The 287,565-nt window shown below is 38.1% G+C and overlaps 14 protein-coding genes, 4 long non-coding RNA genes and 1 pseudogene across 20 annotated transcripts; 13 read left to right on the forward strand and 6 right to left on the reverse strand.

The window, feature by feature from the left end:
* Positions 1-4,448: 4,448 nt before the first annotated feature.
* Positions 4,449-6,874, forward strand: il22 (interleukin 22). Its single transcript, XM_088003426.1, has 6 exons — positions 4,449-4,516; positions 4,604-4,817; positions 4,899-4,964; positions 5,040-5,189; positions 5,400-5,459; positions 6,423-6,874. The coding sequence occupies exons 2-6, from the start codon at positions 4,638-4,640 to the stop codon at positions 6,543-6,545; spliced, it is 579 nt and encodes a 192-aa protein (XP_087859552.1). The 5' UTR covers positions 4,449-4,516; positions 4,604-4,637; the 3' UTR covers positions 6,546-6,874.
* A 12,297-nt stretch (positions 6,875-19,171) lies between these two features.
* il26 (interleukin 26) lies at positions 19,172-25,186 on the forward strand. Its single transcript, XM_088003362.1, has 5 exons — positions 19,172-19,562; positions 20,151-20,213; positions 22,539-22,679; positions 24,372-24,437; positions 24,520-25,186. The coding sequence occupies exons 1-5, from the start codon at positions 19,413-19,415 to the stop codon at positions 24,592-24,594; spliced, it is 495 nt and encodes a 164-aa protein (XP_087859488.1). The 5' UTR covers positions 19,172-19,412; the 3' UTR covers positions 24,595-25,186.
* An 11,567-nt stretch (positions 25,187-36,753) lies between these two features.
* LOC148152535 (uncharacterized) lies at positions 36,754-41,210 on the forward strand. Its single transcript, XM_088003361.1, has 4 exons — positions 36,754-36,952; positions 37,842-37,916; positions 39,051-39,278; positions 40,372-41,210. The coding sequence occupies exons 1-4, from the start codon at positions 36,827-36,829 to the stop codon at positions 40,471-40,473; spliced, it is 531 nt and encodes a 176-aa protein (XP_087859487.1). The 5' UTR covers positions 36,754-36,826; the 3' UTR covers positions 40,474-41,210.
* Positions 41,211-46,009: 4,799 nt separating this feature from the next.
* On the reverse strand, positions 46,010-54,432 carry LOC148152536 (uncharacterized). Its single transcript, XR_015762171.1, has 2 exons — positions 54,345-54,432; positions 46,010-47,113 (listed from the first exon to the last, which is right to left on the reverse strand). It is a non-coding gene; the product is annotated as an uncharacterized LOC148152536 (long non-coding RNA).
* ifng1 (interferon gamma 1) lies at positions 51,477-55,228 on the forward strand. The gene is made up of 4 exons (NM_001360738.1): positions 51,477-51,608; positions 52,392-52,463; positions 54,366-54,635; positions 55,085-55,228. Exons 1-4 carry the CDS (start codon positions 51,477-51,479, stop codon positions 55,226-55,228), a joined length of 618 nt encoding a protein of 205 aa, NP_001347667.1.
* On the reverse strand, positions 55,136-69,428 carry LOC148152537 (uncharacterized). The gene is made up of 3 exons (XR_015762170.1): positions 69,065-69,428; positions 68,876-68,985; positions 55,136-55,224 (listed from the first exon to the last, which is right to left on the reverse strand). It is a non-coding gene; the product is annotated as an uncharacterized LOC148152537 (long non-coding RNA).
* A 7,185-nt stretch (positions 69,429-76,613) lies between these two features.
* On the reverse strand, positions 76,614-100,038 carry dyrk2 (dual-specificity tyrosine-(Y)-phosphorylation regulated kinase 2). Its single transcript, XM_015009021.2, has 7 exons — positions 99,939-100,038; positions 88,638-88,741; positions 86,998-87,340; positions 86,749-86,912; positions 84,342-84,731; positions 84,027-84,117; positions 76,614-83,083 (listed from the first exon to the last, which is right to left on the reverse strand). Exons 1-7 carry the CDS (start codon positions 99,976-99,978, stop codon positions 82,443-82,445), a joined length of 1,773 nt encoding a protein of 590 aa, XP_014864507.1. The 5' UTR covers positions 99,979-100,038; the 3' UTR covers positions 76,614-82,442.
* A 3,681-nt stretch (positions 100,039-103,719) lies between these two features.
* Positions 103,720-112,720, forward strand: LOC106931082 (F-box only protein 15-like). Its single transcript, XM_015009025.2, has 10 exons — positions 103,720-104,085; positions 104,166-104,237; positions 104,965-105,069; positions 105,158-105,376; positions 105,660-105,860; positions 107,080-107,200; positions 107,276-107,358; positions 108,189-108,334; positions 109,275-109,399; positions 112,166-112,720. Exons 1-10 carry the CDS (start codon positions 103,862-103,864, stop codon positions 112,430-112,432), a joined length of 1,563 nt encoding a protein of 520 aa, XP_014864511.2. The 5' UTR covers positions 103,720-103,861; the 3' UTR covers positions 112,433-112,720.
* A 670-nt stretch (positions 112,721-113,390) lies between these two features.
* LOC106931083 (uncharacterized) lies at positions 113,391-118,682 on the reverse strand. The gene is made up of 3 exons (XM_015009027.2): positions 118,604-118,682; positions 117,701-118,001; positions 113,391-116,782 (listed from the first exon to the last, which is right to left on the reverse strand). The coding sequence occupies exons 2-3, from the start codon at positions 117,999-118,001 to the stop codon at positions 115,566-115,568; spliced, it is 1,518 nt and encodes a 505-aa protein (XP_014864513.2). The 5' UTR covers positions 118,604-118,682; the 3' UTR covers positions 113,391-115,565.
* A 3,578-nt stretch (positions 118,683-122,260) lies between these two features.
* On the reverse strand, positions 122,261-127,400 carry LOC106931084 (zinc-binding protein A33-like). Its single transcript, XM_015009028.2, has 3 exons — positions 127,316-127,400; positions 124,545-124,858; positions 122,261-124,297 (listed from the first exon to the last, which is right to left on the reverse strand). Exons 2-3 carry the CDS (start codon positions 124,831-124,833, stop codon positions 123,222-123,224), a joined length of 1,365 nt encoding a protein of 454 aa, XP_014864514.2. The 5' UTR covers positions 124,834-124,858; positions 127,316-127,400; the 3' UTR covers positions 122,261-123,221.
* A 1,147-nt stretch (positions 127,401-128,547) lies between these two features.
* Positions 128,548-141,177, forward strand: LOC106931075 (tetraspanin-8-like). Its single transcript, XM_015009018.2, has 9 exons — positions 128,548-128,679; positions 129,412-129,593; positions 137,428-137,490; positions 137,677-137,796; positions 138,997-139,071; positions 139,152-139,247; positions 139,489-139,602; positions 139,713-139,796; positions 140,496-141,177. The coding sequence occupies exons 2-9, from the start codon at positions 129,537-129,539 to the stop codon at positions 140,565-140,567; spliced, it is 681 nt and encodes a 226-aa protein (XP_014864504.2). The 5' UTR covers positions 128,548-128,679; positions 129,412-129,536; the 3' UTR covers positions 140,568-141,177.
* Positions 141,178-146,237: 5,060 nt separating this feature from the next.
* On the forward strand, positions 146,238-154,107 carry LOC106909179 (uncharacterized). The gene is made up of 9 exons (XM_014975483.2): positions 146,238-146,341; positions 149,473-149,538; positions 149,917-150,042; positions 150,235-150,309; positions 150,496-150,591; positions 151,035-151,120; positions 151,776-151,866; positions 151,952-152,035; positions 152,734-154,107. Exons 1-9 carry the CDS (start codon positions 146,282-146,284, stop codon positions 152,854-152,856), a joined length of 807 nt encoding a protein of 268 aa, XP_014830969.1. The 5' UTR covers positions 146,238-146,281; the 3' UTR covers positions 152,857-154,107.
* A 1,715-nt stretch (positions 154,108-155,822) lies between these two features.
* Positions 155,823-159,678, forward strand: LOC106909182 (tetraspanin-8-like). Its single transcript, XM_088003280.1, has 9 exons — positions 155,823-155,958; positions 156,696-156,749; positions 157,575-157,694; positions 157,779-157,853; positions 158,173-158,262; positions 158,460-158,561; positions 158,641-158,673; positions 158,776-158,859; positions 159,305-159,678. The coding sequence occupies exons 1-9, from the start codon at positions 155,899-155,901 to the stop codon at positions 159,395-159,397; spliced, it is 711 nt and encodes a 236-aa protein (XP_087859406.1). The 5' UTR covers positions 155,823-155,898; the 3' UTR covers positions 159,398-159,678.
* A 3,680-nt stretch (positions 159,679-163,358) lies between these two features.
* Positions 163,359-164,266, forward strand: LOC106909184 (uncharacterized). Its single transcript, XR_001416021.2, has 2 exons — positions 163,359-163,851; positions 164,031-164,266. It is a non-coding gene; the product is annotated as an uncharacterized LOC106909184 (long non-coding RNA).
* Positions 164,267-177,204: 12,938 nt separating this feature from the next.
* On the forward strand, positions 177,205-184,178 carry LOC106909181 (tetraspanin-8-like). The gene is made up of 9 exons (XM_014975486.2): positions 177,205-177,365; positions 178,706-178,762; positions 179,351-179,470; positions 179,552-179,626; positions 180,643-180,738; positions 180,812-180,928; positions 181,526-181,558; positions 182,368-182,451; positions 183,180-184,178. The coding sequence occupies exons 1-9, from the start codon at positions 177,306-177,308 to the stop codon at positions 183,270-183,272; spliced, it is 735 nt and encodes a 244-aa protein (XP_014830972.2). The 5' UTR covers positions 177,205-177,305; the 3' UTR covers positions 183,273-184,178.
* Positions 184,179-189,724: 5,546 nt separating this feature from the next.
* LOC106909506 (uncharacterized) lies at positions 189,725-194,698 on the forward strand. 2 transcript variants are annotated; one of them, XM_088003473.1, is made up of 7 exons: positions 189,725-189,785; positions 189,876-190,020; positions 190,764-190,820; positions 190,986-191,105; positions 191,193-191,267; positions 193,407-193,499; positions 193,589-194,698. In XM_088003473.1, the coding sequence occupies exons 2-7, from the start codon at positions 189,961-189,963 to the stop codon at positions 193,679-193,681; spliced, it is 498 nt and encodes a 165-aa protein (XP_087859599.1). In that variant the 5' UTR covers positions 189,725-189,785; positions 189,876-189,960; the 3' UTR covers positions 193,682-194,698. The 2 variants fall into 2 exon arrangements, with proteins under 2 accessions (XP_087859599.1, XP_014831372.2); XM_014975886.2 differs by lacking the exon at positions 189,725-189,785 and having other exon boundaries at positions 189,838-190,020.
* Positions 194,699-200,909: 6,211 nt separating this feature from the next.
* Positions 200,910-205,260, forward strand: LOC106909507 (tetraspanin-8-like; annotated as a pseudogene). The gene is made up of 9 exons (XR_015762235.1): positions 200,910-201,313; positions 202,197-202,253; positions 202,493-202,615; positions 202,690-202,764; positions 203,384-203,471; positions 203,665-203,766; positions 203,856-203,888; positions 203,976-204,059; positions 205,051-205,260. The product of XR_015762235.1 is annotated as a tetraspanin-8-like (transcript).
* Positions 205,261-210,574: 5,314 nt separating this feature from the next.
* Positions 210,575-216,227, forward strand: LOC106909505 (23 kDa integral membrane protein-like). The gene is made up of 9 exons (XM_014975885.2): positions 210,575-210,738; positions 211,928-211,984; positions 212,242-212,361; positions 212,464-212,538; positions 213,027-213,110; positions 213,224-213,337; positions 214,221-214,253; positions 214,355-214,438; positions 215,160-216,227. The coding sequence occupies exons 1-9, from the start codon at positions 210,679-210,681 to the stop codon at positions 215,232-215,234; spliced, it is 702 nt and encodes a 233-aa protein (XP_014831371.2). The 5' UTR covers positions 210,575-210,678; the 3' UTR covers positions 215,235-216,227.
* Positions 216,228-220,982: 4,755 nt separating this feature from the next.
* LOC148152538 (uncharacterized) lies at positions 220,983-222,332 on the reverse strand. Its single transcript, XR_015762205.1, has 2 exons — positions 221,929-222,332; positions 220,983-221,589 (listed from the first exon to the last, which is right to left on the reverse strand). It is a non-coding gene; the product is annotated as an uncharacterized LOC148152538 (long non-coding RNA).
* Between the last annotated feature and the right edge of the window lie 65,233 nt (positions 222,333-287,565).

Genomic DNA, 287,565 nt, shown 5'->3' on the forward strand with positions numbered 1-287,565 from the left:
TTATTATTTGTTTGCTTACCTTTAAACGCTGATTTAAATATTGTAATTTTTAAACTGAGCAGTACAGTTACATTTGAGTTTCCATTTGAGTTTCCATGGAAACTCAAATGTAATATTTAAAACTTCAATACATAAAATCAGTTATTTAACAATATGAGGTGTTTAATTTATTTTTAACATTGTATTTTCATACATTTATGCTAGGGGTGCCCAAGTCTAGTTTTCCAGAGCTACCATCTGCAACTTTAGATGCATTCCTTCTCTAACACACCTGGACCATTGACTCATTATAAGCCTCTACAGAACTGAATGAGGGAAGTCAACCTTTTGTCTGGGGTGTTTTAGCAGGGATGCACTCCTGATTTGTACCGTCAATGTGGCCCGTTGAGGGTGGCCAATATGCTGAAGTGGCCCTCGGTGAAACTGAGTTTGACACCCCTGGGTTAGATCGAACTTAAAGAAAACACGGCAACATTTACCAAACAACTGGCATTTTAGGTATTTTACATTTAACCTATTTTGTTTACTCAAATTAAAAAAATTAACTTATCTTTACCAGAAAGTGAGTGAAATGTTTACATGTTGGAAAAACTATTTCCCAACAAACATGGGTCAGCACTTATTGTATCGTTTATCATTTATCACTGATAAAAATTTAGATTTATCATCATAATAAACTCCATTATAATAGCTTTGCTGTTTTTTCCACTGTTTGTTCCTTGAAAGCATCAATTAATTCCAATAAATTTAAGGATAATGCAGATTAATGACATAAATCAGACTTTCTCATGTGATTGAAGTCCTAAAGGAAAAATGTGAGCTGTGTTTGTGGGGCTATAACTGATGTGACAGTTACCTGAAAAAGACAAAGTAAACACTTCTATTGTTCTTACAATTATACTGTAAAGTATTAGATCTTAAAGTACAGGAATAGATTTATAATAATTCAAACTCTTAGAAAGAGAAAATCTAAAATATTTGGGCTGAAAAATAATAATCTAAACAGACATTACAGTAATTTCCAATTCTTGGTTTTACTTCAGTTATCGGTTCAATTCCCGGCTCCTCTTGTCTCTGTTTTGAGCCAGATATTGTAATAAATGTCACATCAGCTTGAATTATATCATGAGATTGACTGAAACCTAAAAGAGTCGACCTGACGGGTTTAATGAGATTCAGAAAATGGAAAATCAGACTTTAGTTCCTCAAAACATTTCTTTGTTCTGCAGTTTCTGCATAGTCGCTTTAGAAAAGATGTTTTTTCAGATGGCGCAGTGCAGCCTGGACGCATCGTTACTGCATGAGATGGTGAGACTCTGTTTGTGTAAAGGATGCAGGTTTCTGATACTACACTGCGTGACACTGAATTTTAGGGCAACAGGATATGCAATCAATCGGAAAGTTCAGTTTGTGGTCACATTATGCAAATCTGAATGTTTCTACCTTTCAAACCAACATAAATATAAACTCATTAAAAACCAGGCTCAGTTAGTGGCTCAAACTGCTCCACTAACTTGCTCTTGGCCACATCAAATTTCTCTGGATTCATGGATTAAATCTTTCTTCTATTTTTTTTTTGCTGACTCGGCGCTGCGGATTTACGCTGCTTTTCCAAAACAGACAGAAAAGTGTGTCAACGGGTCACGAGCAGAGACGTCCTCTGTGACGCAGACCTGATGATACGAGTTATTCTGTCAGTTTTATTTGAAATAATGAAAAAACTTCCAGCAAAAAAAACCACAGCGTAGTTTCAGAAAACCCTGCACATCGATGAACGACTTGCTTCTGAACGCAGCTCAAGTCGGCTAATTAATGGACCCAAACAGAAGCTTGTAGTTAAATTTTGACCTAAATTGAAACATTTTGGTGTTTTAAAATATTTAATTTTGGACGGGCTTCGTCGCGTCGCTGTGACATAAAGGGATTCCAAAGGTTGTAGGTCTCTGCAAGTTTTACCAAGTCAAATTTAAGACTTTTAAAGACCTTTTTAAGACCATAGGGGATTAAATTTAAGACCTGTAAGACCAGTAAGTCCACTAAATCTCTGACTTTAAATGTAGCCGTGGCAGTGACTGCTTTCTGGGGAGCGTTAGCCGCGCTGACGTCTTTTGGTGGCTCAAACTCTACAGATTTTCTAGAGTTGCTGTTGAACCATAATAAATTTAAGATTGACCAACATATTCGACTTGTGTTGATTTTGATCCGGGTGCTCATCAAAATGTCATGTTTGTCACTGGTTTCTCAATTATTGATTGTGTTTTTATGATGTAAAATACTTTGAACTGCATTGTTGCTGAAATAAACTTGATTTATTGACTGATTGATTGATTGACTGATTGATTGATTGACTGATTGAAGCTTAACCCCTTTAGTGCCAAACATTTTTTGCACAAAACTCACTTAGCATCAGAGAAATGAGTGAAAACAAAAATCATCCAGGCAAATTTTAAGTGATGAAATTTGGACTTAACCCATGACAGATGCAAAAAAAGCTAGCTAGCAATGCTACATTAGCATCTAGTTAGCGTTAGCCTCAACTGTCTCCAGATACAGAACGCTATGAAGATGTTTGAGGGCGACTCAAACTTTTGCCTGACATAAAAGTAAAATATCTGAGATGAAACGGTCTTACCACAATACAATGTAAGACCTGTAATTAACATATTTTAAAAATAATTTGAAGACCTTGATGAACAGGCCTTTCGTAACAAGCAATAAATAATTTAATTGGATTAATTTCCATTTGCATGATTTACAATTGTTCTAACCAAACTCTTCATTCTGGTGTTTTGGTCTCAACTTGCTTTTTTTTCATTTTGTTTAATTTTATTTGTTTTGTTCATGTATTTTGTGCATTTAAAACGTCTTCCAGTTCCAGTGTTAAATACTCATTAGAATTTAAAGTTTATAGATCTTTGAGAATGTGTTCTTGCATTATGTCATTAAAATGTTCTCAAAACAACAATATCATCGTTTATCATCCAGCAGAATTTATTATTGTGACAGGCCGATTGGTGAACATCAATTTAAAAGTTTAATAATATAAAAACTATATGTTCCCAATATACAAAAACCTTTGTATGTTGTTGATATGCATTTTGCATAAAATCACCATTTTTGACCATAAATGTGTTTAAATCATGCAGAAAACCAATTAGTTTATTTCTGAGATAGACTAAAGAATCGTCTCTTACTGATGTATTTTCCTAGATGAGGCAATTTCTCCCCTGATGCCAGAGTTTAGAAAACCTTCACACCTCAGCGGGATTCACACCCACAACCCACACAATAACAGAGAAAACACAAAGGAAGGAGCCACTTGATCTTTAAAGGCGGAACCAGGAAAACCTGGACGGCTGACGGGAAAAGCGCCGTTGGTACTTACAGGAGAGAAAAGGCTTTGGAAATGAGTTTTAAAAGACGTCTCCCCGTTTACGTAATGAGGGGAAAATTTTACATGCAAATTAGATTTTTCTCAACTTAATTTCAGGTGAGCTGATATTTTATATTGTTTTTGTTGTTGGATTATGTAAGTGAGGCTCGGCCCAGTTGGCACCGATTAATAAACAGATTAAAGTCCCACATGAATACATAAAGGGCTGCTCTCCATTTGATAGCTGACACTGAATCACAGCACAAACGCTGGCATTGATCTAGATAACCATCACTGTGCCACAGCCAGGTTACATAACATCTGCACTTGGGTTGCTGCGAGGTGAAAGGTCATCGTTGCAAGAAACTGTGGCGACTTTTTGACATAAATCAGCAAAATATGATGCCAACAAACTGAAGGTAATTTCCATCCAGAGGTAAATAATTAGGCGAAACGTCACGCAGTGACATCACGGCTGATTAATGTTGATCTTTTGCAGGTTAGTTTGGATGCACATTTTAGCGTTTTGATTTTAAACAAAAACAGAACGTTTTTGATTGATGTCGTTCGTTTTCAGGTCAGTTTTGATGCACATTTTAGGGTTTTGTTTCTAAGCAGTAATGAGTTTGCAGCTGAAAGCAGAGAAACTCTCCTTCATGCTAATTGTTCTCTGAACCGTAACAATAACCCCGCCACTTTAACTTGTAAGCAGAGCCGATGTGAACGTGGTTTTTTTTCCTGATAGGGAAATAATCAGTCACTTCCAGTTTTTGACTCACCTGGGATCTGATGCGCAGGCGCGGCAGCGCGCACGCGCACACACACACACACACGCACACACACACACACACACAAATAGGTACAGAGAGGAAATTGTACATAGAAGTGTAATGAAAATATTTTTATACATGTGGATAAGCAGTAATATTAGTCGTCACACCTTGAATGACAGGTAATTTCCTCTTTGTGTTGTTAACAGTAAACACGGCAGACCAGCGTTGACCTGTGTGTGTGTCTGCGTGTGTGTCGGTGTGTGTGTGCTGGGGTTTTTTGCTTGTCCTAGATTCTTGGAGTGGGGGCGGAGGGTTGATAGTATAAAGGGCCGAGGCGCTCCAGCATCTTCACTACAGCACCTGCAGACAGGTTGGTGAACACTCAGCAGCAGATCTGCTTCCTCCATCAACTGCTGCTCTTTTAAATTTTTTAAACATTTCTGCTTTTTCCTTTCAGCTGAAACGTCTCTGCTCTCCACGAACGGATCACCATGCAGCTCGACAACGCTACGATTCTCTCCTGCCTGCGATCGGCCGCTGCCGCGCTCGCCGTCCTATTTCTGATTGGCTGGACCGGACAGGTGGTGTCGCACCCCGTGCACCAAGTGCACCTCTCCCCGCCGCTGAACGACCCGAAGACGCATGAGGACATCGGTAAACTGTCGGCGCATGTAAGTTCACACAAAACAGAAGATGGCGGATGTTTTCTGAGTGGCTTAGTTTGACCAAAGGTGTTTATTTCTGGTTTTTAGGCTCAGAGGAAAGAGCTGGAGGAGGACACCAGCATCAGGCTGATGCCCAGAGTCAACACCGACCAGGTGAGTCTGGTTCCCATCCAGCTAAGAGATTTCCATCACAGCTGAACCTTTACTGAAGATCTCCGTCTCCTCCAGAACCACATGGAGATCTGCTGCCTCCACGCCAACATCCTCAACTTCTACCTGAACAACATCCTGCACAAATACAGCGAGGAGCATCCCAGCATGCACAAGCTGCAGACTGACCTCCACCGCGTCAGCAGCGACCTGCAGACCCAAGGCTGCGTAAGTCTTCACTTCTGTCATAAAGCTGCACAGGAAGCGCTACAGTCTGAGGCTAGAACTGTACTTCATATCAGGGCTGAAGAACCAACACAAAACTGTCTTTTTACTGTCACTGCGGTCGATTCTGGCGCTGATAGCGACTCCCTGCGGTTCGCGCTCGCAGACAGGAAGACCAAACTGATAACCCTCTGAATCTTCCTCTGTCTGCAGAACGTCACTCACTACCACGACCATCGCCACGCCGTCGAGTTTCGCAGGAAGCTGGAGAGGGTGAGTTCATGATTTCAGCCCACTGTCTGATTTTATTACGTCTTGAAAGCTGCCTGGGTTTTATTACTGCAACAGAAAGAAACTTGTATCAAAAATAAAAAAATAGAAAGATTGGCGATAATTTGGATCATCAACATATTAAATAAAGTTCTTATTTAGCTCCTTTATTAATTGCTGAATCTTTCCAAGTGTTTTTACTCTGGTTTCCACTGTAATTATCTCACAAGAAGTAAAGAATCGATTGATTTGTTTTTGGAAAATTGAAATGAAGTCTTGGTTTCTGTTTGGATTGTTAGTGTCTTCTCTATTTGTTTTAATCAAACTTCATTTTGTTTCTTATTTTGTAATTTATTTGTGATGTTTCAGTTGTTGTGAAGCATTTTGGTCAGCAGAGGTTTTATAAATGTGCTATGAACTTTGACTTGACCAGAAACTTGGAATATGACAAAACCTACAAGAATCTTGTCAGGAATCTATGGGAGCTTAAAGTTGAAGAAAAAGTTCTACTTCCACTGGCAGATTATTTCCTTTATAACATGGGAAAATGTCTTTTTAATGAAATAATCTGACTTCCTATTTACTTAAACTCAAACAGCTTCCTGAAAAGTTGGTTTTGTATTTTTTTCCAAGTCTACTGAGATAATTTGCACTAAAAGCTAAACCAGAAACACTTTGTGAGATTTTGAGTTTTTGCAGTGAAACCAGAGGAATTGATTTTCAGGTTTTTCCATAAAGGCTGAAAGTTAAAATTTATTACAATTTACTTTTCCATCAGCCTCCCAAATGTGAAAATTATGACATTGTTGTTAAAAAGTTTTGAAAATAATACTCTAAAGAAAAGTTTATACCGTTAAAGGTCCAAATCTGAAAACCATTTAAGAAATCAAATTAAAATCCATGTGTGGATTTAGTTGTTGGCTTTAAATTGAGTTAATAAATGTTCCTTTGCGTCGTTTTGTTCAGATGGAGGGCGAGCGCGGCATCAACAAAGCCGTTGGAGAAATCGACATCCTCTTTACGTACCTGCACGATTTCTGCAAGGAGCCCCAAGCCGCCGCCAACGCCACCGGCGCCGCCAGGACCTGAGCCCCACTGCTTCCCTACAAACATATTTATTTTATTTAAATTTTTATCGCAGCAACTTTTGTACTTTTATTTATTGGTCTATTTAATTGCAGATCATATTAAATTTCTTTTTATTGTTACTCATAAAATATTTATACGTTTTGGTCGGTTTGTTGTTGAATGCCGGAGCTGAGGAGGTTTTGGTGTTCATTCTGATTTTGCCATTTTATGGCTGATTTTTAAAAGTTACAGTATTTGAACGTCAGACAACTTGGTTGTGCTCATTGAACTGCTTGCTATAAGTTTTATTGGAAACTTTTTTAAAATAAAGAATAAATACTTTGATTAAAGCTTTGTAATTTGTTTTTTTATCTCCACAGAAACTATCAGTTTATCGCCAGAAAGCACTGATGGGTCACTTTTTATTTTATTTAACTTATAAAATTGTTTTGGTTCGTTTTCTTCTCACTAAATCACACATGGTGAAAACATGACATAAACGCAAAAAGCTGCAAGGAAAACTGGATAAATGAGTCAATAAATAACTGAAATAATCAACAAAAACAGGATCAAATCAAATCTTCAACATCCAAAGACTGAGGGGAGTTTTAAAAACTAAGCTCAAAAATCATCATAATAGTTTTTATTAAATATATTCAAACAAACTGTGAGAATTTCCCATAATATCCGACTAGCAGCTTCATCTCCAAACAGTAATATTTACTGTTTCAGGTGAAGAAATCTTGGAAAACATCAGCTGAATTGGCTGTGAGTGAAAACTGCTTCACTTCCTGCTGGAGTCGACCGACTTCCAGAACCTGAATTTAACTGGTAGGAGAAATTTCACCGCAACAGAAAACAAACTAAGATATTTAGTATTTCTGTAGCCTTTAATACGAATGATCAGACAATATTACTGGAAAGAAGAATGGAGTCATCTGTGAACCAAGATGGCGGCTTTTCTTAGCTTTCCCCCAGAAAACCCCAGAGAAGCAGGCGGATCGATGCAGGTCGTGATTATTTTAGTCACCATCTGCAAATGATTCTGATGAGTCATCGGATAAAATAAGTGGCACATTTTGCAGGTTTTTATAAAATTAAATAAGCCTTTTCTATGCAATATCAGAAATATATTCAAATATGGAAATAAAGAATTATTAACTCCTTTTTAAATAAAAAAAGAAACATTTTGTTGGCTGAAATGCCACAACGTGGCTTTTCTTCAGTGAATTTGAACTGTGTGAATGTAAAGAAATGGAGTTTTGGCTCAAACATATTGAATGTGAAATATTTTGAACAGTTTTTGTTTCAGCAAATGGTCTTTTACTGAGTCGGCTTGGTTTAGTTCACAATTAACCAATTACTAAATAATTATAATAATTTCTTCATCATGATTAATTGTTTCAGCCCCAGATTGAGCTGATATTTTCTCGCCTACTTCAAGTCGTCAGTTCGGTTCTATTGATGCTCTGAGTCACGTGGGTGAAAATGAAATGTGGTTCATAAATTTTCACTTTAACAAATGAAATAATGTTTGTTTTTATTTAGGTCATTTTTTACATTAAATATTACTTCTTGTAGTGAAAAGAGAAGAAATGTGGATGGAGTTTGTTTATTTATCCAAATGTAAATTTTATGATTCTGACCAGGAACGTGACAGTAGATTGAACCGAGTCGTCTTCCATGTTCAGATTGTCCAAAATGTAAAACCATTAAAGCCCAGGACAAACCATTACAGACAAACCATTAAAGCCGAGGACAAACTATTAAAGCTGAGGACAAACCATTAAAGCTGAGGACAAACCATTAAAGCTGAGGACAAACCATTAAAGCCGAGGACAAACCATTAAAGCCGAGGACAAACCATTAAAGCTGAGGACAAACCATTAAAGCCGAGGACAAACCATTAAAGCCGAGGACAAACCATTAAAGCCGAGGACAAACCATTAAAGCTCAGAACAAACCATTAAAGCTGAGGACAAACCATTAAAGCCGAGGACAAACCATTAAAGCCGAGGACAAACCATTAAAGCTGAGGACAAACCATTAAAGCCGAGGACAAACCATTAAAGCCGAGGACAAACCATTAAAGCCGAGGACAAACCATTAAAGCTGAGGACAAACCATTAAAGCCGAGGACAAACCATTAAAGCCGAGGACAAACCATTAAAGCTGAGGACAAACCATTAAAGCCGAGGACAAACCATTAAAGCCGAGGACAAACCATTAAAGCCGAGGACAAACCATTAAAGCTCAGGACAAACCATTAAAGCCGAGGACAAACCATTAAAGCCGAGGACAAACCATTAAAGCTCAGGACAAACCATTAAAGCCGAGGACAAACCATTAAAGCTCAGGACAAACCATTAAAGCTGAGGACAAACCATTAAAGCCGAGGACAAACCATTAAAGCTGAGGACAAACCATTAAAGCCGAGGACAAACCATTAAAGCCGAGGACAAACCATTAAAGCTCAGGCCAAACCATTAAAGCCGAGGACAAACCATTAAAGCTGAGGACAAACCATTAAAGCCGAGGACAAACCATTAAAGCCGAGGACAAACCATTAAAGCTCAGGCCAAACCATTAAAGCCGAGGACAAACCATTAAAGCTCAGGACAAACCATTAAAGCTCAGGACAAACCATTAAAGCCGAGGACAAACCACTAAAGCCGAGGACAAACCATTAAAGCTCAGGACAAACCATTAAAGCTCAGGACAAACCATTAAAGCTCAGGACAAACCATTAAAGCTCAGGACAAACCATTAAAGCCGAGGACAAACCATTAAAGCTCAGGACAAACCATTAAAGCTCAGGACAAACCATTAAAGCTCAGGACAAACCATTAAAGCTCAGGACAAACCATTAAAGCTCAGGACAAACCATTAAAGCTCAGGACAAACCATTAAAGCTCAGGACAAACCATTAAAGCTCAGGACAAACCATTAAAGCTCAGGACAAACCATTAAAGCTCAGGACAAACCATTAAAGCTGAGGACAAACCATTAAAGCCCAAGACAAACCATTAAAGCCCAAGACAAACCATTAAAGCTCAGGACAAACCATTAAAGCTCAGGACAAACCATTAAAGCCGAGGACAAACCACTAAAGCCGAGGACAAACCATTAAAGCTCAGGACAAACCATTAAAGCTCAGGACAAACCATTAAAGCTCAGGACAAACCATTAAAGCTCAGGACAAACCATTAAAGCCGAGGACAAACCATTAAAGCTCAGGACAAACCATTAAAGCTCAGGACAAACCATTAAAGCTCAGGACAAACCATTAAAGCTCAGGACAAACCATTAAAGCTCAGGACAAACCATTAAAGCTCAGGACAAACCATTAAAGCTCAGGACAAACCATTAAAGCTCAGGACAAACCATTAAAGCTGAGGACAAACCATTAAAGCCCAAGACAAACCATTAAAGCCGACTCTCTGACTTCACAAACTTACTGAGAAACTTGCAGTTCTCACTTTGAGACTAGTTTTATTAAAAACTTTTTATTTTATTCACAGGAAACTGGATCCGACCAACTAAAACCAACGGAACCATCAAACTGTCTGGGAACTGGCCAGTTTAATTGGAAAAACACCAGTAGGTGGCGCTAATAGGAGATATTCTCATAATTGGTTATTTTTCTGTGCCACCATAAAATCTAAAATGATTAGACAATTGTGGCCTGTATGTTTTCTTATATACTTTAGTTGAGAGTTAATTTTCTAAGTAGTATAATCTTTTGGCTGAATCGTGTAAACAAAAATTATAAATTAATATTTTAATCAAAAATATAAATTTGTTAAATGAAGTTCCATGTGAGTTGTTCATTTCAATAAGAAGCTCCATTATTTACTGTTTTAATACTTTTTAAAATTTAGTAGTTTAGGAGATAAAAGGCCATTTTATTTGTACATCAACAGGGTAAAAATTCAAAGTGATTAGAAAGAAAAAAAACAAGCAACAAATATTATATTCCACTAAGTGAAAATGAAGACAGTGTTTCGGCAGTTTTGCCGTTTTCTGGAGGTCTGTTTTGGATTAGAGGAGCATAAAAGCCGAGTGCTGAATCTCCAGGTTTGGCTCTGGAGATGCAGACCAGAACCAGAACCAGAACCAGATGTTTGGCGTATTTTACAGTCTGTTCTCACGACGCTCGTAAAGCATCGACATCACCAACAGTTTCCGAATACGTTTGGACTTTGTGCCAGAAAACGGGACAAAATATATTCGAGTGAGACGTTTGCAGAGGCCGACTCTCCGCTGATGTCAGCGATTCGTTAATATCTGCTGCAGTTACAACTCAGAAACTGTTTAAGTCATCTAAACGAGCTTCACTGACGCACAACTTTAAAAGATTGGAAATGAAACCGAATATGTGCCAGTGGTTTATTTTTATGCAGTCGGTTTGCTTTGATTTGAAATGCTGCTGATGCTGAAGCTCGTCCAGACGGGCGCAGAGTAACCCGATTATTACTGTGTAATTTATAAAACGATTAAAAATGGGCGCATTTATTAGTAAATTCACAGAAATCCCTGAAACAAAATGCTTCCCAGGAGCTTCTGGAAGGTTTTAGCTTTTAGATTAACATTTTGCCACCAATCGGCCCATCGTGATAAATTCTGTGGGTGATAAAATGTCCCAGATGTTACTGCAATAAACAATAATATTGTTGTTTTGAGGCCATTTTAATGGCATAATAATAATGCAAGAACACATTCTCAAAGATTAATAAACTTTAAATGCTAATAAAAAATTAACACTGGAACTGGAAGACATTTTAAACAGCAAATAAAATGAATTAAAAAGTCTCTGGAAACAACATCGTCCTTCTAAAAGCTGGTTAGTTGAGACCAAAGCTTCAAACTGAAGAGTTTTATTATGAACTCTGGAAGGAAAATGATCATGCCAATGAAGATGAGTCCGTTTTAATTTATTATGCAATTAATTGATTGATTATTGCAATTGGCCGAGTCACCAAATCTCATTCATGAAACTTTTTTTTTGCAGAAAATCCAAACATAACATGTTCTAACCAGCAACCTTTGAGTTTCTGCAGGAGTTAAAGGTTTCCCAGGAAATCCCAAACTGAAGAGCAGGTAATGAACCTGCAGGTTGTCGTCTCAGTCGGTTGTTTCCCTCCCCACACAGTCAGCAGAGTTAAGGCCACGACACCCGCTGGGTGAGCAGTGGTTAGAACTGTCTGTGGCAGCAGCTCTTAAATAGGACACTGATGCTTTCTGCTGCATCTGGGCATGCTAAGAAGTTGCTCGTCTGCAGCTTTGTGACCTGAGATGGTTGTAGGAGTGGCTGTTCTGAGTCACAGCAAACTGGCTTGTAGCTTAAAGCTTTACTGAAGTGTTTCATGCTGGTCTTGAGGGATTACTGCAGCTGGCTATACATTTCCACCCACTTCTCATGAGAATGGATGTTGCTAGAATGATTTACTTTAGATTTTCTGCCATCCATTCAGGGTCAAATGAAATCATGCACACAAACAGGGTTTCTGAAGGTTTCACCAACTCAAATTTAAGACTTTTTAAGACTATTATGAATGGAATTTAAGACCTATTTATTATTGCCAACCAACTGGCAATAAAAAATGCAAAAAAGCTTCCAACATAGCTAGTTAGCTAGCAGAGATATGTTAGCTGCTGGTTAGCAGTAGCCTGAGCTGAAGATGTCTGAGTGTGACAGAAAATTCGCTCTGGAAAAAACAAAACACATAGAAATATATTAGATTAAATACTTCAAAATTTAAGACTTGTCTGTAGCATATTAAAGGCCACCTTGCTGTTTTACAATCAATTTAAGGCATTTTAGATTAAATACTCAACATTTAAGACTTGTCTGTAGCATATTAAAGGCCACCTTGCTGTTTTACAATCAATTTAAGATATTTTAAGGCCTTAATTTTAGATTGGTAATTTAAGCATGGACACTGTGCCTAACAAACATGAAAACTTCCTGTGGCCATCAACCAGTTTCTGCCATCACTTTGACAAAATATTGGGCTGTTCTTTAAGACTATTAAAATACTATTGAAAGTATCAATTTCCGCCATTTTGGTCAAGCAGCTCAATTTTGGACATAAAACTTTTCGGCAGAGTGAATTTGACTCATCCAAGTAAGCAGAAGTTCACTGTGGACAGCGCCACCTATGCCATATCAGGTCAGTATTTTTGATTCCTGGGTCGTTTCTGAACATCAAACTGATTTTCTTTCATCTGAGGGAAGCGATTTGTGTGGCCAAAATGTGGCAAATTCCTAGATTATCAGAATAAATTGTATTTAGGTGCAGTTGTTTTAAAAAACAATCAATCCAGTGAAACCTGGCACAATAAGCAATAAATCAATTAATTGCGTGACAAATTACAATGACTATGATCATTTTCATTTGGACAACAGACTAAATTGCCACAAAATAAGATTTTCAGTCTATACACTTTGGATAGGATTTGAAATACATGCTGCATCCAATCTGACCACTAGATGGCAGCAATCAAATCACACAGATCCTTTAAATCTCAGAAGATGCCTCAGAAAGCTGATTTGGACGTAAAAAGGAAGCAACTAAACTGAAAAAGTAGCAAAAAATGTTCTAAGATGACAACTGATGATGAAGATCCTGAAAAATGACTCAGAGAATCACAAAAGAGCAAATTAACAACGTTCCAAACCAGCCATAAACTATTTTAAATGTTTTTTACTAACATTTAAATGCTATTAATTGATTAAAATAATAATGTGTTGTCATGGCTGGCATAAGAAAAGACCTGTTGGACTTTTTGTGGTTCCCACTGACATTTAAACTGGTGCATAAGTTGTGCTGAGACCACAAGCAGACGAGACCTACTTACCTAGTTTCAATGGTGTAGGCTCAGTTTCAGCTCCATGACAATGAGAAAATGCTTGACATGTGTGTTTGTGGGACAAAGTGAACAAAGCAAAACTAAGATTAAAACTAAAGCGTTTGTGTTGCAGTTTATTTGAAGACCAAACTACCAGAGAGGCCAACGAAGATGCAGAAACACCTTCAGCAGCTGGACTTTTTGGATGTTTTTAGTATTTTAAATGTATTTTGAGAAGCCTTATTTTTTTAAGATTTTTGATAAAAGCTCCTCTGGCTTTGCATTTTAATACTTTGAATTAAAACTCAAAGTGTGCAGGGTTTAGTCACCCTCATTAGCAAGCTGCTAACAGACACTTTCACCATCATGTCATCACTTCACTCTGATAATCTGCAGCACAAAGGGGTGGAAGTATGCATGCTTCCCTGTAATTCACCTGTCCGAAGGGGGCGGGGCTTAACAGAGCTCTACCTGAGTGATTTCATCATCAGGGGATTTCCCACATGCAAGCTACCCAGAACAGAAGAAACGCCAGCAAACGTCCAGCCCTGTGTGTTTTATTGATCTAAATTTAGCTTTGTGTGGACACAAACCCTGAACCAGCAGCTATTTATAGAAGCAGTGTTGTTTAAAGAGGAAAACTCCTCATGATAAAACAAATCAGAGCGTTGAAGAACAGTCAGAGAAATGTGTTTACTTGGAGAGTCATCCTCTGACACAGAGTCTGAGTCAGCAGCAAATCAGAAAACCAAGTCAACCCTCCTTCGATCCACAAGGAGGCGTCACCGCTTCTGAAATTTAAAGCTGTGTGACGACGACACTGAGCTAAACTGCACTGCAGGTGTTACAGCATAAAAAAGGACATTTAATGATAGAACCCCTGAATATTATTTAACATATCAGTTTTAATGGTGGTAAAGGATGTAACATTTTTAATCATTCAGTTCCATTAAAATCATAAATACTTTATTCATCCCAAAGGGAAATTAAATATAACTAATAAAAGTTTTCTGGTGAGAAAGTATCTCCAGTAGCAGTCAGTATAGCAATGAAGAGGCCTCTGACTGAAGACTCATAACATCAGAAAACGCTAACAGCTCAACATCCAACAACATCAGCTGGCATGCACTGCTAATCCACCTCATTTGCTTTAGCCGCTCCTCTTTAAATGTCTGGCCTTACGGTTAGAAAGATGTTGGAGGAGGGGATACGATTTCTACTCATTATTATCGATGGAAGAGATGGTTTGGACTTCCTCCTATCTGCATCTGGAGAATGTTCCGGCTGCGCAGAATCCAGAACCAGCGGGAACAAACGTAAAAATATGCAACGGCTGAACCAGGAAAAATTAACATAAAGTTTAAAAAGATAACAAATCAGGACAGACAACATGAGCGGCTCCATCACTTTTTAATCAGTCATCATCGTCGTCATCACAGAAAGTTTTCTGTATTAAATCTGTTTGGGTCTAATAACTGTAGCCCAAAAACTTAATGACCCAACGTTCACATGTTACAGCTTATTTTTATGTGTAGATCTGCTATTTGAGGTTAAAAGTGCAGTGTAACTACTTCAGACTTTTATTTTGAAGGTCAGCTTTTTGCTAACTTGTTGCTACAATAATCACCAAACTCTATTAGGATCAATTTTTGATATCGGCCATAATTGGCAGTTGTTCAGGGTGTCTTTAGAAAGGGGGAGTCCAAGCTCTTCATAAAAAATAAATAACGAAACAGTTTATTAGTTTAGTATTACTGATTTCTGTGGAACATAATTCCAAATTATTGGTTGAAAATGTGCATATTCTCAGCTTTATGAGTATATCTAAAATATTTAAAAGAAATACCTAAGCACAGTTCTAACTGCCACATTTTTTTATATTTAATCTTTTCTACTGTTTTCTTTTCGGTTTGTAATGTGTAGTGCTACCTTTCACCACCAGAGGGCGTTGTAGTGACGGGTGCAGAAAAAGTTTGAAGCCAGGCATAGAGGAGAGAAAGTAGGGAAAAATGAACACGGTATGTAAATGTTCATGTCTGTATTTTGTTACACTATGCAGGAGTTTAATGTTAATATTTGTTAATTGTTATTTTGTCTGTCTTATTCAGTTTCACGTGCTGAATATTTAATAAATTTGCCAGTTTGAGGAAGCATCATCCTTCAAAGCGACTACAAAATTGAAACGACCAATCAGAGCAGGGAGGCGGGTCTTAGCGCTGTCCATCAAGCTTCAATAATCCACAACAGTTTGTTCACACAAAACAATTAGCCATGCTCTTTAGTAACTTATGATAATTCATATGAACGTAACCTGGATTTTACTTTGAAGGTTTCCTTTTATATCTAATATTTTATTTTGGCGGTGTTGAAATCTGACTTCCTGTATAATTTAGCCTTACTGTTTTCAGTCTGTTAAATATTGTATTACTGAAAGCACTTTTTAGTTGCTGCATTGTGCCTGCAAGGTTTTTCCATGTTTTTGTCTAAATGAGGATGATTTTTATGGTTCCTTGTGCCAGATCATGTAGCCAGGACTGTTTACGACAAAATTCAAAATTGACAGCCAATCCATGTGATCAGTATCGGCAGCATAAAACCTGATTCGAGCATCAAACTTGTAAAAATAGAACTCAAAACTAGTATCTGCAAATCTTACTGAAACGAAGCAACACTGGGAAAGAGGTTGGCCCAAAATTCCTCCACAGTGGCGTTTAGTAAATTAAATGTGACAAAGATCAGATCATTTCAGCGTAACCTCTGAACTTGAGAGGGTACACCTTCTTTTTACCAAAACCGTGTGACCCAAAGAAGGCTTTGCATAAAACAATTAACTGAAATAAGTAAGCAGACAACATTTATGACACTGAAAAGCGTCATAGAGGCCAGAAACGGCACGTTGGTTCCCCTCTATTTATAGGACAACCAGAGGAACAAGAACAACGTTTCTTCACCAAACGTCTGCAGTGACTAAGGTATCGCGGTTGCATAATAATGAAAAGCTAAAGTTGCTTCATCTTGGCACAGGAACAAAAGAATTTCAGGTGATGAATTTCCCAATGAAGGCCAGTTAATACCTGGGAATGCCAGAGTCAGTGTGTCAGTGTTGCAGCACAAAGCTCTTTATTCTTAGTTAGGAGGATTCCTGTCACAATAAGCGATAAATCAATCAATCGCATGATCATTTAAAACAAATTCAATCATTTTCTACCAAACATTGAAAGACAAAACCCTTCAGTCTGGTGTTTTGGTCTCAATTACCCATTTTTAAGGTAAATGTTTGCAAAGAGTTCCTGATTATTTTATTTATTATTTCCGTTGTTTCATTTTGAATATTTACGTCTTCCAATCCCAGTGTTAAATGTTCGCTAGTCTATTGATCTTTGACAATGTGTTCTTGCATTGTTGTCTCATTATTAGCATTAAATCACTTGAAAATGACCTCAAAACAATAATATTGTTTTGTTTTTTTACCAGTTTTACAGCTGATTTGAAGAAACATCTATGGAAGGAAAACTATAAAAACTAAACTCAGCACTGCAAAAAAATCCAAATCTTACTAAGTATTGGTTTTTATTTCCAGTTTCTACAGTAAATATGTCAGAAAACCTGAAATATGGTGAAGCAAATAAATACCGTATTTTCCAGAATATAGAGCACACCTTACTATAAGCCGCATGTGCATGTTCTAATTGAAAATTAGTGCTTTCTTCTTTGATTTCCAATTTTCACTTCCAATGATTCACTTCCTGCTACAGAGCCCCCTGGTGGTTGAAGAAAAACAGCACCAGGCTGTAAGCCGCATGGTTCAAAGTCTGGGAAAAAAGTAGAGGCTTATAGTCTGAAAAATACGGTAACTTTTCAGCAAGATACAGTAGCTTGTTTTTGACTTCTTCACTTATAACAACATGTTTTTCCTCTGCAATAGTAAAATAAAATGCCAAGGGAACTGGTACTTTTTCAACAATATTAAGGAATTAAACAAGCTCCTCTATTATTTGTAAGTTTGTTTTATCTTATTTCAAGTTTTATAAGATATTTTCAGTGGATACTTGACAAAAAATACTTGGTAAGATTGTGATTTTTTTGCAGAAAGGAAAGTCCGGCAGTCAATTCCCTGCAGACACTTTGTCACTGCGCTGCTTGCAGTTAAAAAGAATAAGATCAAACACATAGTAAAAATATGGGCCAAGTTGTTTTTTTGAGAAAACTGCTTTGTGGAGCAAATAAGGTGCAAAGTCACTACCTGCCTCTGATGAACCATCAGCTCAGCTACAACCTACTTTAATCTGACCACAGATCTGAGAGGAACCAACCCAAGTCTGTCTTCACAGAAAATAAACCAGCAAGGCCACAAAATATCAGGTCATCTAATTCAACAACTTCATCCCCTCATCACTCGGTTTTCACAAAGCCAAAAACTGGGTTGTGAGAGTTAAATAAATATTTAACAAAATGTATCCAAATGGCAAAATAAGTTTATGAAATCTCTCAAATTCAGCTTATGGCTTCTTTAACGCATTCAAAAGTGTAAAAAATACATTAATAGAAATAAGACAAAAAGTATTAAACTCACAGAAATCCTCCAGTGTGGATGAACGGAAGATATTCAGAAACTGGGCCTTTAATGGCGTCTGTTGGGTGCAAAACCACTAAATCTTACTGGCTATTTGGTCGAGTTTAGTGCAAATATTTTAGTCAACTTGAAAAAAGACAAGACTAACAATAATCTGTGCAGATATCATCAATCGCTGGAGATGGGTTCTTCATAAAATCAGTTTTCATTTATTTATTTTATTGAAGTGTTGGAAATATTTGATTCTCTCCTGGTTTTTTCTGTTTTTGAAGATCTCAGCCGACACACTGCAAACACTAAAACTTGCCAAGCATTTTTCTACTTGGTAGAAAATGTCTTAGTGGACTTGAAATAAGACGGAAGTAACTTACAAGTAACTTTGCAGCAAAATAAATCAATAATTGCTGAATATTGAGCACTGGCAGATTAATAATATGAAGTAATTATTTACCTAAAACAAGTTCCTTTATGAAAAGTTGCTCATCTTATTTCAAGCGTATTAAGATATTTGCACAGGAAACTGGAGGAACTCCTTGGTAAGACTCGTTTTTGTTCAATAAACTGTCGTTTGTCTTTGTGCGTTTTGCTTCAGACCAAACATCCAAGTACGCCGTACAGTTTGAAGACGAAGCGTTTGTGCCACATGCAGCTGCAGGTTTTATATCCGGTGCAGCCGAATCCCTTCAGGCCGCCAGCCGTTTATTAACTACGATAAATATCGGCTCGTGTTTTCGACACTTAAAACTTTTCCTCTACGTTTATCGCTGACGCCTGATGTGGCGTTTAGCGCCAGATTTGAAAAACATCTTGGAAAGAAACTCTGTCATGGTCTGAATTAGATCTGCAGGAATTTTTGTGCGATTTCTTTGGAAGATCGTGATTGATGAACCACTTTTAGTTACAAGAAAACCTGAGAAAGGCAAGAATTACAAATGAGGGGGAAAAAGTGACTGTTCTGAATCATTTTTGCCTTTTGAGACGTGAAGCAGCTGCGTTCACTGAGCCTCAGAGTGCGGCTGCTTGACCTGGTTACTGTTCTGACTTCCAGGAAGAGCAGAACTTTGTTTTAACTCAGTCTGTTCTTCTTCTGCTCCTTCCACGGTGCCAGCTTGCTGAAATCTTCATAAACTCTCTGATCTGGGTCGGAGCCGTCGAAGGTGGGAGCCAAATCTGCAGAGTCACCGATTCTCCGGCTGGCAGTCTACAAACCGCAACCTACTTTTATCTAACCTCACATCTGAACGCCAAAACCAGGAGCCTGATAATATGGAGGAGGAAGTGACATCAGTGGGAGGGAGGAAGAAGAAGGAAAGCTGCGGGTGACATCAGCAGGGAGAATCCTGGGAAAGTTGGTGAGGGTGGGAGAGGCCGGTGGGAGTGTCAGCAGGGGGCCGGGTCGGGTGTATAAATGCAGCGGCAGACCCGACGGGCTGCAGCAGCTCAACAAGCCTCCCACCGTCACGATGTCTGTTCTCACTTTATGCATCTGCCTCGTCGCCGCAGCCGTCACCACGGCAACGGCCGGCCAGCAGCTCACCTGCCGACGGGAGATACCTGAAGAGCTGATCCGGGAGCTGTGGAACCAGACGGGCGTCCTGATCGACAGGCTGCCGGTAGGATCAATACGCTGATGGGAGGTTTATCATGATTTCGATAATTCAGTCAACAAATTATACAAAAACTAAAGTTTAACTTTTTCAGAATCTCGTTTAAAATGAACATCCAGGTTTCTGTTGATCACTGTGATCAGTTACCGTCTCATCTCTCCGTTAATTATTATTTACTCACTGCTCCACTGTTGAACAGAACTAGAAGTTAAGCATCTATTATTGTTTTGTTTACGTCTAGATTTAAAGTTAACTTTAACTTCCTGTTGATAATTAAGAGTTAATCTCTCACTATGTGAGCAAACAACATTTAATTATAAAGGAAGTGTAAATCTGTTCATGATCAATATTTGATGGATTTCTGGGTTAAACCTCTTAATGTTATGAATCAGTTTCAGTGGACACATTCTGTTAACTCATTCATTTAAATCCTGAGAACAAATTGATTTTATTTAAATTTTGCCTTTTATTGAAGAGTTTACACATCAGATGATCATATTTTACCAGTGGAAATTGTGATTTTTTTAAAGTATTTGTAGTGAAAGTTGCATTATTGAGCGCTAAAAGGTCAAACTGGTTTGTTTTCATGTGCAGAAGGAGGAGAGGTTTTCCCGCCGGACGAGACTTTTGCCAAAGTTCTGCACCAAATGTCCTGAGGTCAGTAAATCCACATCCTGTCTGCTCCCATCTCGTTTCCTTTGGCACCCAAAGCTTTCGTGGAACTAAATTTCTGAGGTTTCGCCTCTCCGCCATGACAGTGTCCGCTCGGTTTACCTCAACCACAACCACACCCGTAACCAGACTTCACCAGGCCTGAACCAGGCTGCCTGCCAAGGCGCCGTGGCGGCTTCACACCTCGCGTCACGGCGCCGGTTCCCCTCCACAAGCCGTTCAGACACCAGTCAAACCAGTGCCTGGCACTGGGTTTCCAGCTGCTGCTCCACCTCAGCACAGCGCCGGATTCCAGGGAGGAAGTGTTGAGCTCAGAGTTTCGCTCTGCTAGATTAGTGATGCATTCATGCTCCACTGGAAATTTAGCTGCTGAAGCTGCTGGTTAATCATCTTTTTCACCCAATAAACCAACCTGCATGCAGGAAAGTTTAAACTTTTACAAGAAAAATTTTAATATAATTGTATAACTGTCGTGATAAATTGTCTCAGAAATTATTGCGATAAGCGATAATTTGTTGCTTTGGGACCATTTTCAAGTAAAATATTGAGAAAACCAATACAAAACACAACATTTCCCAAAGAACACCTAATTTATTTATCAGGTTAATGTGGATGAAATAAAACGCAACAACTAAAAACAGTCGAAAACAGAAATAAAATGGATTCTGATGTCTGTGAACTTCAAAAAATACTGAAATTATCGAGTTCATTTCAATTTATCATGCGATTAATTGCGACATGATTCAATTATTTTTATTCCAATTTTTTTCAAACTAATCTGCTGACGTGGTTGTACAGTGGCGCAGTTGGTAGAGCTGTTGCCTTGCAGCAAGAAGGTTCTGGGTTCGATTCCCAGCCCCGGTCTTTCTGCATGTTCTCCCTGTGCATGGTGGGTTTCCTCCCACAGTCCAAAAACATGTCATGTTAATTGGCCTCTCCAAATTGCCCCTAGGTGTGTGTGTGCATGGTTGTGTGTCTCTGTGTTGCCCTGCGACAGACTGGCGACCTGTCCAGGGTGACCCCGCCTCTCACCCGGAACGTTAGCTGGAGAGGCACCAGCAGCTCCTGACCCCACTAAGGGACAAGGGTGTAAAGAAAATGGATGGATAATCTGCTGACGTTTGCAGAGATAGAAATACAGCCTCTTATTTATTTATTGTTATTTTGATTGTGATGTTCAGACAGACGTGGAGTGTGTGGACTAAAACGTCGGCCATTTTAAAACGTTTAGCTTAAGTTTTATGAGGTATAAATTCACAGCAGTGGAGAAATCACAGAGAAAATAAACGCCGGGCTGCAACTAATGATTATTTTCACTGATTGGACGATTGATCGAATTATTGGATAATAAAAACAATATCAAAAATACAGTAAGACACAAATAAATTATTCAGTTTCTTTGTTAAATAAGAAAGTAAACATTTTATTGGTTAAAAAGCAATAACATAGCTTTTCTTTAGTATATGATTGGTTATTTGTGGTTTAATTGATGCATTTTTTATTTAATCATTTAATAACTGATAGTAAAAGGTGTTTATAAGGATGTTTTGTTTTGTTTTTCTTAAATTTGAACTGGGCGAAGACAAAATTTGCCACTTGAGGAGTTCTGGTAAAACATATTTACGGAAAAAGTTGTTTTTAATTGTCTTATATACAAAATTATTTTTTTTAGTAATTAGCTTAATTCCGGCTCTGACTGTTTGTTTTTTCAGCCAAACATCCATTTTTGAGTCTGTATATTCCAGTTAATGATTAACTGATTACTAGTTGATTATTTCAGTAATCGATTAATCGCAATTAATCCAATTATTATATATCCAAAACTAATAATTAAAGAAATTAGGACTGAACCTAATGATTTTAGCAACCAATTATTCTAACGATTATTCTGATCGGCTGACATTCTGAAGATTATTTTAATGTAACCACTTAAACTGAGTATTTTTTTGGATTTTTTGGCCAGTGAAAGGTGATCAATAGGGGATTTATTGAAATACAGAATTGTACCAGATTAAATTAAATCTATGGAACTTGAAGGAATCTGTGTAGAACATATTTACAGAAAAATAATATCTTAATAGGAAAATGTATATATTTGTGCTCAGCTTTGGTGTAATTACAGCTCTGAGGGTTGTTCTTTGAGTTTCCAGTTAATCCGATTAATTGGACCTAATCTGAACACCTTGATAAGCATTATGTGAGCCTGCTGTCAACAGTAATGGCGAAGATCATTTCACATCTTTGGTGCTATTAGAAAGTGGCAGAGTTCACCGAGTTAAAATGTTTACGTTTGAACTGATGTGTCGTCAGCGTTTGATTGGCTGGTTGGAGCTGCAGGAAATGATTGACATCTACCAGAGGAGCGTGTTCAGCACAGCGGCGATCAAGAAGCTTCTCCCCCAACATTACGACGAGCTGCTATACCGACTGCACCACACGCTGCAGCACTGCGTGAGTACGCCGCTCCTCAGCCTGCCGTCAAAACGCCTTGCAGCTCTGCAGCAGAGCAGGAATCAGGTCATTAAACCAAAAGTCAGACACTCCTCTGCTGAAGTGCTGAGTCAATTTCTGACCAAACTGTGAACATTAAGTCCGTCATACACCAACCATGCACTTCTACGGAAATCTGCACTTGTTTATTTGGAAAGTTTTATGAAAATTAATGTGAGTGACAGTGAACAGAGTAACGTATTTTCAGTTAGAAACCATTTTTCATCTTTATCGGCTGAGTTTTTCAGGGTTGCTGGTGCAGATAATTACAGAAAACAAAAACCTGTGTCTAATCAGTAAATATTGTCCAATTTGTGTTAAGATTATATGCAGATTTAAACGTTCTTAATTTACAGTAATTATTTTCTTAGAAGCCAAAACAAATGAAAGATGGAAGGAGGATAAGTAGAAACTGAACAGAGGTGCTAACGGTGAGCTAGCGTAGGAACGATAAGTGATAAATCGATTTTATCTATTAAATATTTGGTTTTAGAGATTTAATTGTTGGTAAATCTGGATTTTTTCCCCACCAATGCACTCCTTGAGTTTTGATAGTTTAGCGTGATGTCAGCACACTCAGGGCGGCCATCTTGTTTGACGAGCTTCTATTTATTTGGACTTTAAATTCAGGTCAAAGCTGTGATTGATGTGATTGATTATGATTTTTTATTTTAAATAACCAGAATAAAGCAATGATATTATAAAAATACAATAGTGTCGAAATAACATGAGAATAAAGAATTAATATTTCTAGAATAAAGTCGTAATATTAGGAGGACGAGGGGCTGATTCTATGAGAACAGGAAAATAAAAACAATTAAAGAGAAATGTTGAGAATCTTGTGATGTTATGCTTTGGTATAATATTTACAGATAAAGAAATACTTCATCTTTTAACAGACCAGCATCAAATTATCAGTAGCAGGACTGTGAAAGAGTCTAAAAGAGTTTAAAAGAAAGAAGCACAAACTGGTCACTTAAGGTCCTGATAAATAAACTACTTTTTTCTGGTAAAATTGGATATTTTTCCTGCTGCTATTAGGAATAATTTCTCATAATTAAACAGAAATTCTAATAGCCCTAATAATGTGTAGTGCAACTCAGAAATAAAAGTCAACTTTTGAAAATATTTCCTGTTATTTTTTAAAAAAGAAAGCGAAAAGAAAAAAATTGATTAAAATCAGAAATTGGATCTGGTATGAAAAACACTGGCGATATTTTTAAGCCACATCAGGAGTGTAAAGTAGAAAGAGGAGCTGCAGAGTGATTTATGATGGAGGGATTGCTGCAAGAGTGAAAGCAGAGAGTGATGGTTGTTAGATCTGCTGTGATGTGCAATTTGGAAGTGGATGTGCAGCTGAAAACAAAGGAGGCGGGGCTAGAAATGGAGGAATGTTGACAGATGAATTAATGTGGTGCCCCCTAGAGGGAGCAGCAGGAAATACTAATATTTAAGTTTTTAAAGAAGTCAAATTTAGTTTTTTTTGTTGTTTTTTTGTCCTTTTGTCTTGTAGTCTTTATTGATCAGACAATAAATGGACAGGAAATGGACAAAGTCGGGAATTGAACCCAGAAGTATCGCTCTATTGCAAATCCCAAACTGAAATCCAAGCCATTTTGTTTCTATGTCTGAATTTGCTTTCTCCTTTTTTAGGTTTCTTCCACAGAGCATTCAAAATATGTGAAAGCTCTGAAGAAAATGGAGAGAAAAATAAAAAAGGTAAATATAGATGCTACAGACTGACTGCTGAATGTTAGTTTCATTTAAAGTCTAACAATGGAAACAATTTATTTGACTGCAGAAAAGAGAGGAAGGAGCGATGAAGGCTATCAGAGAGTTCAGCTTCATCCTCAGATGGATTGATGAGCTGATATGAGAACCATCTTCCTCATCCTCAGTATAAACAACCTCATCATCAGCAGCATGTTAAACCTCATTATCATGAGTATTTTTTCACTGTTACATGCAGCTTCATTGTTTCCATCTGGTTTTACTGTGAAAAAATTATCTTATCTGAATTTAAAATTTGATGTTGATACAAAAAAGCACTTTAATTCTTTAATATGTATTTATTAATAATGCATTTCATTACTGTATTAATCAAATGCAATGTTTTTATTGTATCACCAGGAACACAAATTCACTTTAAAATGTAAAATGTGAAAAATTCAGTGGAAACAGTTGAAAACTGAAAAGCTTGTCATTAACATTTGTTTTTCTGAACTTCTGAGAAGAGCTTTCCTTCTCAAAAATATTTACTTGATACTTTTATTGTATTCACACAGGCTAACATAAGTTATTGTTGGGGAACATATTTAATATATTTGACAATGCACAAAAGAGTCTGGAGTTTTAGTTACTTGAAATGTTAATGTGAAGTATGAAGGACGATGTTTTTATATTAGATGTGTCACATGTATTTATGTCTGAATTTGGAGTAAATAAAGCCGTGTTTTATTTCTACTTGACTGTTTGAGTGGCTTCGACTTTAATTTGGATTTGTCTCCCTCTGCTGGCCAAAACGTGGTACTACAGGAACTGAAAAACAAGCAGCTTTGTTTGTTGGGCTCGTTTCCATCCGGTTTCCTCACCACTAAACATTACATGTTACATAATTGGAGTAAATATTGTATCTTCTAATGTTTCTGTGCATGTTGGATGTTTTCAAGTCGTCTCATCTGGAGTTTTATTAAATGTTTCTAAAACTTCCAGCTGGATTCAGCTTACAGCTGCCATGTTTTCACTATCACCATTATCCTGTAAGTCATTCAAAAAAGAGAAAAAATGTTTTTTTAATTAAAATTTTATGAAAATTTGGTAAATGCTTTGACTCTGCAGATTATATAAGCTAAAACGCGGTTAAAAAAAGTAGATGAATTCAAGCGAAGGCAGAGAAACAAAAGATCAATTAAATTCAAACCAAAGTTAATTTAGTTGTGTGATTAAAGGAATGCTTCTCTCAATCATAAAGCTGAGTCAATATCTTCCTCTTTACCTGGAAACTCCAACGAAGACGTCTGGACAACCGTCGAAAACCCACAGTCGATCTCCACCCCCACATGCTGACACAACTTTGAACTTTTCAGCGTCTCTCTGCTGAGTCAGCCCCTCTGCAGAAGAGTCATGAAACTCCTGCTCAGGATTAAGAAGACGACACCAAACCCCAAACTGTTTCAGGACACATTTTACACCCAATTCAGTTTCGAGCTACTCAGCGTTTAGCAAACCAATTAACTTTAAATACATGGATGACTGACTTCCCTCACTTCATCACTAATCTTCTGTCGATTATTGTGATTGATCCGCAGTGGATAACAGGTGACTTTAATCACAAGCTTGTGCAAACATGTTGGAATTAGAATACCAACAAACTAAATGTATTTTTTCTTTTTCACAACATCACCACCACCCAACGTAACAACCTTCGTCTTGTGAACACTCCATGTACTTGCAATACTTCCATATCCAATACTTGCAAATACTGAAGAAACCTATTCTGTTCAAGGAAGAACAAGATTGAAATGTTGCAAGGATGAAAATCAGAGGAGTAAAGTTATTTTCACTGATGGATCCTCCTGATTGTTTGGGAAATCTGCAGAAGATTAGAGTATCTATTGGTTCTGTTCTGTCCCTGGTATAGTCCAAGTTCCTTCTCCATCAAAGAGTGGGGTTCCTCTCTGTTCTGCCCAAACACTCTGGCCAAGCCATGAAGCAAGACAGGAATCACAACTGCCTCCAAAATGAACTACTTCCAACAATAATGGAACATTTTGGTGGTTTTCTGTGGCTTTTCCAGTGTCGAAGATATAAAGTGAAGGTTCCTGCCGTTTTCACCAACTCACCAATGATTGAAATTCAAGATCTGCATTACGACAGAAACTTACAGACAAAAACTGTATATTTTGAAATTTCCTCTACACCTGTAACTCCCAAAGTGCCAAACTTTTATGAACACAATGCATCTTACCAAATGACCTTTGCAACTTGATGGCCATTGGAAGCGAGGGAAGGAGTACTGAACGACTGTTTTTCCTGAGTTGTTTCGCCATTGTAGCTTCTGCTAGTTCAAGCTGAACCAATTTGTCTGTGACAGTAGCAAACCTTGTTGGGGCTCACAGACGGCGGTATTTACAGAAGAAGGGACTAGCTAGCTTACAAACCGACCCATAGCTCCTCCCTCTTGGTGCTTTGGATCAAATCGAAAGCATTGTCTGAATTCACAGCACATGATTTAAATCACCGGTTCATAAACGACGCTTCCCCTCACACCGGAGCTGCCTTAAAAGCAAACAAAAGTCCAGATAGATACTGTTATTGGGTACATTGTAGCCTATGGAAAGGTGAGGCATTTTTTCCAGCCAACTGACAAACTTTTTTATACATATTAGCATCTAGTTAGCTGTAGCCTCAACCGTCTCGAGCTGCACAACACAATGAATATGTCGAACTTTTGTCTGGCAGAAAAGTCTGGGAAGAAAATAAACTATACAGCATATACAAGATTTAAAGTTTAAGACTTGTGATTAACAAAATAAAGGCTAACTTGCATTTTTTAAATGTATTGACATTTCAAAGCCTTCATTTCAGATACATGAAGTTAAGACTTCTTGAGGCAGTGCAGACACCCTGTGAACTGATGCTGACTTAACTTTCTAATAAATCAAATGCAACCTTCCACAGTAAGGCGTCTACATATAAACAGGCAGAGATTATATGAGACAGACTCAAGTCTGAGAACAAGAGTCTAAGTCAATTCTCAAGTCTTTAGACTCATGGTGACTAAAGTGTGACGCGAGTCTAAACCTCAAGTCATAGTCTCTGTCACCTGTGAAAATCTGCTGAAGACCTTTGCGTGTTTAGGTTCTCAAACACCATTAATCTGCCCCCATGATTAGAGCACTCAGACAAATCCAAAGCTGTTGGTTTACCAGTTGGTTTACACCTCCATTCTCACACTGTCATCAACTGGTATCAAAAACAAGCCTGGGAAGATAGGAGGCTGTCTAAAGGTCTGCAGAGGAAGTAGAAGAATGAAACAGTCCATTGACTAAACATAAAACCAGTTTGTCAGTAAAATAAATACTTTTTCCAAAAACATGACTTCTGCATGAAACCTACTGTAAATCAGTAAATCCTTGACTTGAGGAATTCACCTTCATCTCACTCATTTATCAATTTGAGACTCTGAGAGTTATCAAACTACTGCATTGATGTTTTAAAAAAAATCTACACCAGAAGCATTTCAGTTTCACTTTAGCACACTCTCTTAGCCACCAGAAGCAGTCAAGCCTTCCTTACATGTTAGAGGATGTGGTGTGTCTCATGTGTCTGGCAGTTGGCCCGCAGCAACAAACAAACAACAAAAAGTTACTAAGAGGCTTCTAGGAAACAATTACTGCAGTAATTCAGCTAAAAACCTAACAGATGACCACTTAATTCCACTGAATTAGCATTTTCCCAGAAAGCCAGAACAGACTTTGCATGTGATGTGCATCATAAATGTGCAACTGGCAGAAATTATTCTATATTTACCCAAATGCTGCGGCACCGATTTTAAATATTCATTTTAAAATTACCCGATGCATCTTCCAGCGTTGAAGGGAGATGCATGCATGAAGCAGCAAAATTTAACCAAAATGAGAAATGTTTCATGAATAAAGCTGCACTTTGTAAAACAACTTATAATTAATAAAGGACTGAAAACTGACCAAAGACAAAAAATTCACATGCGAAAACAAAATTCAGCCACATTTATTTTCAGAACTCTACTATATGCAGATGATGCTGAAATCTACATTTATATCTCCAAAACTTACAACACTTCTATCAACACTTATATTTGTGTAACTTTATATTTTTAAGCAAATAAAACACATTCAATCTTTGACACAAAAGACTGAAATGTACCTGATTTGCAGGCCACAAGCTATTAAAAGTGGTCTTGCTTTGGTAGGTGGTTTTTATTTGAGCGTAAATTATGCTTCCTTGGCTTTACAAAAGTGTGGCAACTCGTGGCCTAGTGACCTAGATAGAGGTTTCTTACAGATTGAAAGATTCTCCTCCTGTTGTTTTGAAAGTTCAAACTCTGTCCAAACATCTATCCTCACTTAAAACTCCACATTTTGTTGAATAACTGTCAAATCTGAAAGCAAAACATTTTGTAGAACCAAAGACTGAGGGGGAGAAGGATGTCTCTATGGCCCAACACACTCAAACTTAGTAGAAGGTCAGAAATCTTTTTGTTGCCGACTGTCTAACGTGGAATAACTCTCATTACTCCAAGTCCATTTCTGATTGGTCAATCAATCCTTTTGATTGACCAACAGCGCATTCTCCCAAACCCAAGAATCCACAAAGAACATTTTCCAAAACCAACAGTTTGTGCTGCAAGCAAAATCAGAAGTGCGGTTCAAGAGATTCAAGCCAGGTTGGAGAGACAATGGGAAGAACCGTCCATGTTGGACCAAAGTAATGGATATATATCAGTTATACAGTGGTGGTTCTGTTAAATCAAGACTGGTTGCGGATTTTGGTGGTGGTAGGTCCTTTTTCTGGGTATTTTTCACTGACAGATGCACAATGGATCTAATAATTCATGGGGATTATCTTGAACTTCCGTAACTTCACTTAAAATCAACAACCAGATGGCTGTAACAAGGATACAATCTGATATTTTATAGGACAAGAATCCTAAACAAGCAGTGAAATTAGTTTTTGAAATGGATAAAGCTGGTTAACACAAAGCTTCTGGGTTGAGTTCCCCAATCCTCCAACCAAAATACTGCTGATAATTTATAGACTGCGCTTAGAAGATAAGCATATGCCAGATTCAACTTTGGAAAAAATAAATTCAAAGATCAAATTTAATAGGAGATTCATGCCAATGATGAGTGGAAGTAAACTTGTGACAGCACTTGTACCAGTAAGGGCTTCCAGGAAAAGCTAATAACTGCTGGTATGTCCCATACAAATTAAAACACTGGACTGATTGATTATCAGGCTAAACACCTGATTTTCACAAACATATTTGATCAATATGGACAGAGTAGTTTGGTATAAAACACATTTTGTTACTTAAAAAAATAATATAAAAGCAATACATACATCAAAAATAATTTACATACAATTATATTCAGACGAATTAAAATGTTCACTGCTTGCTGATTCTAATTTGGATCGAATTAAATGCATCGGGGAATTCTTAGAGAGTTTATTTTTACTCGGGAAAAGTGATCTTGCCACAGTGACGAATCAGGTTTCGTTGAACGCCTCGTAGTGGCATTTTCCAGCTGCAGAAATGACGTGCCGATTCCATTTTTATTTCATCTCCATCCATTGGATTTTATAATCACCATTTTTAATTTCAGTTGTGGAATCCAAAAACCATGTTAAAAGCTTCTGTAGCTTTATAAAATCTACGATTAGCTAAATAGGTTTAAAAGTGCAGAACGTAGCGGTCGGGAAACACCAACTCTGCCACAGTGACGACCAAGGTTTCGCTACACTCACTGTGGTGGTATTTCCACCAGCAGAAATCATGCAGGGATGGTGCAGCTTACTAACGCAATCAATTTCTACTCTCAGAAGAGATTTGGCCTCCAGAGATGACTTTTTCCAATACTCCTACTCAACTCGATGATTACATTTTTTCCAGCAGCTAATAGTAATACCAAAATTGAAGAAACCATTAAATCATTAAGAAAATGTCTAAAAATTGAGATGGCGATAATGTAGAGGTATAAATATAAAAAATATACTGGTATTTAAAAAATGTGCGTTAATCTGGCTGTGTGTAATTCTTAGCTGAACAAATGGTTGAGGGACAATAACACTCCTTATTGACATTTCTTTTTTATTGGTTATGATGATTTTGAAGTTTTTATTGTACTTTCTTTACTTTTTATTTTCTATTGTGAGATTATTATGCAACAAGTGGGAAGCTAAGTATTATTTGCACATTATAAATTTTTCTAAAAACGTATAGTAAGGAAATGCAGGAAAGAAAACAGGTAATTTGCGATGCCTAGTCAAAGTAAATGTTAAAACCAATGCAATGTATATATTTAAATAATAAAGCATGTTTCACTTGTATTATTCCATCTGAGTGTCTACATGTGTTTTGTGATAGAATTGCAATAATATTGATATTTTTATCAACAGGCAGAAGGAAGCACACACTAAAGACGAGCAGTTATGAAGTAAACTAACTGCACAACTTAAAAGTTCACACTTCAGTAAAAGATATGTTATACTAAATGTTATCTTTTCTATTCTCTTATCAAACTGAAAAATTACATTTTTTAATTCTATATTTTTATAATTCAGGACTTATTGGTTAACAATTTGTCATATTGTAAATAATCTTATTTCTGGCTCTTAATTGGAGCCAAAATGTCTTGTACTGAGTCAGACTCAACACATACAGCAACAATCTAAACACATTTTACACCCACACTTCTCTAGCAAAGCGCTAAGCTAATGCTTTATGCAGTTTCTGTTTCGATATGATTAAATGATAACATAGCTTTCCCATTCCATTGTAACTGCAGTCCATCATGTGCTTACAGCACTTATAGAAGTTATTTCTCTGCTTTTTAAACTTAGCAATTTTCTGTGAATGTTGGGAAACTTAGTTGCTTTTTGTTATGCAAAACAAAAAGCAACTAAGTTACAAAAGTTACAAAATTTATTACAAAAGATAATCACAAATAAATAGATTTTATGGCTAAGACGAACATCATCAATCCAAATAGCAATAAATTTGCACCTATCCATGGTGGGAATAAAAAAGCTAGCTAGCTAAACCAGGGATACTGGCAGCTAGTTAGCATAGCTGCTACTACCTCGAGTCACAGAAGATGTCCACATGCGACATAAAAATGAGGAAAAAACCATCAAAATATGAGATTAAATGATCTGGCAACAACAAAATAAGATCTGTGATTAATAGATTTAAGGTCAACTTACTTTATAACAAATTAAATAAAGACATTTTACGGGCTTTCATTTTAAATACTTAAGACGTTTTAAGGATGTCCAGACACTATGGAAAAGGTTTCTGTCTAAAGAAACTCGGCAGATTGAATTTATTGACTTGTAGGATTCACTCCTCCTGGATGAGCATGTAGCGACAGTGGAGAGGAAAAACGAACCTTTAACAGGACGAAACCTCCAGCAGAACCAGAACCGGGCTCAGTGTGAGAAGCCATCTTTCTGAACAGAAGCTAAAAGTCATGTCAGTGTTAAATACCTTCATGAAGGGATGAGACGTCTGTAGCATCACTTTTGATCAGACGCTCAGAAACATGAACTTTTACATTATTATAGATCTTTAGTTGACATGTCCAGCTTTAGTCTTTTGCTTCTTCAATTAATAAAGAATATTCTTACAATGCCAGTTCTCCATTTCTCTGCAAACAGCTTTGTTTTTCCTCAGCTTGTAATGCACGATAAATACAGATATGTACAAAATCTGGCCTAGAACAGAGTCTACCAGCTAACCGCGGTAATGATGATGCAATCGCCTGACATCAAAACAGACCAGTCAGGAAGCAGCATGCCTCAGAGAGGGAAGAGCTCATTAAAGAGGCAGGTGCAAAAAAAAAACACGATTATCTGGATCTAGTTTGAATTTAAACCAGGACAGTCAATATTAGCGTGTTAATATTACATAATGCAGATTAGGTGCACATCTATTTGGCCTAAAAGCCAGAAAATTTCACTTAAAAAACCCAATGGACGTTTGGATAAAACTAAGGCAGCATTCTAGAGCACTGAACGTTCAATCAACGTCCCATGATTCTGTTTCCTGTTCTGATGGCTGCCAAGTTCTGCAGGTTTTCTTTCGTTGACCATTACGTATGCGTTCAGCTCTTTATACCAAATAAGGCAGCAGCAGGAAACTCCCAAGAAGAGTTAGCTTTCACTTTGAATGATTTCTACAGCAGTGCTGGAAACGAGAGGGGTCTTTCCTGACTGACCACACTCAGCTGTAACGACTACAAAACATCAGAGCAGCCACTCTGACCCGATTACTGCATCCACAAATAGGTACGAGTCTTTCCCATCTCACATCTCTGTGCTATATAGATGACTGTTCAGTTCTTATCCCCAGGTGGCACAGTACCACCAGGCACCTGCTTAAAGACCCCGAAAAGGCCCAATTTGGTCCAACAATTCTGAATCCAGGGTTAAATCAACGATCCTGATGAGAAAGCAGCTTAATAAACAATCTGTTTATCGGCAGAGTCTAAAACTATGAACCTTCAGTGTGTGAATAATATGACAACTAATCATAATCTGGGTCAGAAACAAAACCTTTAAAGATTCTACAAACTCTAGAGTGACGAAGTTTTCTTTAGTTTACAGAAAGATACCGTATTTTCCGCACTATAAGGCGCACCTTCAATGAATGGCCTATTTTAAGACTTTTTTCATATATAAGGCGCATAGAATAGACGCTACAGTTGGGGTTCCCACCCGTCCCGTATTGAACCTAAATGGGACGGGATTTGTTCCATACTCTACAAATGTGGATGTGTAATAATGAAGAACTGGTCCCCGAGTACTTTATATAGTAGTCTGCCCCAGTCGTTGTTTCACTCACGGTGTTGGTGTTGCGATATTGTGCCCACCTGCTTTCTGGGTAACACAGATCAACCGACACGCTGCCGCCACAGTCCCTGTCTCTCCCCCCCTGGCTTTAAATGTATAGGGGCTGGTCTCATGGTAACCCTAGTCGAAGCACCCCGATGAATGTCTAAAGCCACTTTGTTGACATAAAGAATGTGAACAAAACAGTCCGACTCCGGTCAGTGAGGAGAGCCTTCCGGACTGGGCGTGGCCGGACGATGGTCACCCTTCTCCGTTCGCGTACAGCATGTTGGTGGAGAACGTGGTGCTAAAAGTCCTGCAGACGACCTGATTCTAGACGGTCGGTAGATAGATAGGTCAGTCAAACTTTATTAATAGATTACAAACCAGCGTTCTGACAACTATCCCAGCATGCACCGCGTGCTTCTTCTTCTATGGGCGAAAATGAAGTCGGTGGCTGCTTACCGTAGATGCTAGACCTGTTGTGGCTCAATATTGGTCCATATATAAGGCTCACCGGATTATAAGGCGCACCGTCGGCTTTTGAGGAAATTGAAGGTTTTAGGTGCGCCTTATAGTGCAGAAAATACGGTAACTAATAGCAGTTCCTATTAAATAAAACAAACTGTTAATCCAGTGTATTTAATAAACGTTAACTTATTGAAATTTAGTTGTGGGATGTTAGTGGGATTAATTTGGCCGGATCTTCTGATGCGGTTATGATTAAATATTATTGAGAGAGATTTGGTTTGTCATGATTCAAACAAAAATTTGATAACTGATCAATTTATATAGTTCTGACATAATAAAAATACTTTGTTTGCAATACAATGATGTGATATGTTGTGTTTTAGCTTAATAAGATAGAAAATAAACTGCACTGTTGGAGTTATGGTTGGGTTTTTCACCCAGCTGTTAATTCTGATCTTGAGTTTGATTTCTTTCTTGTTTGGCTGTAATCCAGGTTAAATTATTTATAACTGTCCAGATTATGGCAGACAAATCCTCCAAAAGAAACCCAGCAGCATGGAGCAACACATGTTGGTGGATCTGGTTCTCCGAGTTGTTTTGGTTCAACAGTTATTTTATCAGGTTTTCTGGAGCGCTGACAAGTTACTTTCCCCAAAACATATGCAAATGTTGAGAAATGGACCATCTTCTGAATACAATGTTTCCAGATAAATACTTAAAAATAAATTCTAAATCCAAGTTTTATTGTCTTCTTGCAAAGTCGTCACTGTAACAGATCATGGTCTGCCACACTGACATCTGGCGCCGTATATTCATAACTAGGCCTGTCAGGATAACATATTTGCCCAGACGATAAATTGTCCCAGAAATTATTGCGATTAAACGATAATATTGTTGTTTTAAGACAATTTTCAAGTATTATTATGGTAATGTCATAATAACTCAAAGGTCAATAAGCTTTAAAGTCTAATGAACATTCAACACTGGACCTGGAAGACATTTTAAATATCCAAAATAAACAAAAGAAACAACAAATAAAATGAATTATAGATTCTGTGGAAACAAAATTAGCTAATTGAGACCAAAACACCAAACTAAAGACTTGTTTCAGTTTTTGATAGAAAGAGAGAAAAGAGAAAATTGATAAATCATATTGAAGGAAATTATTGAGCTCGTTTTAATTAATCATGATTAATTGATGTATTGCTTATTGCAACAGGCCTGTTAATAGAAACTTTGGGAGCAACTTGTTTTTGTTGAGCTTTTGGTTTTTCATGGATGCAAATCTTATCTTGATAAATATTTATGGGTTTTATGAATTTCTAAGACTCTTTTCAAATTAATGTCGTCTATTCTGAAGAGAGCAAAAATGACTGGACATGCGCTGGGATTTAACCCTTTACGCATGCTTGATTTTATCATCTTCCAGTGTTAATGGAGGACATGTTGAGAGCTGGAAGAGGCAGACATGCTGCAAAACGCCCAGGTCTGACAGGAAGCCCAACAAATTCATCCACTCAGAAAAGTCAGAATGAATATTAGGTTCACACACTAATCAGTGAGTGGTGGAGGAACATCGACAGAACGACAGAACCGTCTGAGAACCTCAGCATGGCTGTAACTGAACACAACCAATCCATTCACTGTAGTGCAAATGGATTGGTTGCAATAACGATTATCAATGTAACCATTAATATTCTTCTACAAAGTGGTCGTTTGGTCGGGGTGTAACGACATCTTATTGTATAAGATCTGGAAAATTACAACACAAAATTTCCCGTTGGCGATTATCTCACTAGCATAGATGTAACAGAAAATGTTTTATCTACCTGCTGAAGGAGGAGGAAGGCATCGTGCAAACAGCTAATGGCCGGATATCTGAAGGGCATGTTGAGCTAAATTACAATCACAGCAAAAACTACCGATACCAACTGGAAAATGGAGAGTTTTGTCTGCAGACTATGAACATCTGAATCTGTTTTGTGAGGTTTGAAGAGATAAAAGAAATCAGAAAAAGATTGTTGGGTTTGTAGCAAAAATCAAAGGATAAAGGCTTTCTTGCAGCATAAATCAGATACTTGATCTTGAAAATATTAAAATCTCATTTTGTTCTCGTGAACTCACCTTATACGAGATAAAGTGTCTTTACATCCCTATTGTTTGTTTCTAATTAATTTAAAGAAGCAGCATTCAGCTTCTAAATCTGGAACAAACTTCCAGAGAACTGCTAAACAGCTGAAACACCGAGTTCCTTTAAATCTAGACTAAAAACCCACCTGGTTAGAGTTGCTTTTGAACCATAGTAAATGAAACATTGATGTGAATTGATGATTTTGCTGATGGCACCAGTCAAAATGTAACGTTTGTTTCTGGTGTTCCCAACTGTTGATTGTGTGACTTTTCATATTTTTGGGTTTTTATGATGTAAAGCACATTGAGATGCCTTGTTGGTGATGTGCTACACAAACTTAAAAAATAATAACTGTCCAGGAAAAATGAAAAAAAAAAAAAAATCAACCGTCAACAGTTTTGCAAAACCAGAGAGTTCTGCGAAAGGGTTTTCAGGGGGAAACTGGAGACTTTTCATAGACTTCAAGAGAACATGCAGATGCGAACATCTAAGATGCACACAGACAAAGTTGTGCAACCTTTCAGAAAGCATGCATGAGGTTTGTGCAATGTTTAGGGCACCACAAAGATGTTTCAATGAACTCTGGTGGTCTTTCTGCAGTAAAACCACCAGGTAATGTCCTCGCTGCGTGTTTGTGTGTGCACTCTGAGAATGGGAGCGTTGGAAACGCGACCAGGGAGTCTCCTCTGTGTGCAGATTTAGAAGCAGCGAAGCGACTTTTTGAAGAAAACTGATGTCGGTGCTGCAGTTTCTGGTGCTGCTGCTGAAAGCCCACAGACCACAACCACAATCATAATCAGATGTACCATGAGGCAGTTGGGAATGGAGGTAGCTGTATAAATACAGGTACAGGTCAAAGCAGAGCATCAGTCGGTCCTCTGTTCAGAGCATCTAGCGAGTTCAGTGAACCAACATGCCGTCTTGCAGCGTTTCACTGGGTCTACTGGTCTTACTGGGGGGCGTTCTGGCTTACGCTCTGCCGTTTCAGGCCATTTCAGAAAATCTAAAACAAAGTCACGAGACCATCGCAACTGATCTGGTAAGTTTACTTGTTGGTGTCCCACAGGGCTCGATTTTTGGCCCTTTTTCTTTTCTTTTTAAAGGTGGATGTTGATGTTTTTAATTTTCAGTTAGGATGTAATTGGAGACGGAAGACAAGACGCTGAGACCGAACAAGGATTCAGCGCAGATTAAAATGTTTCTTAAATTTCCAACAAGCTGAAAGATGAGCAAAGCGACCAAATGACCATGATTACTTACAAACTACAACATGATGTGTTTATTTGTTAAATACAGAGAATAACATCTGTAAAGTGACTCTGAATTGAACCAACTTTGACACTTTCCCCAAAACTGTTTTTTGCAGCGGTTTTCTGAGCGTTATTACTCAGCTTGTGGTTTCCACCCAGTACAAATGAGGTCATGCATGTGACCATTGACTGACAATTATACTTTAAATTATTAAGCTTTCAGTAGCCTTGAATATAAAGTTATCCTGCAGTGTCATGCAGTTAAAGTTTGACGGGGGTTTTATCTGCAGTTTCTTTTGTTTCACATATTTTTATCAAACTATTGGAGGAAAGCAGCTGACTTTGATCTCAGAGATAAGTTGTGATTACATCAAGTGAAAGCGAAAACACAATCTGAACTTTTATGCATTTTCTCCATGTCATCAGATAAGTTATCAACAATATGTGACAAAGCAGGGAAATTTCTCGACTCTGACGTGGCTTTATTTTCAATTTAGATTTTACTTCCAATTATTAAAGATATTTCACTCCATAGTTTTAATCTGCTTGGAAAGCCAAAATATTTGGTCAAACTTAGTAAAAATACAAATAGAGAATTAATTAAAGAAAAGATTTTTAACTTGTTTAGATGTTTGGTCTCCTGTTTTTGAGTGTAATTGTGCATCATGTTTGCTTCAGGGCCTGACGCAGCTGGAGGTCAACAGAGATCCTCTCTTCGATTTCGTCATCAGAACCATCAACACCTCTTGCCAGGTAAACAAACAACATGGTGGTCGTCATTTAGACGTTTTTGGGTCTGAAACGGAGCCGTTTAGCGCAGGACTCTTCGTACCAACCAGCTTCAGAGGAATCCTTTCTGATCCATAATTCATGAAAACATGCAGCTGAAAATATAATGTACTGAAAAACATCCATCATCTGCCACAGTTTACTGAACAATCTGAGAAAATACTAGAAGGAAAAAGATGAGACTGTTTCCCTACATATTTAAGAAGTAGTAACTAGGAAAGTTTATTTCTTATTCTGATAGTTTTATTTTAGTTTTTGGTATTTAGTTAACCTCTTTAAACTCTGGCTTACGAAGCCACTACATTTATGATGTGCTGATATTATTTTGTTCTATTTAACTGCAATAATTTACATGACACATAAAAACAGACTCAAAGGCAGGTTGATGCAAGATGAAAAAGGAATACATTTCTGCCAAAAACTCAGAAATTTTGTGACTGATCTCAGAAATGATCCAGAAAACTTGGAAATTTTAACAAAAGTTTTTCAAAGGAAAATTTTCAACATGGGATTTTGAAATGCTTCAAGTCTTCTTGGAGAAAATTTCTGATATTAACCTAAAAAAAAATTTTTTTTTCTCCATCAAATTCGCAAGTTTTTTTGCTCCAAGAAAATTTTGGGTATTACTCTCAAAATTTCTGCGTTTTTTGGCAGAAAACTTTAATTTTCCATGTTTGCTGTATTAAAACAAAGACATCTAGTTTTCAGTTTCTTTTGGGTTCGACTGAATACATTTATTTTTAGTAATAAAAACAGGATTTGGGTCACTTTCTTTCAAAACGCTTGCTACATTTAGCCAAGTTTTTGCTGATTTAGGTGCAGCAAAGTTGGCTTTTCAGTAAGTCTCTTGGTTTAAATTAATTTTTATAAAAACACAAAGTAAAAGTCTCCATTTGTGAGTACGCCCAATAACAATTTAACTGGACCCAAAACTGAGCCCTGAGGATCTCCAGTCTATGCTTACAAACGATTAAATGTCAAACAATACAAACTAACTTTTTCTACCAATTCTGCTGTAAACATCCTGTTGGAGTGATTTTAATCGATCTCAGACAGAAAAACCAGCCTTCTCTAATTCTCTTTCTTCACGTCCCACAGAGAAAAGAAGACATAGAGCTGCTGAACGCCACGCTGGACGTCTACATGCGAATCTTCTCGTCTGTCCGGCATCACAAACACCTGCTGAACAAGCTGTCAGAGTCGAAGCGGACCGAAGTGAGGGAAAATCTGAAGAATCTGGAGAGTAAGGCGAAGGAGCTGAAAAGCCGGCTGGTTTGTCAAAATCAGAACATAGAGGATGCGCTCAGCGAGCTGGAAAGAATCAAGGTAACATTCATTTTTCAAGAGTTTTTTTTATATTTTGGTCATATGAGAATCACGATTTTTTAAAATGAGAAGTCAAGATGTTGTCCAGAATTCTCAGAGAAAAAAATTATTTAAATGAACATTTTTCTTTTTGTACTGCTGCCGATGCGGCTGCTGGTTATTTCACTATTTCATATCTTCAGTAAGAAACTGGAGTCTTCTAACGTGAACTGATTCCCATCAGTGATGCGTCGGTTCAAACACGAACGTCTAGAAATCCACCGTCTTTACTTGTGGTAACTTTTCAAAACAAGACTGTGACCTGTCTGGACTCAGCCTTGGAAAAGCAGAAGCATGACTAAATAATATATTTATAATATGTTTACTAACAGAAAAAACGGCTGTTTTGATGATCGGTTTGTTTTTAAGATCATTTACGGACAAAATGAAAAAACTGGTTTATTTATACAATCACTACTGTTATGAAGCGAGAACAAACTGCTTTAATTTAAACATGAAGGAGTCTTCAGGAATGTTTATGGCTGCTGTCATGAAGTGTCATTCGGTAAATAATGACACTTTTAATGCAAAGTTGCCCTAAATGTTGACTTGTAATCTACTTTGCAGCAGAGCGTCATTATTTCTCTAATAATGCAAAGTTGACACTTAATGCAACTTGCATTAAAAGTCTCATTACTCTCAAAATAATGCATAACTGACACTTTTAAGTTACTTTCAATGCAACTTTTAGAGCAACTTTGTATCAAAATGACAATATTTACCAAATAGTTCAAAGTTTGCACTTTTAACAGACTTTTAATGCAAGTTTTAGTGCAAATTTGCATTAAAGGTGTCATTATTTACCAAATGACAACAGTTGTAAACATTTATAAAGACTCCTTCATGTTCTTGACAGGTGTTATGTCAGTCTTGTGTGCAGCCCCTCTAATAAAGTGTTACCAAATCTACTTGATTAAATGCATCTGTAGATTAAATAAAAACGCAGCTTTCATCTACACTCTTCCCTGAACCTGTAGCAGCAGAAGTTACTCATTGGCTGTAACAGATACATGTGATTTCATGTGAATTGACCTGAGGATTCCTCTGCCTGCAGGTGGACGACCCCATGGTGCAGAAAAAGGCTCTGGCTCAGTTCCTACAGATCTACCAGGCAGCTTCTGTGGTGGCAGAATCCCAGGCTGCCTCTGCAAAGTAACCATCAGTTTCCACCAGTTTGACTAAAGCCGCTCTGGGAACCAACAAACCGTTCTCACTTTAACTTCTTATTTATAATTATTTACCTCTGTTTTTACTTTAAGTTGTAACTTGAGTTGAGCTGCCTTTAGGCCTGTCACAATAACCAATAAATCAATTATTTAGATGATAAATTAGAACAAGCTCAATGATTTCCATTGGCATGTGACATTTTTCAAAGTTATCTCTGATAAAAGTCTTCAGTTTGATGCTTTGGTCTCAACTGTCTTCTTTTTTTTGAAGGATAGTTTTGTTTACAGAGACTTCAGCATCCATTTTATTTGTTCTTCCTTTGTTTTCTTTATTTATTTTTGATATTTAAAATGTATTCAGTGTTAAATGTTCATTATAATTTACAGTTTATTGACCTTTTATTATGCCATTATTACCATTAAATTACTTGAAAATGGTCTCAAAACAACAATATTATTGTTCATCTTAACTTCTGAGAGAATTTATTGTCCATCAAAATGTGTTTCTGTGACGGGCCTCGCTGTGTTCGGTGTTCATGTCTACTTCCACGTTCACATTTACTGTAACTGCAGTTTAAGTGTTTAACAGGTTACTTGAATCCATTTCACATTCTAATGTTCCACCTGACTGAGTTATATTTATTTTATGATTATTTATTAGGAGTTATTTATTTTTAATTTATTGTGTTGTTTTTATTTCAATAAAAGCAAAGAACTTTACCCAAAATGTTGGTTTGTGACATTTTTCAAAGTTACATTTGACACTCAGATCAATCGGTTCCCTATTAAACTTTTTGCTTTGATGGATTTTAGGGGCTGAATGAATCGTATCAGTAAAGTTAACGTTCATCTAATCTACCCGACAGTCTTTTGAGTATTTCTGAAGATGACAGGAGTCTGTTTTGTTGCTTTATTCTGTTTTGTTCTTGAAATCTGAGTGAAAAGGAACAGTGGGAGTACAGGTCCCTGTGGTGCTCCTGTGCCGTTAATCTCCTGCTTAGACTCACAATCCTTCAGTCTCACTAACGCTGTTTTCACACCAGGCAGTCCGATAGACTCGGTCTGACCTGGGACCAAAACTGCAGCATTTGTTACATTTCCAGCTGCTGTGGTTCTTTCTCTCTCTCTGCTCTGAGTCAAACCAACCTGTTCCCCTCCTGGCCTGTGGGGGCGCTGCACCACGAACCACTGAAGGAAACGACACAAAAACCTCTGAAGACACTGAGAGCAACTTCCTTCTTCACCAAATGGAAACAAAAATTGAGTGGAGTCGGATTTTAGCGGTTGTAGATTTTTGTTTCGTCTTTGGTAATAAACCAGGAGTCATTTCTCCCGCTAGAAATGACTCCACAAATCTGTACTACACCAGATTTGTGGTGTAGTACAGCCACAAATCTGTACTACAGATTCGTTCCCCAAACGAACCAGACTTTTTAGGCTAACGCAGTGGAGTTGGATTAAAGCGGACAACACAAAAGTGGTGTGAATGCACCTGAAGAGTTTCTGACAAATAAAATCAGGCTGAATTGTGTTAAATGCAGTGGAGAAATAAAATAACATGATGCTAGTATTGTCCAGAGGATAAATACAACCAAAACAAACACGCTAGGCTAGCAGGAGAAAGACTCGTGGTCTTTTACCAAAGACAAGAGGGAAATCCTACAACCACGAAAATCAGATGCCACTCAGCTTTTATTTGGTGAAGAAGAAAAGGAAGCAGCAAAATCTTCTGATTTGGTTTAAGACAAGTTTACTTTTACCTACGTCAATGTTTCTTTTTTCAAATTTAAAATAAAGTCAGTCTCGTCTTGTTGAAGTGGGTGCGGTGTTCTTCAATAGAGGCAATCAGCCTCTAAAGTCTAAGAACCAATTATTTGGTGATTTTTTAAATGTAAATACATTTCTAAAGGTAATAATTAAACAAACTGATTTTGGTTGAGTAATAGGGCAGCAGGTCTACAGGCGTATAAAGACTAAACAGGATATAAACTTGACAGCCGGTTTCATTTTAAATCTTGGCAACTAAAAGGAAATTCTGAAGTATATAAATAAAAAAATGTCTGAAAATATCAGCGGTACTAAATCCCACCTTCTGAAGGAAAACATTTATTCGGTGGAGAAAGAAGAAGAAGAAGAAAAAGTGAGTGGAATGACTATCCTGTGACATCAGGCTGACATCAACAGGTTTCCCTTCTCTTCACCAATCATGTGGAGGGATTTCCCCTCCACTGCATGATGTAATAAAACACTGAGAAGAGGACGGTTGTGGCTAACAACTAGTTAGCATATGTAACTATGTAAATATAAACGTAAAAAAAGAATAATAAATGTAAATATAAAATGAAATGACAAATCCTGTTAATAATAATACTAATTCCACACACTTGTTAATCAGTTAACAGATTAACTAACTGCATGATTTGATTATTCAACTGTAATCAAAACAACAAAATTAAGGTTCCTTCGGGTTTCTCCAACTCAAATTTAAGACCATTATGAATGAAATTTAAGACGAGTATCACAATAAAAGTGTATGAAAAACAATAAGTTTGCACTTAGCCATGATGCACATAAAAACTAGCTAGGTAGCTACCAAGAGTACATTAGCAGCTAGGTAGCGGTAGCTTCAACCGCCGTGAGTCAGAGAATGCTATGAAGGTGTGACTCAAAGTTCATCCTGACCTAATCCTAACACAGTGAGGAAAAACTACACAGAAAATACAAGATTAGGTAGATTCATCTTTACAAAATTTAAGACCAACCTGCATTTTTTTTTAATTAATTTAAGACTTTTTAAGGCTTTAATTTTAGATAAATTAATTTAAGACTTTTTAGGGGCGTGTCAACACCTTCAAAATATTAATTAGTCGACAAAAGTTATGATTCGGTATGTATTCAGGTAGCCTGGTATTCATTTCAGTACGATCAAGAAAAATAAAACAAAGTTGTTGTTTTTTTTGTTTGTTTTACTTCAGTGTCCAGTAATACATCTTTTTGCATTTATTTGATTCCATTATGTTCCAAAACTTTTTTTATTTATGTAGCACATTTCAGCAACAAGGCAGTTCAAAAACGCCAATAATCAATTATGAAACAAGCAATAAACATTAAATTTTATCAAATCCCATCAATAAAATCACCAAGTAATTGCATATCAAATATACTGATCAATATTTCACTTACTTTAAATTAAAGGTAACTCTAAACAGGGAGGGTTTAGCCTTGGTTTAAAGGAGCTTTGTGTTTCAGCTGTTTTGCAGTTTTCTGGAAGTTTGGCAGCTGGTGTTGGACTCCAGTACCAGTGATGTTTCCACTCAGCTTGACGTTGTTTTCTGTCAATAATACAGTTCAATCAGAAATTTTGTTTAAGTTTAACCAACTCTCCATTTAAAAAAAAGTAGATTTTTAGCAGATATATCTTATTATCCAACAGGAAGAGTGAAAGAATACCAGGTGTGTCTGGAGCCTTGAGCTTGGCTAACAAACCACGTTGCCTCCCCTGTTCGTGTTTCCATTCACACCGCCCAAACGCCCAAACGCCCGCCAGTCGGTTGGTTGGTAATTCTTTATGTTCCAGTTTTGGTACGTCGACGTCAGCGTTAGTGATTCTTTACTTAATTTGAGCTGTAAGCACATTTCTTCAGGTGGGAAGGAAGAGATCAGTTCTACAGAAGTTCTGGAAGCCGTTTATGTTTGTAATAGAAACAGTCAACCGTAAATTTGTATCTTAAGAAAAAGCAAACCAGCCCACTTCATCTATTCCTGTAAAACTAAATGAATTCTGCTTCAAACTGATCACAGACGTGTATATTTTGAATTTACTTTAAAGGGTTAACAACTGCAGCTTCTACAGCAACACCTTTCAAACTCTGACATAATTTCCCCACTTCGTTTCGCAACATGTAACTTTTTAAAATAATGCTTCAGATATGTTGCATGTTGAAGTCCGGTCAGCGATCACGCCTTCACCACGTCACTTAACTCATTTCACACTTATGGTAAAAAGACCTTTCGGCTTTTTCTGTCTTCCTACTGTCGTCACCTTCCTACACTGAGGAGCATCTGAATGCAGCGTCAAACCACAGCCGTTGACTCAGGCCTCGTCGTACAGGGGCAGCCCTCAGTGCAACTCTGGGATTTCTCCTCGGTCACACCAAGAAAAACGTCCACTCTCCAAACGTTTAGAAAATATGATTCATCAAAATGGACAACCTGCTGGCAAGGTCGTCAACAAATAAATAAAAATCATGACTTTTAAACATACGTCAGTAAAAAAGAAGTTACATTAGGATAAACCAATATGGCTGACGGTCAAAACAATATAAAAGTCAAACTTAAAGTCTGAATTTGAGCCTTTGCAATAATCTTTAGTTAAAAAGACAGCAGAGTCATTTGGAGGTATTCTGGTAACAGTATTAGATAAGCATGTAAGTTCATTTATAAAGCAAATTTTCACACACAGTGATCACAAAGTGTTTTACTAGAAAATAGCAACACAGAGTGCAAAAAATAAACAATACAACCATGAAAGCTCAAATTTAACTAAATAAAACTCACTAAGGGAGTTTCACACCTGACAGTCCGGTGGATTCGGTTCGATTTGGGACCAAAATTGAAACATTTGTTACATTTTCAGCTGCTGTAGTTCTCTTTCACACTGTCAAAACCAACCAAATCCTTTAAGCAGCCTGTTCCCCTCCTCACCTATGAGGGCGCTACACCAAGAATCACTGAAGGAAACAACATGAAACCTTTGGCTAAAGACCACGAGTCATTTGTCCCGTTAGCACGAGGTTAGCACATCTGTTTTGGTTGTATTTACCCAGAATGCCCTATGGTGTAGTCCACTTTCTGCTTTTGGAGCAGTCTTGGCGTTCACGCATGCATTCAAACCGAACCAGAGTTCACTTCAACAGGAGGATTCAGGCGGACCAGAGTTTGATTCACACCTCACCAAACAAACTGGACTTTCTAGATAAACGGAGGATTAACTGAACAGCCATCAACTCTTTACTTACAGGAATTTACCAGAGGCCTCATTTCTTCATCTGTTCAGGATATAAAGTATTTAGCTGCTCTTACACTCCAGCACTCATAAACAGTTCAAAAAGTTTCGAGTTCATTTCAAAACTTGTTTGGGTTCTTTTTGATAAGAATCAACCAACTCTGACAAAGATCTACAAGAAACCAATCAGAAACCATGGCAACCGGGCTATCAAATCCAAAAATCATCATCAGCAGAAGCAGAAAAGTTCATCTGTCTGGACCAGGTTCCTGTTTGCTTGGGATTCTGGGATTTGCTGAAAAAAAAGCAGGAGAAGAGCAGATGCTCTGTCCAACCAAGCCGTGTTTTCATCTGCTTTTTTATGCGCAATTTAAAATATCTATCAATTAAAAATGGTTGGTGGAAACGTTAAAACTCAAAGTAACTTCCTGAGTTTCATGAAAAAGTTTTTAATGGTCGCTTAAGGTTGGTTTTGGCTTTTCTGAAAGAGTTAATACGATAAAGATGAGACGGAAACACAATTGACGTAACAAACTTTTACCTCTCATTCTTCCTGTTAATTACAGCAATGAGTAACATCAACATCTGACAGAACCACCTTTTGCGTAGCCTGGTTGATTCACTCCAAACTACTAAATGGAAACATTTCCTTTCATTTTTGCGACATTTCTCAAAATTCACATGATATTTCGATGGAAATGTGGCTTATAGAGCTGTTCTGATATTTTGATTTCGTCATTAAAATGCATTAAAGAATCTTATAGTATCAAAGATTACATCAAGTATAGAGATTGAGATTCAGTGGCGGCACTTTGCTTTATTAACCAACCATCCTTTATTTCTGACTCACTTTTTCTGGCTTCTCTTTATTAGAAGCATTTTCTGAAATATAAATTTTAGAGGGATAACAGTTCTACAATAGCTTAGATTTAAGATAAGAAGACAAGACAATTCAACTAAGAACATTTTTATGCTATTAATGTCATTTTTTAACATCTGGAAACCGAGAAAGCTGAATGAAAACGTTGAACCATCAACCCATTAAAGCTCAGTGGTTAGGAGTTAATCAGATACACACATAAAACTAAATTAGGCAAAATATGCAGAGCCAATCATTAGAAACTCTGCAAGTACACAAATAAATTCCTGTATTTGAAGAGATTTATTTGTTCATCAGGTTTAACTCTAAAATATGAAAAATCTCCAAATATTTTAAATCTTAACCATCTGAATAACTTGCATTGTTCTCTAAAGGTTCTGCTAATGTTATTATTTTTTGCTTTTGTTGCATTTTAAAAGCTAAAGTTGATTGAATCACATTGTCAGTAAATACAGTGAGAGGATTTTACCCTAGGTTCATCAGAAGTTTTGTAAAAATAAGATGCTTCATATTCAGGATCGTATTTAAGAAGAAACAGTTCATTTCCTTCAAACAGAGACGAACTTCCTTTTGTGAAACTCCAGCGTTAATGTGCGTGAGCAGGGGATACCCGTACGCTCTCACACCTGAGCGTCCTCACCTTCCTGTTTTCCGTTTCTTCATCTGCTTCGTCTTTTCTGCTCAATGGCAGCAGCAGCAGCAGCCGCCGTCAGACAACTGAAGGCTCTCGTGTCGTTCCTCAGAGCTGAACATCATAAGGAAGAAGAAAATAAGACAATGAGTTGGCGACAAAATTAGAAAACATTATCTTCAGGTCGCTGCCTGCAGCTGAGCTTCATGTAAAGTTTACTGCAATAATTCATTTTGATGCAAAGAAACAGGAAAAGGTTGAAACTTTACATTGAATAATCTAGAATTTGTTTTTCATTCCTACCAAAACAACAATAATCCCTTCAATGCAGCTTCTCACCCTGAACACAGCATGGTCACACTGAAACACGGTGGTGGCATATTAATACTGTGGGAAAGCTTTTTTTTTCCCAGCAGGGATTTGAAGAAAAATGGAGCTGAATCCAGAATAATATTAGAAGCTGCAGAAGACTTTAGACCAGCAGGAAAAAAAGCCAGAGATACGATGGATGGCTTAGATCAGCGGTGCCCAAAGTGCGGTTCGGGGGCCATTTCTGGCCCTTTGAAGGATTTCCAGTGGCCTCTTCTCACCTACAGGCACAGTTAATGTAGATGGACACTTTTTCATCTTTTAGGGCAACATTTATTTTTACAGAACAATAACTTCTTCAAAGAAATATATGTAAAATACAGATTCTTATTTATAAACAAAGTTAATAAAAATGGAAAGAAACTTTGTCCCTTTAAGTTACTGAGAAAAGATCTGCGATTTACTTCTCAGTAAAAAATATTTTAATTCTTGCATGAATGAGAACAGAAACCAAACCTGCTGTAAATGTCAGTGTATTTCCTAAAACTCCACCAACACAGCCTCAAAGTTGTTCATATTGATAACATTTCTGCTTTTTGAGGAGCTAAAAGTTACAAACGACACTCAAGATTAAAGTTCGATAAAAACTCAGACCATTATGCATCAGATGAAATCCAGTCTGGCTCTAGTTTATCTGCTGCTGCTGGGTGTCACTGAGTTAACCCTTCATGCAGACGTTTAACTCTGCAGAGCATTCTAAACCGCAGGCCTACAAAGTCACATTTCACCTGCAGTCCACAGTTTGTTCAGTTTGCTGGATGTGATCAGTTTACTGTGCATCCATCTCTGCATGCAAAACCCTCTACAAGCTGAAACATGGTGGTGGCAGCATCATGGTGTGGAAGATGATGGAGCTAAACCTTATTAGGAGGCTGCAGAAAACTTGAGCTCCCAGCAGGACAACTGCCAGTTCAGATCAAGGCAGAGTCATGTGTTAGAATGGCCTAGTCAAAGTTCAACTCAGAATTTGATTCAAGAATTAAAATCTGATCTCCACAGACGTTTGATTCCAGTCTGACTGAACTTGTTGTAGTTCTGCAAAGAAGAGGGGATGCATACATCTGCAGGATTTCATACGTTTATTTACATGTAATGCAGAAACATTGATGCTAATAACTAAGTTTTGAGTCAAACATCTGGTCTTGATTGCTATAAAGCTCTTTCTGTGAAGCGCCGACCGTCCTGTGGTTTAATTTCCTTCTTTCATGGTTGCAGCTGATGCATCTTGCAGCAGGTTGTTTCCCACCCAAAAGTCGCGCAGCAGTGATACGATCGCAGAACTGCGTCTGTTTAATGTTCCAGGTAATTATCTCACTTCGTGTGCAGACAGAAAGACGGGTCAGAATCAGAACCGGTTCTGCACAGGGCAGAACCTTTAACGCCACCCACTGTCGTTCTGCCTTTTCTTTCTGCTCTGCTGTTTCTGTGAAATGATCCACTGCAGCACAGAAAGGTGATATCATCGGCTTTTTGTTCCGTTTTTCCATCATAATATGAGTCACATTATTCCTGGTGAAGCTGAACGTCACAAGAGAAAATATATCATATATATATATATATCTGTAAATATATATATGAGAAAATATATAAACTTATGTAAAAGTAAGAAAATCATGGAAGCATTTAGCATTTTCCCAATAAAATTTACTGTGCCTCATAATTTTCTTCCTCCTTTATTTTTACACAAGGTATGAACCTGATCCACTGCAGGTGCATATCAGTAAGTTAGATTGATTATTTCCCTTCATGTTGATGCAGATCTCCATTTCACTGGGAGAGAAACAAGCAGTAATCAGTCTGGAGCGCGAGAGGAAACCAGACAGGAACCATGCTAACTATGAATATATGCTCTGTGAAGAAGTTACTTCAGTAATTCAATTTTAAAAAGTGATTTATCACACAATATGTGATGCATTTCAAATTATTTTTCACCACATTTTTTCCTTCCACTGAACTTTCCATGGGTACCCTTGCATGCAAGATGAACAGCTCTTCTCATGAGAAATCAGCTTTTCCTCATTGTGGACGACATCAGAGATTATCTGCTGAATTACAATCAACTGTGTCGCATTTAAAATCAGTTTAACTTTTTCAATAAGCTGCGATCTGGGTAGATATTAATGCTGGAGACGAGTCTAAGAAAATCAGCTTTTTCACTTATGCCTTCATTGATAAGCTGCAAATATGTGACAGTTTCATACTTGGTCAAATTTAATGTTTTGCAGTTTGACGACTGAGATCTTTAAAAAAACAAAACAAGAAAGAAACAAATATTTTCATCTTGTTTCTACTGCAAATATCTTAACAGACTTAAAACAAGACAAAACCAACTAGTAGCTTTTCAGCAACTTACTTACTTCTCTAATTTAGATTTGGGATCCTGCACAGAGCAGCGGTTATGCAAAATGCATTTTATGAGGCTTAATTATGTTATGAAATTAATTAACAATTATTGAATTAAATCAAGCTCCTATGTCTTGCTAAAAAGTTTATTTTATGTTAGTTTTGTCTTATTTCAAGTGTACTAAGATTTTTGCACTAGAAATTAGACCAAATGTTTTTGCAGTGTAGGCCTTTCCTGCATAAACATTGTGGAAGTTGTACCACAATTGTGAATCATAATTGCCATAAACTCTAAAATAAAAAGCTTATAAATTTCAGGAGAAAATGCAGAAGTTCTAACTAATCACTTTGTGTTATGCATGTAAAAATAAAAAAAGTGAAACCAGGAACAAAATACGTCACATTCGGAAATTAAGGGGGTTTTTTGCAGTAAAGTCTCGCTTCTACGTATACTGCTCAAAAAAATAAAGGGACCATTTCACTTTAATTTTGTGTGTGGCTCCAAATCCAGGCCTCCATTGGTTAATAAATTTGATTTCCATTGATGATTTTTGTGTGATTTTGTTGTCAGCACATTCAACTTTGTACAGAACAAAGTATTAAATGACAATATTTCATTCATTCAGATCTAGGATGTGTTATTTGAGTGTTCCCTTTATTTTTTTGAGCAGTGTATAATACTAAAAAATTCACTTTTTTGTTGAAATTCAGAGTCTACACTGTGAAAACATTTAATCTTACCAAGTAGGTTTGTTTAGTTTCTGATGCAAATATCTCATTATACTTTAAATATGAAAAAATAACTTTACAAGTTACTTTTATGCAAGATATAGGAGCTCGTCTAAGTAGATAAAAATACTACTTCTACAGGCAGATCTTTTTAGTTATGGTAAAAAATATCTTGCAATAAATAACAGTAGCACTTCTTATTTATATTCAATTATTTACTTAAAATAAGGTCAAGTAGAATAAATAACTTGAGCTTTGCACTAGAAACTAGACCGGAAATACTTGGAGTTTTTGCAGTGTAGGCCTTTCCAGTCTGAACATTGTGGCCGTTGTACCAAAAGTTGCACAATTACTGCCATAAACTCTAAAATAAAAGAATATTTTAAAGTTTATTTTTTTGCATTGCATTAAAATGAGTAATAAATCCAGTTTATTCAAAGTGAGATCAGCTGTTTAATTACTCCTCAGATTTCCCAGGGAAACCCTAAACGCACCAGATTGATCAGCGTTTGTAAAAGTTTCCATGGGGTTTCTGTTGGATCTAAAGCTTTCCGACGCAGGCTGCAGCCTAAACCACCTCAGCGTTTTCCAGCTGCTTTGTCTTCTTATGCAGAACATCAGCATCCCTGCAGCTTGCTGACCCCCCAAAATGACCAGCTGCACCTTTACTTCCCATCAAATCCAGGGGAGAGGGAGGAAATTATCAGAAACTTTATAAATTGTTGAACTTGCATGAGTGGGAGACCCCTCACCCACTTCTATGAAGTTTGGTGATTTAAAGGAAACTGCACAACCACATTTTTCACACTTAGATCACTGCTGCATCTCTGCATCACTCTCTCTCTCTCTCTCATAGGCTGATATAAATAAAAGCTTTCATGACAAGTCAAACAGTTTGAGCCAACTTCAGGGTGAGAGACACGACTGGCAGACGGTCCTCCGAGTCGCTCCGACAGGGATCGAAAACAACCGGCTATCGCATCGGGATCGCTCTGGGAATCAAACCGACACCTCAGCAGACAGTCAGAGGAGCGGCATGATGATGAGGATGGGCTCTGTGATGAGGAAGGTGGTCTGCCTGTTGGCATGGCTGTCTGTGGGTCAGGTCAGCGGGTCGTACCTCCCTCAGGACATGAACAGAACCCTGCAGGACCTGCTGCAGCACTATGTGAGTACGAACGGCGGCGCCGGCAGCCGAGCTGCTTCAGTCTGAGTGTGTGGAGGTCTTTGCTGCTTCCTGATGCTCTCGCCACAAACTCTCACACACACATGCGCAAACACGTAGACCTGTGTGGGTTAAAGGCCACCTGCTGCTTTCATGCAACAACTCTGTGCCTCTTTTCTCAAGTTTGTTTCAACAACTAATGCAACAACAAGTGTCCTGTAATCCAGCTACAGTAAAACATCTAGAAAAGAATAAGATCTATGAGACTTTTCAGGAGTTTTACTTCTGCATTACTGCACTACAAATCTGTGCTGCAAAAACACAAAGTCTTACTGGTGCAAACATGTTTGCGTACTTAGACAAAAAAGACAAACTGACTTATTATTTCATTTGCAACATGGGAACAATGAATGATTTTAAGTGCAATAATCTGTCAGTGGAACTACAACTTTTTCTTTGATATTTTCTTAAAACAAGCTCCTGCATCTTGTTGCAAAGTTACTTTTAAATTAGCTTTGTCTTTTTTCCCCCAAGAATACTGAAATATTTGCACCAAAAACACTTTTTGTTGCTGTGAGCCTCTGCAGAAATCATGCTTAATTATTTAATGTTAAAATTTTCATCTTATTTTGAAAGCCAAGCAGAATGCAACTTTGAGATTCCCTTTCTAACAGTGAATGCACCATTAAGGCCTTCTTTCAATGCTAGTCTGTTTAAATGTGCAGGAATGATAATTATTTCAATTATTATAAAAACAAATATTTTGTGTTTTTGATCTTTCTGCAGAAAATCTCTAAATCGGATATATACGACGGAAAGCAGGTGTTCCCCAAAGAAGAACTGAAAGGCAAAATGGAGGTAAATGTTCACTATCAAACATCTAAATCAATAACAGCTACAAAAATAAACAATAGTGTAAAGTCCTTACTTTGGTTGTGAATTATGAAAATATTTCTCATTGTGGTTATAGATTAATTGAATTATTCTAATTCTCATAGTTGTGTAGCACCATTGTTGTAGAGCCGTTACCTTTAAGCGCTGCTAGCTTAAAGTACAACATAAACAGATTTAGCACTGATATTAATAACTTAACATCCTTAAATAAGGTATTTGATTACAACGCAAACAAATTATACATAATATTTAGATAAATTAACTTTTATAGTTGATCAAAGCCTAACCCAGGATTTTCTCGGCACCTAAATGTTTTGGAGTCTTAAATTAGGTCAAATTTTGACAATTATCAGCTGATTCTCAGAAATAATGTTATTATATGTTTATCCAGAGCTTTGGTTAGTATTTCAAACTGTAATTTGTATTTACAGGTTTTAGTTTGACCCTTTTATTTTAGAAAATAATCTAAATCCAGCAACACTGATAAATAGAAACTTTGTTAAAAAACAGCAAAAATCCATTATTTTATTAAAAATAATCAAACACAAGGCAGAGAGTAAATATTTCTGAGCATCAGAAAACCCATGCTAGCATGTTCTGGTTAGCTTGATGCCAAGCTAGGCTAACTACTTGAGCTAATATTTATATAGTGAAGCTATTTTCACATATTGATGTAAAATTTGGGATTTAAAGTGGATTTTAGGGACTAAATATTCCCAGTGTGAGTGTGCATGTTTACATGTAGGTGTGTTAAGAGCCTGTTGAGAGGTAGACGCTGTTTACTTGCCGATGTTACCAAGCTAGGAGTTAGCTGGTGTTTCTGTCTGCCAAAACATTTTCAGACACTTTGAAAAACCTGAACTTTAACACAGGAGTTTATTTTGAGGTTATTGTGGTTTTCTTTCCTTCAAACTGGAACTTTCACTCTCCCCAAACTGTGACACAAAGTTGGCATTTTGTTAGTTTCAAGAGCTAATTGTAGATGATTTCAAACGTTAAGCTCTTTGTGGCACAGGCTGGCGTTTCTCGTGAAGAGTGGTGTGGTTTTCATGTGAAGATGGAGATCAGTTTCAGGTTTAGATCAGTGGAGGAACAAACTACAAAGCAAATCCTGAACACAAAGGGCTTAGTTTTATCAGAAAATCGAACTTCAGATCATTTCTTCACTATGATTTGGGTAAATCTGTTGAATTGCACTAATACAGCTAAAAGTTTGTAACCATGAGAGCTTATTTTTATTTTTAGAGCTGAATTTATTTAAAGAATCGGGTGAATGCATGCGTCACAAAGGAAACGCATAAATAAAGCATGGGCTATTTTGTAGCATATGTAGACATTATTTCTGGTGTTCACTGGAGTTTTTAGCATAGCTTTAGTGCCCAGCTAGCGTGTACAGCCCCCAGGGGGTTTGCTATTCACTTTTTCCTTAGAGCAAATGTTCCTAAGACCTCCTGTGACTCATTTAACGCCTCAAAAGGCAACAATTCGATGTAGTTTTTATCCAGTCTGACACAGTTTTTCTCACCTCCGACCCTCCAGCCGCACCTGAATGAGCATCTATACCAGATGAAACTGTCGCATCCAGATGAGCAAAACTGGAATGTGACATTCATGTTTAACAGGCAGTGGGTGGCATTCCCCTTCATGGCCCACACTACACTTAGTTTAACTCTTGTGTGGGAGACCACAGAGTTTTTCCACTGTGTGAAAAACCTTTAGCACCTCAAGGCTGGCACATGCTAGTCAAGCAAGAGATGAGCAGCTTTTTGTTGCATTTAACAGGTTTAAGTAACTTCTTCAGATAGTAGTAAAAGTAAAAAAATGGACAATTAAAACTCTTCTTACTAATTTTTAAATCTTTTCCAGTCCCAGATGTTGTTCATGGGCGGCGTTTTGGAGGCGTATGAGAAGCTGATTGTACACATGCTGAAGGAGCTGCCCACTCCAAGCCCCCTGCCGGCCACCAGCGGGGACAAAGTGGACACGTCGGACCCCAGTACCGCCAAGCCGTTGGCTGCCGGCAACACCAGGTCCAACCTGAACAAAGTTTTAGAGAAGATCAGGGATCTGAAGCTGCACAGCTATAAGGAGCAAGTCAAGATTCTCCACGAACTGCAGAAACTCAAACACATTGAGGTACGGAAACGGTTCTTCACTTGGTTCTGCTGAAATCTCCATCAGGAGAAGTTCTTAGTTATTTTTGGTGTTTTTACTAATAAGGATTATGTGTGGCATCAAATTGTGTGAATGCTTTCTAAACCTGAAGGATTTTCAACAATATTTGAAGTTCTCAAAATCAAGACTGATGTTTGGGTTCAAAAAGGCCCATTTTGGGTTTATTAAAACACCTTGTGAAGTGTTTGTGAAAGTCTCCTAGAGATCTTAAAGACTTTTAAAGAAGCTTTGAGAACAATCACCTTATTTTAACCGAAATAATGGAAATAAGAGGCCAAAGTTGGACTTTTTGAGTATTTTCAAGGTCTTAAAATGCAATAAATCATCTTAATTAAGCATTTACAGATGCAGCTCATCACTCGATGAACTTGTTGATATTATTTGGAAACTGACCGGTCTTCCTTCTCCAGATGGACAACATCAAGGTGCAGGGCAAAGCACTGTGGGAGCTGCCGTGGATTTACGAAAAAGCAAACTCACTGGCAGACAACGTCATGAGGAGGCGGCGGCGGCGGCGGCGGCAGACCAGGACCAAGTCTCGCCTGGGAGCCTGAAAGACAAGCAAAAGGGCAGCAATAACAGCTACAAAAACACCAGCGAAATAAGGATGTCAGATAACGAAAACTGAAATTAAAGTGCCTGTTAAGGATTTTGTAATTAGGGGATTCTTTCATACACATATATATTTATTGACTAAACAACAAACTATGAGGCTAAGCTTGACACATGTAACGTCGTAATGTTTTAAATGGGATTTAATGTTTTTTTTACTTGAAAACAAGATGCTGCAAAGATTAGGATAAATAATTTTACCTGGAAATACTTGATTTATCCACTTTAAAAACATCGGGAGGTAAAATACTGAGAAGATCAGCTCGATGTAAAACATAACCCTGGATAGAGTGTGTTGAACTCTGATTGGTCGGTGGCAGAGAGGTGGGTGGGGCCAGATGAGGAGGAGTCCTCTGATTGGTCAGACACTTTAAATGAAAGTAAACAGAGTCCAAACCAAGTTTTCTTTTCTTTCTTTCTTGGGACTGAGTGAATTTTGTATCAACTTGTTTTTACTGAAGTGCCTTGGAGAGTCGATGATGTTTACAGTACAAAGTACACCAAAGTTTTTTATTATGTACTGTAAAGTACTTTTACTTCTCTGCACCTTCAAGCCCAGCACTGATGTACTATTATTACAGCAGAAGTACTACAGTCGTCAGGGATTTCATCGTTTTTGCTGACATGTTCTAGTTTTTTCGTATTTATTTTGTATTTAAGAGTTTTATTTAATAGTGAATCACGCTGTTATGACTGTTGATTATTTATTGTGTATTTATTGATTGGCACAAGTTGAAATAAACAGAAAGCACTTCAGTTGAACGTGTTTTTTATTTTCTGTGGTTCAGACCAGGATTAGTTTTAATTTTAATTCAGTTTTAAAACGTTTTTAGGGTGTTTATAAGTTATTAATTAAATACTGTTGAGTTTTAGCTTAATTTTTATTAGTTGCAGTAGTAGTTTTTGTTTTTTAATACTTTTGTTCATTTTTATGTGCAGAATTCAAAGTGATATTATCATTATGATTATATATTGGATAGAGTGTAATTTGCTGACAGCTGATGTAAACTTAAGGCTAATAAATAGATTTAGGAACACAAAAACTAACGATTGTTAGTTTTATAAACGTACAACTAGTTCCAGTTAGTGGCAAGTCTTCTAAATTAATAGTTTTTTTTTATTTACTTCGATTGACGAATATAAAATGGTTTATTAATTTTAGATTTTATTAGTTGTAGTTAACTATAATAATGATGGATTTTATTTATTAAGAAATTATATCAAACCAAACTGAAAAAGCAAATGCTCTCCTTGTTACATCATAAATTATTTACAAAACCCAGAGTTAAATCAGCCAGATGTGATTATGGGCATTACAGGACCTGTCTGGCAGCAGGAAGTAGGCTAAAAGAGCAACGAAGGAACCACAGACAGACGATGTGAGGTTGGAACTGTTTGACTTTACCAGTTTCTCCTCCTCTTCTTCCCAACAGTTTCAGTTCATTAAAGTCTAACTCTCTAAACACGTTATTTAGGGTTTCATCTTTACACTTCAGTGTAAATTTGGCCTTCATATGCAGAGCTGCTTTCAAATGTCCCCATGAAAGTTTCCAATAACAGAAAAAAGTGGCTAAATATAGCGTCACAGTCACTAAGCTGGCAGCAGTGCTCGTTTTGTCCTGCCCACAGCCCTGCGAACCCCTCCGCTCAGCCCCACACCTGGCCACGCCCCCAGTGTCTATTAGCTCCGCCCACTTGGGTGAAATTCTCATTAAATGTGTTTTGGGGCGGAGTTTTGCTTTCACAGGGGGGTTAGTTACACTTTAAGGTTTGCAGACACGTCTCTGAAGCTCCCACTACAGGATATATTGATTTCACATTGAAATTTGGACTTTGACTAGGCCATTGCACCATGCTGTTCAGCTATTCTGTTGTTTCTAACAATGTTTGGACTAAACATTGTTAGTAATGTTTAGGATGCAGAGGAGTTCATAGTTTGTTTAATAACTCCATCATATGGATGCAAAAAGCCCAAAGCATCAACCCTCCACCACCGTGCTTCGCATTTGATTGGCTGACTTACTGTAAAATGTTGCACTTAATAAATAAACATCTCTAAAGTTCAATTTTTTGCCAATATTTTATTAGAGAAAAGAGTCCCTTCCAAATTCTGATTTGTTTCATCTATTCTGAATTTTCCTGTCATGAACTTTAACCTGCTACCTGGGGCCTGCAGAGTCCTCTGAGAATATGGAAATGATCTATCAGTTGTTTATCTGAAGTCACTGTTAATGTATTTTCTCCTCCAGCAAAGCAGCAAAGGTCTACTTAAAATTACAATTTTTCCATTTTAGCTCTACATTTGTGCAAAAAAATAATGTAACTTTTCACCATGATTTTATTTTTCTTCTAATTTAAAGCATTTATCTGCAGATTTATTTTCATGTACTCTTGAATAAAGAGTACATGTTTTATGTTTTAATTTTATGTTTTAATTCGGAGACGTTTCCCCTAACAACCAAACTCAAACTGCCTCTGCAGGCAGCAGAAACTTCTGCTGCATCTTAGATACACTGGATGGACCCCGGCCCTCCACCCCACAGCAGCGATGTCACTTCCTGTTACATCACTTCTCATAAACCCGTAGACGTTTCTTACAGTAACTGCTAGCTTACCCACAATGCACTGCAGGCGGTATGTGTGTTTGTGTGTGAAGCTGTGACTTCTAAGAACCCGAGCTGTGCTTTCCCACCGCAGCAGTGTCTGTTTGTGTGGTCAACGAAAACCCTGAGGCTCCTCTCAGCGCCGCTGGCAGCGAAAATAAAAACATCAATTCTAATTCAGTTGAGCTTATTGCTTTCCTCCTTTTTTCTTTTCTTTTTTAAAGAAAAAAGAAGAGTGGAGTTCTGCACGGCTCAGTCCGAGAGCCCCTTTAGTTTGCCGTCTTCCAGTTGCTATAATCAGCTGGTTTGAATCTCTTGTTGCTATTTTTAGCTATAAACTGCAGCTTTAAACTAAACAAATTCATAAAGTGTACAGCTGCGTTAGTTTCCATCAGGTGTTCCTCCCATATTTCCAGATCTACATCCATTTATGTTCACTTAACTGGAGTCTTCTCTACATTTCCACTAACAAACATCAACTATAAAAGTACATTTTCTCAACATATTGTGTTTATTTTACTAATTCATCCGAACCTCACCTACGGTGTGTTAAAGTTTTCATGCAAATCTGATTTTAAAAATATTTGGTTTGTCCCAAAGGGAAATTAAGTCATCATACACATACCTTAACAGAGTATAGAGAAAATGCTGCAGAAAGTGCTGGCCTGCCTTCAAACTGTCACTGGTTGCCATGGTTACCCATGGTTAGTTCTCAATGAGATGCATCAAGTCTATAAAAATACGGCATCCATGGTGAGGAAAAGCGCAGGCGTAAGACTTTCATAGGGTTTTCCTAAAATGGTAAAATTTCATAAAGACAAACTGAATTCATATGAAATACAATCATTTTGGCCGCAGCTAGCAGCCATTTTGACTGCAGGGACTTTCACACAGATCTCAGACCGGGCAAAAATAAAAACAGATGCTAGTTTTCAAAACACTATTGTAGTTTTTAGATACCCTTGCAGAAAAATCCCATGAATTTCACAAATGAATCACGATTGAAATAGTTGTGTTACTTCCTGTTTAGGCCATTAAGCGACACAGAAGGTTGTTAATCACCCAGTTATTAAAGTTGGCCGAGAGGCAGCAGGGGAAAAAACCAGCAGGACCAGAGTTTACCATCACTGCATTAAGATCCAGATCACATTTCTCCGATGTTTAGATGCAGCTCCGCTTTATATGAAAAACGAAGCTGGTGCACCTTTCCTTACCACCCTTTTTCCTTCCACTCAACTTTCTATGAATACTGTAGTGAACTTTTTCACAATATTCAAATTTTCAGAAACAGAATTTGAGTTTTTCCATTTTCTGCAAGACATATTTCTCAAAATTGCAAGAAATATTTCACTGTATGTGAGATGAATCTATATAAGATGAGCTTTGCTTTCTGGGATAACAGAAATATTGAACTGTTTCACAATATTCTAATTTTTTTAGCCTTTTTGAGCTATAAAAGCTCTAATAATTTTAAGCAATATAAGAAAGCATTTAGCAAATAAAGCATTTGGTGTAAATAAATACAAAATGTTACATTTCATTGAAGAAATTGATGATTATTGTATATTTTTATTGAAAAACCTCAACAAGCATAACATGGTTGCTCTTTACCTTAAAAATCAAAACAAATTTCCTTCAACAGATACTGTTAAAATCAGATATTGGTGTAGGATTAAAGATGGCTGTCAGTACATTAACTGCTGCCTGGGGGCTAAAAAACAAATGCAGGACACACTTTTCAGATTTGCCATTGACACGAATGATTTTGCAGGGCACCAGATATGAAAGGGGCCTTTTGAAAAGCGCTATACGAAAAAACTTGACTCAGAGTCGTAAAGCTGGAAACATGCAATGGTGATGAACCGAAACTATCCAGAGGCACTTTGTCATGCATGAAGAGCGGAAAGTTCAGGATAATTTGCTAGCAGTTTGGTTCAGATCTGGTTGGCAGGACAGTTGGTGACGCAGGTGCGTTCTCACTTTTGTTTACAAGACGAGGCTCTTGAGGTTGCGTTTTGTGTTGATAACTTCACACGTAGGAGATGTGTAAGAAAATGTTGTTTCAGAATATAAAACAAAAGAGTCGTGATCAGCAGAAACGTTTTTTTTCTTTTAGGTAAACTTGCTTTCGGACAACGTGGATAAAGCCGATCCTTTACCGATTTTACTGGAAGCAGGACGGAAAGTCTCAGAAAAAAAGCCTCTGTGTGCATCGTCGGTGAATATTTTGTCCAAAAGCAACAAAAGACCTCAAACTCAACACCATCGAAACTTAAAGAGCCAATTTTATCAATATATGGGTCTGAATAGGGATATAAAGTTCTCACATTAACCATTCTGGACTTACAAGCAAAGTTCATCCTGAAAGCAGACCGCAAGATGCTAAAAGAAGTCTCCAAAAACACTGAAAGTTATTTCCATCCTCATCTTATGCAAGAAAAAAAACCTTTGCTGTCTAAGACCTACCTAAAATTTGAGAGGGGACATTAATAAATCCTGAATGATGTTCTTTGGACAGGTGAGTCTAAAACTTATTTGGACGTGTTTGGCAAAAACCAAATACACCGATCCAGGAAAAGAAACTCAGACCAGCTGTGAAGCACGGAGAAGGAAGGGTCATGTTTAGGGATGATTTTCAGCCTTTCATAATAAAACAAAACTGACCCAGAAGTTATTGTGATAAAAGATAATGTTGTTTTGCAACCATTTTCAAATAATATAACTAGAGGTGTGCCGATCGATCGGTCACCGATCATAATCGGGCCGATTTTCGTGAAAAAGTGTATGATCGGTGATCATTGGCTCTTGTTGCCGATACCGATCATCTCATTTCGCAGCCTGCCTGTGCAGCTGGTCTCCTCTTTCCTTCACTCTGCGCAAACGCGCAGCAACAAATCCTAAGCGATGTGGAACTATAACCACTGAGTGAATGGGAAAGTTTGCTGCGTGTTGCTGCGGAAAACTGAAGCAGGTCAAAATGCATCAACACAACGAAGCTAATACGACATAAAAACAATACTTGACGGAGTTTGGCTACATCGAGGCTCACTGCAGTAAAAAAGACATACGGAGGATCAGATAGCAGGTAAAGCAGCGCACAGCTACAAACACTCACCCGGATTAGCATGATGGTCAGAAAGCTAAACAAATAACCCGCAAAATTATTTAAGTCTTCGAGCTGCGATGTGAGACGCTGGTTCTGCTCTCCTGTTGAACCGCTGCTACGCTACAGGTAGTAATATTTCACAGACGGAGCGCCGCTTCTGCTCCACCTGGTAGTGACTCTCACATCGAACCTGCTTAAAGCTGCAGCATCTAACTTAAAAAATTTTTTTTACATGCGTATTAAAACTTTAGTTGTCCTAACATGAGACAGATAATCTCTAAAAAAATAATCGATCTCCTCCCTGTTCTGCATAATTACTCCGCTCAGTCAGAAACAGCCAATCAGAGCTAGCAGTAATCAGCTAGCCGCCATGCTATCAGGAAGTTTTCATTCAGTAACTCTGGATTGTTTATTGTATGGAACCTGTTTTTGCCTTTGAATGTTAAGTTTTATACTTGAATTTTTTTGGCAATGTTGAGAGGTTTTATTTTGGCTCTTTGTATTATTTAGCCTGTTTTGTTTAGTTTTCTTCTTGAAAAAAGTTATTAAAAACAAGTTTTTGTCTAAATTAAGGTGAATTCATGGTTCCCTTTTCCACATAATGTAACCGGTAGTGTTTATGATAAAAAAAAAAAAATAATAATAATAATAATTATGTGATCGGTATCGGTGATCGGTATCGGCCCTCATGGGTGATCGGTATCGGTATCGGCAGGAAAAAACCTGATCGGCACATCCCTAAATATAACGGTAATGGCATAAAAATCCGAGAACACATTCTCAACGATCAATAAACTTTGAGTTATGATTAATATTTAACACTGGAACTGGAAGACATTTTAAATATTCGACATAAATAAACAACAGAAAGAATAAACTAAATTTTTTATGTAGCCTCAATAAAAGGGCCAGTTGGCCCCTGGCCTCTTGAGGCTGTGCAGGCTTCCTTTCTGTTATGCAGGTTCAGCTGTGAGACCACACCTTCCTGATTGGCTGCCTGAAGGCTGCAGGAGAACAGCTACACCATTGGACCAGCAGAGGATTGTCAAGCCAATCAGATGTTGATGAGGCTCACCTGCACCATATAAAAGGCTCCTGAATCCATTCCTCCAATGGGGCAGCTAGTTGGAAGAGGTTTTGTGAAGCTGTCTCCCTTGTTTGGGGTTTGCAACTGCTTGGGCAGTTTGTTTTGAACCATTTTGTACAACTGCTGTGGCAGTTTTGAACTATTTTGTTTCTGCTTGTTCTGCTAAGTAGCTTGACTGCTTTAGATTGCTTTGCCAAGCTAGAAGCTCGTGTTTGGGAGCCTTGGTGCTGCCCTTAGCGTTCCCTGTGTGTGTTCTTTTCTTTTCCCCTTTTGGGTTATTGAATTATTGACTTAAAAAAAGTTCAGATTTCTTGCTGAAAAGTTACTTGCAAGCTAGTTTTTCTTATTTCATGTGTACCAAGATATTTGCACTAGAAACTAAACCAGAAATACTTTGTTTTTTGAAGTGCAGCTGGAAATAGTCTAAACCTTGAGCCTTTTAAGTTTTACGTACGTGTATTAAAATGAAAACCACTTTATCGCAATCGCAACTCATTTTACCCATGCATATTTAAAGAGTCATCATGGATGGCGACGCTGCGGGCAGGAAGTATCTCCAGTAGCAGTCAGTGTTGCAATAAATCTAAAGACGCCTCTGACTGAAGACTGTTGCTGTCTGACAGTTTGACATGCCAACAGCTCAACATCCAAGTAAAGGAAGACGATATTGCAGAGTAACGTGGTCTGAAGTTTTCAGATTATAATCAGCTGCTCCCAGGTGTAAAAACACATCAAAATGGCCCAAAAGTAAAATTATAAGAGAAAAATCCCGTTTTCCACGTCCTTCAAAAGATAAAATGTCTGCCACTCTTCCATAAAGATCAGATTTCTGGAGTTGGCAACTTCTGTACTTTCTAAAGTAACATCCACAAATGCAATAAAATCTATTAAAATTCACGGTTATGACATTAAACAATGTGTTAAGAGTTTTGGTTTTAGTGAATACTTTGCGAAGCCACCATACAGTAATGACTGTCTGCCGTTCTCTCCTTATTTAAATTTTGTTTTTCAATCAAAACAGGCAGAGATGTGGGCTGCTAGCTAACAGCTAGCTAAATGATAGAGTTTCGGAGCGTCCCGATCGAAAATAAGTTGTTCTGAAACTGAGAATGAGGCAGCATCTGCAGCAAACAGAGAGGAAATCAGCTCTATCAGGAGATAAAAATAGCCTCTGAAGGCGGCAGAAGATGAGGGCTCTGAATGGATGGTTGGCGATGATTAGGGTGGAGGGTCTGTTAGGTCCGGGTGCTAAACAGCATTTCAGCAGGGCTTTAAAGGAAACATTGACAACACTGAGAGAAACACTAGGAGTCAACTTTTACCCCCACCTCTGTGTCTGTGGTCGCTGTCAGAGTGTGTGGGTTTCAGAGTGAGTCAGCTTGTTGCAGACGCTGCACGACAGATAAAGAGGCATCTAAACTCTGCACTTCAGCTAAGGTTCAGCAGCACAAAGCCTGATATTAGAGGACAGGAAACCACAAATAAGATGGTGCCTGATTGGCAGAACTGCAACAATGATGATGCTTTCAGGCTGTATGGAAGCTCAAGGAAACATTTTACAACAAACGGGAGGAAAGAGAAATGGAGTCAGGAACAATCCTGTTTCAAAACAGCTAAACCAAAGAAGTGTTCACAATGTAAACAAACCAGATTTCATTACAATTTGTTGAACAGAGACTGAATCCTCGAGTATCTGTCTTAAACATCAAATACTAAATATACTTCTTAAGAAATAATGTCGTATCCCACGCAGGTGGAGTCCGGGAATCTCAACATTTGTGAAAAGTTTCAACATGAATGCACATCAGTACATTGGTCTTAAAATGAGTCATCCTATTTTGCTAATGCAGAAATCTGTTGAATAATTTCCAACTGGCCCCAAATATAATTCAATTCAGTTAAAAAATACTTTATTTAACTACAAAGGGAAACTAAATGCTGTTGTAATTCAAATCATCCAAATATCTTCAAAGAGTTGCTGTGTATGATGATGCCGTGGGGAGGAAGAATCTCCTGTACCAGTCAGTCTTGCAACAAATCTGTAGAGGCCTCTGACTTAAGACTTTCTGTATGAGTCTCATTCCAGTCCGGCATGCTAACATGTCCTGCTAATCCACCTCACTTTCTTTTGCTGCTCTTTCTTAAATCTGTCTGGATGGAAAGATGTTGGAGTAGGTGATATGAATCTCTTCTCCTTTTCAGTAGTTCACGTATTATTTGAGCTTTTGGGACGCTAATCAGCTTCTTCCAGTTGTAAAAATAAGTTGCTGCCACAGTAACACAACAACTGTGCAAAAACAGAAAAGAGCACACCTTTAGCTTTGCTTTTCTATGTGTAAAGATGCTAATTTAGCACACTTTAAGATAAGCTTTTAAAACTTATTTTGATCAGTAAGACGATCTAAACTGGACAAATTTTCTAGAAGTAAAAAAAGCTAATTTAAACATTTTGGACAAGCCGTTTCATTGGCAACGGCACCTAGTTTAGCACACCTTAAGTTTAGCTTTTCTATGTGTAAAGATGCTAATTTAGCACACTTTCAGCTCAGATGTCAAACTAATTTAACAAATATCAAGCTCAGCTATTCCATGAATATAAAAATTTTGGATCAAATGGGAAAAAACCCAGTCTAGCACACCACTAGCTTAGCTTTACCACAAGTAAAAACTGAAAGTTTGCACACTTTTTCAAATCAGCTTGTCAAACAGTACAAAAAAACTTAAATCATAATAAATATTGTAATTTGTATTTGTCATCTGCGCTGAATCTCAAATGGTTTCAAAAGAGAAAAAAATGATCTGAATGACTTCTGTTGATATTCACAGGAACTGCCTACGCAAACAGACTGTTGAATCAAGCCGCTGATTCCTGATAAGAAGATCATGAGGAGATTACCTCAGAAGCAGAGATACATCAGAACACCAGCGGAAATGATGACAAATCTAACTATTTGATACTTTATCTGTATCGCGTCTTTCTTCTTTTCTGGTATGAGGGAAAGTCTGATTTCTATTTGCAGCGGGTTCTTCTAAAATCAGACAATTTTGTCCTCAAACAGGAGCTGAATCATTAATGGTTGAAATAGGAAGGCTGTGTGAAACTACTAGCAAACCATCAGGTTGTGAATAGAGTCAAAAAGAGGAACAAATCAACTAACCACAGGAAAGTATTAGTAATCTTTACGCTAAGGCTGCATGGTTTCACAGCCATAAATGACATCAGGCCTAAAAAACATTAATAAGTATGCTGAACTTCCCAAGACGTAATTTTTAAGCATGTCAAAAATTGCTGCATGCATATATATATATATATATATATATATATATATATATATATATATATATATATATATATATATATAAATCATAATAAATGCATGTCTGCTCCTGATGCAAGGATCTTCATAGATTATTTTATAAAGTTTCCTCAGAATGAGAGAGAAAACATTTCAAGGAGAGGACGTCCCAGTAAATTTACCTCCAAAATGCTAAAAGCAATTAAAAAAAATTTCTACAGGGTTTCTAAAAACAAAATACTGCAGCAGGAATTTGGTTTGCAAAGCAGTAACAAGAACAAACCACAAAAGTAAAGTAACCTTTGGACAAAAGTAACAAAATCAGGGAGAATCTGCGACATTCTAAAGTGTTTATCAGCGTAAACACCTGATGTTCTCCTCTGTGCACCAAAGTATTCTAGAGTCAAATGTGAGTCCATCAAGCTAATCAATGGCCTAGTCAAAGTCCAGATCTCAACCTGGTTAAAACCTGAAGGTAGGGCAATAAATCAATAACAATATATATCACGATAAACACGTGATCAATATCAACAGAAAATACGTCTGATAGAATATTCAATAATATCACTGACCTCTGGCCCAGAACTGCACAGCATTCTGGGAAATGTAGGCAGAGGAAAGTTTAGCCATTCAACATCTTGCGGCTATTTGCATATACATTTTTTAGCATACATAAATTACATAAATTACTTTATTATCCATCTGTTTGTTTCTTCTTAATCTAGGACCTGAGTCCGAATTTCATATCACAAACAAGCGAAGGTGGTACGACAGTAAAAAAAAAATCCTTGAATCCAAACTAAGCCAAGTTGGTGGAATCAACTAATTCACTAACTCTTTGGTTACCTAGCAACAACAAGCAGTTCCAAGTGCCCCCTACCCCCCCTACTTCGGTTACCTAGCAACAGCCTACTGAGCAACTTGCGCAGCAGCAGTTTAAGGTTTCGCCTTATAACTACTCAAAAATAAAAAACAATGGAGTGAAGTGAAAACTAGATAAAACAGGAAAGACTTTAGATATCTAAAACAAAAAACTAATAATTATTGATATCGTCTGATATAAAACAATTACAATGTGATATATTCTTCTGCTGTATCGTCCTTTGTCTGCAAATTGAAATGCCATTATGTTTCAAAATATAAAAGCTGAAAAGGTGTGTAAATGAAACTTGGATGATTTTTCTTTTCAGTGTGCACAAAAAAAAAGCTGACTCAGGTTGGCGCCAGCTTGTTTTTAACAACCACTCTTCCCAAAGAGTTTGATGGTTTCAGTGAAAACGCTGACTGATGAAAGCAGGTAACACCTTGATGTCTTTGAACATGCATGAATGCTCTCACTCTCAGCGCTCATTAACATATGCGAAACACACTGTGGCATTTCCATGAAGTTATGTGTTGTTTCCTCTTGCAAAGGAAGCTCTGAGCAGGTTCACTGCAACCACACACACACTGACAGCTGTGCTCTCTGTCATACAATTAATACTCTGACTGCAAGAGAGCTGGAAAAGGAAAACTCATTCAAATGTTTTCTGCAACTTTGTGTGGCCCAAAATTCACAAAACGCTCACTTTTAATCTGCAACTTCATGGCGAGCATCTGTGACGATATTCCTGCTGGATTCACACCAAACAGCTAATTGATTTAACTGCTTTCATAAATGAACCCCAGATGTAAAAGTTGGCTTCTTTCTGCAGCCCAACCAACAATATTAACAGATTATTAGCAGGATTCATGTTTAAAATAATCATTTTTAAGCTCAAACTGCTGCAGTTCATGTAGCTTCAACCAGATGTCACTGCAAGACAACTCTGACTGAAAACATTTCAATTAAGTCTGCATTAATGAACATCTTTAAGTGGTTCTGAATCAGAATGCTTCAATAAGTAATAAATCAATAAATCTCATGATAAATTAAAACAATATCAATAATTTTTACTTTTCTTTCTTTCTAACAAAAACTGGATGATAAATGTCTTCAGTCTGGTGTTTTGGTCTCAACTAAACCCTTTTCGGAGGGAAAATTTTGTCATTTTATTTGTTGTTTTATTTATTTTAGATATTTAAAATCTCTTCCAGTTCCAGAGTTAAATGTTCATTACAATTTAAAGTTTACTGATCTTTGATAGTGTGTTCTTATATTATTATGCCATTACTGCTATACTACTTGAAAATGCTCTGAAAACAACAATATTACTGTTTATCGCAATGACTTCTGGGATAATTTATCTTATCATGACAGTATTGGTTCTGTATTTTACTATGTCAATTTAATTTGATTCAGATTTTTTTTTTCTCAAAACAACCATTCATAATGATTTCTGCTTTAATCTATAAGTGTGCAAAGGATCTTCATGATCTACTTTAGTAGATGGAGCCATTAAAGTGTCTTTTTCACATTAATTTTTAATTATTAATCCATGTTTACATAGAATTATTCCCTCGCTACATCCTCCATTTTTTTCTGCAGACAGTCTCCTCCATGGTTAAAGTATTGTAAAAAATGTGCATAATTTCTCACCGTGTCAGATAAACATTTCGTATTCGTGTCGCCTGAGGACACAAAAAATGCATTATATTGTGCCCTTAATATGTCAAATGTTGTAATTAAAACAGGCTATTTTAAGATAAGTTAAATATCAATAAAGTCCAACTTATCCTGTCTGAAATCCACTCACGTTTATCCCCATCTCATCATGAAACGACTGGTTTTAATGTAATGGGAGAACTTCAGATATAATTTGGCCCTGCTGTTATGTAAAACATGTTTTAATTCAAAGCTTACTTCCGACATCTAGTGGACACAAACAGCAACAGCAACTGGATCAATGGGTGAAGTCAAGCGTCACTGAAGAGCAGTAACTTTAAGTGGGTAAAGAATGTTATTTTAAAATAAAATCTAATACAACCGATTGCTTTTAAAGTTTTTAATTAACAACTCTGAATACACAAAATGAAAGCAGCGAAGATGAGAAGAAAATATAGAAATTTTAAGAGCTCCAGGATTATGTGTATCACACATTTTAACACCCACATTTTTCTGAGTGAGGTCTCTGAATTTTTGCTTAAAAACTTCCCTTCCAGTCTAGTTTCTCTATATTGGCGCTGCTGATAATTATGCCGTTAGATTTGAGCCACCAATCTGAGCACTCAGTGAGCCTGATGTGAACTCATGTAACTATGTAAATGAACGACAATTTGCAATACAGCCGTTTAAATCTGTGTGTAAATAAACCGTACAATAAAGTGGATATACTATAAAGATTTTGGAACGTAATAATAATTTACAACTTGAAGGCTAGCAAGTTAGCGATATTTATAACAGCGGTTAAATTGTTTTAAGCTAAATGCTAACATTAGCATAGCCGCGCTAACAGTTAGCTAAACGGAAGTGAGAATGTTAGCATTGACCTTGAAACATTTCGACGTATTTTAATGCCTAAACATAAAAAGACTTAACAGAATATAAAATTAACACAAACCTCAACTTTTTAACTTACCTTTAGTTTTGTTTGACCGGGGAAAAACGTCTTCCTACATGAGCTAACGTTAAGGGCTGCAGCTAGCTGGGACTTGGCTCCGTCCAGATCAGATACTTCATTTTTTCATTCTGAAATATGGAAAATTGTTTGGTAAATGTTTAACTGACAGTTAACCCATGCATTATACCCACTAAGGATATATTATACCTCTTTTTTACGGATATAAAGGCCAAACTCCCTCTGTGCCAGTTCTGGAAGCTTCTTTCAGCTTCGATATTTCTCTTTACTCAGCGCAATCTGACTATGACGTCATACCAAATCGATATAAAGTCGAAATGACAAGAAACGTTTTAAAATAAAAACTAAAAGTGTGACAAAAAATACAAATTCTAAGAAAAAAGATGAAATAAGAAAAAACACAAGAAAGTGCAAATAATGTCAAAGGAAGAGAAGAGAACTTTAAAAAAAGAAAAATAGTTGAAATGGTAAGAAAAAAATCAAAATGACGAGAAAAAAAATATAATCTTGTATAATCTATATACATTTTTTTAGATTAATTTAAAAATTATTTTTTTCTCACAAGTTTTCAACTTTTCAAATTCAGAAATATGTTTTTTTTTTAGAAAATAAAACCATATTTCTATTTTGTTTTGTTTCTTTACTTAATACTTAAATATTCTTTACTTAATACTCCAACTAAGTACACCAATACTTAGTTGGAGTATTTTGACGTGTTTTGACTATTAACACCTATGATTGAGACCATATTCAAAGAATAAAAGTAATTGCCCAATTTCAATGACAACTTTTAAACACTAGATGGCAGCAGAGTCTGGCGATCTGCACTTTAACTTTAACTAAACATCTTTCTGTCACAGAAGTGTTGAGATCCATCCAGGAAATTTGCATTGAAGGAGCATCAGGAATTGTTGCAAACTTCTGCGAATCCAACAGGGAACGCCGGACAGACAGACCGGACCCAGCCTGCCTGTGCGTGAGGCGTTCGGGTGATGAAGACAGACGCTGGAAATAAACTGACCTCTGGCCTCACAAATCTGACACCCTCTGAGTTTTCCATGAACCCAGAGACCCGCGCAGCAGATCGGTGTGTGCCTGCCGGGGGGCCGCATTCGGCTGCAGGCAGACAGATGGACACACAGGCAGGTACAGACTCTTTCCATGACTGGGGTTATATTTAGGGTTAGAGGAAGGTGAAATGCTCAGATGATACTTGAAAAGCTGCTGGACTTGTTCTGACCGGCTAAACTGGGCTGGAGTGGGTCAGATCTGATGCTTTAATGCTGGTTGAACACTGAAAACATGTTGGAAAAATTTGATTTAATTAGGTTATGTTTTGAGTTGTTATTGTTATTCCCAGACCAATTAGTAGCTAAAGTTTAACAGATTAGCACTGATTTATTTACACCTGGTGTTGAAGGTTTCTGAGAACCACATGCAGTTTCTCGGGATCTGAGATGCTTTCATTGCCTAGAGTTTCACTCATCAGCATACAGACATAAAGTGAGTGATGTTTTCAAGTATATCAATGGAACATTAAGTGGAAGAAAAATGTGTGGAAGAAAAGAAATGCACAAACTTTACTGCATTGACAGACCATCTCCAAGTTATCAGCTAAATATTTAGTTAACTAAATAATTAGCTACAACCCAAATATTTGGCTTTCTAACCATATAGTTAGTTTGGAACATATAGCTAACAAACTAAATATTTAATTTTAAACTAAATATGAAGCTTGCTAAACAAATAGTTTGAAATTAAATATTTACTTGCTAAATATGTTTGTTCCTAAATATTTAGTTTGCCAAACCAAATATTTAGTTTGTCAACTAAATGTTTAGCTTGGCTCCAAATTTAGTTTGCTAACCCAGATATTTAGTTCCCAAACTAAAGATTGACTTTGGCTCCAACTAAGTATTTTTGTTTTAAACTAAATATCTAGCTTGCTAACCAAATAACTTGTTGCTAAATATTTAGTCGACTAAATATTTAGTTGATTAATTGAATATTTATCTTGCTAACCAAAATATTTAGTTTGTCTCCATCTAAATATTTGGTTTGTAGCTACATAATTAACAAATTACATTTTTAGCTCCAAACAAAATGTTTAGTTTTAAAATAAAATTTCTAGCTTTCTAGCTAAATAGCTTGTTGGTAGACTAAATATTTAGCTTGCTAATTAAATATTTAGTTTAAATTTTGTAACATTTATCAATGTGTGAATAACATGATGAAAATCTGACTAAAAACATTGTTTTCTCTAATGAGAGGCTAAATAAGCCAAAGCTGTTAGTTTTTGACCGTGTAATTTTATAAATGGCGCCCCACAAAATTAAACGCTTGAATAAATCACAGTGTGTGTAACGAGGTGATATCAGTCTTCGTTTTCACATCAGAGATGCATCACCGTGTAACGACACCAGCAGCCTTGGTGTGGTCAGCACGTTCCCATAGCAACGCAAACTCGACACCACCTCATTGGTAGCGATGAGCTCAACACCTGTTGCTGCGCTACGCTCTGTTTTCTCCTCGTCGTGTTCACAAATTCAGCTGTGAAACCTTCTGACATACACCTCACCTGCTCAGGTGTTACCCCAGTGCATGCTGGGAGATCTGCACACCTCTGCTCCACTCCTGCAGTGGAACCTCAGTCAGGAAACAGATTCCTCTGGGAAGAGGAAACATTTAATGTTCTCCATTTCCAGTGATAGTCGCTCATTATATTCCTCTATCCTGGTGTCCTTCAGCTGCATTTCACCATTTTATCTCTACTCAGGTTTTCTTTCTTCTATCAATACTCAATAGTTTGTCTCTGAATGTGATTTTTTGGCTGTTTTTCCTGGATAACCTGAGTTTCATCAACTCACTCCTGGTTTTTTTCCTTTTCTTTGTTGTTTTTCTCTTATTTTCTTTCCCCTTTTTTCTTCTCATTCAAAATTGAAAATAATGTGCAACTTTCTTTTCCTTTTTGTTTTTCTTGTTCCTGTTTTCTTATTTTTCATTCGTTTTTCTTGTTTCCTTTTCTTCTTAATTTTTTTCTCTTTCCTTTTTTGTGTTTTCTTTTCTTTATTCTGTTTTCTTCCCGTTTTCTTTTTCTCTTTTCCTTATTTTTTCTTTAGCTTCTCTCAAAAATGAAAAATGTTCACCTCCTTTTTCTGTTTTTTTCTTTTTTATAATTTCCCTTTTGTTTTCCTTACCCTCCTTTTCTTTTTCTCTTTTTTCATTTTTTTCTCTCTTTTCCTATTTTTCCTATTTTTTCTCTTCATCCCTTTTCCATTCTTTTCTCTTTTTTCTTTTTCCTTCTCTTTTGTTTTCCTTCCTTTTCTCTCCTCCTTTTTCTTCTTCTAAATGCTTGTATGTGCAGCTTCCTCAGCTCTTCAGATTTAGCTGATAAAGTTGAAGCCATGTCCATTCAGACGGTAAAATGAGTTTCTGTTGCACTGAAGGCGCTGCCGCTGTACAAACTCTCCAGTCCGTGTGACATTTAGGCTGTGAGTGGATATTAATTTAGACCCATAATTTCTGCAGCGAGTTGCACTCGATCGGGTTACAGCGTCCTGCTGAGCTCTGAACTGCATCCAGTTTTAAATAGACCTTCTCACAGGTTTATTTCCGTGTGTTGGAGGTAAATCTTCGTCTGTCCTCAGGTCTGCAGCACATCAGAGTCCTGATTCATCTTCTTCACCACTTCAACACATCCAAGGTTTTCCAGTGATATGTTCACTCTGGATGATGCAATAAAACCAGCAAGGCTGCTGTGTGTTTACCTGGATGAGCCGTTTGTTTGTATGTGGGCCAACTGAAGCTCACAGGTGATGTTGCTTTGAATGAGGATAAAAGTGAGTATTTTATTTTCTAAACTAGAAAAGGGCATGGTGGGATCAGAAATAATCACAAATATGATCAATAACAGCTAATAAGGGTTTAGATTCAGCTGCTTTTCTCTTCCTAATCTTCCAAAAAGTCCAGATTTGTGGAGCTAATAGTTCCTAGTAATCCTGTGAATCTCTGCAGCTCCTCCAGAGCTGCCATGACTCTCATGGGACACATAAATAAACCTTCAATATAACAGCTAGAGGGAACCGATCATGTAAAATAAATTTTTTGCATGTTTTTTTTGCTTCCATTTGGGTCTCAACTGATTTTAACAATCAGTGAAGCGCTTAAAAAAACCACAGCTGCCTTTTTTTAAATTATTTTTTTGGAAATAAGTAAATGTTTTTTGGCATCTAAAAAATTATTTGCTTAAAAAATGTCACATTCGACAGGCTCTGCCCCATCACCTACCAACCCAAGATGAGTTCCAGCAGGTTGGGTCAGCTGGTTTTATATTACAATGGCTGCTGGAAAAGACAGGTGAAACCAGTTGCTGCATCCTTGTTGGTTGTGCAGGATCTTGCACAACAGGATCTTGTGCATCTTCTGCTTTTCAGAGATGTACAGTTGCACATTTATGTTTCTGTTTGCAGCCATTTTCATGTGTGAATCTAGGTGTTTATTTTTGTGGCGCGGCCGGCAGCAGGTTACATGGATTTAAAAAAAAAATCAAATATGAAAAAATAAATAAATAAATTGAAAATTGAAAGTGAAATTCTGGAGGGATTGGTCAATGTGAAAAGTTGTTGATTATCACATAATTTATTAACTTTTGGCTGCAAAAAAGGGTTAAAGAAAAATTTTAATTCATGCAAAATGTTTCAGAATTCTCAGGTAAAATCAAATTTGACATTTTTACATGAAAAGTTATCGGAATAATTATGCAGCTAGATATTAAGATTATTTTCTGTCATGAATTAGCAGTAATTAGATGTTTGAGGATGTTTTTCCTGGATTGTTTGACCTGGAATGACCCGGTTCTGTTGTGCAGTCCGTTTCTTTTCCATCAGTCAGCAGATGAACTCTCCTGACTCACCTGTAGGTCTCGCCCTGATTGGCTGACCCAACCAGGAAGCAGATGGGTTTGTGCTGCAGATTAAAGCGAGGTCTGAGAGGCTGAATCATTCCCTCATCCCTCGGATCTGTTTGGACGACATTCTCCAGGATCCGGTGCTTAGAAGTGGGAACATGTTCTTCTGAGGAAACCAGTCCGGACCGAAGCTGCTGCCACCTGCCCTTGAGCCAGGCAGCAGCTGCTCCAAACTGGCTAACCCTGGCAGCCTGTTGCTCTATAATTAGCAGCTGCGTCCTTCCTGCTAATCTCCTCCACAGCTGCTCCAATCATATGGCTGGCCCTGGTTGCCATGGTGAACTAATTAACTCGTAAATGACCGATTGGAAACAAAGTGGCAAGAAGGAAGAAACCTGAAGTAGGGGGACACAACAAACAGATTTTTATTTTACAGTTTTTTTTCCTGAACATTTCTCCGGTTGCCTGGACAACTGTAAACAAAACTTAATATTAAAAAATAAAAAGTCTGACTTCTGTTTGATTATGTTTCTCTGTCTTTGTCAGGACATTATAAGCTTCATTTACTTTACTGAATAGATGCAGCAAAATCTGATCTCAGGTAAAAACCCCTGGATGTTTGCAGCCAGATTTACGTGAAATTAAATAAAATTTGAGTGCTTTGTGGTACACTTTTAGATTTTAAATATCGTCTTTTTGAAAGGCAGTGAAACTAATTAATTAATTAATTAATTAAGGTAATTATTTTAATCAGTTATTATAATAATTGTCTATTTGTTGAAAGAACAACACACTCACACCATCATTTAAGCCAAAACTGTTCAAAAATATATTCATATTGCATTTAAGATAATAAAAAACTTTGTTTGTAAATATGTTCTACCCTGGACCTTTTTCTGTCTAATTATCAATCGATTAATTGAAAAAATACTAATAGATTAGCCCTGCACTGTGTCGATGTTAAGTCAAGCAGAAAGGGTTGAACTTTTTACATGTTGATGTTTTTAAGCTGCAGATGAAAACTGCAGAATGGTACGCGTTTGCGTTTTAGGCAATAAAATGTTTGATTTAGCATTTAGAATGAGTTTAAATATTTGATTTTGCCTCTTTTAACATATTTGTGATGTATAAGAACTGAAGTGGTTAAGTGAAAAATCAGCAGAATGAGGCAATTTTTTATCCGATTAATCAATTAATTGTCAGAATAATCAATTATTTTGACTAAAATAATTGTTTGTTGCAACCATTTTTTACATAAATGTTTTAAGACCCCACCCTTGTGCCACTGTTTTTCTTGTAGTTTATGGAAATCTTTATTTCATTGAAATGTGTTCTGCTTTCACTGATGAGTCATTTTGCTGAGTCGATTTCTCTCTCCAGATGTAAAAAATGTTGAAGTTATTTTTAAAGTGCTGCCTTCACTTCCTGCTTGTCGTTTCCAGCGCCGTCTGTTGTGATAATCTAAGCAGCGCTATCAACAGTCAGCGCTGGCTTTCATGATGTCAGGCCCCCCTCCCTGTCAACTCTGCATTTATTACCACCTAACGAGCCTGCGTTGTCATGGAAACCCAGCGTAACCTCTCAGCATCCTCAGATTCCTGTAAAGTTTCTTCATCTTTTTTTTGTTCCTACTTTTTAAAGAACATTTTTCTGTGTGGCTCAAGAAAAACAATCAAAGTGAGACTAGATAAGTATATTTAAAAAACCCTCTAAATATTCACCTGTAAAGGCCAGTAATTAGATAATGTACAGTAGTAGATTTGTCAACAATTGCCTTTATGTATTTGCAACCACCAACGTGAAATACTCATTAATGGAGAACCAATTGATTTCTTAATCAGCCCAATAAACCTCGTCAAGACAAAACACAGATTATCCATATTCTGGCTAACTTTTCAAGTCATAATCCAACTTTAAAACAGCTTCAGATGCACCAAAAAAAATAATAATAAAAAAAAAAATTAAGAATAGAAAATAGCATTAAAACTAAAATTTCAAGAAACTAAAATCAAGTTTCAAACACAAATGAAGAAATCTCAATTTAAAAATAAACCAGGATATAAAAATTTGAGTCAGAATGAGTGTTAATATTGCTGTTCTTGGTTCAGTTTCACTAATCAAATTGATGCTGATGTTATAGCTGACATATCGTTCATCCCTAATCCTTGAAATAATAAAATACACAGATTAAAAAAGGGGTGGGATTATGATATACAATTTTTAAAACATTTTCACCAAAGGAATTCAAACACATTGGAAGCAAAATTTAATATCACATTGATTAAAGTAATTTTAGATTTTTTAAATGGCTCAAGAGTTTTTTTTGGATTGCACCTAAATCCATTTCCATCATCTAATGGTTTGGGGGGGAAAATAGAGATTTCTGTTTAAAACAAATATAAACTAAAACAAAAAACCATGTTAGTTCCCTTCTCTTTAATGCAACCCAATTGCCCACTTTTGTGATTGATCTATTTTTGGATACTTTAAGAATCAGTACTTTCTGCAGTAAAATGCTAAGTAATATTTTGGAATATGTTTTAGGTTTAAATGAGTATTAGCAAACAAAAATTCAATATTTACATGTTCCAGATTGTAATTCTGTAGATAAAACATGACTGAATAGGCCAGCTAGAGTAAAGGCTTTATAACATTAAAGTGGACATTTTTCTCAATTTGTCTTTATTAACACTTAATTACTCTTGAACTTTCTTCATCCATGTGTAAAATGGCTCGAACATTCATAGGTTAGCATCAGGTTGTTATGACATAGTTTTAAGAAATGAATATGGAAAAAAAAAAGATTTTCCATCTAATTATTAACACAAAAGATTGACAATAAAAGTGTTTTTATTAATAATTTTTTCCACCACAATAAAATTTAACAAAGGCTCACTAAAAAAGTGTCAATTTCTGTGTTCTGTACAGCAGATACAGTACAAAATAAAACTGGCCGTGCAGTGGCACCACAGCCCATTGAATACCCCCCGTCCCCAAAATGTTTTATTCAAACACTTTTGCACAATATTTACATCTTAAAAAAAATCAACAATAAAACCCAGCTGGCAAACAATATAGAAACATTTCACTAATGTCTGGCTGCGAAGACTTCTCGAGAGAAGCCAATGGCTAATGAGCTAATTAGCTAACAGGCTAAAACCGCTTTCACGTGAACAAAAAATGTTATCAGAGTGCTACCAAGAGATAAGTTAAAACTTTTTTCATTTTATAGGAAAAAATTGTCTCTTTATTGAATTTTTGCTTGTTTCTTACTTTCTGACTGCCTATATGTGACTGCTGGAGTAGTTAGCATTTAGCTACTTTTGTAAAGGAATGCACTTTGGTAGATTAAACCAAATGCCCTGGATGTTAGTCATATAAATGACAACAGTAATGCAATCTGAGGTACAAACATCAAAAACAACCACATTAATACTAACAGCTTGGTTGAGAACTTCGTTGAAGAGCTCAACGTAGCTGCAGAGAGCAAGAAAACCCTTTGCTATTTGCTACTAGCATTCAGTTAGCAGTAGGCTAGTGGTAGCTTCAATAGGTAAAACCAACGTCAGTGCAGCAAACGGCTAGTGTTAGCTTCGCCCTGTCGTTAGCAAACGACAGTTGGCTGATATGTGTCTGTACATTGTGCTGCCATGACTTAAACTTCTCCCTCTCTGCTCCAACACACACAAACACGAAATGCTAACATCAGTGCAGAGCAGTTTAAAGCTACGATCTGCGGTTGGGCTGTTGGTCTCTTCTGCTGGATCTGTAAACATTGCAGAGGCCCACAGGTAGGGTTAGCAAGATAGAAATATGAGCATCAGCAATGGCATTATGACAACCGCTCTCTTGGCTAGCGCTAACGGTGTTTTAATTTCAGTCGGAAGCCTATTTATAGTTTGTCTCGTTCGTTTTGTCTCGGAAGTTGGAACTCGCATTTGGGAATGACGTCAGATGAGAGTTGAGAACGTTCAACGGAAACGGCAGCCATAGCATACCGGAAGCTGGACTCGGGTAAGCTTGGAAATTGGATTCACCCTGAATATGTTTAACTGCAAATAACCATTCCTCTGTTTTTAGTAGAAACAACTAATCGGAGACACCCCAATTGAGTTACTTTGACTGTTATAATTTCCTGTTTAATTTAAAAATGTGAGTAATGGTAAAATCTGACTTTGTTGAGACCCTAAGTTTGGAGATCTATTCATTCATCTTTAATTTTTTCCCCACTACGTTTCTTGTTGCCGCTGTATTTTTTTAAATTTTTCTGCAAATAGTAATCCTTTCATTTTTAAAAATGTCCTCCTTTGATGTCCCAGGTCTCCAGGAAGACCATGGTAGGGGTCATCCGGGCCCTGTCCTCATCTGTCTCCTGTCTAGCGAGACGGGTTGTTATGAGGCAGATCTCGGTGAAGAGGGCCAAATCAAAACACCTTATCCCTAAACGGCACCTTCAGACCTGCAAGGCTATATGCAGAGACGAAATTCCCAGAGTCTTTGGTAAGACTTGTCATCTCAAGTACCTTGCATTAACTATTCCAGGTTTTTCAATGTGTTTTCTTTGTCATGCGGAGGTTTTTCGGCCTCCTTAGCTTACACCTGTCCTATGTCTACAGACACAGGACAGGTGTACTTTGTAATATGACAATTGCTGAGGTCGAAGAGGCGAGGACCAACGCAAGTGAAAAGGATAAAGGATTTCTGATCAATGTAAGTCGAATGATATTGAGTTCCTGCCATTTCGGATCATGACTTACTGCTGGAAAATGGCAGGAACCAAACACCTCTCCTTTGCATTACAGGTCAAGGAGCACAAGACGAACCGGGCCTTCGGAGCAGCCAAGGTCTACCTTTGGGTGGTTAGACAAATGGCAGAAAATACGAGCTGAGTTGAATCCCTCTGCAGACATCACTAGGCAAAGTCAAACTTTGTACAAATAAAAGTATTTTATTTGTACAAAGAAATGTTTTAAAAAGACGTCATTCCCAAATTCTTCAGAGGCAAACAAAAGGCAACTAACGGCACCAAATGTGTAATCCAGAAGTAGTTTTGAAGCTAAACAGTAAGAAATGTTAAACTTCAGGAATCCAACATTTATATTAGCTTGGTTTTCCAAATTAAGACAAAAATAAAAAATTATGGCATATGGAGCACTATCATGTAATGTTGGCTGTAAAATACAGACTACACAGCATGGAGACTGGAAAATGAGATACTGTTGGTATTTTTCAGCCAATTCAGGCTGAATAATGACATCATCTTTGTGTGTGTTGGGAGGGCGTGGCATGGCGTCGAGATACTGAAGGCACAAAGTTACGACTCTCAGCACTCCGTCTCACAAAAAACGTTAAAAAAAACTAAACATACAATCAACTCAATTTATCAAAACAAAACAGAATCAACTCCACATTTTCTACTTTTCCCCCTCCTGCACCAGGAGGGGGCGGAGCTTCCCCTGAGATGGGCGGAGCTTGTAGCATCTGCGGTTCCTCCTGTGCATCATGACATCGTCTTTCACTTCCTGTGTGCTACATTATGTCAACGGACACCGATTAGCCAATCCCGGGAACCTTTTCCTCCTCCTCCTCATCTTCATCCTCCACCTCCTCATGTGACTTTATTTTCAGACTGCGTTCAGATTTTGTGTATTAATATCGTGTGTGTTTGTAAGGGAACAAGTTTTAAGAGAACTTTTTAATATTGCACACACGCGTCCTGCAACAAACACACACATTCAAGTATACAGTAATAACTGCACCTCACTGTACATATATAGACTTTTAAATATTAAAATGTGACAAATAAATTAAATCTAACATGCTTTACTCGTCGTCGCCCCCTCCCTGATGGTTAGCAACACTGATTTAAAAGGACCAGGATTAAAGTTTGATCATTGCTCCATTGTTCACCTGCATCATCAGAAACCAAACCTTCGACGGATCGCAGTGAGATCTGGAACATCGGTTCCTTCACAAGCTGATGAGAATTCAGGCGGTGCCAGAAACGAGCCAACGGCCCAAAACCCAGAGAACCTGCTGTTGATATTAATATTGTATGTTTAAATGTAAAACACCAGCAAATAATTAAGAAACCAAATCTGGGCTGGTGAATTGATTTAAAGATTTAATTTTTGGATCATCTGAATTTATTTTTTTATTTATTTTTAACCAATGCCACCATTTTGATTGGCTAGTTTCTATTTGTTTGGACTTCAATTTAGTGACCAAATATAAGATATTTTTCTTTTTTTAATTAGAAGAACAAAGTTATATTAGAAAAATGAAGAAATAATTAATTATCAAAACTTTCTTCACATTAAAATGACTTTTTGTAATTTCAAGACATTCTTCTGTTAATGCCATGACTATTTTTTCATAATTAATGAAAATTGCTGTATCCTGGCCCTAAAACTGTCATACAGCAGGAGAAATTAATGAAATGCCACTTTTTGAAAATGTTTTGTCATTTGCAATTTATATCTTAGAAAAAAAAATTAAGATTGGAAATCGGACCTGCTATATATAAAAAAGATTAAAATAATTGGAGATTAAATTTTTAAGCCACATCAGCTCTAAAATCTCACTGTACTTCTTTTTTGTGCCACATTTCTCATCTTTCCCTAGTAAAACTTTTATATTTTTTAAATGCAGCTTTTGTATTAAGTCTAATTAATTTTTTCTTTGTTTTTTTTTTTTTCGTTACTTTTTGGGTCGTATTATTCGTTTCTTTGTTCCTTTAACAAATCTGCCTAAACTAAAAATAAAGCTCGTTAGGCTTCCTCTGAAGCCGATTTTAAAGGCATATCATATACATTTTAAAGGGACTTCTTTCAAAGATCCAGATTTAACAGTGCTGTATTTTTATTCTGGGACGTCACTAAAGAATTTACACAGATTGAAAAACAATCTTCATCTAAACCTTAGTACAGTGTATCCAATCATTCTCAAAATATTCTAGTTTCTGTCTCTTTGGGCCTCCATTTTGCTCTGTTTGGTGAATTTGATAACAATCTGCACTTTTGAGCTCTTCCATTTGTAATTGTTCTTCAATTTGATACAATCAAATGAGATAAAAACAGCAAGTGTTTTAAAAGTTTGTTTTAGCCAGAGCCTTTGGTTTTACTGAAAGCTTACCTCATTATGTATGAAAAGTATTTTCCCCCTCACAGTTTTCTGCTTATTTTTGATTATTAGTGCATTTAATAATAAAGAACTGAATTCTATATTTACTCAGGTTGTTTTTGTCTAATATAAATTTGTTTAATCGTTTTTCCATTTAAGGTGGAGGGGAAAAAAAGAAGAAATCTGATAAGAGTCAAATTACAACAGGTTCCTATTTAATATCCACATAAACTTTACTGCAAACTATTAAAATTTTGAGTTATTTTATAGATTTGTTGTAAAAACATGTCAATTTTATGCTTCTTTTTAGTTTTTTTTCACCATTAGAGGCCTCGATTTGAACTCGTCTGTAAACCACGCTGAATTTACCTTCTGAGGTTACGACTCCTTCATCAGCCTGGTCGAGCCCCAAAAATTCACATTTGGTTTCATACAGAGGGATCAAGCCTGTTCTCGTAAACAGAACCACAGTTTCTACGTCCTCAACCGTCTCACCTGCTTTACAACCTGGAAAACAAACTTAAAATCATAGAAAGTAGAAATATTTTGTTATTCTGTCTGAGAATGATAAGGCCGGGCAGTGGAGAGCTGACATGCTATGGCTATAACGGCTAATACTAGCCAAATGACTGATATACAAGGCAAACACTGAGTCAGCTACTGTTAGCTAACTCTTTTGTGTGTGCTAGGCTAACTGCTAGCTAGTTATGTCGAAAATAGGTAGCAACATAACAGCTAAACATGAATATATAGCTGTTTTCCAACTCAGTTCGTGCTAGTTAGCAGTTAGCCAGCTAACAGGCACTACGCTACCATGCTAACATGGCTAGCTAGTAGATATAATATAAAACTGGCTAACTAATTCTGTTAGCCAGCTCTCAGGTAGCTGTTTAAAATCAGGGTTTAGAGAGTTTTGATGCTGTGATTTGGATCGTTGCCCAACAGACCCCAAAAATGAAATGAACCAAAAACCAGACGCAGCTTTAGGGTCAAGAGACACACGCTACAATCAGTTGATGACATAAAACTGAAGGTGAAACCCTAAAACTGTAGATAAAAACCTGTAAGACTGAAGTCACTCAACATTTTTGGTGTTAAACTGATTTCATGATTCAGCTAAAAAGATTGTTATAAAATATTTTAAAAAGCCTTGTTCCCTCCATCAGCACCATGTTTCTGATGTGTTTTAGTGAGTTTGGAGCTACAGAGCAGTGTGATGTGTTCCGATTGTCTGAACCGCCCCACGTGTCGTCACTTTACCGTCCTTTTGCCCAAACTTCAAACTTCATCCGCTCCCGATGATTTGAATTTGAGGTTTCCGAATGCACCCAGGGTCCTTTAGTTTAGGTTGCATCCCAGCTTGGTTAGGTTCTTCAATAATCCAACGTCAGGACTGCATCTCACTTAAATGCACCCCAGCAATTCAATAAATAACCAAATGCGCTTCACAACTGGAAGGACCAGTTTTATTCAGGTCTAGCTGGTTACTTTTGAACTCAGCCTTTATTCCCCACCACTGGGGGTGGGGTGTATTCACTCTCAGCTAACTAGTTTGGGCAGCACCGTCCTTGGCTGGATGTTTCCGTTGGCGTCTGTAATGGCCGCTAAATTAGTCCTTGTTTTGGTAGAGGTGGTGGCTGTGGAGGTGGAGGCCAGTTTGGAGATGCAGGTGATGGAAGCGTCACCGTTGCTGACGGTGCGTTTGGTTGGGGCAACTTTCTCTCCTGTGGTTCCGGACGGAGGCTTGGGAAGCCGCCTCCTGAGCCAGGGGTGGCGCAGCGCCTGGCTCGGCGTCATCCTGAGCGCCGGGTCCCATTCAAGACACTGTTTGAGGAAGTCCAGGAAGAGCGGGTCATCGCAACCCTTCAACGCGGCGCTCCAGTCCTTGCTGCCCGGGGGGCCGCGTGTCTTCCCCCGTCGGGAGCGTCCTCCGTTCAGGACCACGGAGCCGTCGGGCATGGTGGTGACGGTGCAGTACCGCGGGTAGCCTTTAGACGACACGAAGTTCTTCGCTCGCTTGGAGGCTTCTAGGAGCTTCGGACTGGGCATGCCTATTAGTTCAATGATGCAGGCCAGCTGGTCGGATTCGTCTTCGCCTGGTAACAGTGGATAACCGGTCAGCAGTTCAGCCAGGATGCAGCCCAGGGACCAAATGTCGATAGGCATCCCATACCTGGAGCCTGGAGGACAAAGTCCAACAGGTCGTTATCTTTCAGGAAGAAACAGATTTTAAGAAAATTTCTGCAACCCAACAAGCAGTTTATCCATTACAATGATTACGGCCATCCAGTTTCCACGTCTTTCTATTGAAAAAGCTGTTTTAGAGGAATTGGGGTGATAATCAGATAGACTCAGTTTGATTGGGGACTAAAAACTCAACATTCGTTAAATATTCAGGTGCTGCAGTTCTTTCATACTGCACTGCATCAAACCCTTTGAAAAACCTGTCCCCTTCCTCACCTGTGGGGGCGCTGCACCAAGAACCACTGAATGAAATGACAAAAACCTTTGAAGAAAACATTGAACACAACTTCCTTCTTCACCAAATGTTAACAATAATGGAGTCAGATTTTAGCAGGTGGAGAATTTCTTTTTTGTCTTTAGCAGAAGACGGCTCATTTCTCCTGCTAGCACTAGGCTAATGTGTTTGTTTTGGTTGCATTTACCCAGAATTCCCTGCACTATAGTCCGCTTCCTGCTTTTGGAGAGGTTTCTGGTCTGCTTGATTTTCACATATGCATTCGAACCGAACCAGAGTTCACTGAAAACTATGGTTTTAAACCGAGGTTTTAGATGAACCAGTTTGCTTTTTTGGTTCGATTACGCATTCACACCCCCCCAAACGAACCAGAGTTTGACTAAAGTGGACTAAGCAGGACTGGTGGGAGAATACCCTTAGTTTAGTTTCTGACATGATTTAAGAAGACCTTTCACCTCTCGAGGTCCAGTTAATATTCTTCTGGTCAAACAAAGCAATTAACTGTTTGAAATAGCTTTTCGAAACATCTATAACTGGCATCAAGTTAAATTACAAAAAGCTAATAAAACAGTTTGTTTCACACATTAAATGTGTGTTATTGTGAGCGGACTGTTGTAGCTGCTGCAGCTTGGAGCATTCCTTACCTAGAATCACCTCTGGAGCTCTGTAGAACCTGGACTGGATGTAGGTGTAAACCCTCTGGTGTTCATAGCAGCTGGAGCCGAAGTCTATGACCTGCAGGAGAACAGAGTCCTGTAGTCCTGCAACTTGAACTTTTTAATAAATATTAAAGAGTTGTTGACTTAAAATAAGCTCCTATATGTTGCTGAAAAGTTATTTGTAATATTTGACTCATTTAAATTCTAACATATTTGCACTATAAACTAGACTGAAATACTTGGAAAGGTTTTGTGTTTTTGCAGTGCGTCTCCGGCGGACGAGGGACTCGTGTGCTTTACCTTGATGCCGCTGCGGCCCTGCTGCTTGAGCAGAATATTCTCTGGCTTGAGGTCGCAGTGGATGATGCGGTTCTTGTGCAGCGCATCCAGACACTGCAGGATGGAGTGGGCGAACTTCCTGACCAGCGGGAGGCTGAAGCCCTGGAACTTGTTCTTCTTGATGAGCTCGTAGAGGTTCATGCTGAGCAGCTCGAAGGTCATGCAGATGTGGTTGCGGAAGGTGAAGTGCTCCAGCATGTGGATGACGTTCATGCTCGAGTCCTTGTCCTGCTTCCTCAGGTGCTCCAGGATGCGGATCTCCTCCGCGGCCTGCCGGTGGAAGCGCTTCTCGTTGCGGACCATCTTCAGAGCCACGTGGGTCTGGGTTTTATGGTCGAAGGCCTTCACCACCTGCAGGAGGGGAAACGCGACACGCTGATTAATGTTTAATCTGTCAGAGCAGGTGGCGCTCACATCAACACGTCATCCAAACCTGACCAGAACAGCAACAAGCGTTTCAGGTGGAAACACGACTCATCTGAATATAAACGTAATAAACATTTAAAATACCAAAATATTAAAATACAAAAGCTCCAAAAAGCAGCAATATTGAGAAATTAAAAAAATATACAATTTAAATTATAGCAAAAATAAAATGGCGTTGAAACGATTAATCGTGATTAATCAATTCTTGAATTAATTATCAACTTGTTTAGTGATTGACTAAACAAGTCAATTTTCAGGAGGAAACACGACTCGTTTAAATCCGAATATAACTGCAATAAACATTTAAAATACCAAAACATTAAAATACAAAAGTTAACAGCAAAATTGAGAAATTAAAGACAAAATGAAATTTAAATTACGTCAAAAATAAAGTAGGGTTGAAACAATTAATTGAATGAATCATGATTAATCAATTGTTGAATTAATAGTCAACTAATTTAGTAATGATTAATCGTTAGCTGGAGTGTGCAGACTGAAAAGTGATGAACACATTCAGAGCAGTAACTAAGGAAAAACTGGACAAAACATTTTGATTACAAGATAAAAATTTCTGTATTTTTTAGCTGAAGGTGCATCATTTGCTACAAATGATGTTTATTTGTATCCTTTAATGCATTTCTAGAATTCTATTAAAAAAACTTTTGTGGATAAATTAAAAATCTCGATGATGTTGGTTTTTTAATCAGATTAATTGATTCCTTAGAATAATCAATAACATTTTTGTTACTTTTGTTAGAGTGATGTAAAGCAACAATGACGGAAAAACATGGAAAATATAAAAAATGATCTCCAAACAACGAAGCCACTAAAATGAGCAACACAGAAAGACGAAACAACACAAACAACAGACACTTGAAAGAGACTAAAAATTAAACACATGAGCAAAAACTATGGAAACTAACAGCAACAAGTTGCCAAACCACAGGGAGGTTCCAGATAACAACAGAAGAAATATGAGAACAGAAAGCAGAACTGAGACCAAAACAGGCGCAGTGAAGCAAAACAGGGCAAAACAGCAAAAACAAAGTCTAAACTACAAACTGCTGGAAGATAAAACTGATTCAACACAAGCAAACACAAGATATCACAACATTGTGGTATTTAGTGATTTATAATCCACTGCGGTCTTTTCTGCTCTGATATATAATGTATTTAGCTTTAATATGGATTTCTGTTGCTGCTCTCATGGAGAAAACAGTTGAAAGACATAAAGTCACAATCCTGATGATAATTTTAGATTTGTTTTTTTTTTTAAATGGTTTGCTAATAAACCATCCTGGCTACAGGAAGAGTCCTGACCATCAATGATGCATTAATTACCAGAAAATGATGAAAGCAACCACAGTAAGGCACAACATGAGCAAAAATAATCTAAAGCAGGGCTGAAACAATTAATCAGATTAATCATTTAAAAACAGTTAACTAATTTAGTAATCGATTAATCGTTAACTGGAGCATACAGACCAAAAAAATTAAGCCAAAACTGCACAAAAATATACATTTTGCATTTAAAACAAAAACACTTTTGTTTGTAAATATGTTTTAGCCAAAAGTGGCAGTATTAGCTTCAGTTTCGCTAACTGAGTGCTACGTTACTGCATCTTAAACACTGAAATGTTTATTTTCTGACTAAATAATGTACCAAATTATTTGGATATTTTAATGTATTTCTAGTATTGTATAAAAAGGCTGAAGTGGTTAGCAGCTGAAAATGAAACAAATGCTGCAACTTTGGTCCCAATCAAAACGAATCGACCGGACAATCAGCTACATTAGCATGTAAATTAGCTTTGAGCTAACGCATTTCAAGCTCCGTTTCTGTTGAATATTTTAGGTTTACTCCACAGAAAGATGTAAAATATTAGAGGGCTGGAGTTCTCAGACAACCGACCAATCAAACGTGAAGCCAGTGTGCTCGTACCTGTCCGAAGCTGCCCTTTCCGATCACCTTCAGAACCTCGTAGCGGTAAGCGATTTGGTCATGTGGCACCTGGATGTAGGACCCCTGTTCGTCGTCATAGCCGCTGTTGTTGGCTGCACCCAGAACGCCGTTGCGTTTCTTTGCGTTCTGGCCGATGAAATACACTGAAACAACAGAGACGAACCAAATCAGACGACGTTCCCACGACACAACCAACCCCAGGCGGCGCTCCCGGTCGAAACGGATCACCTTCAGGGTAGCTGAACACCTCGTGGTGTTCGAAGGACGACAGCTTGGACATGTACTGCTTCATGGCCAGGTCGGGCGACATGGGGCAGGGCTTTGGCTTGGCGTCCCCCTGCTTGTTGGTGATGGTGGTGCTCTGGCGGCCATGATGGGTGGCGTCGGTGGCTGAACTCTGCCGGTCCGGGAGCGGCATGCCCGTCCGGCTGGAGCTGAGCGGGGCCAGGCCGTTGGGCTGCGTGCTGAGGACTGATCGCCTGTTGGAGTTCTCCTCAAACAGCTGGGTGATGTGGACCTGCGACTGAGACGAGACCTGGATGTTGTCCGACATGGCAGGCTTAGAACCTCCCTGGAGAGGAAAAGAGAAGACGGCGTAAAGGAGAAGGCACAAACATTATATCAAATAAAATGTTCATGGAAAACTTTTCTTCTCTCTTTAGATTGATGATGACTGTTATCTGAATATTTCATATAAAAACAAAGATCTGATAATCCCAACTGGTTTTCTGATCACAGTGGATGAATATTGAAGGTTTCTTGTACCTCAACTCCATCAATAACTAAACATGCATGACAACATCCTGCTGCTTTTTAAAACTAATTAGTTCTTTAGGAGAATAAAGAGAAATATTAGCATAGCCTAGAAAAATAAACACAAACATGATGAAACAGAATGAACGTGTGAATGCCGACAGCCTGATTACGCTAGTACTTATTAATGGATTCGAGTCGCCCCCTGTCGCCATGGAAACCAGCACACCTGGTTCCTTTCAGACGAATTCACACACACATATGGTGAGGCAGCTCAGTTCAAAGAGGTGTGTGTGTGTGTGTGTGTGAGAGAAAGAAACACGACATCAAACCGTCCCTCTGAGATCAGGTTGGTGTGTTTCTGCTGTCAGATGTGACAAATGGCCGACTGTGAAGTCGTGGCTCCGCCCACACCTGAAAACAATATGGCTGCTTCACTGATGAATCATCACAGGAAGGGCCGACAGGTCAGAGGTCGTGAAGCGAGCGTCTGATTTGAAACCAGTTCAGAATCATCCGGTTGGAGCTGAAATCATAACTAACAGATTCAACCAGAGAAAAGAGTAAAACGTTTCTGCTGACGGTGATAAAAAGAATCCAGGTCCAAATCAAATTGGATCCGTTCCAAGTTCTGCTGAGCGACGAACGAACATGGAGTCTTCCTCTGGATCCAGGATGAAAAGCAGCGAAAAAAACGATTCTGCAAGTTTTCACAGAAAACCCAGAGTTTTCATGACGAATTTAGAGTTTCAGATGGATGAACGGATGAACGACTGGAAGGTTGAACGGTTAGATGGATGGATGAATGATTGGATGGATGGATGAGTGATTGATGGATGGATGAACTGATGAACAACAGGAAGGTTGAACGGTTGGATGGATGGCTGAGAAACATACACAGGTATAAATTAATTTTCTGTTTCCGGCTGCAGACAGCTCCGGGTGTTAGTGGCGCCACCTGCAGGAGAATCTGAGCAGAGCAAGAACCCTGGTGATTGTTCCCAAACATCAGAGCTGGCTGAAGTCAGGAGGAACATCAGTGATGCTGCAGCTGTGAAAACACCCTGAAGAACAGGCCGCTGAGTGTGTGTGTGTGTGTGTGTGTGTGTGTGTACCGTCAGGGGGTTGTGGTTGTTGTTGCGCAGTGGTGGCAGGGCGACGGGCGATGTTGTCTGAGAGCCGCTGTGACCAGGAGAGCAGACCGGCTCGCCCGATTTGCCTGAAGGACGCAGAGAGAGAGAGAGAGAATGTGAGGAATTTCTGAAATATCTCCAGATTATTCACCGTTTTTATTTCCCACTGCAGAATATTCGTCTGCTTGCTTCTGCGTTTTGTTTTAAATATTATTAAATTATTTAAATTATTATTAAATATTATTTCATTCATTAAGGGAGAAGTTTCCAGACTTGTAAAGCTGTAAACACATGGAGCCACAAAAATACTGAAAAACATTTTTTTATTTGTATCTTTTTTTATTTATCTGCTCAATAATAAACTAAAAAAATAGAAATTTTATTCTTGTAGAATATATCTGGTAAATGTACTTTGGACATCCCTCATTAATCACTTCCGTTTGTTAAATCTGAGGTCAGTTTCATTTAAAAAATCAGGAAATCAGCTGAAAAGAACCAGTTGGACTACAGGAAGTAGGCTGACTGTTCCCATAAAGCAACGCGTCATAATGTACAGAAAAACAAACCACATCACATCATTTCACTGAAACTAGCTATTTGTCAAATGTTTTTAAGATTATTTTTAAATCTATTTTTAAAATAATTTATTTTTTCAAAATGTTAAAATTATTTTATGTTTACAGGCATTTTTTATTCATTTTTTTAGTTTAATTTTGTTCAAGTTATTTGTATACATTTATGCATTTTTTAAAATGCAATTCTTAAGAAGCATTTATTTCCTAAAATAAATGGCCAGAACATGCATGTTGCGGTGTGGCCTAGTCAATGTCCAGAGGTAAACCTGATGACCTTATATCAGCCATTCAGCCCATAAAATGTTAAAATAATTCTGCAAAGCAGACGTTGCTGCCCGGCACACAGGCTGAGTTTATATTTGAATGATTCCAGAGCCTTCGGAGGAGCAGGTAATGTGCGGTTTGTCCCTTTAAATCAAGATTTGATTGAATTCTTGCTCAGGCCGTTCTGGAGCAGCTTTGCTCTGGACTCAATCGGTCAGCAGATTGACTCGGCCTAAAGACGGATGAAGGTTTTATTTTAGCGCGGTAATCCCTCGACTCTCCTGCAGCTTCACCTCCTTTAGCAGAGATGTGACGACAGCACGCAGAGGTCAGAGGTCACGCTGGATGAACCACAGCAGAGGTTCTCTGAAAACTTTTCCTCCTGGCAGCTTTATCTGCTTCATGTCTTCCTCGCCTCACAGATCCAGTCGGGTCAAAAACACCTCAGATCGTCTCCAACCAGCCAGAGATATAAAGACGTCGCTCCAGCCGCTCGGTTTTAGAGGAAACGAAATGTTTCTACGATAATCAGGCAAAAATAAAAATTAAGAAACCGAAAACAATCCAATAAAGCAAAAAATTTAATTTTGTCCAATCAGCAAAAAAAAAAAAAAAGATCAGATTGTCAGTTTTACTATAATAAAAAACTGACATTTTTACCAATTGAATTTACAATAAATTTAAAGTCTTTTTAATTTATACACTGGGAAAATCTTGACATGTGAACAGATACAGATAATTCAGATCAGTGCTAAAAAAGAAGAATAGTGAGACGTGTTGCAGGCTATGTGATATGTTTTGGCATTTTCCAGATGTTTTTATGATTACCTTTATTTTTTAAATTAAATTTAGAAACTTCATTTGTAGATGTTTATTTTTTTAATTTAAAATTTTCATGCAACTATAATTTATTTTTTAGAGATATTTTTTGTAACTTTTTTTAAGTTATTTATTTTGAATGAAATAAAAGGTCATCCCCTTCCCCCATTCATGTGGTCATGTGACATTCTGATAACCAATCAGAGCACATCAAGGGGAAACAGGTGGATTCTGATTGGCTGACCGGATCTCTACTTTAACCCTGGAATATTTTTAACAAAGACATGATTTCTTTTTAAAATATTCTTTAAGTTGCTTTTTCAGGATAATTTCAACACATTAAAACTTAAAATCAGATCAGGGAATAGTTCGGTATTTTTACTGAATAAGTTTTCTGACAGCTGGGATCAATCTGCATTTCCAAAACCGTCTGAGGCTTCTGGTCGCAGATTGTTTCTGCTGCTGTAATCTGGACGCTCGCTGTAATCCTGCTAATGAGGAGCGACGGGCGGCCATGACGGGTCCTAGATAAAGTCTGTTTGCTCAACCCGAACCCACCCGGGAGGATTTCCCCATTGGACTCGTTTCAGGATTGGTTCCTGCTGCTAGCCGGTCAACTGCATGACCTCCTGCCTGTAATGGCTGCATCGTCGTTAAATATTAAACATTTGCTTCTTTCACTTTCAGCCTCTCAGAGACGGTTTGTTCTGAAGAAGTGAACCACAATCAGACTTGTTCAAAGAAGAACTGAGTGTTCAAATTATACCGGAAAAGATTATTTTTAACAAAAAGTGGATTTCTTTTTGAAATATTCTAAATTCAACTACTGCAGGTTAAAACTGGAAGTCCAATCAGCTGATCTGAGAATCTGCCAATTTCCTCTTGATGAAATTAAGTTACAAAAAAAATAAATATATAAAAATGCAGCTAAAAAAAAAGAAATTGGATTAAAAAAAATCCAAACTTTAAAAAAATAAAAATACCTCTAAAATGAAGTTAAGAATCACATTAAAAATGCTTAACCCATTAAAAAAATTAAAAAAAATACTGTAAAAACTAAAATTACATGAAAAACATATACCTTTGAAAAATAAATGCATAAAATATCAGACTTCTAAATAGATGAACACTCTCCACTTCCAAAAAATACCTCTAAAATATATTTATGTAAATTGTGTTAAAAATAATCTTAACATTTGAAAGATAAATGTCTAAAAATAAATAAACTATTAAAATTGGAAATAAGTTTTGGTATGAAAAATTGTTTATGTTTTTGCGCCGTATCGACCAGCCTTCACATGGTGGTGGCAGCTTGATGCTGTGGGACACTTTTCATCACTTCCACATTTTATTTGTTTACTTTTCTACTGGATATCAGCTGTTAAATGTTCTTCTGAAAAAATAAACCACTAAAAGCAGCTTCAGGTGTGGTTCTGCTCCAAGCCTGAGTGAAGCACCACTGATCCATTATTTCAGGCGTTATTGAAGATGAAACTGCAGAAAACCAGAGCCGCACAAGTCATGATGCCAGAACCGAGAAGAAATGTGGATGGATCTGGTTCGTGATGGAGAGGATTTGATTTCATCTGCAGGAGCTGTCTGACTTTCATCAGCACTGGACTCTAATCCACGAATCCTCCTCGGCGGCACACCGAGACTCCAACTGGGACCTCTACTGGAAAACACATTCCGTTTCCTCTGCCCAACACCTGACAGATGCACACCACCAGAGCGGAGCGGCGCGGTTCTGAACGCGAACCCGACACCGGGCTGGAAATGCCGGAGCGCCTGGCATGCTGGGGAGAAGTGACCGCATGGAGGGTCGGCCAGCTGGGCCAGGAACTCACGGAGGAGTGGGCCGCAAAAGTTTGCAAAGCGACCCGGAAATTACGGCGCTGCTCGACTCATTCGGTCTCAGGGCTGAAACGATTAATCGTCTTTTGTAATAATCGTCACCTAATTTTATAAACAATTAATCGTTACCTGGAGCATAAAAAAGGCTCATTGCTAAAAGAACAGCAGCCTTGAAAAATATGTACATTTGGATTTCAGATAAAAATAAACCCTCTTAGTCTGTAAATATTTTCTACACAGAACAATGTTGCGTTAGGCTGAAACAATTAATCGATAATTGAAATAATCGTCAACCAATTTAGTTATTGATTAATCGTTACCTGGAGTATACAGACTTCAGAAAAAGACAATGTGGTGAAAGAACAACGTATTCAGCAGAGTAATTAAGCCAAAACTGTACTATTAATCAACACTCTATTGATGTTAAGTTCAGCAGAAATATTTTTCGCTGCAGAATCTGAATCCCTTAATACAAATTATCACATGTTCCAAGGAACGCTATTCCATTTTAATCAGTAAAATGTTAATTTTCTTTAAAAAAGTTATGTAATTGTTTTACATCTAATTTAATTTCTAATATTGTAAAAAAAAAAAAAAAAGAAAGTTAAGATTGTATCAATCTTCTAATCCAATTAATCGGTTAACAGAATTAATCAATTAATCATGAGAATGATCAGTTAATCATGAATAATCAGTAGATTGAACATCATTAGTTTCAGCCTTTTTGATGTAAAAAGGTTTCTCGTGTCTGAGGCACAGTGAACGCAGCAAACTTTAACGCAAGAGGAGGAAACTGGTTTCTTCTCATCTGGACCAGAACCGATGTAATTTTCCACTGAGCGCCTGAAGGAAGAAGATCTTACTGAATCAAAACAAACCTACAAGTCATGCGTTTCTGACTTTTTCAGATGCTTCCAGCTTAAAATAACTGAAAAGAACATTTTCACACCGAAAAATTGATTAATGCCCAACTAGCCTCAGGTGAAAGCAGAGAAGAAAAAAACTGTTTTTCCAGAGCCGGTTCGACTGGTATTCGTCACCGGGTCAAAATCCAAACAATCTCCCTGTAGGGGCCATTCTCTCTAAAAGTCTGTTTGTGTAAAACCTGAAAGAGTGACACCAGAGTGGAACAGAACCAGAACACAACCCACAGCAGTACAAAGTGTCCCCCACTCCACCCAAACACCAAGCCTAGATCTGAACCTGTAAACAACTGGTTGCAAAGTGCAGTTTCCAGACAGAGACGTGTTGGGTCTGAAAACCAAAACCACGCCGTGTCAAGCTTCGGTATTTAAGCTCACGTAACCTGAAACAGGACCAGACTGAGATGACAAGGCAATTACAGCAACGATCTGTGATGCAACATCCAAACAAACAGGAAAAACGCCGACTTTATCAGCCTGGTCCTTCCGCTTGGTTCAGTCTGATTCCAGAACCTTTCAAGGTGAACTTTCAAGTTCTTCCAGAGGTTTAAAGTTAAAATCGTTGAAGAAATAAAACAAACACGTGCAGCATCGTAGGAGAAAGCCGACCGTTTGGTTCACACGGCAAGATTTTAAAATTGTCGGCCGACTTCCAAAACACACAGGAACCGATTTCACTCACCGACATATGGGAAATCTCGCAGAACCTCTCGAGACCAAACGTGAATTCAGCGTAAACAAACATGGTGGGTGATAAGAAGCAGTAGCAATAGCTTTCTGACTGTATTTGGCAGAGAAAAATCAAAACAAAGCGTCTGCAACGTCCGTCGGACTTTCTGGTGCGTCATGGCGGTTGTCTTGGCTTCTGTGTATTTTATGCTGCGTTTCGGTTACCTCGGAAACTCGAAGTTGGATTTGACGTCAGACCCGTCACACCCTATTGTTTGGAATAGTGCTTATAAACGTAATTTTAAGCTTAACTTCCCATTAGTAAATGCCACTTTTAATTTGTTCATCTTAAAGTTGCAGGCGATGCATGATACACTGATTTTAGGCACTTTTGGATCTGTCTTGTAAAATACGGGCGTTCCCACCACCGCTTGTTGATGTTAATGCGAGGAGCGGCCATATTGAAACGCGAAGTCCGTCTTCATAACAGAGGGTACTCGGAGTTGTTCTCAGTTTCCTAGTGGGAAATCCGACAGGAAAGCCGGAATTTCCCATTTTAGAGTTTAACTGGAACGCAGCATTTGTTTCCGTCGCCTCGCTTTCTGATTGGCTGAACGTCACATTGAACGGGCTCGTTTGCCGGGAACGTCGCACGCGCTGCAATACCGGGCTAAGACGATCCACCATGTTGAATATCCAATGTCCTTCCGAACGGAATTGTGTTTTGTTGACATCGCCGAATAATTTTAACAATATTACAATATTTTGTAACTGGAACGCAGATCCTGCAAGCGCCTCTGGAAAAGCTTGTGTTTGTTGCTCTGCTGGAGATATAAAGAACTGTACATTTCCACAAATTAAGTCACATTTTGAGATTGATTTAGGAAATTTTCTAGAAAAAACTTGAAAATGTCTGAGCTAAAAAAATTTTTTCTGACTTCACGAGCTCAGAATTTCAAGTTTGTTTTTTTTCCTTGCAATTTTTTCTTTTTTCTTTTACTTTTGGAGCTCAGAATCATCCACATTTTTTCCAGAAAATTACTGAGCTTAATCTAAGAAATTTAGTTTTTTTATTGCAATTTTTCTAATTTCTTTCCCCTATTGGCAGTGGCCAGACTACACCATCACACATACCATCATGTGTTAAGACAACCAAAATGTAAAAACATGTGAAATGGGTCTAGAAAATAAACCATTGCTTTGCATTTCCGACTCAAACACTTTGCAAGAGCCAATCTTCTCAATATGGACCAATCCAGATTCAAATCCAAAGTAATTGGCGTGCAATGCTGCATCTGGAAGAACCTCAAGACACCTCGAACAATGTCCTCATGATAGTTGTAAAGCATGGTGGAGGAGGGGTGGTGATTTGGGTTTGCTTTGTTACTAATTATCTTTTCTGTATGCCAAAGCATTCTTGAGACAAACGTGAGGTCATCTGTCCAACAGGATCAAACTGGATCATGCCAGCAGTGACGCAACGCCACAGGAAGAGGACTGAGCCAAAACGTCTCCACAACAATCAGAGGAACTGAGGTGAGACAGAAAGTGACTTTATCTTCAGTCCTACCGAACCTGATAAAGAGCGGCCATTTTTAATGTGAATCACACCTTTGGCACTAGATTTAAGGCAATCTTTAATTCAACCAGCATGTTTATTAGCCTGGGCCAAAGTCCAGACGTGAATCTGATAAAGAATCTGAGGAAGGAGTTAAACATTAGGGTGATGGCAGGGAAGCTGTCCATCATAAAAGACTTGGAGCTCATCACCAGAGAAAACGTGTACTCAGTACGTATAAGAAGAAGTTAGCGACTGTTGAGCCATTTTATTAACATTTAAAATCAATAATAAAATCAAGAATCCCCCGTGGTTCCTTTAAGACACATTATCTGTAGTTAAATAAATAAAGACATATTTAAAAATAAATCTGACAAGCATACAAATCAGCCTAACTTTATGTCCTGATCCTTCAATTTTCTTTTAAATCAAACTCTGAATCCTGGCTCATTTTTTAATATTTCCTCCTAAAAACAAACAGAATATCTTCAGAAAACAGAACTGGGTCACTTGAGGTCAAGTATTTGAAAAGCAAAACCATTTCAACATTTTATGAAAAGAAGAACAGAAATTAAGTCATTCCAGCCTTGAAAAGCCTGGAATGTAACTGAAGAGAAGTGAATTTAGTGACTGCATGGGTTTAACATAACCATACAGTAGCCAAAGTGAACGTCAAAACCTTCATCCAGTCTCCCCTAACCAATCAGTGTCATCTCTGCAGGTTAAAAACAGTCCACAACTCACCGTCCGTCATGCTGACACTCTGTTTTGCCAAAACATTTCCCCTGGATTCTCTTTGCCCAGATAGTTTTCTACAAGCAGCTAAAAATACACGCGGCCCACTGGATTAGCTTAGCGTTGGAGGCGAGGTAGCTGCAGGTGTTCGTTTTATATTAACGTGTGACCCCAGCGCTCACATGCTGACATGTTGGAGTCATGTAGCATTCTGCAAGAAACTCCTGAGCTTGTGGATCCAAGACAAGATGTGTTGGTGAACTGATAGGCAAGCAAGACAGAAAAAAAGATGGCTTTTTGCTTTCAACAAGACTGCAACTCATAGGAGAATAATCCTGTATAAATATCAACGGTATCTGCCACTGTGTGCCGATTAGCACCATAATAAAGTTTGTTTTATTATCGTGTAAGGTCCAAAATGCATCCGTTTTGGACTCAAGAGTCCATGAGAAGTCTGGAGTCTGTCAGTTATAATCATTAAATTACAAAATTCAGCACTTATTTTGTTAATGCTAACATCAGCAAACATTCTAGCATTAGCATGTAGCCATCATTCTAAAAAACTAGTTCCGGATAACAAGTTACAAACTGCATGTTTAACAGTAGCAAAAATTAAATGGAAACATGCCATTTGAAAGGAAAAGTTCACCAGAAAAAAATAGTTTTTTTCTACAATGAAGTGGTTTTTCAGCTGTAATCAGATTTTGTGCATTTCACAAAACTTCAAAGGAAATGTGGCGGCCATGTTTACATCTGTTGCCCCCTTGATTTTAATGACTTATTGTGTGAAAAAGCTTATTCATGTATGATTTTAGTTGCATTTCTTAATTAGTTGTGTTTTTACATTAGCTGAATATCAAAAAACGCTTTGCACCCATTTGTTATGAAAACAGAGCTGTCCATTGATCTGCTATGCAGGCTGCAGACATTATACTGTTGTGAGTTAAAATGCTAACAGCAGCCAAGATGCTAATATTAGCATTTCACCAAGACTAGCATGTTAGCTACTATTACTATGCTTAGAGGACATTGTTTTTCTGTCATTAGCAATCTGCAGCTAGCACTGTGTGCTATGCTAACTGTAGCTTTTGTAACATGAACAGGCTAATCTTAGCATGCTTGCTAAGACTATTAGCTACCAATATTTTGATAATATTGAGAATTTGTTACAGTTCTTAACTCTATATTGGTATTGATACTTTGCTTAGGACTTTTAAGAAGATAATAAACAGTTTGTCAGAGTCCAAACAGAAATCTTTATCCCTGATGTTTTCAGTTTATTCAATTTAAAAAACAACATATTTTTGACATATTAGACAAGTTAACTTAATGTAAGCCAGAAAAAAACATTAAATATCCATTAATGTTCCAGCATGAAAATGAATGGCAGTGGTCTCTTGAATCTTAACTAAAGTGGAAAGAAACCCAGATCTAAGTGGAGTCCATTTCACTTCCCAGTTCATTTCAGTTAAATGAACAGAAATAAAAAAGGCACACATTATGCAATTTCATTTATAATTTAGTCTAACTGCATTAAACTGTGATAAACATTAACTTAAATGGATAAATTACTGGAATAAATGGAACTGCTTGAAATGGGAATGAATTCGTTTTGACTGACTGGATTAAAATGCTTCAATTTTTAATCTGTCAATAATTAATTCATAAATACATTAATCACAAAATTATAACTTGGACTGGAGTTTATGATGCCGGTTTTTGTATTTTGATCTCAATGTTTGTTGAAATGAACAGAACTGTATCCATTCTCAATTAAACAACAAATCTGAGTGAACCAACAAATGCATCTGGATTTTATTGGAGACTAAAAACAAGTTGAATGAGGGTGAAGTGGAACGAATAAATTGGGGTGTGTGTTATTTACATTCTTTTTATTTTTTTGCACTTTATTGAGTGTGCAAAAAGAACCACTGAAGGAAACGACACAAAAACCTCTGAAGAAAAAACTTCCTTCTTTAGGAAATGTAACAAAAATGGAGCAGAATCAGATTTTAGCAGATGGAGGATTTGTCTTTTGTCCATGAGACATTTCTCCCGCTACCGTGTTTCCCCGAAAGTAAGACAGTGTCTTACTTTCTTTTTATCCCCAAAAGCCCCACTATGTCTTACTTTCGGGGTATGTCTTATATTAGCCGACCCCCCTGAAACCCCCGATACGTCTTACAAACGGGAGTGTCTTACTATCGGGGAAACACGGTAGCGCTAGGCTAGCACTTTTGTTTTGGTTGCATTTACCCAGAATGCCCTGGGCTGTGGTCCACTTCCTACTTTTGGTCTGCTTGAATTACAATTTGGATAAGCTGGACAGATAATCTGATTCCAACTAATTAAATTATGACTGGATTAAACGGGAGTGAACTAAACGATACAGAGTAAGATTTCAGTTTGAATACGGCTTCAACTTCATAATTAGGAATTTTAAGAGTTAAATCGTCACCTAACTGAATGATATACAAGATTATTTAAAAAATAAGCCACTTTTAGCTGAACAATGTTTACAGAACAAATGTAATCACAGTTCTTTAAAAATATAAATTGGATTTTTTACTTATAAACATGTTAATAACCAGTCTGATTCAGATTGACTGGTGGCTCTGTAACTCACTTCAACCATTGGAAAAGCCAAAATAAGAACAGCCCTGAAAGCTTAAATAGCAATTATCTACTTTTTTGTTTTTTAATTCTGGGAGTTTTGTGCAAAACTTTAAAAAAATACTTAATTAACCATAAAGGAAAATTACATATGTTTAACTCATTATCCAAGGTTCTCCAAAGAGCTGTTATACATGCTAATTAGCAAGCGCCAACAGTAACTTTAATAATCGGGTATATGCCCATATTTTCATATCGGTGCATCCAAATTCCGAATATTCACATCACAACCTCTTAGAGGAATGAACTGAAACAGAGTAACAAAAATTACCCCAGAATTCAGGTTTAAGATGTACCGTACCTTTAATTTGTGTCCAACATGCAGTATCTTTGTATCATTTAAACAGTATTTCAATACCCCATTCAATCAAACAAAATCTGCTTTGATTTATCTGTGTTTGGACATTTTAATAAGATAATTACTGTGAAACCACACGTGATATTTTTACCAAGTCGCCCATCCCTAATCTCAGAGTAGACAGCAGTAACAGCAGGTTTCATGAAAACACAAAGCTGGCAGCAGCTACACAACTTTAACATTATAAAACACTTTATCAAGCTTCAAAGTAAGTTTAAAACTGAAGATATGTGTAATAAAAAGGAGATTTTAACAATAAAACAACTGACCTGATCTAGATCTGAAAAGGAAGCCGTCTTCCTGCCAACCAGCCTGAAGGCCAAAAAATCACCAAGCAACCGGAAAACACGAGCAGAATACCCCTAACACCAAATCCAGCGTTACACCCCCCGAACCGAACCCCCACAGAGAGCCATCAGAGCGGCGCAGCACCACCCCGGGAAGGCTCCACAAAGGAGGCGCAAACAGGCTCCAGAGAACCGAGAAAGGCAGCAGGAAAAGCCGCTTCTCCTGCCGCTGTCAACTCTCATCTGCTGGCTAAAAATAAACCTGACAGACAGCGAAGGAGACGCCCGGAGCTTCCCCCGGTTCAGCGGCGTCTGATCGGTAAGCCTTCCGATCTCCCCCCCTCCTCCCCCGGCTTCCACTTTAGGAGATTACGGACAAATTAACGAGCTGGAGCCCAGGGACAGGCAGACTGTTGCGGCCAGGTAAGCTAGCAGACCTCCCAGCCGTTCCTGTTGGGAGTTCCCTGCCTTCCTGGCTCCCGGAGGTTGGATCAAACCGAGGCGGAGTAAAAGTCCCGAGGCAGCCGCGATCAGAGGCCGCTACGCCGGGAACAGAAGCTATGCTTACCCGTCGGGAGGACCGAGGCTCCGGGCTTCTTGGTTAACATGGCGGCCGCTCCTCTCCTCTGGTCTCCACTGAGGAGGACACCTCCTCTTCCTCCATCTTCAGCTCCTCCTCTTCCTTCTACTCCTCCTCCTATGGCTCCTCCTTTAAATCGCCCTTTCCTACCAGGGGCGCACCCAGATGGGGCCCCACTCAGAATCTTAGTGGAAAGCCATAATTATATTTTATTTATAATAAAGTTTGATGATTATGTTGCTACAGTAAATGGATGTGTTATTCATTTGTTTTGTTTTTAAAAATGGTGGGATTATGTTTCACACACACACACACATATATATATATATATATATATATATATATATATATATATATATATATATATATATATATATATATATGACAGAGCATTAGGGCTATGCTAAAAAGAATTTCAAAATAAAATTATGAGAGTAAAGTCAATATTACGACAATAAAGTCGTAGTAATTTAATGACTTTATTCTCTTAATTTTATTATTTGGTTTTTGTAATATTATGACTTTATTTTTGTAATTTTATGTTTTATTTTTTATTAGTATGACTCTAACACTTTGTTGTAATTATACAATAGATGTTAGCAACATTTTATTTTATCCAGCTGAAAATGTTGACTTTGCACTTTTTCCTTCCACTCAACATTCTAATGGACTCCTTGCATATAGCGCTAACTGTTGGTCATTTGAGGAATAAAAAAATCCTTTTCTTATTGGTTTCATTAGTCAACATTTCTTGGACTTCTTGAAGTACATCACTTATGTGCAATAAATGTATTATATGGGTTTCACTTTTTGAATTCGATTACTGAAATAAATTAAATTTTTAATTATATTCAGATTTTTTTTATCCAATATTGTAACTAAATCATCAAAATTTAAATAAAGATTTGAGATTATCACAATATTTATGGGCATAATTCAGGTTTTTAATAGTTCTTTGTCTTAAATTTCTTCCTTCGTGAAATTTAAAAATACATGGAGCTACTTGGCCTTATGAACAATTTAAAATATAATAAGATCAAAAAAGGAAAAAGTAGTAAATTTCTGCCAAAAATCTCAGAAGTTTTCTAGAAAAAATCTTCAAAATTGAAGAATTTGAAAAGTCAAAAATTTTGCTTGAAATAAAATCAGAAATTTTGAGGTTAAGCTCAGAAATTTTCTAGAAAAAAAGAGGAAATTTCTAAGGTTGAAAAGTCAAAATATTTTCAAAAGTTGTTTTTCTAGAACATTTCTGAGATTAATAAAAAAAAAACTTCCAAGTTACAGGTGGAAATTTACTCGGTCTTTCAGTCATTGTAAGAGCGCAGCCTCTTAAAACACAGCGAATGTTTCGTTGGGTCATTTGCATCTCTGTTATAAAAAAAGACATAATTTTTGACAGATTCCTCTGAATAATCAGGTTTGGATAATAAAAGAGCTGCAGCTCAGCTTTGTTAATCCACCTCCAGGCCTGAAAGAAACTCCATTTGCTCCGAGTCCTTCATTGCTCTCATTTTCTCTCTGTTTGCGATGTTTTAATTCTCTCTCTCATTGTCAGTCCTCTCTCTCGGTTCACTCTGTCATAATTTGTGGTTTCTTTGTCGTCATTTTCTCTCTTCCTCCTTACACATGAAGTGACGTCGGCGTGTAAAACATGATCTCTTATCGTTTATATTTGCATAACCTGAAATGACTCTGTCGGAAACTAGAATACTGCTGGCATCATAAACGCAGACTTTGTCCCAAATCAATAAATCACCCGTTTTATGTTTATTTTTTATTAGAAAAATAAATAATAGATGATTTAACAGCTTGTTGCATAAACTCTTGTCATTGTTTATCAATGTGGAGGAACTTTTAACCTCTCTTGCTTCAGTCTGATGTTCCTGAAGCAAGAGAACATCAGACTGTTTACAATCAGATTGAGGTCTGGACTTTGACTAGGCCTTTGCAGCACCTTGAATTTTTGTACTTTTCAGCCTTTGTGTTGTCTTTTTTTGCTGTAGATGACTCAGTTTGGACTAGCTCTGCCTTTGTAGCTGTAAATCAAGCCCAGATCATGACTCTTCCTCCACCGTGCTTGACACTTGGCATGAGATGCTATGTTTCTCCAACTTGTTTCTCTTTTTAGAGACAAAAAAACCATTTAAAAACCAGATGCGTTCATTCTTTTCCCCAAATTTCCGGCCAAAAGCTTTAGACTTACCATGTTTAGGTGAAAATAAAGATGTGTAAAGATGCTGGACTCACCACGCGAGTCTCCGAGGATCTCCGGTTTGCTCCACTCTGATTTCCAGGAGACTCTGAACAAGTGTGAGGTGTCTGAAATCTTCCATATGAGGGCATCGTCCCTTTACGCAGCGTTCTGTTGTTTATGGAGCTGCCTGGAGACCAATAACATGTTGACATCACAGACAAAGACACGGCGCTTCACATAACAACAGTGTGTGTGTGAGTGTGTGATCTCAGGTTTCTCAGCTTTTAGTTAAATTACAAAGAGAAGCAAACACACACGCACACACACACATACACACACACCTACACATACACGCACACACACACACAGACATACACACACACACGCACACACCCTTACACACACATACACACACACACACACACGCACACACACACACACACACACACACACACACACACACACACAGACATACACACACACACGCACACACCCTTACACACACACACACACACACATTGTTCTTCATATAAGAAGTCAATTTAAGCTCTGTTAGCTCTGATTTGTTCTAATTTCCACCTGATAATTTGGTAGAATCGGTTTGATTTGGGATCTAAGTCACTATATTTGTTTCATTTCCAGCTGCTGTGGTTCTCTTTCTCACATTACTGAGTCAACATGTTCCCCTCCTGTCCTGTGGGGGCGCTGCACCAAAAACCACTGAAGTTAAACAACACAAAACATCTGAAGACACTGAGCGCAACTTCATTCTTCACCAAGTGGAAACAAAGATGGAGTAGAGTCAGATTTTAGCGGCTGGAGGATTTCTCTTTCATCTTTTACTAAAGACCACAAGTCGTTTCTCTTGCTAGCACTAAGCTAGTGGGTTTGTTTTGGTTGCATTTCCCAGAATGCCCTGCGCTATAGTCTGCTTCCTGCTCTGGTCCGCTTAGTGTTCACATGCATTTGAACCGCACCAGAGTTCGGTTCTCTGTTCAACTGAACTGAGAACTAAGTTTGTCCAGTTACGCATTCTCACCTCCCCTAATGAACTGGAGTTCGATTAAAGTGGACTAAACATGGCTGGTGTGAATCCATCCAATTATTCCCTCTGGTATTGGTTTCTATACAGCCTGAAAGACATATTCACTTACTTTATTTTTTTTTTTTACGTTTGCACATATGTAACCATGGCAACAAGGCATCGTTTTTACAACAGAGAGCTTAGCATTTGAGATTAGCATCTCAAAAGCTCAAATAATACCTGAACTTTGACCCCAAATGCTGCCCAAGTTTCTAAGAGATGTAAAGAGGAGCACAATAGTAAAGGAGCTGGATTAGCAACAATCTTCAGTCAGAGGCCTCCTCAGATGCATTGCAAGACTGACTGCTACTGGAGACCCTTCCTACCATGTCTCATTGATAGAGTTACAATAATGTTTAATTTCCTTTAGGGATAAATAAAGTATTTTTGAATTTGAATTTTAGTTAATTTTAAGGCATAAATGTATTGAAATACTATCAGTGCCACACTTTATATAAAAATATCTTAAATAATCCCAAAAACGGTTTATATTTGGACCAAAATGCAGATCTTAAACTCCAAAAGATTTTATGACGTTATATGTCCGAGTGTGATTTAGAAACATCTCTGCTGCCATCTAGCGGATGGTTCGGTTACTGCTCCCTGCAAACAGGCAGCCTCTGAAGCTCCACGATGATGGCGGCGGGACGAGGCGAGTTTTTTCAAAGCCTTTTGGAGGGTTTGCAACGGCAGCCTGCCCAACGGGTTCCGGAGACGGGACAACCGATCCGCGGCAGAGGCAAGCCGCGACCCGGGGGAAGGTTTCCCGGTCAGGGGAGAGGATTTTCGGGCCAAAGGAGAAAGGAGCGACAGAGGAAAGTTGCAACTCGAAGCTCGGGTGGCGAGACTGAAGCTAGGTGTTGTTTCTTTATGGTTCCTTAAATGTCTATATTTATACGAATTTTGACAGATTTATTTTATTTGCGTTGTTTTTCAGTTCCCGTGCTGGGCCGACAAAAGAAGGCTCCCATAGAAAATCATCTCCATGCAAGCTAAACCTACTGGAAAGGTGAGCTAATTAAAGAGACCACAATATCCGCTGTAGTCAAGCAAACTCTTCTCTGATTGGTCCTAATGTTGAGAACGAGCCCTGCCATTGGTTGGTTTGTGAAGTGAAGCCTGCTCTGATTTGCTGAGTTATTATTGGAGTCCAAGTACCGATGAAGCTTTTGGCGACTCGAATTAGCTTAAACAAGTTAAGAAAACGTTATTAAACTCCAAATTAAAAGGAAAAAACATTATCAGCAGGCTTTTCCTCCTGACAGTTCTTATTGTGTATGTCGTCCATAGAATAATATGGCACTTCATTGTTTAGTACGTGAGATTTGTAAGGATATAATAAAAAATACAGGAGGATTAGAACTAATTAAAAAAAATAATACCGTACTCACCTTAATCATTCTGAAATTAAAATCTGAATTTTGAGACTGAAATCAGAAGAAAAAAGTCAGAATTTTGAGATTAAAGTCAGAATCCTGAGATGAAAATCAAAACTCTTAGATAAGGCAGAATTTTCAGATTTAAATAAGTCATTTTTCTTTCAGTGGCCCTAATCCTCTTCTGTAGAAATGGCTAATGGTTGCTAATGCGGGATGGTGATGTAGCACATGAAGGCTAGTAGCTTCCAACAAAAATGTAAAGTTAAAAGAATAGATCAAGTGATTAAAACATTTTACACAGAGCATGGAGTTGGCCCTAAACTTATATTTCTGAGAAAAAGTTGCCATTTTCTCCAGTCTTCCCTCAGAGATCCTGGTGAAGATCCTGTCCTACCTGGACCCGTCCTCATTGTTCTGCCTCAGCCACGTGAGCAGACTCCTCCATCAGCTCTCCAATGACGAGTGAGTCCAAGCAGCTCTTCAGCCACTGCAGGTTCATGACCAAACGGAGTCTGGAAGTCCCTCTCCCTCTGGATTTTTATCACTGCAGCGTCTTGTGGCAGAGGATTTACATGTCAGAGTTCGGCAGCCGGAACTGGAAGCTGAAGACATCGGAGAAGTGGATGGAGGCGGAGGGTTGTTGGACGAGCCGCTGGAAGAGGCTGTACTTTAAATCGATGGCTGGGCAGGAGATGAACAAGTGGAGGAAACCCCTGAAAGACGTCAGTCCGTACACCGGCCTGCCGCGGCAGACGGAGTGGGCCCTCAGGTCAGAGAGGATGGTTGGGAAAAGTCAGGACTTCTTAGGATTTAGGTTGAACATATTTATGCCACACTTTTCAGATATTGTAAAAGTAAACAGCCAGGTGTAATTTTTCTTGCACTGCTTTATTCTGGTTTGTCTTATATGACACAATGCAATGTATCTTGCAGAGTCAGCATTGTGAGTTTAGACAAACATGTTTATGATTTCCATGTTTGCTGAGAAGAACTAAATGAGAAAAGTTGTTTCCGTTTAAATGTTGTATTTATTCCAGCTGTGTGTCCCTCAGGAGCCTGAATGTGAGCTGGGAGCTGACGCTGTGCGAGCGTTTGGGTCAGGAGCACACGCTGGAGCAGAGCCAGGCACACTTCTTTGAGTCGTCTGTGATTGTTCACTGGAGCGATGGAATCCGCATGAAGTTTCATCACATCAGCACCATTCAGCTGCACGGCGTCAGGAAGGATCCTCGGAGCAGCATCAAAACCAGGAAGTAAGACCCAGTGCTCTCCTGCTGTCCTGGCTGGATGCTCAGGGAGAGATGGGAGTGTCCCGTCGGCTCCCAAAACGACCAAAGAGGATAAAAACCTTGTCAAAGCTCACACTGGGTCAGCTAAAAAGCTAGCCTGTGCTCCACTGGGCCGTCCTGAGGTCTGAGGGAGGATTAAAACTAGAACGGCTGCCAGCGGTCATTTTGACTGCAGCATTCAAACTTCACTTAATTCGTCTTTCAAGGTTACAACAAAGATAATGTTTAATTTAACCAGCTTAAAGTGTTTTTAAACACAAAATAATCATCATTAAACTATTACAACAAATATAGAAGAGCACATTTTGTCAATTTATCTGAGAAACCTAATAAATATGTATCACAATAAATCAATAATTTATTGTGATGCTTACTGTGTCACATAAGCAAATTTAAAACACCAATTTCTATATTGCATAAAAATATATGAGATAAATGATGAGTATAACACAAAGTAACAGGAACCATGAAAGCAAGAAAATATTATTCTACCTATTTACTTGCAGCTTTGACACATTTTGGTCCTTATTTTTTTGGTCAAAGTGAAATAAGGCGTCTGCTGCAGCTTTCAGAGGTTTTCATTTTTATTGCCGTCTCTGCAAATTTTACTGGACGATAAATGTTCCCAGAAGTTTCTGCGGTAAATGATAATATTATTGTTTTGAGATTTTCAATTAATATAATGGTAATGGCATAATAACTTTAAATTCTAATGTAATTTAAGGCTGGAACAAAACAATAGAAACAAATAAAACGAATTATGAACTCGCTGTAAAAAATATCCTTCAAAAAAAAGGAGATCAAATCATCAGACTGAAGAGAAAAGAGACATGATGACTTGTACAAATGGAAATGATTGAGTTTGTTTTAATTTATCGTATGATTAATTAATCTATTGATTATTCCTGCAAGTTCCAGTTTATTCAACCCAACAGCAGACATTTTAAATGAAAATTCACACAGTTTTAGGAAAAGTCAGGAACCAGCAAGGCTTTAACTATTCCATCAAATATAACTACAAACATAAACACACAAATTGCCGTGGCAGTCAAAATGACCCTTCTAGTATTAAAGTGGATTTTTGGTCTATATTTGTTCAGTCGGTACCATTTGTACGTACAGGACTTTGTCCTCAAAGTCTCGTGTTTGAAAAGCCGAACATTTCCTCCTCTTCCTCCTCCAGACCCAACTGGCGCTCCCTGATCTTAAAGCTGGACGCAGGAAGTCCGTCTCTTGTCATCGGCAAAGACAGACTGATCAAGGTGTTGCTTCTGCAGCCGGGGGTCATCGTTGGAGTCTGGAGGGTAAACGGGGAGCGGATGGGCCCCATCAGGGCTGAGCCCGGATGCTTCAGGTTCTTAACGTCTGAATGTTTGTAGGGAAAGAACCAGGTGGCCTTCATCATGATCAGCCTTCACTTCCACAAGCTGGTGGAGAAAAGTCTGCTGGGCTCTCCAGCCTGGTGCGTCAATCTGCTTTATCTCAACTGAGACATGATTTTGATCAGAATGAAGTAAGAGCTCCATCTGCTGGACGCAGCGCGTCACTGCTGCTGATTTCTTTCAATCAGCCGCTGATTGATACGAATTAGTCTTTATTTCTGCACAGCTGAAAAAAAACTGAAATTTAATCATTTTAATTTTAGGCGTTAAAATATAAATGTCTTAAATTTCTTCATAATCATTTGTTTCTTCTTATAGCATTGATTTATTGAAACTGCACCAATTAATCACCCAGAGATGCAATCGACTGATTTGTCCTCTATCAGCTCTTATTTTCAAAACATGAAAAGATATTTTTATTAATGTGTATAAAATGCATTAAAATGAAGACCTTCCAGCATGTGCAGCCTATAAATACGTCAAACCACAGCAGCTCTTTTGATGCCATTTTTACATGTTAATTAAATGTGATGAAGCTTTGGGACAAAGCGATCTGTATACATTTATAGTTTTATTTCCTGTAATGTTTAAAACTTCTCTTTGTTTAAAAACCTGCAGAAATGTTTTTCTTTTATTTGTTGTTTTCCTTAGAATAGGAGAAATGTCAGACCTCAAAGAAAACTAGATATTTGTATTTGTTTATTCACATATTTAGGACATTTTGGTGTGAAAACAGAGACTTTAGCTGATTCTATCAATGAACTTTTATAACGAGAACTAAACGTTGAAGTTCGGTAACTTTGGTCTTAAGTCTAAAGGGACAATCTCAACTAAATCATATTTAGGATTTTTTGGTAAGTAAAAGGTATTGTGTTAAAAATCAGAGCGCTCTTTTTGTCCCTTCTTGCAGCCCGTACTCTGAGCCTGTGGAGCTTCCTCCTGTGGACGACGCGGACCCCGACCTCGGTCTTCACGGCTACAGTTTGCACTTCGTTCTGCACAACACCGGCACCGAGATCATGTCAGGACACTTCCAGCAGCTGTTCTGCCACAAAGGTGATCAAAATGCAAAACCTGAAAGATTTTCACGATTTTCTGTTCCATAGTTTATTAACCGAAATGTCAACAAAATCCAGGATAATATCTTAGATCAGGAAAGTACAAACTTTTTGCAAATTTTGCCAAAATTGTAGACTCTGAAATGGTCACAGGCTAAAAAAACGACCTAAAGTCAAGCAAATAAAGTAGTCATATATTTATTGTACATCAAAAACTTGAAATCAGTTTTTACGACGATGCATCAGGTCCATTGTAGAAAGAAAAAAATAATTACGTTTCTGCAAAAAACTCAGAAATTTTGTGATTAATCTCTGAAAAAACTTTGAAATTTACAAATTTTGTGAAATTTTTGATATTAATCTAAAAATTTGATTTTTCTTTCCTAGCAAATTTCTGAGATTTCCTACAAAAATGTGTTACTTACTGCTACTTTAATTTAGCATGTTTTCAGTTTCTTTTGGGCCCGATTGAATACATTGATTTTCAGTAACAGTATAAGGATTTGGGTTGCTTTCTCTCACATTACCAATACTTAGCCTAGTTTAAGACAGGATGAAACTGGTCTGGGTGCAGCCAAGTCGCCTTTTCAGGAAAAGTCTCTTGATTTTACCTTTTAATAAAACTTATAGAAAGACGAATACTTTGTGTTGCACGTTACATTTTCCTGTGTAAAAAAATCATGTTGCTAACAATTTTTGGCCTGATTACTAATTAAAAGTCTCCATCTGGATCTACTGGCCAAATTTGTATAATTTTTTAATTGCAGTTGGGGGCCGCATAAAATCAGTCCAAGGGCCACAAATGGACCAAATGGACCAAATGCTCTTCACTTTTGACACCCTGTCTTAGATGTTTGGTAAATGTTTGTAGGTTTAAAAATGTCCTAAATGATGTTTTCTTCATCCTGCTTGTCTTGGTTCTGGTTGGCGGAGGTCAGCTCAGATTCAGCGCGGCCTGGTGGAGCTCAAGGTCATCCAGAGGTCAGACCTGTCTCAGCACAGATCGCTATCTGGCAGCATCAGACTTCCCTGGAAACATGAGGACATGAAAGGAGCAGTGGAGGTAAAAACAAAACTGTTTTTTAAGCAGATACTCTGCCACCACAGGGTGGCAGTAATGTGCCATTTTTCAAACTTTTTGGGTTTTATTTAATTTAAAATTAAAATACAATTTTAAGTCATTTAGCATGATTTCTGTCACAACTCTGTGTTGCTACAAATACAGTTGTGGTCAAAAGTTTACATACACTTGTAAAAAAACATAATGTTATGGCTGTCTTGAGTTTTCAATAAGTTCTACAACTCTTATTTTTCTGTGATAGAGTGATCGGAACACATACATGTTTGTCACAAAAAACAGTCATAAAATTTGGTTCTTTCATAAATTTATTATGGGTCTGCTGAAAATGTCACCAAATCTGCTGGGTCAAAAATATAGATACAGCAACATTAGTATTTGGTTACATGTCCCTTGGCCATTTTCACGGCAACTAGGCGCTTTTGGTAGCCATCCACAAGGTCCTGGCAAGCTTCAGGTCGAATGTTTGACCACTCTTCTTGACAGAATTGGTGCAGTTCAGCTAAATGTGATGGTTTTCTTGCATGAACCTGTTTCTTTAGCACTGTCCACATGTTCTCAATGGGGTTTAAGTCAGGACTTTGGGAAGGCCATTCTAAAACCTTAATTCTAGCCTGGTTTAGCCATTCCTTTACCACTTTTGATGTGTGTTTTGGGTCATTGTCTTGTTGGAACACCCAACTGCGCCCAAGACCCAACCTTCGGGCTGATGGTTTTAAGTTTTCCTGCAGAATTTGGAGGTAATCCTCCTTCTTCATTATCCCATTTACTTTCTGCAAAGAACCAGTTCCACTGGCAGCAAAACATCCCCAGAGCATAATACTACCACCACCATGCTTGACAGTAGGCATGGTGTTCCTGGGATTAAAGGCCTCACCTTTTCTCCTCCAAACATATTGCTGGGTGTTGTGGCCAAACAGCTCAATTTTTGTTTCGTCTGACCAGAGAACTTTCCTCCAGAAGGTTTTATCTTTGTCCATGTGATCAGCAGCAAACTTCAGCCGAGTCTTAAGGTGCCTTTTCTGGAGCAAGGGCTTCTTTCTTGCACGGCAGCCTCTCAGTCCATGGCGATGTAAAACACGCTTGACTGTGGAGACTGACACCTGTGTTCCATCAGCTTCCAAATCCTTGCAGACCTGCTTCTTGGTGATTCTTGGTTGACTCTTGACCATCCTGACCAATCTCCTCTCGGCAGCATGTGATAGCTTGCGTTTTCTTCCTGATCGTGGCAGTGACACAACTGTTCCATGCACTTTGTACTTGCGTATAATTGTCTGCACAGTTGCTCTTGGGACCTGTAGCTGCTTTGAAATGGCTCCAAGTGACCTCCCTGACTTGTTCAAGTCAATAATTCGCTTTTTCAGATCCACACTGAGTTCCTTTGACTTTCCCATTGTAGCTTTTGTAGCTGAGGCTAATCACTGGGTCAAATGAGCCCTATTTAAATGGGCTCATGAGAAGTCAACAGCTGTAGTCAATCAGAATCACTTACAAGAAGTGAAGAGGCCATGACATGAAGCTAATTTGATTGACACAACTCGCTACATCACCAAAATTGACAAATTTTGTTGCTGTATCTATATTTTTGACCCAGCAGATTTGGTGACATTTTCAGCAGACCCATAATAAATTTATGAAAGAACCAAATTTTATGACTGTTTTTTGTGACAAACATGTATGTGTTCCGATCACTCTATCACAGAAAAATAAGAGTTGTAGAACTTATTGGAAACTCAAGACAGCCATAACATTATGTTTTTTTACAAGTGTATGTAAACTTTTGACCACAACTGTATCTGCTTATTGGTAGAAGTATTCACATCTCGACCTTCATTCACTCCTTTGCAGCTCTGGCAGCTTAAACATTCTAGGAAGGTTTAGGAGTGTTCATGGTCAAGAAGTTCATTTGTGAGGTCAGACACTGATGTTGGACGAGTAGGTATCGCTCAGTCTCAACCCCCTGTGAGGTCACTTCCTCATAATCCATGTCGTTATAAAACCTGATTAGAGTCGATTTCCACCAACATCCTTCAAATCTAACCAGAACGGTGTTGATGGTTTCTGCAAACTTTTAATATCTACTCAGGGATTTGTCTTGATTTGCTGAAGCATTAACAGTTCCTGGATTTTATGAGCCTGTGAGTGTCAGTGAATATTTTTGACACTGTTGCAGAACTTTTGTTTTTGAACGATATTAATATCGTGCGGAGGCACGCAGACCTCGATCTGCTGGTGACAAGGCAGTGAAGAGCGCTGCGCCCCACGCCGACTAACTGCATCTTAATACCTACAATAAAATTATTTATGTTGGGCTGTCGACTGGCTGAAAGAAAATATTTGCTTAAGTCAAAGCAACTCAGGTCTATTTTCCTTTTTTATGCTTTTAAATTATAAATAGCCCTAAAACTTTATTAGTGCACCAACACTTGTAGTAAAGAAACAATAATGTGTTTTCCATCGTTGGTACTCTCATAATCTGTGAATAAGTCAAAACGCCTCCAGTAGTCGTGGTTTATGGTCTTATTGTGTCCAGTCACATTAAGAGGAACAAAGACTATGAGTTAAAAGACTAATGTTTTCATTTCAGGTTGTGTTTATTAAGATGTTGTGTTATTGTGGGGCCAATTTCAGGTTGAGTGAGTGTTAAATGGGGTAAGTAGCTCTGAAGACGTTTGAGAAACGCTGCTGCAGTGGAAGCTTCTGTTTGAAGAGTCCAGTTCTGATGATGCGTCTCTGCTGCGTTTTGCGTAGAACTGCTGCATCATGAGCCTGACTCTGCTGGATGAGTTCCAGAAACCGTTCTGGTGCGTCAGCACGCCCATCCACATCACCATGGCCAAGAAGGCCTGGTGCTGCGACTACAGCGGCCACGACTTCCAGATGCTGTACAGGACCGCGGACGGCGAGGTGAAGATGCTGCTGGTGTGGCTGGAGGAGCAGAAGCAGTTCTTCCTCACCGGCCTCACCATCTGCATTCCCATTGCCAAAGTCAACAAGCGATTCAGCAGGGAGTACTGAAACTGGACATCGGGGCGTTTCACGCAGAGTTGTTGGTTTCCATCTGCAGGTTTGGTTTCTGTTATTATTGTTAGCAAAGATGGGCTTGTTTAAAAGCTCACTTCTGAATTTGATGTGGATTTTTCCAAAGGTTTAAGATTAATTGATTTTTAGTTTAGAGAAAAACATATTTTTTTACTTTTTGATGCCAAAGAGATCCAACATGAAGGTTCCTGTTGGAAATGTGCATGATTAATTTGTATTAACTATTAAATATTAATTTAAATAAACTGTTCAAGTCATCTAAAACACACTTGGTGAAAAGTTTTTATTACGATGGTCAGAAAATCCTGCGTTCATTTTTCTGAACGTTTTTCATAAAATCCTAAGATGGAAATGGCTGGTTGCAAACATTTAGAAAGTAAAGTGTTTACAACATTGAGGCAGAAAGTGAAAGTCGTTGAGGAAACGCTGGGATGAGTGGTTCTTCAGTCATTCACTGACTGACTGATTTCTGGGATCGATTATTTCTGCTTTAATTCATCCAGAATGCTCCAAACCTCAAGAAACAGGTTTATGTTCAAAAACATCAGGAAAAGAAAGTGGTACTAAATTAATTAATGCGTCTTTGATTTTTGCAGTAATGGTTTTCTCATCAGCAGTTCCCCAGGATGGCCTCTAGGTGTCGCCAAAGGGGTTAACCAGCCTCCCTTCGAGTTGCTAGAACTGCACACAGTTAATTTATTCTTGATTTATATGAACTTTTGCATGAAAAAAGGTGAAGGCCAGAGCTACTCTCTAACCTACGTGGACCTAAAATACAAAAAATAAAAAATAAAAATTGCTCATCTATTAGCACTGAAGCAAAGCTTTGCTTCTTAAAAATGATTTTAACAGATAGACTGGGTTTCATCAAATCTGTCATACTTGCCTGTAAACTTGGAAATAAAAATTTTTAGAAAAAAAAACACAACGTTCCTGCTTTCTAAACATTGCATTTTATTTTGATTTATCTAAGTCTTGGTCAACATTTCAAGCTTTGAGGAATTTAACTGCAGCAGTAGTTGGAGCACCAAATAAGCCAGTGCAATGATTTACTCGTCTGTAAACATGACGTTGAGTCACAAACCGGAGCACATCACAAAGCTACAAACACAGCAACTACAGGTGCTGCAAGTGGAAGAAAGTCTCAAACTGGAAACAAACAAAACTCCTGTAAGACCAGGACTGAGAGAAAAACGGAAACGATGTACACAATCTGTGAAATTTAGGACAGTATGAACTGGTGCTCTCTTCAAAATAAAACATACATGGTGCAAGAATACAGATGGATTTCAATACATTAAAACATCATAGAAAAATGTATTTCAGTAATTCTGTCAAAAATAGCAAGTTATAGAGTCATTATACATATATTTTACATTTTCTTTTCTGTAACTTCAGATGAAACCAAAAGTCTTATTGGATAAAAACAAACTAGTAAAAACCGAAACAAGAACTTGAACATATTCATGGGAAGTTGAGTGGAAGAAAAACGTGCACAAACAGCAGGGATTACTGCAGCCCGTGTTGGGAAGTAAAGATTCACAAGACATATCCAGGCTACAACAGTCGCATTCCTTGTATCGACCTGCTTCACCGAGCACAGCGTCATCCTGCCTGGGCCAGAGAGAAAAAGGACCAGACGCTTCCCCAGTGGTTTAACGGCCAAATTTAAGACAAAACCTTGAATTTCATTTTGAAATGAAGGTCCCAGAATCTGTTGGAATCTGGTCGTTTGAGGTCCAGTGTGATGTTTCCGTAGTTAGGGAGGATTTTAAGAGTCTCATTGATGGAGTTGGACACGGTCATCTACCAGGACATTTTGGATCACTTCATTCTTTCTTCTACTGACGTTATGTTTAGAGATGTTGAGTTCATTCTCCAACAGGACTTGGAACCCACACCAACCCACTCAGCCAAAGGTACCAGAAGCTGGTCTAATCACCAGGTGGACCTGTGCTTGATTGTCTGACTGATATCAAAGCAACTTGGACTTCAGGGCAAATGCTGTACTGTAACGAGTGTGGACATAGTTTCAACTCGTTCACATTTTTGTATTAAAGTCCTTTTCCACCTGTTAGATGTAATGTACTTTTCTGACAAACTGAATTTGGGGTTTTCATTAAGTAAAAGCCAGAATCATCAAAGTTAACTGAATTAGATGCTTGAAATTGGATTGGATATGTAAGTCATGTACCCTGAGCTGCGGTCTTTCTGCATGTCGTTCACATGTTCTCCCTGTACATAGTTGGGTTCTCTCTGGGGACTCTGACTTCCTCCCACAATCCAATCCCCTGCCAACCAAAAACAAGTATACAGTTCTCTCTGTGGGTGTTTCACACCTGATGAGTCTTTTAGAAAATTGCAACATTTGTTACATTCCTAACTGTTCTCTTTCACATTAGAAATGGACCAAACCCTCTGAGCAACCTGTTGCCCCCTTGGCTGTGGTGGCGCTGCACCAAGAACCACTGAAGGAAACGACACCTCTGAAGAAGACGCCAAGCGCAACTCCCTTCTTCACAAAATGTAAGCAAAAATGGAGTGGCGACAGATTTCAGTGGTTGTAGTATTTCTCTTTTCTTTGGTAAAAGACCACAAGCCATTTCTCCTAGAAGTAGACGTGTGTTTGTTGTGGTTGTATTTACCCAGAGTCCTGTAGTTTGCTTTCTGCCTTTGGAGTGGTCTCTGGTCCACTTGGTGTTCACATATCCATTAGAACCATGCCAGATACTACTTCAACCAATCCAAGACCTAGCTTTGTAGGCGAACCAGAGTTTGCTTTTTTGGTCCATGTTGGATTTTGATTACGCATTCACACTGAACTGGACTTTCTGTTTTAAAGTAGGTTAACCAGAGTTGGTGTGAATGTACCCTCAGTCTACCTCAGGTCTGAGACTGTTTGGGCATTGTTGATTATCCTGTGTGTCTCTGAGATGGACTGGTGACGTTCCCAGGATTCCTTCCTCCTACCACATGTCGGTGTGCCTCTGGGCAAGGCACTTAGCCTACTGATCTGCGTATCTGCGTATAAATGTGTGAGCATTTGTGAGTGCGAATGGGTGAATGTGACTCTAGTGTAAAGCGCTTTGAGTGGTCAAAATGAAAAGCGCTATACAAGTTCACTCCATTTACCATTTACCATAATCAGAGGAGCAGAGTTTGTACCTCCAATATTAGTGCAAGGACTAAAGAAAGGCACAAGTCTCTCAGCAAAGCAGCAACCAGTAAAGGAGTAGAGAAGATCAGCAGTATCTACGTTATAAAAGGAGACCAGACCTCCATCATAATCAGCAAATACTCCCACCCTCTCTGGATTTAATCTTCGAGTTAAACGGACTATTGGTTTATCAAATGCCTTGTATTCTTCCCCGTTCCTTAGACAAATTGTCCAGAAACCACTTTCTGGTTGCAGTGTGTGTTCTCCCTTCCTTTCAATCGACTCAGTGACGACTCCTACAGTCCAGTCGGTCTTCCCCTTAACCTGGACTTCGAAGTAGAATCTTTGATGGAAGAAACTTTGTTTTCCTAAAACACTGACATGGTCACTGAATCTCTTTGGGTTGTCTGGAACATCTTTCCTCACATCTACATGATGGACCCGTTTCCCATGGTCAGATAAAACTAGTTCAGGATGTGCCGTATCTGGATCCAGAGTCACCTCAACTGCAAACTCCTTGATGCTCCTCAGTGTTGCTTTGTTTATCTTGTCAACTACAGGAGTGATAATCATCGGCGCAGAGTTTCTACCATTGCAGTTACTACTTGTATTAATATATAACAGGAGTTTCTTTTTGAAGCAGCATTTTTTGTATGAATAGATCAGATCTACTGTATCTACATTATAGAAGGAGACAAGACCCTTGTCATAATCCACAAAGATTCCCACCTTCTGAAGACGGGACTTCAGAGGGAGTATGACTGCAGGCTTTGCCAAAGCTTCATAAACCTTGTCTTTTAACCATATGGTCCAGAAGCCGTTGTCGGTGCTGAGGAAGATTTTCCCTTTCCGGTTGATGGACTCGTAGGCCACCCCAACAGACCAACTAGTCTTCCCTTCAACCTGAACCTCAATGTAGAACTTTCCTGAGGAAAATGTCTCCTTACTAACTACACTGGCACATGTGTCAAATCTCTGGGAGGTCATTGGGAGATCTTTGGTCACATTAGTGTCGTAAACTTGTTTCCCATCACTGGAGAGGACAAGATCGTGATGCGCCGTATCCGGATCCAAGGCTATGTCCACTGCAAACTCACGGAGTTTTTCCAACTCAGCTTCCTTTTCTCCAATGCCTTCTGCCACAAAACGTAGATGCCGAGGGTTGAAATCTGAAACAAAAGCAAGACATCCATGTTTACGTACATTGGGCTATACCTTAAAGTAGCTCTTCCTTTTGGACAAACAAGGCTAGTTTTTACATATCAGAATTAGTGCTGAAATATATTTTATTTAATTTTACCAATGACTCTTAAGACCTTTTGTCATGGAAGTGGAGCTATGCAACAGCTACTCAAAGGACACCCAACTGACCAGGAGAGAACTTTGGGAACTAACGTCGAACAAAATGGCCGAAACCTACACTACAAAGACTAACCATCATTCTTTACTGAAAATGTTGTAGCGAGACCTCATCGAACAAGATAAAACGCCACAGTATTTTTTGTTGAGGTGACTGCTATCTCATGAGCATTAGCCAGTTGCCATTGTTGTGACTTAACCCTCGGTCTTAGTGTGATGCTCAGGAGGATCGCGCCAGATGTCGCGGTCGGACAGTGGGAAAGCTGATCTCAAAACCTCACATAAACCCGGCACATGCTGGTTAGTGTGACCCTGCCGGACCGCGCAGAGGGTGAAAAGTCAAATTGATGCCCAACTGTTAATAAGATGCCTTAAGTAGCCTTAAATCATCTGTTTGGCAGCACTTTGGGTTTCCAGTAGGAATGATAAATGGCAACAAAGTGATAAAGACGAATAATATCTGAGCACTTCAAGTTGTTGAGAGGGCGGTGGAGACAGAAAGCTTTGGTAAAACAACTGATAGTTGGAGCCTAGGGGTTGATTGAGCTACTTCACAATCGCATGCTATTAATAGCACATAGGAAATGGTAAATGTGCTGAAGACCATGTGCTAAGGTCTGAAGAGATGAATGAAATCATACAAGAGTTTGAGGTGAAAATAAAAAGGCCATTTTTTAATACACATGGTTCCACATTCCTACTGTCAGAATTATTTCATTTTCCCTTACCTTGTTGTTCTTCACAGAATCTGTTTAACTGATCCACCAGGTTGTTCTGGCCGATCGCCTGTAAAATATTGATTGCCAGCTGCTTAGCTCCAGGGCCTTTGTATTGGCGTAGCATCAGATCAACCGTATCCCATCTTTCTGCCCCCTCCAGCTCATCTTCTTTGATGCCATTTTGACCTTTCAAGATGTTGTCCTGTTTCAAAAACCATTTAAATTGTTCAAAGTCATCCTGCTTCAAGTTCTTGAGAGTATTTAGGAGCTCCACAGAAAGATTTTCCATGCTGTCACTTTTGGGGAACATCTGGAAATATGGAGACAGAAAAATATTTAGTTAAAATAAATGTCTTTAAATGAAATCCAACAAATTTACTCCAAACAAGATTGTTCTTACTTCCTGTGCTTCCATGTTATGTACAAGGGCTAAATACACAACTCGTAGTTAAATTATCTAATTCTCATCACAGAACACCAAACTTTGAGAAAATGTGGGAAAGTTTCCATTTTGCTTTGTTGATTGAATTCATGTCTCCAAATCATTGCAACTGACTGATATATTTCTTTCACTTTGTTTTACTGCCTGACTTGCCTTCATGGAAATATTAGTTTAAAAACTCTTTGTTCTGTAAATGTTTCTGGTCATATAATCATCCCTGCCTTGTTTTAGGTGTTTCCTGTCTCAGCGACAGAACTAATGGCTTTGGATTTAAACAAAAATCTGTTTTTTAATTGTGTAAAACTGTGTTTTTAAAGAGTCTGGACCATCTCTGTTGTTTTTATGGAGAGACGTTTATCAAACAAAAAGCAAACCTAGTTCTATGCTTTGCTAAACATGTTAGTTTCTGTTCTTGTTCCAAGTATTTCTGTATTTTCTGCTGCTGAATCAGGCCTAAAAGTAAAACTCACCCATCGCAGTCCAATCCAGCTGTTTAAATACAGCTAAATGTTTCAGTACGCTAACAGTACAACGGTTTCAGTCCTGTTTCAGTCTGACTTCCTGTTGACGTTACCGCCTCTTATCAGCTCCTGTGCTTGCAGAGGAGGAGCATGCTCTTCAAACTGAAAGCAGCTTCAGCAAACGTGCAGACAGTGAAACACCCATCATCATATCTTCTCCTGTTTGGAGCTTTAAAGGAATCTAATATGCTTTCTTTTTAACAGGTTAGGATCTCTAGCCTGTTGAAGACAGATATATCCTTTCTTTAACAGGATATCTCTGTCAAAAAGATGTATTTGTTAAAGGATAGCTCTTTACACTTACTGCTGCCATTTTCATGTTGATCTGAAGGGATCACTGGCGAGTGTAGAACAGCGTCAATATTTTTTTTTTTTTATTCGAATAACAGTCTAAAAGCAGTTGAAATCAAAAGAATGACAAAAAAATGAAAATCTGGAACGGCTCAAACGTCTGTGAAACTCTGAATTCATAAAAGTATAAATACTGTTAACTCACCACAGTACGTTTCTTCATCAGTCCACAAAGCTGCATAGTTCAGTCTTGTTGAGAACAATTCAGTTTCCGTACTCGGTTTCTTTCTTGCTTTACAAGTACTTTATTTTTAATCCACAGAACTGAAAAGAAATCAAACTGCCACATTTTCAAAAATGCATTATTGTTTTTGCACACACAGAACTCACTTGCAGTTAATTAAGCAGGCCTGCAAGTTTTCGCAGTGCCGCGTGTTAATTATACACATTTAAGGTATATTGAGGTATTCAGCTGTCATATTACTACATACTGTAGATGTATTGTATCACTTTGATTTTATTTAAACATTTACACTGTGAACCTTATTTAACTTGTTAAATAACAATAATCAGTAAAAAGTTTGTCAAAATGGTAAATTAAAAAAAAAAAATCCACAAAGCAAATCTGCTTCTTGGTAACTAATGCTATGGATGTGTGATGCACCGTAAAGTGGGAGAATTTAATCATAACTTGTTGATAGTCCAGAAAATCTGTTTAAGAATATAAGCAACCATATAAATTAATAGTATTGCAATTTATTATATATGTGGTTTTTTACACTTAAATTGACCAAAATACCCTGTTAAATAAAAAAAAGTAAAAAAAAAGCAACCAAGGTTTGGACAAATTCTCACCAGGAGACCGGAAGTGAGGAGCCCCGCCCCTTCCGCTTCAGACAGTTTGGCGAAGAAGACGGCGGTCGTTAGTGATGTGAAACTGGTGAGGGCTGAAACATGTGGTGTAACAAGTTAATTTGGATCTGATTTCGTAATTTCAGATCCACAATTACGATCTGAAATTTACGAGCACAGAAAAGAGTGATTTGTTAGGATCGCAGTTAGCTACATTTTAGCTACAACGGTCGGTCATATAACGGTCGTTTTGAAGATCGCTACATGTAATAAACTCCGTTCCTCTCCCCGATCAAACATGGTACCCTGACATGCGTTGTGTTATCTGTTCAAAGGGAATTATTATTATTGGGGCGTGCCCATAGCATTACATAGGGAAGGCAATAGAATGTCTCTTTATTATTATAAATATAATTTATTATTCTTCCGTTACCGTTAATGCGGCTCGTACCGCTGCGTTTTGATTCTGAAATCGCTCTCACACCTATAAAAATTGCTGTATTGATATGAAAGTTGGTCATGAAATCGCACCGAATGCCTGCTCCGGTCAAATGTTTTCAAAATTTCTCTAGGGCTGACGGTTTTCTGTCAAGGTGCTTCAGAGCGAAATCATGTTTCAGGGTAGCAACAGCCTCTCCCATTCATTTTCAGACTTTTCTGAAAAATTTCTGAGCTCAGCGCACACCATTTTTCTCTCATCGCTGCTATTTCTGTGTGTGACCTACAGAGATGAATCACGGAAGTATCAGAGATGACAAATAGCCCTCTCATATGCTTCAAACGGTTTTTGGATCGGCCTTACGGATCCTGAACGGGAAGCAGTTGTTCGGACTGCTCTTTTCATTAAAACTGACTGGGTGTCTCATAAAGTTAGATAAAGTCTCTCACACATACACACAGCAGATTCATCACTATAGCAACAGAATACAGAGATAGGCAGAGCTGCTGATTTGGACTACAAAGACTCTGTAGTTCTAAACATGGCGGAACACTTTAACACAGAGGGCAGAGCAGGAGGTCAGAACTACAACATGGTGGAACACTCAATTATTACAGAGGAGGGCTGAGCTGGCAGTTAGAACTACTTCCTGTTTTAGGCATTAAATAGCTGGTTTAACCAAACCACTGTAGTGTAACAGTGTAACAGATTAGTGTGGCCATTTAGAATGAATCTTACTGAAAATTTCAAAAATAAAAGCCTTGACATTTTTCACATCAGGTAATTGCTCCTTTGGGCTTTATGTGACTGGTTTAAACAAACCACTGTTAAATATTGAATTAGTGTGGTCATTAAAATGATGCTTACTGAAAGTTATAAAAGTCTGCACATTCCTCTCACGTCAGTGCACCGCCATAGGAGGTGCAATAATATTTAGCTTTTTTAATGTTTTTTTCCTCAGGATAGTGAGATAGTGAGCATTAGACTTACCTAAAATAACCTATTTAATTTTCTCACTTATTTGCCATGTTTAGTATACTGAATGGAGTACCTCAATGACAGAGAACATGCTACTGATAGTCTTCATGCTAATATTAGCATTTTGGCTAATTTTACCTCATGCATTAATTTTAGCATACTGAATGGTACAGGTACAGCTTAGTAAACATGCTTTTGCCTCTCCACAGGTTATTGACTACAATTTAGCTAAGCTTGGTATTGATGATTATTTTTAGCATCAGAACGCTGGTTTCCAACCGACGGGCACACTTTGGCAGGCCCCTGTTAAATTTCTTCAGGAATTTTCTAGTTATTATTATTTTATTTAATATTATAGACGTTACTATTTCTCCCCTACTGTGTAATCAATTAAACTGTACATTCAGTTATATAGTTATTCAAAGCCCATTAGAGCTTAAAGTATATTTGTTCTTTAAAACATGTCCATGTTAAATTATTTAACATAATTAATCCTCTCATAATTATTACAACTCAAAGAAATTAGTGCCCTTGAAATCTAGCTACATTTGAGAAATGTTTTTTTATGTACATCTGTGAGCTCTAAATTAATTGGTGAATTGTTTAATTTAGCAATTTGATACTGTCACAGTTGGTGGGAGTTGATACTGCTTACTGAAGTGGATGCTATGTGGTTGTTTGATAACAACACAAGGACATGATTGTACTAAGAAATATTAATGATTTCAAGAATTTGTAATAAAGAGAAAGTTTGGGGAAGAAGACGGCGGTCGTCTTTTTTTCTTTCACTGATGCTGCTCATTGTTACAGGCTCTCCACCAAGATCAATGGGGAAGCCGAGACACATCAGAAGGAGAAAAAAAAAATCATTTCTTACAATTGTCCACTATGAGCTGAGACGTGTAACAGATGAATATGAGAATCTGCTTTTTTTTTTTTTTTTTTTAAATATAATCTCTCCAACCTTTGCCTGATCTGATCTTATCTTGCATCCATCCTGGGAAGTTTGATAGCCGTCCTTTATTACAATAGACTTTAACACAAAACAGAATGAAAACATTTTAATTTATTACTCCTTTTTTCATATCATTCGCATCAATTCATCACACTTTATGCACACTGTGAAAAGAAAAACATTGTCCAGATCCCACCTCCTATTTAATAAGATGCAGAGATTTTCATTGGGATGATCAGGATGGATGGGATTAGAAGTGAACAGATTAGAGAGACGAAAGAGATGAAATGTTAGAAAAAAGAAATGGATGAGATTGAGAAAACCCGTCTGAGGAAGACGGCAAAATAAATAACAGATACTGCCATCTGGTGACCCAAAGATTGTACTACAATAAACCTGTAACCCTTTATCAAATGTTTCACATACAAATAATGACAATAGTTAAAATAAAATTAGGTTTGTAATTTAACTATTTGCAGGCCTTACAGGCGTTAAGTTTTTAATTTAAATCCACGTCATCTGTGGGACAGATATGTGTTTGACCTAAAAAATATATATTTTCAGACTGTTTCAAAAATACACGCGTAGCAAATATTTGTAAAAATATTGTCGACAGATTTAGATCTAGAAAAAGATCTGACCCTGATATCCAAAAAGAATAAAAAAGGACTAATAATGTGATGTTATTAAATGAAACCAGTAATTATTCTCTTTCCAGATGTTTGAATGGATGCGATGTTTAGCCTCTGTTTTAACTTGTTTTTTGTTAGTGACTGAGCTAAATGAGTTCAAACTCCCACATTGACACCTGAAGCTCATCGGACAGGAAACTAAACTAAACGTTGACTTGAGTTTTATCACAGCGCAAAACAAAGTTTCAACAGGAATATTAAAACTTTGGCAGTAAAATATGGAGAAATTATGTGTAAAATGGAAAATTTCTTATTATACTGATTGATTATAGCTTAAATCACATGCGACTTTATTTTCGTAACATTATGACTTTAAACTCCGTCACAGAATCATAAACACACAGTTGAATTGCTTTATTTTCATGGAGTTGGATGGCAGCGACTTTGGCAGATGACCAGAGGTTTGGCGTTCAAGCCGCCATGATAAACGCCAGGACTGAAGAACGGATAAAGTTTCTCGGTGAAAGAGCAGTCTGAGTATTGGTGGATCAGTTCTGCAGAATCAACGTTGTAGAAAATGATGGAGCCTTCCTTGTAATCCACAAAAACACCGACTTTGTTCAATGGAGGTTTAACATCCAGGCTCAAACCGGCCGCCTTGATCGTACCTCCGCTTCGTAATCCGACGGCCCAGTGGCCGCTGCCGGGGCTTGACGAGATCGACCCCTTCCTGCCAATCGACCCGTAGACGACGCCGACGTCCCAGGCTATTTTTCCTCTCACCTCAGCCTCGAAGTAAACTCTCCCAGAGGAGAAACTCTGCATGCCCAAAACGTTGGCCGCAGTGTTGAACCGCTCCGGGTTATTGGGGAGATTCTGCTTCACGCCACCGCAGTGGACCTGCTTCCTGTCTGGAGATAAAACCAGGTTGGGATGCGCCGTGTCCGGATCCAGAGTCACATCAACCGCAAACTGCTGCATTCGGATCAGCTTGGCCTTGCTGAGGAACCTCTTCATCTCTCCATCAAGCATTTCCTTCAGCTTGTCCACGGAGGCCATGACGGTTTTGCCATAGGACGGCTGATGAACGGAGAACTCTGTGAGGTCGGAGGTTTTCACGTCCTGGAGGAACTGCAGGTTGGCTTCCGTAAGGAGAAGATGATCCAGCTCCGCCTCGCTCTTCGTCAGCTTTGAGATTTCCTCCTCCAGCTCTCTGATGAGCCGCTCTGCTTGCTTTTGGAAAGTCTTCTGCTTCTCCTCGACAGCTATGGTGAGACAGGACAGACTTTCCTCGACCGACTGGATTAAAACTCTGAAAGTCTGCTGACTCTCTGCGGTCTGTCGCTCGGCAGACTTCCTGCTCAGCTCTGCTGAGCGCTGGATCTCACAGATCTTCATCTCTCTCTCTCTTATTTTCTGCTTAATTTTGGACTTCATTTCCCTCAGTTTGGACTTCTGTCTTTCACTTTCACATTGGGAAGGAACAGCAGTCAGGCCTGAATTGGAGCACAAACAGTCAGTTTGACCACATAGATATTTCTGAGATTAAATGATGGCTTACAAACTGAAATTGTAACATTAATGTCAGAAATCTGAGAGGAAGGTAAAATTTCTTAAATTAAAGTCAGAATTTTAAGATTAAATGATGATATATAAACTTAAATTATGGGATTTAAGTCAGAAATCTGAGATTATCAGAATTTTGGGATGTTACAACAATAACTGATCAGTTTTCATATTTACCATTTTCGAACTCCCCTCTTTGTACCGGTCTTGTGTTTGACAGACTTTGTGCCAGATCATTCCTGCCGATCTTCTTTAAAAGCTCCACCGATCTCCTCACCGCCTCGGCCTCGCCGTGCTTTTGGACCATGAGGTCCACCGTGTCCGGCCGGTCCGCCTTCTCGAGCCGGTATGCCGGGATGGCTGGGAGATCATTCCCATCATTCAGAAGCAGCCACTTGAAATCTTTGAACTGGTCGCCTGTCAGGTTCTCCAGGGTCTTCCACAGATCCTCTTTAGCGGTCGCCATTGTTCTTCAGTCACCAGCTGAAAACCTGAAAACACAAAAAACACACAAAATACTAAATTACTGAAGCTTGTCTTTGATTTAACTTTTAAAAAACTATCATAATTAAACAAATGTTCACTATAAACAATGAATTTGGTTTGGTTTAATCTGACAGGACCCAAAAACCCATGAATGTGAAACATTTGGATGGATTTGGTATTAGTTTATTCTGACGTTTGGGACTAAAGTCACCTCATCTGCTCCACCTCCAGCTGCAGTGGTTCTTTCTCTCTGCTCTGAGTCAAACCAACCTGTTCCCCTCCTGGCCTGTGGGGGCGCTGCACTAATAACCACTGAAGGAAACGAAGACACTGAGGGCAACTTCCTTCCTCAGGAAATGTAAACAAAAGTGGAGTGGAGTCAGATCTTAGTGGTTCAAGGATTTCACTTTTGTCTTTGGCTAAAGGCCATGAGCCATTTCTCCCTTTTGCACTAGGCTAGCACTTTTGTTTTGATTGTATTTACCCAGAATGCCCTGCACTGTGGACCACTTCCTGATTTTTTTAGTGGACTCCTGTGCCCCAAGGGAGGATTCCCACCAACCCTTTTCAGTCCATTTGCCTAGAAGATCTGGTTCATTTTTAGGTGTGTTGAAGTGAACTCTGGTTTACTTTGAACCGGAGTTCGAATGATTCTGTTTTGAAGCGGGCCAAGTGAGCCAGAGACCGCTCCAGAAGCAGGAAGAGGACCACAGCGCAGGGCATTCTGGGTAAATACAACCGAAACAAACATGCTAGCCTAGCACTAGCAAGATAAATGTATTTTAACTAAAGACAAAAGAGAAATCCTACAACTGCTAAAATCTGACGCGAATCCATTTTGTTTCTACTTTGTGAAGAAGGAAGTTGTTCTCAGTGTCTTCAGAGGTCTTTGTGTTGTTTCCATCAGTGGTTCTTGCTGCAGCGCCTCCAGAGGCCAGGAGGGGAACAGGTTTTTCAAAGGGTTTGGTTTGTTTGACCGCAGCAGCTGAAAATAAAACTGGTCCCAAAACAAACTGAATCTACCAGATTCTCAGGTAGGAAAACCGTTGAAGACTGAAGGGTTGAAGAAGAGTTTTTATTCACGAACGATTCACTTTTTCATTTCTGAGGCTTAAGTAATTCAGTATCTCCAGTTTGTTTTATTCCATGCACTTTGTCACATCCTGATGCTGTGATAAAGCAATAAGGTGCTTTATCTCAGCATCATATTACTAATTTTATGACAACTGTGCCATAAGATTAGAATTTTATAGTTTTTATTATTTTAATTATGACTTAATGTGCTGCACTGTAAACTCCTGCTCTTGTTTGCTATGTTTCTTTCTTTGGCTGCAGGTACCACAACATATTTCACTTTACTGTGTATAACTCTGCAATCTAATCTAATCTAATCTAATCTAATCTAAACATTTACTGGGTAAGTGAACTGATCTCTGGATCTCAAGCTGCAGAAAAACTACAAAAACTCTCATGATTTATTATTACAGAGGTTTTTCATTGAAGTCAAACTGCTGGACGGGTCAATAAACCGAGGAAGCAGAGCGAAAACGAAACCGAACCTTTGGACGGGACCTGAGCGACATTCTGTCTGATTTATCCCATCAGGACGGTTTTTATCTGCACTGGAAGCAGAACTTATCATATCTGGACCAGAAATTATGCAGAAATGATACTGTTGTAATTTTGAGACCATTTTTCACCAAATAAAATATTAATGCAAGTGCACCAACTAAAAGATCAATAAACTTTCATTTTTAAAGAATATTCAAAACTGGAACTGGAAGACATTTCAAATATCCAAATGAGTAAAACGATAAATAAAATCAACAAAACAAAGTTACCCTTTTTTTTCAGAAAAGTTTGGACTTTTCTAAAAAATAAAAGTGGAAACGACCTACTGTGTATTTCTAACGTTTTCTTTTTAATAAGAGAGGCCATTACTTTCTCCTATTGGATAGGATTGTTTTTCATATGTTAGAAGATAAAATAATCATTATGAAACTGCCTTTTGTATTTATTCAGGTTGTCTTTGTTTAAAATGAAATGTGTATGAAGCATTTACCTGACAAAGAAGCAAAAGTAGAAAATAAATATGCAAACAAAGCACTCTATTTTACTAAAAACCTCTGTTACATTTTATATTTATGTCAACTCTGAAACGGATTTAAAAAAAAAAAAGTAATTTAGCAGTTTATCGTGTTAAAATTTTCACATTTCTGTTCATCCAAACCTGAAATTTTTTAATGACATTAAGTAGAAAATACGGGAAAATACGTTTCCCTTCTCATTTCTACGGCACATTTACGCGGTTTTTTTTCTTTGTGTTTTTTACAGTGGGGATTAGAGAACAAACAGCGACTGTGGTTCACCAGAAAGCAGAAGTTTGGCTAAAGCTCATCTGCAGGAATTAAGGGATTATTCCTGCAATCCAATAAAGCAGAAGAATATAAATGTTTACTTACTAAAACGGGAGTTCAGACTCGGTTCGTGTCTCATGCGCTTCCTCTTTTTCTGGCTGCTTTATGAATGACCTATAAAAGGGAGGGACATAAAAACCGGCTGGCCGTAATTCTTTAAAGCTGCCACTAGATGGCGATGAAGTCTCATTTCTACAGTAACATCTACTTAAATGAGTAACTATGGAAAAAATATACTTTTAGGAGTACTTTTACTATGTTGTACTTTTTACTTTTAATTGAGTAAAAGGTTTGACTCCACAGTGGCTCTTAAAAACTTTGTATGTAAATTTTATATGTTGAAAATAAGAAATATGTTCAAAATTGATAAATTTAATTAATATGTTCAGAATGGGGAATTGTTCAAAATAAGGAATCAGATTAGCATCTTGGAATTTGTTCAAATACGATTGTTAGAATCAGTTCAGAATCTAGAAGTGGATTAAACTCAGGAATCTGTTCAACATAAGCATACTTTGAACAGATTCCTTATTTTCAACAGATTCTTGGTCAATTTGGAATTGTTCAAACATAAATTCTTGGAATCAGTTAATCTATAATTTAGAACTATATCAGACTGAGGAATCAAAGTAAAGAATCTGTTCAAAGTAGGGAAACTGTTAAGACTCTGGGAATCTGTTCAAAATATTAAGTTTGAAATCAGTTCAGAATCTATAACGAGGTTAGACTCAGGAATCTTTCAAAGTCACAAATTTCTTTAAACAAAATGTTTTTAGTGTCTGGGAATACGTTCCGATGAAGTTAAGTAATTGTTTTTATAAAATCTATAATCTCCTGAGAGCCATAATCTGTTCAGATTATCGGAATCTGTTCATCTTTGGAAATCAGTTTCAAAACGGCCTCATAACTCTTCACAAATTGATCGTTTCCTCTCTGATGTCATTGCTGATATTTTCTCCAGATATTTTCTCTCTGCTTTTATTCTGGAGGTTGTAATCTGACAGGAAGATAAACTTTAATTCCTACATGAAAACAACTTAATCAGAACTGCAACAAAAGTTTAATTACAAAAACTGTACATAATTACAGAAGAGGAAGGAAAACTCTTAACTCTCGTGCAGGTATTGTTTTCTTGCTTCAATAATATGCAGATGTGCTGGGACTGCCAAAGCATTTTTCCCTCCACGCCTTCCTCTGCAGCCGCTGCATTCTCTGATCCTTCCTCACACATTTCAGAGCAATGTTTCATCTGTTCACCGCCGGCTCGGCCAGATCGCAGCGCAGAAACTTCCTGAACATCGGCGTCACAGATGAACTGAGAAATAACTTCGTTCATACCGACCCGGCCGGTCTCACCACTTAAACTGGGAGGTTTTTCTGTGACAGCGTCTTTAAAGCCTTTTTCTGAGGTTTCTGCTTTTTATTTTCATCATTTTCACAGATTTTAATATCAGAGTTTTTTGTTTCTGTCTAGCTTCTAGTGAAAATATCGGAGTAGCTTGAAATGAGACAAAACTAACTTATAAGTAACTTTTCAGGAAGACAGGAAATTGATTGAAGTAAATAATTCCTTAAAATTGATGAAAAAGTTTTTATAACATGGGATAAATGTCTTGTTATAAGTGAAATAATCTGCTAGTGGAACTAGAATGTTTTATTATAAAAGATTCTGGAATCAGTTCAGAATGCAGAACTAGATTAGACTCAGCAATTGGTTCAAAATAAAGAAAATGTAATTAAGGAATTATTTGAGTCTGGAATTAGTTCAGTCTCTGGAATCTGTTCAGAATGTAGGACTCAATTAAATTCAGGAATCTGTTCAGAAATAAAGAATCTATTCAAAACATAAACTTTGAAATTAGTTTTGTTTACGTAAATCCAGCTCCTATTTCTTGTTGAAAAGTTACTTATGAGTTCATTTAATCTCATTTCTAGTGTATTAAGATATTTGTACTAGAAACTAAACTTAAATTGTGTTTTCTGTTTTTGTAGTGCGGATTTGGGTATGTGAATTTAGACGCCACATCAGAGCATTCATGTTGCTCTATCACTGAAAAATCCATGAAAATAAATCTGATTTTGTTTTAAATGTGACATGGCCAGTTTTTTTGTGAAACGTTGGTGTTTTCTGCATCTTTAAGCTGTGAGCAGGTGGAGCCTGCAGGGGGAGGAGCGGCAGGCGGACGTAGAAAAGCAGCTGGAGGAAGAACATCCAGGTGAAACCGGCTCTGATTGCTGCTGCTGTGAGGAGCCCCAGAGAGAAACCATGGCGGTTAATAAGTGTGTCAAGTATCTGCTCTTCTTCTTCAACCTGCTGTTCTGGGTGAGTCTCACAAAAAATCATCTTTTAGTTTAAATTCAGTTTTTTTTTTTAAAGTTTTCCTTAAGGTGGGTTTTTGGTCTTTCGCATCTCAAATGAAGCTTTTTAAACCTGTTTTCTGTTCTCACCCTGATCACTTCATGTTTTTTTTGGATATGTATTTTTTATAGAACAGGTCATTTATTTACTTTTGGCCTCGCCCTCAAACAAAACCAGCTCAGTTTCAGGGTGTGGCCAGGTTCTCTCAGAAACTCTGGAGTCCATTTAGAGCAGTTCCTGTTTCTGCAGAACCAATTCGTCTCTCATTCAGCTGCATTTCCCTCCATTTTAACACTAATGGACCAGGCAGGCGGTTGCTCAACATAGTCTCATGGTACTTAACCACTTCCTGGGAAGTTTTATTAATTATTCCACCACTGAAAGATTTACTTTTTTCTTTTAAATGCTTGTTTTCTCCCAACAGATGCATAAAAACTGTCTGCAGGTTTTGTTTTTATCAGCAAAATGACTCATAATTGCTACTTATGCACTTTGTATTGCTGAAAATGTGCTATATAAATAAAATTACCTTTACTTAAGGACGGCTATACCAACCTAGATGCTGAAAGTGCCTCTCTACACTGCAAAACCACAATCCTAACGCAGATCTTTGGTCCAGCAAACATGTTGGTATAAGTGAAAAGAAACAGACTAACTTACAAGTAGCATTTCAACAACACAGGAGTTTGTTTTTAAGTCAAAATGTCTTGTTTATTTGAAAGAAGCGCCTGTTTCTTGCTGAAAAGTTATTTTTAAGTTACTTTTATCTTATTTTGAGTGTGCTAAGATATTCACATGAAAACAAAACCAACATTTGCAGTGCAGATGGGGGTGTGTGGATTTCCTTCTGAATTTATGCTCTAAATTTCACATTTCTTGAAAATTAAATGACAAAAATAAAAATCTGTTCAGAAAGGGCTTGACTTATTTTAAAAGGTGGATTTTTAAGCCATTTATTTTGTGTTTTTGGTTAAAACTGAAGAGTTTTGCTCTAAACGGGGCCTGCTGGTTTAGTTTTGGCGCTGCGGGGGGTAATGGTGAATTACAACAGGTTCTGAACCTGTTAACTGGTTGAACTGGCTCTGCAGCAGCTCACTGTATGCTGTCGCCATCCAGCAGTTTTTCTCGTGAAGTTCATGTGTTGGCAGGCGTGACTTGCTGCTTCCAGGGGACAAAACATGTTGACCTCTCCAGAAATGTTTTAAAACTTGTTCTAAGACTTTACTGGTCACTTTGCTCCAGTTTGAGCCGAAATTAAAGTCGCATTTATTCAGATGATGAACTTGCTACTAAATGTATTTGGAACTAAACTTTAGACACAAAAAGCAACATTTTTATCAATAAAACTAAAGCATGAATCCAGTTTGAGTTGCTCTGACCTTTGACCTGAGGCGTTATCAGTCCTTGCAAGAAGTTTTGCTTGCAACTATTGATGCAAATTCACTCTGGTATGCAGATGTTTCACTTGCAAATTTTACCAGTCAATGAAACTTTTGTGGACGTCGGTCACCAACTTTTTTCTTTTTTCTTCAATCTCCTCCTAATTTAACTTTTAACTTCCTGTTTCAAGATGTTGCTGTTAAAGTTGAACCTGAAAGATTTTTAAAATATTTTTAGATGTTTTGCTTCTTCTGTTCCTACTGTCATTTTAACTTGAATAACCGACATGGAGTTCTTCTTTAAAGATGCTTATAACATGATTTTATTTTGAACATTTTTAACCAGTGAAAAGAGACAAGAACTACCGTATTTTCTGCACTATAAGGCGCACCTAAAAACCTTAAATTTCCTCAAAAGCTGACAGTGCGCCTTATAATTCGGTGAGCCTTATATATGGACCAATATTGAGCCACAACAGGTCTAGCAACTACGGTAAGCAGCCGCCGACTTCATTTGGCCCGTAGAAGAAGAAGCGCGCGGTGCATGCTGGGATAGTTGTCAGAATGCTGGCTTGTTAATAAAGTTTGACTGACCTATCTACCTACCGACCATCTAGAATCAGGTCGTCTGCAGGACATTTAGCACCACGTTCTCCACCAACATGCTGTACGTGAATGGAGAAGGGTGACCATCGTCCGGCCCGGCCCAGTCCGGAAGGCTCTCCTCACTGACTGGAGTCGGACTGTTTTATTGACATTCACTTTAGTGCAGCTCCATCTAGTGGATGCATAACGTAACTCCAGCCTCTACTGTAGCGTCTATTCTATGCGCCTTATAATGCGGTGCGCCTTATAGTGTGGAAAATACGGTAATAAAAAATACATAAAAATGCAAAATAACATGGTGGATTAAATGCTATATTTGCTAAAATATCTCTAGGGAGAAAATCATGAGAATAAATAATTTTTATACTTTAAATGTTATGTGCAGATATTTAACTTTTGTCAGTCCAGCTTTTATCTGGTTATTTCCGTCCTTCCTCCTGAAACGCCTCCAGATCGATGCTAACAGGATCTGGAGCCACTCGGCCATGTTGGACGTCATGTTTTCACAGACTGATGGAAACGTTGAGGCGGCTCCTTTATTTACTCGGAAACCAGTTTGATTTAATCTGCGTCTGTTTTTCACCTCTGAGTTGAGCAGAAATCCCAGCTCTGTTCTGATCCAGTTTTTCCATCCTGAATGTAAAACATTTGGAATCAGATGGCAGATAAAACTGCAGCCAAACTGAATGAAATCGTGACGTTTTTTCCTGCGTTGACGTTTCAGAGCAGAAAAGCAGAAATGATTATGATCTGCAGTGAGGAGGAGGAGAAACAAACAAAACCTCTTCATCACAAACAGCTGAGTGTTTCTGAAAACTCTGCAGGGATGGACGTCGGCAAAGTTTCCACTGCAGCTTCATGTTTCCTTCAACCAACATGAGACTTTATTTTTACACATAATTCAATCTTGGAAGAGATATAAAAAATACAGCAGCTATCCAGCTGGGTCGACTTGTGATGACTTGAATGTGTTCATGTTTCAAACATTTAATATCTGCAAATTTAATCCTGACGAATAGAAAACTCCTTCATTTCCCAGAAAATCATTAAGATTTAAATCTAAAAGTTTACCAGAATATCAACCATTTTAAAGTGAAAATCCACTTTAATTTATTAAAAATTACTTCAAATATGAATGATTTTTTAAAAAATATAAGGGGAAAAATCTAGATTAAACATGCAACATGGCTAGTCTTTCTAATTTATCAGGACTGAAATAATTTGAAGGGTTTTTTTTTTTCCTCCAAAGGAAACATGACTCTATAACTTGAGTAAAATCAGATTTTTAATGTAATAACAAAATGTGGTTTTGTAGAAGTAAAGAGCTTCTAAGAAATATTAAAAATACAAAATGACACGGTGGATTAAATGCTGTAATTTTTAAGCATAAAGACTAAAATACTAAATTAACTAAGTTCTTATGTACGAACAATTAAAATACTGCTTCCACTGGCACTTTTGTCCATTTATTCCAAGATATTTCTTGGGGAAAAAAATCATTTTGTTGTATGTATTGGCACACTAAATGTATTTTTAAAAAAAGATATTTACTCAAAAATCTGGAGAATACTTTTTTGCATCGTTTCCTGATTTAATTTAAACCTTCATTTTCTTCCTTTTTGGTGGATTTCATGAGGATTTAGTCTGGTCCTTATATTTTATCATTTTCTTGTTTAATTTGTGTCAAAACTCTGCAGAAAACTCATTGACAGAAAACTGAAAACAAATTTCTCCCAGCAGTTTTCGGGTTTGACTTGTTGTTTTCTGAAACTAATCTGGATCCAGACGCGGAGGGCAGATTATGAGAACATGACTGAACACGTTGATCTGCTGTGAATGGCTGACAATAGCCTGTGAGTCACTGCGGAGGGACGAAGACGCCCACGCAGCGAAACGCCCTGCGTTAAGAATGGACGCTTCTGTTTGAGACGAGATGAACGGATGAAAAGATCCTGAGAAGAAACGGATCAGTTTTTCAGAATGTTTTCCTGTAGATTTAATCTGTCTTTTCATATAAAAGTAGAATTCATGTTTTACAAGATTTCTAGATTATAATATGGATTAATTTTACCTGATTATCTCAGTTTAACGTGATTTCTGAGATTAAGATGTGATCTAATGCTAATGTCATGACAGGACCACCAGCATATTGTAATCCAGATTATCTAAATTTATAATTTTAATCATAAACAATTGAGAGAATCCTTGTTGACTGGATTCTGGATCTTAACTTGCTGTTTTTATGTTGCTGATCTGAGATTTAAATCTCACTTTAATCATATTCATTAAATTGTTTTTATGTCCCAAATGTAATCCGGGTAATTCTCGTCTCTAGATGTTGAATTATGTTCTTAGTGGTGAACTAATAATCCATTCAGATTATGCCCTAAATGTACTTAATACAGATTTATTCCCAACAGTCCTGAAGCTTCATATCATAGTAAATATTTTTGGTTTCTTTACGGATGAAGTTCTACTTTTACACCCCTAATCTGGATTAATTGTAACATTCCTTTATTCTAGTGGAACATTCATGTTTCTGTAGTTGTAAAAAAGCCTGAAGTTTAATTGTCTTTGGAAACATTTTTGTTTTTCCTCAGCGGGCGTGTTTGTTTTTTGATTCGGTGAGGCTGCTATGTCAATCTGCAGGTTTGCTTGTTGTTTCTGTGTTTGCGTCACAGTAATCCGGTCGAGTTATCTGGAAAGAGCTGTGGGATGACTCCACGGTCACGGCTTTGTTTCAGAGTAAACACCTGCTGCTTTGCTTCTGGGTTTCTGTCCAGTAAAAAATGGTTTCAGCTGAAACTAAACATCATTTTACAGTTTTTGGTGTTTGCTGACGAACTGGGATTCTGATGTTTCCACACAAACGGGGCGACGGTGTTTTTTTCCCCCTCAGGTGTCGACCAGCAGATCGTTCTGTTTGTAGATAAACCGGCTTCAGTTTTGACTCCCTGCAGGGCTTTTTTTTTCCCCAACTAAAACTCAGCATTTAGTTTTTCCCACCTCAAAAAATAAATACTTGGGACAATTCAGATGAATGTGTTTAATTGTAATTTAATGTTTATTTTTTCATCTATTAACTGGACTACAATGCAGGATCAATGACTCATCTGCAACTGATGGAAAATCCTCCTTGGATGACATTTCACCTCCAGAACCGGTTTGCTGAATTGGCCTTTATATCTGCAGGTGTTTCCTGCTGCCAGGCAGAAAAAGATACTTAAGTTGATCTGATAAAGGTGCTTCTTTATCTTAAACAAAGAAGTGCTGTTTTTGTTTTTAAATGAAGTTAAAGAAACACCCTGCTGCTTTATCTAAAGTTGTTTTCAGTAGAAGGTTTTCTAATGAAAATGGATTTGAGATCTACATTGATGGTCTGAAAAAGAGCAGAAACTGAACAAAAATAGTATTTAAAACTAAAAATGTATTTGTATTGTGTACATCAAACCTCAAGGACTGAAAGTACTTCAATTGATTTAAAAAAAATGCAGTGATTTACTCTGTAAGGTACAACACGGTGTCATCTGCATAACACGTGTTTCAGATAAATACGAAGGTTTTTGTGGGATTTAAGTCATCAAAATATTAGATTTTTTTATATGTAACATTGGAAATGTTTATTTTTAATAAAACCCTTCTCACTTTTAATTCTGACTAGAACAAATTTTTAAGTGCAGCTCATTACTTTTAGTACTTTAAAAGTGGAACTGAACTCTACTGCAAAATGATAATTGATTATGTTTTTAGCTTTATTTGGCCAGCAGTTTATGGTGGTTGTACTGGATTTACTGGTTAATTGTACGCAGCAGAGTGTGGGAATCCTTGATGTTTATCCAGTGAAAAGGTTTGGGCGGGGCGCTGCTGTTTGTAAAGCTAACAATGGATCATGTCTTCCTGTTTCTCTATTCAGAGGTTTAAAAAGTGATTTATCAATTAACAATAACCTCACCCTTTTAAAAATACTTTCAAGGATTTATTATGATGTGGAACAGGAAATCAAGAATTATTACAAAGTTCTAAGAATTTCATTTTTGTCTTTTTTTTTTTTAATTAGCATTTTAAGACCAGCTGACAGCAGCAACTGTAGCAATTTAAATGTGGTTTTCCTGTTTGTCCAGCCGCCTCACCAGGCATCTTCATCAGAGTTGCTGCCTGGTTTGTTTTTCCCCACTACTCTTCAGATTAAATATTTATTGTGTAAAATCACTCCAGCACCGTGTTTACGGTGGTTTGTGTGAGCGCTGAATAATGCATGATGGAGTCACACCCACTGAGCAGCTGGACAGCAACGAAACGCTCCGTCACCTCAGAGGATTGGATTTCAAAAGGGTCGAGTTTCACTCAGTATCCGACCCAACAAATAACCTGTTGACTCAATTTCTTTTCTTTTTTTTGTGGTTAAATGATACAAATTCCAACATGGCTGCCTCCCAAATGCAACCATGCTAGTGCAGGAAAATCAATCGAATGTTTCACACACACTGATCTGTACAACCTGAAACTGATTGGAATATAATGTGAAATGCATTAGCTTGTGTTGCTAATAGTGGTCAGCATAATAGTAGGTACAGGAAGTTCTTAAAGATGTTTTACCTAATTGGCATCCCTGATGTATGGAAGCATTTAACTGCCAGTTTGAGTAGATCTCTTGGTTTTAATGAGAAATCTCATTATTAGTTTTGCATCTCGTTTTCCAGCTAAACGTTGGTAGTTTGTTGATATTTGGGTTGGTAACTGATCTGTTGCAAAATATCTGGTGTACCTCCTATTGACCCTTTGCAACTAGTCACTTAATGATTCGAGGCGCCATGATGGACTTCGAAAGTGAACAGAGCAACTGACAATTTCCAAAGTTGTTTTTGCCAGTTTATTCATGGCTTCTATTTGTTCCAGTCGAGCTAATTGGTGTTTGAACGTAGCTCACCTGGTTGGGGCTCATAGACGGCGGTTTATATAAAAGTTGCAAATGGCTAGCTTAGAAACCGACTCATGCCTCCTCCCTCCTGGGGTGTTGATCAAATTACCGACTTTCCCTGAATTCACACCAAATGATTTATGTCACTGGCATAAAAGGCGTTTCCCCTTACACCGGACCAGCATTAACAACCAGATGCTAACCAGTTTTTTCCATACATGCTGAGCTACATGACGGTGCGGCATTGTCTCCATGGTTACCAATAGTTAGACGATTACCTTCTCCTTAATGTAATATTTAATATCTTTCTAATTACACTTACTTATAAAATATATCAACGTTATTCTTCTTACCTTGTAAAAAGTGTTCGCTGTAAATCCGTGATTACACCAAGAGCTGCCAGTCATTATGATTGACGGCTGCTATCCATCGCCACGGTAACTTTCCTCGTTAAAATTATAAAATAAAATGACAAGTTTGATTTGCATCCTTGTCTGTTTGTGTCGCCGACCGCGCCGCATCCTGTGACCATTTTAAAGTGAAATCCACTAAATATAAGCGATATTAGGTGACAGAAGTCTGTTTTTAGACTAGCTTTGAAGGAGCGCATCGGTTGTTTTGATGTCCATCATGGCGGAGTGGGCGGAGTTCTGAATGTGACGTCATTCGCAAAGGGTCAATTAAGCTCTTGCAGTGGTGTTTACGTCACGTTTAGGAACCAGTTGGATGACACTAGTTTCTCTGTCCACCATCATTGTCCCAGTTGGAGTAAAACGGTTTGTTCTAGTTTAATGTGAACTGATTTTGGTTCTCCAGAAAGTTTCCTCGCTCTGAACAACCTGCAGAAAACAAACTATGATGAATCTTTTTTTTCCCCTCTCTCGTTCTTCTTCAGGTCTGTGGTTGCGTCATCCTTGGAGTTGGAATTTACCTGAAAGTCACCAAAGGTGGAAACCAGGTGAGACTCCATTTATATTGATAATCAATGCATCATCTTTATCTCTGCATGCTGGGGGAAATGAACATTTCAAGTCATTTTCTTTCAACTGAAAGTCCTTCTATTTTTATTTAAATGACTTGACCAGTTCTGAAACTGCTGAATCCCATCTCAATGTTTGATTGATTCCCACCTCCTCTTTTCCAGATTACAGATCAATATCTTCCTAGTTTTGACCTCATGATCGCCATTGGGGTGATCATCATGGTGATCGGCTTCCTGGGCTGCTGTGGCGCCTACAAAGAGAGCCGCTGCATGCTGCTGGTGGTAAGAATCACTCAACATGAACTTCAAGGTCATTTTCATGCAACAGGTTGATTTACAGGAAACTGCAGGTTAATAAATGATCTGAGATATTTTTGGACTCCCTCATTAGATCCTGTCAAAACATCACCAGATCAGCAAATTTCTAGTGAACAGCAACACACTGAACTTATTTTTGGATGAAATTGGGGGAGTTATAGTCAATTAAATAAACTAACTTGCAAGAAAAATAAAAGTAGGTCTAGGCGGACCAAGAATGCTAAATTAGGTTAAATCTGATGCATGAAAACAGTCGACCTTCAAACCTCACTGGACCATTTGCATATTTTGACGTAACTGGGGTAAAAACATTTTTAGACAAGGACTCGTTATAAAAACAGTCACCAGTTATGAAACCATCAATAAACATTACATTTTGCCAAAAGCCATCAAGCAAATATCAAATGTTAAATGTTCCAGTTACTGGTGATAAAAAGCAACTCTAATCAGGTGGGTTTTTAGCTTCAACTTAAAGGAACTTGGTGTTTCTGCAGTTTTCTGGATGATGTTCCAGATTTGTGGCACATAGAAGCTGAAACACTGGAAACTTTCCTCAGGTGATAGAAGGCTGATTTTGTAACTGTCTTTATGTGACTCTGAAGGTTCAGACTTCAGCCTGATCCTTAGTTTCCAGCTGTAATAACTGAAGCTGTGTGACTCTAGATCTATAGCTCTAGATCATTCCTCTTTTGGTCCAATCATGACTCCAGTTTTGTTTCTGTTCAGAAAGTTATTGATTTGTTCTCTGCTTGTTTGGGTTCAGACTCGCCTTGTTAGACTTGTTCAGACTCACTGAGCTAGTGGGAGTGTAGATATTAAATGGGAGGCGTCCAGGATCGAACCTTGAACCCCACATGTGGCTTGATGAGTATTTACCTAAAAAAAAGGGATTTTATGCTGATAGGTTTGACTGGAGGGTAAATTAGGACTGGTGAATTATTCCCTCCATCAGCGCCACCTGTTGGACACACAAACAAAACTACCTGCTGTTTGCACGTTAAAATGTGTAATTACTACAGTTTTAATTTCATTATGAACGCTGTGCATAGGATGATGTGTGAATTTAAGTGCTGGGACTGTTGAGCCAGTAAGAAATATACTAATAAAGACATTTTGGATTCTGATGAAGAAATTAACTGCATTCATTTTGTTCCATCTCTGCAGTTCTTCGTCTTCCTGCTCCTCATCTTCATCCTGCTGCTGGCAGCTGGCATCTTGGCAGCCGTCGGGGAGGGCAAAGTAAGATGGATCCTCCCCTAGTACTGTTATTTCTGCTTAAGCGTCAACTACGTGGAGGACTGAACCTTGTTTCTGTGTAGGTGAAGGACTGGTTGGAGGAGAGGCTGAAGCAATTCACCCCAATTTCAACCCAGAGTCCAGAAGTGATTGCTGACATGGAGAAACTGCAGCGTGAGGTATTTATGCAACAAACTTTATAAATTTGATGTCTAAAAGACCAAAGTTTCATCTCACTTTAATGCTCACGGCTTACCTCTTTAATTTTCTTTTAGTCCCTGCACCAGCTGACTAAAGATGTTTTTCTTTTATGTTTGGCTCTTTCTCACTTTGACTCGCCTGTGTTTATTAGCTGCTTCCATGTGGCGTTGGAGGCTTCACTATTAAGTTAAATGAGTAAAAATAATTTTTTGTTTGCAGCTCATGTGTTGTGGACTCATGAACGGACCGTCAGACTGGACAAAAATTCCAGATTCCTGCAAGTGCAACTCCACTACTCCAGCTAATGGGTGCGACAAAGGAATCTACAAGGATGTAAGACGACAGGATGTGAAGAAATGATGCACTAATCTTTTAAAATAGTTTAGTTGTAAGAGCTTTCTCAGCTTGTGTTGTGACGAATGCGCCATGTTCTCGCCCCGCAGCCCTGCTACGAAAAAATCATCAGCTACATGAAGGACAATATGGCGGTGTCGTTGGGAATAGCTTTCGCAGTCGCTGCCATTCTGGTAAAAATGCACACACTGAGCTCTAAAGATGTCTAACACTTAATCTCACTTAAACCATAAATATCTAACAGCAGATGGCGCAATTACTCACAGCACCTGCTGGTAATACTTGGTACTGCACCACTTGGTCAACTGGACAGAATCAGATGGTCTCTTCTCTTCGACTTGGCCGAAGAGAAGAGACCATCTTCTCTTCGGATTTAGATTTAGATCTGGACATGGGAAGAGTTTTTTTTTTTTTTTTTTTTACAGAAGAGGATTAGGGCCAATGGTTAAAAAAAATATATTTTTTGCTGTCAGAATACGGACTTTTTTTTTTCACAAAATTTTTATTTGTTTCCCCTTAGAATTGAGATTTTCTAATTCTATTGCATTGATAGTTTCCTGGAGTTCGACTCTCCATCCTGGTATTTTAAAGTGAAAATAACATTATATATATATATTTTTTGTTGATAAACTGTTTAAAATGGGTTATTTAAGGTTCTATATTTATGTTTCAATGTAAATTTTGACATTTTCATGCATTTTGTCTAGTTTATTATGTTCCCTAAAACCGGATTGACACCAAAATATCTAGCACCTCACACATCTAGTTTTAATATTTTTTATGCTTCTAGTTGCCTACAGACCTGAAAGATCTTTTAGCTCGTCTATTCCAGTCTTTCTATACTTGTTAAATTGGTATGTTTTTCTCTGCAGCTCTTCGGCATGGTCTTCTCCATGATGCTCTTCTGTCAGATTGGGAGGAAAAACGCTGCCGACACTGCTTGAGTCGCCTCCAATCAGCCTGTTCCTTCCTCATAACGCCTACCCAACAACAGAGCTAATGAAGTTTATTCAGAGCTTTTATTGTGAAGGAGCATGTTACTATATCTGCCAGTATATATATCAGTAAGATGTTTCAGGAGCAGGAAAGATAAATAAATAAATACATGGTTGTTTGATCTGCTCAATTTTATTTTTTTATTTTTTGGTGAAACTAAGTACTTATGTGAAATTCTTAACATTAACCAGTGAACTGTGGGAGTTTTATTTAAATAGCTGCCTCAATAGCTTTTATTGCTAACACTTCAGCAAAACCAAAGTTAATTGGATTTGAAACTTTTCTTTTTAATTTTCTCATAAAAACCTCATCCTTAGATTGTTTTAATTTTTATTGCATTCTAACTTTAAAAAAAAATATTTTTAACTGGGCAACAGCAGGCTTCCCTATATTGTTGCATGTGAATGGTTATTTCTCAGGAACTTGTACAGGTTTTAATTTACTTTTAAAATCTGTACTGACTTGTTTTTGGTTGAATATTTTTTTTTAATCCATCTAACCATGTAACATAAAATGTCTGTTTTCTATTCAGGAGAAATAAAGCTACATACAAATAAAGCCAGACTGGATGCGTTTAATTTGGATTGTATTGGTTGTGGAACTGTACTTTTTTTTTTTTTTTTTTTTTTTTTTTTTTTTTTTTGGCAGAAATTGACTTTGGCAAATTAAATGCAGGTGAGTTTATGGAAATGTGCTTTTTGGCATCAGCCTGTTTCCATATTTCATAATTTGTGAAATGGGACTTTCAGAATGTGGAGTCTAGTTTTTGTCTTTTTCCAGAATCGTCTCCTTAAATGTTTTAAAAGAAGCCTTTAATTTCTTTAAGTTTTACATATTTATATTGGGGTTTTTTATGCCTGACTTTAAAATTGTCATATTTTTCATTGTTAAATCAGACTTGGTGCTTATTTACTCAGCACTTAAATCTTTTCACAATATTTTACTCATGAAGTAGATTTGTACTTGGGGGCGGGCAAGGTTTTTTGTTTTTTGTCTTGTTTTCTGAGCCACCTCTCGTCAGATCCTCTCAAATGAAGATTTTATTCAGACCCCCATGTTTGTAGCAATCATAGACATAATGTACTATATTATGTCCCTAAATATAGTATATTATGTCTATGGCAGCAACCGGCAGGACCTCTGCAGTAAACCGGAAGTCAGGTGTTTCTCTGCTACTCGTGAAGAACCGACAAAATGGAAGCCGTCACCTTGGAAACCAAGATCGGGCTCTTGGTGTCCGGTTAGCCGAATGCTAACATCCATTTACAGTCACTCCTCACGTATCTTTGCTAAATCTCAGACGGAAAACATCCCAGGGGATCCAAACGACTTCTTATTGAAACTACTGACCCACCGTAGCTCACTGCTGGAAATGGAGGACTCTCCGACGTCATGCTGCTGGTAAGCTAACTGCTAACAACTTTATGATAAAAGCGACGGAGATTTTATTTACAATGTTAGATTACGATGGAGCTAAATTGGGACAAAATTTGTTCAAAGATCAATTTTAAAATAATTTGTTTCAAATCGTTTTCTAAATGAAACTTTATGGCCCCAATTCAACTCCACAGTTATACAATTTTTTTATGAAGAGTGCCAAATTAGTTTTCATGTTGGTGACTATTGTATGGAGCTAAAACTGTTTCATAATTCACAAATGCAAAATGCATTATCTTAAATAATTTTACTAGATATTAAAATATGCCTTCTGTTAAAATTAATGGAGGCTTTAAAATGTTTGTTCCATTATACATATTAAAATTAACACATTGTATTGCCTACAGTGCAGAGCTTGTTAAATACTAGCACAGCAGAGCTATTATTTAATACTAGCTCTGCAGGTGAATATAAGGAGCTGTGGTCGGGAAACTCTTGTTCAAAAGAATAGAAGAAAATAGAACCAAAATTTAAGTGACTAATTTTACACCCCTGGAAATAACACTTTACTTTGAAGTGACTTCTTATTTAATGACTGAAACTTTTTTGAAATTTATACTCAACTTTTAAGTTGCTCCGAGTATCCTAATTATTAAATAATTTAAGATTAGGTTTTTCTGGGGTTCAGAAATAATGCAACACACAGGCACATTTCTCCTCTAATGAGGACATAATGTCAGTTTTCCTTCATTGACAGCAAAAGAATAAAATACAAAAACTGGTAAAAGCTGACAAATGTGATGTGTAAAATTCTGTGTAAAAAATAAAAATCCCATTTGAATCAACAAAATGCATTAAGCTAAGTATATTTTCTCTGTGTGGATACAAAATATTAGTTTTTGTTTCAATAGATGTAGTAACTAAATGTGACCAGCAGGGGGAGCGCTAGTAACGAGCAAGAGTTTTAAAAGCAACATATTTATCTATTCAGCTCATCAGAAAGTGGAGCTGAGACTGGATTAATTTTAAGACTGAAGCCACAAAGTTTGAAGGACACATTTGAGAATTTGGAGAACTTTAACATGACTTTATAAGGATTTTATTCCTTTATAAATTTAGCTTCTTTTGTTTTCTGCAGCTCTCTGGCATGGCTTCTTTTTCCTTCATTTCAGGTAGATGTGCACCAAAAAATTATCCTAACTCAACAACAGAGCTTTTATTGTGAAATCCCCAATTTTTAGAGTTTAATTACTTAATAAAATAAAGCAATGTTTAGATTTTAAAGGCTTCCACATGTTGTGTACAGTTGATCTTGTATTCATTTACTTTTTTTTTGTATACTGGGTAGATTTGATTTAATGTCATCTGTCTAAATCTGTCACATGATGCACAACTTGAAATTTTGTTTTCAATTTAAGAGAAGTAAAATTAGTCATCATGACTTTATTTCAACTTTATTCTCCTACAATGTCTTGTTATACAGTTTTTTAAAAAAAAATCTTATCACTTGTAATTTTGGACTTTATTCTAGTAACTTTTTTAGTTTATCTTGGTATGAAATATACAAATGGATTTAACTTCTCGAATTAAACTTTATTCTTGTTTGACTTCTCATGAAGTTGAAATATTACCAGAATAAAGTCGTAATATGTCAGTATTTCAAGAATAGTCATTATTTTATTTTTGTATTATTTCAACTTTATTCTCGATTTATCGTAATATTACGACTTCTTATGCGTTTATTCTTGCTATGACTTTTCGTGAAGTTGAAATATTACGAGAATAAAGTCGTAATATGAGGAAAAGGTCAATATTTCGAGAATAGTCATATTATTCTTGTTTGACATTTTGTAATTTTGACTTTATTCTGGTAATATAAAAAAAATTATTTGCATGGATTATTACCAGAATTAAATCCTAATAGTACAACTTATCGCATTATTTAAACTTTTTTCTCATAACACTATAATTTTATTCTTGTAATTTTTCTTTTCTGTTCTTTTTAGCGTTGATCTAATACTTTGTCGCAGTTTGTCTCCCCCTACTGGCTGAAGTCTTTTTTTCCTGTAGTGCTTATTTGAGCGTTTAATTTTAAACATTCTCAGTCATGGTTTGTGTTTTGCTTTAAAAAGTCAAACTTTACGGAGACGAATGCTGGTGTTGACATTCGCAGGCTGGACCTGAAGTGGAGCAGCTGTGATGGTGTTTACGTCTCATCCGACGGATGGACGCGCTTTGCTTTACCGTTTTGAACAGCTGATGTGTGTGTGAGTGTGTGTGAGCTTTGGAAACAAGCAGCAACATTAATGTCTGCAACACGCAGTCGGCCTCTCCCCCTCTGGTTATTTTTAGTCTAAAGTCAACACAGCCCGGCTCTTAATGACCGCAGGATTCCTCTCTGCTTCACTCTGCTGCTTTGGTACATTATTCACCCTAAAAACAAACTGATTATTGGTGTATTTGGTTATAAAGTTAAACAAAACTGCACCACTGATGGAGTTTTCAGCTCCTTGCTCAACATTAGCTAGGAGTCTGGTTATTGTACTGCCCTCCTTCGATTTGGATCGCTGCTATTCTTCGTCGTAAAACTATAAAAAATGGTGTCAGGTCCTCCCAAACAAGGGTTTTGTTTCTGCAGACAGACCCCACTCCTGTATTTTATTTATAGCAACCAGCACAACCTCTGGAGTAAATGGGACGTCTGGTTTTTCTCTCCGACACACTTAAACCGAGGAAATGGGAGCCATTACCTGGGAAACCAGGAGCCGGATCGTTGAATGTGTCAGATTAGCTTAACGCAAATATCCATCCATGGTCGATTCCCGTACTGGCAAAATGTCAAGGGGTTTGGATTGTCACAAGTTGGAGAAATCTAGGCTTTAGAGCTGAATACCTTGTCCAGAATAGATGAAATTCCTCAAAAACGTTTCAAAACTAATGAAAATTCAAAGTTCAGCGTGTGAAAAAGAAAATGGAGGGCTGGAGAGTTTGATGTTGGAGGCAGATTTAGATGGTGTGGCGGTTTAATCTGGGTTCTGGATGTCTGAGTTTCAGTGGAGCAACTGAATCCAAAGCTTTTTGGCAGGCAGAATGAAATTGTGCCTTCAGCTCTTTATACACCAGGGATTGGGCGAAAACAGCTAGCATATGGTCTGAAACACGGCATCATCCGCGTATCCATAGCTACATCCCACAGCAGGTTTGTTTCCCCTCAACTCTGATTTCTTCACTCCAAAAAATCAGATTTGTGCCTCGTCCATATGTGGAACTAAATCACATCCATTGCATTTTATTCAACTTTTATGGCATTGATGTGAAACGTGTCGTAATTCTGCACCAGAAGAAGATGAACGAAATAAATCTGGACAAAAACAATGGCTGGAAATTATAATTATTAAAATTCTGAACTTTAGCACTTTATCACTCTTTGCTGTAAATACGCATAAAAGTGGACAACTCTACAGAAACTCCATAAAACAGGTTTCCTCTAACGGTAACATTTGGCAGTGAGCAAATGAGGTTGCTTGACAGCGCTAAGCCCCGCCTCCTGACTCTGTTTTTACAGCTGCTACTTCCTGATGACATAGCCTGCCAAGAATGCTAAGGGTACTTAGCATAATCACTAATGATGGCAGATAAACGGTTTTCCTGTAATGTTAAGTTGGTTCTCAGCCATTAGCACGTTTAGCATCAAGTAAACGAGGTTGATTGGCAGCGCTAAGCCCCACCTCCTGACTCTGATTGGCTGTTTTTGGTGCATTTCTTCAGACAGACATAGTAGTTGGAGGAGCTTGGTTTTTCTTTTCACGGATTCTCACTACATGGTGACAGAGTAAATAAATACATAAACATATTTTTGTAAAGGTTGCATCCTGCAGCTTTAACGTTTGGGAGTTTAGGACACAAACACAATAGCAGGAAAGCGGCTAATTGGTGAGAACAACAACAGCATTAGCATCATGACTGGTGATAATGATCCTGAGATTTTTCAGGAGTCCAGCTGTTGTTGATATGTTTTAGATAATCAGATCTACTGTCGTCATTTAGAGCCGCCATCTTTAATCACTTCTGTTAATTAACCTCCTCCCTTCTCTCCTCCGCTCAGCTGGTATTCCAAACTTGGTCATGTTCTTCTTTCTGCAGCCAAACACTCCCTAGCTTTAAACAACATTCACACACACACACACACACACACACTCTCTCTCTCTCTGGCTCTCTCTCTCTTCCACACACACTCGGCTCTGTGCTCTTTCCGTTCCAGCTCGGCTCTCAGACGGCCGTCATCATGGCTCGCTGCTGGAGTTACTTAAGAGGACTCTCCATCTGCGTCACCGTGCTGCTGCTGGTAAGCTAAATGCTAACGGCTAACGACTCCATCTGAAGTTTCCATCTGTAACGTCAGATTAACCAAACACGAAAATCTAAATGTTAAATTTGGTGAATATCTAATTATCTTCCTAAAACGCTTTCCATCATCAGAGTTGACATTACATTGTTTTTCTTTTAGCTGATACTGGCGTTAAAAACGTCATCAATTATTACATCATCAATATATTTTACTTACTTTTTTGTATGGATGTTTTTAATTCAGATTTTCATGTTTATTTTCATCTATATTTTTTATATGAGAAAATGAAACAACATAATTAATCAGCTTTCAACAATTTATTTTATTTAACAATAATATTGAGCAACATTTTTTTATTACAATTTTTATTGTATTTTATTTTTATTACAATAATGTAGAAGTGCAAAACTGAAAAATTTAAGAAAAATAACGTCGGGCTATTGAGACTCTGCTTTATATACATTTCCTTTCAGAATTAATTTAAATATTTAATATTTTTTCTAGTTACAAACTCAAAGATTAATATTTTTTGGCAAAAAAAAATGGTTGATAATTCAAATGTTTACAGAATGTTTTGACCATTTTTCATTTTAACATAACTAAAGCTCAGTCAGATTGGATGGAGGACATCTTGAAACTTGAACTTGGCTCTAGACTTTGACTAGACCATCATCCACCCCAACATCCAACAGGTTTTCTTCCAGGATTTTCCTGAATTTATCTTCATCCAACTTCTCCGTCCCTCCTAAAGGATTAAATCCCACAGCATGATAGTGCTAACACCATGTTTTACCATGAAGAGGACGTGTGTAAGCTGACATAAACCAGTACATGCATGGGTTGGTAGAAAAGGTTTCTTTCAACAATCAGTCATATTTACTGTAAATGTATTACAGATGAGCTGATATTAAATTTCACAGGTTGATTCGATTCTCTAATTAAGTGACTTGATTGCAGTTGAGATGTTTTTAATTAGATTATATCTCTTTCCTAAATAGGTTAAGTCATGAAAAGCTTTTCACTAGATTGAGGACCCTTCTGTCTAAATTGTTTGTTTGTAACAATAAACTATTTAAGTTGTTCTAAATAAATGACTTTAAGAGAAAATTCAGATGTAATGAATGTCAGGAGGTGGATCAGTAAGGAAACAGGAAAATCACCAGTTTTGCAGATGATGCTGTGTTTTCTTTAAACGTGTTTTCTGATTTTTCCTGCAGAAATTAAAACTCCTTTAAGTGTCACAGTAAAACCTTCATGTTACTTATATTATTTCTTATTTTACCTGACACTTGTGATGTCATTTAATCAGCTAAGCTCCAGAGGATCCAAACAAAGTTTACCGGCTTCGTGTTGGTCGGAGTAGAAATTTTGAAAATCTGTTTGTGAAATAAAAACTCATCCATGTTTGCAGCTGTGTTTATTCTGATACATCTGATATATTTTTACTGTTATGTTGAACAGTACAGGTACGCCTGAGCATGTTTGTGTAATTAGCGGTTAGTCTTTGCTCATTTCCTCTTGTCGTCTTCCTGCTGACCGTTTCCTCATTTCTTTCATTTTCCAGAAAATTCTCACCTTTTTGTTTCCACCTCGTATATTTTTCGACATTTCTTCACTTTTATCTCGGCCCGTTTCCAAAGCTCGCCTGCCGGCTGCTTGTCCACCTTCCTTACTGCAGCCCTGTGTGATTACATTGGCTTCTGTGGCTATTTTTATTTTAATTTCTACCGTTTGGAGTCACTTTTTCCTGCTTCCTGTTCCTGTTGCTGAGCTGCTTATCGGCCGATTGCAGTGATTATGTTGAATGTTCCTTTTCAACTTGACCGTAAAGCTCATGAGACTTTCACTCCCAGGCTTAGGATTTTACTGTTGAGGCTCATTTTCTGATTAGGTTCAGATTAACCGCCTGGTTTCTTTTTTCGTGTTTTAATTCGGTTTCTAACTGGATTTGAAGAGCTGTTGGTCACATTGTCTTTACCTCTATTGTCTCTCTGCGGTTGCATACCTTTACATCTATTTTAAGTTTGTTGCCAAAGCAGTGAGGAATCTGCAGTCGTCCACATTTAAGACCAAATGTAGCTGAAACCAGACCTGACTTTTTCATATTAAACCTTTTTAATGTTGGTTTAGATTATTTCCATTTGCTGAATAGATTTTATACATTGTTCTCAATGTTTTATTTTTCCTTTGAAAGCTTTTCACAATCGTTTGCTGGATTTGTGTTTCCAGGCGTTGGCCAAAGTAATTACTTTTTATTTCCTTACTCTGTTTTGTGACCAACTTCATGGTCTTCTGGGAGTTATTGTCCATTCCTGTCCCCAAGCTTTGACTTCCTGGTTGACGTTTTTAAATGTTGCTTCAACTTTCCAAAATTAAGGTCTTTTTAATAATGTCTGTTTGTGAAGTGCACCAATCCTCCTGTTCAGTCCCCTAAAGTCGTACTTGTGTAAAAATAGCACCACAACAAACATATTTTCACTCAAGTAAAAGTAAAAAGTAGCCAACAAATTACTCTAGTAAGAATAAAAATTGCTCAAGTACTGAGTAGCTGATCAAAACATAAAATAGTTAAATTAATTACATCAACAAACGGACCAAAGTATAAAGTTATATTCAAAATTTTGCTAATCTAAATGGCAAAATTTCAGAAATAATTTATATAAACAATACAGTTACAAAATGACAAAATAAGACTTGTGAAACAGCTGCAGCTGCGTGTCTGGTACATTGTTGGTTAAAACATTCACTTTTTTCAAAATTTGTATTTTTTTCTCAAAATTTTAACTTTTTTCTCTCAGAATTCAGATTTTTTTCCCCTCAAGGGATTAAAGTGAGAAGTCAAAGTTCTGAGATTAAAGTCAGGATTCATGGTTTCATGGTGGCTATTGGTTCCAATCCTCCGTAGATTATCCTGGTGTTCAGCTCAGACCTGGAAGTTTGTTTTTCTCTCTGAAACAGTTTGATAAAACTGCAGCTGGGAGTCGCTGAGCCTCCAGGCTCCCAGCTGACGGGACTCTGCTCCGACTCTCTTTCCCCCTCGGGATGATGAGCGTTTCCAGAGGAATGCTGCCGCCGTTAGGCTCCGCCCCCTTCGGGAAGCGCCATGACTCCTCTCTCTGGCTCTGCAGGTGTCTGGTGTGGTGATGATCGGTGTTGGATTCTCGTCAATTGAAGGAAACGTACCCGTTGCCCAGGTAACCACGCTGACACTTTAACATAACCTCACATTTTACGGCTTTTTCCTGCAATATTTGTGAATTTTATTGACTATTTTATGTAAATGAAAGAATGAAGTTTAAGGTTTTGACTTTCATCTGTGTGTTTTGAAAACATTAGAGCTAAAATTTGTTTATTTTAATGTTTTTCTGGACAAAATTAGAAGAAAAATGACTTGCTAATCTGAAAGATTAAGATATCCAGTGTTTTGTTTTTACTTGTTTAGCCCTGCTTCTTTTTTCCTTTCACTAAACTTTCCATTAATACAACCAATTTCTGTGACTTAGTCTTCATTTGGAGTCTCTGGACAGGTATGAAGCTGACATTACATGTTTTTCTTTTTAAATCTGTTTCAGTTGTTCGCGCAGTTATCGATTAGCGACGGTTTATTGGCTCTGCAGGTGTTCGGTCCGATCACGGTGGTTCTGTCTGTTCTGGGCATCAGTGCTGCGGTTTCAAACTACAAACCTTTGCTGCTGCTGGTAACTTAAAATATATAGTTTTATTTTATTATTTTGAACATCCAGATTGTTTGGGTTATTATAAAATATGTTTATTTAAAATATTGATCTCCAGTGATTTGATTAGATCTGACTTTAATGATATTTTCTTAACATTTCTTTCATCAGAACCGGTAAATAATAGTTTTAATGTAATAATCTGATGTTCTGCAGTTTTCTGCTCTGATTTTTGTGGAGTTCGTGGCTCTGATGATCGTCGCCTCTCCGTTGGTTCACGTTGAAGCCGAGGTATCACCTTTTCTGAGTCACTGCTGCCCCCTGCAGGGCTGCAGAGTTCATTACAGTAATTTCATTTAAAATTGCATTTTAACGAAATAATCTTTAATATTCACCATGTGTTCTTGTTTAGCAGATTGTTAATCTGGCTTTGAGGTTCCTCTCTTTGACTGGGTTTTGTTGGTTCTGGTTCTGCAGGTGAACATCGCTGTGGAGGACGTTTTCCTGAACGTCACTCCTCTTCACACAGCTGAGCACTTCATCCAGACGGAGCTGAAGAAACTCCAGAACTCAGTGAGCCGCAATATTAACCAGGGATTCAGGCTTCAGTGTTTCAGTTCACTTTCCTTTTTAAAGTTAATTTTTATTCTTTAATGACATTTTTTATTTTAATCTAATTAATTTACTTATTTTTCATTATTATAATTTTAAAATGCATTATATTTTTAGCCAGTTACTCTTCCGCTTTAAATTTTAATTTTTAAAAAACTATTTTTAATTATTTTGTAACTTACAAAAAATATTTTTTATTTTTTCCAAGTTCACGCTTCGTTTTAAGTTTTTGTATTTTTATTTAATTTACGTTTTATTTTTAAAACAATTTTTTACTTATTTTTGAAATTCAAAAAATATTTGGAGGCTATTTGAATAGCCTTCCTGCTGCAGCTTGTTTGTTTTTTTCTGATACTGATTACCAGTAAAAATAAATTTCTCTGCGGTGAATGTTTGTTTCCTAGGATTCCTGCTGCGGTTTAAGAAGTTTTGAGGATTGGGGGAATCACCTCCCTGACTCCTGCTCATGCACGCCCCCTGCTGGCCTGAGGTTAGTTCAGCGCAGTTTATGGCATTTTATGCATAAACTGCCATATAGATTATAAATAGCTTATAATATAAAAAATATTATCAATTTTTTTTCTTTTGCCCACATAGTTTTAATACTTTTGCCGACTGAAGTTGAAAAATGCATTTTTAATTGGAACCAATCATGCTGAAGGAACACAAACTCCTTTAATTATTTTAACAGAAAAACAAAAGGAAAAACCTCCCAGCAAACCTGACCAGGTATTTATGATATTTGCATAAAAACTGAAAGTGTTATGACAGAATAAATAAATTAAAACTTTTAGTTATCAGGTTATGAACAGGATCTATTCAACTGGTCCATCACATGTGAGCTAACTGCTGCCCCCTGCAGGCTGAATAAAGCATTTACTGCAGAACCGGGAAGGTTCCTCTCAAGACAATTAAACTAAGGAAAAAATAACTACAATAATATTTAGACAATAAAGTCGAACGAGAATAAAGTGAAACACTAACAGGATAAAATCTGAATATTTTCAGAAGAATAAAGTTGGAATTTTTCCAGAATAAAGTCATAACATTACGACATCTTGTGGGATCACTTTATTCTTATGAATATACATTTTATTTTCTTATCGCGGTCCTGACCCACTGCCTGTTTCCTCTGTGTTCCTCAGCTCTCAGACCAGTAACTCCAGCTCACTGGGATCCTGTGTGATGACTGGAAAAAGTCGTCATCCTTCAGATAAACTCTGGGTTCACGCTGAGGTATCGCCGCTTCTCTCACAGACTGGTGATGTTCTGTCCCTCCGTCCCTCTGAACCAGTTTTGTTCTGATCCGTCTGTCGCTCAGGCCTGTGGTCCCATCCTGAAGAGCTACCTGGGATTCCCGATCAAACTCCGGATCGGAATAATCTCTGCCTTGGCCACCATCGCGGTAAACCAGAAGCTTCTTCTTGTTATTGTTTTCACTGTTTTATGGAGCGAAAACACTGAAAATATTACACTCAGAATGTCACAACGTGTAAATGGATTCTGTCTGATGGTCTCATACATTTAAATAAATATCTACTTTTGGAAATTTGTTTTTACAATAAGAGGATGGGAAATGATTTAAAAATGACAACAGCTCTAAAACCACATTTCTGGTCCTTTACTGTCATTTTTGTGGAAATTCAATGCAAACATTTCTGGAAAAAATGAAAAACTGTCAAAAATTTGCATTTATATTTTAAAACATGAGCTGGTTATTTTTAATGTGTATGTTTGTAAATTTAGCTCTATTTTAGGACGTGAAATGAAGATAAACCTACAATTTTTCAAAAACAGGATGTTTTTTTCTTCTTTGAGGGATAGAAAAATATGTTGTGTAAAAAAAGCACATATATCTGAGCATAATGAGAAGGAAACCAGATGTGAAAGCATATTTCTGGTTCTTTTGCTGTCATTTTTTGTGAAAATTTAATGCAAACATTCTGGAAAAAAGTGAAAAATTGTTAAAAAACTGATGAAAATGTTGCATATTTCTAAAAATATTTACATTATTATGTTTCATGGGCCGTTTCTTGAGGTTCCCACTTGTGTGTTGGACATGTCCCAATGCTGTGTGTGTGTGTGTGTGTGTGTGTGTTGCAGATAACCGCCATCGTTCTGTGCCTGGTTCTGGGTCTGGAGGATCGCTTAAAGAAGCCTCCGGTTGAGATAACGATCGACGACTTCAACAGAGTCAAATATCAACCCAAACCCTCCCTCTCCTGACCTCTGACCCCTCAGCCACACAGAACGGACACTGATGCTAACATGTAGCCTTTAAGTGGAGCTAGCGAGAACAACACAGGAAGTGCTGAGAGGTTATAAACCAGAAACGGGTATCATTCATTTGGACTTTCTTAGTTTCCACCATCATGGCTTTTCATTTTAGTTTTTCACAGATTTATTTGTTTAAACACAACTGAGAGCACATGTTTGAATTCCCAGCGTATTTTCTCTGTAATGCAGATTCACTCTCCCACTAAGGTAAAGTCTCTCTGATGGTCCAGTGGATTCGGTTCGATTTGGGACCAAAGTTGCAACATTTGTTACGTTTTCAGCTGCTGTGTTCCTCTTTACAAACCAACCAAACCTTTAGAAAAACCTGTTCCCCTCCTGGCCTGTGGGGGCGCTGCACCAAGAACCACTGAAGGAAACGACATGAAATCCTCTGAGCACAACTTCCTTCTTCACAAAATGAAAACAAACATGGAGTAGCGTCAGATTTTAGCGGTTGTAGGATTTTTCTTTAGTCTTTTACAAAAGACTACGAGACATTTTTCTCGCTAGCGCTAAACTAGCATGTCTGTTTTGATGTATTTACCCAGAATTCCCTGCGCTGCAGTCCACTTCCTGCTTTTGGAGCGGTCTCCGGTCCGCTTGACGTCACATTTGCACCAGAGTTCACTTTTTTGTTCAGTTTCACATTCACTTCTCTGAAACAAACCAAACTTTGTGGGATTTTTGATTTCTCTTCTTCTTGGAAGAACTGGAAGAGTTCATTCAAATAATTTGGTTTCCAGATATTTGGGTACCAAAATTCATAAAAGTATGAACATTTAGGAATAGTTCACGCACTTCTGATAACTCCACTGCAAAACCACCAAATGTTACCAAGGTTTTGTCAATTTTTTGTGGCCAAATTAAAATTAAAGCCCAAATTGATAACTACATTTATGAAAACATGAAGTTCTAATTAGAACAATTTGCACATAATTTTGCACATTTTCTTTAATGACACAAATTTCTGCTGTTTTTTTGTTGTGTTCTTGGGAAATCTTGTCCTACAGAGGCTGCAGAGACCCTGGTGCTGGATCAGGATTCCTGTTTTTTATGTTATAAATGGGATCCAGTGTTGAAAAACTGCTTAACCTTAAAGTGTTTCTATGTTTGCAGAATATGATTTAAAATTTAATATATAGAAAAATGCTGTCTTCCTGTCTGAAGTGTGCTTTGTAAATAAAATGAGTTTACTTTAAAGTTAAGTCAGTGTTTTGTCTGCAGTTACATCTAAATGCCACAAGGTGGCAGTAGCGACTGATGGGAATTTTTCAAATCTGAACTTTTTCTCTTAATTTTAATGATTAAATTCAAGAGAAACGACACATATGTAAAATTATATTTACAGTAATAATTAACTCCTAACCTTCAGTCAGTTTTGATTGAATGAAGGGAAAAAAACTAAGTTGCATCAATCCGGACGCACGTTTTACGTTCAGGAAACAAAAACATCGAAACACGTTAAATATTTGGCCAATGTTCCATTAATTAAAGCAACTCTGAACAGGTTGGTGTTTGTTTATCACGTATTTCTCACGCTTCTCGGAGGACCTGGGGTTTGCAGCTGAGTGGAGTCACATGCAGGGTAATCTGGGGTTAACCACATCACTCTGCATCAGATGCTCTGATTCTGGAGTTCTCTAGAACTACATCAAACTATACAGAATATTACAATGACAAACTGAACTTTTCTTGTTTTAGGACAGTCAGGATTACCAAGATGTTTTCTAAATGCCAGAATAATGAGAGACTATTCACTTAAATTACTCATCTGGGAAACAAAGATGATGATGTCATAGCTTGGTAAGCATCTGACAGGAAGTGATACGTTAAGACAAAGAAGCTTTAGACTCCAGCTGAACCTTAAAATCTACGCTAGCTCATTTGAGTAACAGATTGTTAAACTGGACCATGAAGGGCAGTGAAACTGACGCCCTGAACCCCCTGACTGTTCACACGGACAGGGAAGATGAAACGGACCGACCAGCTGCATGTTGTTAAAGTTATAACTGAACCTAAACACACCAGATTCCACAGCACATCTAAAAGTCATAGTCAAGCTAGCATAGCTGACCAAATTTCCTCTTCTGAGTCATTTTAGATTTTTAATTAAAATATTTTTCTGACTTTGTTATCTAACCTTTTTGAAAGTTTTCTCCTGCTTTCGTGGCCTTTGTTTATTGGTTGTCAGACAGGAAGTGGGTAATCAGAGGGGCAAAGGTCAACAGACTGGGACTGAAACCTGCAACTAAGGCCTCTGTATATGAGACGCAGACGGTTATATTTCTGAAATCTAAACGCTCATTAGTGTAAAACCTTTATCCATGAAGCTGATTATGTCCATTTCTCTCATGTTTGTGCCAATCTTCTCTACTTTTCTCTTCTTGATGAAGTTTCCCTTTCAGCTGCCACTAAATGGGGTCACTGGTTTTGTTACCAGCAGAAATAATCTGACATCAGCAGCCAGAAATGTTTTTGAGCCAGTCGATGTCTCTCTCTTCATCTCCACCTGTTAGCAGGTTTTGGTTTTTCATTGCTGGTGTGAAAACCACATTCAGACGTTAACATTTAACTTCATCTTTAAACAGCCGAGCTCTGTTGTGGAAAAAAGTCAATGCTGATTTTGGCTTTTGCAGCTTTAAACCCTGGTGTGAGTCTATCAATGTCTCCAAAATTATTTTCCCGTTTTTGTGTATTATTGTTAAAAATATTTCTTTAATTCTGCTTGAAAAAGTATTGAAGCGTGGAAATGAAGTCCTCAAATTAATGAGGTAATTCACTGTTGTTGTTTATGAAATGTGTTTATTTTGATACTTCCTCATGCAGATCATTGGTCGGTTTCACTGATTGGCTGCAGATTTGCTCTAGATGTCGAAATGATTCATTTCACTGTTCAGATTCTCTGCAGACGGTTTTATTGACACTCACCTTTGTCTCTGCACAGTTCAGTTCTCTCTGTTTCTATGGCCTAGTCAAAGTAAGAGAGAAAGCATGGAAAGAAATAACTGCTGTCTGAAGAACGTTTTTATGTTGTTCACTGTCGCTTTTGGGGTAAGTAGAATCCTTTAATTTCATTTAATTGATAGTGTTGCTAACATTCTTCCTAAATAATTTTATATAATGTTCATTAATTAATAAAGTAAATTATTTTTACTTGAGACCAGCAAGTAAAAATAATCGGAACTTTGCTTTTAATGAAAATGTTTACATGAAAATGGTTTTCATAGCAATACATACTAGAAAGGAGGCAGAAATAAAAATATCAAAAAAATATCCATTTGCAATTATTTTGATATCTTCTGATATTTGATATTTATGTTTCTGTTATGTTTTTTGATGCGTAAAAAACAGTGACAGTCCTGGCCTCTGTCTATCCTTGATAAATATTCATAATTGTTCAACATCATCAGTTTTTCTGCACTAATCTGTCACTTTAATATTTACTGTAGTCTAAAGGAATCGGGAGGTTTTTCAATCACTTATTTGTCATAAATGTTTATGTCCAGCATCGTTCAGTCTGTGTCGCCCTCTAGTGTTTAATGCAGAAATTACAATTGTGACAACAAGCAGAAAAAATTACCATTTTTAAATTAACTTATTTAAAAACGTGATTTATGTGGATCAAATGTGACTCACCAAGTTAAAATATTACATTATGAAATATTTAATTACATGTAACACAGGATTTTTTTTTAATTTTCACAACCTTAGTTTTGGAAATGTGAATTTTTTATATATTATTTTTTCCCCTTGTTTTTGTTGACTAAATCTATGCATAACTTCTTTAGGTTTCTGGGATTCTGTTTATCTGCCTGTTATGCAACACTGGAGCTGAGAAAGTGGTAAAACACAACAAGCTTTCCTGTTAAATCTTCATATTTAAAGTTCTATCAGTCTCTGTTTCAGAAGAATATTTATTATCTGGGGAGATAATTAATATTTTCAAATGGGATCCTGTGAGTATTTGTGTTTAATATATAACCTGCTGTCTGTAAATCTTTGTATCATATTTTTATACATTTGTTTGTGACAAAACCTTCAGAAAAATTAATTTAAATTGTGTCTCTTCAGACTCACGTTAGTCCAGTCTTTCTCAAACTGTGGTCTGCAGACTTTAATAGTGCAGAAGAGGATATTTTGTTTCTGTCAAAGCAACTCGAGTCTGTTTTTTACTTTAATTGTGCTTCTAAATTATCAATAACCCTAAAATGTTATTAATACAAACACTTATAGCAAATTCTTTTGTATTTCCATGTGTTTGACATCAAATAACTCAGAATGCCCCAAGTGGAATTGTTCATGGCAATAAGTGAGTTAAGAGACTTATGGATTTATTTCAGGTTGTGTATATTGAGAGCTTGTGTTATTGTGGGGCAATTTAAATTTCCGTGAGTGTTTGTGAAATGGGTTAAGTGGTCGTTGGAGAAACTCAGATTTAGTCCAGTGATTTAAAGTTTCTCTGATGAACTAAAATCCAATAGTTTTTGGTCCAGTTAAACTTTTACTTTGAACGGAGGTCAATAATGCCAAGAACAACTGATGGTAAGATGCTGACTTCTAATCTGGCACCACATAACCTGGCTTCAGAATTAGATGGATGGATGTCGATCAATCATGTAACAATCAGTTTCAGCTGTAAGTTTTGTGTTTCTGCTCTCATTAATCAGATACAAAAACTGGACGCCCCCAGGAGGATGAGGCTCTGGGTGTTTGCCATCATGCTTCTTGTCATCTCCATTTTTGGCAGATGGGCAACATGGACCGAGAGTAAATGCTGCCTCAAAGTTGTACGTTCACCAGATCAAGTATTTCATTCAAATATAAATTTAAATGAATTTGATCATCGATTATCTACATTGTTTTCTGTGCAGTTTGCAGTGATCAATGGGATCGGAATGGTCGTCATGATCATCTTTGGGATTCATGTTGCTGTTTTTAAAAGCCAGGTAATTTACTGTGAGCTTTGTTTGGTACAGAAAAAATAAAGTTATTATGGTAGATGAGTGAGGGGAGCAGGCACTGAGCGGAAACAAGAAGTTTAATAAAAAGACAATAAAACACATTAAAATATTACATAAAAAGAGTTTGAATTTAAAAATCTAAACAAGATATGAAACCAATAAGCAGTCTCCCGTGATTCCAGCTAAGGAATCTGCAGTGACTAAACATAAATTTTATTTTTCTTTTCTGCTTTTCCTGATTTATGTTTGTATGAATTTTCTTTTCACACAGAGAAAATTGTCCAAAATAATTTTATCCTTTTAGGTCATGGAAAGAGGTCAAAGTTCTGAATTTGCCAATGAGATCCTGAAAAACGACGCAAAAAAAGAGGCGCTGAAAACCCGGCAAGAACATGTAAGACCAAAGGGCTCCCCCTGGTGGTGTGTTACAGGAGGCACAGGCACACATTTTCAATTGAAGACGCCATGGATACTAGCTTTTCTAGCCAAATAGTTACATAAAAATTAAAGCATCTGTTGCTGTTTTGTTTCAGAATATATTCTGTATTATTGGAATCTATAAAATCCTGATTTTAAAGTCTCGTGTTTCAGCTTCAGTGTTGTGGATGGACTGGAGTCGAGGACTGGGGCTCAGACATCCCTCAGTCTTGTAACTGCACATCTTCATATGAACAATGTAAACCCAGCCCACAGGTGAGCTTAAAAACGTTTCACAATTATATCATGTTTTTAATCTTATCTGCAAATCTTTGAAAATGTTTTTTCCTAACAGGGATCCGCCGGGCCACCGTACATCTACTCTGAGGTTTTGAGTCAAACATCGACTAATTAAGCCCTTTTATCTTCACCTTTCTGTCACACCTCCAGCCTACAATCCGTAACTTTCTTCCCACTTCCTCTTCTGCAGTCGTGCGGGAAAATCTTTGCAGCTGATGTCGAACATGTGGCAAATATCGTCCTCGGCATCCTTTTTGGATTTGCTATAGTTGCTGTAAGTTTTTTATTTCTCTCTTTTTTAAAATTGTTATCATGTATAAATGATGTGGAGGGAGAACAAGTGAAAAGTAGAATATGACCAGATAAAAAATGTCACAGCTGCTGGAAAGAACGTACATAAAATGGAGGCAGAGCAGGAGTTCATCTGACAGAATAAACTCAGACCATCAGGATCTGAGAACATCAACGTCTTCATCCGTTTGATTCTCCTGGATCAAAGAACAAACTCCTATGACTGCCTCCATATTGAATGAAAATACCCAAGTACAAATACAGATTTCCTGAAACAGTCTGTATTACAGCTAATCTGAAGACACCCTGTTGTCCCAGACGATGTTCAGGGTCAAATCAACAGCAGAACATCTTTGTTTAGCGCGTCATATTGTGAGAATAGAAACCTCCTTTATTCTGATCACTTGTTTGTCTACTTGCTCTTTCAGATGATATGTTTGATCATCACCATCAAAATGATTATGCAGATCAGTCGTCATGACAACGTCAGACAAACAGATATTGAAATGAGGGTTTATTAAAGTTAATATTTTGGAGGGTTTTGAGCCAGAATGCAAGAATATTATTCTCACTTTTCCGTTGTTTTAGTAAAAACTTTGACATGAAAATGCTTTGCAGACCCCACAATGTATTTTATTCTGATTTAATTTCATTTCTAAATGTTTGCCAGTGTTGGAAAAACTGCTTAGCCTTAAAATGTTCCTGTTCTGTTTGCAGAATCTTTAAAATGTTTTTAAATTCAATATAAAGAAAAAAAAACGGTTTTCTGAACGATTTATTAATAAAACGAGTTTATTTTAAACCTGAAATCTGTTTTTCTGTAGTAACATCTGGTTACCACAAGGTGGCAGCAGTAAAATCTGTTTGGATTTTTTTCTTCTTTAAAAGCAGAAAACATGAAAAAATATGCTCAGCTTAAATTCTGAAAAATGTTAATATTTTTTGATTATCAGGAACTTAAAAAGCTTTTTAAATTTTATGTTAAGTATAAATAAAAACATATGTATCTATACATATATTTTTTATCTAACCTTTTGTTTTACTAATTAGGCCCGAGCAGCTAAGCGCTGCGAAGGCCTATTGTTATTGAAATTAAAACCTGTTTCATAAAGTTCTGGCCAACAAATTAAACTAAAAACAACAAATGGTTAAGCAGAAGGAAAAGCTTTAAAATAATTAATTTTTCTTCAGTTCATATGGAATTAAACTGGTTTTGATGGTTTATTGATTTCTGGTAAAACTGGAGATTAAAATAGGAAAAACAACTGAACCCAAATGGTTTCCTCCTCTTCATCGTCGAGCTCCAGTTTCCTTTTCCCGATTTGCATCTCCATTTTGTTTATGTATAAATTAAAGGTTTTTTATGCCTTAATGTGTTTAATAGATTTTTTTTTCTTAAATTTTGCTTGAAAAACATCTTGAGTGGAAATGAGACATTTTTAAAACCCGTCTTGTTGAATTTATTTACTCATGCCGCTGCGTTTCATTGTGACTTCCTTGTGCTGATCTTTGATCGTTGGCTCCGTGTTGAAATGGTTCCCCTCATTGTTTGTGGCATAAGAGCTCATTGTAACGGGACGAGTTCTCTGTCTCTCAACTGTCTAGTCAAAGTAAAACAGAAAAATGGGGAAAATTAACGGATGCATGAAGGCTGTTTTTATCGCCTTCAATGGATTGTTTGCCGTAAGTAAAATCACTTTAAATTACTTATTATTTACGCAGACAGTTTTGAACTAATGTTCTTTTCAAAGCACATGGAATAAATAGTAATTAATGAGAGAAACTTAAGTCCAGCAGGTAAATATAATTATACTTTGAGTTTTTGTTTTTCATAAAAATTGCAACAAAAAAATGCTAAAAAGGAGAGTTATGAAGAAATGAAAAAAAATCACAATTATTTTGTTTTAATATTCAAACACTAATATTTGTGTTTCTTATATTTTATTTATTATTAAATTATTTTTCTTCGTGTAAGAGTGGTAATCCAGGCTTTATCTATTTATTTAGTTATAAGAAATTAGTTTTTCATGTCAGTACATGTAGGAGTCACTGTATATTCTTGATAAAACTTATTTTCTCCAGACTTTAATCTGGACTCTATTTCATACTTATGGAGTATTTTATGAGTTTCTAACTCCGTCGGTCTCTTGTGGTTTACTACAGAAATTACAAAAATGTGACAACAGAAGCAGAAAATAATTTTTCAGTTGATTTATTTAATCTAAGAACAGATTGCTGGATTAAATGCTCTTCTATCAAACTATTCATTATATTGTGTTTCCTTCAGTCATAAAACTTTTGCTTTGTGAATCTGAATCTTTGGTTGAATAAATTTGGGCATTCCTCTTCCTTTAGGTTTTGGGAGTCGCTTTAATCTGGCATTTAATATTAGCTGGGATTCAGCAACAGGTAAAACACACAAAAAATTAGTGTTAAAAATCAAGAGATGAATTCAGATATTTTAAAGTGGGAACCTGTGGAGAGTTTGTGTGTTAAATATAAAGTGTAACCTGCTGTAGGCAACGTTCTCGGTTCTTTGTTTTGTAAGATTTGCTGAGACTCGTCTGTTTGCTCTGCGGTCAGGTTGAAGCCTGGCTGCTCGCATCGAGAGCAAATTCCTCCTCAAAGTTGTATGAAATTCATGTAATTTATGCAAACAAAAAGTTAATAATGGATTGAAAATTAAGTTGATTTGATATTGTTTTCTGTTCAGTTCGCAGTTTTGATGGGGATTGGAATGGAAGTCATGCTAATCTGTGGAGTTGTTGTCATTGGTTGGATAATCCAGGTAATTACTAAAAGCTGTGAAGACAGATCAGTCTGTGAGGTTCAGCTGGTAAGACAGGCATCGTGATGACTGTCTGTAATCAGGGTGGAGCATCAGAGCGGTTAAAGACCAGGGATGTCCAAAGTGTGGCTCTGGGGCCATTTACAGCCTTTGGAAAGATTCTGTGTGGACCTTTCATACATATCATCTTTTATACATATTTTATAAATATGTATAAAAGATGTAATCTCTATCAGTTGTCAATTATAAATAATTCACTTTTACTACAAAATAGAAAGGGAGGTGGCGGCACCCATTCATTAAACTGGGCTAAATGAGAGGAAAAGAAAAGGAAAACAGGGACTCGTATCATGTTCTTTTATCCTAAAATACATCTACAATAATTTACAAATTATTTCTGCTGGTGCATTTCATCAAAATATTGTATATTTAGTTCGTTTTTACTTTTTCATAACAAAAGATACAACATTTCTGTTGCCGATGGCAACTTTATCTTTTACGTTAACTGAGGCTACATTTACGACTCAGCCTGAAGTCGTAAACTTCAGGCTGAAGAAATGTGTTTTATGAAATCAGATTCTGTTTTTCGCGTGGTCGTTCATGTTTCCAAATGTAAGCGACTTGTATGTGAACTGCAAGCGACCCGAAAATGTCCCGCATGAACAGTAGAGGACGCAGTAACGTCACAAGTAGAGAGCGCTTAGAAGAAGAAGAAGAAGAAGAAGAAGAAGAAGAAGAAGAAGAAGAAGAAGAAGAACTCTATGTTTGCGGAAGTAAACATGGCTGCTAATGGTGGAGCTTATCTTACAAATTTAAAGTTAAATCGTAAGATAACTTTATGAAACCAACACAGTAACAACTTAATCCTCATCATAATCCGCCATCGTTGCTGTTTTTCTTGTATCAGGACACAGAATAGGGACGTTTGTCAAATATCAGTGACGTTCAGGTTGCATGAATGCGACCTGAACTTTGACTAATTTGGAAAGATCGGATTTAGAACCACATCTCAGAGGCCTGCGTCGCATTAGTTAAAAATCCGATCTCTGTTGTTTGCATTATGGCAAAACAATAAGAATCGGGTCGTTTCAGGCTGCAGTGTGAACGTAATCAGCCACACAGACACAATGAAGTCACTGTTTTTATTTATTTCTGTCAAGTGCCAGAATAAGAACGATTGAGTGGCAGAACGCCACACCAAAGTAATGTAAGCATCTTTTGTAATGAGTTTCTGCTCTGCATACAGAGTCTCTGATGGCCACAAGATATGAAGGGTTGCAAGTGGAGAAGCAAATATCCTTCACACATAAAATCAGCATCACTATGCATAAAGTTTGTGTTTAAACCTCTTTACTAAACAAAAATGGTGGATGAACTCAGTTTAGCAATCCTCTTATATTTTTCATCATCACTCGGGTAGGAGGCTTTTCAGGTTAAGCAACTATGGAAGCTGAGAGTGGACATTTTCTGCACGTACTTTCTCCCGATGATTTTCTCAAAATAAGGAGTTAATCTAGAGCAGGGGTGTCAAACTCCAGTCCTCAAGGGCCGCTGTCCTGCAGTGTTTAGATGTGCCACAGGTAAAAAACAGTGGAATGAAATGGCTTAATTACCTCCTCCCTGTGTAGATCGGTTCTCCTGAGCCTTGCTAATGACCTAATTATTCTTTTCAGGTGTGGTGCAGCAGAGGCACATCTAAAAGTTGCAGGAAAGCGGCCCTTGAGGACTGGAGTTTGACACCCCTGATCTAGAGAAAACAAAAAGCATTTGGAAATAATTTCCCGACAGTTTTCTAGAGATGGCAGGTTAATGTTGAGAAAACCAGGTGGAAAGTTTATACACATACAACCGCTTTCAGTAACAGTGTCACGCTCAATTGATTGTTTTTAATTATTATTTTGAAGCTAAGAGAACAACTAACCTTTATCTCTATAAACTGCCGTCATAATGACGAAAATCTTAAAAAATGAGACCTGAAACGAATAAGCAGTCACTGATTTCAGCTTCTGCAAATAAAAATGAACTTTGAATGATCTTTTTGTTTTGACCTTGTGCACCTTTAACTTCACCATTCAATCACATTTCCAGCACTGCACTCTCCTGCGGTGTTGTGAGAAAACCTCTTGGACATGTTCTCAAACGCTCCACATTTACTTGTGGATCACGTCTGGATTGTATTTCATTGCTGTAAGTTTTGCTCACGTTTTCTGTTTTATTGTAAAGACAGAAAAACTTAAGGAGAAAAATACTTTTTCTTTACATTTATCAAGTGAAAATTGCATCACATTCGTTTCTAAGAACAGAAACCTTCCTGTTGTTCTGGCCTCGTCTCTCTTTTCACCACATTTATCTGCTTGTTCTTCCAGATGATGGGCTTGATCTTCTCAGTCATCATGGTGAAGCAGATCCGTCCCACCGGATCAGATCGGATCCGTCAACGCCGTCACACCGTCGGAGCAGCTGTAGAAATGACCACTGACTGAAATGAAGCTCCGTGTTCTGGACGTCTGTGACTCCATGCAAAACGTTATTTCCTCAGATTATTTGCCATAAAATGTTTTGCTTTTAAAACAGAACCCATTAAACTTGTTGCAATCATCAATGTTGATGTATTTTATTATTTTAATGCTGCAGAATCAAATGTTGAATTTAAAAATTGCTGTTCTGCATATTTTTGTAAACCATTAAAACTAAATGATCAATAATTAAGTTTTTTAAAGAAATGTTGTTGCAGTGATAACTCCTTTTTAGTATCTAATCTCTTTCTCAGTTCTTAAACATATCAGCATTAATTAATTCATTTCTGAGTAAGCTAACTTTAATTATGGTTTAAAATAAACTTTTTAATTCAATTTTGTTTCTTTTTTAAATGATCCAAAACTTTTGTGGTTTTTTTAGTTGCTTTCTCGGGAAATCTGACTTTATACGGTCACAGATTCTTGCTTTCTTTTACTTCGGAGCATCACATTGATGGTTTATTGACATTTTTAAATGGGAGGCCGTGTAAAACATGTATTTTAAAATATTTTCAGGATAAATGTCAGAAACTAACTTTTAAAAAATACTTTTTAAAAGTTTAAAACCTTGAAATTTTAATACTTCCTTACAAGAAGTGTCCTTTGCATATTTAAATAAATATTTACTTTAATAAATCAGGCGATTTTTCTGTAGTAACATCGAATTGCCACCAGATGGCAGCATTGGCGGATAATTGGTACTTTTCAAACTTAAACTTTTCTCATTTTAATCACAAAATTCAAATGAAATGAAACATAAGTGACTCTCCGTTTATTTATATTTTGCTAAAAGTGATTTTTCTTTGGCAAAATATGACCTTTAATTTGGGAAAGTTATGAAATCAAAGTTTCATTTGGAGTCTAAAAGACACCGAGTTCCGGTTTTTCATTCTCTTTGAGACCTAAAGTAACATTCCGACTTTATTCTCATAATGCTACGATTTTTGTCATATTTTATTAACTTTATTCTTGTATTATTTCAGTTTTATTATGATTTTATTCTCGAAATATTTTATTTGTGTATTGTTTTGATTTTATTCTCATAATGTGGATCTAAAAATGCCACCACAGTATTTTTTTTGTTTTTTTTATCATTTGCAGTGCGGCATGTTAATCTGTGTGTATTTGTAGTGCTTTCCTGAGGTGTTTTAGTGTTGACAGTTAAAACAAGTTGAGTGTCCTATTCCCAAAATAGGGGTTGAATTGTTAGTCGGATAAACTCCAACACTTTTACGGTCCATGTCTATGGACAAACACTTGTTCTCTTTTACATGCATGTTGAGGTTGAACCTTTGGAGTGAGCTCCGAAGCTTCAAGTGCTAAAATTGTGTGTAAACTCTGTTACAACAGTTCTGACACCCGGGTAGTGTAACAGATCGCATACAATGTCGGTACATATCGGTTATCGCCGATAACTGTCTCAATTTCAGTTGAAGTGGTTTCAAAGGGATTGTCAAGTTTACTTTGTAAAAGTGCAAAGAATAATATTAATTGTTTGATTGTCAAGTTACCATAGTTACAATCAAAGGTTTAGTCCTTTCCTTGTATTTAAACTCAGCTTGTTTACTAATACAAGTCAGCAAATACAAAAAACGCAATCTGGAAGTTAACAACAGCGCTGGTCGTCATTGCTGACTCCTGGTTTATTTTCTCTTCAGATTGTGTCAACTCTGTTACAGCAGTTCTGACACCCGGGACCTGTAACAATAATATTCCAACTTTGTTCTCAAAATATTATGACTTTATTTTTGTAATATTAGGACTACTCTTGTAATGTTATGACTTTATTATCATTTTTTTAGTGTTTAATTCTTTAGTAATATTCCATAGTAGCTCAAAAACACATTTTAAATGATAAAAACTGAGGCAAACCACCTTTCAATCTGTAGAGACTCACACGGAGAGAGAAAACAGCAGTTAGACGCTTTATTGGACCGAGAATTTGGCGCTCGGACACCGGCAGAAGACGTGTAGTCTTCCCCCGGCCCCGGACACTGGTGGTGGGGTGGTGGAGCACCACCTGGAGAGGAAGGAGCCTGCAGGGAGCCTGGAAGATGCCTGGCAGGATGAGGGTGGAGACGGGGAGGAGGTGGGTCGAAGCACGGCTGCAGCTGGTGAATCTGTGGTTGATGGAGCTCTTGCGAGGTGATTGGCTGGAGCAGAGCGACGATCTGGACCTGGTTGGCTGAGGCGTGGTAATCGATGATGACAGAAGGCGGAAGAGAGTCTCCCAGGTTGAATTTACACCTAGGCTTCATATTTTATGTGTATCCAAAGTAAAAACTGTCAAAAGTTATGCTTCAGTTCATTACTGAGGATTTTTTCAAAGCACCAAAGAGTCCAAGTTTCATTTATCTGATATTCTGCAACTATCAGACAAAGAATGACAGGATTTCCTGTCAATCTGCACTCTGAATGATAAAGTAATTATGACATTTCCCCTTGAACTTATGTTCAGTTGAACCAGGAAAACACAGTGAGGTTGGTGTTTGGAGACTTTTCTTAATGTCTGCCTTTGAATAACAGATCATATCTAAATGTGTTCAAATATTTCCTGAACAAATGCACTTTGTTTTCTTTGTATGGACTTCAGACAGACTTCCTGAAGCAGTTCACAGTTCACGAAGTGCTAATCTAGGTTGGACGCTGCAGATCTAGAAGTTTGTTTTGATTTCAGACTAAATTAAAGGCCAGCTGTAACCCAGGAAAAAGATCATTACCATCTCGGTCCACAGTAACCCATGAGAAGTCCAACCATGTTTCGTGTTTTGGAGCATAAATGTTTCCCCTCATCTGAAAGACAGTTTGAGTTCAAACTGTTTCAGCTTTAAGGTGAAACCTGCTGTGCTGCCAGCAGTCCAAACCAAGGAGAAGTTCTCAGTTTATGATGCCCAATTCTGTTCAAACTTACTGTAAAATACCACAAACATTTAAGGTCTGGACTTTTACTTTATCAGCCATTCTGTTGTGGATTGGCTGGGATGATTGACCAGGTCAGTAGTGGGCAGTGCTACCTAAAAAGTTAGCTGTGATAACCTCAGAGTGTTTTTCCTCCTGATAGTCCAGTAGATTTGGTTCCATTGGGACCAAAACTGCAACATCTGTTCCATCTCCAGCTGCCGTGGTTCTTTCTCACTGCAGGCAAACCAACTAAACCCTTTGAAAAACCAGTTCCCCTCCTCGCCTGTGGGGGCGCTGCACCAAGAACCACTGAAGGAAAAGACATGAATCGACACAAAGCGCAACTTCCTTTCTTCACAAAAGGTAAACAAAAATGGAGTGATGGCAGATTTCTCCTGCTAACGCTAGGCTAGCACATTTGCTTTGGTTGCATTTACCCAGAGTGCCTTACACTGAAGTCCACTTCCTGCTTTTGGTGCGGTCTCCGGTCCTCTTGGCACACCAGAGTTCACTTCACAAACCGAGACAAAGGTTTGTCATTTGGTGCATTGCAATAATGGTGGGGATGGGATTACAGGAAATGGAAGTGCTGCGTAGACAATCTTCACTCACTTCAAAATAAGAGCGCGAATATAAACATCTAACTACTTCAAGAATTAACAGGTGGTAACCAAAAACTTCAACACAAGAGTAGTTCACCAAATATTTGGGAAGCTAAGTATGCTAAATATTTTCAGAGTTAGCTAAAATGCTAAAGTGCTAAATAAAAAATTAGCTCCGTTATTAGCGCTTTAGCATGTAAGCAGAAGTACGCCCACCACTGGTCTAGATCTTTCTTCAGTTCTTCCAAACAAGCCAGCCTTGTTCAGTGTTTTTTGATTTGAACTTTAACCTTTAAGGTTGGAGTCTTAGAAGGAACCGTCGACTTTTGGCTGAACCTGTCAGGACTCCAGTCTGATCAGGAACAAAACAGATTTTATTAACACTAAACATCAATGCAGCAGTAACTATAGAATGCTACAGTTAAACACTTAAATCTTAAATATTTTATGCATTTGAAACCACATTGATGTAGAAAATAAATACAGTTGAGAGTGAATCTGCCATCCTTACCATGGAAATGCAGTTATGAAAAATCTCCACTATAAAAACCCATTCATGTTAATTCCTCTGCTTTGGTGCAAAGGAAAATGTCAGAGTCATGTTGCATGTAGGATATTAAATAATTCATACTTTATTAACCTATTAGTTAAAGTTTTGTTTTAATTTAAAGTTAAGGTTTGATGGAAATAATCAGGACAAACTGGAAAAAGACAATTCATGGCTGTAATGAGATTCTGTATTTATTTTATGCCTTTTTGCTGATATTGGCGACACCTGCAGGGCATTCTGGGAAAACCTGGTTGTAAGGTAATTGGAGACATATGCTTTCTTGATTTTTACACCTACAGTTTCTAAACATTTGAGGAATGCTCAATATTAAAATATATATATATTTTTTCTGCGGCTACTTTCCAGTTCACTATATTTACTTTTCACGCTGAATGAGTCAAACCATAGGTTAACTTTGGCTTTGTTTCCTGAACAAAAAGAAAACGTCTTTGCACATGAGAACATTTCCAGACATGCATGAATGTTTACACTGTTCTGTTTAATCCCATAAAATCACAACATTCCAGCCCCTGTTTCTGCCTGTCACACATAAAAACTCTCCAAATGCAGCAAATCTGTGATCAGTAAGAACAACAATCATTAAAGCAGCTTTTGTTAATGCTTTAACTCTCCACTGGTTGATTTGATCTTCTCACAGATTTTAGGGTGCGGTTGTCAAAGCAGAACAAACTGTGAAGAAGTAAGACGTCAGAAGCTTTGAATGACCCACAAACAGAGGAAGGAAGATTAAACAAAAAATGTACTTATGAAGTATCCATTCAAGAAAAAACTCAAATAAGAATGAAAAAGTATTTCGTAAAATGGCTTCTAAACTAACGAGGACGTAAATTTTGAGTGAATTTTTAAAACGCCACAAAAAAAAGAGGTTTTTAGTGAATCAACCAGGCTATTGAAAGCTTAGTTATATCAGATGTTGACGCTACGCACGGCTGCAATAAACAGGAAGTAGCGTCTGCAAGCTAGCATGAACCACACATTGGGCCTCCCCTCCGAGCTTCAGGTTTGGACTTCAGAGCTTCAGTGGATGGGAGAATTTACTAAATCAGAACTTATTCAGGAAATGTGTTTCCATCTCCCCTTTAGTGCATTATTTGTTTTTAAGAAAAGCCAAAAATCACCTCAAGTAAACTGAAAAACGTTTCTGGAAGTTAAAATTCAGGAAGGTATTTTAAATTGTGCCATTTCCATAAGTAAAAACAAAGATCTACCTGATCTGATTTTAAATTACTGACTATTATTAAATGTGAGATGCACTAGCATATTATACAACTGTACATCTTTGAAAAGCATTAGTGGAGCCTCCTGCACAATCAACAACAATGCAGCAAGTGGTTTCTGGATGGTAAATCAACAAAAACAACACTTGTCTTTTCCAGCAGCCATTGTGCAGTGCATACAGCAGTAAAACCAGCCGACCAAATGTGCTGGAGCTCAGCTTGGGTTGCTAGGTAACAGGCGGAACTCTGCTGAGGTTGCTAGGTAACGGATCAGTGTGACTCAACAATCAGGAAGTTTTTGAAACTGCTCATTTTCCAGACACCAAAAACATTAACTTAATGGCAATAAACATCTTTTGTTGTTTTTAGAAGCAGCAGAGACCCAAATAGAAAAACGTGCAAAAGATGAATTTTGAATTCTAGATTTCCTTTAAGCAGCTTTAAAAACCCTGAAACTGGGTTTTACTGTTGGCCGTTTACCTGGTTGCAATGTGTTGTTGCTCCTTATCCTTCACTGTTGCATTTTTTTTTTTTTTTTTTTGCTACAGTAACGGTTTCCCAGAATGCCCTGTAGGTGTCACCAATGTATCCAGCACTGTAAAAATGGAGGCAACATTTCCAGTGGGTTTTTGTTTGCTTCATTAGATTGTCTGAGGCATGTGTGAGGATTTTGTGCAAACTGGAGCCTTTCTCGTTCTCTCCCTGAACGCTCTCTGATCGCTGTGTTGTTTTGTTTTCTGTTATGATGGTTTTACATCAAAGCTCTGAACTTTTTTTGCTACCCTTGTTAGTTCCTGTGACATATCCTCGTCTTGTATTTTATTTTATTGTGTAACAGAGACGTATTTCATAATTGTAGGGGGAGCCAAAGAGAAAAAACTTTTAGACAGTGTAGTTTCTCCAATTCTTGGGAAACTTTGGAGGAGGATGTTGGAAGGTTGGTGCTTTGCATATGAACACACTTCTGGAGAGAATCCAGGAGCCAGAACTCGGTTTCTGGTTTCATGTCTTGCAGCAGCTAGATTCAGTTTTAATCAGCTGCAATCATGCAGAGGTTTCATCTTCTCACGGTCTGCTGTCCTAAATGACTCAGTAATCTACCAACAATAGAAACAACTTGCAACAGGAAGAAGAAGAAAAAAAAAGAGACTATCAGACATTTCCAAGAACGGAAGCCATCTTGTTTGGAGAAACTGTAAACTGGCTCCATCCGCTCCCCATTTTGAAAAATCAACCTGACCTTGATCCTTAACGTGAGTCAAAAACATTTAAACAATCATGAATCACACATCCCCAGGTTGTAAATAAAAGCTATAAACCTGCGAAACAATTTATTGCCATAAAACTACTGATTAAAATGTTGCAAGTCGAGGAAATTGAAGGGAAAATTTCTCCAAATAGAAGAGAGAAAACGATCCTCATTCCTGACCTCATGCTTTGTTCGGCACATTTCTGGACTTTTCCCAGTTGCGAAATTCATGGTTTGTCATTCAGCTTCATGCAAGCAAAACTTTGACCTGTTATAATTTTGCACAAGTTTTCAAAATAAAAAGCAGAAGTTAAATGACAATAAGTTATAAGATGTTGTGACGTCCCCCTCCACTTTATGTGGAGGGATCCGTCAGTTATTGTGTTTTGTCCTGAGGCGGAGCAGAGTGGGCGGGACCAGGATTCGCCAGGCCCAGCGCGTCATCGCTATAGAAGCAGCCTGCTTCAGCGCGTGAAGAGAGAGGAGTTGAAGCTGGTTGGAGGGAGTCGCTGTTTGGCTCTGTTTATTTGTTTGGGTTGTTCAATAAAGAGCGTATTCTTTTATTGAAGGCCGCGTCTCCCTGGCTTTTGTTACGGCTCACGAGCCGGGTCGTGACAGATGTTGAGCAACAAAAGGAAAAGGGTTTTAGTCGTTACTCACTGCTGTTGCTTTACATAAACAGCAGGAATCAACGTATGTGTTTAAAACCTCAACTTTACAGATGGTTTCATAAATTTGTTTACAATTAAAGGGGATCTGCCATGCAAAATTTACTCTTTGGACACTTTTATACTTTTATTTGTGTTTCTGTTGGTTCTAAAAACACCTCAAGCACTTAAAATTAACCGTCTAGCCGTTTAATGTTTCAAAAACCTCCTACTTAAGTCACATTCTACGGGCTCTTGGCCGTTACCTAGCAACCCCAGTGGAACTCTGCCAGTCACCTAGCAACCAAAGCCTAGCCAGAGAACGTTTGGTCGGCTAATTTTACTTTTTGTAAGTTTTTATACTTCCATTTGGGTTTAAAAAAAAACTGCCTAAGTGTTTAAAGTTCCCACCAGACGTCTTTTGGACATCAGTTTTGGTTTCTGGAAAGCGAGCCGCTTCAAAATCGTCCAGATTGTTAAGACACATGGCGCCACTGGCAACCCGCGCTGAGATTGTCCAGTTGCTTTTACAATGTTTCACCTCATTCTGAGTTTCAGAAGTTGAAAATTTCTGACATTAATCTTAAAATTAAAAAATTTTTTCTTGCAAATTTTCATCTTTTCAAAATCAGGAAATTTCCAAAAGTTGAAAGTTTCCAACTTTTTCTTGAAAATGTCTTGATCTCAAATGTTCTGTGTTTTTTCTCTCTTGGTGGGCAGGTTGTCCCGTTTTGTCTGTCTGCAGTAACCCGCCGTCGCAGCTTCACAAGTCCAGACTTGACGTTCTAATTTGTCTGCCAAGCTGCTTTCTAACGTTCATCAGTGGTTCAGGTTAACTCTCATTTGTGATAAACCGAAACTCAAGCCAAAACAAAACCTAACCCCCCTGCAGACAGTTAAGTTTCTGTTTGCTCTGAAAAAGCTTTCAGTTAGTTGGCGGGTTTTGGACATGCTGTCTTAAATATGAAGGTCAGAGTCCTGAGGAGGAAAATTCTCTTTGAATGTTCACCAAGTTTCAGGTTCAGGTCTGAGCTGGAGGCCGGCAGCCAAACGTTGTCAGTCCAGCTCTGTCTAAACGAAGCCAAAATGCGTAGGCAGGCCTTTCCAGTGCTTCACTGTTTAGATTCAATCATTCTGTTTAGCAATCTAAAACCTACCAGGCCCCAAAAACCCTCATCTGGATTCAGTTTGGTTTTATGAAAGCACTGGAGAAAAGAGCTGCTTCTGCTTCCTCAGGCAGCTGCATCCAGCAGCAGAACCGCTCTGGTCATTAATATATTCACAGAGATAAAATCGAGTTAAAAGTTTGTAGCTCTTCGATATTTTAATCTTTTCTCACCTCAAAACATTTTGAAATCTTGGTCCATCAATTTCTCAGGAAAAACATAAAATCTTTGAGTGTTTTTGGTTTAATTTATTGCAAATATCCGAATACACTTGAAATAAGACAAAACTAACTTACAAGTAGCTTTTCGGCAAGATACAGGAGTTTGTTTTAGGTCAATTATTCCTTAAAATAGATTAAAAATGTACCAGCTCCACTGTGAGATTATGGTAAAAATGTTTTGTTATAAGTGAAATAATCTGTCTTTTCTTAACCATATTAAGGATGTATTGGCTTAAAACAAGCTCCTCTATCATGCTTAAAAGTTACATGTAAGTTATTTCTTTTATTTCAGGTGAACTAAAATATTTGCGTTAGAAAACTAGATCACAAATGCTGAGTAAAACCTTCCTGTGGTGTTGAACTGAGGCTAAAATTAGCATAAAAATAATGACATAACTGTTTTTAAAGACTATAATTAAAAATTGCCTGTTATGATCTGTAGATGTTTGGATTTTTAATTTGATTTATGTTCTGTTTTCTTTATTTCTTTACTGATATTTTCTCTTGCTACAGTTTCTCCCTTGTGTCAGTTCAGTTTTATTGTTTGTGTTTTTGGATTTGTTTATTTAATGTTTCTCTCTGTTTACTCTTTTCATTCCCTGATTTGCTCCAACCTGCTTCTTTCCCCAGCTGCATCCTTCCGCCTGTCATTAGCTCCTCTGAGGATTCGGCCAGTTTCTCTGCTCCTCTGTTTATTTAATCCAGATTTGTTTTTATTAAAGTGATTTAGATTATATTTCTGTGACCCACTGGAGCTTTTAAACCACATAGTCTATTTTTCTGCTGACTGATGGTACAAAGTGAAATCTGGGTTTGCTTGCTGAGATTTCCTGTAAACCGCTGGGTTTAGAAAAATCAGCACATTAAATAAAAACATAATTATTGAGGCTGTTTGTTTACAGACTGATGTTTTGTAAAATTATGCAGTCAAAAATGAACAGCAATAAATTAGAGGAAAAAAAAGTTTTTTTCAAAGTCTTATTATTACCATGTTGTTCATAAATGTCACATAAATGTTTCAAGGATAAATGATGTCTTATTTCCAGGGTTTGTCTGCCTGGAAAGGGACCGTGTTCAGAAAACCCTCTGAGCCTCAACTCAGTCAGAGAGGCTGATGCTCCTTCCTGACCACCATGTTGCATTATGAAGATTATTTGACTTTCCAGCACACAAAGGAAACCCAAAATTTGTTTTGAAAAAAGTTGCAGTTTGTGTTGATCCAAAACAGCAGTAAACAAAACTTACATTTCTTTAGATTATTACCTAAAGAAATTCTCAGTAGTTCATGCAGTAGTTCCTGGTTTCCTCACTTCTGCTCCCACATGTCAGCAGGTTAACGACAGGAGCGGCTCTACGGAGGAGTAAACTGGATTTCATGTCGGCTGTCAGCTGAATGCTGATGAAAACCAGACATGGCAGCTCCTCTCCCACATCGTTACGTAAACCTGGAGGTCTCTGGTGAACTTAAACAACGTTCAGCTTTGCATATATGGAGTTAATTTCCTGCCAAAATGTTGGAATCAAATAAAAAAAAAAATGTCTGGTGTGTGCTTCAAAAAAGTCAGAATTCTGAGATTTCTGAATTTAAAATCAGAATTCTGATTTTAAATTCAGAATGCTGAGAAAAAGGAACTGAATTCTTAATCAAAACTTTAAGTTTAAGGTTGAAATGATTTCTTTAAAGTCAGAATTGTTAGTTTATAATCAGAGTTATGAGAAAAAAGTCAGAATTTTGAGATTCGTGAGTTTAAAGTTTGAATTCTGTGGGAAAAAAAAGGTAAAAAAAAATACTGGAGCTTAAAGTGAGACTTCTGAAAAGAGTTCTGAGAAAAAGTCTGATTTTTGAGAAAAAAATTAAAAATTCTGAGAAAAAAGTCAAAATTTTGACAAGTCAGAATTCAGGGAAAATTATATTGATATTATATTTTTAGATTAATCACATTCGTTAGTGGGTTAACGTCCACAGTCCCAGTCCCTCTGTGTGGTGGGCTGTCAGCTGTAGTTCATCTCTGCTGCCAAGGAAATGACAGTATTGGAAACAGCAGACAGGAAGTGGTGGCTTCCTGATCTCTGATTTGCTTCTTTCCTGGCCAGTTTTGGTGGACGGCCACATCAGACTCAGCTGAGCTGCTTCCTGACATGTTTACATTTTCACTGTTCGACATGAGATCAGGTCAGAGAAGTTTGACAGCAGAGAATTGGATGTTTTTTCATGCCACATCTGATTTTAAACAAACTTTCTTGCTTTCTTTTAAAAGAAAAATCTTACAAATGACTGCGAATAAATCTCCATCCTTGTTGAGCAAATATTATGGCTGTATTCTTGTAATTTAAACAGAAATTCTCAGCTGTTCCCTAAAACAATATACACAACTGATTAAAATAAGTCTCTGTGATTTCTTTTTGTTTTTAGAAAAGAAAGCAAGTATTTTATTTTTAAGTCTAAGGGGAGAGATGCTTATGTCTCTCCTCTCCGATTTCTGACTCTAAAGTCAGAATTCTGGGGAAAAAATCTGAATTTTGATAAAAATGTCAGAATTACGAGCTTTCCGATTTGAAGACAACATTCTGAAAAAATAGAATTTTGTGAAAAATGTCAATTTTGAGAAAAGTTAGAATTCTGAGGAAAAACATTAGTTTTAAGGAAAATGTCAGAATTTTGATAGTCAGAATTATGACATTTCTGAGTTTAAAGTTAGAATTTTGAGGTAAAAAGTCTGAATTATGAGATTAATGTCAAAATTGTGAGGGAAAAAAGTTCAAATTTTGAGTTTAAAGTCAGAATTCTGAGAAAAATGTCTGATTTTTTTTTTTTTTTGCAAAAAATCTGAATTTTGATGAACAAGCCAGAGTTTTTCTGAGAAAAAATGTTTATCTTTAAATAATATTTTAGATGAATCCCATTTGTTGACTCGTTGATGCCGGCAGCCCGGTTTGAAAAAGGCTGGATCCCCTTCTGTTGGAAAGCATCCAGAGCTGCCTGCTGTTTGTGTCTCTCCTCCACAGCTGAAGCTCATGAAGGCTCTTCAACGAGTCGTTTCCTGTAACAATCGCCACATTGTTTGGCTCAGCTGGTAAACACGCTCACATTGTGCCTTGGTTTGCTCCTCAAACTGCTGTTGCTGGAAGTATTCAGAAATGAGGAGAACCTGAAACAATCAAGATGTTTCAAAGAATGGAGAGACAGATAAGCTAAACAAAATCCAGAAAATCTGATTTTCTGGATTCAAAGTTTTAATTACAGAAGTCGGAGTTGCTCTGCAGCTCTCCTCCAATCAGATTCTCTCCAGGATTTATGCCTGTTGCTAGGCAACACAGTACTTCAGCTCCTCTAAAGGTTTTCTACTAAATTCAGGTTTGGAGATTGACTAAGCTACTTCAGGAGCCACTCCTTAGCAGTCCTGACTGTGTTGCGTAAGTCACGCATTTGTTTTTAAGTTACGGCGTCTCAGAGCCAGAAGGTTGTGGTTAAATGTGGAAAACAACATAATCCACAGTAGTCTAAGAAAGGGTGTTCCTTGTAAACTCCATGTAAACTTGAATTGCTTTCACTTCTTGCTTATATACTTATATTTTTTCCAAGCATTGTGATTTTCTTTTCCTTTTTCTATTAAAGGGGACCTATTGTTCTTCATTGAAAAGTTAGCATAGGCCTGTGGGCTAAACAAAACATGTTCATTACATTTTTTACACAATGAGATTTTAGTCAGCTCTGTAGGTAACAGTTCTGCTGGGGTTGCTAGATGAAGGGCAGAGTTCTGCTGGGGTTGCTAGGTGACGGGCAGAGTTCCGTTGGGGTTGCTAGGTGACGGGCAGAGTTCCGTTGGGGTTGCTAGGTGACGGGCAGAGTTCCGTTGGGGTTGCTAGGTGACGGGCAGAGTTCCGTTGGGGTTGCTAGATGAAGGGCAGAGTTCCGTTGGGGTTGCTAGGTGACGGGCAGAGTTCCGTTGGGGTTGCTAGGTGACGGGCAGAGTTCCGTTGGGGTTGCTAGGTGACGGGCAGAGTTCCGTTGGGGTTGCTAGGTGACGGGCAGAGTTCCATTGGGGTTGCTAGGTGACGGGCAGTGCTTGCTGATTTGTGACTTTACATTCTGGAGGTTTTTGAAATGACTCATTTTCACCAAAAAACATGAACTTTTTTTCAATAACTGGATTGCTGATTGTTTTATTGTTTTTAGAAGCAGTATAAACCCACATAGAGATTTTCCAGCCTTTTTTCCTGCACTGGTTTACAATATTTAGTGCACGTCTGTGTTATTTTAACATTTTGCAAACAAACTTTTTAATTCGGTTTAGTTTCAAACTGTTTAAATGCTAAAAACAATCAAAAACAAAACAGATTCTGCACTATCCTGTTTCATTTCCTGTTGTTTGGGTGAGTCTTCGTGCGTTGGTATGTAAACCTTGGGGTTGCTCGAGCTGATTGGCTGCTGTATTTCCACCCAAACGCTCAGACTCTCTGCAGGAGCTTTTGAACGTCACATGCAACCTGCATCCCTGCCCTGATCAGCCGCTTGGTTTCTCCTCTTCAGTGTCGAAGTGAAAAAAAAAGATGGGGAAAATAAACGGATGCCTGAAGTGCCTTTTCATCTTCTTTAATGTGCTGTTTCTAGTAAGTAGAAGTCATTATTTTTTTAAAACTTTTTCATGTTTTTGCATTTCTAAAATGTTCATTTTTAGTAATTAAAATTTCATAAAACATGTTGATTAACAAGAAGAATCAGGAGTTTAAGAAAAAAAAAAAACACAAAAAGACCAACAATTTGTTCTTACTTTTTTATTTTTACAGTTTTAAACTTCTTTGAACTTTTGCTGTATTATTAGTATTATCAGTTATTTTATATGAATTATTCTGCATTGGAAAAATATGAAAGATTTTGGATTTTTGGAGTATGGAAAATGTACAAATTGTTCTTAATTCACTTTTCAGACATATGTATCTGTAAAACTTGTAATTTTAGTTGGAATTTAATTAATATTACAGTTAAAAGTAACATAGGATGAACAGAGTACACAATGTTCTGATGTGTAATTTGTCCACTTGGTGCCCAATAAGCAGATGACTTCCAGTAACAGAAACTGTGTGTGTGTGAGTGTGAGTGTGTGTGTGTGTGTGTGTGTGCATGTGCATGTGTGTGTGGGTGTGTGTGTGTGTGTGTGTGTGTGTGTGTGTGTGTGTGTGTGTGTGTGTGTGTGTGGGTGGGTGAGTGTGTGTGTGTGTGTGTGCGTGTGTGTGTGTGTGGGTGGGTGGGTGGGTGGGTGGGTGTGTGTGTGGGTTGGGGGTCCTGTTACACTCCGCCCATCGAACCCTCCTGTTGTTTCTGTCTTTAATGATATTTTAGTGCTTCCTTTTGAAGACATTACATTCTTTCGGTTTCCTTTTGGATGAAACGGACAAAAAAAAGGAAGAAAAATGAAAGTTTGGAGTTTGAGAAATCTTGGAGGAAAGTTTCAAAAAGTTTTTTGGTGCAAGAATGAAACGCAAAGGATTAAAAGGTGAATTTGTAAAGTTTTTATAACTCTTTTTTTGTTTCTTTGATTAATTATATGACCCAAGCTATGTCTCCTCCGCACCTTTTTTTTATTTTATTTATTTATTTATTTATTTTTTTTTGCATTTTCCGTTCGCGGCATTTTTGTGAAGCTGCGTCACTTCAGAGAAAAACCCATTTCTGCTCTCTGCCGCCCTCTCGTGTCCTGCAGCTGAAATTACAGCAGGATTCACTACGCCTAAAATAAACTATTAATCCCCTAAAACAATCCAGGATTCTTCATTATTTTATTCCAATTATTTATTAATAAAATAAATAAAAAGATGAAGAATACGTTTTATTTATAATTTTGTCATAAAATGAAACTATTTTGGCTCCCTTTCATATGAGTAACATTTTGTGAATTTCAAATGAAGCAAAAATAGTTTTATTTGTGTTTAATTCAGTTTTTCTTCCCCAGATCGTCGGATGTGTGCTGATATTCGTGGCAGTGAAGGCCACTGCTGTTTCAATCCAGGTAAACTATGAAAATATCATACAATTTCAATTATTTAGAGTAAAAGTCTCCACTATACTTCTGTCTATCCTTCCTGTATCGATAAGATAAAAAAAGAACCAAGTAGTTGCGTCTAATCCTGTGCATTAATGCAGTGACAGGCACCTGAAGCTAGAGACTCCAAAACAACAGGGGGCGCTCAAGAGCACAATGTGCTTCACACAATTATAATTGACAAAAAGTTTCGTCATATTACGAAAATAGCAATAATGCAGAACAAAGTTGTAATATTACAAGAATAAACCAAATTTTATGACTTTATTCTCTTATTATCCTGGCTGTGGACAGGAAAAAGCTCCTGTAGCAGTCTGTGTTACAGTGAATCTGAAGAAGCCTCTTTTGAAGACACTGTCAGTTCTATTTGTTTTTGTTTTATTTTTTATAGTGTCTTTTTTTAATCTATTCTTGTATTTTATTTAGTTTCTAGTGGATGTTGGTCCACTGTGGTTGTTTCTAAGTCTCTTATGACTCAAACTGATACTTTGAAGAAAAGGTAATGAATCATTTGAAGCTTCGCTGTAACTCGTTTCTTGCCTCCCAACCGATCAGATGTCGACATTCGGCGGCCCGGGCGTGGGCTGGATCTGGGTCATCACCCTCGGCGTCTTCGGCATCTCCGCTCTGGGAATCTTCGCCGCCTGCTCCGAGAAGGAGCTTTTCCTCAAAATAGTACGTAGAACAGTCTGAATCCTACAGAAACATGACATTAAGAGTCAGCAAAACGCGACCTGAACTTGTTTTGTTGTGCAGTTTGCAGGTTTCATGGGGATTGGGATGATCATCATGCTAATCTTTGGGACGGTCGTGGCTGTTCTGAGAAACTCGGTAACCTGCTATAAACACCCAGTGCATTACGAACTTCAGTCTGGTTTTATGCTGTCGAATTAAAATCATGTCTGATCAGCTCTGACCTTATAGGCATCAAAATTAATCAGGGTGCAAAACTTTTATGAGGGTGTGAATACTTTTTAATATGTTCATTTTGCTTTGTTTTATCGTAGGAAGCCACCCTGAGACTCTTAAAAGTCCTGGGATTGACTTTTGCATAAAGTTATAAGCTTGCCATATAGTTTAAGTTTAAGTGAAGCTCATATATTTTATATTCAAATAACATTACCTTTTATTACATATTTAAGAAACAACAAAATCAAGGTTTAAATACCTTGATTTGAAGCTGATATGTGTTCAACAGCAGCTATGTGTGCAAAGGACAAGAAGTCTCTGCTGCATATGAAACCGTTTCAACAGGGAATGCAAGCAGCTCAAAGTGACAGGAAGAGATCTGGCTGCCGGCTCAGTACTAACAGGATGTTGTTTAGACTTGGATGTTGGAAACCTGACCTTTAACTGACACAAGTAAATTCTTAACACCTTAGAATAAAATAAAACATCACTTAAGAACATCTGCTGATTGTAGGGGAAATATTGACAGCCACCCTTGCAAAATGTGCAGTCAACAAACTCAAAGTTACGTCTCTGATGCATGAGCAGATCTTTAATCTTTTAATCCTTTGGAACATCTCTGATATTTATGAACATCACACCTTTTTTACTTTTAAGGAATTTGGTTATCAGATGCTTCTCAGAATTGAGTGACGTAGATGTCGAGCAGCTAAAAGTTTTCCAGTCCACACCTGCGTATGAAGAGCTGTATAAAACAGGATGTCTCCTTTTTTTATTAGAAAACATTTTGGCTGCTGTTGAATGAGCTAATCCATCTGCTGATGATATTAAAGATTTGTTCCTTGAAACTTTTGATTCTCAGCAGCCTCATTTTGAAAAATCATCTTTTAAAGATTTTCACTCCACAATGCTAACCGAGTTTGTTTTTTATCTTTCAGCTGAAACAAAACTATGAGAGTAAATCCAAAGAATTTGTCGAGCCTGTCATGAAAGATGAAGAGTCTCGGCAAGTCCTCGAAACCCTCCAGATCACCGTAAGTCCTGAATCCTTACAGAATGTGTTCAGGTTTTGTGCAGAAGTCTCCAGTAAGCCGTGTGTGTTTGCAGTTCAAGTGCTGCGGCGTCGTTAGCGCTAAGGACTGGGGAACACAGATCCCAACCTCCTGTGAATGCACCGACACCAGCAGAGCGTTTGGGGCCGTAACCTGCAAACCCAGACCTGTGGTACGTCGGGCGGGGAACATAGGGAGGCACTTTTATTTTATTTCACTATTTTAGCTGCTTTATTTTTATTTATTCATATTAAAATTATATATATATATATATATATATATATATATATATATATATATATATATATATATATATATATATTTTTTTTTTTTTTAATGAAATTTTATTTATTTATTTTTTTAATTTGAATTAATTACTTTATTTATTTACTACATGAATCTCAGTTTTAATTCTGGATTTTATTCATTTATTTCAAATATTCTTATTATTCACGCAGCTGTAATGACTTTAACCAACAGGAGCACTTTCTCTAAACATATGAAGGCATTTAGTTCTAGTTTATTAAATTTTTAAATTTTTATTCATTTATTGATGTTACGATTAATTAATTTATTATTTTTATTCATTTATTACATGAATTTCTTAATTCTGGGTTTTTTTATTTTCATTCTTTCATTTTTATTTTTATTATTTATATTTTTAGTCTCATTTTTAATTTTTTTATTTATTTTTTTAGAATGCTTAAATCTGTATTTTCATGGTATTTTTGGTTTCTGTGTGAATCGCTGTGTTGTTGTTTTCCTCCAGTTATCCTCAGGACCGGCTCTGATCTACGCTGAGGTATTAATTCACATTAACAACATTCTGCTCATGTTGGGCCTGTTCTGGTCTCTGAACTTACATTTCCACATAAAAATCTCAGAAATTTTCTAGAAGAAGAAGAAGAAAAAAGACATTTCTGAGTTTAAAATGCTGCAAATTTGCTAGACAAAAATCTGACATTTTCTATAAAGAATTTGAAAATTTTCTAGGAAAAATTGGAAATTTTGAGTTTTTAAGGTCACAAATTTACTAGAAAAAAATCTGGAAAACTTCTGTTTCAAAATTGCAAATTTTCTACAAAAAACTTGGAATTTTTGCAAGAAAAAAAAAGAATTTGGTAATTTTCTATAAACACTTGGATATTTTCCAGAAAAAACGGAAATGTCTGAGTTACAAAAATTGCAAATTTCCTAGAAAAAACTGAGAAATTTTCTAGAAAAGAACTTGGAAATTCTCTAGAAAAAATTAGCAATTTCTGAGTTTCAAAAGCTGTAAATATTTAACTTCTGAAACCAAAGTCTTCTTTCTGAAAAAATTCTAAGATTAATCAGATTTTTTTTCTGGCCAATCTTTGACTTTTCAAATTTTCTTGTTTTTTCTAATAGCAAAAGATTTTCAACTTTCCAAAATTCTTGAAAATTTCTGAGATTAACCTAAAAATGTTTATTTCCTTTTAAGCAAATTTCCACCTTTTCAAATTGAGGAATTTCCTTGATTTTCCTAGAAATTTTCAGAGTTTTTTACTCCTATTTTTTCTATCTGAACGGCCCTGATATCCTGTCGAATGTTTAAATCTTATTGTTTTATTTCCACTCTCTCCTCTGCAGTCCTGCAGTGACAGCATCTTTTACTTACTGGACATTGGATTCAAGATCTCCCTGGGCTTCCTGTTTGGATTCGCTGTCACTGCAGTAAGTCCCACTGATATTTTAATTTATAAATTCATTTCTTCCCAGCATGTGATTGTGCAGCAGAAACTATAAAACAACTTTTAAAAACTCCTGGATTTGGCATTTCATTGCTGCAGGTACCGTTGGCCACCAACAGGTGGCAGAGTTTCACCATTTATTGTGATTTAAACAGGTTTTTAAAACCTGATTAGAAAAATAAACCAGTTTCCTCAAAATGACGGCCACCAGGGGGCGCTGTGGCCTCTGAAATACGAAAAAACTGAATCCCATACATTTTTCTTACATTTTCATCATCCTTTTTGTTTCTTGTTGTTCAATCATTTTCAAACATAAAATATAAGTTAAAATAACTGATTTAGATGTTATTTCTGATGCTTTGCTCCTCATGTTAGCATAGCAGCAAAAACTGGAAAAGTTGACAAGAAGAAGACCAAAGAAAAAACATAAGAAGAGTGAATAAAATAATAATTGATGTGATTAACATAAAATATTACATATTTTCTTATCAAGAGAGGATTGTGTTGAAAAAGTTTATTATCTGGTAATAAAGTCATAATATCTGATAAGTTATGTGGTGGAAAATGTTACCACCAACTAAAATCAGACGATGCAACATTTATGTTAATAACAAATTTATTGCTTATTTTTCGGTGCTAATCAGATACATGTGACCTGATTAAGTAGTTTTCATTTTTGAATTTGAACTGAATGTTTCTCTGTCCTTGCAGCTGTTGGGCCTGCTGATCTCCATCCTGATGATCCATCAGATCAGGCGCCACGACGGCATGGGAGGGCCGTCCATCGCCATGAAGGGCTACTGAAGCGTAGCTGAATGTTAGGATCTGAAATGTAACCAGAGTCTGTTTTATCATTAACACGGAGGGATTTAAATCGTCCTGGGAGGAGACAGCTTCTCCTCTTTCTGACTTTGTACAACTGATTCTTGTATAAACATTTATTTTTTTACATCTTTATGTTTTGTTGCTGAATTGTAATAATCTATGAAACACAGAAAAAATCTGAATATTTCCCTCAACAGCAGCTGGGAGATGAAAAACATTTCCAGACATTAAATTCAACAATTATTTAGAAAAACGACGATCGTGGGATTAATTTTTTATACATTCTGGGGTCTGAAACTGGCAAACATCTCTTTATAAGTTGGCAAAACAATCACTAAAGCAGATTATATAAAATTTCCAGTAATTTTAATGGAATAATTGGGTTGAATTTTCACAACAGAATGACTTTAAAAGTGCCAGTAACATTTTTTTACATCTATTTTCTTATCATTTTGTTGGAAATAATGTCTTTTATTTTCTTACATCATTTTCCAAATATTTCTATAAAATCTATCCACCCTTTTTGCAAAATTTGTATTTTTTCTTTAATTTAAAACCAAAGAATCTAAATAAAGTGGTGGTTGTTTAAAAATGACAACAAATCTCCAGCAGTAAAAATTAAATATTATTTTTATTTTTTAAACATTTGTGGCCTCTTTGGATTATTACTGCAGACCCGTAAACTGGATGTTCACCTGATAAAATGAGACAAATCTGTTGTAATTAAATGTTTAAGCTTTAAAGTTTGAACTAATTATGTCAATAAATGTTATAAACTCCATTATAAAACTGTTGTTTAAATGAAAAAACAAAACATTTCCAGACATTTCCACTATATTCTGTAAAATTATTGCACTTTTTTAATAAAAGCAACATTTCCACAGATTTATTTGACATTGTGTTGAATCTAAATATTTATGACTTTCTAAATTTACTTTTGGTTTAATAAATGCATAAACGACACGACCAATGAAAGGTATTTTCCGTACATAAAAGAACCACAGACAACGTATATGAATTTTATGCTTGTTTCTGTATTTATCATCAAAACTGATTTCACAGAGAACAAAAAAGCCATGGAAATAGAAATTATTTTCACAGGTGTCTATGAAAAATGCAATGAACATTCAAGTTAAAATCGGTAGGCCTAACAGCAGCCAGTCAGAGTGGAAAAATATTCTTGTTCTTTGCCATTTTCTAGTTGTTAAATATTCCACAAAATGACCAGATAAAAGATGAACAACATGCCAGTTTGATCTATTTGCATCAGAGCAGCTACTGTATGGCTAGTTCGCTGTTACTGTCTCTTACTCTGCAGTTGTGGAGTCACAATGTCTGGGATCATGAGCGCCCCCTGCCATGAGGCATGAGAACTGCCTGCCTCACCTCGAGTCTGTTCTCTGCCGTTTCTGATCGCTCCTCCGCAACGAAACACGTTACACACACAGTTAGTGACAATAAAAACACAGTGCATTAAATACATAAGCTAAATTATGGAAAATCTGTTCATACATTAAATGTTTTTAACCATTTCATTGCCGGCGTACAGACAGGAGGAGCATGATCTCATAGAATGGCAGCCAGTGCAGTTAGCTAGAGGTTGCGCAATCCCAGGTGAGGCTCAGCTCGCTGCTGCCTCACCGGCTTCACTTCCAAGTATAGGAACTTTATAGTACAAACCACACGGTGAAAATATCTATAAATGATTTTATTATTTTTCCATGACCGCACGTCACTGTAAATAAGTGATAAGTTATTTACTGTTATGGTCTGTAAGATACATTTATTCTCAGTATTAGATGTGGTCTCAACAAACCCAGGTACTTCAACAATATTATTTTACCTTTTATCTGGAAATAGTGTCTGTTTATTCTTGCCATACAGTCTCTGTATTAATTATTGCTCCAAAGGTCTTGCCATACCAGTTTATTCCTCTGTATTTACTTTAGTTTCTTAGTTTATTCTTGCATTTTATTCTTCATTCATTTCCATTTACTTTTCTCTGATTAGTATCATCCTCTCTTGGTTTATTGCTATGTCCACTTTAGTTTCTTTCCTGTTGCTACATTTATTTTATCGTTTATTGACCATCATTAATCTTCACTCATCACCTGCTGCGCCGCCTAATCGTCATGTTTCACTTCATGTGTTGATTTTTCACTGTTCGGCGTCGGATTCTCTGTTTTTATGCCATAATTCACATCTAGTTCGTCGCTTCGTTTCATGTTCCGCTTCTCCTGTTTCAGAGTTTTGCGCAATGTGCACGTCGTTGTTGTTTTTTAACCCCTTAAGGTGCAGGGCGGTCGGGAAACGTATCGATGGGGAAAAGGCAGACTGACATAAACCTTTTAAAACAACGGAGACAATTTCGGTATTCTGATTGTAACCGGGTGGTTTTACTGGAAAACATAGTTTACATCCAGTGGTTGTAAATTCCCAGCCGTTTTGGGCCCTTGAACACATCTAGGCCCCGTTCTGTCGGGCTCATTAGCGTATATAGGCACCGGGTGTGCCCGCCAAGCTGAGTGTGTTTGTCGGGTCAGGTGTTTGCGTTGGCTCTCTGTCAGATGAGCGCCCTGCTCGGATCGTGGACATTTGATCCTGGTAGGATAAATGGATTTTTGATGTCACTACCCTACCTGTCTATATTATTGTCAGCAGATACGTCATTGTTTTCTTTTGGTATTGCAGATTGCTGCTGTTGTCTATTATGCTCCCACAAATGGTGCAGAACCAGAACAGCTCCTTATTTTTATTAGCTTATTGGGCACAGCCTTAGGACTGGGTTGGGGCAATGTGGGGTTTGTTTTTCTTGTCTAACATTATTTTGTGTTTCTACTAATTTGGTTTGCATTTGTTTTTGGTTCCAATTGCTTCTAGTCTTGTCCTGGGTTTGCTAGCTTTATTGAGTTTTAAATTAGAATAATAAAGTCTATTTTTAATATTGTAAAAGAATGTATAAATAAAATATATTTTGTATACTATTTCTATTTCATCATTCTCAGCCAGACCTACCTGGGTATAATTAATTGGGAAACTCCAGATCATTTGGCTTTAGGGCCACGTCCTCAGTCACGATCCGGGTTCTTTCCCCCGTGTTACATGATGATTGACATTTAAAAGTCCTGTGGTTCCGTTCTATCACCCCCATTTCATACCGGACCACTTTCAGCTCCGGTGTTAACGCTATAAAATAAACGCTTCGTGGCATCACCATGGAGGGATTTCTTTATTTAAATGGGTTCATTTTTCAGAGGGACACGCAGTGAGGGTATCGTGATTTTAGTGATTACATGTGATTACTAAAATCACATGTAATCAGAGCGATTTTCTGTTGTCCTTCCATGGAAGCGGGCAGCATCCAGACGGAAATAAAACAATTTTTAATATAAGTTGCTGCTTTGACATGATCACAGAACTGCCAAAACTTCAATAAAACATAAAATATCTGAAAATCAGACGGCAGACTAAGTGAATCAGTCATCAGCCGGTGAGACGCTGAACCGATGCGGTGAACAAACACTGAATAGAAGAAGAAGAAGAGGAGCTGCCATCGATGCAGCCAGGCATGATTTAATGTTACACAATACAGTTTTACCAAGTTGCTCAAAGTCTTAACTGGTATTGTTGTGCATTTAAGGTGTAAAGTTTACCTTCGACCAAACGTCCCCCAAATAAATCCCAGCGCCCCCTGCCGTCCTCTGAACGCCCCCTGGGGGGCGCTACCGCCCACGTTGAGAACCGCTGAGCTAAGGTAATAATGTATGATATATGAAAATAACTCAAAAATCCCTAACAACCAAAAACCCACAACAGACTGAAATATTTCATAGTTTGGTTACAATTCATTAGTCTTGGAAAGCATGTCTGTATTAGCACATTAAAAAGTTGCATTCAATTTATTCACATTGCCAAATAAAAATCAGTTTTTCTAAATTATTTTGGTTTGTTATGTAATGGATTCAAACAGAGAAAAAAATGTTTTTATTTCTGCCCTTAGTTATTTTCAGATCATATTCCTGAGTTTTGTAAATAAATATGCATATGATTGCATCCATATGCGAAGAACAATAAATCAGTTTTATTTATTATATAGAGCCAAACAATAGAAATTTAATGTTTTAGGTCCTCATTTATCTGGAGTGGCATCAATGTTTACAAACAAACAAGAACATTATAAAAATAATTGGAAGAAATGCATTTAGTGATCAAAAATGATTCACAATCCAAGTTATTTTCCTTCACTACGATTTTATATTGATTGACTTCTGGAAACTTTTTGTTCTGTAATTGGATTGTAGAAAGTCCAACATGTCTGCTAGCATAGCCTGATGTGAATGCTAAGGCTAGTTAGCGTAACCAGTGATGACAGTGGATAAAAGGTTTTTCTGGAAAAGTAAGTTGCTTCTCCACTGTTGGCACATTTAGCAGCACTTACACAAAGTGATTTACAGCGTTAAGCCCCGCCTCCTGGCTCTGATTGTTTTTTGGTGCATTTCTTCAGACGGTAATAGCAGCTCAGGAAGGAGGTGGAGGAGATCAGTCTTAACAGATTATCTGTCTCAGCAAACTGTGACGATAAGGTGACAGTTTTAACAAAAAGTAAAAAAAAAAACAAATTAAATAAAAGTTACACAGTGCAGCTTTAAGTCTTCTGCTTGGCCATAAACAGAAATGAAATGAGACGTGAAGAAGCCGAGCAGTTTTGTTGGACATCTGTTGTTTTTGTTGTGGTTTGTCGACTCCGCCCATTTTCTGCTTTGCTCATTTTGTCCAGCATAAGTTTTTAGTTGGTCTTAAATAATCCAGTAAAATCACAAATAGTTAGAATCTCCTAGGAACTTGTTTCACTAAGCAGAAAGGTCACATTGATACGCAGCTTTAGCTTCAACTCAAATCGTAACCAGTTTAAAGGAGTCGACAGGTTTTTGGTTGAGCCCCTTTCCCATACATTTCTCATGAGCATTTTTCTGTGAAACTGACTTTTTGTACTTCTTGGTGAAGTTACCATAAAATTAGGTCACTGGTTTTGTTGTAACGACGTGCAGAAATAATGTGACTGCATCATTTACCAGATTCATTTTGCTCTTTACAGCTTTAAACCCTTTGAGAAAACATTTAGAAGCAGCACATAATGTTTTATTAAATTTCAGAACGTCACCAATACAAAAGTACATTTGGAGAACAAACGTTTATAATCGAGCTCCTCTGCCTTCAGTGCTGAAGAGAAACGGCCACTTTGCATCTGCTCGGCTGTCAGCCTGTCTTCCTGCAGTTGGCTCATTCCTCCACGTTTTAATCTAAGCCATAAACTGTTGTATGAACGAACCTTTGAACTTTTATTCTTATAAAGTCTCTTTGCTCTCCTGTCCATAGCAAAAGGCCAGCTGTGCTTCTTCTCATTGCATCAAGATGTGATTAGGCTAAACATCAGCTAAATCTTTATAAAGGTTAACATAAATTATACCAGGAAACGCATGAAAAAGACATTTTATTGCTTTAATGCAAACGAAAAAAGAATATATTGAATATTAAGAAGTTAAAAGAAAACAGTTTTGACATTTGAATTTTCAATAAAAAAATACAGTGAACATGAAAAATGTTTTTGTTTTTGTAATTGTAAAAACAAAAACAGCAGAAAGATTAAAAATAGTGTTTTTGGGGTTTTCTCCGTGTTGATTTGGGGTTTTCTCCCTGTTGATTTGGGGTTTTCTCCGTGTTGATTTGGGGTTTTCTCCGTGTTGATTTGGGGTTTTCTCCGTGTTGATTTGGGGTTTTCTCCGTGTTGATTTGGGGTTTTCTCCGTGTTGATTTGGGGTTTTCTCCGTGTTGATTTGGGGTTTTCTCCGTGTTGATTTGGGGTTTTCTCCGTGTTGATTTGGGGTTTTCTCCGTGTTGATTTGGGGTTTTCTCCGTGTTGATTTGGGGTTTTCTCCGTGTTGATTTGGGGTTTTCTCCGTGTTGATTTGGGGTTTTCTCCGTGTTGATTTGGGGTTTTCTCTGTGTTGATTTGGGGTTTTCTCCGTGTTGATTTGGGGTTTTCTCCGTGTTGATTTGGGGTTTTCTCCGTGTTGATTTGGGGTTTTCTCTGTGTTGATTTGGGGTTTTCTCCGTGTTGATTTGGGGTTTTCTCCGTTTACTTCAGGTTCTGTCCAGTGAGTCTCTGTGATGTCGCGTCTCTTTCCCCCTTGATTGTTTCCTCTGTGTCTCGTTCCCAGTAATGACCTCCTGTGTATTTAAGTCCACCTGTTGCCTTTGTCTGTTGTCGGGTCCTTGTCTTGTCGCTGTTCGTTTGTAGTGTCGTACTGTAAGTCGTCTGCTCCTGTCCATTTGTTTAACCTGTTGCTACCAGTGTGAGCCTTAGCCTCCTCTCTGCTGTGCTGCCAGTGTTTTGGAACCTTTTTTCATTAAATATCCTTCATCACTGCAGCCTGGGTCCAAAGCGATTCTGCCTCACCACCGTCACTGTGCAAATCATGAGACTGGCTTCCTGTAGGTACTTCCTCATGCTCATCACTGACGAGTTTTGCTGACTGGCTGCAGATTTGCTTTATATGCTGGAACGTTTCTCTCACTGTTCAGATTCTCTTCAGATGACAAACTTGCCTTCATCTCTGCACAGTTCTGTTCTGTCTTTCAACTGTCTAGTCAAAGTAAAACGGAAAAGATGGGGAAAATTAACGGATGCCTGAAAGTTGTGTTCATCATCTTCAATTCCTTGTTTACAGTAAGTAAAATAATTTTCAGAATTTTTTAAGTAATTGATTATATTTCCAGAAAATTTCGAGGTAATGTTCTTTCCAAAGCCAATTAAGGTTTTTATAATATTCATTAACAAGAGAAATTTGAGCAGGTAAAATATTTTACGTTTAAAATAATTTCAACATATGCTTTATAAAAAGCAGTAATTGGAAATAAAACTAGCGAACTGTTCACTTGTGGTTATTTTGTTTAGTTAATATTTGCATATTTGTCAGAAATGTATTTGTTTTTAATGTCAATACATTTTAATCTGTTACTGTATATTCTTGATAAAAATTAATAATCTTCCAACATCAGCAATTCTGTCCAGACTTTAATTACTAAACTTACTTTAATTTTTACTGCAGTTAAAGGTGATGGACTCGTTAATTAAATCGTTTTATGTCCATTTTCCTTTAGTTGAGATTTTAGTTTAATTTTGCTCTCTAGTGTTTCAATGCAGAAATTACAAATATGTGAGAAAACAGCCATTTTAAAAATATTTATTTCAGAATCAACCATAAATGTTAATTTTATGCTGCGAGATGTGAAATCAGGTTATTTGGTCATGAACTTAAAGTGGTTCCAATGCATCTGCTTTCACTCAGTGTTGTAACTCCTGTCAAACTTCACTCAGCGCTAATGATGCAGCCTGTATACATGTGTACATTTTTCAGTGTTTTTATATGAATAATGTTGAATAAATCTTTCCTTGCCTTTTTTCTTCAGTGCCTCGGGATCTGGATGATGTACAGTTTAGGACGTGCCACGACCTATGGGCATCAGGTAAAACAGAAAAACAATTCAGTTTAAAAATGATTGGAAAAGGGAAGTTTCTCCACACGAAAGACGGAACCTGTCAGCGAACGTTCAGAGAGAGAAATGGATGTGTGTCATGTCCTGTAATAATCAGTTTGCTGCACCGTTTGTGTTTTTGCTCTTTTGGATCAGATGGGAGGAGTGGACAGCCAGAACATGATCTGGGCTTGGATTTTTGCCATCGGTGTTGTTGGGATCTCCTCACTTGGGAGCCACGCTGCACGCACTGAGAATAAATGCTGCCTCACTGCTGTATGTACAACTTAATACACACAAATATAAACTAAATCATTAAAAATGAAGCTGACAGTTTGATAATGTATATTGTTTTCTGTGCAGTTTGCAGTTTTCATGGGGATTGGAATGGTCCTCATGCTCATCTTTGGAGTTGCTGCCATTGTTTTAAAAAACCAGGTAATTACTAAAAAGTTAATGTGGTGCAGGAAAATGGACAGAGTTCAGAAAACGGGTCGGTCTGGGAAGCTGCGAGGTTCAGTTGGTGGAGCAGGCGTAGTGATTCCTGACTGCTGGGGGTCGTTAACTCACAGAAACCAGTCTGACGGCTACAGACATAGGCGTAGGAAGCGGGGGGGGACGGGGGGGACATGTCCCCCCCAATATTGGAGAGAGTCGCATTCGTCCCCCCCAATAATTTCACCGCAGTTGCGAAGAATTTTAAAATCTTCCACTCGCGTGCTTTTATTTTGAAGGCGCACAACAGCGCATTCAGCGGAGCGCTTCCTGCCCCTCCCCCCTCTGAACGGCTCAGAGTAAAGGCAGCAGCAGACGAGTCAGAAACTCCATTTGAAGGAGGTAAACTGTCTGTGAGGACTGTTGCCATGAATATCGCTCGTTTATAACATCTTGTTGTCAGTTTACTTTCATATATAGAACTAAATCTTTTTGGTTAAGCCGTTTTAATTCTGGGATAGTCACATGTCCAAAATTTTACTGCTAACTTTGTTTAACAGTTAGCTAGTCTAGTTACAATGATTTAGAATGAGACTGAAACAGCAGCGAAATTAGCCTTTTTATTATTTAAAGTGAGCAACGCCTGATCATACTCGACCACTTAACATGTATTTACATATTATATTATATTATATTATATTATATTATATTATATATTTAGGAGAACAGCAGGGCTAGAATGATGTTGAAGAAAGGTGAAGAAGCTCTGGTGAGGTCTTCATTTAGTTTATTGAAATATGTATTAACTGTTTTTAATTTTTAAATAAACTATTTTATTATGAGAGGAGCAGGTCAGGGAAGACATAAGAGAGCCAGGTGGAGTTTCAGAGTGTGAAGATATAAAAATTATATTAATTTCAATAAAACCAGAAAGGAGAACAGGAGGAGACTGATGTCAGGTTGATTTCTTTCAAAGTTTCAATATTTTTTTCATTATTTCCACACCATAAGGTTAATGGTTAGGAGACAATAAAAAAGTGCTTGAAGAGAGGTTTAAAAATAAATTAATGAAAATTTTTGCTACACAGTAAATAGTTGAGATGAATAATAATGTATACATCTGAAAATTAAGTTGTGTAAATTCTCATTCTGTATGATAAAAACATACTTTTTATATTTAGTTCACATTCTGACACTGTACATTACTGTAGTGTCTGTTATAAATCCATGCAGGAACATCAGACTGCAGAGTCAGAGGGAGGCAGAGACAGAAACACATATCTGTAGATATTTTAGTTAAATGTTTGCGGGTGAATATGACAGGAGAAAAAACATTTAGTCTTTTTGCCTCAGTGTTTTTCATGGATCTTTGGTAAGTTACTGAATGCAGGGCTGGAAAGTGAGACTGAGTTAACAGTGAGGAGCTAAGGTGTCTGTTAGACGTGAAAAGTATACTTTTTATTTATTTTGTAGATCAAACTGTTGCACTGATGTAGAGAGATGTTCAAGAAGAACAAAACTTGTTTTTTTAGATTTTATTTTTGTTGGTCAAACTGCTGTATTGAGTTTAAAGCTGCTGAGTCTTATTTTATGAGCTGTTTTCTACTTTGGTTTTAGAAAGAGGTAGAACCAGTTCAATTACCAGTCAATTTATATCAAATCTGTTAGCCTGTCTGTGCTACCAGAGTATTTAGCTTGCTAGTTGTGAGAGGCAAATGCTAAAGTGAGTGTTCATCCTGGAATGATGGTCATTATACTATGCATAACTTTAATCTGATTATTGGATTGTAAATAGTAACGTGTTAGAATACTTGTTACTGAAACAAGGGTCAGATTAGAGTAACGCATTACTGATATGTTGATGGCACAAATAGTTTGACATTTCTGCTTAAGATATTTACTGATCTGTCAGGTTTCCGATATGCGTCCCCCCCCAATGACAGACTCGTTCCTACGCCCTTGGCTACAGACCTCAGTGTGGTGCATCCAGGCACTGATCAGTGAAATTAGTCCATTCATTTCTGTCAAGAACACAAAACAGCCTCACTAAAGCAATGCAGGTTTCTCTGGTAATGACCGTTCTTGCTCTGGACACACGTTTACAGCCTGCAGCTGTAACTTAACCCACCTTCTCTTCTGCAGCATTGTGGTGCAGCTGTGGAGAGATGTGACTTGGACTTGGAGCTTTGGTTCAACTTTGCCATTGGGAGCAATTTTGGATTTGCCTTCATTGCTGTAAGTTTTGGTCATTTTCAGTGTTTTTACCATCATCTTTTTGTTCTCCTGTCTCTTCTGACCAACTGTCTGTCCACCGGTTCTTCCAGATGATGGGCTTGATCATCTCCACTAACATGATTAGTCAGATCAATCATCACGACCGCGCCAGAGTGCCAGCTATAGCAATGAGTGCTTACTGACCAATCAAGAACCTCCATGGCTTGATGGGTTTATGGAATGATGTAAGAATATTGTTCAGGTTTTCATAATGTTTGTTTACCTTGGCATTAGTTGCCACATGAAAATGTTTGAAACCCTGACTGTGGTAAAAATGACCCCATTTCCTCATGTTGCAACCATACATGTTGTATTTTATGATTGTTTCTGTTTTCAGCTGCAACATTTCACACAAGCTTCATGTTCCCACTGCTGCACTCTCAGTTTTTCATCTTTTTCTCTCACGATTTGGTTTTGGGTTTAGATGAAACTTTAAAACTCACTACAGTTGAGGTTGCAGACATTTACCACGTCCTGCCAAAAGAAATCAGTTTTCCAACTAATCAATGCTCCACCTACTTACTTTCTTTTTTTTTCTTTTAACCTACTTTACTAAATTTGTAACAAAATCTATAAATTAAATGACTGTGGGTATTTGTGATAGTTTTCTTTCCGTTTATGTTCCTTGTGTTTCTGGGCTTTATTATTGCCAAAAGGTCTTGCCATATTTTTTCTGTTTTGTTCATTATTACTGCTAGAAGAATCATTCTTTTGTGTTCAGTTTATTTCTTATGTTCTTCCCTCTGTGTCGTTTGCTTTTTTCTGTTGTATAAATTTGAGACTTTTAAAATTTTTCATTTTGAGTCTTAGTTGAACTCCATGTTTGTTGGTTAGTTTCCTCCTCAGGTTTTCTTTCGATCAGACTCACCTGGATCCAGTGTCATTCTCCAGCCTTTCCTCAGTCGTGAATCTTATTTTCCATGATTTCTTCCTGGATTTTTCTGTTTTGCTCCTCCAGTTTTGATGCCGTCCTCTTACCATTTTAAACTCGTAAGTTTTCCTTTTTGTCAGCTTCTGCATTTCGTTCCCGTTTCAACAAAATGGCCCCGACTTTTAAGAGAACTCCCAACAGCAACAAAATATTCAAACGGTGGCAACAATCTTTGGTAATAAAGTTTAACATTATTATGTGAATAAAAATGGGAAAACATTACTTTAAACTTTCTCAGGTTTCTGTTTTTTTTTTAATATAAGACTGCCCCCCTTTAATGTAACCCAAACCCCCTCCCCCTTTGAGTCACTAGATTAAATTTACCGTATTTTCCAGACTATAAGCTGCTACTTTTTTCCTAAGCTTCAAACCTTGCGGCTTATAGTCCGGTGCGGCTTATATGTGGATTTTTCTTCAACCACCAGGGGGCTCTTTAGCAGGAAGTGACTCATTGGAAGTCAAAATTGGAAATGAAAGAAGAAATTGCCCATTAAAACGGAATTAGGTTTTAATAGGGAATTGAAATTTGAGAATGTTGTTGATCAGTTAAATAGCATTGAGGGGAAAAAGAAGATTTTTCATTTTTTAAAATACTGGGATCAATATGAGAATTTGAGGTATAGATATTAGGATCCAGTAGGTGGCAGTAGTGCAACAATAATGGATGCAAGCTGCTGTTGAAATCTAAAGAAGAATGCGCTCGTTTTCATTTAGCACATGCTAGTAGCAGACAGGAGATTTTTCTCTTCAAACTCGTACACCCTCATAATCAGTTAAGTTAAATCTAAATTTGGCAACTTTTTCTTTTTCCACCGTAATAAATGCGATATTTAACTGACCTGTTAACCTGGAGCGGCAGAGAAATCTGCGGCTTATAGTCTGGAAAATACGGTAGTTGGTTAAAAGTTGAAGCTACACATATTTGTCAAGGCCGGAGTTTGCAAAAATGAAACTGAAACTCTGGGCCTCCATGTGATGTTTGAAGTGTTTATCGGTGCTTTATCATGGAGATATGAGGAAAGCTGAAGGGATATACTGAGTTTAATGTCTTAATGCTGAAAATTCAGTTGCTGATCCAAAGCACCCAGGCTACATTTGAGACCCCAAACAAATAGGAAAGAAAACGGTAGGAAATGTTGACTCACCTGCACATTGATGACACATTTACTGAAAGACAGTAAGAGGCATGTGGTGGTAAGATGAGCTAGTAAGAGATGGTCAGGTAGCTGGTACATTTATATTCATTAAAATGTATATGTTGTCAAATTTCTTGAAATAGATTCATAGATTTCTTTATTTAAAATGTTTTATATGTCTGATGCGTAAATGTCATCTTTCACTTTAAACTGGAAATAATTGCAGTTTGAAATGAAGCCACAAAAGTGCTTAATCAATCTAAAGTTTCACTATGCGAATTAACTTTCTGAAATAAATTAACTTTTAAATATTAAAATCTATTGAATGTAACTGTAAATAAAAGTGGGCCAAGAACAGAGCCTTGAGGAACCTCACACATAAAAATCACATAGTAAACAAATAAAATGTTAAAACCAAGAATGTTTTTAATCCATCACTGACTCAGAGGATTTAAAACAGCTGAGAAATACTTTTATATGAGGGTCCAGACTTTAATAATCTGTCCTAGATGAATTGCAACATAAGTGGTAATTGTCATGACTCGAAGTAAAACATGAGTCTAAGCTCTCCTGACACCAGACTGTCAGTTTTACTGTAAAAGCTGCAGGTGGGAACATGTTAGCCACAGTTTGCTCCACCACCCTCTGACCTGTTTTCACCAACCACAAGGTACTTTTTAAAGTGTTTTTGTCTTCTGGTTTTTTCCTACACATTTTGGTTCTGGGCTTAGATGCAGAAGAGTTTGAAACAATTTAAAAGTAACATTATGATGCTACTTTACTTTCAAGACTCACTAAAGAGTTACCTTTTGTGTATCCCACATCCTGTCACACATTTATCGAAAGTTTCCAACGGATAAAAGCTCCAACTTCTCATTCATTGGCTTATTTTCTCACCTTTAATCTACACCAGTATACATGCGACTTGTTCAGAGTTATTTTAGGTTATTTTGACTGAAACGGCTCCTTTGGTTTTTGCTGTTGAAGTACTATGGAGTCCTAAGGTGAGACCGAGAACCAGCCATTGTGAGAAAGTTCTTCTGAGTGTGTAACACATCAACAGCAGCCAATAAAACCCTGTGGCAGTATTATGGTCCTCCAACAACCCGCATCACCTCAGCAGTTGATACTCCAGGCTTCCCATGGATCCAGTTCAAACCCGCTTTGTTCAGAAAGTTTGACACAACTTGACCAATTTGTTGTTACCCTGAAATTTTAAATTTGCTCTCAAATTTTCTGTCTCAACTGTTTCTAAAAGCAGCCAAACATTTAAAAACCACCCAGCCATTGTTTGTGGAATGAGCTATAGTTTTGTGGTCTCACCTTAGACAGTCACTGTGCTGTTACCTAGCAACCAAAGTGAAGCTCTAGCACATTTGGTCAGCTGGTTTATTGCTGTATGTGCTTCAAAGATGCACGGCTGTAAAACTGTGCATCTGTTTGCAGCCAGTTTTACACGCATGTCTGAACACTGAACTGGGTTGAGAGTTCATGGTCTACCATACCAATTATCCTACGTTTCTTGTGACCAGTTCCTTAGTTTCCTAGAATCTGAATGTATAATAGCAAGTCAGAAATCTCCTACCAGTTAAGGGGTGAGACTTCAATCAGTGTAGCTCCTGACTTAATCTCTTAACAAGAGACGGCAGGACAGGCAGCTGTAGAGATGAACTGAATCTCTCGAACTCTTGGTCAGTTTAAGTTTTAACTCGCCTTCAATCTTATAAATTATGGCCCAAAGATTCCAGATACAAGCAGCAAATGAATTTCTACACCATCGTGTGCCTCTGACAGTCTTCATGGTTTAAGCTTTTACTCAAACCTCAAAGTTGTGCCTGGCATTTCTACCGTTTTAAAGGAGTATTTAGCCCATCAACAGGTTTTGGTTGTTCCCCTTTTATCATGAATTTCTTAACACCCTATTCCGTGAAACTGAGCCTGTCCGTTTCTCTTAACTCCGTGGCTTTCTCTACTTCTGTCACAGATACCACAGAACTGGGGCATTGGTTTCGTTAGCACCATAGACCACGTGCAGAAATTGTCTGCAGCTGTGACAAGAGATGTTTTTAACCTCTTCTTCTCTACCTGTTGGTAGATTTAGTTTCTGGTGCTGTTGTGAAAACCACACTGAGACATTTAAACATCCTCCTTAAATACTTCAGGTCTGCTGCAGAACATGAGTCAATGTTTGTGTTTACAGCTTTTAACTCTTAGAGGAAACATTTGGAGACAGCACAACATATTTTACATTTAGTACTTCTTTTCTTTCCAATTCTTTAAAAAACTTCTTCTTGAATATATATATATCGCAACACCATATGGATATACAACACCAAAACAATTTAAACTCAGTTTTTCAGAAAATGTTTAAAGAATTCTCATATTGGTAATGAGACGGTTTAATTGTTTGGAAGAAGTCTGTCACTGATTTATCAATTAAACATTGGATAATACATAGTTAATTAAAAATCGTTTTAATGACCAGTAACTAGTTACCCATTATTACCTTTTGAACTATGTGTCATAGTAGCTGGTAGTTACGGTTCCCCAGTGTCACACATCTGGTTCAACACCTGGAAAAAAACTTTTTCCAGGGTTTCCAACACCTGGAAACCTTTAATTGAACTCCAGCAGGTTAATTTGTGGAGGTTTAAATGAACTCTGATAAAAAGCAAACTCTGGTTCGCCTACAAACCTCGGTCTCTGTTCAGATGAAGTGAACTCTGATGTGGTTCGATTGAATATGTGAACACCAAACAAACTGGAGACCACTCCAAAACCAGGAAGTGGCATTCTGAGTAAATGCAACCAAAACAAACATGCTAGTCTGGAGAGAGTGGCAGAAATGTCTTGTGGTCTTTAGCCAAAGACTAAAGAAAAATCTGCCGACTCTTAAAATCTGATGCTGCTCCATTGTTGTTGACATTTTGTGTTGCTCTCAGTGTCTTCTGTGTCGTTTCCTTCAGTGGTTCCTGGTGCAGCGCCCCCACAGGTCAGGAGGGGAACAGGTTTTCAAAGCATTCTCTTTAACTCAGTGCAGTGTGACGGTCACTATTAAATGCCAGAATGCACTAATAGCCAAAATCCCTGCTCAGCTCTTATTTCTTGACTTTTTGTATATTTTTGGGTTTCCCAGCCAGATCTTAATCTGTTGAGCTTCTCAGTCAGTCTAAACTTGGTCTTGTGGTTTGGTTGGTTTTACCAACAGATCTTATCTCAATGTGTGAAAGTCAACGGCTGTTTCTTATGGAGTGAAAATAGTCTCAAAAATAGTTGTGCACTCGTAACCGGATCTGTGTGTAAATGCAGTTTTGTGTGTGCGCACCAGGTGATTTGTGTGTACTTTTTCAACATGTATAGGCGTAGGAGAAGGTTTATTTTATTTTTAAGGTTTACAAATCCAGTATTACACACGCACAGATATTTTGAGACTATTTTCACTCCATAGTTTCTCCAATCAGCTGGTTTACCACAGGGTGGTTGTTTCTCTCTCCTTTACTACTCATCTTATGTACCAGTGACTGTCGCACTTCACCATCTAACAACCATTTTAATTTAATATGTGAATGATTCTAAATCTGGGTTTGCTGTGGATGAGTTTGTTTTGGTGTGATGAGATATTTTACAGTTCAATGTCCATATAGTACTTTCACTTTCCTTAGACTCAGACTGAGACAACAAAACAAAAACCCTTAGAAGAGAAATTAGCAGGTTAAACAAAATGTGGAATATAATAATACTGTCATGAATAACTATACTTTAATATCTGCTTTGTATTTCTCCAGTTTCCATGGATAAACCGGAGTTCCTCTGGTATTTTGTTAACCTCGGTCTGCTGATCGCCGTCATTGTTTCTTGTTTCTGAGTTTTATTTTCAGCCACAGCTGAGTTCTTGTCTTTGGTCCCATTCTGTGCAGAGGTTTAGTTAGTTTCTCTTCTGCATTCATCCTGTAGTTTTCCTCACTGTCTCAGCTATTCGTATCCTCACCTACAGGGGTGAAAGTAGTTTTAAATTCTTGGGGGTACTATGACAAAAAATTATATATATATAAATATAAAAATAATTTTTATATATTTAATTATTTAATTTAAATAAATAAATTAAATAGTTTGATAAAGGAAAAGCTCTGAGCCCGACAGCACCAAACCATTTTTTTTTTTACAATTAATTTAATTTCACATAATTATTGCTAGAAGCCATTTGTTTGTTAAACACTTAATGAAACATATGTGCCCTGTTTGATGTTTGTTGTAAATGGCGTATTCTCACAAAGAACGAGGTAATTAGTCCAAGTTTGTCGTTTATTGAACGTTCAGAAACTACAGAAGCTGTGATGCGCCAAGACAAAGGTAAACAAAGGTAAACAAAGGTAAACAAAGGTAAACAAAGGTAAAACAACCCGAACAGGTGATCAACTCTAAACCACTCACACCTTTTTATTCTCCGACGCACAGGATTGCGCAACACCTTGTTGAAACAATAATCACTGAGATTATTATTGTTGTCGGGTCGTTAATTTGAAAACGTTTTGTTGATGTTTTTGTTGTTCTTTAATAAAGTTACGACCGTTTTAAGCGAGTAGGAGGAGGAGGACGTGCTGCTCTCGGCGTCAGTTTGTCACCTGATGCTGAGATCGACGTGTTGCTGCATCGCCGCTCTAGCAAAACACGAACAGTTCAGAAATGATATGAAATGGGGAAAAAAGGTGTTCATGAACTGATTGAGTCGTGTTTTAGATTGTTCTTGACAGACTAATCAGTCACGGCTGTACAGTGAACTTACTGATTCTTGACAGCAGACAGCTGGGGGTTCGCAGTACCTGACCGTATCCCCTGGTCACCTGTACTATAAATTATTGTTTGAAGCAACTTTTGAATTTTAACTTTTATTCTTAGAAAGTTTCTTTCCTCTCCTCTGCATTAACATACTATTGAGCTAAAGATTAGGGTGATGGCAAAGAGGCCTTTCATCCTGAAGCTTGGAGCTCATTATCAGAGATAAAATGTCAAAATACCAAAAACACATGGAAAAAACTAGTCAGTAATAATAAGATGGGTTTTATTGCTTTGATGCAAATTAATATATTGTATGGTAAGAACATTTTGGAAATTTAAATTTGTAGTAAAATCTAAATTAGAACGTCAGTTTTTCTCTGTTCCTTCGTTCTTCAGTAGTTTGTATGAAACAAAGCAGCTTTTAGTGGCCAAACTTCCGTTTTTCCAGGTTTTCTGGTAAAACTGAAGTTTAAAAGCAGGAAGAAAAAAAACTAACAATTGAACACAAAGCGTTTTTCTGCGTTTCCTCCTGGAACTGCTTTAGTTGCTGATTTTATGCTTCCTCCTTCTGCTCTTGTTCAAACTGAAGATGTTTTATGTTTAATCTCATCTTCTGTATGATTGAAAAATATTCCTTAAATTCTGCTTGAAAAACATCTTGAGTGGAAATGAGATCCTAAAACTGGAGCATTTTTAATTCCCGTCTTGTTAAATTTACGTATTTGTTTAGTTTTGATGCTTCCTGGTCATTGGCAGGTTGCTGATTTCCCCTCTGTGTCTTTGAGCTGATCGCCTGCAGGAGCAGCAGCATAACTTCGTCTCTGAACAGTTCAGTTCTCTTTCAACTGTCTAGTCAAAGTACAATAGACAAAATGGGGAAAATTGATGGATGCCTGAAGGCTGTTTTCATTTCCTTCAATTGCTTGTTTACAGTAAGTAAAATTATTTTCTTTGGATTTTATAAGTATTTTTTTATTTATGTGGAAAATTTAACTAATGTTCTTTTCAAAGCACTTAAAATATATAATAATTAATGAGGCCAGCAGGTAAAAACGACTAGATATTTAGATTTTTACATCTTAATTTTTCAAAACTACTAAAAGGGAGAGCAAAGTAGAAATAAAAATGACAAAAATATTCACTTCCTGTTACTTTTGTTTGATTAATGGTTACACTTCTCTGATTTTACTTATTTTTCTACTTTCCTTCCCATTTTTCTGATTCCTCAAAGATGCATTCTTCTAAATTAGTTTCGTTTTTTGCATAACTGTGACTATTTAGTTATAAGGGATTTAATTGCTTTTAAAATTGAGTCTAAATTGCAGGAGTCGCTGCATATCCTTGATAGAAATGAATAATTTTTCAAAGCCAACAGTTTTGTCCAGACTGTCGACATTAAACTGTCACTTTAATCTTGACTGTAGTTTAAATATTTGAATTATTTTTCTAATATCAAATATTTTTATGTCCAGTATCTTTGTTTAGTTTTTAGCTCTGCGTTGCTCCCTAGTGTTTTAATGTAGAAATGACAAATATGTGACAAATAGAGAAAACTAATATTTTTAAATGCATTTATTGAAAAATCTGCCATGAAATAATAACTTTGTGTGATGAAATGTGAAATTTAACCCTCACTGTGGCTCCTATCACATTTCACTGATGCTAATGCTGGTTAAACAGACTATCATCAATAACATGTTTTATTTTCTTTACTGTTAAAATTTCATTTTTTTTGCAAATCTGAAGGAAAATAAAATGTTTCTTTTTGTATTTTGCTTGTTTTTATTGAATAAACCTGTGAATTCCTTTTTTTAGTGTTTGGGAGGCATGTTGATCTACGGATTACTGCAGACCAATGTCAGTGACTATGAGGTAAAACACAAAAACTAAACTTTAATGTGCTTTATTTTGGACTAATGTTTCATAGATTCTTTCTTTTGAGGAATTGCCGCCTTGCTGCCGTAGCCTGGAGACGTAAACGGCCTACGATGGGTTAAAATCCTCTCTGTAATGATAATTGCCAATAATTCGATACAGTGGAGAACAGAAAGTTGGGGAAAACAAATAAACTTGAAACAATAATGGGTGAGTCCTGTGTTTTTGCTCTTTGATCAGACGAAGGGCTTGACGCCCCGAGCGTACTCTGGTTCTGGGTGTTTGCCATTAGCACTATCCTGATCTCCTTGCTGGGGAGCCACGCTGCACGCACCGAAAATAAATGTGGCCTCAAGTTTGTATGTACATTTCACAAAATTTAATTCTAATTCTAAGTTGATCACTAATTCAATAATTATTGTTTTCTTTGCAGTTTGCGGTTTTGATGGGGATTGGAATGGTGCTCATGGTAATCTGTGGAGTTCTTGTCAGTGTTTCAAAAAACCAGGTAATCTACTACAGAAGTTGTGTAGTGCAGGAAACTGGGCAGAGTTAAGAAAACAGGTCAGTGTGGGGCGCTGCAGGGCTCAGCTGGCAGAGCAGGCGCAGCGATTACTGATGTTGATGCACAGCACCGTCTGACTCGGACCTCATTCGCTGCATCCAGTCACTGAAGGACAACCAGCTCACAGACACAGTTACAATGAAATCACTCCTTTTATTTCTTTCTGTCAAGTCCTGGAACCATCATAAAGCTCTCTGGTATAGACCAATAACCAGATCTCTTCCTGTACGGTGAAGTCTAGTTCAGAGTTTTATGGCTTATTGGTATGTAACCATTTCCTGCAGTTTGTCACAAAATAAAATCAGGCATCAGTTTTCTGCAGCCTGTTTTATCAAATATCTTGTTTGTAGAAATGCCGTTGAGCTTTTAGCCTTTTTTAGTCCAGCAAAGTGCTGATGTCATATATGGAAAAACATAAAGGCATAAAATGAACATGCAGTCTCCACTGATACCGTCACTCATTAGAAAATCCCCAGTGACATCAAAGTACATTTCCTACTTGTTTCCATCTTGTATGTGTTTTGTCTGGTTCTATCTAATCATGTTCTGTCTTAATGTTTAGGCCATGGAAAACTTTCGAAGTCCTGAAGTTGCCAAGGAGATCTTGAAAGACGATGAGAAAAAAAACAATTATAACCTTGCAAAAACAAGTAAGACTAAAGGGCTCCCCCTGGTGGTGTTTTAAAGGAAGCACAGACAAACCTGTTTAATAAAAACACTGTGCATATTAGTGATGGACAAATAGTTATATTAAAATTAAAGCATCTGCAATTCTTTTGTTTCAGAATGTATGCTGCATTGCTGTAATGTATAAAATCCTAATTTTAAAGTCTCGTGTTTCAGCTTCAGTGTTGTGGATGGACTGGAGTCGAGGACTGGGGCTCAGACATCCCCGACTCCTGTCGCTGCACACCTTATGGATCAGAATGTAAATCCATTTCACAGGTGAGTTAAAAAGGTTTAATAATTCATCTTCTGTTAAAGAATGCACTAATTATCTGCAAATGTTTGAACATGTTGTTGTTTTCTCACAGGGATACAGAAGACTTTCATCTGTCCACCCCAAGGTATTCAGTCAAGCAAATGTCACTTCACCATTTTGTTACATCTCCAGGGTGCAACCCATAACGTACTCTCAACTTTCTGTCTTTCAGTCCTGTGGTGAAGTTGTTGGGGTTTATGTTGAATATGGCATAAAGCTTGCCTTAGGCATCATTTTTGGATTCGCTTTCGTTGCTGTAAGTTCTGCTCATTTCTCTGTCATCATCTACAGACAATCATCACTGCACAGCAACACAAATCCTTTAAGACTGAAAGAAATGAGAACGGAGATAAAAATGTTTTGGTCCTAAATTTCTTCACTTTCATCGTGAAAATTAAAATTGCACCTCTGTCAATAATTACCATTGTAGTTTTTTCTTCTTTGGCAGTAAGAGCTCTCCTTATCAGCTGTATTTGCTTTAAACAGGTAGCCTTAAATAAAGCTAACAAATAACTGAACTCCATGCATGTGGATACATGTAGAAATTGTTTTTATTTTGGAGAAATGGTGGATTAAAAACAATCCAACTCCAGTCATGAAGGAAAATTAGGAGCCAAAAAATGGCTTTTAGGCCATTTTAATGTAAAATCCAAGTTCTACACCAGCAGTTACTGTGTTTGAATTGAACATGTGGAGATCAGCGCTCTCGCGCTCACCCCCTCCTGCTAGCTCTTTGCTAAGCTACAGCTGGTTCACCACAACATAGGCTGGCATGAATGCTAAAGCTAGTTAGCATAGCCACCGAAGATGGCAGATAAATGGGTTTCCTGTAACAGGAAGTTGTTTCTCTGCCATTAGCACATTTAGCAGCGAGTACACGAATATGATTGACAGCACTAAGACCTTCCTTCTGGCTCTGGATGTTTTTGCACTTCTGCAGACAGCAGTTTTAAGTACAACATGTTTAAACTTATATTCTGTGGTTCGGTATTCAGTTGGTCTACAGATATAAAATGAAACAAAATAGATGTGAAACAACAATATGGACCAAACGACTGGACAAGTTGGAATTGACTCAGGACACATTTATATCCAATATCGTTGATTTCCCACCTCTAAAACAGAGGAAAACATGGCATGCTAATATGTTTCGTCACACAGTGGTGCGTAGGCTGAAACATTCAGAATAAACCCAACAGTTAGACCAGAACCTTCCTTTGTTCTCATGTCTCTTCTTGTTCTTCCAGATGATGGGATTGATCATCTCCATTAAAATGATCAATCAGATCAATCGTCACGACAGAGCAGGAATCCCAGCTTTTGCAATGAGGGATTATTGAGATCCACCTCCAAGTCTTGATGGGTTTCATGGAATGATGCTCAAATATTGTTCAGATTCTTTCCTTTTAGTCTTTATTTAGAAAAAATGTTACCAAATAAAATGTTTTGCAAACGTTTCCACACTTTGTGATGCTTCCACCATAAATGTTGTATTTTATTGTGACGGATCCCTTCTCTGACACACCTGATCCAAATGAACATACGGTTACCGGGCCTCTGCACAGCTGAATGACTGAGTTGTCACTTTCAGAAATAAACATGGAGCCGTTTGGAGTTCAGGGTTTTGTATTGGAGTTACAGAGCCACTGGCATTCCTGCTACTTTGCTTTCTGTTACATCCTGTCATGTGGTTGCACATTTTTTCTTAACTGTTATTGAAAATGTACCATGTTTGTTTTGGAAACCCCTTTGGTAGAAACTCATAAAGTAGTGGATGGTTGTACATTTGAAGAATAAGGATGTGTGAAGCCAACAGAGTGGGTCTGGTTGGTAAGTTTTACAGATGTTTTTCCTGTATTTAACTTTCTTTTATAATTCACATCTAAGAGCTGCTTATTTCTGGAAATTGCTCTTATCTGACCTTATCAATTCTTGATCCTCAACATCATAACTGAATCTTGACTGTTACCACATGTGCTGAGCCAAAGTACAGCACTTGCATATAAAGTGAGTCAAACTGAAACCAACCAAGAGTTTTACTGTAAAAGCTGCAGATGGGACTGTGTGTCGGCCTCAGTCTGCTCAAGAATACCATGACCTATTTCAACAGTTACACACGGCACATTTTCCATGACCCCCCCACCACACACACACACACACACACACATATTTTGGTTTTGATTTTAGATTTTGAACACAAAGTTTTCAACTTAAACATCCTGATGCTGCTTTCCTTTTAAACTCACCGAATGCCTTTCATGTATCCCACATCCTGTTGAACAGTTACAGAAAGTCTTCCAACAAACAAAAGCTCCATTTATTGGCTTGTTTTTTTCCTTGTACCACATCAATAAACATGCAATTTGTTGCTAATAATTAAAGTTAATTTGAATAACAATGCACCTTTGTTTTTTACTGATATTTATAGTCCACTCACCTCTCATCTTCCCTTCCTTCAGATCTCAGACGATTCCGATCCGGTCGTCCCAGGACAACAATCACACATTATCTGTTTAAAATAAGCTTTTTCTGATTTTTACCATCTCCTGTTTGTGTTCTGCATGTGGGTCAAGTGGGAAACTTCAAACACGACACTTAGTCCGTTATAAATGCTCTACCTAGTTTGCCTTTCATCGCCAAGTGACTGATAACGTTGGTGACGAGTTTTACCCAAAATACACTTGGAGACGGTATTGTGATCCATTTGTAATTTTGCATGTCATAAACTTAAATGTAAGAGTGAAAATAAAGTCAGTCATGCAGCTCAATATTTTACACCCACTATATCACTAGAATTTAGAGGTCTAGTAAAGTTTTTAGCAACCATGAGTCAACCCAGACTGAGCATTTATATAACCCTGAAAGGCCTCATCCTGCACCAGACATAACAGAGGCTGAGATTCCTGAAGTTCTCTTCCGCCTCCCATCCGGCCCCAGATGTCCGGCCCGGGGCAACAGGGGCAACAACACACTGAATAATTGTTGGCTTGCTGAATCAGGAATACTCACTGTGTGCCATATGCCCTCTAGTGGCCACCTGCTGCAACTACCTGCTTACTGACTCCAAATTCCATCAGTTATTTTATATTAAAGTAAAAATATAAAATTAAAGTCATAACTTCAAGCTTAAAGTGTTTTTTTTTAAATCTGAATTTTTAGATTATGACAAAATTCCAACATCAAAGTGAAAAATTCTGAGTCTTTAACGTCGACAAAACCCAGATATAAATATAGTTGCATGGAGTTTTTCTCTCCTTGCTGTAATGTTTGTGTTTAGTTGTTGCTTTATATGTTAAACTCCTTTTGCTGCAGAAAGATGTGCAAGATTTAGAAAAGCAAATATCTGCATTTTCATCTTTGAATGAGAAAATAATGTAAAAATAAAGAAAGAAAAATACAAACTGATAATTTCTCTCTGCAATTTTATGATGCTATAAGACGTCCTGTCCAGGGCTGTGGATGTGTGTGCAGACTTAAGGAAAGGTGGACAAACGGTCATCTGCAGTTACAGGCATCAGGAAACAGAAATCACATCACCAGCTAGAAATGAGTTACTTCCTGTTCATGGATCTTTTTTCCAGATGCGGCTGCAGCAGAAAACAAAGGTCAGCAGGAAAAAACTGGAGATTCCTCTTGTGTTTTTGTGTCAAGTAAAAATAAAATCCTAGGAATTCATCAGGATTTTAGCAAACCTTTCAGCTACATGTTTGATGTTTTCTAGAACATACTTAGGTTTATTGTGAAATAGTTTTTCACAACCCTTCCTCTCAAATACGACTTGTATCATTTGACTTTCTAACTTAGTTTTCAGGAAATTATTTCTCGCCTGTTTCCTTTTAGAACTTCCTGTTATTTCTGCTCACAATGGTGGGCAGGTGGGAAATTAGGTGGACAAAAAGAAAAAGAACTGATGAGTTCAGATAATATCCAGAAAAAAAAAGATGTAAAAAAACAGTGAAGGTTATGAAACAGACCTGCTCTGTTGACTTAATTCAATCCTGAAAACAAGAGAATCCAACTTTTAAAAGATTAATTGGTCACATCTATTAGAATTATGTTTGTCAAACTTACTTTATTAACATTTGTTTAACATGACAATTTAATAAACTTATGTGGATAAACTTAATTTAATTAAATGTGAGCAGTTAACCCAATATGTTTAAGTTGGATCAGCTGCAAATTAAATTACACCGATGGAGTTTGTTTTTGTTTTGATTGTTTTAAATCATCATCGTTTTTCTTGTAATTTACAATTTGAAAGGAAAGCCTAAGGCCTCATCCATCCGGAGACAAATACGACACATTTCTGAAATGATAAATAAAAAATGTGCGTCCACTTGACGGGAAGAAACACCACAGAAAATACGCCAGGCCAATTATTACAATAATGGATAAATGAACTAATGGAAAAATGCGTATTTAACCCTCCTGTTGTCCTCATTTCCTGTGTCCTCCGGGTCAGAACGACCCGTCTTCACCAAACCCCCAGTATAAGCAGCTTAACTGAATTTTAAACACCAAATTTCATCTTGCATTTTGTCATTCGCCACAAAATGTGTGAATACTTGAGTTTGTTTCCACTTGAATTTTACAGCTTACATTCTGAATTTACTTTTAGAATTTGTTTGTTAATCACCATCCAGTGTCAGCTCTCTGAATTCAAAGTTTTGACTTCATTTCAGAATACTGACTTTAATTCTTCCAAGTAATAATGTAAATGAACAATTCTGACTTTTAGCTTAAAATTTTGACTTTACTCTCAGAATTAAACTTCACATCTAATCACTTAATATTGTCAACAAGTTAAAACAGCAAACGGTTCATTTGTGAGTGCATTTGCTATCTCCACCCAACTGGCACACACATCACAGAGAATCAAGCGCACCCATCCCTTTCACTCAGGTCCTTCTGAAGTCTATCAGGTAACTTGTTTCACCTGAGCTCACAATGATGTCTGCAGACAACGAGCCTCGGCTTCCAGCTTCCACAAAGACACTCTGGTGGGAACTGGACATTATATCATTTAATCTGCATTCAGAGACCAAACTACTTAAAAGTAGATTGTTAACATTACCTGGAAAACTAGTTAATTAGTTTGTAGGTTTTCAACCTGCTCTGTGACTCTCTGACTACTTATGTGAAGTCATGGTTTGAAATAATCTAAAGACAAAAAGAAAACATAAATAAAAAATGTCGCTGAGACGAGTGGTTCCTGCATTTCTTTGAGGGAACCAAGTTTTTTCAAGTTTGGCCAGAAGCTGAGGGGGTTTAAAGAGAGCAAAAACTTGACAAATATATTTCTGACTTTAATCCCAAATCAGACTAAACTGTGAGGGAAAAATCCCAAGATTGAAGTCAGAATTCTTGCTTTAGCTGCAGAATTTAAGTTTTTAAATCCTCATGAATTTCCTAATTCTGACTTTTCAGAGATGTAAAGAAAAGGTTCCCTGATGGTTTTCCTGTAAACCAGACGGTGAATCCTCCAACGCAGTGAAAACTTTCACCAGGCAGGTTGTTCCGGTGAACTGCTAGGTAACCACTCCCTTCTGTCACTCCCCTGCACCTTTCTGCAGCTCCCCTCTGCCTGTTAGTGAGGAGAACCAGGTGGACTCAATCTTCAATCTCCTAGCAATCAGAGTGCAGCTACTTTAGTGTGACTGACCTGTCAGTCCTGGTTTGAGAGCATGCGATGCAAACAGTGCTGGAGCATTTGACTCAGAACTGTGTAAAAGTTTCAACAAGCTGTGAAAGACAGCCGGTAAGGCTCAATGCTGCTGCTCACTGCTGAATTGTTTGTTGTATTATTGGTGTTGTACTGTTTAGTCTTATTGAGGTCAAGTCAGTGGATTGAAAAGAAAAAAGGAAATACACTTGGTGTTTATTGGTTAAAGTAGAAAGAAAAGGAAATGTCAGTTGGAATGTCTGTGAGGGTATTTAACAAATTTTGATAAAAATGAAATGCCAATTTATGTATTGCTGTCGAATCAACGAAAAAAATATATATATTTATTATTCTTTTGAGATAATTGGTTTGGTGGGGTAGGAATCTGATTTTCACAATGTTATTTACTTTATTAATGTCAGAATGTAATAGATGTCTTTCTGTTTCTTTTTGAGGTTTTTCACCTATTGAGATGAGCTATGTGGGCCATCATGTAAAAAATATGAGTCAACGAAATTAAAGTCTCTCTGAGTGGGATCAAGTTGAAAGTTCACAGTGGAAACGATCCTTTTCAAGTGGGGATCACACAGTTAATCAAACCAGAAAGAACTTGACACAGGTTTTTCTGCTCCTGGTCATTCACCCAGATGTAATGTAAATGTCAGTGTTTTGTTATTTAGAGTCATAATGTTGTTCAGTTTTACTACACTGGCTGGAGAAAGTTGGATGTTTTCGATGTGAACAGAAATCATCCAGAACTCCCTGAGGTTTTGGCTGCAGATGCTTAAATCTCGATAAACTCTTCCAAGGAACTCTGCTCTCATTTTCCACTACTTTCCCCCTCCTAACTTTGTCCAGTGGGCCCCTTCTGACCGGAGCCAGATACAGTGAAACCCACTGGAGAAAACTGTTCTCAATCTGCCCAACATAAACAATTATTATCCTTCATGTTTTTCTTGTTCTCTTTGCTTCTCATTGAATTTTTTTACCTTTTATGGATTCCTGTTAGATCATTTCCCGCCAGCGTTGCACAACCTGCAGCCTGAGCTGCACTCGACCTCTCTCTCCTGTCAGATAAAAATGCACATGCTTTCCAATGAGGGACCCGGGATGTGATGTCATTTTGTGCTTCCCACCCATATATTTGTTAGCAGAACCTTCCAGAACCTTCCAGAACCTTCCAGAACCCTGACCTGCAGCATCCAGAGCAAAGATGGGGAAAGCAAACTCCTGCCTCAAATTAGCTTTTATCCTCCTCAATGTGGTTTTTGTGGTGAGTGCAAGGATTTCTGATTTCTGATTCTTTGGCAGCTTTGATTAATTCTTGCTTTATAAATATGCAAACCAAGAAGTTACTTTGGCAGCATATTAGTTTAGTTGCAGGAGAAAATGTTTGTTCGGATCTTCATTAGTTTCCACCAACATACACAAGATTGGTGAGATATCACATTTTACAAATTACACACATGAAACTTTATTTGAAAATAAAAAAGAAGAAAATGTTCTGGTCATTTATTCCATTCCTGAATTGTTCTGAATGCAACACATTGCATTTTTACAATGTAGCAATTATTATGTATTTGATCAGAATAAAAAACTTTTCATAAAATGTCTCAGCTCTCTTTTTGCAATGAGGTGAAAAAAGCAGGTGAACACAGATTTTGCATTTTTCTGCCATTTTTGTCCAGTTGATCCCACTAAAAAATATCTTACAAGTAATAAATTAAATTGATCCAAATAAATAGGCTGAGTTTTTTAAGTTGTCATGTTAAACAAATATCAATAAAGTAAGTTTGACTAAATGTAACCAATTGTACGAAACAAATTAACTCCATTTTTTGGAGCACCATTCTTTTTTCAGTGGGGTTATGGTTCACATTTCTCTTTATTCTGTTGGTAAATTAAAGATAAATAAATTTTCTAATGAGGTAAATGTTACATTATATTCATGTTTTTATGCTGATTTTTAAATTTGGTTTGCCTACATTTAATTTTTGATTTTTATATTTTGGTACCTCTTTTACTAGATCTTTTAACTTGTATTTTATTTCTTGTATTTTTTTTTTTTTAATTTTCAAAATATGCCCTTCTGATTTTGAACTAATCTAAAAAATATATTTTTTCTGAAACAAATCTTTAAAAATATTAATGCCTGCCTTTGTTCTTCCATTATGTTTCAAATTGTTTTGTTTTCTAATAACTTTTGATTTTTGTCAGTTTTATTTTTAATGTAAATGGAAGCAGAACTTTTCTCAACTCTTTGTCTCCCTCTAGTGTCTTTTTGTTGCAATGACATCTTCCACGATGCATCCGTGTAAACTCCCTTTAAAAAATGTTTGCAATCCTCTTTAAAAGTCTTATTTTACTCTCAAATCCTAATTTAATCATTCAGATGAGGCTTTATCGTCTGCATTTTATGTATTTAGTTAAACTGACTTGCCGTTTTTAACTTTCTGCTCCAGGTTATTGGATTCGTGATCATTCACGTGTCCGTGAAGGCCTCTTACTCCAGCTACAAGGTAAACATTAACAACGCTGCTATTAAGCATCAGATTAGATGGAAGAAGTTAAGCAGATAGTTTTTGCACACATAAGGCGTTAAATCTTCTACAAATGGCACTACTGTAAATCATTGTACACAATACAGAAAATGGACTAGGAATTATGTTTCTGCCGTCGTTTTGGCGCCCCCCAGCGGCGCCCCATAGCATATAACGCATTTTTGCGCCAGTGACTGAGTGTGAGTGACTCAGCAGTAATCCAGTGTTTGTTTCAGGTTTCTGGATTTAATGACCTCAACCTGTTAAAGATATGGGTGTTCGTCCTTGTCGTCGTCTTCATCGCTGTCCTGGGAATCTGCGCCGCCATCACAGAGAACAACATCATGCTGATGATCGTACGCAACAAAAGAAGTTTACCACTTCCAAAATTCTCACAAAAGTTTTAAATGTTTTTGTTTCCATCGTCTGATCTACTGTTTGTTTGGTTTCGTTTACAGTTCGCAGGTCTGACGATAATCATGATGATCATCTATCTGTTTATGGGGATTATATTCACTATCTTTAGAAAAGCGGTAATTGTGGTGGTATTTACCCACCTTCTGTTTCTCTGGAGTATTTTGTTCTCTTTTACATCCATTATTCAGTTAATTATGACTTTAATGTTGGAATTATGACTTTTATGTCAGAATTTAAGTTTGCAAGTCAACATTTAGTCTCAGAACTCTGACTTCAGTCTCTTCTGACTGGACACATGAAGCATCTTTTACATTCTCACATGCAACCTAAATTACATTTTGAGATTATTTGGTTTCCGTACTTTTCTCTTTTCAGTCACTAGGTTCTGTTTTGACGATATGATCCCAAGTTTCGGTTGTGGAACGTAGACCTTTACAAACTTTGGTCCATCCAACATCTAAGTTTTGTGATGAATGGACCAACAGGAATCTGTTTTGTTGGGAACTTAAAGTCCTGGATAATCTTGTTTGTTGTAACTTTTGTGCTCATAATTTGTTCTTCTCTAGTCTAAGATTCTATTAATGCAGTTTTTATGACCTTGCAGCTAATGGATGATTTCTCCAAACCTGATGAAGAAATGATCAAGCACCTACTTAACGAGACCGAGATTCAAGAAATACAAAAAACAGTAAGGCTTTTTACCAAGCCAAGCTAACAGTTTTTGCATAGTTTTGGGATGGATCAAAACTATCCATCCTGTGGTTGCTTAAAGGCGACAGATAAAGTCACCTGTGGTTGCAGGGCAAATGCTGCGGAGTGCTTCGTGCAGAAGACTGGGGTAAGAACATCCCACAATCCTGCGAATGCACAGTAAAAGGACCGGACGCGAAACTGAAATGTAAACCCAGACCTCAGGTTGGTTACATGCAATCATTTCACAATATGATGCCAAGCATTTTTAATGGGAAACATAAAAGATATACAAATATTGTTCTGAGGCTAACTTTCACTGTTTATCATATAAGGTTCAATTATGTTGAGTAAGACTGTTAATTTAAGGTCCATCAGAGCAGGAAGATGCGACCAAAGGTTCTCCACACCAAAGCAATGCAAGAATGACTTATTACAGGAACTGTTTGGTTTTAGTCTGTAGCAAAAACAGCTTCAGCTGCCTGGCGATCTGCTCCAGATAGACGATGTATGGAAAGCCAAAAGGGTCACACTTAGAAGTATTTTAACAAAAAAATAAAAAACAAAAGAATGATTTAACAGAAATCTAACATCAACTAGAAAGGTTTGCTTTTGTTTCAACTTTTGAAACTGAGAAATTTCCAAGATTTTTTCTGGAAAACTTGAAATTATTGTCAACATTTCTGAGTTTTTAAACGTAATTTGTTCGACTTTTTAAATTGAGAAGTTAACTTGTTTTTCTGGAAAATTTCTGAGATTAATCTAAAGATTTCTCATGTTTTTTCTAGGAAATTTTCAACTTTTCAAACTCCAAAATTTTAAATTTTTTCTACATGATTTTTGAGATTAATCTAAAAAATTCTGACTCCTTTCTTCCAAATTTTTAACTTTTGAAATTCTGAAATTTTCTTGTTTTTTCTGGAAATTTTCTGAGTTTAATCTCAAAATTTATTGGCGAACATTTGCGCCATTTTTTTTATGTACAATGTGCCATCGTAAAAGACTGAATACAAACTAATTAAAATTTTTGCATCATTTTTATTCATTTGTTTTAACAAAACACCTATAAACCACATTTAGTTCTAAAATTTGATCTTTGTCCCAACAGGAAACCACAGGTCCAGATCAGATCTTTTCAGAGGTATTTAATCAGCTTATTTGCAGCTTGTCCTGAATTCAGTCATCATTCCCATTCTGTCATAGTTTTGAAAATGCTTCATGTTTCTGCCTTTCCTTCCACAGCCCTGCAAAGACTTTTTTTATATAGGAATTACACTGCTCCTGACTGTTTGCATGGCGCTTTTCTATGGATTTCTTTCCATCGAAGTAAGTTTGAACTCCGTTCTCTTTTACTGTCAGGGATTTTCAGCCTTTGTTTCAGACGTTGCAAATACGACGTACTCATTGTTTCAGACAGTGTTTTAGCCATCATTTCCATGGATAAGCTGGCAGTAGGGCTGGTTTAAGGTAGTATACTATAGAACCGTTGCAGATTTAAGTATCTGCCAAAATTTTTTTAAAATTAATCTCAGAAATTTCCTAGAAAAAAAGGTGGAAATTTCTGAGCTCCAAAAAGTTGAAAATTAGCAAGAAAATGGTCAGATTTTTTGGGATTAATTTCAGAAATCTTCTAGAAAAAAATCTTCGAAGCTTCAAAGTTTCAAATGTCAATTATTTTACTTTTGAAACTCGGATTTTTCTAAGATTTTTTTAAAGAAAATTTCTGGGATTCATCTCAAAAGTTTAGATTTCTTTGGTGGAAAATCACTTTTTTTTTTTGCTATGTACAGAGGCACTTATAAGGTGTCATTTAATAATAATGATTGATACTTTATAATAAACGCTAAATTAGCTCTGAAATAACAATCATCCCAGAATCCTTGATTGTAATTTCATTAGTTGAAGGCTGTCCCTATATGTTAATTGCACCAGTTAAGGATCAGAAAACCCAAAGCAGAGTTATATAAGAAGAATTAATAACTTTTAGAGCAGATATTTGCTCCCCCCCATTTGTTTTTGATACTTAATAGTTTTTTTGTTTTTACAGATTCTTATTCTGGCTCTCAGCTGCCTCCTGATCCATCAAATCAGAAGATCCAACTCAGGCTGCACTTTCACATGAGGAAACCTTGAAAGTCACTTTCTTTCTCTCTTTTCAAGAAAAAATGAAGACATAATCACCTGACTGGTCCATATAAATTTTAAATTGGTAAAATGTAAATAGAATCATGTCATAAACTGAATTATTTCAGATGTTTTGTTTTTTTGCGACCAGACAGTTATTAGTGTAAAGTAAGAAATCTGCAAATAACCAATGAAAATATTTTATATATTCTTGTCAGAGGTTTTGCTCTTGATGTGGATTAAGTCTTTCACTGAAATATAATCATAATCTTCCTATTTTAATAGTTTATACCTTTTAAATGCATTAATACATGAAGGAAACCATCTTACTGCAGAAACATCCAACATCTTCCCTACTTGGGGATTCAGCCAATCAGCGCAAAGGAAAATGGAAGGTGATCTTGGATTGGCTGCTTTATACAGCCAATAGCGTGTCAGCTGCGTTTTCTTTTGTTAATATGCTCTATAAAAATAGGGAGCATATGATGCAGTATTAAGGCCACGCTAAGAAAAGCACTTGGAGTTGATTCTAGTATGAAGGGTGCTTTATAAATAAAATTGATTGTTTGAAAAAAATAAAATAAAATTAAGAGATTAAAGTCCTACGAGATTAAATTCAAAAATAGTTTGAGAATATAGTCATAGTATGAGACAAGATCATAATATTCTGATTATTTCCTAATATTAAGACTTACGTTTTGTAATATTACAACTTTATTCTTGTGAAATTGTGACTTTATTCTATTAATTTTGACTTATTATTGTAAATTTTTATTATCTTAATTCTATTACTTTGTTCTCATATTATGATTTTATTTTTGAACAACTTTGTTCTCATAAGTTTTTTTTTTTTTTTTTTTTTAGTATTTCCTGGGTCACAAAAATAGGTGGATTTGTTTTGCAAATAATTTTGCTGAAACATCCAGAAATACATTGGGGTCCACTGTACACTGTTTCCAAATGTTTTCCAAATAAAAATCTAATGAAGGTGTGTGTGTGTGAATTCAGCTCAAATGAATGCAGTACTATATTTGGTCAATAACGGTCATTTAATGTCACATAATTAACTGAGCCAATGCGCCCATCCCGTCCATTGTTTGGACAGGATGTACGGATCCAGAACCAAGCAGAACAGGTGCCTACAGGGGTGAAAGGTCAGGAAAAGGAAAACAAACACGAAGAGTCGACCGGAGGGCGTAAGGACCATATTAAAGACTGTGGTAGCTACTAGCTAACAGTCCCGGGATGCTTAACACACAACTTTCTACTTAAATTAACAAATATTAATAACTCCGTCTATAAAAATATGCCCTTATATAGTAAGGAGTATTTAATTAATATAAATAAATATTATACTTTATGTACGTTTTTAAGAATAATCCGGAAGTATTTCTTCTGCGCATGCGCAAATGAGTCAAAGGTATGACTAGTACTTCCGGAACAGGTTGTGAAGTGGCAAAATATGAAGAACCTTGTAATTTGGTTCTATATAAATGAAATAAAGTGAAAGTTTATTTTCTTAAAACTGACATTTTGAGCCACAGTCCATATCAGAAGGTGACGGTAATGCAAACCAGACATTTCTCGGATAAGTGGATTTGGCAGAAAGGCTACGTTTTTGTCAATTCAGACTTTTATTTAAAACAATATGGATTCGTTTCTGTACACATTTTTGTAATCTAGATTTTAAAAATGAGTCAAACTTTGTAGAAACTGGCAGCGAAAACAGATTTACTAAAAAAGAAAGAAGCAGCTGCCGCCGCTATTAGCCAAAGAAGGAGGGAAGACGCCAGGCTGCGTGGTGGGAGGATAATTAGAGGATTGGGAGCAGGTGTTCCCGTCGGGTCAGGAGATGCTGAAGGCGGGAATGACTCAGGACAACTGCTGAGCAGGAAGAGCGAGTTTCTGGAAACCAGCAACAAGCCTCATAATGTGAGTAAACCGTTTAAAGTCTTCACACAGTTGTTATTTTCAGCACTTTTGATCTCTCAAACTGTGACTGATTGTTTGCTCTGGGTGCTAAAGCGGAGTTTTTTGCAGTGTGATGAAATATGATTGTTTCTCTTGAGTTGAATTATGTATCTTTAGATCTTCTGCTGTGTTTGTGGCTGAGTTTTTCCCCTCCGTTTGTGGAGCTTTACTGATTACACTGGCTTTACTTGGAGTTGGTTTAGGAGCACAGTTTGTCCCCTGGAGGTGAAGTTGAGGTGTGAATGAAACTATTTTGGTTTTGTTTGCCTCTTGGCTGTTTGGGTTGCAGAGGCTCCATGCTAATTCAGCCCCGGTTCAACCTGCCAGCAGATGCTTTTCACCACAGGTGGGCTCAAAGTTTTCCGCTCCTTGTTGTTTTCCATGTCCAAGTCTCCTTGTAGCAGTTCACCTTGCTGTGCTGTCCTGTCTAAATCTGTAGAGCTGCTGCTTTGGTTTTGTTTCACTCTTATGAGGCCGCTGTTTATGTAGATGTGAATTTGGGTTTATGAAAAATACTGATTACTGAATATTGGCTGCACTTTGCTAGAAATGTCAATGAAATCGGCCTTAAAAGGAAATATAACAGCATAGCAGTAGCTGCGTTTCTGTTATAAATGTGGGCAAAACTTTGACAATATTCCTCTAATCTCTGAAAAGCACAATTTTGCAATTGAGATGTTTACATTAAATAAGAAACGCAATTAAAATCGCATGTAAATATGTTAAGAAACATGCCTTGCCACCGTCCACATAGCCACTTCCTGTTGTCGTCGTCTTAGTGGTTTGCGCCAGTAGTAACATCCGGTTTTTGATCATGTGACTCCTGCGATAGTTTTTCCATTGCAGTTTTGTGAAATAAACCAATTTTGATACAAACAAAAAGCCACCTCCTCCTAGCCCATAATACAACTTTATTCTGGTATTAAAGTCGTAACGATGCGACTTTACTCTTCTACTTCTCTTATTATTGAATTCTTGTTTCTTTTTATTTCCTATAGCCTTAATACTCCGTCATAAAAAAGAAACACAAAATACCAAATTGCAATTGGCAAATGCACACCGGGACAAAGACCCTCATTTCTGGAGTCAAATAAAGCAGTTATCCCCAATTCTGAGCAAAAGTAAAACTTCTGAATTCAAAGAATTACAAGAAGACTTCAATTTTTAAAAAAATCTCTTAAAAAAAAGGCTGAGATCTGATCATAAAGAACCGTCGGGTTTGACTCCTTCAGGGTCTCTGATCTTGTATTTTATGAACATGTACAGCTCAAACAGAGGGAGAATCTGGTTTTGGAACCTTTTTTGTGTTTTATCACATTTTTCTAGGAATGGCAAAAAAATATTATCTTTATGATGTATTTAATATATAAATAAAAAGCATGAAGCATTATATTTAAAGAAAAATCAAATTCCCTCCAGAATCTGCAGTTTATTTTTGAATTTAAAATATGAAAACGTGGGAACTAAAGAGCTGGTGACTGTTTTTCCATAAGCGACCGCCAGATGGCGGTAGAGGCCAGACAAACAGCTGAAACCTGAGCGATCAGAGGTGTTTGTTTTTGAAGTGTCAGATTTAACTGAGTGTATTTTAAGTTGATGTTTTTGTGCAGCTGATCACTCTGTCAGGCTTCCTGTGATTTGATGGACGATCTGAACACGGCGGCTCAGCAGCCACGTCCCGTCTAATCCTCCTCCTTCCTGCTGCTGTCAGCTGAGCTGCTGTTCAGTGAATCTGTCTTTGTTTGGGGGGTGATGTGCTCTGTCAAACCTGCTCCTGCTACAAAGCAGCTTCTCAAACCTGATCGGACTCGGTGGGAGGGAAACTTGGACTCCCAGCTGATCGGCAACAACAGGAAGATTCAAGCTGCTCCACAAACTAGTTTAAAAGAATTAACAACAAATTATCTAGAGAGAGGCATAAAGAGTTTAAAATTAGCTGAAAATTAAATAAAACCTGATGATGCTTCTAAAATATTTTATTTTTTGTTTGTAGTTTAAACTTTTCATCCATTTTCCATTTCTGCTTTTACTTTATAATTTAATTTTTTTGCGTAGATTGTCCATTTCTGTTTCATATAAAATAAACACCTTAAATTACACATGCTAATTCAATGTGCATTAAATTAGCATGTGTAATTTAAGGTATTTAAATTACACATGCCCGTATTTGAATCCGATGCATCTACTACATCAGATTCAAATAATCCGATGTAGTAAATGCATAAGTAAGTCACAATTTGTACTTTATTAGTTGCTTCAATAAATTAAAATATATAATTGGAGAAAATTGACTAATTTAACTTGCATTGAGTCATTGTATAGTTTGTTGTTTTGATTCTGGTTTGTAGCTGAGGAAACAATTTAGTTTTTCATGAAAAAAAACTTTGGAGTAAAACCATCAGGAAATTTTCTAGAAAACTTGGAAATTTCTGAGCTCAAAATTTGAATGAATTTTTTCTTCTTGTCTGTGATGCATCATCGTGGATCGGTCGTCTTCTCTTTGAGCTGCAGCCTGTTTGTATTTCTGCACATTCAGAGGAAATGAAGACTTGAACAGTAATGGCTCCGGTGTCTTCGCTGTTTTGACGGGTAAAGAATTTCCTGATGATTCACATTCAGGGTGAATGTCGCATTCAACAAATACCTGGAAAAAAAATCTCATTTTATCACCAACAGAACCAGAGCCATGTAATGGAGCCAAGAGGCATGATTAGTATTAATGAATCCACAAGCATATGGAGTTAAAATGTCTGCCAGGAAAAGATGCCAAACATCAAGAATGCATGAAATTTCATTGCCAGTTTGGGTCAGACGTTGATTAATCCCCGGCGTTCCGGTAATAAACGTCGATCTGAATTTCAGGAGCAACGCAGCAGAAATTTGAAGCCGTTTTCTGATCTCAGGTCAGATTGAACTCCCATTAACCTCACTGCTAATGGTCACTTAAACCCCAACAAGAAGGAGGATGATCTGGACTAATTGAAATTAATTTCATGCCGTTTCCAGCAGTGAAGTGCAGAACTGTGGAAATGTTTTTGATATTTCTTTCCTTGAACAGAACTTGAGGTTTGGAGAACTGGCCAAAAATTTAAATCACTTTCTGTCTTTCTTTCCATCCAAATGATTCGTGTTTTTAGGATAAAGAGGGTTTTGGCAGCTGAACATCAAGTGTTTTTATCTTGATGTTCACACATGGATGGAATATCTCAAGATAATCATCCCTATAAACGAAGCGTCTTTCAGATTGTCAGGAGGAAATCGGGACAAAAAATGGCAGAAAAATCTGTTTTATTCACCGTTACTGTATGGACATTTATGGAGCAAAAATTATAAACGTTTTTATGTAACTTCAATATATTCCTGAGCACAATTTGACAGTTGGAACAACTGAACCAGTTTCCCAGAGTTCCTGCAGTAAAGCGATAAATTAGAACGTTTTTTACTACGTGGTATTCATGAAGTTTCTTTAGTCTATAATAACGTTTCCTGGATGAGAAATTATCCCAGAAGTTATTGTGATAAACGATAATATAGTTTATTAAGCAATATAACTGTATTGGCATAATAATGCTGGAACATGTTCTCACAGATCAAATTCTTATGAGCATTTAAAACTGAGACATTTTAAATATCCAAAATGAACAAAACAAATTATGAAGTTGTAACACTCGCTATGTGTTTACAGTTAATAATTTTGTAATAAGACCAGAGCTAGGTTCGGCTACAGGAGTAGTGAGAAGTGTAGTTTGAATTAATGACCACAGACCAAAGAAAATTAAGTTAAAACAGCCGGCTTATTATTAGTTTAAAGAACAATAAAAGAATAAACAACAACAATGTTACACAATTAACACACAATGACACAAATTCAAAAAAAGAAAAATAGTTTCCAGTTCCTTTCAGAGTATTTTATAAATCTAAATTAAGGATACTATTTATTTTACCTAGGTTATAGTTCTATTTAGGTTCTAGTTAATACTATTTATCTATTTTGATTTACAGTTTGTTTTAATCTGTTTAATCTATTTTTAATTCTTTGGTGTTTCCCTTAAGGAGTTAAAAAAAAAACAATAACAGCAAAACAACAACACAGCAGAACAATTCGGAAAGGACAGATCAAACTGTGCTTCAGATTGATGTCTTGTTTCTTCCGATGATCCAACAGTTAATTCTGTTTCAGTGACCCACTGCTAATACGCATGACAACATGGGCAGGTCATACCAAGTTGCAGGGTTGGCAATGTCCAGCAGAAGGCGTAGCTCCTACTTGATGGTCTTTAGCTCCAGGGTTGGCTCGCCATCTCGTTCTCCTTAGGAAGATCCAGTTCAGTGATGATCCGAGACTCTTTAGGAGGGTTCAGTTCAGTGACGATCCGAGACTCCTTAGTCCAGATCCCAGCCGAACGTAAACGACAAACAAAACAAAACAAACAAACAAAAAAAAAGCCTGTCGCCAACAAAGAGCGACAGTTAGCAACAGTTAGCTCCTCTGCTGACAAGCGGTTGAATTTCTGTTGACAAGAGCAGCTGTTAGCTTCAGCGGATCAGCTGTTACTCCTGTTGACTTTCAGTTGGCTTGCTGTTAGCACCAAGAGCAACAGCCGACGCCTCCGCTGATCAGCCTTCGCTTCAGCTTTCCATTTAAGTTAAATAAATGTTTAACAAATACATTATCTTTAAAAAAAAGAAAACAAAAGAAACAAAATACACTTTCAACTCACCAAGTCCAGTTCCACAACACAAAAAATGATCCCGAACGCAGTCAGGGTGAGAGAAAAATATGGGAAAAGCTCCTTCTCCAGAAATAAAAATTACAAACTCGTCTTAGACAGCAAATCAGCTACGAGTGCTCAATTTCTCTTATCTGTCTTTTCTTTTCAGCACAATCCCGTTTGCTTCTGCGCTCTCTGCTTGCTTTACGCTCTCTGCTTGCTTTCTCTCATGTCAGAGAACGTAGCAACCCGATTGGCTGAAGCTAGTCACGTGGGTTACACATAAATGTGACCCTTCAGAATAAGAGAATAACAATTTTAAGATCGATTAATTCCCTATTTATTTTCCTATTCATTTATTTCCTATTTATCTAATTTACTATTATTTTTATGAAGAGGCTATTTTAACCTGGGTTACAAAGTCTTTGAAAAACAAATTTATCCTTCAAAAATGTGCCAGTTGAGACCGAAGGCGCAGACTGAAGACTTTTATCACCCAGTTTCTGGTAGCAAGAGAGAAAAGAGGAAAATGATAAATCAGAAATTATTGAGCTCGTTCTAATTTATCATTTAATTGATTTATTGCGACAGACGCAGCTGTGGGCCGACTATTCACTCCTGAAGCTACTTTACAAAGAAAATGGATCATTTAGAATAACCACCAAATGACATGCAGTCAAAAGTATTCGTACTCCTTGAACTTCTCCATATTTTGTCACATTAAAATTACAAACCTATTTCATTAGAAATAAATGGGAAAGAAACCAACACAAAGTGGTAGACCGGTGTTTTTTGCACACGATTCAAAACATTTTGTACAGGTTAGAAAATGAAAAGTACCAGGGCTGCAGTAAAATGGTTTAAAGCAAAACGTATTCACGGTTTAGAATGGTCCAGTCAAAGTCCAGACCTAACCCCAATTAAGAATCTGGAGCTGGATCTGACAACTGCAGTTCAAATGTTCTGAGTTTGAGCTTTTTGGTAAAGAATGGGCCAAAGTTTCAGTCACTGGACGTGCAAAGCTGGAACTGAAACACATTTAGTGTCTTGACTTCCAGATGACACTAAATATGTAGAATTGGTTGCATAAGTTAAAGCAAGTGCAATAATTTCCATTTACATGGTTTGTTTTTCTCTTTTTACTAAAAACTGGATGATAAAACTCCAGTTTTGATCTCAAATGAACTTGTTTTTTGAAAGTATTTGTTTAGAGACTTCATAATTCATTTTATATTGTATTTATGATGGTTATTTAAAATATCTTCCATTTTGAGTATTAAATGTTCTTCATAATTGAAAGCTTATTTATCTTGTTTCATTTTACCGTTGAATTACTTTAAAATGGTCTCAAAACAACAATATTACCATTTATCGCAATAAGTTGGGACAGTTTATCGTCCAGATGTATCGTGACGGTGCTCCGTATGTGCAAATGTTTTCTCTGATTAGCAGCAAAAGCAGATTGAGTTTCCAGAAACGACAAACTTGGCCTCCGCCATTGTTTCACGTTCCGTCATCATTACTGATGATCATCAGCTGGGCGTAGAGAAAACGGCCATCTGTCTCGGTTCTCCCATTTAAACCATCGCATGCACAAAATAAATTACAAAAGGCCATTACTAATACCCAACAGGTGTCGATGCCGTTATAAATTCACAACATTAGTGCAGTCATTAAGAAATCTGGGTCAGCACACAGAGTAGCTGGAGGGTTATTAATGTCATGAAGGAGTCCAACCAGGCGGGATGACTGAGACCAGCTCTGTTTGTAATGGATGAACTCAGGTGAGTCCAGACCCGCCCACTCGCTCCGCAGTAACAGATTAACAGCAGAAATGAAGCGGCGCAGCATCGTTCACCATGCGAGTCCCGCCACTCCTCCGCTGACACGCAAACTGCAGTCTGACTGGAGGAGACGTTCCTCAGTCGATTCGTTTAAACTCCCATCGGTCCAACAAACATAAAATCCTCTAGTTTATCAACAAGATATCAATCAATACTCGACAAATAAAATGTATTTTTATGTGTCTTCTCTTTCGTCCCAAACCTCCAGCCGGGGAGGGGTTGTATATTTTCCAGGCACAAATGGTACAATCAAGTAAATGTTTCCTTCAGTTTAGGGCTGTTGTAAACGAATATTTTAGTAATCGAGTAATCTATCGATTATTCTTACGATTAATCGAGTAATCGGATAAAAAAAATTACAAAATGAAATATTGGTAAATCTGGCATAATACCGGTGTTACTATCAGATATCAGTATCAGTCCAATTTTTCATATTTGAGCATCCCTAACAGTTGCTTTTTTGTAGTTTAGAAAACTAACCTGTAACAATAATAGCTCACTTTCTAAGTTAACCAGAAGAAAAGTTATAGAAAAATCTGAAATTATATTGAATTTAATAACAAAGAGGCAGGCTCACAAATATGCTTATAAAAATGTCTACAATCCAGCTTTTAGTTTATGTATTCATCTTCAGTGAGTTTAATAGATTAATTAAACTCACCTTGCCACCTAACCTGTCACGCTTTGGGTTTGAAAATACGGGAAATGCCGCCTGGAGTGGGAGGAGAGGGCGAATGAACGAACATGGGGTGGAGGGGAGGAAATAGACCAGCGGACTGACGAACCGTTAGACCGGGGGACGAACACGGGGGGAAGCAATACGGGATATTTACGACACCTTCACTGGTCACACTCAGAAACTCATCTACCAGCCATGTACGATGCGCTCCGCCACCCGTTTCTTCTGACCGGGATATGAAATTTATTGTGCGGTTCGTCGGTAAAGCTACATTTACACGGTAAGCATCAGCTACTCAGCCGCCCGCCCTGTTCAGGCTATCCGCTCACCTCAGCGCTCTTCCCGCCGTTCGCTTTCAACCAGCAGCCCCGGAGGAGAAATGCTGCCGTACTCCAGGCATCCCCCCAGTCATTTTAAGGATGCTTATTGGTTCCCCAAAAACGATAAAAAGTCGGGCATTATCATCAATCAATAAAATCCCCACGGGCCAATCTTGAAGATTGGACTTTATGCCGCTGAGACTTAGCTTTTGTCAACAACTCAAAGGCGGAAGTGAGAGCTCCGCGCAACGCAAATGAAGTCCCGGCCGGAACACGGTGCGCTAACTAATAAAACATAAATTAACGAAGCTTCGAGGCAGGTAAATTTTCCTCGAGGAATTTTAGTAATCGAGGTACTCGAATCATTCGAGGAATCGTTTCAGCCCTACTTCAGTTGTTGTAAAAATGCTTCATATATGAAATATGACTCAAAAGAATTTTTATTAAGTAATTTAAAACCTTGAAATTGGGTTAGGGTTAGACATCCCAACGTGGTAGCCATGTTGGGATGACTTCCTGAAGGCGGAGCTTCAGAACAAGTAGAAGCTTCTTAAAGAGACAGAGGCCCAATTTCAAGGCGTTGAATTACAAGGGAAAATTTCTTCCAAGTCATATTTGATCTATGAAGCATTATTTTTATCAATTGAAGCTAACATAATTGTGCTATAAACTGGAACTGTGACTAGAAAACACATACTGGCCCCTTAGAAGCTGAGTTTTTCCTCTCCACTGTCGCCTTGTACTCGGTACGAGGGATTGCTGTAAAGCCAACAACAAAACACCAGCGATCTTTCTGCTGCTACGTCCAGGAAAAGCTAATACTCCAAGTCAGTGACTCTTTGCAACCTGCTGGGACGTTTTACCAGTTGGCTGCGTTGTTTTTCTACTGGGATCAGACTGGAAACATGTAATGGACTTTGAATCCATCAGAGTGACTGGATTGAATTGCCTGTAAATCAGCGGGAACCGTTTGTTTTCCAAACAGCCTTCAGACGACACTTGTTGTAAACAAACTGAACCGATTTGGATTTCAATCAGTCTTTGTGAAGCGCCGGGAATGTTCCTCTGGTGAATCGGTGCTTTATAAATAAACGCCACTGAATAAATGTTTGTGATGAGGAAGATTCTCCTGTTCCAGTTTAATCTGATTCCCAGCCTTGATCTCCGGCCGGGTGGCGGCTGATGAGCTTAGAGCCGCTGCTCTCAGGCTGACTGGGGCAATACGGAGCTGCTGCTGTTGGTTCTGATTGGAACAAGCCAACTTTGGCTGTTCGGACCTCTGGGATGTGAGTCAGAACCAGGTGGGATTATATTTCCTCTCTGACTCAGAAACACCAACTAGCCAGTTATTTTAGTGCAGAACCTGCTGTGGATGTTTGTTTGTGTGAAATTTGAATTAATCTGATGTTTGAGTTTTGGATTTTATTGTGCACATGGGTTAAAGCATATTTGATGATAAAATACTTTTAGACAACTTAGTGATTTTTTTAAAGTGGTAAATTTTATTTAAAATTTTGTAAAATAAGGGGAAAATTTAGAATGGAGGCTTAAGCAGCTAAAAACAAGTTTTTTTTTTTTTTTTTAGCTTCCAACCGACCCCACACATGTAAAACCATTGACCTCTACGTTCGCCTCAGTCCTCGCATGCACAAGGTTCATTATACAAATATCTGATAAAAGGAATGCTTAGAAATGGGTCATTTATTGATAATCATCCTTTACAGATGGGAATTGAAAACGTATGAATTAAATGTCATTATGAATCAAACTATTTTGGATTTCTTTTTCAAGCTGCTGATGTTTTGAGATCACTTAATAAGATGGAATGGAAAAACCAACTAATCCCCATTGAAAAGGATGCAGTGGTTATTTCAGAGGAATAAATAGTTGATGTTTGATAGGAGCGAGTCTTTTTTAAAAATAACTGAGCTCCTCTTGTGGATAATGGCGTAATGTACTCTGAAAATGTTTTGTAGAGTGGCCGAGTTTATTTTTATTTCTCCTTTTGCTTTTTAACGTTAAAGCCCACTGAGCAAGCTGGGAGCGTGAGCAGAGACATGACAGGATGTACTTTCTTCTCCTTTCTAGTCTGTTGACAGCAGAATTATGCTTCTTTAAGTCCGTATTCTTCTGCGGTTCGGTTTGATTTTTCTGCGAATAACACAGCCTTTAATGTCAAACAGAAGCTCCCGTTTCATGACGCAGCGAGTGGGCGACGAACGTCCTCAGTAGGTTGTCTAACAGTCTTTGATTTCTTCCCGTTGTTTGTTTTCTCACATGGACATTTACATAGAGCAAACATGCAATCGAAACCACATGTTTGTGTCTGAATAAAGACAAACACGTTTTATTTTTCAGTCTGAAGTTAAACCAGACCAAACTTTCTTTTTGTGTGAGAAATATCAAAAATATTTATATTTGCCAGAAAAATTTATAACTTTTTTTCAAAGATGTTTTTGTAACTTTCCTCAGTTTCCATTTGTAACCCTTATTTGTGTCTCAGCTCCATTACATTGACTTTATAGCAAAAACACTCAGGTTCATTGTATTTATTTGAGCAAGCGGTTAACATAACCTTGTACATTAAATAAAATATGATAAATAACCCAAACAAACTGCAGAGCAATGGCTCCCAGTGAGCACTAACAGTTGTAAAATTAAACCGCTGAAATCCATTTTAAACGACATGACAGAATTATAGACTCTATGAAATTTTGTCCAAAATATAATATTGTAAAGAAAACTGATCCCAATAAATGCAACAGAAAAAGGGGGAGGATTTGTCAGTTACCGGTTGCTACGGTAACCACCAACTGCAACTGAATGTGAGGACAAAATAACTTTTTGACTAAACCAAATTAACTTGAGGAATAAGTAAATAATTTTGACAAACCACATCTATATTATTGTTAAAACTCTGTTGCGTAAACATTTGGTCAGTGTCGGGGATAAATATATTTTTAAACTGTCGGACTCGGGTCAAACCTTTTAGGTTTCCTTCCCCAAACTTCTCACAGTAGTTTCTTGGGGTTCTTCTCTTAAAAGATCTGAAATGTGTCAGTAAACCTGTCAGTTTGTGGAAGGAAGACTCAAAAAGTTTGAATACTAACCAAATATATAAAACTTTTCTAAAAACTATATTAATTGCTAAGTCTTCTGGCATTTTGCAAATGCAGATCTCATGCGACAACACACTTCTGGGAGCTTTGTAGCTGACAGCCATTTTGGTAGGCATCGTAACCGTCATGACAGTCGCTTTGGAGTAGCTATGACAACAATAAACAATCCACAAGCTTAGAAGTAGCTCTTACTCAATTCCAGTTTTGAATACATGTAGCCTACGTGTTTATTACTACATGTAATTACTCTGCCAGTTACTAGAACCTTCTTATTCTCAGAGTCTGCAAATCTCTTTAAACATTGATTATCCATGTTTCCATTCTCCCTCATATGGGTCGATTCCGAGAGCAGCCATTTTGTTGGTTATATATTTTTTTTCTTGCACTTTGGTCAAGTGTTGTTCTTTTTGTTGATGTCAAAGCTGTGGTTGATCTATGCTTTGCGCTGCTCTTGCCTACCAAGATGGCAGAATCACTTCTGGTTCAGACTTGTGGAAACCATGTATGGAAACAATTGAACTAATTCTAACTAAACTAAAACTTCATGGTTTTGGTTTGCTTTAACTTCAGACCATGAAGTTTTTATCTGGTTTGGGCTGTGTACGTAAGTGCGGTTTGTGTCTCTGGTTGGGTTTTCCGTTTGAGTGAACTGTAGTCACTGTACCTGCAGGAGCCGTACAGACTGAAGAGATTGAACAGATTTCACGCTTGAGAGAAAGACGGAATGAAAAAGGGAATGGGAGGTGAAAGGAGAAGGGGACCGAAGGCGGGTGTGTGTGTGGGTAATGAGGCCTGACTTGGTTAATACCTCGAGGCGAGCTTTTGCTTTCAGATGCTAAACTCACTCGCACACACACACACATGCTTTGAAGGAAAGGTAATTTTTTTTAAATGTCAGTGGTGAAATATACTTTCAGAGATCAATGCCAGGCTGAGGATCCAACTGTTAAGAATGTTGCGGGTTTTTTCCTGCAACATGAAAGCCTCTCTGCAGGTTTGGGTAAACGCACGGCGGTTAATTTCTCAGTGGGTCCGTCCGTCTGACGGGCTGATGGATGGAAAACCTCAACGCTCGCAGCAGCAGGTGGATCCGCTGATTCAGTGTCGCTCAACTTTACCATCCAGACTCCAGGGACAGGTCCAACCTCTGGTCCAGCCAATGTTCTACTCCGATGCTGTTGTGCTGCAGGTTACCATGGCAACTGTATGGAGGCTCCATTCAGGCTTATCAACATGGATTACTGTGGTTTTCACACTACTGGAGGTAGTTTCTATTGGGTTAGGTTCTGCATCTTCAGGCACTCGAATGATCCTTGTTGCGATGGATTCTGGCCTTGTGCCCTGGCAGGTCATTGCTAACAAACCGCCATTATGTTTGCTTAGTCGGTTCCTTTACAACCACTGTTTGGTTCTGCTCAGTAGAATTAAAATGGGTTTTTACTCCTGGAGCAACGATTATGAGTTATCACTGAAAAACTCTTCCAGGACCTGATCCCCCCTCTGTTATCTTCCAGGGAGACAGTCTGCTATGACAAAAACGAGACAATTCACATTTAAATAACGTGAATTGTGTATAATGTACAAATTATGGTGTTCGGTATACACCATAATTTGTATATATAATGTACACAAAACTGTAGTAGAAATGGGTTTTCAGTTGAGCCTGAAACCACTACGGTCCAGAAATGTCCCGGGTGAATAAATCCAACGTAGCATATAGAGAGCGTTCACACCAGTCCTGTTTAGTCAATTTTAATTCAACTCCAGTTCATTTAAGTTTGGTTCTTTAGGGATGTTTGAATGCCTCGGTTCAATTGAAGTGATCTCTGGTTCAGTTCAAATGCGTATGTGAACTGGAGGTGGTTTCAAAAGCAGGAACTGAACTACAGCACAGGGCATTCTGGGTAAATACAACCAAAATGCTAACTAGCTAGCGTTAGCTGGAGAAATGACTTTACCAAAGACCAATGAGAAATCCTCCAGCCGCTAAAATCTGACCCTACTCCATTTTTGCTTGCATTTGGTGAAGAAGGCAGTCGGGCCCTCTGTCTTCTTCAGAGGTTTCCATGTTGTTTCCTTCAGTGGTTCTCGGCGCAGCGCCCCCACAGGTTAGGAAGGGAACAGTTTTTTCAAAGGGTTTGGTTGGTTTGACTCAGTGCAGCATGAAAGAACCACAGCAGCTGAAAATGTAACAAATATTACAACTTTGGTCCAATAGAACCGAGTCTACTGTGTAGATATGTCAGTCATGGTTGACTTATGGTAGCTAGCAGCTTGACTAAAGCATCAACATAAAAACTGATATCTGGAATCTACATATGGAGTAACTTCTGATAATTTTATAATAAGTGAGAATTCATAGTTGACATTCTCTAAAGTCAATCAGCTTCATCCTTTTCGGTGAAATAGAATCCAGTCATCAGGATAAAATCGCTCTTAATGCAGTAAACATCAGCAACCCGACCAACCGGGTGAAAAGCAGCTTCAGGTTTGGTTTGTGGTCCGACGGAGTGCTCAGAGTCGATGGGTTTCCTTTTAGTGTCGACTTCCTTTCTGCCATCGGTTTGTCTTTAAAAGAAATTAGATGGAAGCACATTTAAGCTTTAAAGACAAATAATCCTAAAATCTCTGACTTTCACTGCTCTCTGCTTGATTCGAGGAACTCCGAGTCCTCGGATGCAATCGATTAGTCCTTAAGCGGTCCTTCAGGGTGGTAACATTTCTAGTTACAGTTTGTTCCTGTGGTTTAGAGCCAACTTTTCCCTTTTACTTCTTGTGTTTTCCCCAAGTAGTTTCTGACTTTATTTTACATTCCTCATTCTAACTCTGGATGTTAGAATTAAAAACAAGGTTTTATTTGATGAATTTGAATGTCATTAAAAGATTTATTCAGTAATTTAGAAAGCGAAACAAATCAATTTATTCCATTTTGTGGTTGCAGTCGGAGCAATTTACTAAAAGCAAATCAGAATATGTTTCAAACTTTCATGTTTATCGTAAAAAACAAGCTTGAACACAGCAGATCTGTTCCCTTTGAGACGGACTAAATACATTTGGAGGCTTTCACATCTGCAGCGGAGAGCCGTCGGTTTCTCAGGTCGTGGTTGTTTACTGCATCATCCCACTCAGATGAAGTCGGGAAGAAATGCGACTTCTGCTCTGTGTGGCCGGGATTTTTAAGAAATTTTGACATTTACTCTTTTCTGTGTCAGGTGGAGAAATCTCCCAATTTGAAGCAACATTTTGTAAAGTGCTGATGTTGTAGCAAACAGACCCTCTGGCTTCAGGCTCAGACCTGTTGATGTGGTTTTTCTGACGCCTGTGAACCATAAACACGAGGCTGTTCTTCCTCCCATTTTCACTTTTAATAGTTAGTTGTGAATTTCTGGGATTTTGCAGGATAATTTTAGGGTTTCTTTAAATCCTGTTGGTACTGATGTCAGGAAACATGTAATTGATTAAAATATGTCTGAATGCATGAAGAAATTGTCCCGAAGAGCAAAAACACAAAATATTTCAACATTTTTGATTTGGTTTCTAGTGCAAATAACTTGGTACACTTGAAATAAGACAGAACTTTTCAGCAAAACATTTTATTGAATCTGCTTGGTCCCCTGTCAGATTACTTCAGTCATGACATTTTCCCACGTTAATCTTGTATTTTTCCAACAATATTATGGACCTAAAACAAACTCGTATGTTGCTGAAAAGTTTCTTTTATGATTGTTCTCTTATTTCAAGCGTACTAAGATATTTACACCAGAAACTAGATCAAAAATATTTTGTAAGATTTTGTTTTTGCAGGTTGAGGGGGAACAAATCAGTTTTCTGCAGTTTGTAGAATAAGAAACTTTTATTTTAGTAAATTTCTCTCAATCCCGTGTGAGAAATGAAAGGTTTGGAAAGGGAAAAACATTTTCTCTCTGTTTTCTTATTTTAAGTGTTCAAACTTGCAAGTATTTTTTAAACAAGATATAATAATTATTTTAAGTAAGTAAATCCTTAATATCGATCATTTAATACTTCCACAAGCAGATTATTTGATGTATAGGAGAAATATCTTACAAGTGGAAAAAATCTGACAATGTAGCAAATACTTAAAACAAGGTCATATAATTTGCTGAAAAGTTTGTTTTTAAGTGTATATTTGTACTAGAAGACCAAAAATATTTGGTAAAATCAGTAGAAAATGGATGTAACAAAATGTTTGAATCAGTAAATGATGGTCTGGATGAACTCTGCTCCAGCTGCTTCACATTGAGACTTTCATTGGTTTCTGTTATATTGCAGTTTTCACGTACAGGCGTTACCGTGACAACCCTTTAGAAACTCATCAGCTGCGTCCCCTGCTGATTTCAGGTTTTATGTCAACCCTTCCTGAAGCGCCTGGGCTTCGCTCTCTCTTTATGCTATAACTCTGCAAAGTGCTGGAAGTCTAAATATAGTGTCTCATGATCTGGACGCTCTGCCACGGCTACCTGTTCCACTTACTTCTGCTCCTGGAAAAACGCTCAGCAGGAGCTAAACGTGTCGCTGCGGGTGAGCGTGAACAAAGACGCCGTCCTGCTGTTGTAGATGTAGCTTATAAAACTTGTAATGAATGCGTCGGACTCTCCGGAGCTGCTGCTGAGACGACATCCACTCTGTTTGCAGGTTCACTTTGCAGGAGCTGAAGAGCAATTCACCGTTTTCAGCTTCAGACTTCAGTCTTTGCTCTCAAAGGGGATAAAAACTAAACCTCTTAAAGCAGCGGCGGCACTTTTTATTTGTGCCATATTAACATTACTAATGTTTTCAAAGGGCCAGTGGTGGAAAAAGGTATTGATGTAATCCATCTTTCATGACTTGTTCAACATCAGTTAACCCTAAGAAAATCTTTTCACGTTGACGTACGTGTAATGTAAAACTTGAAATGTGCTTTTTGTACGGCACAGGAGGGTCAAACTCATTTTCGTTTTGGGCCAAATCAGGATTATAAATGTTCTTAAAGGGCCGGTATCCCAGAATGTATTGATAAAACCTGTTCACAAACTGCTAGAGATATTAATGAAGTCTTAAAATTTGTGATTTTTAAATTTTTTTTTGCAATAAAACACAGTGTTTGTGGGAATAATTTAGAAATATTTGCAGCACATTTCAGCAACAAGGCAGTTCAAACATAAACATGTTTTATAATCGTCAAAATCATCAATACATAACAAATATGTTGATCAGTGTTTTTATGGTTCAATAGAAACTAACAGGCGAGTTTTTAATAGTTTCAGCTGTTTTGCAGTTTTCTGGAAGTTTGTTTCTAGCATAGCCTGTTGGGAATGCTAAGGCTAGTTAGCATAGCCCCCACGGATAAGCGGCTCTGATGGCGAGTTGTTTCGAGGTTGATTGTCAGCGCTAAGCCCCTCCTCTTGGCTCTGATTGGTTGTTTTCGGTGCATTTCTTCTGATAATAAACGTTAATGATTCTCATAGCAAACTGTCACAACATGGCGACAGTTTCAACAAATGGATAAAAACATTTACAAAAGTTACAGACTTCAGCTTCAAACCACCAAAAAGTACATAAATGTGCAACATTGGATGCAGCAGGTAATGAAGTAATAATTTATGCTGCTAATCAGCTAAAGCTAACTTAATAAATAATTACAACGTTCAGTAAACCAGCAGATCACATGTTGAAGCGTCGCATGGTTTCTTTATTTGGCTGCGGTTTGGATTCATGCCACGCGTGGTTTGAACATCCTTCATGGTTTTGACCTTTCGTTGCGTTTCGTGAGTCTCTTCCTGTCTCTCTTAATCATCTGTCATTTAAAGGCAAAATGGCCACCTGAATAAACCGCGGCAAGTTAGCAGGCTGAGGCTCAGGCAGCTTTTCCTCCAGCAACAGCACCGACTCGGATGCTTCCAGATCCAACCGATGCGACATTTATACCTCCCAATAAGGAGTCTCTTTATTTTACTGACATGACCTTTTCTCTTTCATCTGCAGGGCAAATTTTCACTGCACCAAATTTAAAGCTTATTTAATAAGTTTTAATGAAATTTATTCTCTTGTGAAGGAGGTAATAAACACCAGAGGACTCTGGGTCAGGTTGACTCCTGGACTTTTTAATGTACCAGATTACAAAACTTATTTTTCCCGTCTTAAACTAAAGAAAGTAGAGGAAACTATACCCTTTTACATCTTTTTCTTTTTACATCTCAATTTAAAAAGCATAAAACTTCATAATTTCTTTGCCTCAGTGTTGATGGTGGCTGTGAATAAATCCCTTATGTGCCTAAAATATTCAAGGATTGTCGCTAGAAAACATTTTTATCTGTCATCACTTTTGATGAACTCATTTTATCCTCTAAGAAAATGAGATTTGAAGTTTCAGAAGTGGCAGCTTTATGTAATTCTACTGGGAAAAATGTATTTCTGTAGAAAAATGGCCCCTGTTGGCCTGAGACGACAGCGAGACATGTCGCCATGGCAACGCGACGTTTCCTGCATACGTTTAGGTTTATAAGGGTTCAGGGCTGTAACATTCACAGGAACTGTGTTTACAATCTGTTACTGCAAACTTTAACATGTAGAAAGTGAATTCAGCCTGTGTGTGTGTGTGTGTGTGTGTGTGTGTGTTCGTTCCCTTTGGGACGGTGTTCAGTGCAGAGACCTTGTGTCAGCGAAACCTTGAGTCCTAAATAAAGTCTGGTAGTTTGGTGATCTGTTCTCACATAAACGAGTTTTTAAAGCTCAATAAATGCTGCTAAAGTGCTGAGTCACTGTTTAGTCATGACACCTGGTTTAATTCGTAAAAAATGTGGTACTTTTTAAAGACTAAAATGAAAAACAAGGCAGACTGTGGCATAACTTTGGTTTGCCAAGTCGAGCAGCTGATGAAAAGTTAGTGACTATTTTTGTTTTGTCTCCAGACAGGGTGTCGTTTCTATGGAGACAAAATCTGGGAATAAAAAGTTGAGTTGAAATGGTGCAAATTGGAGAGTAGTAGGAGAAAAAAGTGAGAGGTCAATTTGACACCAGCATAAAATGTAAAAAAAAAAAAAATACAATAAAAATATATTTATTTTCTTTCCTCTAGTGACTTTCAGTGAAAAGCAGAAGTGGGATCATATATTTAGTGAACTTGGTGAATAAAGCAGGAGTGACGCCTCGTTGTGGTGGAAAATACACAAAAAACATCCAAAGATCAAAATCAACCTGAATAAATTCAGACATGTTTGTTGATTTTCTGCCTCTGGAAACCAGTTAGTTTCACATCTTTAGTTTTTAACAAATCAGATAAATTTGTTTGTTTTTGTACAAATATTTGTTGAGTAGGAAGATTGAAATTAAATAGATGCTTCAATTAAATTTAGGTTTTTGCAAAATTAGATTATACATAACTTTTTTGGATGTTGTGTATTTACCTGATCTCCATTTATGTCAGCATATAGAAAATAACAGTAGCAAAGTTTGTAAAAGTATTGAGTGAGTTGAGTATTACTTTAAAATATTACTCCAATAAAGGTAAAAGTACAATGAAACTACTCAGACGTTCATTTCTTTCATAAGTCACATAGCAGATTAAATCCACCTTACAGGTGGATCAAATTTCTGTGATTATGTTTATTTTATCCATTTAAAGTCTGAAAACCAGACCTTTTCTAACTGGCTTCTCGATATGCAGCACAGATTGAAAGTAATTTGATCTCTGACAAGCCATTAAGGGCCGTCTAAGTGATGAGGAGCGGCGCTCGGGGCGAACGGCCGCTCTGTGAATCACAGCTTTCATTTGTGTCCAGCTCCAGAGAGTCTGCACCAGGTTCCTGCAGAGTATTAGAAGTGACAGGATTCAGATGAGTGAAGCTTGTGTGCTGCGTTGTGCTGCAGTGCTGCTGCAGCTCTTTACGCAGTCCAACTCCTCAGCCTAACAGTCATAATGTTGACGACGCAGAGCTGAATTAGTGCCGAAGCTTTTACTGTTTCAGGAGACGGAATCGCCTTTAAATGTTTTAAAATGTCATTTCTAACGTTTCATTCAGCCGCTGCATAAAAAGTCGTTTCAGTGAGATATTAAAAAGCGACTCCTCTTCCTCGTTTACCTCTGCCTCCATCCTTCCTCCATCTGTCTCTCGCCAGCTAAATGCCAGCTGAAATGAATATGTTAATCCGGAGCGCTGTGATCAATGAGGCCGCCGGTTCTGTTTCTGCTCGGCAGCCATACGGGCCGGATCAATAAAACACAAGGACAGAACCGGGCTCGGGCCGCTCTGATTAAAAAGATCGCATCAGTCGTCATGCATCACAAAGATAGAGGCCTCGGCGGTTTCCGTCTGTTTGTCCCTCTGTCAAATTAAATCTTTTTTTCATATTAAGCTAAATTTTATCGGCGAGCCAGGAGGAAATTATATCTGCAGAAAGATTAAAATGTGAATGAAAACTAAATAAAAATCCTAATAACTAATTTATTTTATTGAAGCAGCATATCTAATGGGTTCAGCTTGCTGCCACAGCATGACGCGTCCACCACCGTACCTGACTGAAGGCTTGATCTGCTTTAGCATAAATTCATCATTTGTGTTTTAAGAAGGGATGAAAGTTATCGATTGAGTTGATCTAAAGTTGATTGATTGATTGGCTCGTCACAATAAATCAGTTCATTGGATAATGAATTAAAACAAACCCAATATTTTCAGTTTGCATGATTCGTTTTTCCAAAAACAGGATAATTCTTCAGTTTGACGTTTTTTAAGATTTCCACAGATTTCATAATTCATTTTATTTGCTTTATTTATGTAGGATATTTAAAATGTTTTCCACTTCCAGCGTTTAAAGTTTATTGATCTTTGAGAATGTTCTTGTATTATGCCAATACCATTATATTAATTAAAAATGGTTTCAAAACAACAATATTATCGTTAATCGCAATACCTTCTGGGACAATTTATCGCTAAGCAAAGTTTATTGCGAAGGGCTAAATTTTTCATAAAACATTGAATTTAACAAAATAAATGACCATTTTGTCTCATCTGTCAAATAGAGGCTAAATAAACAGGAATGTATTTATTTTTCTCATGATTAACCCTCTTAGGTACATGGACGCGTATTCCCATCTTTTTAACAGCAGGACTCCGCCTCCCCCAGTCTCACTTTCAACATGTGCTTAAAGTGCACATGTTAAACTACACACCAGTTTTTAAATTGTGTCAATAGACCAAGTAAAAGTTATGCTTAAATATGTAAACCATATTTTTCCGAATGTCAGAGAAATGTGAAACGGGCTTTTCTGGGAATGTAACAGGAAATGAGCTTCCAAACGTAGAAAGTGGAACCCAACATTAAATTCCTTTGTTGGAAATCTCACATCTTCAACAAATAATTATGGTCTGCATTTTGTTGCTAAGAAACAAAGTGAAGTTGTTCAATTTACGGTGAAAGAGAAGCGGAACGGCATAGCGGCAAAAGCAGTGAGATCGCGAAATTGATACAAAGTTTGGATACCGGAGGGATGGGTGGCTTCCACTTGGTGATTTGTTTTCAGCTTAGTGGTTTCTGTTCTGTATATAAAGGATTATGTGAAGAATGAACGCGCAGCAGGCAACTCTGCTTTGAGCCGGAAGACGAAAAGGAGTCTGCAGGTTTCATTTTTCGCATTTGCGGCTCATTCAGTGAATGTTTTGTGACCAGGAAATGCTTGAATGCAATATGACGTCCATTTTTTTCGATGTCCTCAAATATACCACATTTCTAAAACACCAATGAAAAGGTGTTATGTTGTTGGGTAGAGAGGAGACTTGTGGTGCGAGACGCTCTGGAGACGGGAAGAGACCGGAGCGCAGTGACGCTTTGGATTTTACTAGGAGTGTTTCGGATGAGTTTTTTAGACGATAAGTGTATTGGAGTTCCTGAGCGTGTGTGCAGTGTTTGTAGTAGTTTTGTTCGTCTGTGTCAAAATAAGCCATCACTACATGGCTGCAGAGCGAGCTCTGATGCACGGAAGAGGAACAGACAGCCCGCGCCCCTGTATGCCGGTAAAATGGTCCCACAAGGCATCAAATACAGAACACACACCCACACACAAAAGGCTTCTAGTGGCTTTGATGTACCAGTGATGTCACTCATGCTCTATGACATCACTGATGACTCCCTTTATGCCAACGCATTTGCCAGAAGAACACTTACTTTCAGTGAAGACTTTGACAGCATTGCTTAGAAACACATTTACGAAAAAGATGGAGAGAACACTAGAAAAAGAAAACCAGGAACTCAAACAAACCGTTGAAAACCTCCGGAGAAAAATCGAGGACTTAAAGTCTCGGGCTTGCAGGCCTAGTCGCCTGCAAGCACAATATGACATACTGGGAAGCCAGAACAACGCTCTCCGTGGGCAGCTGGTGTCCATTTGTCGAGAGCTGGATCAGAAAGAGCGCCAATATCGGGACAACAGAAAAGAAACGCAGGCATTAGAACAGGCCCAAGGACGTCTGAGAGAAGAAGTCCAGGATCTAAGGACGGCGCTGAAAACGACAGCGGAGACGGTACATCATCAGGCTAGAGAGCTAGACGATCTTTGGGCAGAGCTGGACAATCTGCGCAGCATACAGCGGAGCAATCGTCAAAAAATCAAGAACGTGACCAAGCAGAATGCAGAGCTGCTGAATGAAAATGCTCTGCTTCAGGAAAGGCTGGCAGAACAGGAGAACCAGGAGCCAGCATCACTTCTGAGAGTAGGTAAGTGGGCAGGTACAGTTTTATGGACCATGTACCAGTCGGGAACTTTCAGATATTTTCTGCCAGACTGGATATTCTAGTTGCACTGGATTGGTCTATAAAACTGGTGCTGGCTCTCGAGTCTTTGCTGGCTCTCGACTCTTTGCCGGCTTCTCGACTCTTTGCCGGCTTCTCGACTCTTTGCCGGCTTCTCGACTCTTTGCCGGCTTCTCGACTCTTTGCCGGCTTCTCGACTCTTTGCCGGCTTCTCGACTCTTTGCCGGCTTCACGAGTCGCTGCCGGCTTCACGAGTCTCAGCCGGCTTCACGAGTCTCAGCCGGCTTCACGAGTCTCAGCCGGCTTCACGAGTCGCTGCCGGCTTCACGAGTCGCTGCTGGCTTCCCGACTGTCTGGTGGTTCTCGGTTTTTTTTTTTTTTTTTTTTTTTTTTGGTGGCTCTCGACTCGCCGGTGGTTCCCGACTTGCGGCTGCCTAACGACCTGCTGCTGCCTAACGACTCACTGGTGGCTCTCGACTTTCTGGTGACTCGACTTTCTGGTGGCTCCCAAGTCGCTAGTGTCTCCCGAGTCGCTGCTGGTTCTCGACTTGCTTTTGGTTCTTGTCTCACTGTTGGGTCCCGACTCACTGGTGACTCTCGAGTCTCTGGTGGCTCATTGGTGGCTCTCGACTCTCTGGTGGATCTCGACTCTCTGGTGGATCTCGACTCTCTGGTGGCTCTCGACTCTCTGGTGGATCTCGACTCTCTGGTGGATCTCGACTCTCTGGTGGATCTCGACTCTCTGGTGGATCTCGACTCTCTGGTGGATCTCGACTTTTTTGTGGCTTCCCGAGTCGCTGCCGGCTTCCCGAGTCGCTGCCGGCTTCGACTCTCTGCCGGCCTCACGAGTCGCTGCCGGCCTCACGAGTCGCTGCCGGCCTCACGAGTCGCTGCCGGCCTCACGAGTCGCTGCCGGCCTCACGAGTCGCTGCCGGCCTCACGAGTCGCTGCCGGCCTCACGAGTCGCTGCCGGCCTCACGACTGTCTGGTGGTTCTCGATTTTTTTTGGTGGCTCTCGACTCGCCGGTGGTTCCCGACTTGCGGCTGCCTAACGACCTGCTGCTGCCTAACGACTCGCTGGTGGCTCTCGACTTTCTGGTGACTCGACTTTCTGGTGGCTCCCGAGTCGCTAGTGTCTCCCGAGTCGCTGCTGGTTCTCGACTTGCTGTTGGTTCTTGTCTCACTGTTGGCTCCCGACTCACTGGTGACTCTCGAGTCTCTGGTGGCTCATTGGTGGCTCTCGACTCTCTGGTGGCTCTCGACTCTCTGGTGGATCTCGACTCTGTGGTGGATCTCGACTCTGTGGTGGATCTCGACTCTGTGGTGGATCTCGACTCTGTGGTGGATCTCGACTCTGTGGTGGATCTCGACTCTGTGGTGGATCTCGACTCTGTGGTGGATCACGACTCTCTGGTGGATCTCGACTATTTGGTGGTTTCTCGACTCTTTGCCGGCTTCCCGAGTCGCTGCCGGCTTCCCGAGTCGCTGCCGGCTTCCCGAGTCGCTGCCGGCTTCCCGAGTCGCTGCCGGCTTCCCGAGTCGCTGCCGGCTTCCCGAGTCGCTGCCGGCTTCCCGAGTCGCTGCCGGCTTCCCGAGTCGCTGCCGGCTTCCCGAGTCGCTGCCGGCTTCCCGAGTCGCTGCCGGCTTCCCGAGTCGCTGCCGGCTTCCCGAGTCGCTGCCGGCTTCCCGACTCTCTGCCGGCTTCTCGACTCTCTGCCGGCTTCTCGACTCTCTGCCGGCTTCCCGACTCTCTGCCGGCTTCTCGACTCTCTGCCGGCTTCTCGACTCTCTGCCGGCTTCTCGACTCTCTGCCGGCTTCTCGACTCTCTGCCGGCTTCTCGACTCTCTGCCGGCTTCTCGACTCTCTGCCGGCTTCTCGACTCTCTGCTGGCTCTCGACTCGCCGGTGGTTCCTGACTTGCTGCTACCTAACGACTCGCTGGTGGCTCTCGAGTCTCTGGTGGCTCATTGGTGGCTCTCGACTCTCGGGTGGCTCTCGACTCTCGGGTGGCTCTCGACTCTCGGGTGGATCTCGACTCTCGGGTGGATCTCGACTCTCTGGTGGATCTCGACTCTCTGGTGGCTCTCGACTCTCTGGTGGCTCTCGACTCTCTGGTGGCTCTCGACTCTCTGGTGGCTCTCGACTCTCTGGTGGCTCTCGACTCTCTGGTGGCTCTCGACTCTCTGGTGGCTCTCGACTCTCTGGTGGCTCTCGACTCTCTGGTGGCTCTCGACTCTTTGCCGGCTTCTCGACTCTTTGCCGGCTTCTCGACTCTTTGCCGGCTTCTCGACTCTTTGCCGGCTTCTCGACTCTTTGCCGGCTTCTCGACTCTTTGCCGGCTTCTCGACTCTTTGCCGGCTTCTCGACTCTTTGCCGGCTTCTCGACTCGCCGGTGGTTCCCGACTTGCTGCTACCTAACGACTCTCCGGTGGCTCTCGACTCTCCGGTGGCTCTCGACTCTCCGGTGGCTCTCGACTCGCTGCTGGCTTCTCGACTCGCTGCTGGCTTCTCGACTCGCTGCTGGCTTCTCGACTCGCTGCTGGCTTCTCGACTCGCTGCTGGCTTCAGGACATTGAAATTTTTTTAGTTAAAAAAAAAAGCACAATGAGACTTTGTGATGTTGGAGAGAATGTGTGGTTGAGTCATTTGCCACATTTTCTAAATAGTTTTTTGCAGAGACTGCAGAGGGTTAAACTTAAATATATTTTTGAAATGTAACAAAACAGGAAGCTCTTAAGTTGCTGAATGGAAGAAATAAAAAAAAAAGTGAAATAAAGCCTGAAATAAAACTGGCTTTATTCTCGTATTTCAACTTTCTCGGTTTATCGTAATATTGTGACTTTCCTTTTTAGTTTATTGTTGTGATATCTAGGCCTGTCGCGACAAACGATAAATCAATTAATCGCACGATAAATTAAACCTACTAACCTCATTTTATTTATCGGCTTTATCGTCTCTTCCTACCTTTTTTTCTCTGTTGATGACACTGAATGAAAAAAGGCTGAACTCTGGTGCTGTCCACTGACCCTCCCTTCCTCATTTCCTTAGTGTAATTCCCAGCGCACACGATGCGAGTTGTTGGCCGACTGTCGGCCTATTTTCAAAACCTGACAGAAATCCTAGATCCTAGTTCGATCGGGTTCGTTTGTGCCCAGGTGTCCAGCCACATGGGCACAAACGTAGTTAACTACAAGTCCAGTTAACTAATTTTAAAACTAGGCATTAATCAATGCCTTACTAGAATCTACCTGTGACGCATGTGGCTATAGAGTCAGCATAAAGTCCTGACTGAATGAAAGTCATTATAACCCATTTATGTCACGTTAACGAAGAACAGCTGAAAACCTACCGGGTTTCTCAATCGTGGTAGCAATTTGGCTCCAACTCCTCTCCTTGTCATTTCTATATTCTTTGTACGAAATGTTGAATGAACATTATTTTTGTTTCCACATATCATCTCCGATGTCCGCTGGACTTCGGGTTGGGCCGTGTCAGCTGTTTGGGATTCCCCTCCATAATTTCCCTTCAGAAAGCACGAGGAGAATCCGCGCTCTCTGATTGGCTACCTGTCACATTCAGCGTTAAGCTCCCAATCGGGGAAATCCCTGATTTAGATCGGAGCCACGACGATCTGCCGAAACACACCACACACTGCAGGATGATTGGTTACGAAATCACCAGCGACAATCTTGGATCGGCCAACGTTCTAAGAAAATAGGGCCAAAAAAACCCTGTGTAGTGTAAACTACTGCAATAGGTGATTGGATGTGCCCATCTTCTCTATTTAAATCTAGTGATTACTGAAGGGCAATACAGACGTCATAATCTGCACTCTTTTGGTTGAATGCAGTATTTTTCACTTATGTTGTTTAGTTATTATTTAAGTACGTTGTTTGTTAATGGAGACTGAGAATCCATTTTATTTTCGGTTTAGTTTATCAGCTCCAGTGTTATGTGTTCTTTTGAAAATAATGTGCATCTATCTATAGCAGAAAATCACATGCATTATTAGTCATTTCCATTAAATCGGTGTCAAAAGGTCTTGAAACAATATTATCGTTTATTGCAATAACTTTTTAGACTATTAATCGCTCTGCAAAATGTGTTATCGTGACAGGCCTAGTAATATCTTGACTCCTCGTAATTTTATTTTATTTATTTATTTATTTTTCCTGTTGTACTGAGCCAGAATCTGAGCTGATGGATTAAAAACCAGCTGCTGCAGCTTTGGGGTTTTGTAGAATGAAAGGCAGTTAGTTTAAAATGAGGAAGTTTCAGCTCAGCAAAGTGGATTCCTCCCGAGAGTTTTTCCTCTTGCTGCCAAAGGTCGGCGGATCAGCCTCTGCTCCGATAACGCCGCCGCCGTCATTACAGGACGGTGATTTATCGAGGCGATGTCCGCCATCGTTACTTCGAAGAATAAATATTCACAAGGCTCTCCATCATACAGGTGGCGAGTCGTTTAACAGCGAACCTCCTCTCTGCAGGAATAAAGCAAAAGGAGTCAATAAGGCGTTAATGGAAACACAATTTATGGCTTTAATTTGACCAAACCGGGTCAAGCTTCTGTGTTTTCACCTCCAAGGATCATAAATTGGCAAACACAAACACTTTAAACTGATGTAGATACAGAAATAATGCCTTAACTCATGTTATTGATTATTTTATCTAATTAACTGATTAGTTGTTTAGTGGGGTTGTAAGTCAAGCTGCAGTTTTCCTGAGTTTGCAGCTTTTTCCGTCTCTGGGGCTTTACAGGACCTGCAGCCGATATATCCGACATAATTACAATGACCATGGTAACAAGGTGACGTGTGGAAGGGGAAAAGTTAAAGTAATGGGCGTTTTAGAAGTGGCAGGAAACCTGCGGTAGCGTTGAAAATGTAATTAGACTTGGATCAGATGGTTCTGCTGTTCCTTCGGGTGTGACCAACTTCTTTAGCCAGACATAATTTGTTAAAGTGAGACCTCTTGTTTCTACACAAGCTTTGTTCTATTACTTTATATCTGCCTGTTTTGTCAGTTAGAGATCAAGTAATAATAGACTTTATTTATAATGCCCTTTATCTTGAGATCTCAAATGTCTACAAAACAAAATAAGCATTTATTTACAATTAAATAAATGGATAAATAGGAGGAATATCTAAGGAAGTGGACCAGAAAACAGTAGATATAGTCAATGGAAGTATTTTATGAAAAAGTGTTCAAACTTATTAATCTTGAGTGAAATTTTAAAATGTCACAGAAAGGACTTGAATTGGGCATGTTCTGGTTCCTCTGGTAAGGCACAGAAAACCAGTGGATGGGAGGTTTTGCTACATCAGGATTTATTCAGAAATGTTTCCATCTTTTTAGCACTAACTATTTTTCAGACAAGTTACAAACCACTTCAGGCTCATTTTGTTTTCAGAAGCTGTAGGATAAATATACAGACATATTCCACCGTTACATGAGGTGACGTGGTTCATTTAGCCAGCCATCTTTGCTGTACGGTAAGCCTGAAATGCCAAAAATTTGAAATGTAAAAAGCTGCTTCTATCTGAAATTGAGCTAAACTTTACCTGTTTTTAGGTCAGTAAAGTATAACATTATTTACCTTTGTTATATTTTAGAATAAATGTGATGTGGAAACAATCGGGTAAATAACTAGAACAAAAACATTTTATGGTAATGTCTTACCTAAAAATAAATCCTGACCATCAATTAATTGTTTTTTCTTGTTTTGTTTTTTTAATGTTCTTATGGGGTTTATTTTATGAACATTAAATGAGGGATTACAGGATTGCAGGAGCTTAATCTCACAATGAAAAATCCAATATTAAATTCAATTATTTAGAATCCCAGATTAAAAAATGTATTTCATTATAAATCACTGACTCTTCCATTGATGCTACTACTAATGAAACCTATTGAAATAAACATAATTTAAGTTTTTTAAATATTATTGGTCATAAAGTCGCCATAACGGTTTTAATAACATAAAAAATCTAAAATGATTGTATTAACAAAAATATAAACTTTTTACAGACTTTTAACAAAGCTTCATCATTCATTGACTCTGTTTTGGATTTAAAAAAGGCAATATTTTTTGTGCAGAAAATGTTAACTTGACGCATTTATTTAAGTCATTGCCAATACTGCAGCTAGAGGGCGCCGTTTCCTACCCTGCTCACCAATTAGAGAGCTGCAGGTTGCCCTGATCTGATCAGATTTGTTTTCAAAGCAGTTCAGTCTTTCATGAAAGTTAATTAGATCATGAAAACGCGGCTGCACGCCACTGATGAACCGTGCTCATTCAGAGACACAAACGACAAAACATCAGTGGAGCGATAATGTCCTGTTGGACGCATCCCGGTGGATCCCGGTGGATCCCAGTGGCAGTGCTGGTACACCTCCACCCACACCTGGCTGAGCTGAATCTACCTGCTGGGCTTTTTGTTTCTTTCTGCCTCTTCGCGCTGTATTCCTGTAATTGTGTGTGTTTCTGTCAGAGCGTGTCCTGTGGGGCCGGTTGCCATGGGAACGGTGATAAGGCTTCCAAAATGGAGCTCAATAATTCATGAGCTCTTGATAAGACGGCGAACAAACACGCACGCACGCGGGTGCGGTGTGTAGAGGAGCACATTCTGATACGACGCATGTAATTACAGCAGGAAACAAGACGGACATCCTTCCTCGCGCGCACACACACACATTCACACACACACACACACGGAGGTGAACACCATTTTTAATAAAGCTGAGGTTTCTCTAAGTTTCAATCTGAGCACATTAACAGAGAAACTCAGTCAGGTTTTGTCATCGACACCAGTCCGGTTCCTCTGCAGCCGGTGTGGATAAATAGGGAATAAATTTAAAAATCGTCACCTGCATGCTGGTGTCACTCAGGATCCATGACACTTAGGCCACAGACAGTAGATGACCTGGAATCTGATAGCAGTGGCCCAGAAAACTGAAATATGCAAACTACAGATTCAGGATTAGATGAAAAACTTTAAAAACTTTCTGTACTGCAGCACTGTAAAAACACAAAACCTTTAATAAGGGATTATTTACTCAAGTCTACAATGAGTGGATTAGAGCCACATTTTGTTTTTCTACTTTTTATAAAAGTTTCTAAAAAAAAAAAGGATAAAACATCCAAATATTTTCTGTAGGTTGTGAATACATGATCCGTTTCAGCTTCATGCGGAGAGAAATCTGGATCACTTTATTTACAGAATATAAAACTCAGGGAGCGAAACGGAAACCAAACAAATCAAATGTGGGGTTCCTCAGGGCTGTGTCCTCGGGACATTTTCATTTACAACCCCTGGCAAAAAGTATGGAATCACCAGTGTTGGATGAGCAGTCATTCAGACATTTCATGCTGTAAAACAAACTCGGATCAAAAACATGATACAATATTAAGGTCATTCCAAAGTGCAACTTGTTGGCTTTCAGGAACACTCAAAGAAATGAAGAGAAAACATTGTGGAAGTCAATGAATGATACTTTTATTGACCAAACACAGGGAAATAAATATGGAATCACTCAATTCTGAGGAAAAAAGTATGGAATCACTCAAATTGGAGGTAGAAAAAAGGACACACCCAGTCTATTTCCTTTCCCTAAATGGACACCTGCCCCAGATTAGATGTGCCCGTTAGTGTGCAGTTCAAAACACCTGCAGTCATGACACCTTGGAGGGCTGCTGGACGAAGTGGAGTGGCGAGAACCATGACTCCAACAAGAGAAATGTCCCTTGAAACAAAAGAGAGGATTGTGAAACTTCTTGAAGAAGGTAACCCTTCACGCATGGTTGCTAAAGATGTGGGCTGTTCACAGTCAGCTGTATCCAAGATATGGTCCAAACACAAACAGCATGGAATGGTTGTTAAAGCCAAGCGTACTGGTAGACCAAGAAAGACATTAAAGCGTCAAGACAAACAACTAAAGGTCATTTGTCTTGAAAACCAAAAAAGTACAACTAAACAGATGAAGCATAAATGGGAGGAAGCTGGAGTCAATGTATGTGACCGAACCGTAAGAAATTGCCTAAAGGAGGTGGGATTTCAATACAGGAAAGCTAAATGAAAACCAGCATTGACACCTAACCATAAAAGAACAAGATTCCGATGGGCTAAGGAGAGGCAATCATGGACTGTGGATGACTGGATGAAAGTTGTCTTCAGTGATGAGTCAAGAATCTGCAATGGACAAGGTGATGATGCTGGAACTTTTGTTTGGTGCCGTTCCAGTGAGATTTATGAAGAGGCCTGCCTGAAGAAAACAACCAAATTTCCACAGTCCTTGATGATATGGGGCTGCATGTCAGGCAAAGGCACTGGGGAGATGACTGTGGTTAATTCTTCTATCAATGCACAAGTTTACATTGACATTTTGGACAGTTTTCTCATCCCTTCAATTGAACAGATGTTTGGAGATGATGAAATGATTTTCCAAGATGACAATGCATCGTGCCATCGGGCAAAAACAGTGAAGGCATTCCTTGAAGAAAGACACATTCAGTCGATGTCATGGCCTGCAAATAGTCCAGATCTCAACCCAATAGAAAACCTGTGGTGGAGATTGAAAAAAATGTTCCACAAGAAGGCTCCAACCTGCAAAGCTGATCTGGCAACTGCTATCAAAGAGAGTAGGCACCAAATACTGTTTGTCCCTCATCAAGTCCATGCCTCAGAGACTAAAAGCTGTTATAAAAGCCAAAGATGGTGCAACTAAATACTAGTGATGTATTTTGAATGGTCTTTTGTTTATGTGTTTTTCATGATTCCATACTTTTTTCCTCAGAATTGAGTGATTCCATATTTATTTCCCTGTGTTTGGTCAATAAAAGTATCATTCACTCACTTCCACAATGTTTTCTCTTCATTTCTTTGAGTGTTCCTGAAAGCCAACAAGTTGCACTTTGGAATGACCTTAATATTGTGTCATGTTTTTGATCCGAGTTTGTTTTACAGCATGAAATGTCTGAATGAGTGCTCATCCAAGACTGGTGATTCCATACTTTTTGCCAGGGGTTGTATAACACCCACTTCTTCCTTCTAGCTTGGATTTCAGAGTTTGTTGGAAATAATTTATAACATTTTAATGTCGTAAAGTTGGGACAGAAAAACTGGTGAATACTTTGAGTTTTTTTTTATATTTGGATCTTCTTGCTTCTGTGTGAATGGAGGTATAAGCTCTTCAACCTCTAACGTATTTTCTTTGCGGCTCTTTTTAGTGTTTTTGTCGTAAAGTGTGGAAGCACTATGACTGATTTCTGTGAACTAAACTCAAAGATGGCGGCCTCCGTTGCAACTCCTTTCAGACGCCAGTCAAGCGCGCGGCTAATGTCGACTAATGAATTTCGGAACGGTCGGCCGTCTGCTGATTGGACGGCGCAACCTGTAGCACCGGCTGATCAATCGGTCAACCGATTAGCTGACCGGGCCCGGAGCCGAGGCGGCCGGCCAATAAACCGACCCAACGGTGCCAGAGCTCCAATCACAGACAATGATCAGGTAATCGATCATACGCCGAGGAAGGAAAAGGCTCATTTCCCTTCTCCTTTTTAACCTTCATCTTCATCACACCTTCCCTCTTGTTCCTAATCAATGAGGTTTTTGTTCCCCGTGTTTCCTTTTCTCCTATAATTATCTTTTTATTTTCAAATGAAACTTCTTTTACCTGGCTCCATTTCCAGAATATACTTCTCTGTCTCGCCTCTCCTCCTCTTTCTGCCGTGATAAAACTAATATTAGTCCTTTTGTCTCCTCCTCTTCCTCTGACAGTGATGGAGAGTGTTTTCCTCCTGAAACCAGCGTTTATCTGAGACTGTTGGTTTAATTACACTTTTCCAGAATTTCTTTGCCCCTCAGCTCATTTCAGGACGAACAAGCTGTGTTATTAAGAACAGATAGTGGTGAGACAAGGCTCATTTATTTACAGGTGCTCCATAAACCGGATTATATCTTATTAATAAACATTACTGTGACAGTTTGCATGACTGTGCCTAATAGTATATTGACTTTCGTTTTGTAATGTTTGTCTTTCACCTCCTGTGGATCTTAGTGATGGTTTGGGAGGAGGCTGTCACCTTCTGCTGTTGAGTCTTCATGAAGACGGATGAGGAGTAAATACGGGAGTAAATAAATGACAGGAAATGAGTGCGACGCCTAATCCGCCCCCCGTATCTGAAGTTGTTTGTAAAATGTGTTTTTATTTGGACAAATAGATTGATATTGTCACTTTTTAATGCTTAACCTAGAAAATAAGTGGCATCTTACGGAAGACTAGGAATGCTAAAAAATAAGAATGGAAAATTATATAAACAGTTAGTGGGAACAAAAAAATATAACTCAAAAAAACATCAAATTACTGATATTACTGTCTCATATCTAATATTGTAGTTTTCAACTTGTATTTATTTTTTAAACATTGTTGCTGAAAAAATTTATTACACAGAAACCATAAATAAAAGGCTAAAAAATTTTAATAAAATGATGGAAAACTGAAAATGAAACAAACATGGGCACTTAAATCAACTATAGATAATTTAGTTAGGAATGAAAGTAGTCACTTTATAAAGTGCCATTAATGCCAAAATTGCTTAATTTTTTTTTCACCAATAAAATAAGTGGTAAGTGGATCTTAAGTGATGTCATCACTTTAACTATTTACAGAAGTCAGACTTAAGTGGAGTAAAGATTCATAAATTCATAAATCCTATGTCCCATGCCGCCCTGGGCAGAGAGCCTGTGCTTATTTTTCTGCCTGTGTTTTGCTCTTGGTTTTCCATTTTGCTACATATTTAATACTATCTGAGGTATAATTATCACTTTGTCAGATTCCAGATCAGTAACTGGAAAAATTGATGCATTTTCTGCGTTTATTATGAGACTAAATGGTTGATTTAACTCATTTTTAGTTTTTTTTTTCTTAAATTGGGTAATTTTACTGTTTTGTACCTCTCTCTTTTTTTCTGGTTTTCCTTGGAGATGTAATTTTTTCCTCGCGCGCTGTGGTTTGTTTCCTTTCCATCTCAGACTCTGAGCATGTGTCGCTGTCCCAGCATCATTACCAGTTGCATTCTGGGACTTGTGGCTCAGGTAATGGACTCATTAGTGTCCCAGTTCACCCTCAATCACTAACCTCATCAGTGCTGGAAAATGGAAATCTAATTTACTAGAAAATTATGCTTCTTTTTTTATCACAACTATAAATGTGACCTGAGACGAAGTGGAGAACAAGTTTTCGTTTTGGCGGTGCGTTTGTTTGGGCGTGTCGGACGGAGTCGCCGGGGAGCGTCGGTCCTCACAAGCCTGGTGGATCAGTTCAGGTGTGTGAGCTGCAGGGTTCGGTTGGAGGGGACGCGCTGCAGCGTAAATGAAGCGCCCCCCCCCGGGCTGCTGGGCTCAGATGGTGTGTTGGGTTTGTCCGTCTGCTGCTGCCTCCGGGGCGACTCGAACCGGGTGGAGCCAAGTGATGAAGAGGAGGAGGAGAGATGGATCTGCATCTGTGGCTCTTCTTTCTGTTCTCACTTTTTATTTTTATTGTTTTCCAGCATATTTTTTTATTTTTACATGTAAAATTCTTGATAATTTGGCCAACTTCAAACATCGGTTGGACTCGGCCACTCTTTGTTTCATGGTAGAAAACTACAGGTGTGGTGGTTTTCTACCAGTCTAAAAGAACGTTTTAACCTCAGTAAGTCAGTATTTATAGAGGGATAAGAGATTTTTTTGCACCTTTTTCTACTGATTATTTAATTAAATATTTTCAAAAGTAACATTCGTTGCATATTCAATTTTCTGGAGAAAAAAAAATACGGAAATTTCTGAGCTCCAAGACAAAAATTTGCTAAAAATAAATGCAGAATTTTCCAAGTTGATTTAATTTTTTTCTCACAAGTTTATTTAACTAGAAAATTAATCAAAAATCTTTTCTAACAAATTTTGGATTTTTCCAAGTTCAGAAATTTCAAAGTTAAAAAAAAACCCTGAGAAATTGTGAGAATAATCTCAGAAATTTTCTAGGAAAAATCTAGGAAGATTTTTTTTTTTCAATCAGATTTTTGATTGAAAAATCTGATTGAAAAAAATCAGATTTTTTTGGACATATCTGACACACTCAGATATGTCCAAATTTTTTTCCTAAAGCATTTTTGAGATAAACCTCAAAATATAAGTTTGAAAAGTCTAAAATTTGCTAGAAAAAAACTCAGAAATATTAAGATTAATCTCAGAAATTTTGTAGAAAAAAGTATTAGAAATTTGAGTTTGAAAACTCAATAATCTGTTAGAAAAAACTTGTAAATTTCCCAATTTCTTATAGAACTTTTCTGAGATTAACTTTAAAATTCCAACTTTGAAATGTCTAAAATTTGCTAGAAAAAAAACCTCAGAAATATTAAGATTAATCTCAGAAATTTTGTAGAAAAAAGTATTAGAAATTTGAGTTTGAAAACTCAATAATCTGTTAGAAAAAACTTGTAAATTTCCCAATTTCTTATAGAACTTTTCTGAGATTAACTTTAAAATTCCAACTTTGAAATGTCTAAAATTTGTTTGAAAAAGAAAAAAAAAAAGTTTTTGGATTAATCTCAGAAATATAGTAGAAAAAAGTTTGCAGGCTTGTGAGTTTTTTTAATAAAATTTTTGGCTTAGAAATTTCCACATTTTTTTCCCTAGAAAATATCTGAAATTAATCTAAACATTTTGGCAGAAATGTATTCCTTTTTTAACTACAATGTCCCTAATACGGCGCTGTACAGGTTGTACAAACCTGTGCTGGTGTGACCTCTGACCTTTAGGTTAGTTTGTACTCATTGATTTTATTCTCTAAAAGCAGTTCATAAAATCCTGATGTATAAATTTAAACCTTCACATGTTGAATGAATTATTTGAGCTGTTTTCCTTCCTCTGAACTCTGAGCTGATTTAATGGTTTCCTGCTGACCAGCGGCAGGAAACGACTCGCTGCTTCACCTGGAAACAGGAATTAATCCGTTAATGTGACTCGGCTGCTGATGGCCGTTAAAATGAAACCCGACAGCTGAGATGAATGTTTGAGCAGATTAATCATCGACAGATAATAGAAAACATGAATCATTCCTGGTTCACGGCACCGACTCTCCGCTGTGACTGGAGAGCTGAGGAAAGTTTAAAGGAAGGACGATCTCAAGCTGATACTGGTGTGCAAACTGAGGCTCGGGGGCCGTTTGTGGCCCCTGGTCTCATTTCTGCGGCCCACTGACTGCAGGTCAGGTTGAAGGAGGTGGAGAGTTTTTATTTTTGTCTTTGGCAAAATTACAAAAAATTAAAATCACCACATAAATATTCATTTCTTAAATAATGCTTTTTCACATTCATTGATTTATTTTTTATACTTTTGAGTGTTTTAAGAGGAGCAACTGAGAACAAACTACTTTTATCTCTGTTTTTTCCAGTGAAGCCCAAAATAAGTTGCAAACTGACTTTCATAGTTTACTGTTCAGATTGAGGGAAAAATGAAATTACTTTTTGCCATTTTAATTTATTATAATATATTTTTAGCACCATGAAACCGGATTAATTTTACCCACATGACATAAAAAACATCTGAGGGAGTTTGGGCTTTGTTTTTTGGGGGGGGGGGTTTGTTAAAGATGCAAAGTTTGTAGATGAATAAAATTAAATATAATTTGTAGGCTCTTAAGATGATAGAAATGAGTTTTTGGTTTGTTTTAACTGCTCAGACATTTGATTCTCACCTAAATGATCAGATGTTTATTCACGTTTTATGTGTGTAATACACTTTTATATAAAATTCAACTTCTAAATGTTTGAAAAAGCAGCTAAAGTGACTAAACTTCACTGCATGACAGCCATTAGTTCGTCCTTTTCTGCTTCACAAGCTGCTGATTTGCCTGTAAAAACTGCTGCATCAGCAACATAAATGTGATTAGTCTGCAGAGAAAATGTTCGTTTTTACCTGCAGCAGGAGGAAGAAGCTGCTGCTGCTTCCTGAGCCCATCGTCTGACGCGTCGTCCTCTGAAACAACCAGCTGGTTCAAAAATAAACATGACATGAAAATCTGCAGGAATGTTTGGAAGGAATAAAAGCATTTCTACTGTTTTTAAATACTAAAACATGGACTTTGTCCTCCGGTTTGCTGCGACCCAAACCATCCGCCTCTGCAGCTTCAGCTGAACTTTCCTAATAACTGAGTCGTTGCTGATCTGCAGCCTGCAGCAGTTTGCTCCGGTTGTTTCCAGGCCGGTTTAAAGCTTTTTAGCTTTTTCTCTGAGCTCCTTGTTAGGCCGTCACTGATGAGCCGAACTTCCTGACTCATCATCTCCTCCCTTCCTGCTGTGATCCGACTCTCTTCATGCATTTAATTTGGAGTCCAAACTTCTTCTGCACTCCTGCTGCTGCTTGTTGGTTTTTTGTCTAATTCCTCAGGAAATTCTCTGCTCTTTATTAAGTGGAAAATCTGGTAATCAATCATTTAATATTTAAAAATGACATCATCATAAGGACCAAATTGATGATGATTCATGAAAAATAAAGCAATTTTTTTTTCCAAATTGGTTTCTTTAAATGAAAAAAGTGATGAAACTAACAGAATCTGCAGGTCTGTTTCATTAACTGGGTAGAAAATCCAGACATTTTACTGAAGTAAGAGCAGAGATACTTCAAAATAAAGTTACTCAAGTAAAAGTAATATGTGCAGTGTAGTAAAAGTAATTTATTTTCAAAAAGTTACTTAAGTAAATGTAACTAGTCACTACCCAACTCTATGCAAAAGCTGCTATTCCCGCCTCTTTAAGGCTGCAAACTGATTTAATCTCTTAACATGCAGAAAATGGCAGATAAACGAATAATTAAATCATTCCAACATCAGGAACCAGATCAACTAATGTTTTAAGTTATAATTCACAGATTTATCTGTATAAATTAACATTAAATTCACCTTTTCAGATATTTTTGTAGCGAAAATGCAGCTTGGGAAATTAAAATACCTCAGATTGACTCGCTGTTGGCCGGCGTATTCAAACCAGCCAATCCAAAACCTCCATTCATTTCCCTTGGTGCTGATTGGCTGGACCACCAAGAGTGGAAATAAGAGACTGTATTTGTACATTAAGGGGTATTTGAATTATTAAATTAGGTAATTATAACCCTTTTTAGATGAAGTCTTCTATATTGGCGTGTTTCAGCTGTTCTCAGGCGGCTGTGGCTCCTAAATCAAACGTTTTATTTTGAACACATCTGTATGTGGCTTAGGAATAAGGAAATCAAACTGGAACATGCTGTAAGGCGTCGTTAAAAAAGTTTGAAAACCTGGCGGCAGAATAAACTTTTCAAGAAAAGCGATGAAACCAGAGCTGGGAGGAAATGAGAGGTAAGGAAGAGGCTGGAGGGACCCTGAGGGATCTGCAGATCCGGGCTGCTGAGGTTAAGTTTCTGCTGAAATGACCAGTTCAGGCTGTTCTCTGCGTAAAGCCGGGTTTAAGGCAGACCGGCCAGAATACCAGATCACAGCTGGTGAAAGTTGTTCAACTTAAATCCATTAAATGAAGCTTTATTTTCATCTTTAAGGACTAAATTCACCAGGATTTGATCTTTCAAGCTGAAATCGAAGCAGAACCAGAAACTACCTTCGACGTCCGATTGAACTCTTCGACCGTTCAAGCTGTTTTTCACACAGATGTTTCCTCCTCTACGTTAAAGTTCGGCTCAATTTGGGTCAAAAGTCGCAGCATTAGTTAAATTTTCAGCTGAACCCGTTCAGCTACCAGTTCGCCTCCTCGCCTGTGGGGGCACTGCACCAAAAACCTCTGAACAAATCACTGAGCGCAACTTCCTTCACGAAATGTAAGCCAAAATGGAGCAGCGTCAGATTTTAGCTGTTGGAGGATTTCTTTAGTCTTCGGTTAAAAATAAAGAAAAACTTTTCTCCTGCTAGCACTAAGCTAATGGGTTTGTTTTGCTTGTATTTACCCAGAATGCCCTGCACTATAGTCCACTTCCTGCTTTTGGAGCGGTCTCCGGTCCACTTAGTGTTCACATAACAATTCAAACCACAGTTCACTTAAGCCAAACTCAGACTGAGGTTTTAGACGGTTTTGGGTTTAACTTCTCTGTTTTATAACTTTATTCTGTGATGCGACTTAATTGTCTTACAACTTTTTTCTCTGTATTGATTCTGTTTGTTTTTCAGTTTGATCCTAATGCTAAAAGAAAATGTTAATGTTGAGTCACTTTAGAGCAGGGGCCCCCAAACTTTTTCCTGCGAGGGCTACATAACTGTTCCCTTTTCTGGTCGGGGGCCGGTCTTAGTTTTTCAAGAAAGAAACCTTAGAAAACTTTTGTTGACGGGGGGGTGGGGTGGGGGGGGGGGTGCTAGATTACTGCCGACGACATATTCGCGTTTGTAGATAGATTTTTACCCAGAATGCAAATGGAAAAAAACCATGAGCGAAACGGTGACTGGTACTGACTAGTATATATTCCATTGAGGGAAACCAAGTTTCATATCTGCTCAAGAGCCCCCCCTGGTGGTTGAAGAAAAATCCACATATATATGAAAAAAAACACTGAATGCTCTCTGGTATTGTTCAGGGGGCCGGACCAAATGAGGAGGCGGGCCGAATCCGGCCCGCGGGCCGTAGTTTGGGGACCCCTGCTTTAGAGACAGCTTTGTTTTCGACTGCAAGGTTTTTATTCGATGGAATCAACTTTTTATTTTTGATCCATTTATTGGACTTGAAAATGTTTAATGCCTGAATGATCCATGAAGTGGCCTAAACACAAAAACAGAAATTAACTGAAAATGGACTGGTAGCGCTAAAATCAAGTTTTATCTGTAAAAATGTAAAATCCTCTTAGGAAAGTGATTTCTTTGAGTTATTCTTCAAATAGTGATGAATTATTGCATGAATTTAAACATTTCAATGTAAACTAAAGGTTGCCCTTTGGGAGTTTAACTCTAAAACTTGATTGCACCACCTCACATGAAGTAATTGATTTTCTAATTACCAATTATTCTGATCAGTTTCTGTTTGGCTCTCAGTCCGACTGAATTAAAGTTTAAGGTTTTCGACACGTTTCGTCCTTTTCCTGTTTGTCCGTTTGGTCGAAACCTGAAACCTTTTGCCTCGCAGCTGTTTTGTTTTTTTCCACCTCGGTATCAAGATGTAGCCCGACTCGCCATCGATCCTTTATCGGACTGTTTGCTTGAATTAGAGCGTCTCTGGCTGGCGCTCTGAAATACGAGAACCTTACCTGAGCTGCATATTGATGCCGGACCACCGGGCCCGGAGCCAACCCAACCTCATGGATTTTTTTTTATGTAAACTGAAATTCATGCGACTGCTGAGCTGAATTTCATCATTTCTGTAATTCCATCAAAGCAGAAGCAGTCGCTCATTTTCCTGCAACGACTTGAAGTTTGTCCACCAACAGCTGTTGATGAGTTTCTCATAGTTTCAATCTCTTCTCTTCCATTAGTGTTCTGGATCAAGTTTTTCTAATTTGCAAGGATCAAACTTTAAGAAACTGGATAAAATTCAGTCTCTTCACTCAGTCCTGTTATGTGGCTAATAGAAAGTTTCACAAACTGGTTTCCATTTTTTGGCTGAGTTTTGCTGAAAAGCTTTTTTGAAATCGAGTTTTTTGATGGACTCAGTTGGTGGGTGAAACCACCGAGAGGAGAAAACAGGAAGTACTAAAGAAACTACAAATGAGAACCTAAAAGACTACAAATCAAAATGCATGAGAAATCCGACTTAAAAACAGAAAAACCACTGCATCTTACTTTATGATGTAAAACTCTTCGAACTGCCTTGTTGCTCAAATGTGCTCTAAAAAATTTATTGAAATCTTGTCTGTTTGAAATCTGTTTGGTTAATTGGGTTTTCTAAGGCTGCATTCACACCAGTTTTGTTTAGTCCGGTTTAATTAAATCCAACTCCAGTCCGTTTGTCTAGAAAGTCCAGTTCGCTTGGTGTGAATGCTAAGCTAACTCTGGTCTGCCTACACGTCTCAGTTCGTTTGAAGTGAACTCTGGTTTGGTTTGAATGCACATGTGAACACCAAGTGGACCAGAGACCGCTCCAAAAGCAGGAAGTGGACTACAGTGTAGGGAATTCTGGGTAAATGCAATCAAAACAAATGTTAGCCTAGCGCTAAGAGGAGAAATGGCTCTTGGTATTTAGTCAAACAGAAAACCTCCAAGTGCTAAAATCTGATGCCGCTCCATTTTTGAAGTTGCTCTGTGTCTTCAGAGGTTTCGGTGTCGTTTCCTTCAGTGGTTCTTGGTGCAGCGCCCCCACAGGCCAGGAGGGGAACAGGCTGCTCAGAGGGTTTGGTTGGTTTATAAAGAAGAACCACAGCAGCTGAAAATGGATCAAAAATTGCAACTTTCCACCAAAATCAAACCACTTCCACTGGACTATCAGGTGTGAAAACAGTCTGAACCGAAGCATTGATTGAGAAATGTGAGGTTTGGATAAGGAAAACGCCTCCAGGAAGCTTGAAGAACCACTGAAGAACATTTCTGGCTCAATGCTAGAAGGTTAAAGCAAAACTGGAGTATTTGTGACAGCAAGTCTCCCCTTATCAAACCTAAAATGTGGCCTGAATCCAGCGGCGGTGCACTTATCAGCTTATCAAGTACAAGCTCCAAATCAGAGCGCGTCTCTAAGATTTACTCGCTTCAGAGACGGTAACAAGACAGAGCAGCTGAGCGTGAGTTCAGGACTGCGTCTCTACAGAGGAAAACTGACACCAATCTGTCAGACATCCCACACATAAACACACTGCTACAATAATGAAGATAAAATGAAGACGAGTGGGAGAGGAAAGCAACGGCGAGGAGGAAGAGCAAACCAGTAGAGACGGTCTGTCAGTCGGTGACGGATGATGTGTTGAGCGTGTGATTAAACCGCAGGGTTATTTCTCTCTGTCCGTCTCTTTACCTCCGGCTGTTCAGGCTGCAGCTTTTCAATCCGTCTTGTTTATCTCGTTGTTATCGCAGCGGCCCTCCGCCCCGTCTGCGTTTAAACTCTTCTGCAGGTGAGCCGCGGCGACAGCTCTTAGATGTAATGAAGCGGCTCGCAGCAGATATAAATATCACTTCAGTTTATTAAGAATCAGCGCGGACGGCTGTTTGTGTGGGAGAAAGAGCAAACGGAGCTGAGATTACAGATGAACGAGCGTCGCCACGAGTTTAAAAGTAGTGGAGCCGGATTTAGATGCTAATGCAACACATTGTGCACATCAATATTAACTCGACATGATTCTCAGAAGAAATAACGTCGTAATGAATAATGAAACGATCCACTCTGCCTGTCACTTCAGCTTCTTGACATGAAACTCAACACTTTCTGGAGCCGTTTCATCAAGAAGGTACCTCAGGAGATTATTCTGATTTTACTGACGGATCAGGTTCTCCAAGCCTCCTTACGTTCATGTAGCCTTAAAATGTCTTAAAGTCATTAGAAAACATAAGTTGAGTTTAAATTTTGTGGTTCTTGCCGGACTTTTGAGTCATCCACAAACATCTCATTTTGTCTGAGGCGTTGCGGCTACTGCTAACTAGCTGCTAACGTACCCTAGCTAACATTGTGTTGTCTAAATCTCTAGAAAGCTGAACTAATAATGGTTGACATCACTTCCTTTAAATGAGAGCAAAAAAAGAGATGCTAAGCTAGGAGGACAAGGTTCACTATGTCGTTTATTTTTCTCATAAACTTTTCTGTCAGGCAAATGTTTGAGTCACAAACATAATTGGTAGGTTCTGTGGCTAAGCTAGCAAACATCTTCAGTGAGTCGAGGCGCACAGAGCTACTTCTAGTTAGCCAGCTAGCTTTTTTGCATCGATCATGGGAAAAGCATAAAATGATCTCCTGTAAAAAGCTTTTTTTTTTTTTAGTAGCGCTTGGATTTGAACGTGTTAATTTTTGAATAAATAGACTTTAATGAGTTGCCTGCAAATGTGACTCTGCAAACAAACAGATGGACGATAAAGCCGCTTTTCTCGTCCCACTGGGGGTTAATTTCTACTTCTGAACGGATCTGATCAGATGCAGAAAAAGACTGTTGAGGTCAAGTTGTGCTAAAATTAGTTAGCCTATCTGTGAAACTATTATAGTCTAGAATAGCATCTCAATGCTAAAAATGTTGCTAATGCTAATCTTGGCGTTCGTGATTTAATGGCTCTTTGCACAAGTTTGATGACTAAATAACCTAAAATTTAAAACAATCTTTGTTGTTGAGCTCATATTTATATTTATTCAGTATTTAGTAGAAAATTGTTTCTGAATTGAAAATGTTTTGTCTGTATTCTATGAAAAGGTGATTAAATTCAAATTAACTCAGTTAAAATGTTCATTTGTTTTATTTTATAATGGGTACTTGTTTGGTTCATTTCTCTTTTTGTTTCTTCTGCTGCTGTTATACTTGAGTTTCCAAAGTCTCTCCTGTAAATTATCCAGAGGAAAACAGATCAACTCAGTGATCCTTGATGCTTCTCACCTCATCCTCAACTTTTATTGACATTTCCTTGGTTCTCCTCTCTCTACTTTACTCATTTTAATGCACTCTGCCCGATTTACTGCCAGAGTTTACATACAAATACATCGACTCATTCAGGACACCTGGTCAGATTTAATGGAGCATTAATTTATAACTAAGATTGGGCAGAAAATCTGTGAAAAGCAGCTAAAGGCCAAAACGAGTGAGGCTGTAGGAAAGTCTCAGTCCAGCAAAGGAGAATAAAAATGTTTTAAAACATAAAACTATCGTTTATATATATATTTCTATCACTATTTTGTCTCATTATACATTATTAAATGGCTCTTTCTCCACCAGTTTTTCATTTCCAGTCCCAGAAGCTTTTCTCTAACCGAGCTGAGAACAATCTCCAGCCGCATGTCCAAGATTTTATTTTATATTTCAGCAAAATCTTTCACACGTTTACAAGAAGCTAGCTCACATTTTGAACAAACCATGTTCAACATGGCTGCCATGTTTCAAGATGTTTTTAGCTAAAACTCCTAATATCACACATCAATACTTCTGGTGCCAAATCAAGCATATTTAGATCCATAGAAATCATATTTATCAATATGATTTCAACTTTTAAAGAATGGTTGTTCTGGAGAGAGATGAATGTGTTTGGTGTCAAACTGTTCATATTTATGCATATTTTGAACCATAGAAATCTTGTTTAATCTTGTTTCTTTTATCTGGCGGCCATTTTTCAAAATGGCCACCATGGTTGTAATTGAGTATCTGCTCTAAAATAAGGAGTAAATATTGCTGGTAGTCGGCGCAGCCAACCAAAAAGCTAACTACTAATCTGCTAAATGAGAATCTGAGCTATGCTAATGCTAAATCGCTAAAGCTAAGTGTGTAAAATGCTAAGTGTGTAAAATGCTGCATTTTATTACTTTAAATTTGCATGACCATAATGACTGGAATTAAACAAATGGTGCAGCATAAAGTTGATCTAAGTTGTGAAAAGTAGTGACATTTTATGCTAACAGTTGCTTTAAGACTCAAGTGGCAGCCATTTTGAAAAACTGGGTGCCATCTTTAAATTTAAAACAAATCTGAGCGGTGAGCTCAGATTTGTTTTCACATTTTAAAGGTTTTACAGTGACATGCTGCTCTATTAAGATTTAATGCAGATTTCTGTTCACCTGATTAAAAACAGACAAAATTCAAACAAATGTAAGTGTTGAGTGAAGATGGTATTTTAGATGCATAACGCAGGTTTTTAAAGGAAAACCAGTTTAAATGTCATGTTTGGAAGCCCAGGTCTTTTAATTTATCTCAAATGAAAATGAATCGAAATATATTCTTTAAGTTTCTTTTTTCCATCTAGTAAGAAGCTGCACTTGTTGTCGCCTCCTCACATTCAGTTGAACCTTCTCCAACTTGACGAAGGTGTTAAATTTATAATAAAAGCCTGCAGATTCACAGATGAAGTGTTATGAGCAGACAATGATCCAGGGACTAAAGTGCAATATGTCGGCAACAGGCCTGAAAGGGAGCGCGCGTCTCTGCGGAGGTAATGGAGGTTTTCATGTTGCACTTCAAAGCGGCTGTAACAGGATGTAACGCAGGAGGAAAATCAGGCTGGAAATGATCGGACTGAAAGCCGCCGTTCAGAGCCTCCCTGTCGATCTGCCGCGTCTCCCAGCAGGAGGCGGGACTCGTTCGGGTCAGAACCGGAGCTGGAGTCCTGCACAGACACAAAAAGAAAGCCGGTGCCGTTTTCTTCAAAGTTGGAGAAATAAAGAATCTCTTTTCTGTCGACTCGCGTTTCTGCCTGAAATGCTCCTTTGAACTCCAAAGCCAGCGATTCGGCCGCAGCAACAAGAGAAAACGATTCTGACACGCAGACGGCGACTCGGACCGGACGTCTCGTGCATTTTCATTTTAATGAGCCGAGTTTGCATTTTTCTAAAGCCGCTCTTCTGACGGGACGTGACGCCTAACGAAGGTTTACAGACGGAGAGATGTTTGGGTGAAATGAAGCCGTGAGCAGACATCCAGCGGCTCTGGACAGAAAGACAGACGTGTCCTCTCATGGATTAAGTCTGTCCATCAGACCTTCCAGTGGAAGACGGATGATGCAACAAGTAGAAACGCTGCTGAACACACACTCTGTTTTTATATGAGTGAATAAACGAACAGCAGGCTGTGTTTCTGCGCCTGCTGCTCTAAAGCTTTTCCTCTTTTTATTTAAAAAGAAAAACACCGACACGCTCCATTAATCTGAGTCTGTTGGTTTGATCCATCCGTGTCTGACGGACAGAACGGTTTGATTCGGACTGACAGTTTGTCTGTTTGGTGGGTGAAGCTGGGCGGTCGCGTCATGCAACGAGGAATCACCATGAAAAGCTGAAAAACATCCACTGAGTTTCTAACCTCCATGTTTATGAATCCATGACGAGTTTAAAGGCCTCTGTTACTTTAAATCTATACAAGCTGCTGCTGGCCACGCCCCCAAAGCTCAACACCTGAAAATGTCTGCAAACACATGAGCAATTATACAACCTGTCATCTTCGACAAGCAGAAGTGGAGCCTCCTGCACAACCAAGAAAAATGCAGCGAGTGATTTCTAGATGGTGAGTGAGCAACAAAACATTTCTTTTCCAGTAGCCATTGTACAGCAGTAAATACAGCTGACCAAATGTTCTGGAGCTCCTCTTGAACTGGACCAGAACCGGACTAGAACTGTCCTCCTCCAGAAGGACGACCTGACCAGAACCGGACCAGAACTGTCCTCCTCCAGGAGGACGACCTGACCAGAAGTGTCCTCCTCCAGGAGGACGACCTGACCAGAACCGGACCAGAACTGTCCTCCTCCAGGAGGACGACCTGACCAGAACCGGACCAGAACTGTCCTCCTCCAGGAGGACGACCTGACCAGAACCGGACCAGAACTGTCCTCCTCCAGGAGGACGACCTGACCAGAAGTGTCCTCCTCCAGGAGGACGACCTGACCAGAACCGGACCAGAACTGTCCTCCTCCAGGAGGACGACCTGACCAGAACTGTCCTCCTCCAGGAGGACGACCTGACCAGAACTGTCCTCCTCCAGGAGGACGACCTGACCAGAACCGGACCAGAACTGTCCTCCTCCAGGAGGACGACCTGACCAGAACCGGACCAGAACTGTCCTCCTCCAGGAGGACGACCTGACCAGAACCGGACCAGAACTGTCCTCCTCCAGGAGGACGACCTGACCAGAACCGGACCAGAACTGTCCTCCTCCAGGAGGACGACCTGACCAGAACCGGACCAGAACTGTCCTCCTCCAGGAGGACGACCTGACCAGAACCGGACCAGAACTGTCCTCCTCCAGGAGGACGACCTGACCAGAACTGTCCTCCTCCAGGAGGACGACATGACCAGAACCGGACCAGAACTGTCCTCGTACCGGTTCGATGCAGTCAGCCCCTCCCATCCTGCAGCCTGCTGACGCTCCTCCCCTCAGGCAGGAGACGTCGGCCCAACCGGACCAGAACCGGACCAAAACTGTCCACCATCAGATCAGTTTCTTTCCCTCAGGTTTTTAAAACGGCTCATTTTCCAGACACCGAGAAACATGAACTTATTACCAAATAACTTTTTTTAAAGTGCTTAACCCTTTTCCGCCGGAGTTTCAAGCGTCTGCCTAAATAAACCTTCCCTATTTTAATTGTAAGTAGTTCTTTAAATGTTCTGTGAGATGATGTACTTACCCATGTATCGATAACAACTGGAACTTTCAATATCCAGCAAGTTATTTTCGAAATATAGTCTATTAAACGAGTGCCCCCCGGATTAATTACCTCTCTGCAGCTGCAGCTGTGAACTTGCCGTATTAACCCGATACTTGCTGGAAAGGGCAACGCCTCCCCTTTCAGAAACCGTTGGAATTTTTCAGATAGCGCTACATGTGGTGGAATTACGGTACTGCAAATTTAGATGTGTCGCCGGCGACACATCCCGCCGAAAAGGGTTAAGCTGCTTATAGAGGCAGTGGTTTATTCTATTTTAAAACGGTAAAACATTGACCTGTTGTCTGAGGTTATCAATTACAAAAATGTGCAAAGTTAAGGAAACTTTTGCAGGAAGAGATTTTTCTCTCCACCTTTAAAAAGTGATTCATTTTCTGCTTTTAATAACATTCTCCTGTGATCATTTATTAATGTTTAGGCTTTAATTTTTTACCAAAGCCTCCTCTGTTTGAGCCATTAGAGGACGTAAATATTAAACGGGTTGTAAAAATCGCTGCTGCCTGAAGTTTACAGCATAATGTGATAATTTTCAAGCAAAGTAATTCAAGAAAATCCGAGAAGAACGTCAGGTTAAAGTCCTGCAGCTGCTGCTTCAAACGGCAGAAACATTCGGCTTTCTGCAGGAAACGCTACGAAGGATTCATCATTCATGAGGCCGAATGAGCTGCCGACACCTCTGCAGTCATCTGCATCGCCCCGGGTCGCTGCAGGAGGAATAAAACAACCGGGAACACGGAGCGGATCGCTGCCGAGGCCCGGGGGCCCATAACACCGCTGGCATGGAGGGAAACGGACCGAGATGATCAGTCCCAGCTCTGCATTCACATTCTGCTTTAATTGATTAGAGAGGAAACTCTAAGTCACTTTGAGCTCTCTGCTGCTACAGGAGCTGATGAGGAACATTTTCCCTCCTATTCATATTGTTTATATCAATCGAGAGACGAGTGGATGGAGCCAAATGAAGACAAGAGTCTCAAACATGTCGGTTCACGGTGGAGGTGGGGAGGACATTCCTGCCAATATGTCTGAGATTAGGCTCACAATTTTTCTAGAAAAGACATTTCTGGGTTTGAAAAGTTGAAAATTTGCTAGGAAAAAATCAAAAATTTTTAGATTAATTTCTCAAATTTTCTAAAGCTAAATTAAATTTCTGAGTTTGAAAAGCCAAAAAATTTGCTTTAAAAAACCTTTTAATTTTAAGATTAATCTCAGAAATTTGGTAGAAAGAACTTGGAAGTTTGAGTTCAAAATGTCAAATATTAGGAAGAAAACTTTTCTGAACTTGATTAGTTTCACACATTTTCTAGAGAAAATTTAAAGTCATTTTTACATTTAAAAGTAAAACTTTTCGACTTCTGTAAATCACAAATTTCCTTGTTTTTTCTGGAAGACTTTTGATATTAATGGAGCTCAGAAATTTTCTCGTTTTCATGACATTTTCTGAGATTCTCAATTTGTTTTCCTACAATTTTTCAACTTTTTAAACTCAAATAAAAAAAATCAAACATTTCTGAGATCAATATAAAATTTACGTTTTTTTCTTTCAAACTTATAAATAAAAAAAAAATTTCAAATTTCTGAGATCATTCTCAAAATTTGAATATTTCCTTTAAAATTTTTGACTATTCGAACTTGGAAAAATCCAAGATTATTTTTCTAGAATTTTTTTTTTAGATTAAGCTCAAAATTTGAGCTCTCTTTGGTGTAAACTTTACTTTTTAGTGGCCCTAATGGTGTCCCGTACCAGCTGCCCAGCATGTTGTCCATCCTGTCTTATGTCCGGATCGGTCGGATCCATTTGGACGATGTTTCAGAACCGAACCCAGCTTTAAGCTGAGCTGCTGCAGCGGGCCGGCAGCATCTGATGCAACAACGTTGATCTGAGCGATCAGGGAGGAAATGACTTGAACATCCAATCAGAAGTCGTATTACGGCTCCAACCGTGACAGGAAGCTGCTGCAACCGGCTGCAACATGGAGGGAATGATGTGGCTCACCTGAGGCTGCAGCGTGTGAGCGCCACATGCTAGCATGTTTTCATCCTCGCTGCTTCTTCATGTGAGCTAATATTGGTATAGAATATTTATTTATCCGGAGCAGCAGTGGGTGTGCTGGGCTCTCCCGGTGTTTCTCATTCTCACCCGTGTGAATAAAGTTTATTTGAATTTAAAAGAGGCTCTGACAGACAGACGGGAAATGTTCCACTGTGTTTTCCCTGCAGGCTGCTCTTACATTTAACTGCGTTCAACCCACAACATTCACATGACATAAATTATTCATTTCAAACACAAACTGCTTGAGAGAGAGGGAGTGTGTGTGTGTGTGTGCGTGTGTGCGTGTGTGTGTGTGTTTCCTGTCCTTTAGACTTCATAAGTGTGTGTGAGCTAACAGTTCATTTCTGCAAACCATTTTTCTGTAGCAGCAAATTTAAGAAACGGTGAAAGTGAGGCGTGTCTGAAACGGAGCAGGAAAAAAAAGCTCAACTGGATCAGGATCGATTTTTCAGCCGCAGCAGATTTTATTTTATTATTTTTCCAGCGTGGAGCTGAGGGTGGACCGGTGCTGCGCGGCCCGCCTTATCTGCACACACTGAAGGCGCTTTCCGAGCCGCTGAGCGCTGTAATTACGGTGTTGGGTCATGCAGAGGGAGGCGAGGTGATTAGAATCTGAAATCCAAACCAGGAGGCTTCAGTTCTCAGGTTTTGAAGCTCAACAATGGAGATTCATGACAATAAACTCGAGGTTCCTGTGTTTTTATTTATGTCCTGCAGACTGGAGGCAACGTGTCGCGTGTCAAACTGCAAAGGACCTTAAGATAACTGTGTTTAAATATATAATCAGTTTTATCCGTTTAGAGCCAAATTAGATCCAGGTGAAAAGATGCCACTGATATTTCCTCAAGAGATTCTCATCAAATCCAGAGAAAGTTATTTATTCATATTTTGCATGTTTTTGTGTTTCAATTTGGGTCTCAACTGCTTCTAAAAACAACTTTTAAAAAAGTCAAAAACCAAAGTGATTGGCGCCATCTTGGTAGGCATAAGAAACGTAAAGCATAGACGAACCAATATGGCTTCAAGACCAACAAAAAGAAAATATACTGACACTCTTAGCCAATGTGCAAGAGAAACGTATCAATAAAATGGCTGACAGAGAATAGAAACATGTCAGACGATGTGGAGAAGCGACTCCGATTAAAGTTTACTGAACAGGAAGAGTGCGAACATCAACCAATGTTTAAAAAAACTCTTCTGGTAAAAGCTACATTAGCTAAGCTAATTCTGCTAGCTCGGCAGTAAGTACTAAAGTAAATATCACTGATATTTATCCTAGTATCACACAGAGGTGATGGAGTACTCAAGTACTTGTAATGTTCACATACTGTTAAATAGGAATGAGGCGAGAGCTAATTCTCAGCAAGTGGCCCTGTTGTAGCAACTCCATAGCAACTGGAGTTGCCAAGATGGCTGCCAGCTACAAAGCTAACTGAAGTGTTGTTAGCTGAGAGTTGTGGATAAATGGGTCTGGAAAACGAGCCGTTTCTAAAGCCTCCTGTTTGTAAATGTAAAGTCACGTTCTGTTGGCACTCTCCAGTTACCTAGAAACCTGGCAGAGGCCAGCACCGTTGCCTAGCAACCCCTGCAGAGGCCAGCGCCGTTGCCTAGCAACCCCGGCAGAGGCCAGCACAGTTGCCTAGCAACCCAATCTGAGTTCCAGAACATTTCTTCAGACCAAAGAAAAATGAAGAACTTCAGGACATTTTTAAACTCTTCCCTGATTCTTCTTCCTGATTGGCCTTTCAGCCTCATGTTGTTTCACTGAGGGTTGATGCTACAGCCAGCATTGTTAAAAGGTCAAAGTTCACAGCTATTCCTCCATTAAAGCTAACTTCATGTTGTAAGCTTCTGATACTGAGCCAATCAGAAGCTTCGAATCTGTGACTTCATCATCTGCGTTTTCCCATATGGGGTTAATTTCTTTCATCTTTCTGGTGTTTAACAAATTTTTTTTTTAATTTCTTACAAAAGTAAAACAGGAAAAGTTGAGGCTGATTTAATCCCACACTGAGGGGAAAATATTTTCTTTTTTCCATGGAGGTAAATATCTGGTCAGCTTCAGGTTTGACTTGGATTGCAGTTAAATTATTCACCTACGGCGCCGCAAGCCGGAGTGGATTATGGATAATACGGAGGGCAAAGGTCAGCAGGTCGGGAGTCCCAAACTGATGAAAACAGCTAAAATATGCGAAGTAGCCCTGGGGGTTTTAAATAAAAATTTAATTAATGTCGAGGTTATTTGTGCAAGAAATTTCACAAACCAAGAGCAACAAAGATATAAAATAGAAAATGAAAACAGAGATAAATATTTCACTTCAAGGCTTTGGGTCAAATTAACATCCCAGCTGACTGCAGAGGTCAGAGGTCAGCGCTAAATGAAGATGTTTAAATGGCGGCACCAGGCAGGATGTGATGGGTGACGACATGAATCCAGGTTCTGGTTCTGCACAAACATGTTTGATGATGAAACTCGAAGCTCGTAGAAAACGTTTGTTAGGCACTTTGGAACGACGCGCAGGAGGGTTGTTTCAGAAAAGTCTGCAGAAAACTCAGAAATCTTTAGAGTAATCTGAGATTTTCTAGAAAGAAATTTGATCATTTAAATTTGAAGTCAAATCAGAAATTCTAAGAAATTAAAAAACAAAAAAAACAGAAATTTTTTTCTGCAGGAAGTTTGCAGGAAATTTTAAAACATATTTAGACTCTTGGAAAATTGGACATTTCTGAGCTTGAAAAGTTGAAAATTTGGTAGAAAATCTAAAAAAAAAACCTGAGAAACGTTTGCTAGAAAAAAGCAGAATTTTTTTAGATTAATTTCACACATTTTTTCTTTTTTTGTGAAAAAACATAGAAATTTCTGAGCTCAAAAGTCTAAATTTTGCAAAGCCCAGAAATGTCCAAGTTATGAGGTTAATCACAAAGTTTGTTTTTTGTTTTTTTTGCCATAATTTTTTTTATTTCTCAGGATCTTTTGAGAAAAATCTCTGAAATTTGAGTTTCAAAAGTGAAACTTTTTTGGAAATTTTCCGGGTTTCATATATCCAGCCACATTTCCATGACTGTCTTCATGATAAAGCTGTGAGGTTAGAGAAACGTTGTTGTTTTCTGCTGCTTTCTGGATCTTCTGACCTGCATTTTGCGGATCAGGATTTTGGATTTCCGGTCCAGATCTGCTCATTTCCATCATGTTCAGCCCCCTGACCTGTGAGGTTTCTCTCCCCAGCAGACGTGATTGAAAGGGGGACGCCTACACAGAAAACCCGAGTAAATGATCAGTCATCACATTAATTCAGCTCATAAAAATATTCCAGCCTGTGTGGGAGAAGAACAGAAATCACTTCTCCAGGCGCCGTCATTAAAACTTTAGAGAAAGACGGTGGCGATTCTGATCAGAAACTTTTAACTTCTCAAACTTCTCTCTGATTAATGATGCATGTCTGGGTTACATCTGTTTTCACAGAAAAACTCCTCCTGACTGATGCGTTTTGACGGCGGTGCAGTTTTAATTGTGGGTAAAAATACCCAGAGCGCCGCGGCGGCGAGCGCAGACGGACTTGAAGCTTAAAGCTGTTTCAGATAAATGAGTTTATTTAGAAACTCTGTTGCAAGGGAAACAAAGTGGGAAGAAATATTTGGTGACGAAGCAGATTGGAGATGATTAGAGTTGTGGAAGTTTTAATGGCAGGTCAGTGCAGCCCAGGAATCCTGCTGTTTCTGCAGAGCTGCCTGTGTTCGGTGGGCGGTTTAAGGAAATGATTTTTCTCAGATTGCTTCTCCTCCATCTGTCAACTCCTCTCCTTTCAGCCTAATCTACCTGGAAAGTTGGTGGCGCTCAGAGAAGACAAACGGCTGGTTTAAAACAACAAAGGCAGATCTTTCTTTATTAATTTCCATCTCTGCTGCAGTTGTCACATTTGCCTGGTTTCCAAGGAGACTGCCTTATTTTCCTGATCAGATGTCTTGATGCTGTAGTCTCTGTCAGATGTTGAGCAGCTTTTCGCTTCGTGCTGGGAGGATAAAGGGGCGCTACATACAGCGAACAAACGGCACGGTTCCACAGACGTGCCGCTCGCAGAAAAGGCTTTAAAGGTTAAACTTATTCATCGCTGCAGACGTTTTGCAGCTCTGACAGCAGAACGGATCAAAAGGCTGATCGCTTCATTCGCCAGTTCTTAGCATTTCATAAAATCTAAACGAAAAAGGCTGCTACATTTATCAGGAAAGTTCACAGAAAGTATCATAAAAAAGCCCAAAAATAGAAAATAAATCCTCCATTTTCTTCCTTCTGGGCATAAAAGTCAACTTAGCTTCATCGTTCAGTCAAAACCCATTTTTACCAGTTTCAGCTGACCAGTTTGACCACATGTGGCAGCTGGTTCACTAACCGCTAACTAAAACGTTAGCATGCTAACCCTAAAGCACTGATCTTAGCATTAATTACACCAGCACTAAAGCACAATTTGATTTCCACTGTGTCAATAATGAACTTAATATCAAACTTTCATCACCTGAATGTTTACAAAGCAATGAAGCAAATCAGCTCTTTAGATTTTATCCAGAAAAAAATCAACTGAAGATAAGCTAAGTTCACACTTAACTTACCTTCAGTTGATTTTTAAAATGAAAATGTCTATAAGCTCTTAAGTTTTATCAAATTTATCCAGAAAATTAGTTTAAGGTTTTCTAAGTTTGCTAAATGTTTCCAAATAACATTTAGCAAACTTAGCGTGCCTTAAATTAATTTTCAAAATGAAACCGTTCAGCTCTTTAGTGCATGCTAATCCTACAGCGCTAAATTTAACCATGTTAGCATCCATGTTGTAAAGGACGAACTTCAACACAGATGTCAAACTTTTGTCAACTGAAAGTTTATAAAATGGTGAAGTTTGTTAGAAATTATGCAGAAGAATCAATTTAGCATAAGATGAGAGCGCTGAACGCTTTAAAGATGAAAACATTTATCATGTCAGCGTATGCTAACGCTAAAGCACCAACACTGTATTTACTGTATGCTAACACTAAATGCTAATCTCAGTTGATAACTGCTATATGTTGAGAAATAAAAATGTAATAAGTTTATTAATCACAGCTGTTGAATATCAAATATAATGCTTCATATTGTGTTAAACCCTTTAGAAACTTGTATTTTCATTGTAGTTTTAAATGTTTCAGTTAATGATAAAATGAATAATCTTGTTTGTGTGCAACAGTTATATACGGAGTGCAAATCATGCCAGAAGAGGATGCAGCTGGTCAGAATGTTCTAGCAGCAGAAGTAAAAGGTGAAACATCTAAGATGCAGGAGAGGATTTATAGTTTGTGTGTATGGGAACAGTTGGAGGGTTCCTGATATCTCGGGTGATGAGAGATAAAGGCATGAAGTCGTCACTCAGACACGACCTCCTCCTGCAGGGACTCGTTGCCGACGTGTTTGTGGGTGAGTCGTGTCTCCATTTGGCCAAATGCGCTGAGTTTATAAATGTGTGATTTTTATATTCTGGTTTGTGGCTCATTTTTCTGTCTTGTCTGAAATATAAGAGCCGGGTAGAGAGGCGTGTTTCTGAAGCGATGCTTAATTTAATATCTCAACAATGTCAGTAACACACTTGAACACAGATGTTGCAAATTAAGCTAAGCTAAGTGCACTAAGTGTTTTCGAAATGAGCAATAACGCTAAGCTAAAATGTAGCTTTCTTTGTTTACAAAATAGGTATATTTATGCTTTAGAAGTAAGTCAGTGTAGTCTGAGGTGCTAAATGTTTTCATATAGAGCTCAGATGCTAAGCTAAAATTTAGCTTTGCTATTAGAACGTTAGCATAAGTGAGCCCACCACTGGTTGTGGTTTAATAGCTCCTTTAAACCATAAAAAAGTTTTTATTCTGTGATCAGCTGCAAATTTAATTGGGAAAATATTTTTAAGAGTTTTAGCTCATTTATAGGAAACAACAATTCACTGACTGAGTCAGAACAAAACAAGACTCTCTGCAGTGTTCTGTAGAAAAGGCTCAAAGTTCCTATGATGCAAATATTTAATAAACCTCCTTGCGTTTTCATCATTCTGTGCAGTTTATCCTTCAAATCGTTCCCTATGTGAACTGAAGCTTCTCCACTAAAAGCAGTTCGGTTCTGCGTGGAGAAAAGGATAAACTCTGAACCGACACGAGGAAAAATGAATGCAAATGAAAGGGTACAGGAGAGAAAAACACAACAGGAGGCTGGTGCTGCAGCGGCGCTCACACAGAAAGGTTAGGGCTGCAGCAGATGGGACATGGTGGAGGCAGCGCAGCGGGATCATGTCCCAGGTGAGGCGCTGCATTCTGACGACTGGAGACAACAAACACGAAGCCTCTGGTTGTAAAGAGGAAGAGTTCAGAACCCGGTCTGCAGGTGAACCGGCTGCTTGGGTCTCTGGTGCTGAATGTCAATCAATGTTTTCTTTGATGATGGAATTTAGTGCAACACTTTTAATGTGTTTGAATGGAAATCAGCCTGAAAGTCATGTCGGCTCATCATACTCATTATTGCAGCAGATAATGAGGAACTTGCTGCTTTTTTCAAAATTATAAAAAATAAAAAAAAACGCTGGCCACTGAAGAATTCAAGATGGCCGCCATGGTAATCAAGGAAAATTTATTTTTGAACAAAAACTACCAATATTTGTTACAGATGAGTACTTTTGGTGATAAATCACACATAAATGGACCCACAGAAATTATATTTACTTAAATATTTTTTTAAAATCAAGATGGCCGCTGTGGTTGTCATGGAAACTGTATTTTTGCACTGAAATCGGCAATTGGATGAATGTATTTTGTCAAATCAAACATATTTTGAACCATAGAAATCATACTGTCTTGATCTTTTTTGTGGTTGTAAAATATAAAACATATTTGCACTAAAAACGGACGTAATTATTTCCAATAGGCACAGCTAACCAGACAGTTCACTGAGCACTGACTCGCTAAAGACGAATCTTAGCTCTGCTAATGGCAAACCGTCTAACATGCTAAAACATTAGCTGTGTTAATTTTAACTAGCTAAACGCAGACAATTTGCTGTGCTAATGCTAACCTGGTAAACATGCCAAAAATTAAATATGCTAATGCTAACCCGCTAAACATGCCATGACATTAGCCATGCTAATGCTAACCCGCTAAACATTCCAAAACATTAGCTGTTAGCAGTAAACCGTTAAGCTCATGAATATCAGCAGAAGCTAACGCTAACGTCTCTCTCTCTGTCACATCTTCATTTCCTTCCTGTTGACAGCTGGTGTGAGCCGCTAACGAATCTTTCTGTTTTTACATCTGATTTTGCCCTAAAATATTAAAAGATGAACAAATTTGATGCTACTTAAAGTTCATCCTGAAAATGGACAACAATTTAGGGCAACAACTGCTTTAAAAAACTCTTCAAAAGTCCTTCAAAATTCAAGTAGTTGATGTGAAATATGAATTTTTATTCTTGTATCCACATTTGAAAGACTGATTGTGATTAATCAGATTAATTGTAATCAGTAAGATTAATCGGGATTAACAGGATAAATCGTGATTAATTGATTAAAAATGACCATCAACTCATTTAGTCTAAAAAAGGGACATTCACTGAAAAAAAACATTCAGAGCAGTAAATAAACCAAAACTGTACAAAAAATATAAACATTTTGTGCTTAAGATAAAAAAAACACAATCTGTGTAAATATGTGAAGTTTTAGCTTCAGCTGGATCATTAATTTGACTCTTATTGAAGTTTAGACTATAAATGGTAATTTTATTAATTAGACAAAGGAACTGAATAGTTTATTTACGTCATTGAATGTATTTAATAAAGACTAATGAAGAGTCTAATCTTTTATATCAGATTAATGTGGGAGTAACTGATTTCTAAATTGGCCGTTATTTGCAGTCCTGTTGTTCTTCTTTCGTTTTTGAGGCTAAAGCTGTAAAAATGCCTTAAAGCTGTTTGTGGATTTGAAGGCAAAAAGTGTCAGTTTGTTTTTGCTGCTGTAATTTTTCAGTTCTTAATGCAGCTGTCACGCCGCTGCAGCCGTAATCCTGCGTACGCGCGGCGGCCTGCGCTCCGCTGGATCCTGAAGGTGTAACTTAGCCCAGCACCGCCGCCGCCGAAACCTTTTTAAGCTGTCAGCCTCAATATCTGCTGCTTGCAGCGGCTAAAAGGCGCGCGGTGTTTACCAGCCGGAGTCGGTAAAACAGCAGAATGAGGGAGTGGAAATCTGAAGCGACCTCGTGACCTTCAGCTCATTTCCTTAAGCTAGTGCACATGTGGGACACACACAGAGCCGCGTCTCTGAGCGGCGTGACAGCTGGGGTCGCGACCTCAGATGCAGAGTTGTTTCCTCAGAAGCGCTAAAGTGCTGCGGTGTCATGAAAAAGAGAGAAATGTCAAAGCACAGCACTCGAAATTCAACTGCTTTGACCCGGAGCTCTTATCAGGGCCGGACCAACAGCGCGCCGCGGCTTTTTATGGTTTAGCTGCAAAATATAAAACTGACATCATTTTTTATCCACAAGCAACAATTGGGTCCATCGCTGCTTTGTGATATTTAGAGATAGAGCAGGGTATTTACTTTAACTGATTATTTCACATTTATCTTCTTCATTTTTTCTTTATCTTCCTCATCAGCCTCTTTTCTTCATCATCTTCATCAGGAGTGAAAGTGTCAGAAAAGGATCAAATGTGAGGAATCCAACTCGTTCCAACATAAAACTTTACCAACTATCTTTCATCTGGTTTCTAGTGAAAATATCTTAGTAACTATAAATGAAACAAAAGTTACTTTTTAGAAGTAACTTCATCAACATAAGTTGTTTTAAGTTCTAAAATTTTACTTTAATCACTGAATTCTGACTTTTTTGGGGTCAAAATTCAGATATTTTTTTTCTCAGAATTCTGAATTTCTACAAAAAAAAAATCTGAATTCTGACTTAAATCTTAGATTTCAGAATTTTTTTCTCAATATAAAAAATCAATATATTCAGAATGTATTATTTTTCCAGTGGCACTAATGGCCTTCCGTAACCCTGAACACCAAACAGCGGTCTGGATTTCAGCTAACTGTTGGTTTGCTAATAATGAAGACGTGAAGCTGTAGGGATCAGAGGAACAGTCCAGTCATCACATCTGGAGGGAAGCCGGTGGTCCAGCGTTCGCCGCTCTGTGTTTTGTCACTTCCTGCTCTTCCTGCCGGCGGCAGCGGCGGCGGCGCCCCGTGAAGCTAACGTCGCTGTGAATCGGTGACAGCAGAAAGGAGCAGTCAGGCTGCATGGTTCTGCTTCAAAGCTCGTGTTGAGTCAATGGGTGTGTCATGACGGATCTCTGTCAGCCCCCTGCGGTGATCCGAGACTCCCAGAGTCTGTATCCATGGGCTTTATGTGTGTGTGTGTGTGTGTGTGTGTGGCAGCTGACTCAGTTCATCTGGGTAAACCCTCAATGCTCTGCTGTCAAACCCTGTTTTTCTCTGCCAGCCTTTTTGTCTCTTTTTATTTCCCATCACTGTGTAACTTTTTAGTTTTCCTCCACTTTGGTGTCGTTATAAAAACTCTGATGTTTTATTTATTCTGTAAATCAACGGCGGACCTCCACCCCTTCACCCCATGTCAACGTTTCTGCTCCTGACTTTTGGTCCTTGCTCTCGGTTTCAGGACCCAACATCTCCATTGATCCGTGAACTCCTTCCCCTCTCCGCCCCCAGGGGGCCCCGAGGGTCCTTGAGTCGGAGCTTTCCGTTTCTTTGCCCTGAGCTTAAAGTAGAAGTGGCAGAGAGTCTGAGGTCATGGCTCCCAAACTTACAAATTATAGTGACCGACTCAAACTGTTCATCCTGCAGGATTTTTATTCTTTTTAAGGTCAATTTTAAAACCAAACTGCTGAGAATTGAAGAGATTTAGGATGTTTTCCCACCCGATAGTTCAGTAGATTCATTTTGATTCAGACCAAAGTAGCATCATCTGCTCCTCCTCCAGCTGGTGTGGCTCTGAGTCACACCAACCTGTTCCCCTCCTAGCCTGTGGGGGCGCTGCACCAAGAACCACTGAAGGAAACGACACAAAAGCCTCTGAAGACACTGAGAGCAACTTCCTTCTTCACCAGATGGAAACAAGATGGAGGCGTCAGATTTTAGTGTTGGAGGATTTCTCTTTGGTCTTTGGCTAAAGACAAACGATTTCCACCGTTAGCGCCAGGTTAACACGTTTGTTTTGGCTGTTTTTACCCATAATGCCCTGCTCTGTAGCCCACTTCCTGGTTTTGGAGCGGTCTCTGGTCCGTTCACATGCGCATTCAAACGTACCAGAGTTCACTTCAACCAAACCCAGATGCAGGTTTGGACCAACATTCAGTTTGTTGGCTTGTTTACGTATTCACGCCCCCAAAACAAACTGAACTTTGACTAGACAGTCTGGAGTTGGATTCTAAACAGGGTTGGTATAAATAGTACTGACTTTACAGTCAGTACTAAGTTCTGTTTTCTGTCATCAGACAAAGAGCAAATATTCTGTAAAATCATTTTTTTAATCTTTCCATCATGTTATAATGTTTTCCCCTCATTGAAACAAACCTGGAGGGTAGCCATGGCAACCATTCAGCTGTGCAAAACGCCTGGGTGGACCTAGCTCCGCCTTCGAGGCGCAGCTCCTCCTCCTCCACTCAGCTCCTTCAGACTAGCCAGCAGCAATTAGCAAACAGCTGCTGAGCTCATTATAGGAGCTGCTGCTCAGAGCAATGCTGGTAAAAATGTTGTTAAAGGGTTAATAGAGGAGCCATGTTGGGACGACTTCCTGGAGGCGGAGCTTCAGAAAGAGCAGGAGCTTCTTAAAGAGACAGAGGCCCAATTTCAAGGTGTTAAATCAGGAATTAAAGTTTCTTTTAAGTCATAATTGGTAGCATTTTTATAACAACTGAAGGAAACAGAGTTACATGATTGTGCTATAAAAAATCTTTCACCACTGCAATACAATCTGATTGTGGTCTGGACTTTGACTGGGCCATTGCCTTGATTCATGTCTTTTCCAACATTTCTGTTGTGGTTTAATTGACCCAGTTTGGACTCGCCCTGAAGATCTCTCCCATCATGGCGTCATAAGTTTATTTTTCTACGGTTAAAGTTTAATTTGAGCCATTTTAGAACCGAATAAAAACCAAATAACTTCCTCATGCATCAAATATTAAGAACTAAAAGAGGGCGGAGTTATTTTTACTATGATTTTACATCTTACTCAGAGCGCCTCGTTTCCAAAGAACTATTAAAAGCCGAGAAGTGAGCTGCTGTGCTGCTTTGGGACTCATATTCTAGTTATTAGCATATGCATATGTATTGTAGTGGATGTGGACTTAATCCCCCAAACAACCTCCTGCTGTCAGACACTCACTGAAGCAGCAGGATTAATCCATCACCAGAAACACTTCCCCTGAAAATGCAAACCTTCACCGGGTTTCCTGCAGCAGTTTAACACGCTTCAGCTTCAGTTTATATTCAGAACCACTTAAAAACGTCGCAACTTGTTTCATATTAGAATTCGTCTTTAATTAAAGATTTAAGTAAAGTTTAAAAATCCTGCAGATGAGCTGGAAATTTGTGACGACAGTCCGCATAAGATGAATTATAGCACCATTACTCCAAAACCGAGGGAAAGCGAAGCCTTCGTCCGCCTGCTCTGTGCCGTTAATGCAGCAGAGCTGATGATAAACATGCAGAGAGTAATTGAATATTCAAAGAGCCGAACCTCTGAGCAGAAAGCCTGCTGGGCGCACAGAGCAGCCGGCCCTCTGCAGCCTTATGAGGCGGTGCAGACGCACGGTTCATATCTCCTGCTTTATTCACCTAATTCTGATTGTTTGTGTTTAATATTAAATTGTGAACCAGCCAAGTGCTTTGGTCAGTAATCAGTTTTTTAAATGGAAATTAGCATCTTTTTTTGTGTTTCTGCAAAATGTCAAACACTTGTAGGTTAAATTAAAATGCAGAGTAATTATAGAAAAGAAAAGCTGAAACTTGACCCCATATTGTGTCTGATTAGATCCAAAATAATTATATCAGTGGCTGAATTATGGAAATTAAGAATAATTTGATAGCTCACTATTTAAAATATGAAAATCTGTAGGTTTTAAATGTATTTTCACCATTTCTGTTGGTGGGGAATAAAAATTGGTTAAAATTTTTTACATTTTCAAAATGTTTCTGCTGATTTTATACAGAAATCTGAGAATTTCTACATTAGCTGAAATGAACGTGGGATTAACTGTTGACCTCATTTTCAGCGTTAGCATGCTAACACAGAAATGAGCATAAATTAGCTTCAGTTTTAATCTACTGTCTTCAATCTGTACCAAACAAAATCCAACAATTTTTCAGAAATTGCGTCTCTAATGAAGCAGTTCAGCATCTTTAGTTTACAGCAGGAAGACATTTAGTTCTTTAGAATTGCTTAATCAGTCACTTATTTTAAAATCTTATTTTTACTGATGCTTACACATCTTGTCAAAGAAAAACTAAAACATTTAAATAACTCAGACAGGATGAGTAAATGCAAAGTGCCGCCCTGTGTTGGCGTCACTCTGTTGGACTGAGTTTCTACCATGCAGTTGTTTCTAGATTCAATTAGAAACTCGTTGAAGTTATGAGAGTTTCACATTTCTGTTGGTTCCTCGTTGATCCGGTGAGCAGCTGATAACGGGTTCAGCTCAACTTGTGGCCACTGAGTCATTCCTGCTGCTCTGACAGTCAAAGTGAAACTGGGATAAAGGCAGGAAGTTATGATGAAACTGCAGAATGAAGTGTGTGTGTTGGTGGACAACTTGGCATTAAATCTCATTAAGAAGTGTGGATGAGCGCCGAACACACACACACACACACACACACACACACACACACACACACACACACACACACACACACACACACACACGCACACACACACACACACACACGGGTAATTCAATCATCACTGCGGCTCAGCACACGCTCCCATCCGGCCGTTCAGATGCTTCTGGCTCCGTTTGGTGGAAGGCGCTCCGTCCGTCCGTTTGGACAAACTCTGCTCACATTTATTGCAGTTTTCAGAAAGTAGAACCGCTTTTTACAAACATGTTTTTTTATTTTTCTGCAAACGATTAATAAGTAATTATCTTTCTGTGCTTTACCAGAAGCAGCAGTAAATTGTGAGAGTTCAGAAAACAAATTAAACGCGGTGAGCGGACAATGAATCACCGGCAGCTGAGTCTAGTAAAAACAGTTTCTAATTGTTGTGCTGGGCGGCTGCCAGGTTTCTACCCTAACAAGTTTCTGCTCGGATAATTAAAGCCCCATTATCAGGAAGAAAAAACTGTTTTCTGCCGTAAAAACATTCCAACAAATACAAATCTCACTGGAGAGATAAAATCTTGTTTATTGTTCTTAATCTAATATAAAAAGTACTGGAAGATCTTTATTGGTTTATTTGATCTCAAGTGAGCGATAAGGCAAAAATATGGAGGTTGAAAGAAATAATCTAGGGAACAGATGAGGATTACTGAGATTATGAACGTTCTTAAAGGGCCGGTTGACCCAGAATATGTTGATAAAACCCATTAAAAAACAGCTAAAATATTAATAAATATGTCTCTGCATCCAATTATCTTTTTTTTATGTCCTAAAATATAATATTGAACATCTCAAATCAGTTTGTGGAGCTTTGATGAATTTAGAAATATTTGCTCTTACATAAGGAAATTTGCTAGAGAAACTGAAATTTTGAAATTAATCTCAAAACTTTTCTAGAAAAATTCAGAAATTTCTGAGTCTGAAAAATAAAACGAGCAATTAAACTTTTGAAACTCAGAAAAGTTCCTTGGTTTTTCTAGAAATTTCCTGAGATCGATATCAACATTTCAGAGCTTTTTGGTCAGTTTCATTCTTACCCAGCCTTCTACAAATCCTGTAGCACAAACAGTCACACTGCAGATGGAATCACACAGAATTAGAATCCTGAATTTAAAGCCTAAATTATTGGCCCCAATATTTTTCCGTACATGTCTATTAATTGAATAATTTAGCAGCAAAAAAGGCTTTTAAACTGAATGGTGTTTGATGAACTTATATATTTTTGTTGCCAGCTTCATGTCTGCTGGGTAATTTTGCAGCAAAAAATGACTTATAAATGTGGCTAATTTTAATATATTTGAATGGAGTCCTGCCGCTGTGTTAATGTTTGTGATTTTTCCACTAGACGTCCAGAGATCAGTCTAACTGCAGGAACCGCTGCTCCAATAAGTTCAGTTAAAGTTTCACAGGAGTTGATTTCATTCCAGAAGCTCAGAGTTTCTGATCCGTTTTTCAGCGTTTCATGATTTACTGTCGCTTTGTAAGATGTTATTGAACCAGTTGCATCAGATTTGACGTTTCCTTCCCAAACACGGATAATAAATTGTCCAGTCTGGGAGGCAATAAGTGGTAAACGTCAGCAGCCACTCGCTCCCCCGTTCGGAGGTGGATGTAACGCTCAGTTTTGTTCGGATGCGTTCTGCTTGTGTGAATTGCTTCAATAATGTTTTTATTAATCATATTTCAGTCTGAGACTTTTATTTTGTTGCTTTATGAGAGCTCTTTTGCCTCTCTCGGTTCCTATGAATAATACATTTATATAGTTCCAGCATACAGTTTTAATGGGTCGGCATCAATCTGTGTTTCATAAGCCATAAACCTGGAGTGCAAGTCATGTTTCTGCCTTTCTGGGGAATAAACTGCAATAAACTAAAGAACATTTCATATAGCACATTTCCAATGACTGCAGCTAATTTAGATTAATAAATGGCCGTACTTTTATAATAATTCTGCCTGTTTATGGAAAATGGTCAAATCAAAACACATGCAGGCTTGTGAAACGGAAACAAACATAATAAAACTCACATTTTCAGTGATTTTGTAGAGATGTTGCAGGAATGATGACGTCTTGATGATGAGCCCACAGTCACACGGTTTTAACAGTGAGACGGTTTTTCCTTTAACATTTTTACGACCCGGCTCGTAACAAAAGAACAGGGAGACACGGCCTTCATCAAAAGGCTCTTTATTGAGCAACTAAACTCACCAAAAAAAACAGCAAACAAGCGGGCGGCCCCCTGTGGCATCTCAGCGGGGATGCGGGGTGAGCGGGGAAGTCCTCTGGAGAGCAGAGATGGGTGGAAAAGACGGCTCAGCGCCAAGCCAGCTTCAGCTCTTGACTCACTGGAGCAGGCTGCTTATATAGCGAGGATGCGCTGGCCCTAGCGGATCCTGGTCCCGCCCCTTCCGGTCCGCCTCGGAACAAAACAAATGACGGATTCCTCCTTTCACAGCTGATAGTCCAGTTAATTTGGTTCGATTGGGACAAAAACAGCAACATTTGATTCATTTTCAGCTGCGGTGATTTTCTTTCTCTCTGCATTTAGTCAAACAAATCACTTTGAAAAACCTGTTCCCCTCCTGGCCTGTGGGGGCGCTGCAGCAAGAACCACTGAAGGAAACGACATGAAAGCCTCTTACCCAACTTTCTGCTTCATAAAATACAAACAAAATGTAGTGGTGTCAGATTTCTGCTGGAGGGTTTTTCTATCTGCATTTCCTTTGACCATATAATTTCACCAGTTGGAATTATGAAAATAAATTCACCAACTTTGAAAAAACTCGTTTTGCGTTTGGTTGACATGGTTTTTTTCAGCTGTGTCAGAATTTGTGCCTTTGGCAAAAATCCAATGGAAATAATTTATTTGTCAGATAAATCACATGATCAACAACGAGATGTTGCTACTGATGGAAATGACAAAGAAGACAACAGGAAGTGACTTAATGTGTGATTCCAATTGCATTATCTAATGAAAACGTACCAATTTCAAAACTGTGTTCTTTTGGCATTAGTGGAATATTGACAAACTTTTGCACACATTTGTAATGAAAGCTGATTTTTTGTGTGTGTTTGGTAAAAGACCACGATTCATTTCTCCTGTTAGTGCTGCTAGCATGTTTGTTTTGGTTGTATTTACCCACAATGCCGTGCTGTAGTCCGCTTCCTGCTTTCGGAGTGGTCTCCAGTCTCAGTCTGCTTGGCGTTCATATTTGTATTCAAACTGAACCAGAGTTCACTTCAACCGAGGTCAAGGTTTGAAAGTTCCTCTAGTTTGATTATGCCAAACGGACCAGACACCCTCCAAAAGCAGGAAGGGGAATATTACGCAAGGCATTCTGGGTAAATACACTTAAAACAAACATAAAGCATAGCGCTCCTGGGAGAAATGACTCATGGACTTTTACCAAAGACAAAAGAGAAATCCTACCATTTTTCTTTCCATTTAATGAAGAAGGAAGTTGCTCTCAGTGTTTTCGGAGGATTTGGTGTTGTTTCCTTCCGTGGTTCTTGGTGCAGCGCCCCCACAGGCCAGGAGGGGAACAGGTTGCTCAAAGGATCTGGTTGGTTTGACAATAAATGTTGCAACTTTGATTCCCGATTGAACTGAGTCTAAAGAATGATCAGATTTAAGAACAGTCTAAATCTCATAAAGAATCACGCTGCAAAAATGCAGCTGCAAGAAAATGTAGAAAAACTTCAAACCTTTTAATTTTAGTATTTATTTTGGCCAGGCATTTTTTAAAGAAAGCCTCTGAGGTTTTCATTAAAAACAGAATTTTTGAAGATTCAGGAAGAGAAGCTGCTTTAGCTGAGGACAACAGACCATTTTTGTAGATAAAAGGTCAAATCTGAATTTTTTCCTGACCATCAAACGGATATTTAAGTTGCTGTGCAGCATTTTTCCTGAAGCAGCAGAAGCCGTCTGATAAAGTCAGAGTGGGGCTTTCCAGCATGTCACTTCATCAGGACTGGAATAACAGAATAAACGCTCAGACGTCGCTCATGCTGTGATATCGATCTGCGGCTGCTCGCTGTTTGATGAGGGATTTCTGCACTTATTTCAGATGGAGCTTTAAATAACCAGGTTAAACCCAGAGGACCGGCTGGCTGGTTAAAGGTCAGAGGTCGTCATGCAGAATGAAGCCTCTTGTGGCAGTTTGAAGGGTTTTTTCCTCCCTGGTGAACCTGAAACAGACTGTGTGTTTATGTCTGAATTGTTCATTCAAGTTCTGTTTTTATCTCTATTTTCATTGGTTGTTAGTTCCAGGAGTTAAAATGTGTCTCTATTGAAGTTTACTGCAGAGTAAAGTCACTCAACATGTTTTCATGCCCTTCGACTTTTTCTGTTTTCCTACAAACATCAGCATAAAACTAAACACTTCACTGCTTTTTAGCTTCTTTAGCCAAATCAAAGGATTGATGCAACTTTTAAAGCAGCATTTTGACTTTTCTCTGAAACGAAATTACAAGTAAACGAAATTATCCGTTTCATGGTCACGCGTGCTTTTGATGAATTCAGAAGCACGCCGCACTAATCAGAATCTCATTTGTATCAAAAATACAACACCATGTGTTATCCTGTGGCTGGTCAGTACGATTAATCCCAATCCAGATTAAAGTCACTCAGGTGAGGAAACGTAACTGAAAGTGTTATTTCCACGTTGTTTTCATGTTTTCACGTTGTTTCCACGTTTTTGTTTTCACGTTTTTTCATGTTTCCACGTTTTCATGTTTCCACGTTTTCATGTTTCCACGTTGTTTTCATGTTTTCTCGTTGTTTCCACGTTGTTTAGTGACTGTGTACAGAGCAGTGAGAGTTAAGTGGTTTGTTGTTTAAAGTGCAGAGAGCCTGGCGGGGTTAATGGCTGCCACGGCTCGGGGGAAACGCAGCTGGCTCTGCATAGTGGAGGAGGAGAGGCCCACCAACACCCAGGACCTGAACTCCACTGTTAATCACAGCCTTAACTGTTTTTACCTTTTACACATGGTTTATGCAGCAACACGCAGTAAAAATCAGATAAATTCATGTTTACTGACAGCTGTATAAGAAGTGGCTCCAACCACCAGGGGGCGACCAAGAGCATCAAGCTAGCATAATTTGCAACATAATATAGCCACAATATATTGGAGTAACTGTACTTATTATTTATTGCTCAAATGTATTGATTCATAGAACCAGTAAATCATCTAATTGAATGTTTATCTAAAACAATAACATTAATTTTCATTTGCATGATTTATTGTTTTTCTACTAAAATCTGGATGCTTAATTACTCAGATTGTTTTGTTTAGTTAGTTTTTGTTTTTTTGTTTTTTTTTAGCAAATCGTGTTTTTTTTGTTGTTTTTTTTGTCTGAACACTCCAGTTAACGATTAATCGATTAGCACATTTGTTGATTTCATTAATTACTAATAATCACGCTGGTCGCAGGCTGGAGGTCAAAATAACATGCAGACCAAGAAAATAAAAACAACTGAAATCAAGCTAATAAAATCGTCACAACATAAAAACAAAACATAAAAAGCCTTTTGTGCATTTGAAGTTTTAAAACTTCTCAATTTAAATAGTAAATAATTAAACTTTTTAAATAAACAGATAAGATTAGTCAACTGAATATTTGACATAATTTTTACTTTTTTATTTTATTTTTAATAATTCACCTGAATAGCATCTAAATTAACAGGTAGCAAAGTGCTGTTGCTATGGAAACGACTTGGATTTTTCTAAATTTGACCTCAAATTTTTTCATGAAGTAGTTTATAAAAGAAATGACATAAAATCCTGATTTTAGTTGCAATATTTAGTCTTTTAGACAACAGCAGCTCTGAGTTAGAAAAACTTTAAAATAAAAGTTGCTCATATATGCAGTTTCTCCTCAGACGTCAATAATGAAGCAAACGGATCGGATGAGTCGACTGGAGCTGATTTGTAACTTTTTGTTTTGGGTTTAAAATGAGAGACGGTGTTCAGAAGATGAAATCTGGAGCTGCTGGCATTATGATGTGAAGCGGCTGCTGCTGCTGTGACCTCGTTTTAATTGGCTGTTGGTTCTGTTTGGTTCCAGCGGTACCGGGGTCAGTCTGCGTCTCCACCGGTTTGTGAGCAGAAAGCTGAAAAGTCGGGTTCATATCGACTCTGCAGCAGCTAATGGTTGAAAACCAGAACATGTGAACTCAGTGGAGACTCCAGCAGCAGCAGCCACACCTATTGATCCGTTTTCTCATTGGTCCACAGCTCTGCTTCAGAGCAGCTGAGCAGAAATGGCAGTAATGTGTGTTCATCCCCCTTCTGCTAAACTTAAAGCATTAATTGTAAACATTAGCTCTGCTAATGCTAAAGTGCTATAAAAACAGAATATTTAGCAGAAGCTAATGCTAAAATGCTAATTTTTCACCATATTTCTGCCCATAGTGTGTCGGTGTGTTATATCCACAGACTGAAGTTTGCTGTTGCACACAGTTTTTCACATAACATGTTTGTTTTGTTTTTGTATCTAATTAACTGTCAGTATGTCAATAACTAAAAACTGTTTAAGGCCTGGATCCAAGGATGTCGACATGTTCAGGTCTGACAGTCTGCAGATGTTTCAACATGGTGGACAGGTTGAACCAAACCACCGTTGGTGTTTTTAGCCAGCTAACGGCTGCTTGTTGCTGCAGGAGTGTTTCCTGTGGCTGTTTGTGTTTTAATTGGCTTGTTGGCGATCTTTGTTGGCCTGAGCCGGAGTCAGCAGGTCAGGAGTTTCTGTCAGACACGTTTCCAGAGCTGGAAGCTGGAAATGTTTCTTCCCTCCAGCGGCGGCGGCGGCGTTGGTGTTGGTCGTCAGGACGAACCGCCGCTGCTTCTGCACGCCAGGTGGATGTGGGCGTGGAGAACGCCACCTTCAGTCGGCGCGTTGGAAGCTGACAAGTCATTAGCAGGACAAACAGTGTGGGAACACACACAGACACACTGCACACACACACACACTGCACACACACAGACACACTGCACACACACGAACACACTGCACACACACGAACACACTGCACACACACAGACACACTGCACACACACGGACACACTGCACACACACGGACACACTGCACACACACAGACACACTGCACACACACGAACACACTGCACACACACGAACACACTGCACACACACACTGCACACACACAGACACACTGCACACACACAGACACACTGCACACACACAGACACACTGCACACACACGGACACACTGCACACACACGGACACACTGCACACACACGGACACACTGCACACACACGGACACACTGCACACACACGAACACACTGCACACACACGGACACACTGCACACACACGGACACACTGCACACACACGGACACACTGCACACACACGGACACACTGCACACACACGGACACACTGCACACACACGGACACACTGCACACACACGAACACACTGCACACACACAGACACACTGCACACACACGGACACACTGCACACACACGGACACACTGCACACACACGGACACACTGCACACACACGGACACACTGCACACACACGGACACACTGCACACACACGGACACACTGCACACACACGGACACACTGCACACACACGAACACACTGCACACACACGGACACACTGCACACACACGGACACACTGCACACACACGAACACACTGCACACACACAGACACACTCTCACCGCCGGCGGGGTCAAGAGGGGTCACAGGAAGTGACACCATAATAAGTTTCTGTCAGGGTGATCAATGACTGCACACACACACACACACACACACACACACACACACAAACATGCTCACCGGCGCCGATGGCAACACATGGAAGCAAACAGCGAATTGTAATTAGCCAACAGCTAAACGAGGCGCTGATCTCATTTTCTGCTCACAATAAAAGGAGTTTTAGTTTTAGTTTGTTTTCATCCTCAGTCTGTTTATCGGAGAGAAACAGGAATTAATCAACTTCTGTTTGTCCAACAAAGTTAGTGAGAGAATCAGTTTCTGCCTCTGAAGGACGGATGGATTTCCTTTCAAATGTTTTATTTTGAAGTTTCTTGAATTCTGCCTTCAAATTATTTTAGTTTCTTTTGAATCTTCTTTCATTCTTTTAAACTTTTTAACATTTTTTCTCTTCAGCTTCTTTTCCAGTTTTCTTTCAAACTTTCTGTCTGTACATTTTGCAGCTGCTCACCCAGAAACTTGAATCTTTTTAGGAAGCTAAAGTTTAGGGTGATGGGAAGGAGTCTCATCACTAAAGATACATTCATTTTTATTTCATTTATTTAACCAGGTGAGTTATTAGAGAACTTAAATGTTTCTTGGATTTGCTTTTTCTTTAACTACCTCACAATCATTTTGATCCATAAATAAATGAACTGATCTGAAGCGCGGCGGCTCTGCCGTCTGATCGCCATAAAAACTGAAGCGTCTGGTGGTCTGATGTTTAGAGATGCAGGTTTGGTTCTGGGACCGGCTGCGGTCCGGGCGGGCGGGCCGCCTGCGGCGCCCTCAGGGGGCCGTAAACACCAACACCTCCGTGAGCTGCAGGCGGTTTCTGTTTCACCTGTTGGCTCAGCCTCCGAGCTGCTTGTTTTCTGTTCTAACTCGTTTCTTTAAGTTTCTGTGTTGCAGTTATTAATATTAGCTTAAAACAGCAGAGGAGCCTGAATGTGCCGGCAGTCGACTTTCCCTTCTAATTCAAACTGCGGCTGAATTAAAGCAAATAAGACGAGAACAAACCCAAATGGCTCCCTGGAGGATCCTAAATGCTGCTTTCACTTGTTTTACTGGGACTTTATGTGACGGAGAAAAACAAAAAGCTTCTTCAGACAACAAAGAAACCAAATAAATTGCAAAACTTTTAAGATTTTATTGGTAAAAGGGAATTAGCTGTGCTTTTATTGACCTTCTGATTGTGTAAATCCGGATTATGCTCAATGGAAACAAGTCAGTTTGAATGTTTGGTTTTCTTTCGGTTAAATTTTGCAAAACTCCAAAATTGTGTTTTTTGGACATCAGTGTAAAATATAAAGTTTTACAAACATTCCTGGTGGAAATGGAGCTGCACTGTTTCATCCACAAAATACACAGATCCTTGTTTTGTCACATAAAACTCCAACGAAATACAGTTTTTGGTTTAAACTAATGATTTTTCATAAAAAAGTTCAGCTGGCAATAAAACCTTAATCTAAAGAAACTACATCTTTCAACATTTAATGTCAAACATTAGGGCAGAAAAACGAATCATGATAATCGATAATGATTGATTAGTTTTAAACATCTGCTGTCCTAATCGTTCCTGTTTCATCCACTCTCTATTTCTAAGCAGCTAAGGGTTCACACTGCCGTCTGAAGTGACCCAGTTCAGATTCTTTTCCCGGAGTCGTTCACACTGCCGTCTGAAGTGACCCAGTTCAGATTCTTTTCCCGGAGTCGTTCACACAGCCAGTAAATGTGACCTGTATGCGTTCTGCAGTGTGAACGACCTGAAAGTGTCCCGCATGCGCAGTAGAGGGCGCCATAGCGTCAGCTTTCTCAGTGTTCTGCCAACTGCCATAAAAAGAAGAAGTGCTCAGTGTCTGTGGAAGTAAACATGGAGGCTAACGGTGGAGCTTAGCTTACATATTTGAAGTTGTTGTCCAACCGGAGCAGCATATTAACAACTTAATCCTCATAATCCGTCATGGTTGTTTTTCTTCCTGCTTGCGCTTATCAGGACGCAGAATAGTGAGATTT

The sequence above is a fragment of the Poecilia mexicana genome, unplaced genomic scaffold, assembly GCF_051168715.1.
Source record: "Poecilia mexicana isolate PSO_F unplaced genomic scaffold, ASM5116871v1 scaffold_23, whole genome shotgun sequence".
Taxonomy (NCBI): domain Eukaryota; kingdom Metazoa; phylum Chordata; class Actinopteri; order Cyprinodontiformes; family Poeciliidae; genus Poecilia; species Poecilia mexicana.

Coding starts and splice junctions, on each gene's coding strand:
- il22 (XM_088003426.1), top strand. CDS start 4,638: ATGCAGCTCGACAACGCTACGATTCTCTCCTGCCTGCGATCGGCCGCT. Junction 4,965..5,039: donor CCAGAGTCAACACCGACCAG/GTGAGTCTGGTT, acceptor CGTCTCCTCCAG/AACCACATGGAGATCTGCTG. Junction 5,460..6,422: donor TTCGCAGGAAGCTGGAGAGG/GTGAGTTCATGA, acceptor CGTTTTGTTCAG/ATGGAGGGCGAGCGCGGCAT.
- il26 (XM_088003362.1), top strand. CDS start 19,413: ATGTCTGTTCTCACTTTATGCATCTGCCTCGTCGCCGCAGCCGTCACC. Junction 19,563..20,150: donor TCCTGATCGACAGGCTGCCG/GTAGGATCAATA, acceptor TTTCATGTGCAG/AAGGAGGAGAGGTTTTCCCG. Junction 24,438..24,519: donor TGGAGAGAAAAATAAAAAAG/GTAAATATAGAT, acceptor ATTTGACTGCAG/AAAAGAGAGGAAGGAGCGAT.
- LOC148152535 (XM_088003361.1), top strand. CDS start 36,827: ATGCCGTCTTGCAGCGTTTCACTGGGTCTACTGGTCTTACTGGGGGGC. Junction 37,917..39,050: donor CCATCAACACCTCTTGCCAG/GTAAACAAACAA, acceptor CACGTCCCACAG/AGAAAAGAAGACATAGAGCT. Junction 39,279..40,371: donor GCGAGCTGGAAAGAATCAAG/GTAACATTCATT, acceptor CTCTGCCTGCAG/GTGGACGACCCCATGGTGCA.
- ifng1 (NM_001360738.1), top strand. CDS start 51,477: ATGATGATGAGGATGGGCTCTGTGATGAGGAAGGTGGTCTGCCTGTTG. Junction 51,609..52,391: donor AGGACCTGCTGCAGCACTAT/GTGAGTACGAAC, acceptor ATCTTTCTGCAG/AAAATCTCTAAATCGGATAT. Junction 54,636..55,084: donor AGAAACTCAAACACATTGAG/GTACGGAAACGG, acceptor TTCCTTCTCCAG/ATGGACAACATCAAGGTGCA.
- dyrk2 (XM_015009021.2), bottom strand. CDS start 99,978: ATGTTAACCAAGAAGCCCGGAGCCTCGGTCCTCCCGACGG. Junction 84,118..84,341: donor AGGGCCGCAGCGGCATCAAG/GTAAAGCACACG, acceptor GTTCTCCTGCAG/GTCATAGACTTCGGCTCCAG. Junction 83,084..84,026: donor AGCTCCAGAGGTGATTCTAG/GTAAGGAATGCT, acceptor TTTGTCCTCCAG/GCTCCAGGTATGGGATGCCT.
- LOC106931082 (XM_015009025.2), top strand. CDS start 103,862: ATGATGGCGGCGGGACGAGGCGAGTTTTTTCAAAGCCTTTTGGAGGGT. Junction 104,238..104,964: donor AAGCTAAACCTACTGGAAAG/GTGAGCTAATTA, acceptor CATTTTCTCCAG/TCTTCCCTCAGAGATCCTGG. Junction 109,400..112,165: donor ACATGAAAGGAGCAGTGGAG/GTAAAAACAAAA, acceptor CGTTTTGCGTAG/AACTGCTGCATCATGAGCCT.
- LOC106931083 (XM_015009027.2), bottom strand. CDS start 118,001: ATGTTCCCCAAAAGTGACAGCATGGAAAATCTTTCTGTGGAGCTCCTA. Junction 116,783..117,700: donor ATTCTGTGAAGAACAACAAG/GTAAGGGAAAAT, acceptor CTTTTGTTTCAG/ATTTCAACCCTCGGCATCTA.
- LOC106931084 (XM_015009028.2), bottom strand. CDS start 124,833: ATGGCGACCGCTAAAGAGGATCTGTGGAAGACCCTGGAGAACCTGACA. Junction 124,298..124,544: donor AAGAGGGGAGTTCGAAAATG/GTAAATATGAAA, acceptor GCTCCAATTCAG/GCCTGACTGCTGTTCCTTCC.
- LOC106931075 (XM_015009018.2), top strand. CDS start 129,537: ATGGCGGTTAATAAGTGTGTCAAGTATCTGCTCTTCTTCTTCAACCTG. Junction 137,491..137,676: donor TCACCAAAGGTGGAAACCAG/GTGAGACTCCAT, acceptor CCTCTTTTCCAG/ATTACAGATCAATATCTTCC. Junction 137,797..138,996: donor GCCGCTGCATGCTGCTGGTG/GTAAGAATCACT, acceptor CCATCTCTGCAG/TTCTTCGTCTTCCTGCTCCT.
- LOC106909179 (XM_014975483.2), top strand. CDS start 146,282: ATGGCTCGCTGCTGGAGTTACTTAAGAGGACTCTCCATCTGCGTCACC. Junction 150,592..151,034: donor TGAAGAAACTCCAGAACTCA/GTGAGCCGCAAT, acceptor TTTGTTTCCTAG/GATTCCTGCTGCGGTTTAAG. Junction 152,036..152,733: donor CTGCCTTGGCCACCATCGCG/GTAAACCAGAAG, acceptor TGTGTGTTGCAG/ATAACCGCCATCGTTCTGTG.
- LOC106909182 (XM_088003280.1), top strand. CDS start 155,899: ATGGAAAGAAATAACTGCTGTCTGAAGAACGTTTTTATGTTGTTCACT. Junction 157,695..157,778: donor GTAAATGCTGCCTCAAAGTT/GTACGTTCACCA, acceptor TTTTCTGTGCAG/TTTGCAGTGATCAATGGGAT. Junction 158,674..158,775: donor CACCGTACATCTACTCTGAG/GTTTTGAGTCAA, acceptor CCTCTTCTGCAG/TCGTGCGGGAAAATCTTTGC.
- LOC106909181 (XM_014975486.2), top strand. CDS start 177,306: ATGGGGAAAATAAACGGATGCCTGAAGTGCCTTTTCATCTTCTTTAAT. Junction 178,763..179,350: donor CCACTGCTGTTTCAATCCAG/GTAAACTATGAA, acceptor CCAACCGATCAG/ATGTCGACATTCGGCGGCCC. Junction 182,452..183,179: donor TTGGATTCGCTGTCACTGCA/GTAAGTCCCACT, acceptor CTGTCCTTGCAG/CTGTTGGGCCTGCTGATCTC.
- LOC106909506 (XM_088003473.1), top strand. CDS start 189,961: ATGGGGAAAATTAACGGATGCCTGAAAGTTGTGTTCATCATCTTCAAT. Junction 190,021..190,763: donor TCTTCAATTCCTTGTTTACA/GTAAGTAAAATA, acceptor TTTTTTCTTCAG/TGCCTCGGGATCTGGATGAT. Junction 191,268..193,406: donor CCATTGTTTTAAAAAACCAG/GTAATTACTAAA, acceptor TCTCTTCTGCAG/CATTGTGGTGCAGCTGTGGA.
- LOC106909505 (XM_014975885.2), top strand. CDS start 210,679: ATGGGGAAAGCAAACTCCTGCCTCAAATTAGCTTTTATCCTCCTCAAT. Junction 213,111..213,223: donor TTCAAGAAATACAAAAAACA/GTAAGGCTTTTT, acceptor CTGTGGTTGCAG/GGCAAATGCTGCGGAGTGCT. Junction 213,338..214,220: donor AATGTAAACCCAGACCTCAG/GTTGGTTACATG, acceptor TTGTCCCAACAG/GAAACCACAGGTCCAGATCA.